Genomic DNA, 257,262 nt, shown 5'->3' with positions numbered 1-257,262 from the left:
GGTAAAAGAGAAATTGGGATGGGGGGATCGTCATGTATTCCTCCTCTCTTTGTGAAAAGTGGAGGAAATTGGAGAACCTTTGGATGGACTCAAAACCATGAGTCTCATATTTCAGTTGTGCCCTCTTTGCAAGTAGTATTGATCTCCATCATTATCAGACCCAACAAAAAAAAAATGATCTCCGTCATAATCAATTAATCCCAAGATTAGGGTTAAAATAACTTATAATACTGTATTTGGTAACTCTCACCCCTTAACATTCTCAATATAGTTCATTTCTCAGAGTAAGAAAATAAGACATAAAATATGGTGCAAGTTGTTCTTGTAAAGACTAGACATAATTTTTGATACATTGAATATATTTTTTTTATACTCGATGGTGCCAAATGAAATGAGCCAACTGATTTGTGTACGTTAAGGAATTGAGAATTTGAGATATACAACTTTTACTTTTTCACATACCTACTAATACTTTTCTTCTTATAATCCGAGCAAGAGAAAAGTAAAGGAAAGCAATTCACCCTTTTACCTTCTTTCTTTCTCCGACTCCAAATCACATTCCAAAAACATAAACCAGTGGTCTAGTTTCTATATGATGTATTCATGTATCCCAGTACGTACGTGGGGGTAAAAGAAAATCCAGCATAAATTCATTCATATGATGTATCCCAAACTTCGTCATTCATATCATCATGAATGACATAGCTGGGAGAAAGCTGAAGTCTAAGCTACCCATGAATCATGATTAGTATTCCTCCCCCCTGAATCTTCGGTAGTCCTCTCCAAAATCTAAACTCCCTCAGTCACTCAAAGCTCACCAATCAATCCCTCATCCAAACCCCATTGTAAAGCAACTAGTCTGAGCTGCAAAGCTTACAAACCCTAAACCATAGTACAATCAAATAAATAAACACAACCCCTAAAGCCAAAGCCAAGCTAAGCTGTCCCCCGCCCCTATGACCTCCATCACATCCCATCACATTAAATCTTTGAATCTCTCTCAAACTCATCAGCCTCGCCCCTAAAGTACGGCTGCCCCCTGAAACGGCGGCGTACGGCTCCTCCCCGTCCCATTAAGGTGCCCTGTATCATAGTAGTAGATTACTGTACAGAAAGGCTGACTGACCCTTAAATTTGATTGCACTCCTGTTCAAAAAAAAATTTGATTGCACTCAAACCATTCGAATCGAATTCCACTAAGCTGTACATACATGTTATTCGAATCTCGTGTGTGAATTATTGCTGCTTTTACTCCATCTCACACATCACCAACTTGTCCCGCTCCCTGTATCTGTGTTTTTTTTATCCTTGTTCAAGTTATTGGTTTCCGTGCCTCGCAAGTCACCAAAGTTTCCATTCTTGCTTCTAGTTTCGTTTCCTGCCCATCGGGGAACTCTTCTTTTTGGGCAACCCTTTTGTATTTTGGGCACCAAAACTCTAGTTGGTTTCTCAGTTTTTGCTTTAGGGTTAGTGCTGTAGCAGTGAAAGCTATGACTTGATTCATTGCTCTCTAGCCATTGGAAATTGAATCTAGAATCTATCTACAACAATGGCTGTCATGTCCATGTTAATTTGCTACTGTATCATTCATTGTCAATCAAATCCGAGTCCTTGTCTGTCATCAAAATATGAAATGCTAAATCTGGGCTTGCTTTTCTTTTCTGCAATTAATATTCAATTTTGATCCTTTCATTTAGAAATAAATAAACGAGATTATCCAAAAAAACAGAATAAATAAACGAGGCATTACCGAAATTTCTATTTCATGAGTCAATTTCATGCCTATTGGCCAGTCCCCACCTTGTGTGTTATATATATCATGTCTATGATTCATGAGTCATCTAAGCAATCTAGTCTTATCCATGTGGACAATAAATACCATGATTGTAAAGTCAATACGCTTAATAAGTTAATATTGTAATTATAATGCTATTAGAATCATAGAGAATGTACGAAGTAATTAATGTGTAGGCTAATGATTCCCCATCTTGATTAGCAAATTGAATGGTTTGTGTGGGTGAGGCTGTAACCCACTAGCCGGCGGAGTTATTCTATATGCTGGGACAGTAGGGTACATTCCATATTTGATCAAAAGAGACAGTTTCCTCACTTAATCTCTAAATTCAAATTTTTAATTATATATAACTATTTTTGAAGAAAAATTCAACTTCAATAGATTAGTAATACCTAAGTTAAATTTAACTTTACCTAAAATTACTAGTTATGTTTAGCTAGTGAATCATAAATAGCCAAAGTAAAAGTTATATTTCTCTTTCCTCTTTTTGTCCACATGTCAATTTATAATTCAATAAAACATATTATATCACTTACAAATAACTACTACCGTTAGAATAATATTATTAAATTAATAACTATATTTCACAACTTTAGTTAAATTGAATTAAAAAGTAAAGTGGGCTATTGAAGATACCTTAGTTCATCACCTTATGTTGAGTAAAATGTCTGAATTTCATTTTTATAATCACGGTACCATTATTTTACCCGAACTTAAGTGTTTTCGTGAAACTATTGTTTTGGACTAATTACTCATTGCAGTTTCTAAATATGTTACACTACAGCTGATTATTGAAAAGTTTAAAAATCTTCAATCTTAATATAATCCAAAATAATACTTTAACCTAGTTGAGGATTTTGGATTTTGGATTTGGATTGAAACTATTTTCTACTGATGTTTTATGTTAATGAATAGATAAATAGGGTGGGATGGGCTAAGGGTTCTTTTTGAAAAAAAAAAATTAATTTGTTAATATATAGATAAATAAGTTATGCCAAATGTTTTAGACTTTTATAAAGGGTGGTGCTATTCACACACCTATTTTATCTATTCACTATTTTTCTATTATTTTAATTTAATTTTCTTTTACAAATTACCGTAACTACCCTCCCCTGCAATTATGTTTCTTTTTCTTATTTCTTTTTTTTATTTGGCAAATCAATAATGAATCAACTATCATTATACAATAAATCAATTTTTTTTCAACTAAGATATTATGATACGAAGATCTTCCAAGAAACACTAATTTTCAGCAGTAAATATGGTTTTGCTCTCTACACTCTGATTGTTAAGTAAAAAGGTACCAGACCTAATTCAACATTGTGAAGAAAATGTCAATACAATAACTAGTTGGTTATTTAGAGTATACTACGTTACTGAACTAAGATGTATGGATGGTAAAAAGTTGGTACGAATATTAAAATGAAATGCATAAATCATAGTTGGGGCTGCAACACCAGAGAGTAAAAAGTTGCACATGAACTTACAGTAGCAAAGAGCAAGCTATCCTTATCTCAACACATTAAATTCCTTTCAACTAGAAGCAATGATAAAATTGTTAGCACAAATACTTCAATAATGTATATTGGAGCATGAATTACCCAAATAATTTGGTAGAAAATAACAAAAACCAATGTACCAGTCCACAACATTGCTTCATAAAAATAAAAGCTAATAAACAAGAGTAACTAGAAGCATCAAAACCAATCAACCCTCAATAAAAAACACAAACCCTTGCAGCCTTGCTGAAACGCACCCCCACCTCCACAAACAACCACTCCTTATCTCTGAAACCCCCCTTAACTCATATTTGTATAATTTTCCTATGGCAAAATCTTTCGTATTCTAGCATAATATGGTAGAACAAATCATGTCTATAATCATAAGGCTATCATTATTAGGTTGTTGTAAAATTCTATAATTGCTCAATGGATTCAAATACACCAAATAATTTCAGTTAAAATCTTACCATGAATCATGGATTCAAATGAACTCGAATAATCACTTAACTCATATTTTTCTTACATGTCTCCATTGCAAATCAAGTGTAAAATTTTCTCCAAACATTGATCTAAAGTTGCTTGTTCTGCTTTGATTGAACTTCAAAGCATCACATTAGAGAGATAGAATGACTATGCTAGAGAAGTTTTTGATGGGAAAAAAAAAAAGTTGAATCAAAAAGAGTTTTGAAGTCCATTGTGCCTGCGGGAAAATAAGGGTTTAGGATTTGGGGATGATTGAATTGCCAAATAGAAAAAGAAAAAAAAAAAAAAAAAACTTATTTGCAAGAGTGGGTAGTTGGAGTAATTTGAAAAAAAATTTTGATTTAAAGTAATAGAAAAATAAAGGGGGTGTGTGAATAGAGAAAAATGGTGTGTGAATAGCACCACCCTTTATAAAATATGAATTCCGCTAAAACTTGCAGCTACTTTCCATTATTTAAAGGGCTAAACTCAACTACTTGAACTTTTGAACAAGAGGATACAATTAATATGAAAAACACTATATATATTTTTTTAATCAAATAAACAACTCATATACAACAACTAGTTTATTGTGAATTGAACTCACGGCCTCCCATTTATAAAGGAAAGACTTATGCCATTAGACCAAATGGTACTGGGCAAAACATTATATATTTAATCTCAGCATCAAAATGAGACATGCAAATTAACATATCAACAATAATAAAACGTATCCCGCCACATCTTGAACTTTGTATTTCAAATAAAGTGTTTTTTCCATTAATGTGATGATGAGATTGAGGTTTTATTAACTCCTAAAATTTGTTTATGCTCATTTTCGCTCTCTCGTGGTTGGTCTGTTTGCCCTGTCCCTTATCTCTTCTGATGGCGATGGTGGGTGCGGGGATGAAGGCGGCGAGTTTCGTGATGGCAATCTTGGCTGGTCTCAGGCATATGGAGGGTCTCGGCCACCTTTGTTTTCTCATTCTATTTCTGCGGTGGGTGGGCATAGGATGGTGATGGGTGACTGTGTGGTTTTGAATCCACGTGATGGTCATATGTCTTCTCCCTATTTGGGCAATGGGATGGATGTATTGGCGTTTGCTACCAAGGTTGTTGACTGTAGTGGTGACTGTCAATGGCTGTTTGCTGACTGTGATGGCCGACAAAGCAGTGTTAGTGGCGGTCTAGGCCATGGTGGAGGTAGTGGCTACTGTTTTGAGGCTATGCTGGTGCTGGGTCAGGTCAGATCGATTTGGACGGGTGAATGTGACGACCGAGCGGAGGTCTCCAGCAGCAACAGTGATCCGGCGTGGAGGCTAGAGACACCGATTTGGTTTGGTGGGAATGCAGCTAGGGTTTGTAGGTTGGCCCCTTGCTGTTGCTCTTGGGCTTCGGGCTTTGGCTAGGGGCCTATGTTTTAGTTAGGGTTTTTTTCTCTTTTTATTTGGCTTGCAACATTTTGGGTGTGTGGGCCGACAATTTTTATTTTTGGTCTTTTCATGGAGCATGGGGAATGCCCTTTTGATTAGGGTGTTCTCTTGGGTCTAGGAATAATATTGGGCATGAATTTTGAATATGTTCGGAGGCTTTTCTAGTAGTCTCAGAATTTTTTCTGCAACATTTGAGCTTCATCTCATGGTTACATTATGTTTGGGTAGTCTAGAGTTTTGCTTTAGGTTTCCCATTCATGGCTCTTTCTGTCATTGCTCGGAGTCCGGGTGAATCATATTTATAATGTTTCATACTTTACTATCAATGGGCTGACATCCCTTACGTTAAAAAAAAAATAAAAAATAAAAAAAAAAACTCCTAAAATTAGACTTAGGAAAAATATGAAAAGTATACCTAATTAGTTACTCTATCATACAAAGCAAAAAGGCTACAGGTTAGTATATTCAATGGAATATTTGTGTTGAGGATTTTGGCCCTCTTAATTAATCAAAATTCTATTCGTACATGGGCCAAGATGATCATGATTACATGATACAACACTCACCAGCTTTCCGCTAAGCAGGTTGAATTCATAAATGCTATGGCAACTTGGTAATGAATATGTCAATTGTCATATCTCATGGAGTCGCAGTCACATTAGACCTCTCGCCCCGGCCAGCTAACAAGTCGCAACTCGCAACTCGCAACTATATGTGCAAATTGATGGATACATACATATTGAAGAAGCTTGTTGACTAGTAGCATCACAAGGTTAGCTTGGTGGTGATAATCAAAGATTCCAATGAACCTGAAGTTGAAAGTTTTAGAGAAATCGCAATATTTGGGATTTATAGTTGGTTTGATCACTATCTTACATATAGGACTCCCTGTCATCCACACAAAGTGAATAGCTTTCTAAGTTGGTGGTGGGTTTTAATGTTCCATAAAATCCTCTCCTTCCTTGAGTTATGGTTCTGTCCCATCTCATCATCACAATTTAAATAACCGATCGAAAAATATCCTAGCTTGAAGAATTTATGCACGATTATATTTCTAGCAATTGGTCCTCCATAACTTAAACAAAATGATTTTGTAAGTAAAGGTTGATAGCGTCATAATGTTATCCAAAACGTCTATTTTGAAATTGTAATCTGAACTGAGAGGTCAATTGTATTATTGTCATTAAAAGATGAGCGATTAATAAACTTTTAAATTAATTTGATATACATTGTCAGCACATTATTAATATTTTAACTTTATAGTTATGGTTATAGAGAAACACGTAGAATGTGAATTAAAATAGAGAGTATTCAGTATACTGACGTATATTTACATCAACAGAAATGAATTGTTTGATAACATTAAATATATTTTGTTTATTAAAAAAAAATTTACTTATAAATATCAACGACTGAAATCTATTTGACCTGCTAGTTCAATTATATTACGAGTATATAGAAGAATTTTCTAAATTAAAATGATGAAGATGAGATCCTTGCCCCTGACAATGTAACTCAGAGCTTTTAATCTCTTTATGTCATTATATATTAAGAATCTGCCAAGTGGAAATCATGCTATGTGGCCATTTGATTTCAACAAAAACATGGCTTCAAAATGGCAAAATCCTAGCCATGGAAACCGCATAAAATTTAGTGGACTGATTTAGAAAGTATTAAAATAAGACTCAGACCTAGCTATAAGTAGTCTATAACTTGAGGCAAGCCTGCTCAACTCTTTCAACTGTCAATTTTTGTGTGTTTTGACTCTTAATTACAAGATTGAATGTGTCTTTTTCTCTAAGCGACTTAGGTCACTGACGGACGTCATGTCAATTTATTAAATTGCATTAACTAAGCTATTTTCCTTTGATCAAAATGCCCATTGCTCCGTAATTATTATTAGTTATACAACATTGAACTAGAATTCCATCACATTGCTAGTTTTTTCTCTTTTTTTTTTTTTTTATAATAAAAGAGGATTAAAAGATTTCACTCTTATCTCATAGTGACTCAAACTCAAGACATTGATCTTAGGTAGTGGGTGCTCCATCACATTGCTAGTTACCCCATATACCTAAAAGTTCAAGTAAAACTTAAGTTGATGATTCTCTCTTGTCTTGTACTTTAACCTAGGAGTATCTATACAATTAGTATTCAGATCAAGGGAGCCCTTGTAATGAAGATCACTATAATGAGGACTAGTTGATGACTTTATTGTTAGACGCACTTTTTGATCACATTTCCGCAAATCGACTATTAGATGTTTAGATATTTGTGTGTAGATCATTTATGTAATTTTTTAACTAAATTGAAAATCGCTAAGGCATTCATAATCGTGATTTATTAGTTATGACTATGAACGGTTCATATTTGACAGATTTGGTTTGTTCATTAATTTGATCTACTTCAGTACCTTAACAATTAGCAATTTAGAAGAAAATTTTCAAACGTGATCTACTCATGCATATATAAATATCTAACGGTTGATTTGCTGTAACGTATTCAAAAAGTAAGTCTCTCAAACTATTGATTAGAAAATACTCAATTAGTCCTCAAAATATATGGTCACACTTGACACGCAGTCTCGAAATAAGAACTGAATTCCCATGTTTCTGCACTAGTTATCGAAGTCATTAAAATAATAGGTTGCTCTACCATGTTTCATGAAGCTATGATTACCAAGAGCATCAAACTTGGTATGGCTAATAATTGCACCCTCTACATCACCACAGCAGTTACCATTACCAATGCGGGCAGCACCCCCATATTGCCAGACCTCAGAACTCAGAAGCATGGTGTTTTTGTTTTGGACATTAGAAGCGAGGTGTTCTAGTCATCGATCCACTTGTATATATTGATAGCAACGAGCCAGCTATCGCTATAAGTATACTGCTAGAAAATCTAATTATTAACCGCAACCTCTTCTCTGACAGAAAGAAAAAAAAAAAGAGAGAGAGAGAGAGAGGGAGTAAAACTTGATCCGATAAAAATAGTACCGCATATGTTTGATTTATTAAATAGTGTAATTATTCAATGTAATATATAGTCAAGTTATATGGGAAGGAATGTGATTTTTTCAATATTACAATATTTAAGAATAAAATGCAACTACATTGTAGAATGAGAAGAGAATAAACGAGCTAGGGTTGATAAAGGAAATTTGAGCAGGCATTGCATATTTTGTTGTTACTATCAGGATTTTAAAAAAAATACTACGTACGGACGTACCCAGATATTCCGCATATGGTTATTTAGCCTACTGTGCACAAACTTCCATATGAAACATTGAACCTTTAACATCTACATATAGTCTCTCTCATTATTAGGTCTTTAAGTTCTCACTTAGCAGTAGTAAAGTGTTACTTGGCTTTCCCATTAAACAAAAGCGGGAACATTCTGCACCCAAATTCAAAGACTCCCACCACCATTTACACACTTCCACAGCCCATATATTTGACTACCTCAAGACCCTTTTTTCCACTATATTTAAAGTACATGCAAGATCGATCACCACAAGGGCAGTATCGGAAAAACAAAAGGGCAACTCGGGGGGATCGAGCATGATATCAGAGAAATGGGAGCCCGCGCTCTGCACAGTAGTGTTGTCCGGTTCATTCACGAAGAAGAAACAAAAGTGTAAAAGAGAAAAGGGGTAAAGCCTGTGACCCTGTCTCTCTCTCTCTCTTTTTTTCCCAAAGCTTTTGATCTGCGAAATCGAAAGGGTTTAAAGCAAGAAGATGATGACGCAAGGCAAAGGCACGCCACCACGCACCGTTTTGGCAGGAGAGGAAGGAAGGGGACCCCGAAACAAAATCCACAGAGAGACGCCTACTGCATGCTAAAATAGTATTACCGGAATCACTGCATGCACTTCCATTGTCAGGGGCTGGTTTCTCTTACATGTTTTGTCTCCGTAAGTCTGAGCCAAGAACTGAGAAAAGGGTCAGGATTATTGTTCACATGGCATTTTTGGTCCTACTTGGCAGTCATCTATGGGATCGTTGTGGGGACTGGGGACCTACATGACTTGGATCGATGGATCATGTTGAAATATCTTCACGGGGAATGTTAAGGAATAGTACTCATATACCTATTCACCATCGGTGTTATTTTACATTCGGGTTACGGGTTACCTAGTACATGTTTCAATCTCGCTATCAACTACTAAGTAACAGCAGAAGTGCTCAATGAAAAGCCTCTTCATGTTTGTAATATGCATTTCGATGGAACACTGGTAGCCTCAGACATATTTTGTGTAAAAATTTCATAAACATTTTATGTACTGAGATATTTACTAAATTGATGAATTCTTAACTTTTGATACAATTGAGACCCACCTCAAATACCCATGTTATAAATAATATCTAATTTTTATGTCTCTTGAAGTCTTAAATGATACAACTGTGCTACAAGTGACTAATTGTACGATAGTAAAGATTGTTAGATTATTTTGAGTTTGCTCCATTTTTTCTAACAAAGCTAATGAAATTACACCCAAATGATTCTAGTCAATTTTTCTAATTCTTTTGCTCCATTTTTCTATAATTATATAATTTATGAATTAGACATGTCACAACATTCCACCAAACACTTTCTCTGTCAATTCTTTCTTACATTTGTATGTTTAAAGGGGAGGTTGAAGATTGTGTGTTTGCTTATGATGTGTAGGTGATTGATACCTGTGAAAGATTATGACAATGCACAAGGGTATTTACAAGTTATATCTATTCACAATTTAAGATTTTAAGGACCCATTAACAAATTAAACCTCAATGAATGTGGAAATAATGGAAATACATAAACATCCTCAAACCTAATTATTTCTTGCATATGTATGTTTAAAGGGCAGGTTGAAGATTGTGTGTTTGCTTATGATGTGTAGGTGGTTGATACATGTGAAGGATTATGACAATTCACAAGGTTATATACGAGTTATATCTGTCAGAATTTAAGATTTTTAGGACCCCTTACCAAATTAAACCTCAATGAATGTTGAAATGGGGATACATAAACATCCTCAAACCTAATCATGCTAAATGCAGCACCAATAATGTCGATCTGTACCAAGTTGGAAACAAATGTAAGAGATGAATTAATTGCTGGAAAACCAGTACAAAGTAGCTTAAGCTAGGTAGACAGAAAATATGGTGAAAGAACCTAGGGCTAGGGCCAAGAGCGAAAGAGACTAGCAAGAGGCCAAGAAACAAAGGACGTCGTTGAAATAGGTCTCTGCCCTACATTTTTGGTCCGTACTAGTAAATTGAAATTCCTTCTGTCTTGACAGTCTTGTTCAACAAGCATGATGAGCTAGTTGATCGAGAACTGGAGGAGACTCTGATCAGAGTCATCAGAAGAGGCTGGGCCAGTGAATTACTGGAGCAATATCATGAATCTTGATTCTTTGCCGTTGAAGGCTGAAGCAAACCACGGACAGAACGAGATGATTATTTCTGAATTCTGATGGGTGTGTTTAATTTTGTATCTACAGCACTGTATGGATCGGGTCGGCCAATTATTATGCATGCACGTTCTACAATTCAAATTTTGTTTTACATGGAATAAGCGGATTCAAAATTGTGTGAATAAGATTGTGAATGAGCGGATGCCGGAAAATTCTTTGGTCAAGATTATAAGAGCAAGTGCACCCGTAGTCAAGAAAAGGCAAAGTCGAGAAGTCAAGAATTCGACCAGTCAAGCTACTATTCACTGCCACTGGACATGGGTTTGCACCCGTTGTTTTTCTTGCCCGGTCAACACTGTTCACTCTTTTCACTGTTCATACTACTGTTCGCGTAATTTATTGTTTATCAGTGGGTTTCACTATTTAAATTCACTGTTCATACTACTGTTCACGTAATATTACTGTTCACCCATGACTGCATGCAGGACGTCAGCCACGATCAGGCCTTGCACAAGTGCCATCTGGGCTTGGCTGGTCAGGAAAATAGTCATGGAATTGACTATTTCTTTGGCTGTAGTCATGAAAGGCAAAACCTTGCCCAGTTAAAAAAACTCCGGTGGAAGCATCATAATCCATCTCAAGGTCATATAGTCAGATTTTTCTTGACTATGCCCAGTCAAGATATCACCAGTGGACTTGCTCTAATGTACGGTGTTATAAAATTTTTAGTCATTTGGTGACCGTGTAATCATTATTGTATTCTTTGTATATAATCATTTTTTTCAAGCAATAATTTTAATTGATCCACTTTGAGAGTTGAAACGCTTTAAAAACATATATATTTAATTTAAATGACAATATAGAAACTTTATAAACGTTAATTACTTACAATTAGAAATGAAAAATGATGTAAAGATCACGCTAAACTACCGTGACAAGCCCTTCCATATTCAACAACCACATCGACAAGAGGAAATGTGATTCCTCCTCGAATGGATGGGTTTTTCATACCAAAGGACTTGCATTTTTCTTCAAGAACTTCCATTTATTTGTCCATGGATATTTTAGTAATAAAGCTAATTTATTGAGAATGACTATTTGGTTTATAACAGGACTATCTTCCTTTCAATTTGGATTTCTAGCTTATAGTTAGTTAGTAATGAACTTAACAAGAACGATCCACTCATGCCCCAACCAATTGATATTTACCTCTTATTCATGTTAATTTTCATTTCAAAAAACTAATGTATTGCGGCAAACTTGGCAGCAAAAAAAATACAAACAAACAAATATCGGGTAACTCTAATGTTGAGTCACGACTATTGTCTACGATAGTAGAGCTAAAATATTCATCCACCTTATTATGATGCAAATCACCTTCCACATTTTTTCAGTAACATTCGGAAGTTGTCAATTAACATTCCTATTTTAGCATGATATTTTTTTTTTTGTGTGAGAAGGAAGAACTTTTATACGTAAATTAAAAGCGATGGGAGCTCTTCTAATGAAGATCACTTTAATGAGGACTAGTTGATGACTTTCTAATCAACTGTTTGAGAGTCCCCCTTTTTTATTACATTACGGCAAATCAACTGTTACATATTTATGTATACATGATTATTTCACTTCTGAAAATTTTCTTCTAAATTGTTAATTGTTAAGGTACCAAACTATATTAAATTAATTGACGAACCAAATTTGTCAAACATGAACCGTTCATATTTATAATTGATAAATCACGATTATGAATGTCTTAATGATTTTTAATTTGGTTGAAAAATTGCATAAATGATTTACATATAAATATCTAAACATATAACGGTTGATTTGTGAAAATGTGATCGAAAAATTAATCTCCTAAAAAGTTAAAAACTAATCTTCATTTTAGTGGTCATCAATAAAACCTCTCTCCTACAATAATAAGGAGATAATGAATCGAGGTGTTATGAACGCAATGATCTATTTCCTCACGTATTCTGGATTACAAATATTTCATCAGAGAAGATTGACATGAACCATCAACAATTGGGGTATTCATTATTCACTTTTAATTCTCTGGCCTTGTCTTATGTCACATTTAAGTTCATAATTGAACAACAACGTCTGATAAGAACAGTACGCAAGTTATGTAACATACACACATGAATATGTCGTAACAACCATACTATATAATGGTCAGAATATCTACCATGGCATGTGAGAAATGACTACTGAATGAATACTGGATAGGATTCACAAGTACCTTATTTTCCGATGAACAAATTGTTTAGTAGAAACAGTACAAAACAGAATTCTGAACGTGATCAGGAACATTTACCAAACTCAATCGATCACACACTAGAGCAATGGAGGCCTCTCTTCGTCCAATTCATATACATGTGGAAGCTGTGAGTCGACTGCCAATGATTGATCGTCGTCTTCATCTTCTTCTTCTGCAATCTTCACCATTAATCATTCAATTCAATTCAATTATCAGTGAAAGCGGCTTAATGAGATAACCTCTATCGCAGGTTCCTTCCTGGATCATAAGCTCTCCTTGTCACTCGTTGTTTTGTCTTTTTGGCCCCATTTCATTCAATTCTCCAGATGGATACAGTTCACTGCCTTCGTCTCGGGACCCTTTTAGCTCCAAATGCCAACCCTCTATGTTTTCAGACTTGTCACACATTATTTCTTTCTTTTCATAAAATCTATTTTGTTTTGTTTCTTAAAAATACTATCTCTATAATTGAGTGATTGACCTCAAAATTTTTCAGGCCTTTCAGGCTTTCACTGAACTTTCCTAGAAATAAATAATGAATATGGAAAAATATGACCATGTGAAGAAAACGAGAGTCCACCAAAAAACAAATACATATCAAACTAAAATCATTGAGTTTCCGCCAGAAAACAAGAGAGTCCACCAAAAAATAAAATCATTGTTCATCGATCAACTCCTCTTTTTTAGGGACGAGTGTACCTTCCACCATTGAGTCGAATGCTCTAGCTGTTATTCCATGCTTAGCAGATGAAGGGATGAGTCTCACTTCCAATGTACATAGATAGAGCACTTCAAACTTAGATATCAATGTTTTGGATAAAAATATCATTCAATATGTTGAAGTATGCTCTAACCACAATTATTGTGATTTGTGAAGTCAATTTTGTTATTGATGTTATAGTTTCTACTAGTAATGCGCAAATGCTCAAAGACCTATAAAAAATGTACACTATATTTTAACTTATGTAGCCTTGTATTTTGATTCGTCGAGAAAATGATGAGAAAGAGAGTTACGTAACCAAAAAATTATGGGTAGATCCGTAGATGACAAATCTAACCAAAATAGTCATTTTCTCAAAGGTATCATAATCTCGAAGAGGCATCAAAACAATTTCGAAGTATCTTCCTCATTGATTAGAACAATGTGGGTCTTCCCATTTTCTTTACCAACAGTTACCAGAAAATGAAACTTTTTGATTGGGCAGCGACAAGTCAATGCAGTTATTACACACGTAAATAAAATTAACCGCCTTGCTACTCACTCCTGATTGGCCTGACAAAAGTTGCCAGCCATACGATTTTAACTTTATCGTACAGTAAAATACCCAACGCGGCCGATTTGCAACATGTGTCTTTCTCTGTTTTCCAATTCCACTTGCTGTCACACTCACTCACTCACTCACAACATGCTTACTCTGAAAGAGTTACAAAATATTATAATAATAAAATTGACACAATAACATGTTAAAGTTAAAGTTTTTAGCCTCATAAATTTTAGTTTTTGCGTCATAATTAATAGCTTTTGCCTTTTGATCTTTTCCAAAATAACATATTTTTTATTAATAAAAACTTAAGGAAAAATTTCACAAATGGTCACTCAACTATAACTCATTCGACACTTTGATCACTAAAGTTTCAAATATATCACTTTGGTCACTCAACTATTAAACTGCCAATCACTTTAGTCACTTTATTAATTTTTTTCATTAAAAAAAATTATTTGGCACAATATTAATTATATTTTCAACCAACCAATTGTGAAAAATTGAGAAATATGTATTAGAATGATTGGGAAAAGTGATTAAAATGAGAAAAAAAATACTCTTTGGGTGACTAAAGTGATTGACAGTGTTATAATTGAGTGACCAAAGTGATATATTTGAAACTTGAGTGACCAAAGTGTCGAATGAGTCATAGTTGAGTGACCATTTGTGGAATTCTCTCTAAAAACTTGGACAAACCTTTCACTCATTATGTTCTTCAATCCATAGGTTACATGGTGTTAACTTTTGGGTCTATACATTCTTCATAGCTATATATTGAATCATATGAAATTTCCCGCCTAAAAACAGTTTTCTCTAAACTTACAATATTTTGGACACACAGAATGCTTTAGTATTGACATAGACAACTCAGATCACACCTTTAAACTGAAAAAATGTTGTTTTTGCTAACCAAATAGTCTCATATTTATTACTTACTCACTTTAAACTTTAAAGGACAACAAAAGGCTTAAGGTAACTTTGGATTCTCATACATAATTGTTTTTTTTAATTTTTAATTTTTATGTTTATATATTTGCATAATCTTAACATATTTAAAACTCCAAAACGCAATGTATATATAAATTTCGGTACAAAATATGTAAATACCCTCTTCTTCTTCTTATTATTTTTTTTCATTTTACAAAGCTGTAATTTAGTGAAAAAGAATATCCAATTTAAAGAAAAGCCAATGCCGCCGCTTGTCTTTTTCTCTCTCTCTATAAAGCCACGACCTCCCCATTTGTGCATAGAACTCTCCTTTAAAGCCCTTCACTTCCTTCCCCCCTCTTCCATTAAAACCACCCACTCACTCTCTCCCACTAAACCCATGACCGAGCAGTGGCGACCCGACCCGGCCCACTCCTCCCTCTTCCGTCCCCCGGAGACTCCCCGCGAGCCCATGGAGTTCCTCTCCCGCTCCTGGAGCGTCTCCGCTCTCGAAGTCTCCAAAGCCTTGGCTCCACCCCAGGGCCAGCTCTCCAAGCTCAACCTCAACTCTGACACCACCGCTATTCCCGAGGACTTGGCCGGCGAGTTGGAGGACGCCGCCGCCGTCTCCGGCAACCCATTTTCGTTCGCTTCTTCCGAGACTTCTCAGCTCGTCATGGAGCGTATCATGTCACAGTCGGTAAGTTCTAAGAAGCAGAGTGAAACAGAGTCGAGACAATATTGCGGATTTCTCAGTTCTGTGGTTTTTGGCTCTGTTTTGTTTAATCTGATTGCGATTTTCTGGTCTATTCTCTCTCTTCGCTTCTTTTTGTTTTTCTCTTTGTTTTCTTTTAGCTTTCCGTGACTTTTTATTTGGCCTTTCTCTCGTGTTTGTATCTGAGCTCCGGTGGGTTCTTATGTGCCTCGTTTTCTTGTTTTTTGGGTGACAATAATACAACTCCCATTCTTACTTGCAATGTCAACCTTCCATTTCCGGGTCTTGTTCTACTAATAATTACCGATAATTTTCCTCTACTACAGCAGGAGGTGTCTCCCAGAACTTCAGGCAGGCTCTCTCACAGTAGTGGCCCTCTCAACGGTTCCCTAACCGACAGCCCGCCGGTCTCTCCTTCCGAAAACGATGACGTCAAGGTCTGTTTCAATTGTTTTCTGATCATGTATGAGTTTATTAAGTTTTTTTTGTTTTTTGTTTGTTTTTTCACGTTCGCCGGAAACCACCGTCCACGGTGGCCGGAATATGACACGGACACGACTAGAGGACAAGGACAGTTGTGTCTTGTGGGTTTAGAGCACGAAAAGTGTGAGAGCCTGACGCAAACTCAGAACCGGTCGAACATAGTCCTCAGCTTTCACACTAACCAACGCCCTATCACCAATTGTTGTGTCGTTCCTGTTTTCAATGCAACCTAGATTTTAAGATTTTAGCTTATCAAATTTGGAATGGTTGTAGACTTGTAGCTTCAACATTTACGCAAACAGTGTTCGTTTTGTTTTTATTTACATAACTACCACTCTTCTCTGTTCTTCTCCCACCATCCATATTGGTCCCCCAAAGTTCTGATCGATTCAGTTTCCAATCCGCACGGCGTGGGATGACACCAAAATCTGTTTCAGAAAATTTATTAACCTCCATATCTACTTGTAGACCCAGTTCTTGGTGTTGCTCTGGTTTGGGTAAATGAGTTATGGACCCCCATAACCAGAAGTGGGCGTGTGATTAGTACACTGTTCATGATCCACACTCTGTTTTGGTGGTTTTGAAGAGTTCTGTTTCATACCAAATTTGGGGTCTTTCAATCAATTGATGATGACCCAAAACAAATTTTGTCCTTTTTTCTCTGCAGTATTGTCGCTCCAGCAATCACCACCTCAACAACCAATATAGAGCCGCCACGAACGGCGGAGTTACGGTGGCTGCGGGAGGTAAGACGGTGGGGAGGTGGCTGAAGGACAGGAGGGAGAAGAAGAAAGAGGAGGCGAGGGCTCACAATGCACAGCTCCATGCTGCTGTGTCTGTCGCCGGGGTGGCTTCTGCCATTGCCGCCATTGCTGCCGCCACGGCAGCTACTTCCGGGTCTGGAAAAGACGAGCAGATGGCTAAAACCGACATGGCAGTGGCCTCTGCTGCCACGTTGGTAGCTGCTCAATGTGTGGAGGCGGCTGAGGCCATGGGTGCTGAAAGGGAGCACCTTCACTCGGTTGTTAGCTCCGCCGTGAATGTCAGGTCTGCCGGGGATATCATGACGCTTACCGCCGGTGCTGCAACAGGTAAAGAATGCTAATTTTTGTTTTGTGCTGTTGGGTATAATTGGAAAGTGGAAATTTTGTCTGGTGGAATAATTCTAATGCCATTTGATGCTTGTGGTATGGGATTGCAGCATTGCGTGGTGCAGCAACATTGAAGGCCAGGGCGTTGAAGGAAGTCTGGAACATTGCGGCGGTTATTCCTGTCGAAAAAGGGAATGCTGTAACTGGAAATGGAGGCAGTAATGGTAATTCTAACAGTAGCTTCAGTGGTGAACTTGTTCCTGAGGAGAATTTCTTAGGCATTTGCAATAGAGAATTATTAGCCAAAGGTTGTGAGCTCCTGAAGCGCACCCGCAAAGGTAAATTTTTGCAGGCAGTAACTTTTCTTCACTGAAATTGATGTATGAGCATGCATCTCTAGATTCAAAGTTGGAAAAAATTGATTTTCTGAGTTCATTTAAATGAACTAAACCGATTCTACGTGTACTTTAAACTGTCTTTGAATTACAGTATAGTAAAGCTAGTGAGTACTAATTTTGTTGTCATTGTTGATGAAGAAAATGCTTTCTTTTCGCGTGAATTTACTTGAACTAAAATGATTCTGCGACTATTGGAAATTGATCACTTTAGATTGTTCTTAAATTCCTGTAGAGTGAAGTTACTTAGTACTAATTGTGTTGTCTTTGTTATGATTAATGCAGGAGATCTTCATTGGAAAATTGTTTCTGTTTATATCAACAGGAGCAGTCAGGTAAAGCTCCTAGCATGTCTGATTAATTGCTTCTCTTTTAACATTAATTGAATCAATTATTTGGGCATCAATACAACTTTTCTGGTCATGAATGTGTGAAACTGTTGGGATCAAAAGGTTCCCAGCAAAAGAAGAGTAGTATGATGAAAGAATTGGATCTAGTCTCTCTTTTCTCTTTTTGTGTTCTCTTTAATTAGATTGGAGCTTCTTTTTGTGCAGGTTATGCTGAAGATGAAGAGCAGGCATGTTGCTGGGACCATCACCAAAAAGAAAAAGAGTGAGTGAATTGCTTTTGTCTTTGGCTAATAATTTGATGAGCAGAATGGAGGTGTGGGGTGGGGGTCTGCTGCTTCTGTATCTTGGGATTTGCAAAAGCTAGCTTATCAGTATCACTACCAGATCAAAAGGGTTCATCTTTAATTCCATCTCCTTTTGATTTTTGCAGATGTGGTGCTGGAGGTGATTACAGATATGCCGGCCTGGCCCGGTCGCCACCTTCTCGAGGGTGGGGAGCACAGACGTTACTTTGGTCTGAAAACGGTTTTGCGTGGGGTGGTGGAGTTTGAGTGCCGGAGCCAAAGGGAGTACGACATTTGGACTCAGGGTGTCTCAAGGCTAATCTCCATTGCTGCAGAAAAGAGGAACAATAGGCATAGAGTTTGAATAGCAGCATTAGTAGTAGTAGTCGTCGTCTGTTGAATGTTTTTGGTATTTTGGCAGTGCTTATTATTGTAAAAAGGGTTAAATTAAAGGTATAAGCTATCCAAATTGGTCTTCTTTAGTATTGTGGATGGAATATATATATTTTGGACTCCACTTTGGGTTTTCTGTTTTTTAGTGGGAAAGAAAGTGATTGGAATGAGATGAGGTAGCAACACCATGTGATTCAAGTCCTTGTTTAAGACACTGTTGAGGAAAGAAAAGGGGTATCTTGGACTGAAGGCAGTCAAAAAAGAATGGAAAAGAATCTCAGTTTGAGTAAAGAACAAGATAGAATATAAAGACGTTGTCCTGATTTGTGGTTTTGTTTACTCATGTGGGGTTTTTAGCTTTTGACCCCTACTGGGTTTTGGACTTTGTTTGAGGTTTATAAGATGCTGTGGATCTATCTATGATTGTCTTGGTGTGTAATCCTTGCCCTTTATTAAGTAAATTTGTCTGGATTAAGTGGAATGTTGCAGGGCTTCAGAAATATTTAATTTAATTGGCTGAAAGGGGAATAAGAGGCTGATTCAGAGAATGTGCTTGAAATAAACTAGTGGTAAAGACGATTGTCTGCTCTTAAACCTGGGTATTGTATACAAATATAAATGGCCTCGTTAGTCTTTAGATTTATCAAGATCCTGTGCCGGAGGCCATATAGTTGACACGAACGCTGCTTTCCATGATAACAACAGCATTAGATTTCATTTCTTTTTAGTCGACATAGATAGAGTCGCTTAGTGCCAGTTGTTTAGATGATGCCTGAATCGAACTAGATGGACTAGTTTTTCGCTTGTTACTCTCGATTTTGTATTTCTAATACAATACTGGATTGCATAGAGAAGCATCATTTGAGCAAAACAATGGTATCTGGTCTAGTCTTGTAGAAGAAGACTGCAAGATTATGGGCGGAGTACAGCATATAGAATACAACCGAGTTTTTGGTACTAAAAAGTGGGCGGTTTTGAACTTATTCTAGTCCCAACTCATTTTCTCATATTGTACTCACTCACTAGTAAAGCTAATCATAGAGCGATGGAAATTTTGCCATAGATGTTTAAAGAGAAAGAAGCATGTACAATAAACTGAATGCAATTGAAATCAGCTATTATTGCAAAAATGTCTGCATAGTGCCATGGTATGATTACACCGAGCAAGGGATGTTACAGCAATTAGATAGGGTGATGAGATGAGAGAATTACTGAAGTTAGGATCTACTCTTGACATTACTCTGTACTGGTAACTGATATTTACTCTGCAGTGGTAATTAACTCATTAACCGAGCAAACGTAGAATAGACAGAAACAGCATGACAATATCGGTATATATATTGAGAGCTCCCATGATGTACTCATCGTAGCTCAGGCGCTTGATGATGTTGTCTGTGTCGTATACAATATAAGCACAGGCCAGAATCCCTGACAAGGCTGCAAATATAGTCTTCGATAACGGCCCCATAGGTAAGAAAATCTGTTGTAAATGTAATCCATTGCAAACACCATATTAGACGGACAATTAGATTAATCAAGAGCTGATTGAACTAAACATAAACCTAAGAAAAGAGCTAGAAATGCCGCAGTCAAACACGCATTCATGGTGCCGGAGCTTGCTGTTTAAGGCAGCTCCTCGAACAACTTGTTCCCAAACTTTCAAGGAAAACCACAAAACATATGGACATGCTTAGTAGCTTCATGCCTAAACCAAAATGGGAGGGAGGAAGATTGTCTTGCAGACAGTTATACATACATGTGCATTTTGTGATTCTGGAAAAGTTCTTTGGGAGAGCAGATCATAGATGCTTTCTCGATCAGAGGAAGCATTATTACGTGCATTTACTTAAGTACTTGGGCATTTCCAAATTAAAATGTGCTTCTAACAAAATGCTACCGGTGTAATTACCTGAATGAGGGCAAAAGTGAAAAGCATGAGCGATGCAGCGAATAAAAATGGTCCAAGGAAGGCGAAATCCGCTCCTCTTTTGACTGCCCAGAATGTGTATGCAGTTAAGCCAACAACCACCGTCAGCGTCAGAATCACAGCCAGCATGACAACCTTCCCTGTTACCAACAAAACTTAAACAGTCACTCCAAAATTCTAAATTAGTTACTACATAATCCATGTCAAAGACTTGCATACATATAATTTATATTTTCCACGCCCCTTTTGAGACTCCGAAAAAATGGAAAAATTCACTTTCTTTTCTTACGAATTAGGGATGGCAGATATATCCATTGTTGATAACTTGTCAACTTTCTCATCTCCTCCCTCTCTTCCTCCTTGTAACGAGGGAGGATTAATATTTAATAGTGACATTTGCGTCATTAATATATTTATTACCATTGCAGATAAACAAATCGTGAAGATCAATACACATATTTAAATCATGCACTTTTATGACAATTTTAATTTTCTATTCACACTCACATAACTAGAATCAACAATTTGAAGAGTTATATGAGAGGGTCAAGGTTGTAATTTTAATTCTTCTTTAGAAGAAAAAAAAAAAAAAAACAATTTGACAAGTTATGTTAACCGAAATTCTTGTTTACCTTGTTTATATGAACAACAGACCCCGATCACAATCGCCTCAGCAAAGGTAAACAAAATAAGCAGCAAATAATTCCAAGGATGCTTGTTATGCAACCACCACAACGAAATAGCAACTGCACCAACAAACAACACCACAAATCAAGAAACTGAAAACCTCAATATTGATAATCAATTATTGTTGAGGAAATGAAAAATGTGACATGAACTTACTGGCTACGGTAAGGATAATGAGGCATACGAAGGTGATTAGTCCTTCTAACGTATGGAAGAACTTGGAAATCTCTTTGACGGTGACCACGACGGCGGCGACTGCGACGGTGAGAGCCAGCTGGCAGCAGATAATGCTGTAAACCTTGCGGATGAAGGCCCAGCGGAGCTGAGGCGTCTCCATCTGATTAGGGTAAAGTTGGCCATTTTTTTGGGCCTCTACGTCGGTACTCTTCATGAACTGTGGTAAACCCATTGATTAAGATTGATCTATGCAATTAACACAGACGGAGAAGAGATAGAGACCCCAAGGGATATTAGATTGTAATAGCTATAGAGGTCTAGGAATTATGACGACGGATTTGCCTTTTGTATGAGAATTGATCGACGGGAGAAAAAAGCGTAGGAATGTGTGGAAAAAATTTACTCTAGGCTACACGGTTTTGATTATGAGTCTTATCTTTTCTAAACTTTTCTACTAGAGAAATTTTTCAATACTACCATCAAACCACTCAGTGAGTCTTTTTTTTACCTATATATTGCTGCTCCCACGTAACATTAGCGGACGCGTACTATCTATACATGGTAAATATGTATCATTTTAGTTTTTTCTACCAAGTGAGAAGCGCGTAGCAAGTATTTTCTTTCTTAAGCATAAATGCCAAACTTATTGAGGATGCGAAGATATCCATTGTCTAATTTTTGGATGGTAGTTACTTAAGAGCTTGAATTAGTGTATAGAGATATATGTGTTTCAAGTTTAATAACATATTTTTCTAGTACCGTGAAAAATCAAGCGTTACATATTATTAAATTGACATACACGCTCGAAGCTAAAATCTCAAGGTACAAGAGTTTAGAAATATGGAGATTTCAATTCATGAGCATGTTATAGGAAAGAGAGCTTCTATTCATACCTCCTAAATTGGTATTTGGACCTCCCCTTCTAATATTTACACAAAACTTCCAATCTTGCCATTTCTTGTAACCACACAATTTTTTCCAATACAAATCTACTAGTAATATCTTTTTTTTCATCACTTAAAACTCAGTTCATAGCCATAACTTAACACCATTCACCTTGTAAGCTTGGATACTCTTATGAAACTCCTATATCTTAATAAAACGTGCAATTTACAATACCACAGGAGGACTATTATCAAAATCAATTTCCCTAAACCCAAATCAAGCTAGCAACATAGTCTACTCTAGCAGAAAAAAAAAAAAAAAAAAAAAAACCATAAAAAGAGACCAAGATAACAATTAACGATCAACTCCATGAAGTGAAGCAATTAAGCCAAACTAGAAAGAAACAAAAAGAATAGGAAATAGAAATTGCTTTTCGATCATTATTTTCTCGATTGTCTTCTCTATATTTTTTGTCCTTTATTCCATTTTACAATCTTTAACATTCTACCTTAATCAAAGTTGCCCAATAATCCTCATGTATGGTTGTAAGAGAATGAGGGAGGGGGAAAGGGGGGAGAAGAGAAGGTGCAGATTTTATTTAATTTTTTTTTATCTTTCATTTTGTTCATTTTTTAGAAGGGCAAAGCTGGATTTAAAAACTTCCAAAAATTGTTGGAGGTCTAAATACAATTTTAGGAGGTATGAATAGAACTTCCCTATAGGAAATGATCAAGACAAGTCTCCAGTCTGTTAAGCTACGTATTCCACTATGTTCTTTTAATGTATGAGAGAGTAATCAGTATATGGACGTGCACTTGCACCAACAGAATTATACAGTTGGATAACATCAAGTACATTTTTTTGTTATTATAAATAAAATTACATATAAATATCAACGGTTGAAATCTGTTGGATCTGATGATTCACTTGCATCGTTAGTGCATAGAAGAATTTCTTTAATGTAAAAAAGGTAAAGTTTTTCCTTTCAAAAAAAAAAAGGTAATGTTTTTAATTTCATTTAGTATACCTTTATACTAATATTTAAAGAAATAACGGAGATTGGATAATTATATTATGGGACCTATTGCAATTCTTTCGCTCTCGTTAATTTCAATGAATAAATAAGCTTTATTTTCTTAACTATTTGACGATTGAATTTTTTTTTTTTTGAACCAAGTAATTCATTCTTCTCAAGCCAGAATGCCACGGATACATACCTTCCCTTGCCAAACTCAAGGGCAAGTTTAGGACGTGGTATGCTAGCACCACCCATTAGACAACTAGTGCTCACTTATTCAGCGAGCCTAAGAACTATGAAAATTAATACATAGCAATTAGGCAAAGTTCAGAAATAAAACTAAACTAAATTTTCTCCTTGCCCATAACACTTGGGCTAGGAGGTTTGGAAGGAATGTAGAAGTGATTTTCTGAGTCGATCCTCCTGGATCCCAAAGCCGAAACCCTGAAGAACCCGAGCCCAACAGTTTGGTCCACCAAAGAGCCCACAACCAAAGGGTACTCTTATCAGCAGTGAACACCCCAAACCCCTTTGATTTGGGCACCCAGACTAATTCGGGCCACCAAAATGATCTGGGCACCCCCACTTCTGCCTCGTTGCCCATCATGGATGACGCTGCCGTCGTCCATTGTCCACCTACTGCAGAACTGCTCGCAGCCAGGTCCTCAAACCAGATTGCCTCTTTGACGTGACCTGTTTTCCCCACCGCCGAACTCGACGCCATGGTCGCACTTGTAGAGCGGTGCACGACAATCATCGCCGTAACCATCTTAGAATTGAGATCCGAGTATCTTGCCGCCGCCACTTTCTTTGATCGAAGATCTCACTGCACTTTGTGTTGGACATCTCGCCCAAGCCATTCTTGCATCATAGCCCAACCAGAGACGGTCATCCTCTGCAACCCAAGCCTCAATCTCCACCCAGCGGCTGTCGGAATAGCTAGTGACTCATCAGAATCACCACATCCACACAGGGCTTTGAGGCGTCCCCTCGCCGGTCGGATTTTCCAACTGATCGCCGGCCGCAAATTGTTCTCCCTAATGAACTCACTCCAACAAGGGCTGTTCTCGGAGAGGTGCAAGACCATTCGCACCCCGGAATGTTGCAGATCTGATCGGGTGTTCGTCAAACATGGTTGACGTTGGAAAGCTACGCACAAGCTACTCGTTGGGGAGAGGATTATTCCGCTTAGGGTCGGCGACTTACTCCGATGTTGGGACCCAATGCCGAAGCGGCTAGGGTTTAGAATTTTCTCCATTTTTAGGCCACGCGAAATTCTATTTGACGATTGAATTAAGACACAATCGTACGAATTTATTGTTCCGTGTTAAGACACTATGTTTTTAGTTTTTTTGTCTAATTACAATAATGTTCCTTAGGAACCTAGATCTCTAGTGTCTCCGGCGTAATACCAAAAGAGGATCTCAGCTACCTCTACGTATTTAAATGTATAATGAATATGTCTATTTCTATTTACCACTGTGGTTACTACCACTATCTTCTTGTCTATCTATAAGACTATAAATGGCAACGGAAGGGTATATAACGACCTATTCTGACTTGTGATGAATATATTATCTCGCCCCGTGGACTTAATCAAAAAAAAAAAAAAAAAAACCTAATTTTCTCTACCACTGACGAAATACATTGAATCTTTGGGTGTGTTTTAGTTGGCCCAATAGAATTGGACACTGTGCGGCAGTTCCGAATTTAGGCACACAATAATTGGGTACGTATGAATATCCAACTTGTATGGAATAGTAGTTCAATGTCATTGACAATATGTTAGGCCTCAAGACCCAAAAATAGACATCATGTTAGGCCTTGAAACTCCATCCATACCAAACCAAGATTTTGCATTGTAAATATCTCAGACAAACTTTCCCGTCGTCACAAGTGGGGCTATAAATACCACTACTCAAAAGACCAATGTAACTTATCCTTTGATATTTATGCTCCAATTCCACTGAAAGACAAGTCATGTCTACTTCATCTTGTTCAAATGTTTTTGAGCTTGGAAAGTACAGGGTAGAACTCCAAACAGTTGAGGCAGCAGAGTCTAGTCGATGCTGCAGCACCAAGTCTTCTTCAAGTGTTTCGGTCCCGCCTCCGAAACCGCTTTTGATTGGCTTGCCTTGTGAAGCTGGAGAGTTCCCAGTGCTGCTTCTCCTCCATGGTTTCCTTCTCTCCAACTCTTTCTACTCTCAGCTTATCCAACACGTTGCTTCTCATGGCTTCATCGTCATTGCTCCTCAGGCTAATACTCTCTCTCTCTCTCTCTCTCTCAACTTAATGATGTGAACACTTCACAGTTCTTCACAGTTTTGTTCAATTCCGTGACTTCAGTTTCAGTCAGACATGAATAATCAATTAGCATATATATTGCCTTGCCAATTATATATTGATTGGGGTTTAGATTTTTACCATCTAAGTGGTGAGGTAGTCGTTAGAGTCGCCTAATGTGCTTTGCATTATTATTGTTAGCTTTTGATTGATATTGTCGGTTCGTCATCCTCTTAAGCTTTTTGAGTCGGGTGGTTGCTGAAATTGGTATCAAAAGCTTACAAACTTGGTTTGCACATTCCTAACTAAGTTTTTAAACCTTCATCTTCATTCTGCACTTCTTTGTTGGTTTGCGAAGTTCGCGTGTGATTTGAATAATATATCTCTTTCTTTGTATTTTTTTTTTTTAGTTAAAGGTTTTAGATTCCTATGCTTTGTCTAGCAACAGTGGCTCATATGCAGACAGTGTTCATATCCAATTTTCCTTCAAGTCACTCTCAATTATTAATGATTGCCTTACTCTGCAAGATAGAGGCTTTTAGGTTCTTTAAGGTAATACAAGAAGCAAAATAATGGAATGTGCTTTCTTTTTCACTAAACAAATTATTGAAGGCAGAATTAAGTATCATATGGAAATGTTCAGTTGGTATTGTATGAACTGAAAAGAACCAAGTGGCTCAATATTCCTTGTCAAAAATGCTTGGCTCTAAATACTGTCCTTTTAATCTGTGGTCAATTGGTCATACAAGTCCAAAAATCTCTATTTTTCCTTCGTCCTCTACAAACTAGAAGGCCTGTGTTCACATTATGATGTTACATGTAGCAATATTCTAGACCAAAACTGGTTACTGGTTACTGATAAGTAAATACTCTATGTGGTTGAACAGTTGTATACAATAGCTGGATCAGATACAAGTGATGAGATCAAGTCCACAGCTGCAATAACAAACTGGTTATCAGAAGGACTTCAATCCTTGCTTCCACCCCATGTTCAAGCAAATCTAAACAAGCTAGCACTCGCCGGCCACAGCCGCGGAGGCAAAGTTTCTTTTGCTCTAGCATTAGGGAAAGAAGGCATCACTACTAGCTTGAAATTTTCAGCCTTAATAGGCATAGACCCGGTTGATGGAATGGACACAGGGAAACAGACCCCTCCACCAGTACTAACCTATGTCCCTCATTCTTTCGATCTCGATGACATGGCAGTGATGGTGATTGGTACTGGTTTGGGTGAAGTGAAGAGAAACCCTCTATTCCCTGCCTGTGCTCCAAAGGGTGTTAACCATGAGGAGTTCTTCAAAGAGTGTCGAAAACCGGCTTGTTACTTTGTGGCCAAGGATTATGGGCATCTTGATATGCTTGATGATGAGACAAAGGGAATTAGAGGGAAGGCTACATATTGTTTGTGCAAAAATGGCAAGTCTAGGGAACCCATGAGAAAATTTGTTGGAGGAGTTGTGGTTGCTTTCGTTAAAGCCTATTTGGGAGGGGATATGAGTGAACTAATGGCTATAAGAGAAGGAGGGCATGAGGCTGCACCAATTGAGCTTCAAACTGTTGAATTCTTTTTGTGAAACTCAAATGGTTTGATTATGTATGTAGTATTTCTTTTTTTGACAAAATGTACCTGATACACATGAATATAGTTGTGTGTTTTATTAACCTCTAAGCCTTGTGATTATGAATTTGAAGGCTCTAAGATTGAACTAAAAATACATGTGGTCATTTAGACTAAATTTTGTTCAACTCTCATATCATTCATTCGCATAGTTCACCTGGTCAATTATTGACAAAAAAAAAAAAAACTATACTCAATCACTGTTTGATGTAAATTTAATAATTAAGAACAAAACATCTTAATTTAAAAACAATTTTTTTCACTATTAGATGTAAATCCAACTATAGTTAGGCAATCAATTACTGATCTGGTGAACACGCTCGACTCGCTCGCCTCTATTGAGAGTAGGACTTTATAAAACCTTGGGCTTTTGAAGCGCGAGGTGTATTGGGTTTTACTAAACCCTCTTTAAACCCCAGGAATGAAATTTATCAGACCCAAAAAGAGAAAATATCTTAAGCTTTAGCTCGGCAGTCTCCGCCACGGCGCCACCCCTCTTCTCACAATTTCACTCTCCAAGTCCAACCCAACTATCTTAAATTGATAAAGAGGTATTTACTTCTTCTGGGTCTTATACTCCTTCCTCTATTTCCTTTCTCTCTTGAGTTTCTAATGTTGTTATGATATTGTCTCTGAATTTCTCCCGTTTGATTTTAGAACTGATGGGTTGATGACTTGCTGAGTAGCCTGAATTGGTGATTGTTTAGAATTTATTCAATAATGGGCAGCTGAATTCATTCAGTTCCTTCGTTCTTAATTGAGTTAACTCTGATATGCCTAATGTTGTAACCATGCACTAATGCAATTGTTCATAGTTTTTCAGTTATTTTCTTTATATTCTGTTTTTAGTATTTACAATATGCCTTGCTTCAGTAGCTGGTATGCTCTGTACTCAACATTGCTCCAGCTTCTGTCGCATTGGTGTGCTGTCGAGGAATCCCATTTTGCTTTTGTTGGTATTGTTAACTGCTAATAGAACTATGTTTTTATCTCTTCAAAGTTGAGTTGTTTTCTTTTACGCATCTCATTCTGTCTTGGTTCCATTCCGATCCATAACTACCAGTTACGAGCAACATGGATTGTTTTAAAAGTGATTTAAGCAATGCCGTTAGATTGCTTCAGACAATGTTATATATTCCCAAAAGCGTTCGAAGCAGGCTGCCCTCCTTTTGCTGTGAGAGCCTTTTGGATTAATGGTTTATATGTGAGTAGTATTGGAATGGAACTTGTTTATGAATATGAGGTATCTCTGGTCTTGTATTCATTTGCTTGAATGCCAATTTTCCATGTGGCTAGTTTTAAAGGGGTTGATTGGGTTGTCAAATGTTCATATGGCTAGGTTTAACGGAATGGAACTTATTACTTTATTTATATAGTTAAGTGCTATAAAAATAAAAACCTTCTACACGCCCGCCTAGTTCCCTAGGCACTAGGCTCCTGGTCACCGCTCGACTAGCGTTTAGTGACTTTTAGAACATTGCTTGATATAGAGGAGTCTGGAGGTGGGTATTGAAAAGAATTGTCTTGTTTATATTTGTATATACTATTCTCTACTTTTTGGTTCTGCAATTTCTATTTTTTCTTTTTCTGCAATTTATTCCCGTTCCTCATAGTATTAGCTTATGAATTTACCAAGCTGTTCTAGTGCCTATCAACTTTTGTCCTTTACCCTGTTTTTTGCTCAGGTTTACTTAAACTCTCTCTTGGGCTCTTAGCTAGCTTATCAGAACATTACAGTGGATTTAATCTTGAATTGTTTTGTGGATTAGTCTCTGTTTCCTTCTGTAGATGGGGATTTAGTTAAACAGAAAGTTGAACTTACAGAACAACTGGAAGCTTGTTGACGGAATTTAGTGTATTTAGGCCATCCCCAAATGGGTTACCACACTAGCCAATTAGCCATTATCAGTGTGATATCCCGAATCCAATTTATCTTTTCAATTGGGTTTACATTTTTGTTCAAGCAATTAAAGATTTATTTCTTTTACTTATATAGTTGTGGGTGCTTTTGTTTTACTTGTTTTTATATTTCAGTTTTTCATTTACTTATATTAATTGTTCTTGAGTTTATTTCTTTTATTGGTTTGTTTTTGGGTATTGGGTTTTAAATGAAGAGGATAAGATTTCAGCTTTAGAGGGCTGACGAGAAGAGGAAAAAAAAAAAAAAGCAAAGAAAGAAGAGAGGAGGAGACGGGAAAAGAAAAAGAAGAAGAAAGAAAAGAAGGGGGAGATCAGAGGTGAGGTGCAAAGGAAGAAGAAAGAAAACAGAGGGGAGGGGAGCGCAACTATTTGAAAAAGAAAGAGGAACGAGAAGTAGAGAGTTTGGGGCTTTTCTCAAAGGCTGCGAATTTTAGGTATTTCTAAATTGGAGGAGAGTGAAGCTATAGAATTGTGTGAGAGCTTCGATTGAATTTTAGAAGAAGAAGAAGAAAGATGAAGGAATGAGAATGAGAGTTTGATTTCCTGCTCTTGAAACTGAATTGTGGGAAGGCCAAGGGAGGAAGTTTTCAGAAGTGATGGGTTTTCGTCTGGGTTGTTTTGTATCTATCCTTGTCTTGCTTTACTGTGAGTGACTTCTCTACTTTGTTAATTGTTTTATTTCCTTTATATCCACTGCCTTGCTGCTGTTAACATGGAATGTGAGAGTTTGGTATCGATAAAGGGTTCTGTTGGTTGTTTGATGTCATGGGAACTTACTGAATTTGTTGATTTTTAGTTTGGGTGCTCTTTGCACGATGCTTATCAATTATATTGTATTGGTACTATGTTGTTTATGCTCTGTATCAATTGAACTGTTTTGGGTTTTGGTTTCGGTATAATGATTGTTAAAGGAGCTCTTGGGTTTATTGTTAGCTTTTGAAATCAGCCTTGATCTTGTACTGATTCAATTATTATCTGTTGTTTTGTGTTGTTTGAGTGCTTTCTATCTTTTCTCTGAAGTAGGGTACTTGTTATTATGTTCTTGTTGATTATACTTTGTTTAATAGCACGGTCTTTAGGTTGTGAGAATTACTGTCAAATAGCAAAGTATTTCATATATGAATTTGGATTGGGATTGGTTCAGTTTTGTTAGTTTTGTCTGTAAGTTTCACATATGTTAGCTTCTGACTAGCAAGATTAAGCAAGTGCTCACTGAACCCTGTTTTGTTTTCTTCCGGCACTTATTCTTGAGAGTTTAGGTTTTCTGCTAAATCCCATCTGTTTTGCAAATGACAATTTTAAATCGGCACCGAATGTTAAAAGAAAGGTACTTCTCTTTGTATGCCAGAGAGTTTCATTGCAGACTCCCTATTTGTTTAGAAGAATTATTTTGGTTCTGTTGGTTTTAGTTTTAAGCCTGTTGTTCCTTGGGTTTAAAATTGGGAAAGGTAGCTTTTGCTGCTCCTATATTCAGCACTTTGTCGCTACGGCTGTGGCTCACTATTTTTAATTTTTTAATTGTTTTCAGAATACTTCTTTTCTATCGACATTTAGTTTGTCATCAATTTTCTGATTTCAAGTTTCATCCATATTCTATTCTCATTGGTCTTTTTAATAACTAGCTTTATAGATGTGGAAATAGTGATTTACTTTTTAAAGTCTCTTGCTTTATGATTTTGTTTACTATATTTGTTAAAGTCTCTTGCTTGGTGTTTACTTGCTTTCTGTTGCTATTTGAGTACATGAGTGGTGATCGGTTTTCAGTGGTGTAGTGGTGGAACCATTTCTACAATTGATTTCCTGATTTGTGCGATGGGAGCACGAAAATTATATATTATTTTAGAATCCTCTAGCCAGTAGGAGAGTGGTACTGGCATTTTGAACTTGTTAAAAGCACGATGAGTAGCATCATTCACAGTACAATTTACCCATTGCTTAATCTATCTTCTCTTCATTCACTGTACTGAGGACAATATAGCGTATTCAAATTTCCAGTTCTCGATACTGTGATGTGACCAACGAGCTCTTAGGGTATATAGGTACCTAATTTGATGATATTTATCACACTGGACACCTATCAGTTTCTATAAAATGAAAATCTTAGGCTTGGTTTGGTCTCTATAATTTTATTTATTTTTGTTAAGATAGGCATTGTGTTTAGCTTTTCCTTTAGCTGATTTAGATTTTGGTTACTTTACTTTTACTTTTAATTTTATTGTTGAAACAGATTAAAACAAAAAACCGTCTGAGTTCTGACTCGTTGCGGATATTCGGAACACCCTGTTTTGCTATAGTTGGATATTGGTCTCAGGCTCTGATCTTGGTGAAATGAAGATGTATGTCTTAAATTTCTATGTTTGGTTTTTATTACTATTGGTTTTTATTTACTTCCAATCAGGTTCTATGAATGACTGCATTTAGCTATTATTTAAAGTTTCTTTTAACCACTTATTGGCGGGAGGATTTTATGAGTTTCAAATTTTACAACTTCTTGCAGACTAAAGACTGATGTCGGAGCACTTGACAATTTTGAAGTGCTCGAATTCCTAAAATCTAAAGGGGCCTCAAAGAATGATCTATCACGGGTGGCAAGAGTTACACAATCGGAGTATAAGGTTGTGATGGAATTTTTTTTTTTATCACCTATATTGTATTCTTAATTCCACATTGTAGTGAGAAAGTGATGTATGGTTGATTTGCGTTGTTTAGGTTTTCGATTATTTGGTTGATACTCCTGCTGGTACTCACACAAGAGAGAGTGTTGAAGAGTTCAAGGAGAAGTGTAGACAATATGACCTTGGGAATGATAAGATCCTCAATATTATTAACACTAGGCCAGCTTCAGTGGTTGAAATATATGCGGTGTGTTATTACTATTTGCTTCTACTTCGCTGTTCATCATTATTTGAGCTTTTCTCTGTGTTTTTTTCGTTTTTTCCTTAAATTCATAATCTTGTATCATCTCTCCTGGTGAGGCTCTTCTATTGGGTTTATGTCGTGACTTATCTGCTGTAATTGAGTTTGTCTTTATACCCTGCATTGTGGGTGGAGTAGGCACTGTATTAGACTGGGATTGAGAAAATAGTTTAGAACTTTATAGCAACTTTTGCTTAAAGAAAACTGAAGAGTGGAATGTTGTATCTTCTATTTCTTGACCCTGGATTCACTTATTTAAATTCTCGCATAACTGTTGGTATAACCCATTGATATCAGAACATGATCGACCCTGTGTCCTGTGACCAGTGTGCTCTTCTCCTTACTAACATGATAATTGGTGAAGTCTATGGCTGTCAGTGTCCAATGTCTATAAGGAATAGCTGTCTTCCCAAAAAGGACCATTGAATGGCGTAGTGTGTTTTCCTTCTTGTTGTAGATCTAAGGCAATCTGTTGCCAAGGACCTGGTGCAGCGAACCTTATATATTTTGAATGCCCTTGATATAATGTTAATTATGTGTAAGTTACGAACATGTGAACTTATTTGCACAATTTGTTTATCTTCTATGATGTTTCACAGATCGTGGAGGATAATGCTGATGAGCTAGTAGAGCTGGTTGCAGAGGTCTTGACTCCTCCAACCGTCGCATCCCCTAAACCTGAAGCCGATACTAATGACATTGATGCAGAGACCATGAACGTGGAACAAATTGAACAAAATGATGGCAATAAAGAAAAACCTGAATTTGGGGAAGTACCAATGGAGACTAGTTGATGTGGGTATAGTATTGACCATTTTGTGAACTCAAAATCACATGTCCAAGAGCCTTTAAATTTATGATGAGCAGCTATTGTTTATCTTATATGTTGACAGCTGCTTTGATGTTTCCAAATGAGTCGAATGTGTGTGATTGTAAGTAGAAATGATACTGGATTTAGCATTTCTGGTGTCACAGGAGACCTCCCACATTTACTGTATTATGTTTCCTTCGCAGCATTATTTGTCAAAAGTTGTTGAATCCATTTTCATTTGCTTGAAGTAATTGCAGACTGAAATTGCTAGTTCAGTCTGGGTTTTGCCCATAAATTTTACTTCTAAAAGAAAATAATAGTTCATTGCTCCCTAAAATGAAACAATGTTTTCTAGGGTTATAGCCCTAGTGGTAAGGAAGGGTGGGTATTGGGTTATGATTATATTATATCAGCGTTCGATTTCCCTCAAACGTGTTCCCCAAAAAAAAAAAAAAAAAAATCTAGGGCTTTTAGTTAGCTATTTTTGTTTTTAATCAAATAAACCAATTGGCCCTTTGTTCGACAAATAATACTATAAGAATATCTCTTAGTTCTAACTTTTCTTTTTCCTTGACATCTGTCATTCATAAAGTTACACTCACCACAAGTAACTTCATTGCTAAGTTCTAATCCTTTGAGTATTTGCTTGATACAAACACACCTAGTAAATTGTACCACTGTAAAAGGGAAGTAACTGAGAAAGTAGCAATACTTGGGAGTTGGGAGGCAAGGCAAGTTAAAAAAAAAAAAAAAAAAAGCCAGAAACTAAAGACTAGCAAGGCATCATAAGGGAAGGTTAATTCTATTTAAAAATAAAAGGAAACAAAATCCCGCTAGGAATCAATCTCTCCTAGTCTGCTCTGGTAGGGAAACACAACAAAACCATATTAAACCTGCATCGAACTTATCAAAAATTTCCCAAAAACGAAAAACCTATCAAACCCTAAATAGCTTTCTTGGCGTCCTTGATTCTACTGGAGATTACAACGCCCAGCTTACTTCTCTCAATAAGGTATATGTTATATAATTAGCCTATTAGTAATCAGTGATTGTATTATTCTTGATTTGAAAATCGATAATATGTTGGCATGAGTTATACAACTAATGCACATGAATTTTCAACCTAGTTTTCTGTATCCAATTAGGATTAGATTTCCCTTAGATTAATTAGGATTTTATAAATACCTAGTTATCCTCTGAGATTTAATTGTAACCCTAGCTGTAGGTATGTATATCTTTATGACCGAGGAGGAGGCCAACAAGAAGGTCTTGCAGTACGAGAATGTCCTGGTGACAAACAGAGAGCTTCATATTCTTAAAGGCCCTCGCTTTCTAAACGACATCATCATCGAATTCTACTTCCTCCATATTTCTAATGCCCTCCTTCAATCCCATGAGTCGTTCCGAGATGACATCCTTCTGGTTTCGCCTGCCCTCTCATTCTTTCTGCAGCAGGATTTTGGGGATGACTCCCATGTCAAAGACTTTGCGGAGTCCAACAAAGTAGATAGCAAGCAGGTTGTAATGTTTACGGTGAATAACAACCTAGATGCCGGCAGGAACGACGGAGGAAGCCATTGGAGCTTGCTGGTTTACTACAGAAAATCAAATACATTCGTACACTATGACAGCTTGGGATGTAATGGTTCTTTTGCTAAGAAGCTTTTCCGAGCAGTCAAGAAACATGTGGCAACACCAGCTGAGAGTAGCTCCACCACTGGTACAATTGTTCGTGGAGATGTGGATTCTACCAATACTGATGCAATCAATATTGGAGATGTGGATTCTAACAATACTACGACAACTAATATTGGAGACGTGGACTCTAACAATACTAGTACAATCAATGGAGATAGAGATTCTACCGATACTACTATGGTCGCAGATTCTACCAATACTAGTGTGGTCGATGGAGATTGTACCATGATCGATGGAGATACTACTAATACTAGTATGATGGATGCAGATTTTTCTTCTAGTAGTAGTAGAGTTGGTGGAGATTATACTAATTGTACTGGAGTTCATGGACATTGTACAAGGTTTGATAATGATGAAAACCAGTTGCAACGATATAATCAGAAGAAACAAAGGATGCGACGGAATTGGGAAGAAGAGGATATGCCCTGGAGGTATCATCAACGTGGTTTTCCCCGTAGTTGGTTGTGGAATGGGGATTATATGAACTCGAGGTCTGGTTATACTCGTTGGGATAGGGATGCTCGTGGGTTTCTTTTGCCAAGAGGTTACCAGTATCATGAGGAAGATGATGATTTTAAAGAAGAGGGATGCATGCCGAAGCAGAAGAATTTTTATGACTGTGGTTTGTACGTGATGGAAATTGCTAGGGTGGTCTGTGAATGGTACTACCTTGATGACGAAGCTAAGAAGCAACAGCCGGAGCATCGAGGTTTTTTCTGTAAGTTGGGGGGTGGCGGCCGGTTTCCCAACATCAGTGAGTCTGTTCATACTTCTTTGGAATCCACAATGCGCGATATGCTCTTGTCCATCATTCAACAACGTGCACGCGAGTCTGGAATACATCTTGATTTATTTTCTTCTGATGATGATGAGTCCAAGGATGACGATGTTCTAGGTTTACATTCTGATGAAAATGAGTCCAAGGATGATGACAGTGCTCCCCAATTCGGCTCCCAGCCCAAGTATGATGATGAAGAAACACCGGTGGATAGTGTTGTTCGTGATTTGTTTTATGGTAATAAAGCCAATGAAAAGAACCACCAATTCGGCCCCCAGCCCCGGCCCCAACAATATAAGTCGGAGGATGAAACAGTCGAGGATTGTGGTGGTGTTGCTGCTCCCCCTCCGAAATCTGTACTCTCAACTTCAGAAGATCATGAGCCAGAAGAAATTTGGGAACCTATACTAGAGGACAGGTGCTCATTGTTGAGTAAATCTAGCAATTATCTAGAAGGAGATGATCTCCTTGCTAAAAAACGAGCATGATATCTCTAGCTCAGTTTTGTATCTAGATTTTTTTATTTTATTCAAAAGGGTTTATATCTCTAGCTCTTTGGCTAATAGCTACTGTTGGTAGCGATTAGTTTCTCTCCAACAAATTTTTGGCGGAAATAAATTCAGTGGAAGAAAAGCTTATAGCTTTCAGCACCTACTATTCCCAAACTTAACAGGAAAAACACTGGTTCCTTATACACTGAAGTCTAAACATCTTAAGGATTTATTTTATTTATTTATTTTTTTTTTTTTGAAATTTTTCCTTCCGGCTAGAGGCAAAAATACTTCTCTTTCTTTTTTCCTACTTTTTAATCTGAAACTTCAATTTCTTAAAGCATCAACGTCACTCGCACTCAATGTTAAGGAAGCAAAATCATGTATTCCTTGTATTTACGGGCGTTTCATGAACTAAAAAACTGTCAAAAAGATAACCATTATCCATGACTTGGTCCGTTGACATAAGTTTTCCTTCGTAAGTAAAATGTTTTATTTGGTTTATCAAAAAATAAATTTCTAGTAAATAACACCCGTTAATAGATGGTAACACAATTATTAAACATGAGAGAAAAATGATAAATGAAGACAAGGAATCTTTATCCTAGATTCCTACCAAGATAAAAATCTATATCATTCCATAACGAAAAGTTGAATCTATAGTATTCCCTAAACCCTAAACTCAGAGTTGGAGCTCTTTCTTCCCCTAGCTCTATCTCTTTCCTCCACCACAATTCCACAACTTGTATTCTCGAGTAAACTGTAAAAGGGAAGAGTGGATCGATAGATAATAGTGAATTTTATTCTTCCTAATTAGATCTTTTATTTTTTTGGTCGGGAACCCTTTTAAGATCTTAAACAAATTATAGGGCTAGGAATCATTTTCTACACAAGCTCCTCATTTTCAATTTGAAGTTGAATTTGTCACTTTGTGCACCATGCATATAGATTTTTTTTTTTTTGGGTGTGTGTGTGTCAAATGTAAGTAAATCACAAATTCACCTAGAGTGTGGGGATGACATTACTCTGTTTCTCTCTTTTTAAGGGTTATGCACTTTTACATCCCTTTCCTCTGAATTAACTATGAGAATTGAGAAGGCTCGGGATTTTTGGTAAAAAGTAGAAAAAGTAAAAGAGAACCGGGGATGAAATAATTACTGACTGGTGAAAATTGTTTAAGTAAAATAGATTCGAGAGAGAATTGTGTATCTTATTATTGAGAATAAGAGCCCTATATATAGGGATTACAAAGTACATGTTCTAATGTTACAAGAAAATCTAATCCGAATAGAACTAGGAATTCTAGAACATTCTCTCCTATTACTACTCCTAGTTTGATAAGGCACACTAAGTTGATTTTCCTTCAACACTTCCCCTTGTGCCGCTCAAACTTGGTGGTGACGCTTCATCCGTTGCCTCGTTAAAAACCTTGCTCGAGTGAAAAACCCTGTGGGACAAAAATACGCTCGAGGAGGAGAAAAAGAGTACAACACGTCCTCTACTCTTCGAGATCGAACATGTAGACATCATAACTCCCCCTGATGTCGATATCTCCCCCCTGATTGCTACAATCATGGGAGTTCGGATAACTTTCTCAATCCGATGCTCTTCACATGTTTCTCGAAGGTGGATTTAGGTAACGACTTAGTGAATAAGTCCGCTACATTATCCTCTGATCGGATTTGATTCACATCAATCTTTAGAAGTGATTGTTGTTGCTGATTATAAAAGAACTTAGGCGACGTATGCTTGGTGTTGTCACCCTTGATGAAACCTAACTTCATTTGTTCAATACAAGCTGCATTATCCTCATAAATGCATGTAGGTTCATCCGTGGTAGACTTCAAACCACAACTTCCTTGAATATGCATGTCTAATTATAGACCTTAGCCATATGCAGTCACGCACAGCTTCATGTAGAGCAATAATCTCTGCATGATTTGAGGAAGTAGCAACAAGGGTCTGTTTTGTAGACCTCCAAGATATCGCTGTGCTTCCCATGGTAAAGACATAACCTGTTTGGGAGCGACCTTTGTGAGGGTCAGAGAGGTACCCTGCATCAGCAAAACCCATCAAAACATCATTGTCGTTTTGATGGAGTGGAGTAGGGTAAGGCCGGCCACCATGGACGGCGGCGGCAACATGGCCGACAGTTGCTCCTTGGACGGTGGCTCTTTGCCTTTTGGGGTCCGATCCCAAATTTCCATCATTCCTTTTCTCTCTGTAGGGATAGAATAGGCCCATATCAATTGTACCTCGTAGGTATCAAAAGATTGTCTTTACACCAATCCAATGGTGGCGTGTTGGCGCAAAGCTGTGTCGAGCTAACAAGTTCACTGTGAAGGAGATGTCTGGTCTTGTGCATTGAGCTAAGTACAATAATGCGCCTATTGCACTTAAATAGGGCACTTCGGCCTCTAATGCTTCCTCGTCCTCATCCTTTGGACGAAACGGATCTTTTTCGGGCTTAAGATTACGACCAATCATGGGAGTACTCACAGGCTTTACTTTATCTTCATGAAAGCGCCTTAGAATTTTTTGAGTATATGCAGACTGATGGATCAAAATCCCATCACTACGGTGCTCGAGTTCTAAACTGAGACAAAACCGTGTTTTCCCAAGATCCTTAATTTCAAATTCGGATTTCAAATATTTAACAGTTTCCTTTAACTCATCTAGAGTTCCAATTAGGTTCATGTCATCTACATAAACTGCTACGATCGCAAATCCGGAACTTGTTCTTTTAATGAACACGCATGGGCATATTTCATTATTAATATATCCCTTCCCAATCAAGTAGTCACTTAGACGGTTATACCACATCCGTCCGAATTGTTTTAATCCATATAACGAGCGTTTTAATCTTATTGAAAACGCGCTCCGTGGTTTAGAGCCACTTGATTTGGGTAATTTAAGTCCATCTGGAACCTTCATATATATCTCTGAATCTAGATTCCCATAGAGATATGCTGTAACCACATCCATAAGCTGCATGTCAAGTTTTTCAGAAACTACCAAACTGACAAGCTAGCGGAACGTTATAACGTCCATTATGGGAGAATACGTCTCCTCGTAGTCGATTCCAGGGCGTTGTGAGAAACCTTGCGCCACAAGGCGGGCTTTATATCTTACCACCTCATTTTTCTCATTACGCTTTCTAACAAAGACCCATTTATGGCCAACAGGTTTTACATTTGGGGGTGTTTGCGTTATAGGCCCAAACACCTGTCTCTTTGTTAGTGAATCCAATTCAGCCTGGATCGCATCTTTTTCCATTTAGGTCAATCTGCTCTTCGTTAACATTTTTCAACAGAGCGAGGTTCGATATCATCATATTCTATAATTCCTTTTGCAATATGATATGCAAATGCATCATCAACCGCCATAGAATTTTTATCCATCATCTCATGTACACTAGTGTAATTCATGGAGATCTCTCTATTATCTGGAGTTGGTTCTGACATTGGAGCGCCCCCCAATGATGTCTCTTGGACATAACCATAATCCGGAATATTCTCATGAGATGGATTATTTACATCGATGATTAATGGATTATTCTGTGTCAAACTCGCTTTCTTTCTTGGGCGAGAATCCATCGAACCTACACTACAAAAAAGAATTCAATTCGCTACACATAGTTAGCGTCGGCACTCAATTGCCGTCGCCAAAACTCATATATTTGCTTCGGCAAAACGTGCAGTCACAAAAGCATAATAAGTTTGCGTCAGCAATAAGACGCCGTCGCTAAAATCACTTGGGTTTGCGACTGCAATCGTCTTCCGTCGCATGATTCTTTCTTTTTTTATTGCTAAGCGACGTCGTCTCCTCCTCTTGTGCATCAAAACATCGACATCTTTCCATTAGCTTCACTTACTGCATCTCTCTCTCTCTAGTAACTCTCTCCTCCGTTTTTGCCCTAAATTTTCATTTTGGGGCAAATCGACCGAAACCACAACAATTCATCTCCCCTCGACGCGACTTCACACTCAGATTTTCGCGGATTTTGATTTCCGATGCCTCTTCTCTGGAACTCTCTTCTTCGCTGAGGTTAGAAATTCTTCTATCGATGCTCAAATTATACAAATTGCCAGATTTCAATGCAATTTTTCTGGTAATTTATTCTCATATGACAAATTAGGGTTCTTGTAATCAATGGTGATCGAATCGGGATCTTGGATTGCGTGGATTCATTTTTTTTTGTTCCTTTCTCTGACATATTGAATCGATGCTCAAAATCATATCTAGGGAAAGATCTGCGGTCGATAGTGTTTAAGAGTAAGTTTTGGCGGCGGAACGATGAAGATTGGCCTAGTGAAAAGAAAGACGCCTTCAGAACTAAGAGTAAGTTTTCAATTCATGGATGTTTTGTATAGAAATGGGCATTGGGTCATGGATGGCTGGAGGCAGAGGAGTCGGACTGATCGTTTAAGGTACTCTCTTTATTGCTTTGAAGCTTTGAATTTGATAATGTAATTGAAATTGTTTTGAATTTTTCTGGTTAGTTTCTTGTTAAAGTGATTGGATGGTTATGTTGCTTCATTGTTTGAATTCTGTTGCTAGTGTCGTTGTGAAGCAATGATAGAGGTTCTGATTTGGTTAAGCTTAGAATGGTGTAGTTACATTCAAGTTTTGTTCTTTCCGGGCAATGATAATCTGTAAAGTATGAACATGGATAAGTAATCACAGAAGACTCTTATAAAATACATTGATAAAGAAACAAAAGGGACCGATGATTCCACCAATGTCTGAAAGTGATATATGTTTTCTTTTCTTAATTCAATGCTAATTAATTGTGTAGGTATGATCATTAGCACTTGGATAATCTAGACAGGCGTGAGTTATGTGGTGTGTTCTGGAAGCCTTCATCGAGTGCAGTCAAGTGCAAACTATTCATTCTACTTTCGATTTGCTCTTAGATAGAGACTCACCGTCAAACGCAGGTATGAACTGTATTGATCAAGCGTGAGATATAAAGGTTGGGCTTAAAGCAAATAGGAGGGGTTTGGTTTTCATAGCTTTTGAATTTTTGATTTGTTGTAGCGTTTTGGATTGTGAGTTTGGGTTTTTTTGTGAACAGGAGAGATCCAAGATTGTGGTAGCATTTTGTTTTGTGAATTTCAATGTTTCTATCAGAACGATTGACAAGGGTGAAAATTTGGGTTGTGATTTTGTTTTTGAAATTTGAAGTGTTTTTGATTGAATTGTTCATAGATTGAATTTTGCTTGGTAAGATTTCAGCTTAGTAAAATCAACATCAGTATCATAATTATTCATCTTTTGCTCATATACCCAAAACGATTACCTTTAATTCACTGTTTGTTTTCATGTTTTCAGCTGTAGTAACTGATTTCTCAGCTTTTACAATCTTTCAAAACAAAAGCTTTCATTGTTTGTTTCTTTTGTTTATCGAAGTTCATCTAATTCCATGATTCATATACAAAATTTGGTTTTATTCTGTAGCCTTTGTTCTAGCTTTTAAATAGTTCGAAGAACCAAAGTCTTTTTTTAACACTCTTAGACAGAAAGAATAAAGTAGAACAAACAAAAGAAATCCGGTTCTTAATCTGGTTTTGGGCAATCAATTATAGAATTAATCATAATGTTACTTTGGTAATGTTGAAAGATTTTAGTTTTGTTTATCCTGTATTGAATGAATTTAATCATAATGTCAATTTCTTTTCAGTTTCTTCAGAGTTAATTGCCTTTTTGGGTTTTCTTTGTAGCTCAAAACTTGGAGGAAGGCCACCAAGTTGCAGGCTCTCACACAAAGTATGTTTTTTCACAGTCACTAACTGCATCAACAGGTTTCATTTTGTAAGCTTATTTGCTAGATTTGAGATTTTCAATTTTTGATTTGATGTCATCGCTGGGGTGGGAAAGAGAAGAGGGTGGATTCAAGATTGTGGTGGACTTCGGGGGCAGGGTTTGGGTTTGTTTCTGGAGAGGTGGATCCGAAAATTTTGATAGAGTTTGGGGGATAGTTTTCAGCAGGAAAAGAGGTATGTGTTTGATTTGGGTTGTTTAAAATTGTGGTTTTGATTAGGAAATTGATCTGTATTTGTTGTTTTCTTTACAATCTCACTCTTTGTTTCTACGAAATTGATTCATTTCAGTTGTTTGTATATTTATGCAGGAAATAGCCGCCTCTGTTGTAGATAGTGACAATCCAATTGGTCATATAATTTTCGCAACCATAGGAGGCAAAAATGGAGAGCCCAAACAGGTAACCATTCTGAAAATTTCTGTTTTGGATCTGTCTCTCCCTTCAAAGTTTGCTTCTTGAGCAATTTCAAACATTAAAATATAAAATTACTAATCCAATTTTTGAGATCTAAATGTTTCTAGCTGATCAAAGTTCATTTTTCTCTGTTAAGAAACTGATGTTTTTTTTCAGGTTCTTTTACCTTGCAGACCATTAGTTATATAGCAGAACCTGTTCTGGGAACTGGATCATTTGAAATTGTTTTCAGGTTTGTTGGGTGATCGTTTTCCTAACTGTTGTGCTGGTACGAATTTGTTTTTTCATATACGATGGTCACTAATGATCCTTTACTCTTACACAAAATGCATGGAAACTGGTCAGGCTGTGGCTATAAAGAAGGTTTTACAGTGCAGATTCAAAGAAGTGAGCTCTCTATCGAGACCAAACACTAATGGTAATGAGTTTCCACTTTCAAATGCAAGCATTCAAGAGTATGTCCCTAGCTGGAAAGCAAATTTGATGGAGAAGTACAAGAGAAAGCCATCAAGGAATTGTTTGAGAAATTAAAAGACATAGGAGACGAGGACATCCACGCCTTCCATTGATAGCAGCAACAATTTGGAACCTTCTAGACATGGTAATGGTGTTTGCTATGATATATACTATTTTATCACTTTCATCAAATAGTACCTCATTTTGGTTTATGTTGATGATCACTGTGAATTCCTTTTGTAAACCTAAAATGGTTAACAATAACAAACCCCCGCGGCATAGCACGGGCACTATTTCTAGTTACTAACTATTTCTTTTGGCTCACTCCACAAAGGGGTATGGCTATCACTAGCTCTTGTATACTTTATAAAAGGTAGGCACATCTGTGTGTAATATAAATCACTCTCTCTCTCTCTCTCTTCTCTGAACAGGCCAGAGATTGCAGCCAAAAGCATGGAAAAAGGTGTAGCTAAAGCTAGTCCAGCAAATGAAAACTGTAGTCAAAATACTTTCAGTAGTGTTACCGGGATTTCATGGACTGGTGATAGGTCATCTGGCTTTGGATCTGTTGTTGTGGTATATTTCATACCTTTCCTGTTATCTAGATAATCAAAGAATCTAGTTTTGGATAGTGCAGCTCTGCTATTTACTTAATTATTCATTCTACATATTATATTTAGTATTGATTTTTAATTTAATCATGGGCAGTAGTGGTATCTACACTTTGGCTTGAATTAGCTGGATCAAAGTAGTGTTGCCTTAATGTTCCATGCATAGTTGCCTCTTCTATACATGAAAGAACAGTCAATCATCTAGCTTGAATTCTGATTATTGCTTAGTGGTACAATGTTCTCTAGCTTAACATAATTTACATAAAATTGCAGGCTATTCACACAAGTCGGTTCATTTCTAGCTCTGGCAGTAACTGTTGCTGCGGAGGTTGTCAAAACAATGGTTGCCAAGGGATATGTTCTGGGACAAAGATGCATTAATCAAGGGGATTCGTCAAAACAATGAGTCCTATCAAGTATTGGCTGCTGCAACGTCCAAGGTTTATGAGTTAGCAATTGAATATGGCTCATCAAGGCAAAGAAGCTTTTCAATCACCTCAATAGCTCAGAGTATGTAGGTCATGATACTTAGCCTACTTAGTGTCATCATTATGTATTTTAATTTTTGAATGTTTTGTATTTTCAAGATTGGTGAAATTGTATGAAATGTATAGAAATAATGTGAAAAAACATATGAAATTATGATTTATATGGCTTCTTTTGCTCAAAATAGAAAATCTGGTATGCAAATTTGCATGCCAAGTTTTTTTTTTAATCAACAATATGCACTTTTGCGACGGCAATGTTGCTGTCGCCAATGACCTTTGGCGACGGCAAAATTGTTGATGGCGTCGCCATTATGCCGTCGCCAAAAATCATGCGACGGCGTAAATACCGTCGCTAAAATTCATGCGACTGCGTAATTGCCGTCGCAAATAGCAATGGCGACACCACCAACGACAACGGCAATTTTGCCGTCGCCTAGCCGTCGCCGTTGGTCTTTTGCGACGGCAATTTGGCTTTTGGCAACGGCCTTGCGCCGTGGCCAATTGAATTCTTTTTTGTAGTGCTATGGGCCTCCCGCGCTTCCTGGCAGGAGCCATGAGCCTAGCCATAACGTCACCATCACTGTGAGAGGGGACGTTGGCGCCATGCTCAGGTGCTCTTGAGATGGCGTCATGTTCTCTAATTTTAGGGACATCAATCCTTGCAGGCACGTTTGCAGCAGGTATATGTGATCTCGTCACTTTAGCGATATCAGAAAACGCATCAGGCATCGATTCTGCTACGTTCTGAAGATCGAGAATTCTCCGCACTTCAATTTCAAACTGTACGGTTCGGGGATCAAGATGAGACAGAGTAGGGACAGACCACGACAATTCTTGTCGTTCCTGTTGAACATTGATGTTCTTATCTCCCCCTAAGGACGGGAAGACTGTTTCATCGAAGTGACAATCCGTAAATCTAGCTGTAAAGAGATGGCCTGTCAAAGGTTCTAAGTAGCGGACAATAGTTGGAGAATCATATCCAACATAAACACATAATCGTCGTTGAGGACCCATTTTGGTGTGCTGTGGTGGCGCAATTGGCACATAAACTGCACACCCAAATATGCGTAAGTGTGAGACATCAGGCTCATACCCAGTCACCATCTGGGACGCAGAAAAGGGTTGAGTGGCAGTGGGCCTCAGACGAATAAGCACAGCGGCATGCAATATTGCATAGCCCCAAGCAGAAATAGGGAGATTGGTGCGCATTACCAATGCCCTAGCGACCATTTGAAGTCGTTTAATGGCGGCTTCTGCGAGACCATTTTGGGTGTGAACATGAGGAACTAGATGTTCAACTTCAATCCCAATGGAAATGCAATAATCATCAAAAAAAATTTGATGTAAACTCCCCAGCGTTGTCTAATCTGATAGACTTAATAGGATGATCAGTGTGGTGAGCCCTTAACTTAATTATTTGTGCTAGGAGTTTAGCAAATGCAGCGTTCCTTGTGGACAATAGCATGACATGTGACCAGCGTGTCGATGCATCAACCAACACCATAAAATATCTAAATGGTCTGCATGGTGGTTGAATAGGTCCACAAATATCACCTTGGATTCTCTGTAAGAATGGTATATTTTCTTTAGTGTCCTTTGCATAGGATGGTCTCGATCCTAATTTTGCTAAAGAGCAGGCTTTGCAGAACGAATGATGGGCTTTAGAAACAACCAATGAGGATTTTGGTTGAGCCACGAAGTCACAATTGACTTTAGAAGCAAAATTTGGAGTAGAAAGAGCATTTGTGGCGTCAATGCCACCTTAAGGCCGCAGGGGGACGGCGGCGACGGCCAAGGATGGCCGGTTTTGGGGGTGAACGGCGTCGTGAGGCGCAGGGGCTCTTTTAGTGTCCAAAAACTTATTTTTACTTCTTTTCGTTTTGAAAAATGGATGTCCGTGTGAAGTCTTTAATATACGGATCATCATATCACGACTTGGGTGTTCCAAACGGTCATGCCAAAGCCTATATGTGTCAGAATCCCATAAATCATCTCTCATAACATGATTGGATTCAATTATTCGAATAGTGGTTGCATACAACCCACTAGATCGACACATAAGTTTCTCTAATACTCGTTTATGTCCTTAGTCATTAGAGGTGATGCAAAGGAACTCTTGTCCATTCTCACAATGTGTTTTCACATGAAAACCATTGGCTCTTATATCTTTGAAGTAATAAAGTTCAAAAAATATGTCCACGACATGAGATAAAATAAATCGATACTTTATTAATAATAGCCAATGATTACATCAAAGTTTCTTGACCAAAATCTAATCCAACATAAAAATCAAACCGTAGACAAATCGTAGTCACTCAATCCGTTCAGTATTTTCAATTTGATTGTGACCAGGTAAGGTAAGGCGAGATTTTGGTGGAGCGTTGCTCACTTTTAAAACCGTTCTCTCAGATCAAACCTTGCCTAGACATCACAATTACTCTTGAGTACGCTTAGAGGGAAAGAGTTAATACAATAAGTCATTTTATTGATTTAAGGCATAATTGCCATTACATAATTCTTGGAAAAAATAAAAGACTATTCTAAATAAAAATCTGCGGCATTTTGTCTTCATCGCCAGATTTAAAGTCTTTTTGAACTCAATGTCTTGATCACCATGATGTGACTACCTTCTTAGGTACATTGCAAATTCAGGTCCATTGATCAGACATTCCATATCAGAAATAGACACCATAAAGAGGATTCTCCCTTGATTGAGGCGCATTGGCGCAATATGCATAGTCCCTAGGACTGGTAGCGTTGGAAAGTGATGACCATGGCCAACGTTGGCTCCATGGTTTCCAACCCTTCTTCCCTCAAAGTCACGCCTCCTACGGTCGTGCGATTGTCGCCTTGGGCGATTACCTTCTTGAGCATTTCGATCGTATGGATCATGACGTCGATGACGACTTTCTCTAGCCATAGGACGATGCTCTTGAAGGCTATCTTGAAGCCTATCAAATTCTCTTTTCACAAGCTCGTTGCCATGTCTTTCAGTAGTGGCCATAGCTTCAATAAGCTGTTGAAAACTTGTGATCCGTCTTGTTTTTACATGAGTCCAGAATAAGTCAGAGGACCTCATAGCATAGACAGGGAAGGTTTTGAGGGTTTTCTCAATCAACTGGTCTTTTGTGATCATCTTTCCACAGAGACGCATCATTACTCTGATGCGGAGGGCTTCCGAATAAAATTTCATGACTGTGTCAAATTCAGAGAAGCGAAGATCTTTCCATTTTGCTTCTGTATTCGGAAGGATGGAGTCACGAACATTGCCATATCGTTCGCGAAGCGCTTGCCAAAGTTTTGTAGCGCTATCCTTATTTATGAACTCAAACTGGAGGTCACTATCCATGTGACGTTTCATGAAGGCAAGTGTCCTGGAATTATCTTTCTCAATTTGAAGGTCTGGAGCTGTTTCTATAGGACAAAGCTCTTGGATAGTATGCAATAAATCACGGGCGATAAGGTGGATCTCGACATCAATGACCCATATTAAGTACCTTTTGCCTACATAATCCAATGGAACAAAATCGAGTGTGTTCGTGTTTGACATTCTGAAACATGAAACAAGAACAAGTTAGTTTCAGAGTCAATGCTTCCACGAAAACTAATATAAATCAGATTTCCGAGCTATGCTACCAAGAAATCGATTTACAAGAATAATTGGATTAGACCGAAACAATGATGTTTATATGGTCATAAATCGATGCTTACAGACGCTCTTAGTCCGAAGTCTTACGAACGCTCTTAGTTCGTTTATAGCGTGAATTCCCACGATTCCGCTTTTCAAAGAATCGAACTCACGTTATAAGAAAGGTGAGATGTAGAAGAAGGGAGGTTTTCAAGTCCCCGAGAAAAGAAGAAGTATTTAAATTGCTGAAAGCAGGAACTTTATTCTTAAATACTTACTTGCTTAAATACTTACTTGTTGATTTGGGACTTGAGAGCACGCGCATGTTGATGCAGGCGTGTTTGGAAACAGGGCTGCGGTGATGCGTTGCAGGGCTGCGGAGACGTAGAGCTGCAGGTGCGTTGCGGGACACTACAGGACTGCGGGGATGCTGAAGCAGCAGGGGGCGCTGCAAGGGCAGCAGGCGCGCGGGAGCTGCGGGGCAGCAGGCACACGGGTGCGTAGGAGCTGTTGTGGCAGCGTGCGGAGCAAGGCTGCAGCGGGCACAGGGGCGCGTAGAGCTGGGCAGCTGGGGGCAGATGCTAGCGAGCTAGGCGCGGGAGCGCGCTGGGTTGCATGGGCAGCGTGCGTACGGGAGGCTAACAACGAGGTTAGCATGGGCTAGGAGCATGCGTTGGCGAGGCTAACAACGAGGTTATCCATGGGAATTCTTTTCGCTTTTTAGGTTTTTATTTTTAGGGCTAGGTTTAGGGCTCGTGCTGATAACATGTTTAAGTAAAATAGATTCGAGAGAGAATTGATGAGAGAATTGTGTATCTTATTATTGAGAATAGGAGCCCTATATATAGGGATTACAAAGTACATGTTCTAATGTTACAAGGAAATCTAATCCAAATAGAACTAGGAATTTTAGAACATTCTCTTCTATTACTACTCCTAGTTTGATAAGGCACACTAAGTCGATTTTCCTTCAACAAAAATGAAATACATGCTGTCATGCTGGTGAAGATAAAATAGAAAATTGATCATGTGAAATCACGAATATTTTTAGTCCAACGTAATCTAAAGAAAAAAGACCCGTTAAAGTTGATACAAAGCTGTCTTAAATCATTTAAAAATCTAGTCTCTATACCACGGCACTACTATGTCAAATCAAATATCAGTTCAACCACAAATAATATCACTCTCTCTCTCTCTCTCTGTGCAGCTTCTGAAACCAAAAGAAGAAACTAAAGAATGGTCATGTGCGTGGGAATGGGGCAAACCTGACGAGACCTCACCACGTACTGATTGAGTAGCTAGGTCGAGTCTTTTGGTAATTTTTGAATTTCATGTAGGTATTTCGGAGCAACCTGCCCACCCGTCTCATATCTCTTTGTCAAATTGTCTCACCCAATCCAGGAAACCAAGGCAATAATTTTGTTAAAGACCAAAACAAAAAATGTCAGTTGCCTTGGGCTCGTGAAGTGATGGTTTCAGCATAATGTACGCCTCCTTAATTCGTGCTAGCTTAACCCCATCTGAAGTTGCGCTGCTTCTGCTGCTCCTCCTATTCTCCCAAACTAAACGACATTGTTTTTCTCGAGCCTGGAACGATTCCTCTCGTATAGCACAGAAATTCTGTGCTAAACCAATTTATACATATACATTTACGTTTTCCATTCAACCTGTGCATCCTCGCTTCCGCTCTCATTTCTGTTTAACTAATAAAACCTACGATTAATACGTGAATTATCAAACTTTCTTAGAAGTCTGGTGACGGATTAGTTTTCTATTGTTATACGTTATGGAAGGCCGGTATTAGTGTCTCAAACTAGTCTACTACTATATGATGGGTTGATTACTTGATTTATTGATATTTCAATATGCCGAAAGCATGAAAAAATACGTCATCGAATATGTTATTGCTGTCGTTAATAGTTTAGAAGGTTTTGGAATCATTTCAACGAAAGATCATCAGTGCAAACATAGTGCGGTAATTCTCTTTCTAATGTAAGTTCTTTTAGTCTCATACTCTCATGTTTGTTTTTAATTGAAACAATGTATACATAGTTCAAGTCAATTCCGCAGTAACATAGGACCCAGTAAACAGAGCTGATAGCATGCTTGCAGTAATCAGTAATGGGTGAAAATTGTAAGAATATACAGAACATCTGCGACTTGCAAACAAAATGAAGAAATAAGTCAAACTAACTGTTGCAAGATTAAATTTATTCTCTCAAGTAGAGGCAGTCACATAATCTATAGGCTTAGCCATGCATGTCCAAGGGTGCGCATGGGAGTTGACAACATGTACGTGCTATTTCCCACACATATATATAAAAGTGTTCACATCTTCTTACTCTGTTTACCGACAAATAGTCTGTCGAATAAAAACGTCAACAACGATGGTGGTGATCAGACTTTTGATTTTTTTTTTTTGAAATAATTAGCTAAATCAAATTTGAGTTTGTCGAATTCAAACAAAAAGTCTACAACATGTGTACCAAAGAAAACAAGAGTTTACAAGTTTGTCTCATGATGGGATTGATTTTGGTTCAAGATTTGTGATCTGGGTTGGTTGCAAGGTTTCAAATTTTGGTTTCGGTTTCGATTTCGGTACTTCAAATTTAAAGAAATTTCGGAGAAAGTTTCGATTTCGGTGGAAATTTCGGTTAAAAATAAAGAAATCAAATTAATTGCATTTATAAAATGATATTTTTGAATGAAACTTTTACATAGACTAAACTAACCTATAATAAACCTATTTACAATGTAACATCTCTAAAATTATACATTTATAATAGAATTATGATATTTTATATGGACGAGTAATTAACTAGTACTGTAGTAGGTTGCTAAACTAGTGTTTTTATCTATTTGTATTGATAATGTGTTGTATATTGATAATGTAAATATGATTTACTTTTTTTAATAATTAGAAAATTACAAGGGGGTGGGGCGGGGCACGTAAAACCAAAACCCCGTGAATGAAAATGAACAAGTACAACAAAAGGAATATAAAAACTACTATGATGTGGTTCGATGTAGCTGGTTGAACTGCTTTCATTTAGTATCATACAATACTGCTCCTAAGTACATGAATTTTGGAAATAATTTTCGTACTTCATCACATGGTTATTGTATGTGTACGTGTTGTTCCCTTTCCACATGCAATCCATATATCAGATATTGTGGAATTACCTAATATGATGTTACAGTGTATGAAGCATACAATATTTGAGACGAAACAAAAAGGAAATCATGTTATGGTTGGAGCATTCAACTTTGTAGCAGATAAAAACAAAAAGATTTTTTGTTGTATTCAACTTGATTGCAAAAAAAAAAAAAAAATCAAAATTTCATATTTTCTCTATAAAAGTATGAAGTAAAAATTCATTGTAGGTGACATAAAAATTTAACAGAAATTTTAGAGAAATTTCGGACAAAATTTCGGTGTGAAGATATTTCAGAAATTAAGAATTTCGTGGAAATGTACCGAAAATTTCGGAAAATTTCGGGAAACTTCTGACGGAAATGATATAGCATATGAATTTCGTTTCGGTACTTCAAAATTACGGAAATTTCGACTGAAATTTCGGCAGTTTCGGAGAAATTTAAAACCTTGGTTGGTTGATGTTGTCTCGCGGGTGAGTTGGTTGGCTTTGTGAGCTAAGTGGATGTCACAAGCCGAGATTATGAGTCTTTGTATTCTTTTGAGTCAAATATGAATGTAATTTAATAGTAACTCGTGTATGTCATACTCTGATAGTAAGATATAAGAGTGATTTATTATATTCGTTCTTTTTTTATAAATTAATTTTTCTTTTTTTAAGGCCCATGTGACATATAGGAAAAGACGTACACATGATTTTATAGGTGGACAATGGAATGAGCCCTAAATATTAGTTATTGCCAAATTGGCAAAGACCCATCCGATATCCACAGAGTTGCACTTTGCACACACATGCATGTGAAGCAGCTGCTCCTGCAAGTTTCTGCACCAGTCTCAGATCATCAGCTACCATTATTTCAACGGGATTTATCGATTTGACCCATTTGCCCATCACCATGTGGTTTATCTTCCTGTCTTTTCAGCTGGCTAAACTACTTTCATTTCTATCCATGATCTTACGAGGATAGACTGGTAATTGTCCAAACTGGGTAAAATGAAAGAAATTCATAGAAGAAGGAAAAGCAGTCAGCCAAGTAGGTACGGATCGAGAGGAAAGCCTTTTTTTCGTAGAAAGAAATAAATGCTGTCATATCCTTCTCAACACCCAGACCGAATAAGTTTACTGGTCTTTTTGGATCCATTCACAGACTGAAATTAATTCCACAGGTAAATTCTTCATGACTTCATATCTGTATTGTGTCATTGTGCGTGTATATGAAGCTAGACGCAGGGACGGTCCCGACCTATAAGTATGTTTATCTCCAAAATTATGATTAAGAAGTGCATTTTCGTTTAGTCGCTTATTATCATAATATATTCATAAACATTATGGGAGCATAATCTCTTTCATAACGTATTCGGTATTCTATCTAGCTGAAATCCAATCAGAAATAGTGATCGAGGACGGAAATGAGTAAGCTGTACTTTGTTAGTCTCATTTGAATATGTGTTGGTATAGAACCGCGGTGGTTTCTTAGATTTGTCCTTTTAATTTGAGGTTGATGATGCAGGAGCCATATGTGATGATGAACCAAGGACAGAGGATCCCACAGACACCAAACCATCTCAAGGACCTCTCTCTCTTCTCTTCAACTACATAAAAATCTGTAGAAATTTGTAAACACATATTTGATTCACATGCTTACATGCACCCTGGTGAAGAAATAATGGTAGTTCATCGATGCAGCATGCATGTGGAACCCATAATCAGTGATCCTATTCCATGTGTCTGCCTAGTGTCTACTACTACTAGTCGCTAGCTTCAAAAACTCAATAATTCAATATACTGTTCACTATTTCACCATTCAGATTTCAGAGAGATAGTGAGCTTAGAGCCTTAGACACATTGCAGAATCCACATGCATCAACCATATCACCAAGAAACCTCTAAAATGAAAGACCAAATATAGGTACATATATACCATAAATAATTAAGCTACAAAAAGAGAAAATAAATAGTAGCGAAATAGCTAGAAAGAACATAATAAAGTTGTGTAAGTAGTACGTGGTCGTCTTTCAATTTTATCTAAAACCAAACTAAAATACAATGAAACTTTTGCAATATGTAGTTAAAGCCCCCAGCTGTACAACCCTTCTATAGGGTATTTGGTACAGTACAATAGCTACTGTTAGACCATTTTCCAAGTATATCACTTTCTCTATTGAAGCTACATTACAGAGAGAAGAAGAAGAACAGCAAGAAAAAGAAGATGAAGTTGCTGTTGCTGTTGCTTATAAAGTTTGTGCCTTCAAAACTACCTAAAGTTATAACCATAGCTCATCATCTTAATTAATTACATGCCCAGAACTTCCTTCCATTCTGTCCCTTATATTAACTTTTTAGTAATTAAAAAGAAAAAGAAAAATATATATAGCATTATCGGGACGATGATGCATGATGAGGATCATAACAATAAGAGATAGAGAGCGTGGATATCTAAACAAAATCTTACATTCCCAACACCTCCCTTGTCCCCCACGTCCAAGCAAGAATCGATAGAGTAAAATATAAACATCAAAAGCTAAACAATCAGTAATTAATTAATTACTGGGAGCTAGCTAGATTTGAGATTTTTAATAAGCTACTAGCTCTCTCTCTCTCTCTCTCTCTCTCTCTCTCTCTGTGTAACTAATTAGCAGCTAAACTAATAATTAAGATCAAGGCATGAAGAGCTTATTGCCGCACTTGCAGCGCCAAGCTTCTGGGTAATACTCGAGAGGTATGCTCAGACCTGGCTGAATGGGCACGTGCACCGCCTTGCACGGCGAGCATCTTCCACACTTGGATCTGCATCGCGGCGGCGAAGAACCCGGCCCTCCCAGTCTCTTCTCGGCCGCAACCTCATCTTCGGTCTCTTGAGGCTGCTGGTGTCGCCCACCTGGAAAATTAAATGAAATAAGTTACTACAGAATTAGGAACAAAGTTTCGAGGTGGGTTATCGAGAGAGTGCTAGACTAGTTACCGAGTTGTGTTGGAGTAGTACGTATGGCGGAGGCTGAGGTGATGAGGAAGAGGAAAGCCAAGGCTGTGAGGGTTGAATGGTGATGGTGACGGCGGTGGCGCAGTACGCCCATGGCTGAGGTGGAGCTGCGCACGTCAGTAAGTAGCTACAACTGGCTGGCCTGAGAGAGAGAAGGTCTGAGACTGATAGAATGGATCGGATGATGTAAAAAATAGAAAAGTCAGGGCTATAACTCAGGAGAGGAAGTTTGAGGATTCAGAGAGAGAGAGAGAGAGAGAGTGGCGCTGGTGTTGGTTATGGCAGTGTGGGCGAGCGTGTGGGTTGCAAGACTGGGAGGAGTGGTCTAAGTCAAAATTAAGAACAGAACACAGATCGATCAAAAGCTAGAGATGGCATCGAGTTTGTTTTATTGCTTGGCTAAAGGGTGGTAGTGGCCCCCTTCCCCTCCCTGAATGATTGTGATGGATTTGAACACAGACCAACTTAGAACCCACATTCACCACAATGCCACTGTAAAAATCATGATCAATGAGAATGAGGGAAATACTTGATGGTCCGGATTTACTGCTCTATATATAATTATATACAGCCCTCAAACCATGACTTTTAGTACCATTAATCTTTGTGCCACTTGCATTACAGACCTAATTCACATTGTACGTGTACCAATATATTGTGCATTGTAATGTCATTTATGTCTTGTTTCTTTCAAATGGAAAACATGTTGCGCGTGTAATTCACTGTTGGGTCTTTTATACACATTTATATAACATATATAGATCAATAGTATAAATCAATAGTATAATTTTTAAAAATCTTAGACGATTGTCATATTTAACTACCCTCTGATACAATCATGACCACACTTTCTAGTATTCAAAATGAATTACGTACGGCTACTAATTACCAAAACCCTAATCTTCCGAACCATTTTTTCTTTTCAAGAGCTGCAGGTGATACATATGAATCTATTTTGAAAAATAAAGCTACTGCTGCTACTCTACCTTAGGGTTCATAAAGACAGAAATGAGTTAATTAATGGGATACGAGGAATGACAAATATTCAGACCAAAAAAGAGGAATGACAAATAAAGGATAGGGTGGCTTAAATGTAATATGACCAAAAGAGGGTGGGTTTTCCAGGTAAATTAAAAAAGCGAGGCACTATAGAAGGCGCCCGTGTGGAGGAGAGATTGGAGGAGAAGGATGCTTGTCCTGTACGGGACGAACACAGAACGTATATATCTGAGTCAAGCCTCAACCCCACCGCACCCAATACTCTATAGAAGCCCACAACCCTCTCTATATACTATATACGTACTAGTATACAGTTCTACACCCACCACCATTATTGCTCTCTCTCTCTCTCTCTCTCTCTCTCTCTCTCTCTCTCTCTCCTATTTAATTTCTGGGAGGGACCCTTAATGCAGAGGGCACGACACCCTACAGTGGGACATGGACACCTTGTTGGTGTTGTTTTATATTGTGGAGTTTTATTTTTGTTTCAGAGGGTAATTATTTCGAAAAAGAATGAGGGGGAGAAGGAGAAGAATTGTATTAAAGGAAACCCCATGATCTTTCTGTAAGTGCGGGCCTAGGGTTTCAGAGGGAAAGAGATGAGAGGAGGAGACTGTAATAAGAGTCGGTGAATCGATCTGGGACGACGTCAGTGAGTGATTTGACGGGTTTTGGGGGTTGGGTTGCATTAAAGGCAAAAAAGAGTAGTTGCCACATTTGAGGTAGCTAGGAGGAGGCCGACGACTCAGAATGATTTGCTGGCTCTCTGGTCATCGTTTTGGTTGCACAAGGCAAGTCACTTGGGTTTTACGACAGACTAGTTTGGTTTGCTTGACAAACCGTTCAAAGGTGTTGTCGGACAATTAAAAGCGCTTCTAACTTAGATAGATGAAGTTCTTGCTAAAAAAAAACCGAGATAGATGAACAATTTTTATGTTTTTTTTCATGAGACAAACTATGATACTGTAATGTTTATCATACATTCATTTTACATCTATTTAAATAAAAATTATAATTATTTGAATTAAAATTACAACATTGAGAACAAAATTATCATATTCATTTACACTATTTACATATAATTAAATTAAAATTACAATATTGACAACAAATTTGTTCAAAAACTTGTAACAAGGTCGTAGGTGGTGTAATTACCATTATTAGAACTAAGATTACACAAAATAAGACTCAACATTACTACTCTGACAACAAATTTGTTGTCACATTTATAAATGTGTGTATGAGATACGGGTATGTATTATAGAATTTTCCTTTTTTCATAAATTATATGTGTCGGTCTTGTTAAACTGTTTTGAGATAATTCATCAGTACATTTATCTTCCTGTTTGGTGTTATCTTTATAATACAATCATGAAATATGTTTACTAAACATTTTCAGTGCTCAATATTTACTAGTGGTTTGAAGTAGAGTAGGTTGAGCATAAACAGATAAAAGCTTTCAAAGTCATGAAAATTATTTTTACTGCCTTTTCTCTTAAAGCATGAATGCATAGTGCTTTAACTAAAAAAGCTTCTCTACATTTGGAAGCTAATAAAAGAGCAATGAAACCTATATAAAGGCCTATTCGATCTGGTTGTGGTATCACTGGTATGAGTTCAATAAAATAAACTTTTCTCAAACTCGGAAACCCTAGTCTTCGTGTTCTATTTAAATTACGGACTCAAATCTTAAACCTTCAACCTAGTTAATTAAAAAGAGCCAAAATTGGTGAATGTGATCCAACATAGATCACCAGTTCTGGGTTAGTGGCTAGAAATTATGAAGGAATTAGAGCAGAAGCTTCTTCTTCATCTTGTTTTTTTTAAAAAAAAAAAAAAAAAAAATTAGAGCAGAAGCTTCAAGCTTAATTAGGGGGAGGCCTTAGCGAGAAACAAGCTACGCTCACTTTATGAGTTTTGGGGGTAATGATACGCCTACTTTAAACAGTTATAGGACTGTTGAATACCTAATATGCTGGGTAGTCCGTGGCAGGAAGCAACCATTTACTTGTTTTGTATACGCATGATTACATTATGCTGTACAAGCTAGCTAGCTAGTTGGAAAGGGACGCTTCACTGCTAGTATTAGGATATATTTCGAATTCCAAAATCGATCACGAAACCCCGGTCCCCGGATTGATGATAGCTGAGCTTGTTTGCACTTCTCTGTAAAACTAATTCGATCGATCCTATATATGCGGGATGATTATGAAAGATATGCAATGATCCTATATTTACTAACTACTTAGCAGTTCAAAAAGCAGGACAGTACTCATCTAGCTTCAACCTTGCGGTTTATTTAGTACTTGGGAGACTACTTGTAGTCTTGTAGTAGTACTCAGTGGTCAGTACTAAGATTATATATGCAGTGCATTCATCACCAAGTATTCATAATTAACCACCAAAACTTTAATTCTTCATAGGCTCATAGCAACCTGTGGTCGTCAGTCTTCACAGTAAATGTGATCAAATCTCTCTCAGTTGGCCGGTGTAGGCATAGATATTGTAGCTTTAAATTTCAGTTGGCCGGCCAGACATACCTATACATGATGATTAGTACTGCAGAGCTAGGAAGACTCATCAATTCGACCTAAACTCTAACGTTAGGGTTTGTAATTTATTGAATAATGGAATACTAAGCTTTCTCAGTTCTAACCAGTAATGTCAGTAACTTAAATTTGCAGACAATATGTATTCTCCGTCTTTCCTGGTCAATAGCAGTACGTATTATTGTCTAGAGAGCTCTACAATCTACTGGACGATACTACACTATCTCCTGCATTTAGGGTTCCATTTGGTTTTACTTTTTAGCTTGCTTAAAGCCTGCAAATTCTCCTTGAGAATTTGGTTTCTGCAAGGCCATATGGCTCGAGGAGGGTAATAACCATGTACTATTATACATCTTGAAATGGTACACTGTCTATTTAACTAAAGGCGGCCTCTTTTCTTTTCTCAGATGTTTTTGTACTATAGGTGTACTAGCACCACTCTGATTGTAGTGGCCGGCATGGCAGCTATTTGAGGTTTGCGACCTATCATTATCGTGCATGTATCTTTTTATCTTGAACGGGCTTCCAAATTCTAAGCAGCCATTGATGGATTATATGCATCTGAGTTTGTCGATTAGCTTGTGGATAATTGATGATGCTAATATACGTGTGTGTGTGTTGCTGAAACTCAGTCTCCATTTTCTTCATCAATAGCTCTTTCGGTTTTCCCAAAGTGAGCTCAAGAGAGACCGGTCCTTATCAGTACTAACAATACTGGTTCAGGTTCCATTAACTTATGTAACTTGGCCAGGAATATAAAAGCGCAATATCGAGCTATGATTGTGCTATACAGTGCCTGCAATTGTGCAAAGCTACAATTTGGAGGGGTTTTTCCCTGGGTTTTCTTTCTGACACTTGAATTGATTGAGTGACGACGATCGAGCTAGTCTCTAGACTAGGGTCTCAAGTCTATTAATCTACTAGAAGCAGTACACATGCAATTACGCACAGCATGTAGAGGTAGTTGAGTAGGAAGCTATCGTAGTACTGTAGTAATGTGTATTATTAGGAATTATCTTCTAATATATATGTGGCTATATCGTTTGATATGTCATGATTTGTTTGAAGCAGTCATTTCACTTTCATCACGAGAAAACTTAATAGCTATATCATTTGTTTGATGTGCGGCCAGTGATTTATTGTTTCATTATCACAACCTAACTACTCTTTTAAGTTTTGGATTTTCCGCGCCTAAAACTCGAATCTCATCTCCTAGACATCATTCTAACAACTTTGTAAGCGAGTAATATCAGAAATGTGCTAGGCAAACAATCTATCAGATATACAATCACTACTCCCTAATGTCAATTTCAAATGGCGTATTATTATAAACACTAGATGGGCCTCACACACTATGTGTGTCACACATGATTTTTTTTTTTAATAGGAATCGGGATTTTTTTTTTTGGTTATAGGAGTAGGTAGTTTTTCATAGAAGTAGGTAGTTTTTTTCAAGTTCTTATCTGTTTCACTTTCACCATTTTTTTTCTTTTTCCTATTTTCTGTTTATTTTTTAATTTGACTATAGTACACCCATCTAATTTATGAGTTGTAAAGTTTTTTAATATTTCAGGGTCATTTTAGTACATTTTTTCTATTTTGACTAATAAAACCTCTTCTCTTAATAATTGTATAGATATTCAAATAAGAAAGTCTATTTCAAGTGTTTTTAGTTGCTACTATTTGTAAACTTTTCGTTGGTCATATTCAAGCAACTAGCCGTTTGGCAACAGGTACTATGCACAATTCCATCCAAGATTTTCACATTTTGAAATCTTTTTGGGCCCAATGTAAGTTGCGTCGTGCCCCTAGAGTGATAGAGGTGAATTGACATCCCCCATAGATTGGTCGAGTGACGATTAATTATGGTGGAGCTTAGAAACATGATGAGGGGGTTGGAGGTTATGGAGCTGTGTTTAGGGATCATAAAGAACGTATTCTTGGAGCTTTTAATCTTGAGATCCCTGGTTCCATTGCGACAAAGGTGATGACTGTAAACCTGTGATTAAAGCAATTGAGCTGGCGTGGGTCTGTGATTGGAAGCACATATGGCTAAAAGTTAATTTTTCTCTGATTCTGAATTAAGTCTCCTTTGTTGGTTCCCTGACAACTTCATATTAGCTGGCTCAATTGCTTGTACCAGATTTCTCAAATGACTTTCTGTGCATGACTTCTCCTAATATGGTGTGGGGAAATGCTCTTTTATCTTTTATTTTATCGCATTTTAAGAGTGACTACTTGAGTATTCCTCAATTTCGGGTTACGATAACTTGTTCTTTGTTGGCTTTTTAGGGAGGTTTGGTTTGGTCCCCTCCTAAGTTTGTACTTTTCTTCTTATTTTTTTTTTTTAAATTGCAAATAAGGGGAAGGCTTCAGCTAAAAAATTTTTTTAAAAAAAAAAGTCAAAAAAGGAATACTATGTGATCTAGATAAGAATTGGGTAAAAAAAAAAACAGGAAAAGCTCCCACAACATAGGAAATCCTGCATCCCAAAAAAACTAGTTCCCTCACACAAGCAAATTCAAATCCCAAACCCCAAATTATAAGCCATCTCTAAATCCATCTTGTGGTCACTACTCAAAAGAAGAGCTGCCACCCAAACTCCACCAGCTTCAAGAGCAAGAAGAGCTAGATATCAAACAGTAGTCTACGCAACTTTACAATCTCTAATTAAGCGATCAATTATGTGCACATCATGCAAAATAATTAAAACTCACGACCAAAACAAGTTAAACTCACGCAAATGATTTGAGATCAACAAGGATGGTCGCAAAAGGGTATCAAGAGAATACGTAAATTTACGACCCATATTTACTTAAAAGATAGAAAGGCTAAGGGGGGTGTATTGTATTTGAATTTATGCAGACTTTTTTTAATCGACAGACTTTTTGAAAAGCCCACAGACTCTTTAAAAAGTTGATAGACTACTATTGATTTCTTAAAACCATTGATTTTAGTAACACGCTTTTTATTGATTCTTGAAAATCTATATACTTTATTATGAATAACTTCTATATATTTTCTAGTAAATAAAAATAAAAAACAAAGAACACAACCAATGCAATCCAAATGCAAAGCAAGATAATAACTTGTTGTCTCTTCAATGGTCAAGTATCTTTTAGTATAACTTGACTCAAATGAATGACTCAAATGAATTATTACTCTGTCTAGCTAGTTTGTTCTCATTTCTAATCTCCCAATCAACTTAAAGATACAATACAGATCACTTGATGCTTATGGTTAATTATTCTCATCAATTTTGTTTTCACATATTAACATATATCATAAAATATTGATCAATGTCTTGATTCATAATCAATCAATCGAAATTCAATTGTTCAAGCTTTCCTTGAACCATGATATAAATTCAAATCGATGAGAATAATTAATTAATAAAACAAAACCTAGTATTTTATAGCAACACTATTCAAGGTTTTAGGGGTAGACCACAATATTTGGGTCTTAGGGTTTCATAAATCATTTTTTATTGCTACTAGGGTTCTAAGTATCAAAATTGAACAAAAAAAAAAAAAAATCACATTCAACAATTACAATGAACATGTTGGGTATCAAAAACTATTGATATCATGAAAGATTAGAGAAAATATTAGAACAAACAAGAAAGAGAGATGATAAATAACCAACCTCTTAGTGCGTAGAGAGAGAACTTTGATAGATTTAAAAAAAAAAAAAACAAAAAAAAAATCTTTGATAGACTTTTTCAAATCTTTGGTCTGGTAGCTAGAAAATTATTGGAATTTGGTATGTGTAGTTAGCACTTAACACTACAAAGTCCATGATTATTCTTGATTTCTAATTCCATAAGTATGAATGAAATTTTGAATACATCTGAACTTTTATTCATTTTTAAAAGTCCTAATTGAATACCCCTAGATTTTGGTGGAATTCATAAAGTATTTTAAAATCCTAATCGAATACCCCAAGACTTTCATAGACTGCTGAAAGTCTATATTGAATACACTCAGACTTTTAAATTCCGTAGATTTCTTAAAAAGTTCTACTAATTCCATATACAATACACGGACACCCCCCCTAAGACTTAAAATTCTAGAAGAAGAATGCAAGTTTGAATATGAAATGACCTCATTGGACCTAGGGTCAAAACTGTATTTCAAGGTGTGAAACTCAAAACAGTAGTAGTACATAAATATTGTGATTTCGAAGATCAACTGGGGCAACATCATGTATGGTGGCACGGGAACACCCCTTTTATTCTCTTTGCCAACGAGTCCTCGAGGAAACACATAATTAAACAAACCACCTGACCTCCCGAGCTAGGTCTCTTTGCTACTATACCCTACCGCCCTACACCCCTAAATAATAAGGGTATTAATTCCTCCATGATTTGGACAAAATCTCCCTAATGTCCCCTTGATCCCTTCCACATGCAGTGTCATTAACCATTAATCCAAACTCACTAAAATTCTTTTATTTTTTAACCGCATCAGAGTATCGCAAAAGTTTATTAAGTTTTAAACTATATTTAACGGCGCATGTAAAACGCTTCATCTATACATTCTTTAACAGCTCGGAGGACGCTCACTTGTCGTGGTTAAAAACCCACTAAAACTGTTAATAAACTCTTAATCGCAATTAAGAAAGCCCTTGTTTGAGACCCGAATCATTGGGACACAGCTTACGTGGCACTCTAGGGTGAAACCTCAGCTGCCGAAAAGCCCCTTCCCCCTAAATTACTCTACTCACTCCGACGCCGCGGCTCTCCTTTCTCTCACACTCTTTTTCTCTCTCTCTCTCTTCTCCCACCACCACCACCACCACTTCCTCTTCCCTTTTTCCGCCCCCAAATTACCAAACCGCACCAGATCGCCGCGGCGGCGGACGAGGAGGAGCCATGAGCGCCAGCACTACTACAACCACTACAACGACGACGTTTCGCACCATCCTCGAGAAGCCGCTCAACCAGCTCACCGAGGATGACATTTCTCAGCTCACCCGCGAAGACTGCCGCAAGTACCTCAAAGAAAAAGGTCCACCGCTTTCTACTTTTCTAATTTCCGATTTTGCCCCTCCCGCTCTAAAACCGCCGTGCTTTCCGGCGCCGGAAATCGCGCTCTCTTTAAAAAGAACCGTAACACGTGTGCAGGAATGCGGAGGCCGTCGTGGAACAAATCGCAGGCGATCCAGCAGGTTATTTCACTCAAGGCGCTGCTGGAGCCCAACGACGACTCCGGCGCTGGAGTTCTCAGAAAGATCGTCGGTCCGCCGCATGGGCCCGCGCCCGCGCCAGCGCCGCGGGTAATTCTTTTTCTTTTTTCCGAGTAAAAGCGCGAAGGGAAAAACTGTCTTTTCCTCGGTTGTTTGATTCCCAAATTTTACTGTGTAGGCGGCTTCGAATTCGACCGATTCAACTAAGGAGGCCAGTGCCGATGTCCAGGGTTGTAAGTCGGCCGAAGAACCGGTGGTGGTGCTGCAGCAGAAGAAAGAACCGCAGAAACCGGTTCGGCAGGACCGACCGGCCGAACCGGCTGTAAAAGCCATTACTCCAAGGTTTTATTTCTCTGCCGCGATCTGTTGATAGCTAATAGGCTGGCATTGCTTTGAATTTTAGTGACGGTTGTAGTTTTGATAATAAATTAAACACAATGTGGTGTGGTAAATTAGCTTAGTTGAACCTAGTAGACAGTTTATTGAGTAATTGATTGTAAATGGTAAGTTAAGGAATTCAGATGCGGATTCTTGTGGTAGTGAGCTTTATGTAAAACTAGTAGGTCTGGCTTCATAGTGATCTTGTTCTGATTTGAGAATCTTTTCACTGGGTCTAATATGATTACTTTTGCTGCGTATAATGAATGTGAATTGTAAGTGGAGGAAATTTAGATGTGGATTCTTGTTTTAATGTCCAGCTGAAATAGGTGTTAAAGGAGCCCTACATCAAAAAGGTGTGGCACCAAGTTTACCATTTATAAAGCCCTGAGGGATTCTTTTTTATTTTATGCTTATCTTGTCTCGAGGGGTCATGCCTTGTTGACATGTATGCTACCGTGGTCCGATAAGCCACATGTGAAAGATGCAATTGAAGGGACATGGCACTTTGGTTGCGTATTCTCGTTAATATGATATGAGACTAAATTAGGTTAATATATTCTGAGAGAGCAGGATATGATATAGTTCTGAGTATAAAACCTTGTGTACCTTTCTATTTTTTCATTCAAATGTTGCTGTGTTTCCATGGAAATATTGCATGAAAAATATGAATTTATGTGTACTATGTGGGTGATGAGATTCAGGCCACTTTTGTGCACCAATCTTTCTTGTGATATGTTATTATTAAGTCTAAAGAGAAGCATCTAATATTGTGGCAGCAAAAATCAGTGCACAGCCGATGCATCAGTTAGGCAAATGACAATTTTCTACTGCGGCAAGGTGAATGTGTATGATGAAGTGCCACCAGATAAGGTAAATGAAGCTTCCTTTCAGCCTGGATACTGGAGATGAGCTTTGCAATGCAGTAATCTATGGATTTGCAGGCACGAACAATCATGCACCTTGCAGCAAGGCCCAATCATTTGCCTCTGGACAATCTTGGAACTGCAGCAGCTAGGTCCTTGCGATGCCAATTTCAGACTGCAGGTGACAAAGATGGCCCTTTCCCACCTAATGCCACAATCCCTCAGGCTATGCAAACAGGTATTTTCCATAAGGGTTTCCGAGCTTACCTTTAAGATATTTGGGTGAAATGAAGTTACCTGTACTTGACACTTAACCAAAACTGCATTCGTTGAAATGGAATAAAATCTGAATACCTCTAGGGATTGCCTTGTTTCTTCTTCAGGTAGTATGGTTTCTTTACTTTTCTATTGAAAACAGTTTCTTGGTTGTTTAAAAATGATAGGAGATGGCTTTATTTATTACAGGAAGTTGGTTGCATAACATAGGCTTGCTAAAATCTCTCATATTGTTGCATAAGTCAAGTTCAATATGCAAACTGTGAAACAGACAAAGTTCTCTGTGTTCAACTTGAACTTCTTTTCCATAATAATAACATAGCCGCAATTTTTTTCTTTTCTTTTTTTGGTGTGTTGGGTGGTTGTTTGGGGGGGGGGGGGGGGGGGGGGGTGAGAATTTTCTAGTAATAATTGATAGTTGGAGTAAATATTTATGTTAGAAGTGATTGGTTTTGAGATACTGGACTCTGGATAATCGGTAATTAGGGTTTTCATTGAACTTTCCAGATAGGATTGCTGACTATACTCAGCTGTACTGGGATAAAGGGAACAACACTCGTGATCCTGGTAAGCTCTGTAGTTCTTGTACCCTGGCAGAATGCGTGTAGTAATTTGCAGAACTTTATCTACTATTGGGGAGGAAAAAAATGTATCTTGCTTTGGAAATATGCTTGTTGTTTTATGGTCCAAGGATGGATGAACATCACAATATCATAACTCAAAAGGGCATACATCTCGATAGATAATAACCCATCATTAGTTTCACACAGTGGGTGGAAGGTCCATGGTTGTGAATCATTTCTGTTCACATGAAATGAATCCTCTTAAAAAACTGGTCACAAGATTTTTCTTAATTTTTTGTGTTTTCCTACTGTGGAGAGTTGTTACTCTTGGTAGTAATTGGAAATAAATCTTATTGGTAAAGCTGTAAACCAAAATATAGCTATGAAAGCCTGGTTGGTGATGCTACCGTAAGTGTGGTATTGTATTGTTTCTTTAGAGGTTTTTAAATAGAATTTAAAGTATTTATCCTAGCAGTAGTTGTTTCATTGTTTGCATCTGCAACTTCAAATGAATCATACCCTCGTCACATGTAGTGCACCTAGTATTATTTTTCACTGTCAGGTAATTACTTTGTTTCCCTGTTGCTTAAGTCGCAGGCATTACCTTTTCATCTACTCTTCTGACCAACACCACACATTTCCCCTTGTGCTTTGGTGAAAAGATTCCATTGAAGTACATGCAAAACATATTGTATGACTTAAACTCAAACAAGTTGAACTTTAGATACTTCTGATTAGCCTTTTGAAGTGGAGATAACATGACCCCCTTTTCATGCCATTAGGATTTTGATCAAAAGCTCTAAATAGTCTTAACCAAGTTTCAGTGTTTGATGGAATATGTATTTTACCATGTAATTCTTAAAATGCAGAGGGTCAGGCTAGAAAAGTCTCGTTGCAGAGATACCGTGAAAAGCGAAAAGACAGGTACATCTGGTAGAAGCTATTGATTACTACCAGTATATTATATTGTGATTAAATTCTTTTAAGCCTTTGATCTCAACCATTTATTTTCTCCTTTTTCATTGCTCGTGTTCCTACAAGGGAACGAGTAAAGATTAAGAAAAATATGGGATCAACTTCTAGCTTGGAGGTTTATTTGAATCATCAACTCAGGAGACATACCTCAAATGGTAATTCAAGTAGGAGTAGCACAAGCTCTCCACCCCAGCAACCTGGGATGCTACAAGCAGCTGACAATCAGCCCAAGATTCGCTGTCTTCCTGTTGACCTAAATGAAAATGGTAAGCTAAATAAGCATGTTATGACTTAGATTATTCATTATTTATTTATAATTTTAAAGTTTCTAGTTTCTCCAACCAAATAGAAAATGCAATTTTGTCTAGATTGGATGTCTCACAAACTAATCATCCTATGCAGATATTGTGGAATGCTGAACTTGACACTTCATTAGTCATAAAGAGTTGGAAGTTGAGTAAAGAATCTGTTGTCTTGAATTATCACCCGAAACACCTGATAGGAAGGAAGAGAATAAACTAATTTAACTGCCTCCAAGAGACCCACCTTGTGTGATTTGAGCTACTCTTCAACCATGAAGTTTTCACTGACTTTTGCCTATCAGGAGGAGAGTTCTCTTTTTGAACTGGTATGACAGATCAGTTTTGTAATTTGTAGGATCATGTTTTCATCCTTAGCTCAATGTCGGATGTTTCTAGGTCGGATGTTTCTAGGGTCAAGATGCAAAGTTGCACTCGGCCATTTTCACTGTTTTAACTCTTATGTATAAAGTTTGTATGCGGTACCAATCTCTGTTCCAAGAGATCGAGCTTATTGTACATGTTGAAGGAAAGTACCTCCTTCAACATTTTGTAGCCACGGAGCAGTGTGTCATGTAATCTATTGTGCTTTTGTTTATATTTGGCCAACGGAAGCTTACAAAAACGTATTGCAACTAGTTCAGTTGATGTAGCTATCGGAGTATATTTTCTGGAGTACTGTAGAGCTGTTAAAATTGATGAATGGTTTACCCTTCACAACCACTTTAGGCAATCTCGGTCATTTGTAGTATGTAAGAACTTCGATATGACTCATGTAACCTCTAATTTCATTTTCAAAAGGCACATTCCAGAATAATGAGACAAACAGCGGAATAAAATTGTGAACAAAATTTTCCAAGAATGGTGTCCACGAGCAACCAAAGTAAAACAAACCATACAAGTGGCACAACGTGACAATAGCATCCAAAAAACTGAGTGCACAAAAAATGAAGTGCAAACGACACAAATCTTCTCTTATATGGTCTCTGATATCCATCGAAAAGCCAATGCTGAAAAATTGAGTCAACCATGGCGATGGAGGTGAGTTCTTGATAATATTACTATTGCTTTATAACTTTGTGATATACTGAATAATGGGTTCGTTTTACTTTGATTTATTTAATGGAAGCAGGCATGGTTCATGGATGAGAGCGATGCAGACCCAAGGCTTCCTCACCATCTGAACCCCAAAGAGTATGTTCCTTTGGACCATTTGGCAGGTTATTTTCTATACCTTTCTCTTTACATTAAGCAAAAGATTTAACTATCCAGTTAAATTAGTATTGTTAATCTTGTAATAAGTAGCTACTAAACAAGGTTGGTGGTGGTGTTGCAGAGCTGGGTGTGCTCTACTGGCACTTGAACCCCAAGGACTATGAGAACGATGAACAACTGCGCCAGATAAGAGAAACCAGGGGATATAATTACATGGTATTTGTCAATACTTTTCAATTCTGAGTATTTGAGAAAGTTTTTTTAGCTCATATTTTATTGTGTTATCAAAATAGGATTTGCTTGATATATGCCCGGAGAAATTGGAGAACTATGAGGAGAAGCTGAAGAACTTCTACACTGAGCACATTCATGGTGATGAAGAGATACGTTACTGTTTAGAAGGATGTGGGTACTTTGATGTCCGAGACAAGGATGACCGTTGGATTAGAATCTGGATTAAGGCCGGCGATCTTATCATTTTACCTGCTGGAATTTACCACAGGTTCACCCTGGATACCAGCAACTATATCAAGGTAAGAGATTAAATAGTGCTGAAATTTGATCACCTAATAATGTGGCACGGTCACAATACCCTAATAATTCGAAGCAAGTAGAATCGTAATCGATCGAGAATAAAAATAACAAATGAAACATCAGCGCATCAAAGATTAAATATTTAGGTAATAGATGAACAATGTATATATCTAGTTAAAATGCGTTTACCTTCATGTAGAACCTCATTTTGAATGTAAATGTAGACATTGTAGGCTCAACATTGAAGTATGGATTAACTTTGAGCGAGAGAGCTTATACTATGTTAGACAACCACCAAAGCCTAAAAGCTTAATCAAACTATAAGACCATCGAGATTTCTGAATGTTTGTTTGATTTGATTGATTCCTATATACATTGGTATCATGCAGTTGATGAGGTTGTTTGTGGGAGAGCCTGTGTGGACTGCTTACAATCGACCACAGGAAGAACATCCGGCTAGGAAGGAGTACATTGAGAGCTTCACTAAGAAAGTTGGAGTGGCATTGGAAGCTCATTAAAGGGCTTCTTCCACTGTTCTTACAAGTCTTTGTGTTATGGGAAAGATCGTCTAGATTGAAGCTTTATATATGCAGTTTGAAAGTTCCCTTGGACCTTTCAACAAAATGTATGTAATAATGAAAATCTCATTACTCTTCTCAATATGTAAGTTGGACTCTGTTTGGGTGTTTGTATCTTACATGGTTTTGCTCTCTACTTTTTCTTTTACTTCATTTTTTCTACAAAGATAAGATTGCCAAGGTCGGAATTTGACCCGATTTGTGCAAATTGTTCATATCTAAACAGCACACCGAATTTGTGAGACAGAGAGCTTGACCCCTGTCACAATGGGATTCACATTCCAAAAGATTTTTGATACCATCAAATGCCATTTTGGCATATGAACGAAGATTTTCTTGTGAAGAATGTTTGTTTGACTTTGGCTATTAAGCTATTCAGTAATCAATGGTCTAAACCAGCAGTATCGACTTCCATATAAACAAATGTTAACCAGTATTATCAGGGATTTGACAACCTCAGACGGCATGAAAGGGGAGGGAAGAACTAAGAATAGCCATACAATCAGCAACAAATTATATTCCATTCACACCATTTAAAGTTCCTACCCCAACCTAGAAAATTTGGAAAATAATTATATTAAAAGGACACTATCAGAATTTAACATTGAAGAACCAACTTTGTGTGGAAGTACCGATATATGCTATACTTAGATAATGAGCTCTAAATCATATCGAACAATATCTTACATCTTAAATAAACACAGAATTACAAAAATATTAACTCAATAAAGAGTGGTGATTTCCGACCAGTTACTTAAACAGGAGATGGTCTGAAGTTGTTACAAAATGTGCACCTATTTTTATATAACAAGTTCTAAATCATATCAAACGATATCGGACTTAAACTCAAACTTGATACACATTATTTTAACTCGGTAGAGAGTGATGACTTCTGACCGGTTATTTAAATTAGATATGTTGTAAACTTGCCATGAACATATGCGACTTAAGTTACGTGAAAATTACTTGGTACTGGTTATTAGCTTCCTATGGGCTATGACGCAAAACGGCGACTTCTACTTGCCTGGTAGATTCAATTAACCTGGACACAGCTCAAAGAGGGTGATTACGGAAACGTAGGGCGGGCATTGTCGTCTTTTAACATCTCCGAACTCCATTTTTAAGAGGCCCTGGAACGCGCTTCAGGCAAACACAAAACAAAAGCAGGCAAGCAGCTATGGTTGCCCCCCAAAAGGTAAAACTCCCCAAAAAGTTTTAGTCTTTTTGCAATTGCAAAACAGAGCACAAATTTTAGTTTAGAGTTGGAATCTGTTTCAGCATCTTGATGTTGACAGTTGGGATTTCTGAAGTTGGATTGATTGTTATTATGATTGCTGAAGCAGTAGTTTATATTTGAAAGAAGCAAAAGCATTTTCGTGATATGTTTTGTGTTATCTTGACATATACAGGACCCGAGAGAGGAAGTCATTCAGGCATGGTACATGGATGATAGTGATGAGGACCAGAGACTCCCCCATCACCGCGAGCCCAAGGAATTTGTATCGCTGGACCAACTTGCTGGTGAGCATTTTCAGGGAACAAATTCATTTGAAGAGATTATGATTGTGTTTTAGTATATCCGAAACCAATGTGTTAGAGAAACTGAGGGTGTGGCACCTCCTGACGATAAGGTAAACTAACATAGGTTTATGTTTTGTACCATCTATAAAGTAGACTGCTAGATGTATCTATAACCAGATGATACTAGTTATTCTGTTTAAATTTTGGAGAGCTAATTATGTTAATTACGTTGACCTTCCAGAGCTTGGGGTTCTCAGCTGGTGTTTAGATGCTGATAACTATGAAACCGATGAGGAGTTGAAGAAGATTCGTGAAGACCGTGGTTACTCCTACATGGTTTGTCATACTAACTTGAGGCTTTTATTATTATTATTATTTTTCAGTTGATTGTGTAATCAACCTAAACTTGAAATGTAACTGGTGTTTTTCTCGCTTTCTCATTATTACGAATCAAGGACAAATTTGCAAATCGGCTATAACTCTCTTCACAGTTGTTCGTATGATTAACTTGATATTGTTTTCCCCTTTGCTAGGACCTGTGTGAGGTTTGCCCTGAAAAGCTTCCAAATTATGAGGAGAAGATCAAGAACTTCTTTGAGGAACATCTTCACACTGATGAGGAGATCCGCTATGCTGTGGCAGGAAGTGGTGGGATTAATTATGCTTTATCCTGTTTTGCTGTCCCATATTTATCTGCCTGTTCAGACAGGTGACTTTTTACTTTCTTGTGAAGGTTATTTTGATGTTAGGGACCGCAACGAACGCTGGATTCGTGTATGGCTGAAAAAGGGTGGATTGATTGTTTTGCCTGCTGGAATTTATCACCGCTTTACTTTGGACACAGACAACTACATAAAGGTATCGTTTCAATGCTTGCAAATATTTTTGTTCACTTTTCTTTTTCCTGTTCTGTCATCTCCAAGGAAGTCAAGTTTTGAGATGCCCTATACTCGCTACAAGACAACTTAAGCATGATGCAGCACTGACTATTTAATAAGCATATATTTGTGGGATGATCTTAAATGTGTAGACCAAGATGGGGATTTGCCTATCCTCTTCTTCATTTTCTTTCTTTTTTGAATAAACAAAGTTTTTTTATCCTGCTATTCCTCCCTATTGAACAATTCTGTGTACTTCATGTTCATAATTTCCCAGTAGTAGACTTGCAACATAGGACAGCTGAGAGGTAGTGACACTGTTAAGTGACCGGCACTTGCACTTGCTAGACAAATTTTGGATTTGTTTACACAAGTGCACTACTTATAGTGTAGGCATGTGATTTCCTTTGCTGGACATGTTTAACATCTCTGCCTGCAATATAGTGTCAATTGAGAAGTCAGTCTATGTTCCTTACAGTAGTCAATATCTTAAATTCATGGGTAGACCTTCTGAAAAATATGTTCAACATATGGCAGGCAATGCGGCTTTTCAGTGGCGATCCAATTTGGACTCCATTCAATCGCCCTCATGACGATCTTCCAGCAAGGTATGGTTCTGTAGTCCTTACTTGTGTGCAACCAGTCAATAGATTTGATACCCTTTGAGTCTCTTACAATGGGACCTTACTTGCAGGAAGGAGTACCTCAAAGCTTTTGTGGATAAAGAAGCTGGTGAACATGCAGTTGCAGCCTGAAATCTGGCTTTAATTTGCTCTATAAATAATGTACAGTGTTTCGGGTTTGATAAATATGTATCATGTCAGATATGCCTGGTGGCTCCATAGTGTTTGCCTAAAATGCTTGTATTGTAGAAGCAGTAAATTCCGATTATTATGTGTTGATCAACTGGACTATTATATATCTATACCTAACTTTAACAATGAGTAATTGCATAGTTTTTCCTTGTGAAAGAGAAGGTAGTTGAGCCTCAATGTCTCTCATAGTCGCTTCATTATGTGTCGTACGATAGAAGATAAATTGCTTGTGTTGGAATTTATGGTCCGGAATCATGTTTCAGCGACTTAATTCCTTACAATACCAAATGATATTGCACGGTGCAATCCACTGTGGAAGTATGGATTAACCATGAGCGAGAGAGCTCACACCATGTTAGACGACCCTCAAAGCCTGAAAGCTTAATCAAATAATATGGACATCGAGATTTCTGAATGTTTGATTGATTCATTCGCTGGTATCATGCAGTTGATGAGGTTGTTTGTGGGAGAACCTGTATGGACTGCTTACAATCGACCACAGGAAGAATATTCAGCTAGGAAGGAGTACATTGAGAGCTTCACTAAGAAGGTTGGAGGGGCATTGGAAGCTCATTAAAGGGCTTCTTCTACTGTTCTTACTAGTCTTAGTATTATGGTAAAGATTGTCTAGATTGAAGCTTTATATATGCAGTTTGAAAGTTCCCTTGGACCTTTCAACAAAATATATGTAATAATGAAAATCTCATAACTTTTTAAAATATGAAGTCGGACTCTGCTTTGGTGTTTGTATCTTACATGGTTTTGCTCTCTACTTTTTCGTTTTCTTCCTTTTTTCTACAAAGAGTCAAAGATAAGATTGTCAAGGTTGGAATTTGACCCGATTTGTGCAAATTGTTCATATCTAAACAGCAGACCAAATTTGTGAAACAGAGAGCTTGACCTGTCACAATGGGATTCACATTCCAAAAGATTTTTGATACCATCAAATGCCATTTTGGCATATGAACGAAGATAGAAATCATAGAATGATTGTTTGACTTTGGTTATTACGCTATTCAGTAATCAATGGTCTAAACCAGCAGTATCGACTTTCATATAAACAAATGTTCAACCAGAATTATCAGGGATTTGACAACCTCAGACAGCATGAAAGGACGGAAGAACTAAGAATAGCCATACAATCAGCACAAATTAGCTACCAAAAAAATAAAAAAAAAACATTCCATTCATACTATTTAGTTTCTACACCAATCCAACCTCAATTTTCTGAAAATAATTATATTGAAATGACTAAAATGACACTATCCGAATTTAACATTGAAGAACCAACTTTGTGTAGAAGTACCGATATGCCCTACTTAGATAATGAGCTCTAAATCATATCGAACAATATTGGACTTTGTAACTGGACACGAATTGTTTAACTCAACAGAGAGGGGTGATTTCTAACTAATTACTTAAGCAAGAGATGGTGTAGAGTTGCCACGAGATATACACCTATTTATATAATCAGCTCTAATTCATATCCAACGATCTCTAACCTCTTTTCAAACTTGACACACATTGTTTAACTCGATAAAAAGTGATGATTTCCGACCGGTTATTCTAGTTAGATATATGTTGTAAATTTGCTACGAACATATACGACTTAATTTACGTGAAAATTACTTGGGACTGGTTATTAGCTTCCTACGACGCAAAACGGCGACTTGTACATGGTAGATTCAATTAACCTGGACACAGCACAGAAAGAGTGATTGCGGAAACGTAGGATGGGCATTTTCGTCTTTTTACATCTCCGAACTTCATTTTTAAGAGGCCTGGAATTCTGGAACACGCGTAGTCTCAAAGCCTTGTTTAGCTTTCCAGGGATCGACTTCAGGCAAACACAAAACAAAAGCAGCTATGGTTGCCCCCCAAAAGGTAAAACCTCCCCAAATTCGATTTTGGGTTTCTCCGGGAAATCGAAAGTTTTGATTTTTTTGCCGGGAAAGTTTTCTAATCGCAAAACAGAGCACAAATTTTATGTCTTTGATTGATTTGTTTCCCCTTCTTCGATTGTTTTGAATACTATTATGTTTAGATTGTTATCCAATTTAACAAGTTAGGATTTGTGGGTTTTAGTTTAATTATATATGTTTATGGTTAGAATTTTGAAGCTGAATGCATGATTAATAGGTAAGTAGTGATGAGAAAGGTTCATGATTCGATTGGAAAAGGATTGAGCATAGTCTATAACATTAGATTGGGGTGTGTTTAGTTTAGAGTTGGAATCTATTTCAGCATCTTGATGTTGACAGTTGGGATTTTCGATGTTGGATTAATTGTTATTATGATTGCTGAAGCAGTAGTTTATATTTGAAAGAAGCAAAAGCGTTTTCGTGATATGTTTTGTGTTATCTTGACATATACAGGACCCGAGAGAGGAAGTTATTCAAGCATGGTACATGGATGATAGTGATGAGGACCAGAGACTTCCCCATCACCGCGAGCCCAAGGAATTTGTATCGCTGGACCAACTTGCTGGTGAGTATTTTTGGGGAACAAATTTATTTGAAGAGATTATGATTGTGTTTTAGTATATCCAAAACCAATGTATTAGAGAAACTCGGGTGACGATAAGTTAAACTTAGGTTTATGTTTTTTACCATCTATAAAGTAGACTACTAGAATATCTATAACCAGATGATACTAGTTAATCTATTTAAATTTTGGAGAGCTAATTATGTTAATTACGTTGACCTTCCAGAGCTTGGGGTTCTCAGCTGGCGTTTAGATGCTGATAACTATGAAACAGATGAGGAGTTGAAGAAGATTCGTCAAGAACGTGGTTACTCCTACATGGTTTGTCACACTAACTTGAGGCTTTTATTTTTAGTTTTTCTTTTCAGTTGATTGTATAATCAACCTAAACTTGAAATGTAACTGGTCTTTTTCTCGCTTCCTCATTATTACAAATCAAGTACTAATTTGCAAATCGGCTATAACTCTCTCTGCACAGTTATTCGTATGATTAACCTGATATTGTTTTCCCCTTTGCTAGGACTTCTGTGAGGTTTGCCCTGAAAAGCTTCCAAATTATGAGGAGAAGATAAAGAACTTTTTTGAGGAACATCTTCACACTGATGAGGAGATCCGCTACGCTGTGGCAGGAAGTGGTAGATTAATTATGCTTTATCCTGTTTTGTTGTCCCATATTTTATCTGCCTGTTCAGACATGTGACTTTTTACTTTCTTGTGAAGGTTATTTTGATGTTAGGGACCGTAACGAACGCTGGATTCGTGTATGGGTGAAAAAGGGTGGAATGATTGTTTTGCCTGCTGGAATTTATCACCGCTTTACTTTGGACACAAGCAACTACATAAAGGTATCGTTTTAATGCTTGCCAATCTTTTTGTTCACTTTTCTTTTTCTTGTTCCATCATCTCCAAGGAAGTGAAGTTTTGAGATGCCCTATAATCACTAGAAGACAACTTAAGCATGATGGAGCACTTACTATTTAATAAGCATTTATTTGTGGGATGATCTTAAATGTGTAGACCAAGATGGGGATTTGCCTATGCTTTTCTTCATTTTCTTTCTTTTTTGAATAAACACATAGTTTTTTTATCCTGCTATGCCTCCCTATTGAACATTTCTGTGTACTTCATGTTCATAATTTCGCAGTAGTAGGCTTGCAACATAGGACACCTGAGAGGTAGTGACACTGTTAAGTGACTGGCACTTGCACATGCTAGAGAAATTATGGATTTGTTTACACAAGTGCACTATTTAGAGTGTGGGCATGTGTTAATTTCCTTTGCCTTGGACATGTTTAACATCTGTCTGCAATATAGTTCCAATTGAGAAGTCAGTCTATGTTCCTTACAGTAGTCAATATCTTAAATTCATGGGTAGACCTTCTGAAAAATATGTTCAATATATGACAGGCAATGCGGCTTTTCATTGGTGATCCAATTTGGACTCCATTCAATCGCCCTCATGATGATCTTCCAGCAAGGTATGGTTCTGTTGTCCTTATTTATGTGCGAACAGTCAATAGATTTGATACCCTTCAAGTCTCTTACAATGGGACCTTACTTGCAGGGAGGAGTACCTCAAAACTTTTGTGCATAAAGAAGCTGGTGAACATGCAGTTTCAGCCTGAAATCTGGCTTTGGTTCTATAAATAATCTACCATGTTTTGGGTTTGATAAATATATATCTGTATCACGTCAGATGTGCCTGGTGGCTCCATGGTGTTGCCTAAAATGCTTGTTTTGTAGAAGCAATAAAATCTGATTATTATTATGTGTTGATCACCTGGATTATTATATATCTATACCTACTTCAAAAATGAGTAATTGCATAGTTTCTCCTTGTGTGCTTTGATTTAGGAGTGAAATATAAAAAGGAAAAAGAAGGTAGTTGAGCCTCAATGTCTTTCATAATCGCTTGATTATGTGTCGTAAGATAGACGATGAGTTGCTTTGTCAAAGGAATTTATGTTCCGGAATCATGTTTCAGCGACTTAATTCCTTACAGTACCAAATGGTATTGCATGGTTGGTTATGAAAGGATGCAAGTGATTTAGACTGGTGTAGGATTAGCTTTTGTCTTCACTAGAGCCAACTTGAGTTGTCTAATCTGCAAATTAAGAATGCTACATATATCTGCAACCTATGTAAATAGACATGGGACTCGTGAATGTATATGCTACCTTGTTTGAAGAGGACTCCAATCAAATTTTGCTTTGCTTGATCACAAATAGAATCACTATTGCTGCTCAGAATAACAAAAACAAAAGACCTGGCTGGGGCTAGCCCGCAGGTTATAACAGCAAACATTCTACAATTACAAACTGCTAATACCGGAATTGCAGAAAGATAGAGAAGCCAAAGTAACTGCTGCAAATGTAGGCTGCTAGCCTTCTAGTAACTGCTGCAAATATGAACTAGAATGGGCATGAAGGGAGAGGAAGGAATGGCTGGAAATCATCGGAATGGGAGGTCTAGGAAAGAATGCTACCTTACTCTGATTCAATTAGTCAATATCAAAGTATTAAGTAGGTATCCTTTCCATGACCTCCCGCCCAAAATTTCCAGCAAATCTCTCTCTCCCTTCGTTCTAGTTGCTTCATTTCCCAACCATTTTGGATTTCTTTCTTTCTGAATGGAACTGGCCAGTATAGCATTGTATATATAGGACTAAACAGAAGGTTTATGAGAGTGGGGACAGTCAAAGAACGTACTGGATTTAGTTGGACTTCTCAGTCTTCTGTGTAGGAACTGATTTTTACTGTTCAAACACGCACACCAGTCTCTGTGTCTCTTAAATATTGGAATCCAAAGTTTCGGGTATCTTTTTTCTTTCACGTAGAGCTTCTTAATTAAACACTCATACAGAAGAAAAAAGTGGTAATCCTTAACACCATACCAAGAAATCCTAGTTCAAATAAATGCGTGTGTATATTTTCTTCATGGTTCTGTCTTGGCACTCATCTATCATTGTTCTTTGAAAATTTAGTAAATGTATTCCAATTCATGAGTACACTTGCTTACTGTGTGCCATGCAAGATCAAGACGTTCTAAACCATTTGCCAATTCTGTTTGCAGTATTTCTTAAATACTTCAAGCAAGTGGTGGAAATTGATACGCAATGATGATACCATTAAAATCTAAATGCGATAAATGGAAACGCAGTGTGAGCAAAGAAATGCAAGAGAAAATTGAGAATTTGAACTGAAAATTTCTGAGCCGACAACAGCTTTCTCATTCATTTTCAATATACCAATCCGACGCAAATACATTAGCTTTTATTGTGAACAACATAATCTACATGATAGCTAGAGCTCCTCTGCATGAAAGGCACGATAAGACTTCAGCTTGTAGCTAAATGATGGATAGGGGCTGACTATATATACTGCTCAAGTTCTATTAACTGTAACAAATGGGTACACCAGCTACTGGAATCACCGGTTTCTTTGATCTTTTATTGCTCCTCCACTCCTCTCTTGTTGTGACCATAGTTCTTTCAGATTAATTTCCTTAATTGTATGCATGATCTGCAAAGCATTGAATGGTACAAAACTTCCAAAACGCAAGCAACCAATTCAGGTTAATCAACATGGATTGACAGCTCTTAAGATACATAAGTACAGTCTGCTCTCTGCATATACTTGATTAACTTGACCAGTAGCATCTCAAAGTTGAATGATGTTTTCTAATTTAAAAAAAAAAAGACTTCTGAAACATGTGTACTCAAGGATATATGAGTATAACGGCAAATCAAGTTGGAATAAATGCTAGTGGTTCATCTCATTATCATCATGTGTACTCCAGTACTCATGAAATACAACAAGAAAACAAATTTCAACCAAGTTACTACTTAAACATCCCCTACATTACAAAGATGATAAATTAAGTCCTACTCGTTTATAATGCATAGCTCAACTAATATACTAATTTGTTTACTGTCTGTGCCATTTATAGAAGACTGAAAAATTCTTTCTCAGATACTTTAAGAACATTGGTGGAAATTGATCCATCCATTCCTTCCACATGACCAATTAAGCAGATCAAATCCCTCAAAGATTAGAGCTATGATACCGTGACAAAATGAAAATCTAGCAGATAGAACTGAAACAAAGTGCAAAGAAAGAAATGCAAGAAAAACAAAAGAAAATTTTTAGGCTGAAAGAACTTTTTTCATCAATTGTGGTTATACGTATACATCTATCCAAAGCATAATTGTTTCGTGAACAAAAATACTTCCAATATATAGTTAAAGCTAGCTCCTCTACATAGAAGGGTAATGCTTAAGAGCTTGTGGTTATAGGGTAATACTTTCAATATATCCAGAACCAGTGAGCCCTGTCACGGTCCTCGGCGAGTTGCTGTCAGTGCATCAGATCCCGCCTCCACCTCTCTCTTCAGGTCATGAATTAGGACCGCCCGCCGCTGGTTTTCCAGGCCTTCCGTGACAATCACCACTGCCCATGCATACACCAGAAATCAAACAAAGTTGTTGTTTATTTTGTGACATCAATTTCTTTCCCATTCCTCCCATGCCAGTGATTTCCCAAGTTCCTCTCTTTTTCCCTTCTTCTTTTTCTTACTTGCCTAATGCCTACTGAAAATGGTGATGCTTTGACTTTAAAGGAGGAAGAGAGAGTGGGAGAGAGGAGGTGGGAAGTAGTGGGGTTTGGGGGTCTTTGGGAAAGGAAATCTCTCATTTCCCAACCATTTTGGATTTCTTTCTTTCTTTCTGAGTGGAACTGGCCGGTATGGCATTGTATATATACAGAGGGTTAATGAGAGTGGGGGCAGTCAAAGCCATGTGCAGGATTTAGTTGGACTTCTCAGTCTTCTCTGTGGGAACTGATTTTTACTGTTCAAAGCCTCAGAGTCTCAGTCTCAGACATGAAAATGACTTTCTTTTGTCTCTTAAATATTGGAATCCAAAGTTTGGGGTATCTTTCTTCTTTCACCCTAGAGCAGTAGAGCTACTCAATTAAACACGCACTCATATAGATGAAAAGTATTGGTTATCCTAAACACCATAACAAGGTATCCTGGTTCAAATAAATGTCTCTGTATATTTTCTTCATGGTTCTGTCATAGCACTCATTTATCATTGTTCATTGAAAATATAGTAAACGCATTCCAATTCATGAGCACACTTGCTTACCGTGTGTCATAGAAGATGAAGACATTCTAAACCATTTGCTGCTTCTGTTTGCAGTATTTCTTAAATACTTTAGCCAAGTGGCGGAAATTAAAGAATGGCTAGTGCTACGATGATACCATGCAAAACTAAAGAATGGCAGATAAGCGTAAACACAGTATGAGTGAATAAATGAGAATTTGCACCGAAAATTTCAAGGCCGATTACAGCTTTCTCATTCAATTTAAATTTACCAGTCCGGTACAAATACATGTAAATACATTAGTCTTTATTGAGAACAACATAATCCACCATGATAGCTTCAGCTCCCTGTATGAAAGGCAGGATAAGACTTCAGCTTGTAGCTAAAGGATGGATAGGGGCAGGCTATTATAGACTGCTTAACTGGCATCACTTGGTTTCTTTAGTCATTTATTGCTCCTCCTCTCCTCTCTTGTTATACTGCAAGCTCTTTCAGATTAGCTTCCCATAATTGTATGCATGATCTGCAAAGCATTGAATGGTACAGAACTTCCAAAACGCAGGACAACCAATTCAGCCTATTCACCATGGATCTACATCTCTCAAGATACACAAGAACAGTCTGCTCTCTATATTTACTTGAACTTGACTACTAGCATCTCAAAGTTAAATGAAGTTATCTAATTTTTAGAAGAACAGACTTCCGAAGCACAAGATAAGTAGAAGGGCAAATCAAGTTGGAACAATGCCGGTGTTTTATCTCATTATCATTATGTGTACTCAGCCACTTGTGAAATAGAACAAGAAAACAGATTTCCAACTTACTAAGTTACTAACTAAACATCCTCTACATTACAAAAACGATAAGTTGGGTACTACTTGTTTATAATGCATAGCTCAACTAATATAGTATAGTTTATTGTTTACAATATGTGCCATTAATAGAAGATTAAGAAATTCTTTCTCACATACTTTATTAACATTGGTGGAAGTTGATCCATCTATGCCTACCACAAGACCAGTTAAGCAGATCAGATCCCACAAAGATTAGAGCTATGATACCAGGACAAATTGAAAATCTAGCAGATAGAACTGAAACAAAGTGCAAGGAAGTAAATGCAAGACAAATAATGGGAGTTCAGAGAAAATTTCTAGGCTGAAAACACTTTTCTCATCGACTGTGATTCCACAAATACATCTATCTTAAAGAAACATCTATCATAATGGTTTCATGAACAAAAATATTTCCAACATATAGTTAAAGCTAGCTCCCTCTACATAGAAGGTTAAAGCTTAAGAGCTTGTAGTTAAAGGATGGATAGGAATTAGGGACCGGACTACTACACACTGCTTGAGATCTGTCAATCTTAACAATATGCAAAGCAGAAAAATCAGTCTACTTTACGTGGATCTACAAGTATATATACAAAATCAGCAAAAGGGATTATCAGATTATAATGCTAACTTGACTACTTGAGTAGCTAGCAGCTCAAAAGTATCATTTTCAACTTTAAAAGAACACACTTCTATAGACACAAGATGAGCAAAACAAGTGGAAGATGCACAGAGATGAGATAGATATGAGTAGCTTAGTTACCAACTTTGCAGATATCTGACAGTTAGCAAGCAGAGGAAAGCAGTGTAGGAAAAAGGAAAGGAATGGGAGAAATCGCTGGAAAATGAGAGGTATGGGTGGAATTGGAAAGGAAAGACTCCAAGTCCTTTCCTTTCCCAAAGACCCCCCAACCCCACAACTTCCCACCTCCTCTCTCCCACTCCCACTTCCTCCTTTGAAGCTAAAGCATCACCATTTCCAGTGGGTATTAGGCATGTAAGAAAAGGAAGAAGGGAAAGAGAGGAACTTGGGAAATCACTGGCATGGGAGGAATGGGAAAGAAATTGATGTCATAAACAAACAATCAACTTTGTTTGATTTATTTCTTGCCCAACATCCCATGACAGAAACTTCCTCAAGGGCTCTGCTCTTTCCCACTTTCTCCATTGATCTCCCTCACCATCTCAAGAATAAGCCCTCTTATTTATCAAGTTGAAAAAAGGGATTTGGTTGGATATGGAATCAGGGAAAGGAAGAAACTTCAAGGAAACTGCAGGTCTTCTTGCTTTATTTTATTTTATTTTTTGCTTTTAATCATATCTCAATATCTCATTGATCTTCTTCAATCTTCCCTACCCACACTTTCCAACCAACTTCCTAAAGCCTATGCCTTTTCCAAACTCTTCTTCAATGAACACCCAACAACCAGTCAACAGCACATAAAAGGCTTCCTTTCTTTTTGGCTTTTTTTTTTTTTTTTTTTTACCATTTCTTATCTTTTTACTGCACCCGCTAGTTAAAGTAAAATATAAGCCGTTCTGCCGTCGTCATTGGAGAGTTGAATCCCACACCAGCCTTCAACTTTCGCTCCTGTTTTCTTCAAAATGGTGAACGAATTTCAGTTGGTCGAGGTTAGACATCATAAGGAACTAAATTGAAGCCAAAAATTAAGTGGAAGAAACTATGGCATGACATGGGTGATTGACTGATTGGACGACTAAAAAAGAATTCTACATGTTATTATTGGACACTAAGAAGATCAATTATGTATCTCAAAAGATCATTTTTTAAAGAAGTTGCTGAATATTTTAGGGTTTCATCCATCACCATAGTTGTGCGCCAAGGTGATCGGCATGATGATTTGCACATCTATTCAACATTTCAACTGTTGCATGCCCATTTTCTTTTACAGCTCTATCATGATGTAAACTTTAACCTTTTCATTCAGTTAATTATCACAATCTTTTCGCTGAGATTGTAGTGAAAAACAAAGGAAAAAGTAACGAGTTCATGTAAGAGAATTAAGTATGCAGATTAGTTTGTGCATTTAAGTTCTATATGTGGGAAACAAAAAATTGCAATATAAGAAAAAATGCTAAAAGTTCTAAATAGTCCTTGTGGTCTGGAGTGATGCTCAAAATTAACCTTGTGATCTAAAAATATTTAATTTTACCCATGTGGTTTGCGAAACTAATTAATATTGGTTCAAATGCTATTTTTGATAAAAACCCCTCATGTGCAAGGATAAATTTGTCATTTCGATTTAAAATAGTAAAAGAAATTAAATTGAATAGGATTTGAAAAATGAAACTAAAAAAAATAGGAGGTTGTGGAATTCTAGTTTTTATTTATTTTAATTTTATTTTCTATAAAAAATTTAATTTATTTTGTTTTCGTTTTATTTTTTTATTGAGATAACAAACTTATCCTTATACATGGCAAAGTTTTTGTCAAAATTAGTTTTAACCAACTTTGATCAATTTCACAAATCACAAGAGTAAAATTAAACATTTTGAAACCACAAGGTTAATATTAAATATCACCTCAAATCACAGAGACTATTTCTAACTGTTACTCAAGAAAAAACAAAGTTTACCATGTCCTGGCCAGATTGAGATGTTGTCGATAATCTTATTGTATTGATTGGATTTGGATTTGGATTTTGATCTTCGATCACCTAGCCTCTTATTAATCTGAAGCGATATGCAGTTGATTTGGATTTCCCTCTTAATAATCTGAGGAGGATCTCACGGTCATATATTACTGCTGCATGGGCCGTAGACACAACTTTAAGCCAATGAAGAAACTTTAAGCCAAAATATATAAAGGTAATAATAGAAACATTGTATCTAATCTACCATACATAAGCAAGAATTAATTATATTCATACTTTGTTTGACTTTTGAAGAATTCGAAACATATAATACTATAGATAATTGTATTCGAGTATGATTACAGAATCAAAAATCATGTATCGGGAATTTGAATGATTGTAATGGAAATTTGAATGAAAGGATTACTAGCTAGTAATAACCGAAAGACTTGATTATAAATTGAATATGTTGATTACCATATTTATTGTAAATTTGTAAATAAGGAGGGTGATAATGCATGATAAATATAATAAATTTGTACATTTTACATGGGTGCGGCTATTGTCACCTTACTAATTACTTTGTTCACTCTACATTCTCTTCTCACCCTACATACATGTTTTTAATATTAAATTTACTTAGGTCGCCCATTACAGTACCCAAAATACCATTTTTCAAAGTACAGTTTAACTTGAATTATTTTTCTGTTTGGCTTGCTCCGTTTCACAAATTCGTTTTTTGTTAGCATAATACGAGAACGATTGAAGATGGGACCCACACGCATGTGAAATTCCCAAAATACCTGGGCAACAGAATATAGAAAAATCCAAAATTAATTCCAGTTTTGAGGTTGAGGAGATTCGAACCCCTCCCAAAGCATATGCAAATGAATGGCCCAACCACCAAACCACTTGCAAAGTTTTGGTATATTGCAAACAAAAATAGTATATATCTACATAATAGTGTTTTTTTTTTTAAATAAATATCCACCCACCTCTCTCCTCCTCTCCTCTTCTTCTTCCGCAACCCACGCTCCCAAAGCCTCCTTCTCCTGCTCCATGCCTCGCCCTCCAAATTGAAATCGCCGAAACCGCAGACGAAACTCCAACAGCACCACCACCACCGTCCCCACCGCCAAGCCAGCCTTCTACACTTCTTCTGACCCTGAAAACTTCCAAGCCACCTTCAACCTCAACAGCCTCTACCACTCCTCCCACTCCTACCTCTGCCACTTCCTCGCCTCCGCCGCTGAAGCTGCGGACGACCTCCAGACCCTCGTCTCCGTCTACGTTGACCGCATGATAGTCGTCTCCTGCCGCCCCTCCAAGCTGCTATTCGTTGTGTTGACCTGTGCCGTCGTGCTGGGGTTTTGGTTGGGTTGGTGAGGTTAGGGTTTGAGAGCGGGTTGGGTTACGGAAGGGAGAAGGTGGTGATGAGGAGGGATAGGAGTCTTGGAGGGAAAGAGGTTGTGGTAGCGAGGATAGAGAAGCCAAGAGCAGAGGAGGTTAGAGTCAAGAAGAACAGGGGTTTGGCGATTTTGGATAATCACCTATCGTCGGTGAGGAAGAGCTCAATGGTGGTTGGGATGGAGAGAGTGTTTAAGAATTGGGTTCGCTTCGGGGAGAAGCTTCCCCAATGGTGGCCAACTGCAACTTCCCCAAGAGAAAGAAGAGGAGGAGAGAGGTGGGTGGATATTTTTAAAAAAAAAAACACTATTATGTAGATATATACTATTTTTGTTTGCAATATACCAAAACTATGCAAGTGGTCTGGTGGTTGGGCCATTCAGTTGCATATGGTTTGGGAGGGGTTCGAATCTCCTCAACCTCAAAACTGGAATTAAATTTGGATTTTTCCATATTCTGTTGCCCAGGGTCATTTTGGGAATTTCACATGCGTGTGGGTCCCACTTTTGCTGAGTTGGAATGCCATGTCAGCAGTTAACATTAGAAACTGACGGAATTAAATCGGAATGACCTATTGGACGAGAAAATAATACCGCAGGGGTGTTTTTGATGAAATTGAAAGTCGAGGGACTGAATTGATGGGAGGTCCATACCACAGGTGGTAAACAGTATTTAGCCCAATAAAAAACGTGGAGGATGAAGAAAATAGTTAATAGGATGGAAATTACATTCATCTCTTATTAATTTTTACACATACAATGACTCAAACAGCTGCTAGGGCAACAATATTTCATATGATAGAGCTCCCTAAATCTACGGAAATTACATTCCTCTCTTAATAACTTTTACACAAACAATGACTCAAACAGCTGCTAGGGCAACAATATTTCATATGATAGAACTCCCTAAATCTACGGAAATTACATTCCTCTCTTAATAACTTTTACACAAACAATGACTCAAACAGCTGCTAGGGCAACCCGGTCATCCTCGTATGGGTCTGGGTTGGGGCAGAGGCAACAATATTTCATTCGATAGAAATGGTGATACTATCGTGGTGGTACCATGCATGTCCATAATTGCTGCCAAAGCGAGAGTACTCTTGTCCTCAATTGCGAAGGTTATGCTGCATGAAAAATCATTTTTTTCACCTCCAATTTGTCCTCGCTAGCCCTACGGTTGGTGGGAGTGTGCGGAACTCTTCTGTCAACCGACAGCAATCACCGGCATGCAAGACTTCAAGTTTCTCCCTTGATGTAGAGTGCCTGCAGGAATGGACACCACATCGCCAAGTTTTTGGACAAATGTCCGTGGCTCAATACCGAATTCCTTCTAGGCTTCCTTTTATGCTCCGGAACATCTTGCATTCCACCCACCATGTACTTAATTATACAAAGAAATGACTGTTGAATGAAGATAGGAACACACAACAATGAGCAGTATCATTGTATCTGCCTCCATGACAGAGGCTACCGCAAAGGAACGAGAGGAGGGAGAGATTAATTGGGCTTAATAGAGTAGTACTCTCATGGAAGGTAGGGATTTTATAATGAGGCCTTTGATGAGGTTTGTTAGGGTTGGGTTACTACAATTCGAATGTATATCCGACTATGCAAAGAGAGATTTGGTGTCGAGGAGGCTGTGAGCTACAGAGAGACGAGGCTAGACGAAAGAGGAATAAGCTAGGTTATGATGAGTACTCTGATCGTATTCGAGGGATTTTTATAAGCTGCTGAGGTCTATTAGGGTTGGGATGCCTAAAAATAAATGGGATTGAGTTAAGAAGATTTGGAATTTGAGACAAAAATTATGGATAAATTTACGTTTTCAAATCCCTGACATATCGTAGATGATCAATGCCCCAAGTTATTGGGATAATTGTAACTACAAGAAGTACAAAGTCGTTTAGGATACTTAATAGCCAATTGAATTAGCTGATTGTGCATATTGAAATTAAATTCTTTCCTAACTTATGGGATCACAAATGAATGATTTGATGATTTCTGACTTTCTGTACGTTTATCACGATCGTGTTTCTTTCTCTTTTTCTTTCATTGTTATGAATAATATCTTTTATTGTCAAAAAACCACATGGTGTGGTGTGTTGGTCGAGCTGCCTAGTCTGGAACCCCCAGGTCTAGAGTTCGAATCTCAGCTCCATCCCGTGGCCAGCAGATTTGAGGGACCTGGGTTAGTTAAAACACCCAATGGTTCGTGCGTCTGTGGTGTAGTGATTAGTCTGGCTATGCTGGGATACACTGCATGGGTGTGTGTGTTGGTTCTATTGACGTCTTCCACCCAAAAAAAAAAAAAAAAATCTTTTATTGTCAAATGTTTCACTAATTACTGAAGCTGCCATTATCAAATTCCCCATTCACCTATTAAATAGGATTAATAGTCAAAATCATCTAGCAAATATTATGGAGTTTGATTGACGTTATTGTTAGTATTACCTTCACTTTAGGTTTTTATCAGTACTTAATTTTAGGTGTTTACATTAATGTCATTATTATATGATGAATTTTTGGTATATTTCTTCCTATATATAGAAGTTAGTGAATTCATTCGTCATTTTTTCTTTGGGTGGAGACCTTTCACAAAGTTGCATATGATTTCAAAGGATGATTTCAAACGACTTATTCATGAGGTTTATTTCATCATTTTCTTATGGGTTAGAGACTTTCTTTCAAATAGGTACATATATCATATTCGTAATTCAAATTACCTATTCATCAGATTTATTTAGTATAATGTCTTTGTTGATCTTTTGATTTTGTGTAAAGCTTGAATTGGATGGATTTTTAGTAATTAGAAATTTCAATTTATGAATTTGGTACAAAACTTAGTTTCATTCCTTCAAAATAGAATCGTTGTTTCTAATTACCTGATACTTAGATTGCTTTAATATGTAATACCTATGATTTAGATGTTTGTTTTTGTAGTTTTAAATTATTTGTGTGACTCTATATCATAGGTTGTTTATTCCATAACCTATAGTATTGATAATTAATATACCTATATTTTGGATATATGTATTTAAATCCTAATAGAGTTTTACCTTTGAAATAGATCTATGAAGGTAATTTGCAATTGTATAAGGAATCATAACATGCAGGGCATTAGTAGTTGAGAGATTTATGAAGACTACATTGCAAAGTGCTAGTCGAGATGACAGATGAAGTGTTATAATGTTCTTTATATTAGGTTCGAAAATATAAAGTTTATATTTCAATTGTAAAAATAAATTTAAAATTGTTTATTTTAATACTGGATGAACATCATTTATGGTTGTACTCATTGTCCCTATTTCAATAAATTTTTAGGTTTATTCCTTCAAAAAGAATGTGTATTTAAATTATCTTGATATTAGAAATAAACTTCTTAATATTGTAAAGTTCAATTTCGATTGTAAAACAATGAATGATAATAATGAGTTTGCTAAATTATAGTGCAAAAACTCTTGCACATTCAAAATTATTCAATGTGCCAAAATTAAGGGATAATTATATATTAAGCAAACTTTACAGTTACACATAACTATTATGTGGTCCTTGACCACCTCATAGAATCAGGCACCTATGTGGAGAAAAATGTAGGGGCGGAAAAAAAAAATCTTAAAGCAATCAATCTACATCAAGTACATCTTACATGGGTTAATTACATTAACTCGACCATTTTAGAAAATTAATGAATATGGAATGATTGTATAACTACACCTATTAGAACGGATAAGCAAAATAACATACCTTAATGAGAGGATGTTTAATCATGTCGAGAAAGAGAAATATTTATATAATAGGAATATAACAGAATCTGATGATACAAAATAGCAAATATATAGATCACATCGGAAAGGAAGAAATATAGGATAACTAAGGCAATTAATCGTTTCAAATAAGAGAAAAATCAAGGATTAAATTGATTGTATTAAATTCTAAATATTTATATTCAAAAAATAGTCAACAGCTATATTTGAGGTATATTTTATTTATTCAATCAGAAGGGCAAAAAAGTTAAACTAAAAAATGTGAAAAATGTTAATTATAGATTTAAAACCTATAAGGAAGGTTCAATTATGTGAATTGGGTGTGAATTAAAAGAAAATATAGGGATGAGTTTTTCTTAATAGGAGCTTTGTTTTTTGGGTTTTTATCTAATTTTCTCATAACATTAACTACTATTTAAATAAATACAATTAACTTATAGAAAGCATATAAACATGCTCTGATGGTGAACTATCACAATTGAATACAACAAAATTAGAAAAGAAAAAAGACAGGATGAGAAATACAATTTCAATCCAAAAACTGCTAAGAGGGTTTTCTCTTTGTTGTGAAATTTGGGATAAAAACAGTTTATGCAATGTTTCTTTGGGCAAAAGTACGAATGAAAACCACTTGGTGTGGTAAGATTGGTCGAGCGGCCTAGCGTACGTGAAACCTCATGTCTAGCATTCGAGTCCCAACTCCCACCCGTTTGTGGCCAGCAAGTTTGAGGGGCCTTCGGATTCGTGTGCCTGTGGCAGAGGATTAGTTTGGCTTTACTGGGATACCTTCGTGGACCTCGGTTCGAATACTGACTAGTTAGGTATGTTACTAACTCGCTAATGTAACTGATGTGGCTTTCTACCTCAATCCCAAAAAAAAAAAAAAAAAAACATGAATCAAAGGCTAGTTACCAAAAAGTTGTAACAAGGTAGAATATGGCTGAGTTTTTCCCTTCTATACCTAATCACAATTACAATGGAAAGTTGGAAATTGAAAGGCCTGCCCCAAGTTCTAAACAGACTTAGGGTCTGTGAAAACGTTTATTTCGAACTCTTTGGATCCTACAACTGCAATTGAACCATAACTGACCTAAAGCTACTCGACTTACTGATTGTGTTGTATGAAAGTGTAACCTTATACCTAGATCTTGTGGATCAAATTTTATATTGACAATAATGTAAGAGAGAATTTTGAGATTGATATATCAAAGTTTATGATGGACTCCTGCATCATTTGTAATGCAGACTAGGTTGTGTGTGCTTGGCTGTACTGATCGAATTAGGGAATGCCAATCGCAAGCCAACTGTTGATAAAGGGAAACTTGAGAATCAAGATTGATGTCATATTTGCGTCAATCATATCCTTGCTGCAGATCAGAAGTCAGATCTGAAAAGAGCATTTGAAGGAGTTTTATTTTAACTGCATGGTAACTAGCTAAGTTCATTTTGTAAACTCCTGCAATACTATTCAATGGCTTGACCATGACGTACTCCTAGAGTTGTTGAGGTTAATTGGCATTCCCCCCGTTATTGGGTGGATCAAGATTAATTCTGATGGTGCTTGAAAACATGAAGAGGGTATTGGAGGATTCAGTGTTGTCTTTCGTGATTATAAACGTCAGTTTATTGGTGCTTTTGCTTCTAACCTTGATATTTCTAGTTCTATTGCGGTGGAAGTAATGACAGTCATTACGGCTATAGAGATTGCTTGGCTGCGCGATTGGAAACACATATGGCTAGAGGTAGATTCATGTACTGTATTGGATTATATATATTCGCTCTCTTTCTCTTGTGCCTTGGCAACTTCGAGTACGTTGGTTAAATTGCTTATATAGGATCTCACAAATGAACTTTAAATCTTCACACATATAGAGAAGGGAATAAGATAGCAGATGTTCTAGCTAATCATGGACCATCTTTGTCAGAGCAAGTATGGTGGGATGTGCCTCCTCCATTTCTCTTGTCGTTTTATGAGAGTGATGTTTTGGGTCTTCCACAATTTAGATTTCATTACCTTGTTTGTTTTTGCTTGTTTATTCCGGAGGTTTTAGTTAGATCCCCCTCTGTTGTCATTCACATTTTTTTGCTTAATAAATTGAAATGTTAGAGAAGTTGCTCTTATGCTATCACTCATTGCATAAAAAAAAATAATAAAAAAAAATTCAATAGCTTGTGAATATATATTTACTTGGTTCTACCAGGTCCATGTTCATTTTTTTTTTCTTTCATTGTTGACTGCTATAGAATATAGACTGATGCCTCGCTTTGTTGAATGAATAGTAGCACAGTTCTGTGCGTTAATTCTTTTTTAAATAAAATGAACCAAATAATTTCGTATCAAGTCCAATAATTTCATTCTGAAGTTAGATTTGGACCCCTAATCCTACCACTCCTTTTCAGATCCAATTTGCTTTTGAAATAGTAATTTATGTCGGGCATGTACATTTTGGTTCTACACTCATCTTAATGACTTAATCAACTCCTTAAATTATTAGTTCAACTTTATGTTTTTGCCATTAGTTTAATCAGCCTTGGCAGTCTATGATTAGTAGAAATGCGGCTTCTTCTAGCCCAGAATAATGCTGTCAACATATCTGTCTCTTTAATCCAGAAGTGTACTGCAAGACACTTATTGATCATATGTGCGATCCCACATATATTAAACAATGTTATTTTTTTTCGTTGAATGAAAAGGAGGACCAAAAGACCCTCCCTCCCTAAATGTACAATACCTAAAAAATCTCCCTGCTGGTCAGTAATTAATCCCAGCAGTAATTAATTTGCCGCACCACGTGGCGGTGCGAGTGCCGCACGCAAATCTTTCTCCATAAACAAATAAGTTTCTACAACATTCTGGTTTAAAATTCATAAAGTGCTGCAATTCAAATGCTTGACCTCTAGATCGTTTACCCTACTACTCGATTTGTCCTCGATTGTGAGCTTGATAATACCGATGTGCCGACTGGCTTTCCAAAAGAAAAGGAAAATATTGGATAGAAAATTGTCACAAATTCTTCTCATTCGCTCAATGAGATTATGGCAACATTTTTATCGCCAAACTGATCATGTGAAGTTTCGAACCAAAAAAAAAACTCTTCACATACAATGAAAACATGATTAAGGTGCAATTTGAATTGCTTCTCCACCTAAAAATTTTGAAAACATGAATATGGGATTCAAGGGTGATATTTCATCCGAACTCTCCACTGTTTATTCAAATAATCGTATGGTGAAGAGAAACATGCATAGCTTTTTGATAACAAAGTAATTTCATATTATGAATGACATTATAAGAACTCATCATGTAAAGTTTCTGACTTAAAAAAAATCTATTCACATGAAATGGAGACATATTGAGGTACAATTCAAAAGACTTCTCCACCTAGAAATTTTGAAAACACGAATATGGGATTCAAGGGTGATATATTTCATCCGAATTCTCCACTCTTTATTGAAGTAATCTTATTGTGGAGAGAAACATGCATAGCTTTTTGATAATAAAGTAATTTTATATTACAAATCAGATTTGCTCACCTAAGGGACAGTTTTAGATAAATGTATCTCAACCACATGTATTAAATATAAAAGCAGAAATGATAACGAATGACATTATAAGTTAGACTTTTTTTTTCATTTATTTCTTTTATAAATTATTGAAGCTGTTTTTGCTGGATCCAAACTTAAAATTAGTGGTGTTGGCTTTGTTTTTGTTGTTGTCGCAAGAGACTTCAGATTCAAAGTTCTACATTTATACCTGGTTCTAGAGCTCGTGCCTCAAAGTTGTTATTGTATATAATTTAGCTTATTGTCATTATTCGTTAAAAAAGAGGTGTTTTTGCCAGGATTAGGGACCCAATAGATATGTTGATTGGCAGATAGAGGTCCGGTGTTTGATAGCTAACTTGATGAGGTAAGTGACAGTCACCTGTCAAATATAATACACAGGCGTCAAGAGGTAAACTAGGTGGTCGGTCTTCGCTCTTTCAATGCTTAAGTTAGTCAATGAATTAATGTTGACAGAGTAACGTTAGATAAGCAATAAATGCTTACCATACATGCTGTGAGGAGTTAGCCTTTATAGAGGTCTTGAGGCCTTGTTGCAAATTTGATGTCCAATGTATGACTGATATACATAAGTGATTTGTTGACCCTTACTAGGAAGTAGGAAGGGTTGATCGGCCAACGTGTGGAGGTGCGTTCTGACATGACTGGGCTTGAGCTTGCCTCAAGTCGGAAGCTCTATTTTCGAAGTACCCGTGTGTTACACCGGCGTGACTGTGACGTGATTGGAACAATAAGAGAGAGAGTGTTGTTTATGCTTGATGATAGACCGTATGTAAAAGGAAACTGATTTTTAGCACTCTATTTTACTACTTGCACTCTATTTTTAACTACATAAAAGTGTAAGTGGTAAATTACTTGAGAATGTGTACTGCCAAAATCATCACCCTAAAACATGATTTAGCTATATTTTATTTTATTAATTTTTTTATAATTAACATTTAAAAATATGTGAAGAATGGAAAAAAAAAAAAAAAAAAAGATTATACAACAAGCGATTTGATGATTTTCGACCAAAGAAAAAAAAATGATTGCAAATTTATATCGTCAAATCAAATGATAAAGAGTCGGAAAAAGATACATGAGCTCATTTTTAATATTTCTTTTACAGGTTACAACGTGGCCGCTTGTGGTTGATTTGCAAAGAGAAATGACTGGCATAGTTCACAACGCATCTATAAATTGATGCCACCCAACTACTAGCAGACTTTGTCCAAAACAAATTCCCAATGGCCTCTTCATACTCACCTCTTCATCACCATTTCAGTCTCTTCGCCTCCATAGCAACCTCAGCTTCCCCTTTTCTCATAACCATTCCTGCCTAAACCTTCTTCCCTCTAACAAATACCCCAAAATTTCTGTGTCCCTTTCAAGTTCACTTTCATTTATACCCAACGTTCACTCTTTCACTTTATATCTCTGTTCACAATTTCTCTAAAACCCATTTGAACAAAAGTGCCTGATTCACACCACCTTGTTTGTTTGTCCAAAGACAAAAGAGATTAAGGACACTAACCCAGATCAGATACTACTGATTAGTGATTAGCATCAAACAATGAACCCCCAAGGTAGTCAAGTAAAGGAGGCACCTTTACCAGTGCCACTGGAGAGACTTAATGACCAAGGCCCTCCACCATTTCTCAACAAAACCTATGAAATTGTGGAAGACTCAACAACCAACCACATAGTGTCTTGGAGCAAAGGAAACAACAGCTTTGTTGTATGGGATCCCCAGGCCTTTGCCATCAGTCTTCTCCCCAAGTACTTCAAGCACGGCAATTTCTCTAGCTTTGTCAGGCAGCTCAACACCTATGTAAGCTTTGTCAATTTGTCTCAGAATGAGAGTGCAAAGATTTAATCTTTTCTCCCTCTGTTTATTAATTCAATATTGTATTAGATATATTCATAGATTATGTTCATGAAGCTGCTAGAAAGGTGTAATCTTTATCTTTCCTGCTTTTGTTTAATGGGTGGGTAGTGGGTTAGTTGATGTGGATATGGTGTTTGTTTAATGGCTTTCAATGAGGAAAATACAGGAATCAATGTATAAAATATAATGCAGGGTACTATTACAGAGGAAGGTGCCTTTGCATCTGTATAAACTATTGTATATTTGTATTATTTGTTTGGCTTATATATATATATATATATATATATATATATATATATATATATATATATATGTGTGTGTGTGTGTGTGTGTGTGTGTGTGTGAGCTTTGGACCTTCTTAGGGTTGATGCGAAGTCACAAATTAGTAGAGCCAAAAGCCTTGTTTCTAGAGTTTGATCATGAACAGGTTATTTGATTGGTTAATGTAGGGATTTAGAAAGGTTGACACAGATAAATGGGAGTTTGCTCATGAAGTGTTTCTCAGAGGGCAAAAGCATCTTTTAGAGAATATCAGGAGAAGGAGGACATCTCATCATTATGGTTCGAAGCAAGATCTGGACTCTTGCATTGAGGTTGGAAGTTTCGGATCATTAGATGGAGAGATTGATCAGTTGAGGCGCGATAAGGAGGTTTTGATGGAGGAACTTGTGAAGCTTAGACAACAGCAGCAGACTGCTAGAGTTCACCTCCATGGAATGGAAGATAGGCTCAAGAGGACAGAGATGAAACAACAACAGATGATGAATTTCTTGGCAAGAGCAATGCAGAATCCCAACTTTATACAACAATTGGTACAAAAGAAGGAAAGAAAGAAACAACTTGAGGAAGCAATTACGAAGAAGAGAAGGCGGTCTATTGAGGTGGGTGTATTAGGCCAAGGTAGAGGAGAAGCTGTTGTTAAAGTTGAACCCGAATATTATGGTGACATATCTGAGCTGGATGTTTCAGGGTTAGACAACTTTGCTATGGACATGCCAGTGACAGATGAAAATGAAAAGGTCCATGATGGGGAAGAGTGTATGGAGAAAGAAGAGGAACATGAAAGGAGAGGCAAAGAGATATCTGAGGTATTTTGGAAAGAGTTTTTGAATAAAGGCGTTGATGAAGAAATTGAAGTACTCGGTGTTCAAGAAGGAGATGAGGAAGATGTCAGTGTGTTGATTGAGGAACTTGGTTGCTTGGTGTCCAAGCCCGAGTAAAGAAAACGATCAAGCTTTTTGCACATATCTTCAAGGAGCTGGGGTAGGAGAGCTTCCTTCAACAAATCTTGATCTTCCCAAGTCGTTTTCTTATTTGGTAGTGACAACTGAATCCAAGCACATTGACACTCGTCCAACGCTTACTGCTTGGTTTCTGCGGTTTCCATCTGTGCTACTCATAGAATCTCCCAAATTTCTTGGTCTGTTTGTAGCACTGTTTTCTCTTCCTTTCTTGAGTACGAAGATTAGAATGCAATTATATTTCAGTCTGTTGTCGGAAGTTAAACCATGTTTATTCAGTTTCATCGTTTTATGACCTCAAGGTTCAAGTTCTTAATGGAAATCCTTGACAAAGTAGTTTCTTATGTGCAAGTATGCAGTTGGACTCCGAGAGGATTACTCCAAACAATGGGAGATGGGTAGATGATACAGTACTACTGAGATCATATTGTTCTTAATTTGTCGCCAGTCGCATAATGCATGTTGGTAATATAGAGCTTTTTTCATTTAATCATTTTTGTGAAGGTGGTGGACTATTGCTGGTGATGGTTGAAAAAACATGAAAATTTACTTGCATCTTGAAAGAGATGAGTGAATGCCATGTTCAAGTGTGTGTTTTAGTGTATCTACACATCCTTTATGCATACTAGACTAGATTATTATGTGGTTTTATAGATATTTATGATACTAATGTTTAAAGGAACAGAGCAAATGTATATTTTGACAAGAGTAACACCCTATGACTAGAGTTTGACTCTTGTTTCCCCATCCCTTGAACCGAAAAGAAAAAATCGCCATTCACTTAGTGGTTTGGTAAGCTCTGGTTGGCTAGAAATCTAAAATCGATTGTGAGGTGAGAGGAGCATGATTGTCTTCACTAACATGAATTTGAATACACTAAAAAACTGATTTAGGTTCTAGATGGGGACTGATGCAAGAACTCTATCCTAACATTAACAAACTAAGCATATGAGTATTAATACATGTGCACTGAGAGGGTTGGCAAATGACCTCTTTGTTCTCTTTATGGGCAAAAAAAAAAAAGGTGGGAAAATTAGGTTCAATTTTATGGTGCAACATCTGCGAAATTGAGTTGGAACACAGTGTGCTGCATTGCGTTGTCTGCTGAAGAGATAAGGTAGCACATGCTGCGCATGAGCAGTGAAGCTGGTGTCATTATGGAGGGAGCTGGCGTATCTGTCATGTTTGCTCTATATATTTTCCCAATACAAAAATCTTGATCCATCATAAGAATTTCAGTTAAAGCACGGCTGGACTCTTTTAAAAACTGACCATCTGTAATCTTAGAAAAGAAGGTAAAGGCAAAACAGTGTTGCTGTTTTTCAAAAAATTCTTGTGACGGGGGGCTTCTAACTTTGAAAATTCATGACTAATTCTAGAAAATTAATTTTGAAGTGATTCCAGTTCTAGATCATCATTAGGATACTAGTGCAATTGTTAAGAAGAAATCATTTTCAAATTATCAATATATCGTTACATTCTTAAAATTACAGGTGAGTGGGTCGGAGGTTCAGAAAAATGCCTGACCTGTTCTTTGGCCAAAAATGGTTTTGGTAATCCAAGTTGTCAACCATCAAGGACATTGTGGGAGCTAAGCAATATTCGTAAGGATTCAATGCCCCAAGAACTTGGTTTAATTCCCTCGAGTAAACGATCCCTACATGTCCCATGATGCAATGCTCACACTATGATGCGTGATTTTATTTTATTTATGTTGAACCTTCCGGTCACTTTGGATGACCATTACCAACTCTTTCATTAGTTTTCATCCAATATCCCGTTTGGGAACATTTGTAAGTATTATTCTAATTCGATCAAATACCTACCAAAATGATAGCTTCATTTGAAAGAGATACACATCAACAGTCATCCTATTTGTACTTATATCTGGCCCTTGTAGTTCTCATACAAATGGACTGAAATATAAATAAAATCATGTGGAATCCATTTGGTTTGCGAGAAGGTAACTATCAAGTGTAGGATTTTAAGCACTGTACTGTACACCATAGAGCCATAGAACAATAGTACGAGGATGAGAGCAACAAATGCAGGCAGGCATTGATGTAAAGATGCAACCATTGTTGCAGCTTGAACAAAGATAACATTACAAAGCTACTTCCAAATGAACCGAAGACTTGATGAAAGGTTGAGGTACCAAGGAGTTGAAAGATTCCAAGCTTAGCCTTGAAATCGGTAGATAATCGATCAATCCTCAGAGCTTAAAGATAATGTAGTATAACCAATTTGGAAGCTTAAAGAAGCTTCACATCTAAGAAATAGATGGTCTAATGATTCCACATGAAGCAAGCATTAAGGGAAGCTGGGATCAGAAGCTAACTTCCTTCTGCATCTATGCAAACTTGTGAGCATTTTGCCATGACAGATGGCCTATTGAAGTATTCAATCTTAGAGAAATGCTAATGGCCACAACTAAGCTCAGATCCCATATCCTATTATTGACAATTAAGTGAATGCATGTCCATCAAAACTATGCAAACACAACCATTCAACATTACCTTTCCCCATATCACCTAGTGCCTCTCGAGAGTCGACGTACGTAATAGTTGTAATCTCCCCTGTTCACAAACCCAAGGAAATACTAACAACAGTCTAAGTGTCTAACATGTACAGAGAAGGACCATTCGGTTTCTTGATTGCATGTTTTCTTTCTTGGCATCTATCTATGCAGTTCACAAGGTTGATATATTGTATTCTACTAGCGAGCACCAATCTCCTGATAAAAATCAATGCCGATTGAGGCTCTAAAGCTTGGGTGGAAAACACGTTCTCTCGCCCTGGCCCAATATGCAAGTCCACAGAGGCATGACTACATGGGTCTCTCGGGCCTTCCTAATTTTTTATAAGCCCTAAACATAAAATAAAACAAAGTCTACTAAAATAAAGAGCAAAAAAAAAAAAAAAAATATATATATATATATATATATATATTTTAGCTTTCTTTTTCTCTGAGGTTGGTGTTGATAAGCTGATGTATGATTTTTTGTTTTAGTCGCGGGTGAGTGAGACAAATCAGACAATGGCAAATTCAAAACCCAACGGCATTGTTTGATAAAAAAGACAAGTGTATCCATTTTCGAAATGCTAAACACGAAGCTAGCTGGACCCAGGCGATGACCTCATCCCAGAAATATCGAAAGCTCATCTTCAGCTACCGACACCTTCATCCCAATCCATCCACAAAATATGCTACCCTGCATCCCCGCGGTCTGCTTTTGTCTCTATCATCATCATCATCCTCTACTGCTCATCATACTAAACCCCAAACCATTTCATCAATCCTCATGGCATCCATGTCCTATCAATCAATAACTCAAGCCATTCTATCGAACATTTTAGTCATATTAGAGACAAAAAATCTTTTAGCAAAGTTTTCATAAATTGACGGTTACAAAACATAGCTGGCTTGATTACCGATTATCACGCGTTACCATTAATTATCACGTTTACTTAATACATATATTGTCGACTTGACATGATTGAGACAAGTATGTATTAATCAAGTACAAAACCAAATTCTGCACACTCATGAATCCATCACGAGAATCTGACAAGTAATCGATGAATTAAATTTAAATATTTGTTTCTTGAGAAATTAAATTTGGAAGCGTAATACAAGAGTTGCTCAAATAGGAGTAGAGGCAATAATCTAATATCATTGGACACCATTTGGACACGATGTATATGTATTAGTGCCTCGAGTAGACATGCATGCACGTGATCAAAACCAAGTGAACAAGCAAATATGAGTCTTTCTTCAACAACTAATTAAGCTTCAATTACCATCAAACTCTTAGCTTACAATTAGCGTTCTCCTGAGTTTCCACGCCTTTGATTGATGAGTCAAATTGAAGCCTGGGATCTGAAAAGTCAAGGATGATGAAACCCGCGGTGCAGATTAACTTGGTGGCACGTTCCGCACCCAATCAAGTTTGGGGAAAATCCGATTATCAATTCGTCATTGGATGGTTCACCTCTTAATTAATTAAACGGAGATTAATTAAAGTTGAAGTCATGCTTTTCAACAAAATATTGTCTCAACTCTCAATGTGTCTTGTTGCCGTCGGTGCCTAAGACTGTTACAAAATCACTATATAAAATAACTTTGAATTAGCTTTTAGTGGAAAATCTCTTAGACAAAGACTAAAATGCCATTATCTCTTGACTACACTAGCCGATAGGCATGCTTGAAGTTGAATGGATCAAAGATAAGAAATTACAGCATCTGCCGAGAGAATCAAATTATTAAAAAAAATATATATATATAGCCAACTATCCATTTATCTACTATAAAAATAATTAAGATTAAATTCAGTTTAGTCCCTCAGACTTTAGACCAAACATCAGTTTGGTCCCTCATCTTTTTTTTTTAATCAAACTCATCCCTGATCTCTCAAATTGCATCAACCTCGTCCAAAATTTGAATCTGGAGCCAAATGTGACGTCATCTGCTGAGCTGGAGCAAACAAGGAGGTCCCACAGGAAGGGCATAATGGACATTTCGTATTTAATCTAATTTCTATTTTTTTTCTCTCTCTTCTCTCTCTTGCTCTCTCTCACTCACATCTGAAACAGAGAGAGGAGCTCTCTCTCTCTCTCTCTCTCTCTCTCTCTCTCACTCACACATATTCCCAGCCACTGTGAACACCGGCCGGCCACCATGAGAAGCATCCGTTCCCAGCGGCGCCACCACCGCAGTCACCACCATCCCCGTCGATTTTTCTTCGATTATGTCAACGGGGTTAAGATGCTCAAGTCTAATTTCGGGGAGTTCTTCGATCATCACAACCCACCCAAAATTTCGGGGTTATGTCAATGCAAAACAGACACCACAACCCAAAATTGAAGAAACCCACAACACAGAACCAAGCAATCAACAGCAACGATTCAACAACCAACAAATTACATAAAAAAAAAAAGACAGAAATTAACCGAGCTTCAAGTTTAGCAGACACCTCCTTCGATCTTGCGGGCCTCTCTCCTCGGCTCCTCCCACCCCGATTCCTATAGCTTCAGATTCGAATCCGTCATTTGGATCTCTCTCCAGTTCGGATCCCGGATCGATCTGTTTCGCCTTGTCTGGATGCTTTCTCGTTGATCTGAGAGCATCACTGTTTCCGCATACCGAATCGTTGTCGGGTCAAGTGCCTATAGGCTGCCTCGACGAGTCCAAGTCAGTCACCGGAGAAGAAGACGAGGACAACGCCTATCAAGAGGCAAAGGCGGAGGCGAAGAGAGAGGCTTCGATGGTGGATTTGATCGAGGCCTCCTGTTGCTCTGGTTTTGAGAGGGTGTGGAGTTTGGTCGAGAGTGTGGAGGTGGTCGAGGGTGTGAGCAGAGTTTCATGGTGGCCGCCCGGTGTTCACGGTGGCTGAGAATATGTGTGAGTTGTGAGTGAGAGAGAGAGAGAGAGAGAGAGAGAGCTCCTCTCTCTGTTTCAGATGTGAGTGAGAGAGAGCAAGAGAGAGAAGAGAGAGAAAATAAGAGAAAAAAAATAGAAATTAGATTAAATACGAAATGTCCATTATGCCCTTCCTGTGGGACCTCCTTCCCTGCTCCAGCTCAACAGATGACGTCACATTTGGCGCCGTATTCAAATTTTGGACGAGATTGATGCAATTTGAGAGATCAGGGATGAGTTTGATTAAAAAAAAAGATGAGGGACCAAACTGATGTTTGGCCTAAAGTCTGAGGGACTAAACTGAATATATATATAATTTTGAATAGATAAAACGTCAATTTGTTAATAATTCAATAGAAAATGCTCACCAAAACAGTTTAAATAATAATAAAAAAAGGCTAATAGAACGGTAATCTCTAACCCACACCTAAAAAAATCAGCCACTCGATTCGAAGCACGTAGAAATGTTCTGCCGGTCTATATCATCATTTGATCATCTCGTTGGGATCAAACCCATACAACACTCCACTTGGTACCTTAGACAATTTTTTATCCTGACTCCTAAGAGCAAGTTCACCCGTTGGGTCACCAAGTCACCTACTATTTACTGCTTTTTAGTGTATATTTTCATTCTCTGGGTCACTGTGCCCGTGACCCAGGGCACGAAATACATTGTGCAAGTCACCATGGTGACCCAGAACACTGTACAGGGTGACCCAGGGCACGAAATACACTGTGCCAGTGACCCAGAGGGTGAAATCAACACTAAAAAGTAATGAATAGTGGATGACTTGGTGACCCAACGGGTGAACTTGCTCTAAGAGGTATTCAAAAATTGAAAACATTTTTTAACAGGAATAAAGAATAGGTCTATTTTGTCTTATGCCGTACATTGTAGTTCTCTACTTTAATTAATAATAACATATCTACATTGACAACTTTGAGACCTTCCGAATAAGAACGAACAAGCCTTATTTACTTTAACGAAGATTCCTTGTTAGTTAACCGATAAAGTAAGTTATTATACCATTGGGGCCAAGGGCATTCTGGTCAGGAAAAAGATTAACCGGAGAATTAACGCAATGTCGTTTGGATCCACAACCGAAAAAAAATTCTGCAAAGTCGTAGAGGCCATTAGTAATCTGTTTGGCTGTTGCAGACTTTCTAGTCTCTTTCTCTCTCTCTCTCTGTAAAGTGCTCCAAAACCTTCCTTTGTAAGCTCCTTCCCTCCATCTCTCTCTCTCTCTCAATCTCCACCGTCACCTTCCGATCCAGCCCTCTCCGGTAATGCCGCTGGCGCCAACAACTGCCGAGATCGCTCACCGAGTCCTCTAAATCCTCGTCGTCGTCGTCGTCTTCTTCTGCTTGCTGCTGCATTTTTTTCTCGGAATGGGAGCGGTGCCGTCGACGCCGCGCTGGGGGAGTAGCTCCGCGGCGCGTCCGCTGGAAACGGCGGAGTACCTGATCGGGACCTTCGTCGGCGACGAGTCGTTTCCTTTGTCCTCTGATTACTGGCAGAAATTGCTCGACCTCCCTCTCAGTCTCCAATGGCCTCCTGACCGCGTTCAACAAGCTTGCGAGGCTCTTGGTCAGTAAACTCTCTCTCTCTCTCTCTCAGTTTCTCAGTTTCTGTGGTATGAATCATGAAATTGTTACTTGCTTTGATTCGAGTTGTGTCATGACAATGTAATTAGGGTTCTTTGATGTGCGGCATCAGCATTAGTGCTAATCAAATGGTGCACAAGACTATGTAGTTGTGGATATTAAGTTAAGGCCTGTTCATCACACTTGAAACCGACGGATATTAAGATTAGGATCAGCTGAGGGCAATAAATTTCAATGCTTAGGATCAACTTAGGGGAATAGATTTCTCATTTTCGAGTCTAAAGCATTGTTAGAGAAAGTCATTGCCCCTAAATAGAGCACAATAATTGAATTTGAGTAAAAACTAAAGTAGCTACTATGCTGTGGGAGAAAGAAAAGGGGAAGGTAAGGTGCTTTCTGCTTATATTGAAATGCTTGGTTCAAGCTTCACTCTTTCGAGAACTCCTTAATCTTACCTAGTTGGCTGTTGAGTTTTAAGCATGTGCTAGCCAAGGCCATAGGATCAATCAACTGGTTCTCAGATTGAGAAAAGAATGGGCGTTTACTCATTATTGAGGGCATCTGAATGCTATTTGCTATGTTGTTGAGTAACCAAAAACTCCTTATAATAAGTAACGAAGTGTAAAATTGTCAAAATCTCTGGCAAGTATGAATATAATAATGGGAAAGATAGAATTGTAGCTCTCAAATTATAAATACAAAATTGCGTAAATCACATCTTATGTTGCAAGTGATTGTTAGTCAACCAGTAGGTCTCACATAAGCTTGTAGTAGCTAATGATGTTTAAGCGCATCCATTCCCATCACTAATTCATTGGAACAAATAAGATCTTTGTTTAATTAACCATTGCTTCTTGACTCGACCTTAGGGGTATCCAATGATTCCTGTAAGTTCTACAAATGTGCATGAGGATCCTCCCTTTTTGCTTTGAACTATGATGATTCGATAAAATGTTATGGATTGTACCTGTTTCTACTTCAAACTTTTCTCGTTTGGCCATCTATCAGCAACTTCACATACCTGCATGTTCTCATATGAGTGTTTTATTTTTTTGTCTCAATTTTGCAGCACAAAACAACTACAAAACCAGGCATCTCGCAAAGCTTCTGATCCATCTGGCATGGTGTTTACAAGAAGCTATTTCAACTTCTGGTGGCCCTTCTCTTGTTTATGGGAAGGCTGTGAATGCAGTGTACATCTCATCTGTCTTTTTAAAGTACTTAATTGAAAATCCAAAAAGCGACAAGATTGAAGAGTTGTACTTATCTCTAGATGAAAGTGAGCCAATGCCAACTGATATTACAAGAGGTAATTTACTAGTATTCTTTTTGACAAATGATGTTAAACCAGTAATGAGCTTTTCTATGGAACTTGTTTCATGATTTCTTATTTCTAATGATATCTTCAGCCCACCTGAAAGTTCAAAATAATTTTCTTATTCAGTGTGCCGTGAGGTGTACTGTGGTAGAATGATTTAGATGATAACTATAATTTGAGAATCAAATCGAACCTATTATTATACACACATAATGGCTGTTAGTATTTTAGGCATTGTATATTTCTCCCTGTGGGGGTTGATGGGTGATGACTCAAAAGGACACAACTACTGCCCATATCTAAAACTAATAGCTATCTTTGTCATAGCAGTTCCCCTCTCTTTTTTTCCTATTCTTCATGTGTGTGTTTGCTGGGTAGGGAGCTGGATGAGTAATGATTTTAGTGAGATGGAGTTGATAAAAGTGGGACATTGTGACTGAATGGCCCCACCATATTTATTGAGTTCTTTTGAATGGACTGGGAAGTCTTGTTGTTTAGGTTTCTTATTTCATATACGTATTGCTTATCTGGGTTGACATTATGTAATAATATGTTGTTGACAGCATAAATTTATACCTATTTTGTTATTCAATTTTGCAGATCTAAACATCGAGGATTTTGTAATGTGTAGTGTGCTTACCTTTATTGGATCAATAGATGTAAGGTACATACTCAAGTACTCATTTATGCCTTATTATTCATATTGTGCCTACTGTTTTCCTAATTATATTTTCTCCTTGTCTGAAGTCCTGGTACATACCTCCTTCATTTGGAACTGCTTAACTTCATGCTGATTGCAATGTCAACTCAGCTTCTTTCTGGGCCATCCCCAGGGCCAGAAGATGTGAACCCATTTCTTGATGCAGAAATGTCTCAGGTTACTGGACAAAAATGTGCTTATTTTAGTCAAAATTTCTAGTTGATGCAATTTTTGTTTTATCTTACATTAATTTTGCAATCTACAGGAAAGCTCATTGGTCATCTCGGTTGTTCGTAGACTGCTGCTCAATTACATCACTGGACCTTCGATACCCCTGAATAGTGCATCTTATTCTATATTTTCTGAAGGAAGCCAACCTGGTGTTATACAAAGAGTTAGTTCTGCAGCAGGTATGGCGGTTTCTTTGATAAACATTTTTCGTTTCTTCAATCTTATGTTGACTGGGCTCCTCCTGAGAGAACAGTATACATATTCCCGGTTAATATATACCATTCGAAGCGTAAAAGTTTTAATATCTTTTATTCTTTTATGCTTCTTTAGTGTCATGGTTTTTACTATTCTGAGTTTGTTGACCTGTTGGACAATATCAAAATAGACCTTGCTGTTGACACCAATTGTTTGACATGCAGCAAATTTGATGTTATTACCATTCAACTTTCTCGTCAGTTCAAGTGGTGAAGGCTCAAGAAGTCTTTTGGCCGACTGCAGTCTCCATGTGCTACTTATTCTCACTCATTATCACAAATGTGTTGTGGGCAACGAGCCAATAACAGATACAAGTAATGACACCACCACTTCAAATTCACTTTTGAAAGGGAGTAGATATTTTTCTGACAACCCTTACTGCAAGGCCTTGGAACATGCAACAGATGTTGAATGTAAGATGTTTTAGTTATCTCTTTATGTATTCTTATTATGAGGTTTCATTCAGATAACTGGAGTAAATATTTTTCTGGCTTGCAGTTGATCGCGTAGATACTGAGGGTAATGCACATAGTGGTCCAGTTTTGAGGTTACCTTTTGCTTCCCTGTTCGATACCCTTGGAATGTAAGTGTCTGTTTTTCCTTTTGTTCTTCTGCTTGTAGATGATATTACTTTTTTGTGTTATTATAGGCTGATTCTTTGTATGTGGTGTCATCTAAGTGGCTGTAGGCTTCCTAAGATCGAGTGCAAGTGTGTACTATGTATATGGAAGTACATTGATAGACAATCAGGGTTCGGACATTTTAGGTGTCTTCTGTGTGCATAAATAACAGTCATATATATAAAAAAAAAGTATGTAGAACTAACAAATTAGCTTCACATTGCTACTTAATTTATATTTTCTATATTTTTGATTCCTAGGCTGTATTGTAGAGGCTTGTTGTAGCTCTAGTGCTTAACAGTGTTTACTCCTCAAGTCCTACACTCGAGGTCCCAAGTTCATACGTCAGCCAAATATTGTTTGATAAAGAAAGAGATTCCTTGGCCTTAGTATTTTCATACCTGTTTGGTAACATATATATGTATATCAATATGCTGTTCAAAAGTGAAAATTTGTGGTCCTTTATGGATTGGTGGTGATTTCCATGGGCATGCTACCCGATAGCTGTGCTCAATATCTAATGGTCTATGCAAACTAAAAGTACTAGTTTCATTTTGAATTTCTTGTTTTCTGCCTCTGCAGGTACTTGTCTGATGAGGCTGCTGCACTTTTGCTTTACTCTTTATTGCAAGGAAATGCTGACTTTCTGGAGTATGTCTTGGTGCGAACTGATTTGGATACGCTGGTATGTAACGGCAGCTGATCACTGTCATTGGAAAAAAAGAAAAAGAAAAAAGGGACCAGTATTTTGTGGCAAAAGTTGTGTTAGGATATACTGTTTTTCTTGCTTCTAATGTCTTTGGAAATAGGTCATAGCCTTAAGTTGGTGATTTAACAATATCTTGTTACATTCTTTTGGTACTAAATTGATTTCAACACTTGATACTGACCTGTATTTATATGATGAAATGGACAGTTGATGCCCATCCTGGAAGCGTTATATGATGCTCCAAAAAGGACATCTAATCAAATCTACATGTTGCTGATCATACTTCTCATACTTAGTCAGGATTCATCTTTTAATGCAAGCATTCACAAATTGGTAAGGGTTGCCTCCTGTAGCCAACAAGTTATAATTTTAGATGTGGGTCATAATAATTCTAGATGTGCGTCATATTAATCTAACTTTCACATGAACAGATACTTCCTACTGTTCCCTGGTACAAAGAACGTCTCCTCCACCAGACATCTCTTGGTTCATTAATGGTCATTACGCTGATAAGGACAGTGCAGTATAACCTATCTAAGTTGCGGGTATCTATCTGCCTCTTTTACTGTGAACTTTCTTGAAGTGCTTTATGACTTTGATTATTATTAGATTGCTTATATCTTGATACCTATGTCAATTACATGTAAGACCTTGCTATTTGTGTATTGCATGGGCTGTAATTTGGTTAAGGTATTTGTTAAATTTGCAGAACTGGAATATGATTTAACAAGTTGGTTTTCTTAGTGGTCACAGAAACAGTGATTGTGCTCACCCTTTCTTTGGTACTTCCCTGATTAACATGTTTTCTTTGTTTAATTGTAACAGGATGTTTATCTCCATACAACTTGTCTAGCAACTTTGGCAAACATGGCACCTCATGTCCACCGTTTGAGTGCATATGCATCCCAGAGATTGGTCAGCCTATTTGATATGCTCTCTCGGAAGTATGTCCTTTTCTGTCTGCCTTGTTGTTTTCTCTTTTCCATTAGCTTTACTCTATACTTTTCTATTTGTTCGGGAATTCATATTTTTATTCTGCCTTTCTTACACTTATTAGTGAATTGGTTAACATGTTGCTCTTGTCGTAATCTTTGGTTCAGGTATAACAAACTAGCAGAGGTGCGTAATAATCAGATGACATTAGCCAAAGGCAACTCAACAGAAGACGATACTGTAATATACCACATACCTTGCATATATTATGGCACTTCGAATTGCTTTGTTCGATAAGCATCACCTTATATTATTTTATTGTCTGCTAAGCTAGAACCTTTTTTGTTGCAGTCAACGGAGATGCATATATATACCGACTTCTTGAGACTTGTCCTTGAAATATTAAATGCAATTTTGACATATGCTCTGCCACGGAATCCTGAGGTATCGTTACTTACAATATTAGTGATCCATGTGAGATATTGTTGTATTGCTATGAGGGATTGAGTACATTGTCCGGTTTCCATATTTCTTAATCTATGCAATGGTGCAGGTTATATATGCGATAATGCACAGGCAGGAAGTATTTGAGCCTTTCAGGAATCATCCACGTTTCAATGAGCTGCTTGAAAACATTTATACAGTATGCTCCATATTAACCTTCTCTCTCTCTCTCTCAAAATTTTTTTTTTTCAACAAAACTATGTCTTATTCTCATCAGCAGGCAACCTTTGATGGCATTTGGCTGCCATTTACCTTTTTTGATAACTTGAAAACAATTCACGTCTTACAAAATAATTCACCTCTTTGGTGCATTTGACCGGACTTATATTGTTTGTCTGGTGTTGTAGGTATTAGATTTTTTCAATAGTCGTGTGGATGCACAAAGAACAGATGGAGAATGGTCAGTAGAAAAAGTACTTCAAGTCATAATCATTAATTGTAGATCATGGCGTGGTGAAGGGATGAAGGTAAAAAGGGAAAAGAGAATTACATTGTTGAATAAGTCGATTTGAAGTTGGTACCTGGAGATTGTTATTTATAATCTCTTCAAAATCTTGTTTTCTCAGATGTTCACCCAGTTGCGCTTCACATATGAACAAGAGAGTCATCCAGAGGAGTTCTTTATTCCATACTTGTGGCAGCTAGTACTATCCCGCTGGTAACGCTCATCTCCTTATAGAGTGTACAAGGATAAGAAGGAAGTGTGCTTATTTTACCTGTCCTCTGGCCATATTTGAAGTCTTTTATATATCCCGCATTTTTTCCCAGTATAGCAATTATCTTAGCAAACATGTTGGATGAACGTCCATTTCTTGATGAATCTTGTTATTGATTTTGCAATTCTTACTGGTTGAATACAGTTCCATGTTTAACTAATTTCACTTTTCATTCATGCTTCTCATTACAGTGGAATCAGTTTCAATCCTCGAGCCATAAATTTGTTTCCAATTGATCAACCTTCCGAGGTATGAACTAATAACATAGGGCAGGGACATTTGAACTTCGGTTTGATTTATTTCCTGATTTAAAGTGCTTCACTAGCATAAGTGAAATACATATTCTTTTGTGCAGAAACAGAGTGATTATGAAGTGGCGTCCGACAATCATGTAAATGGAGAGGTGGCCAAGCATGCAGTCTTTCTTGATCCGTAGATGGAATATATAGGTCATCCACAAGAGCTGTTGAGGTTTCTTGGTGGATTTGTAAATATACATGAAATAGTAGAAAAAAAAGAGTGTATTCTTCTCATTCTTTTCTGTTTATATGTGTGCAACACTAGAGGCCTTCTATATAAGTAGATGTATCCCAAAATCTTTGATGTAATGAATAAGAGAAGATGCATATTTCCATCTTCAATCTCCATAATGTACTAATGTAGTTCTGAAAAAAATAATTAAGATTTGTCTCTTCCGGTTGTCCTTCGGCATTTTGCACAAATTCTAGTCATGTGGGTAGTGGATTTTCTAGTTTTAGTTTAGACACAGCTGCTATTCTGTTAATCTGTATTATGTAAGGAGGACTTTTGCTTGTAATTAAATTTGTTCATTGCCTTTTGTGGCTGATGTTATGATCCGTAATGTTGCATAGGTTAAGATTCTTGAGCAATTTTCTATGCTAGATGACCTTTGAGTATGATCCTTATTGTTCATATTAAGAACCTTATCTCATTTATCACAGATACCTCTTTCTATTTTTGTCTGTTTGTTTTATCTTTTGAGAATAGATTTATTGCAGCTAATTGTAAGTAAGTTTCCATTAGTGCATCATCTCTATTGTGATGGTAATAGAAAATAAAGCTATTGCGCATTGGAGTATGAAAATATAACCTTCTCATTGATATTTGTAACTGCTAAATATGAACGGACTTTTACAACCCTATGGTCCCTAAAGAGACTTAAATAAGGGTTCCACCCTTGACATACTCAGTGAAGGCCAAAGCTACCAAACCTAGCATGGCCAGTCTTCCATTCAACAATTCAGCATCTGAGGTCCAAAGGGGCCCCTTCGATTTTGACTCCACACTGACTCCTTGAAAAAGAGGAATCACAGATGCAACTGATAGCAAAATGCTAGTGCCGAGAAACAGCGAGACTCCACCGTTGGAGATCTGAGAAAACACATCCTGGCCCTTTACCACTTCCACTGCCAGAGCTGAAACAAAGCCCACCATTGCGAGTCTGCCGTTGATTCTTTCAGGTGCTGGGCCGCTGAAGGCGAAAACGTCCCCGAACTTGGTGCTAACCTTGGGAGTTCTAGGTGGTGGTGGGAAAGGTGTAGGTGTAGGTGCTGCTGATGGAATCTTTGATGGTTCTGAAACTGTAGATGGTTTCTCCTCAGGTAGACCATCCTGCAAAATATGGAAAAATTGGACATGGTTAATACACAAATTCTCGACAAAATTAAACTCTAAACACTAACATCTGAACAGAAAGCTCATTTTATTTTGAACCCTAAAACAAGTGTAGCTTTGAACACAAAGGAAACACTAGCTTAGATGGAGAGTTAATTACCTCAGCCATGGAGCGCACCCTCATGTTAGGGTACCTGTGAAGAGTTGGCACAAGTTGGTTTACTCTGACTGAGCTCTTCTTTCCAGCTCCATAAGCGACGGAGTTTGTTAGGAATATCGATTGCATGGAAGCTGAAGCAGCCATTGTATATATGGTTCTTGATTAAGCACTACAAGGAATGATCAAGGAGGTTGATGAAGCACAAGAACTTAGTAGAGGAGAGAAGAGGTAGATAGATGAGAAAGTGAAGACGATCTGGGTTATCAAAGTTGAATGCACTGAGCTGGTCTTTATAGTAAAAGTACGTGATGGGTTGAGTCACGAAGTGCTAGTGGGGTTGGCTCTTGAAGTTAACGGTGGATATTTAGGCACCACGTCACTCGCTAGGTTTTGCCACTAATGTTGGGCCACGTGGGTTGTTTTGTCCACACATGATGGGAATGGAGACGTGGATGAAGAACACACCACAATGCAGTAGTCAGTGATTTTCTGAGGTCCCATTTCTTCAAGGTCTTTCACTTTTTTTATCTTTCCAGAGAGGATTGATGTTTCATGAGTCCACGATACTGGTTTTAGGATTTTGAGCTAGTCGACACTTGGTAGGCACCAGAGGATCTTTGGCTGCATTTTCGAATCGTTGGAAAGAAAAAAAGAGAGAGATGGTTACAGTTCCTGGCTCTCATGCAGCTGGCTGAGTCACTCAACACAGCACAGAAAACACTTGCATTTGTTTGATAGTGGTTGGTCTGAGACGTGGCTCCCTACTCCCTAGATACACACAGCCACACAGGCAAGAACTTCAACGTATAATTAGTTTTTAGTAAAGAAAATTTACCATGTGACACAAAGCAGAAAATGAGGCCATTGCTACCGCATTTTCAAACAATGTAATTCGTCATTTGTTATATTCATCATGAATAGAGAAATTCATAACATCAACACTGTCAGCAATGGCTTCATCTATAGCTGCAACAATATCTGATATATAAGTGTTATCATTGTCCCAAATCACCTTGTACACTGCTACCATGGCTCTTGTTGCAATACCACTGGATGTTCCACCACCATAGCCAAAATGAGATACATTATCTACACAATTACTACAATAACTGTTGAATTAATTAAAGATCCCATGTCCCCAGCAGAATCGGTACCTATTTTTATAGTTTTATCTGAGCGAAACAAACGTTTGTTGAAGTATTTAGCTCCAATAAGCTTGAAATTGCAAAGTGAGGAATTGAAATCTTGCCCGGCTTTGTCATATGATCCTTTCCGTTTACTTGGTATTTTGGGCATATCGTGGTCTTTAAGACTAGGGTGTTCTGGCCACACACCGGAATCAATGATACCAACAATAATACCTTTATCATAATCTGAGATACCCCATAATCCTATGGGTTTAGGGAGGGAGAGAAACTTTGGGGGAAATCTTGCCGGCTTTGTCATATGATCCTTTCCGTTTACTTGGTATTTTACGGGGCATATCGTGGTCTTTAAAACTAGGGTGTTCTGGCCACACACCGGAATCAATGATTCCAACAATAATACCTTTACCATAATCTGAGATACCCCATAATCCTATGGGTTTAGGGAGGGAGAGAAACTTTGGGGGATAGGTAGTGGCAGATGTGGTCGACTTAATGATTTATCATGAGTTTCTGAGATAAATCCATGATGTTTCTCTAAATTCCCTAGTTGGTATAATGATAAAACTGCACTAAAGCATTGATTTTATTTTATTATATATATATATATATATATATATATATTTTTTTTTTTTTTGAATTTGGAAAATGTTTTTATGTGTAAAAGATATGGTGGAGATAAAGAGTTTGCAGATTCGAGAAAATCAATAATAGACGAATACCAGTTATGACAAATTGTAAAAACTATTGGCATGTACAAATCATCCATATACATAATTTATGTACCAGAGATTGTTGATTTTGCTTGAATACGGTAGATCCAATAGAAGAATATAAAAAGAAAACAGAATGAAATATGAATTCCAGTTATGAATTTCATTCTCAATTCTCAAGACAATATATGGGGTAGTTCTAATCTTTTTGCACTAGGTAGATGGTTTTCATATTTATAGGACACCTTTACTATGAGAAAAATTTCAACTGAAATGATGTAGGGTATTTATGAGGAGTTAGGTTTCATATTTCCTCCTAGTTGGTTGTATTTTTCATTTTAATTTTTTATTTAATAAATTTTAATAGAGGCTTAAGTCGGATGGGCCGACTATGGTGTGTTTATCCAAGAAGAACTTCAACTAAAAGGTCGGATCAACTAGGAGGTCCAAACAATTGACAGTCAAAAAGAAAGGAGGTCCAATCAACTTATACAATAACCCTTTATTGTCTACTGTATAGATGAAAAATGAAGTAAAAAATAAGCTCAAATCAATGGAGATGATAGGAATAGTTTTCTGTATATTCTTGTTCAAAAGAAGTTTTGAAAAGCAAATTTCTGGCCTTGCCTTGGCAATATATTGATTTCGTGCTCATTTTTTAAGTATCCAAAGTTCCAAATAAACCATACATTTTCTCTGCAAATTTACAGTACGTGTTAACTAATTGATATGAATATGACTTTTACAAGGTATTAAGTATTAACCTAGCAAATTAAACACCGGCCAATCATGATGCATGAGAATTAAATTAGGGTTCCACCCTTGACATACTCGGTGAAAGCCAAAGCCACCAAACCTAACATGGCCAATCTTCCATTCCACAACTCAGCATCTGAGGTCATAAGCCCCTTTGATTTCGACTCCACACTGACTCCTTGGAATAGAGGAATCACGGATGCAACTGACAGCAAAATGCTAGTGCCAAGAAACAGCGAGACTCCCCCGTCGGAGATCTGAGAAAACACATCCTGGCCCTTTAACAGTTCCACTGCCAGAGCTGAAACAAAGCCCACCATTGCGAGTCTGCCGTTGATTCTCTCCGGTGCTGGACCGCTGAAGGCAAAAACGTCCCCGAACTTGGTGCTAACCTTGGGAGTCCTAGGTGGTGGTGGGACAGGTGTAGGTGTAGGTGCTTGTGGTGGAGCCTTTGATGGTTCTGAAACTGTAGATGGCTTCTCCTCAGGTAGACCATTCTGCAAATTATGGACAAATTGGTCATGGTTAATACACATTTATCTAAATTCTCCACATAATTAAACTCGGAACACTAAGATCTCAAGGGAAAACTGATTTTATTTTGAACCCTGAAACAAATAATGTAGCTTTCAACACAAAGGAGGAGACACTAGCTTAGGTAGAGAGTGAATTACCTCAGCCATGGAGCGTACCCTCATGTTACGGTACCTACGAAGAGTTGGTGCAAATTGAACAGGCAACGAGGACCTGTTCTGTCCTGCTCCATATACAACGGAATTTGCAAGGAATATTGATTGCATGGTAGCTGAAGCAGCCATTGTATATATTTCTATGATCAAGTAGGAAAGTGGTGTCTAATTAAAATGCTTGTTTTTTGCTCTTGATCTTGGTTATCAAAGTTGTATTCCTGAGTAGGGTTTTATAGTATACGTAGCTCGTGAAATGAATGGTCGAGATGTTGGCACCGTGTCACTCGTTTGGTTTCCCACTAGTACTATGCCACGTGGGTTGTCTTGTCATCACAGGGAGACGTGGCTGCAGCGCAGACCAGTATGTAGTAGTAATCGATGAGTTTGATTTGTGAGGTAAGGTTTGTTTAAGGTTTTCAATATGGAGGAACGATGTTTCACGAGGCCACGACTAGTTTGAGCTAGTTGGGGTTCTTTGAATTGCTTCGTTTTTGTTTGAAATTAAGAAAACGAAAAGTAAGTTTGGCTGCTTCTTCTTCACTGGCTTATATAACAGCATTTGTACGATAGCTATGGAAATTTTGTAGGTTGTGTCGTCCCCATTTGACATCGTGGTAAAAGAGACGTGGCTTGCCGCACACAGCACAACGCTCCTGTTAGAGGTACTGTTTCTGATCTAGAAGTAGTGTTGGCTGCTTTTCGATCGTTAGAATTAGAAAGCAAGTTACAAGGGAGATGATATTGAAGAGTTTTTATTTAGGAAAGTTGCGAGGATTTAATGCTCAAAGGCCTTCTTAATTAACAATGTTGTTTTAACGTTACCCTATCTGCTAATTAGTTTCTCTGTGTATTAGATGTATGTACGTAATCACTAGCTCGATCAGTCTCTGGATTCCAATTGCTGAGCGTATACATGAACAACCAATTTGAGGATAATAAAAATGAAGAGAATTGAGATGGGCACTTATCGAAAGCCAGTCAATTGTACTAGTTCAAAAGCTAGCAGAGTCCTATTTGAAGAAGTCTTTCAAGTTCTCAGGATTAAGATAGTTCTAGAGCATATTTTCAAAAGGAAAAAAAAAAAAAAAAGGATAGTTCTAGAGCTGTCCAATATCTTCTATATATTGGTTCGTGTCTTGTCAAATTGTATGAGCAACTCATCATTCTCAACGGAAAGAACAATTCTGTAGAACTATCTAGCAATTGTTGTGACGTGGAGGATAATACCCCACCAAGTGCCTATATCTTCATTTCTAAATTAAACCTTCTCTATATATCAACCTGAAAAGCCTGGAAAATATTTTGCTATATGTGACAGAAAAAGGAAAAAGCCTAGTAGTTGGAAACTTGGAACTTCATATTATTAAGGTATGTAAGCTAAAATGAATCAGCACACAATGAACATACATTTACTGGCTGCAGTGAAACGACAGTAACCAGACACTGGTAGTGCTATTCCAATTAATTCAGTACACAAAAGAACTGAGAGCTCCCTTACATTGAGGGTGTACTTGCATAATTCCACACAAATTTTGAGAACACTTCAAATTCTCGGTCTCCTCCAACTTTATCAATGGGCACAGCTTCACAAATTTCATTCAAATCCTCTTCTGTAAGCTTCACATCCAATGATCCGACATTGATATCCAGGTTCTTAAGTTTAGTAGTCCCTGCACATATAATCCAACAGTTCAAGTATGTATGCATTGTCAAACATGTGACAAAAGATATCGAACATTAAGAAGGGGTCGCCGATTCCTACTTTTAAGTCGAAACAATGACAACATGAAGTACTAAACCCTCATCTTGGATTCAAACACGTGTAACAAGAACATACCGGGGATTGGAATTATGTCCTTGCCCTGATGGAGAAGCCATGCCAGAGCTAATTGAGGAGCATTGCATGAATGCTTTGCAGCAAGATTGGCAAGCTTGTTATAGAAAAGTTTGTTCTTTTCCAAATTCTCGCCATTGAACCTTGGATGAATAGACTGGGACAGATTAAGAACAGCAATGTAAGTTTAAAAAGGTCATTTGTCTGAATAAAATTCGTCCACCTATTTGAATGAACAAGCTAGGCATGCACTACAATGTCTTTGGTTATGCGTACCAACAAACTTTCTGCAGGCAAGCTCTCCAGAACTGCCTTCCCACCAAAGAAACCACGACCGAGTGGACTATATGACACTATACCAATTCCAAGCTTCCTGTAAATGTGGAAGTAGAGGAAATGAGTATTCAAGTAATCAAGTTTATGAAAGAACCAACTTCACCAAAGCTTAATAAAATTGGAAAATTTGACATGTTAAAATTCAGACTTCAGGAGGTGAAAATGTCAAACAGGCAAAGTGGAATTATTTCATCTTCAATCTCTCGAGTCCACAGAGAATACTCCATTTGTACAGCAGTGATGGGATGAACAGCATGAGCTCTCATTATGGTGTCTATACTAGCTTCTGATAGACCAATGTATCTTATCTTTCCTTCATGTACCAGCTTCTTAAGCTCCCCAATCTTCCTCATACCACCAAACAGAACAAACATTTAGATATAAAGATAGTCCCAATAGTACATTGAAATCATGGATTTCAAGAATGGAAGATAATATATGGAAAGTGAAAAATTGTCTCAAAACTTACAGTATCCTCAATTGGCACTGAAACATCGACACGGTGTTGGTAGTACAGATCAATATAGTCGACATCCAGCCGCTTTAGACTAGCTTCGCAGCATGCTCTTACATATTCCGGGGTACCATTAATTGCAAACTGAAAGCCATCCAACCTGACAAGGCCAAATTTTGTAGCCAGTTGAACTTTTTCTCGAGGAAGCTGTTTCAAAGCCTGTATGTACAAGGAAAGTAAGATTTTTCTACCGAAAGTACGTGTCCCACTTACAAGTAGCAGATCTGATCAAAGATTTCAGTTCCCATTCGAAATTTCGAATTTGTGCAACTGCTCATCAAATTTAGAGAATTTTGACGAAAACAAGTGTTCATCGTTTACCTTGCCAACCAAGATTTCATTATCATGATTGTGACCATAAAGATCCGAAGTGTCATAGAAGGTAATGCCCCTATCAAATGCTTCCTTTATCACGGAACATCCAGCTTCATGAGAGAGAGGAGCATTGTATATTCCAGATAGTCCCCCACAGCCAAAACCCAATCTAGAAACCTATAGACCAGAATGTCAAAGCCAACTTCCAAAGAACTATACACCAAAACCAACAGAACTACTGTATTATCATTACCTACAAATACAAGACTAAATTTTTTTTCAAAACACCAAGAAAACTTTGACTTCTTTTCTTTTTCAAACTTGAAAGCTAAGTCGTCTACTGAGTTAAAATCACGCAGGTCTGTCTGGTAGATTAGTGTCATAAGCATCAAGGAAACCGAAAACCAATCTTTGTACTACATGCATCATAGATGATTTGAAAATACAAACATTGTATTATATGTATTTTTGATTTCTATTCGATTAAACTACTACAGGGAACCGATCAGATAATAACTAAACAATGTTCTAGAAACTGAATCTCAGCACGATGGGAATGAATGTTGATAAACTGTAAGAGATTCTTCTTAATTTGTGTGAAGAGTGTTCTAAATTGATCAGCATAATGTAGTTGACTTTGGAACATATGCAGGCCAAAGTGTGCAAAAAATAAACTTACCTCCAAGCCCTGATTACCCAGTTTAACCTTTGGGATTTGAATATGAGATTTGTCCTCCATTTTCAGCAAAACCAGATGTGTAGCTGGAGATCGTTCTACAGGGAAACACAAGCTTACATGTTCAGGTAGGTAACATGTCTACTTCTCACCAACTTCATTACTTAATTGTGCAAACACTGTCTAGCTTCATTAGTTTTTATTTGTATATATTCTAATTTATTAAAAGCAACTTGCAATTCGAAGTGAAGAAACGAATCATCAGCTTTGGGCCTGACAATTAGTAGTTTATATTTTATTCCAGCATATGAACCCTGAAAACTTGCAAGAAGTCTGTACAGATTCATTTTTTAATCTTCAAAGTAGACTTTCATTCTATTGTACCTTATCAATGTTGAATAGGTGCTAACTGCTAACTAAAACGCTATGACCACATAAGAACTAATCCCATTATTTTTGCACAACAAATATTTTTTATTTATCTTAACAAAGGGATTACATAGCAACTGTGACAGTGTCACTGTACGTTGCATATCATTACAAACTTTATACCAAACTGCTGTACAGATTATTGTAGGGATTACATACCAACTGTGACTCTAACATCTTATTCTTGAAGCAGAATGTTTAAAACATTACAGTATTTTCTTTATAAATTGACTAAAGTGAAACTGCAGCAACCAGATTGGTGATAGTGATGATGCTCACCAATTAACTCAGTACACAAAGAAACTGACAGCACCCTTGCAATTACTTTGATGGGGTATTTGCATTATTCCACATGAATTTTGACAGAACTTCAAATTCTCGGTCGCCTTCAACTTCATTAATGGGAACAGCATCACAAATCTCAGTCAAATCCTCTTTCGTAAGCTTCACATTCAATGCTCCAATATTGATACAAAGGTTCTTAACTTTAGTAGTTCCTGCATATGTAGTCTGAGATTACAAAAGTATCATTTGACTAACAAACAAAACCTTCAATCCCACATATTGGGTTCAAAACCTTGGTCATTAACCAAGATTCAAGTATGTAAACAAGATAACACAGGTTATGAGAGCATTATTTGGAAGAGATCGAAAGAGTCGAATGTACCTGGGATTGGAACTATGTCATTGCCCTGATGGAGAAGCCATGCCAGAGCTAACTGAGGAGCAGTGCATGAATGTTTTGCGGCAAGGTTGGCAAGTTTGTTATAGAAGAGTTTGTTGCTCTCCAAATTCTCACCATTAAACCTTGGATGAATAGACTGGGGACAAAATAAGAACAATAATGCAAGATTATAACTGTGATTGCTCTAACCAAATAATGAACAATACAATAATGTTTCTGTTCATACCAACAAACTTTCTGCAGGCAAGCTCTCTAAAATTGCCTTCCCACCGAAGAAGCCACGACCAAGTGGACTATATGACACTATCCCAATTCCAAGTTTCCTGTAAATGTGGTTGACTAATTACATATCCAAGTCTTAGAGCTAATAAACTAGGAAGAATTTGATATTGTAGAATTCAGAGGTGAAAATTACAAACCTGCAAAGTGGAATTATCTCATTTTCAATTTCACGAGTCCAAAGAGAATACTCCATTTGCACTGCAGTAATGGGATGAACAGCATGAGCTCTCATTATTGTGTCTATACTAGCTTCTGAAAGGCCAATGTATCTTATTTTTCCTTCATTCACTAGCTTCTTAAGCTCCTCAATCTTCCTCACCAAACAGAACAAACATTTAGATATATGAAGATACAGTACTTAAAGTACAATTGAAATAGTTAATGAAAGAATGATACATAAATGGCAAAAATCTCTCAGATCTTACCGTATCCTCAATTGGCACTGAAACATCGACACGGTGCTGATAGTACAAATCAATGTAGTCGACATCCAGCCTCTTCAGACTAGCTTCACAGCATGCTCTTACGTACTCCGGGGTCCCATTTACACTGAATTCAAAGCTGTCTGACTTGAGAATGCCAAATTTTGTAGCCAATTGAACCTTTTCTCGAGGAAGTTGTTTTAAAGCCTGAAAATGCAAGAAAGCTAAGAAAATGTTCTACAAAAAGTCTTCTATAAATAGATTGTCTAATCAAAGAGTTTAGCCCCATTGAGTGTGAAATATTTACCTTGCCGACCATGATTTCATTATCATGATCCTGACCATAAGCATCTGAGGTATCATAGAAGGTGATGCCCCTATTGAATGCTTCCTGTATCACTGAGCATCCAGCTTCGTGAGAGAGAGGAGCATTGTATATTCCAGATAGTCCCCCACATCCAAAACCCAATCTAGACACCTATAGGCCAGAAAAGTAAAAGCCAAACGATCAACCAAACAAAATTAACCAATTAAGTTATGTGTACATCATTACTTATAACTATAAAACTCAAATTTTCAGAAACGACGGGAAACCAAGGAAACTTTTTTCTTTTTTGATCTTGAAGATAAGTTGTTTAGTGATAAACATCATTTAGGTCACTCTGTGATAGCTAGATTAGTGTCATAGTACGTCATCAAGGAAACAGAAAACCAAACTCTGTACAAACATCATAGTTGATTTGCAAAGTTTAATGATTGAAAACATGGACCTTATACCATATATAGATTTGCTATTCAATCAGAAACTATTACAGTGAACTGATAAGATAATGACTAAACAGTGTTTTAGAAACTGAATCTCAGCTTTATAGTATGATATTGATAAACTGTAAGAGATTCTGCTCTTAATTTGATATACATTGTTCTAATGAAATTGATCAGCATAGTTTTAGTTGATTTCCAAAGATATAGACCAAAGTGTGAGAAAAGTAAAGTTACCTCCAAGCCTTGACTGCCCAGTTTAACCTTTGGGATTTCAATATCAGATCTGTCCTCCATTTTCAGCAAAACCAGATTAGTGAAGCTTGAGATTTGTTCTTTTATCTCAAGTGTTCAGGTAGGCAACATCTCCACTTCCCACCAACTTTATGCTATTGGATTTTGGAAGCAACCGTGAGCCTTGAGCCTCACATCTCTATCTAATCATCTCCTGCATAGAAAAAGGAGAAAATTTCGCAAACAGTACACTAAGGAAAGACCACTAATAATTTTTATATATAAAGTTCCAAACCAAATATTTCGGTACACGAAATCTGAAACTCGACCCACTATCAGTACACGACGTCAATTTTTGACACTAAAATATCCATTATGCCCTCAGTTTTTTTTTAAATAATTTTTTTTCTTTTATTTTTTTCTATTATTTTTTTTCCTTCTTTTTTTCTGTTATTTTTTTTTCCTTGGTTTTTTCTGTTATTTTTTTCTATTTTTTTTTTGCTTCTTTTTTTCTGTTATTTTTTTTGTTCCTTCGTTTTTTTCTGTTATTTTTTTTCTATTATTTTTTTTCCTTCGTTTTTTCTGTTATTTTTTTTTTCCTTCGTTTTTATCTCTTTCTTCTTCCTTCTTCCAGGCTCACTCCCTCGCTTCCAACGCCGCCTTCCTCACCTCCACGCTCACTCCCTCGCTTCCAACGCCGCCCTTGCCCTCTAATTGGTGAGATTTATGGTCCTACAGCTTATATTTGTAACTCAGCCAATATTTAGTCACGTGAAAAGAAAGAAAGAGATAAAAACGAAGGAAAAAAAAAACGATGGAAGAAAAAAATTAACAGAAAAAATTAAGGAAAAAAAATAATAGAAAAAAATAACAGAAAAAATGAAGGAAAAAAATAATAGAAAAAAATAACAGAAAAAAACGAAGGAAAAAAAATAACAGAAAAAAAGAAGGAAAAAAAATAATAGAAAAAAATTACAGAAAAAATGAAGGAAAAAAATAATAATAGAAAAAACGAAGGGAAAAAAAGTAACAGAAAAAAATTTATCAAAAAAAAAAAAAGAACTGAGGGCATAATGGACATTTTGGTGTCAAAAATTGACGTCGAGTTTCAGATTTCGTGTACCGAAATGTTTGGTTTGGAACTTTATGTATAAAAATTATTAGTGGCCTTTACTTGGTGTACTGTTTGCGAAATTTTCCCTAGAAAAAGATACATTCTTTTTTGCTTTTATCATGAAAAATCCAAGTTTTTAAGGAAATCAAGTAGCCATTTTTGATTTTTCACCTGCTAATTTTCCTTCCAACCGTATGCATTATTTGTCGTATGTATTCCACTCTTATTCAAATTCTACTATTTAAGAAGATTATCCCTGCTATTCCATGTCAGCCCATAATAAAATGTTCCAGTTTTTCTGAGCAGATTAGTAATTTTGGACAATAACCTTCTGGCTATAACCAATGCACTTCAAATTAAGGTCCTGCAATTTCTAACATATATTCTATTTCAAGTCTGTTTCCTTTAAAAAAGTAGGGGATCCAGATTACTTAGCAACTATGAGTCTATGACTCTACCTTGCATACCATTATTTTTTTTTACCAAACTACTACTATAATTATTGAAACAGGATATTATAGCATTTATAATGTTTTCCTGCTTCTAGCTAGTTCATAGAAATTAAGGCACTAAACAAGTAATACATATCACATATATACCAGTACTCACAGTTTGCACTAAACAAAGCTGGAAACTGAATTTACAGACACATGCCTTGCACTTCACTTAGCAACACATAAGAATGACCTCACAAATATCACAAAAATAATGAAAACATACTAAAATTAGGAAGGAACTCAGAAACGAGACAAGCAGCAGAGAGGATGCAAGGCCCCTTTTCTGTCTTGAAACAGTCGTGACTTAGCAAAGATTCATGAACAATATATAGTCCAAAAGAGGGTCTTTAAATTTAGATGGGATTTGCAGATTTGAAATAAACTGTCAAATTATAGCCAAATTCAAGGGACATATATTGACAATTAAACCTATATTATATCCACCTCAAAGGATTAGTCTACTTTTTCCACAATCCATGTCCCTTTTCTAATTTTGTTTTTGGTCTGGGATTTAAAGCCCAAACAAAGGCAAGAAAAGAGAGGCCCAAATACCAGAGGAAGCTGATTCCTTTTCAAGTACAAAAGGCGTCTTCTTTTGAGCTTCAGATGGTCAGAACTCAGAACAGTCCTCTTCTCTTGTCTGTTTAATTTCACAAGAAGCAGCGGGACTAATTCGGATACGAGGGTGGGTCAAGGTTACTTGAGCCTTCTTAATCTCAGGTTTTGCTCTTTCTCCACATTTACAATTTTATGAGATTTTGACTTTATTGTGTAATCTCAACCTGTTTTACTAATCAAGTGTGAATCTTGGTCCTTTTTCTCTCTGAAAATGAAACTGATATACCTCTAAGGAGTGCAAGGCCATTAAGGGCTGTTGTGGAATCAAAAGCTCATTGCATATAGCGGGCCTTGTGTGTTTAAGCTATGAACTCTTCAGTTCTGTAAAAAATCTCTAATTGAGTGTTTTGAGTAGCAAATAGCAGTCATTTATGGGCATTGGGTGCTTGAGTTCCATTTCATTGAAGTAGGACATACCATGGTACTTTTATGTTCTGTTCATGCCCGCTTTGTTAATACCATAGTCTATAGCATAAAGCATTCTAGCCAAGTCCCAAATCAATAAAAATTGAGGCCTACATGTTACACTAAATTTATTAACTTGAACACGATGTGTTGCTTTCCAGATACAAATGGTAAACTTCAAATTGAGGAGAATTCTTGATTGGATTTTGGCTTAAAGCAACTATGGCCGAATTAAACCTGGGTATACTTATAGATGTTGTGGATGAAGAATGGATGAAAGACACTCTTCCAGATGATGGTATCATTTTTACTTCTCCTTTTGATATGTACCTCAGTACCTGCAAATGCGTTAAATCGAAAAAAGTTTTCATCATGTTTTAGTTCAATAGTTGAAAGTATTGTGTGTGTTGCAGATCTTCCCCTGCCGCCAATGCTGGTTATAAGGACTGATGACACCGAGGATTCGAGTATGTCTTCTAATCACAATGCTTTCTGTCTAAAACGATACCATTACCATCTGAAGAAACATGCCTTCACATTGCATATATTTTAACATGCTGGCCTAGTGTCCTTGTATCCTTTGGAAGCTTGATTAGCTAAAGTATCTCTTTTTAACTGTATCCAATACTATATGATGTGAGGATATTCTAGTGTTCAGGAACTATTAGGGGAATCACTTTGGTTTACTGATTTGAAATGTTTGGGAGGAAAATGAATTATAAGAATAGTTTGATTATCATTCTTTTTATTGCCATGCCCAGTGCAACAATGTTGGTTTATCTCCCACTACAAGAAAAAAAACACTGGGCCAAAACTAAATGATTGAGAGGAATTTAGGACTTTGAGCACTATGGTTTAATATGTGTTATTGGCACTTTGGAAAAGATTCAGCCTTTTTACTTATTTCTGTTTCCATTTTTTTTTTCTCAAATGTTCAGATCAGGAGACCCGAAAAGTTGAGGGAGATAGTTGGCATGATCTTGCATTAGGGTCTCAATAAATTCTCTGGTAAAAGAATGTGTTTAAGGTGGTTGTTTGTTCAAAGTAATTGAACAGTTGCTGTATGGATATGTATGTTTTTTAATAGGGTCATGAATGTCGACCTGAGGTTTTGGAGGCTATGTTCCTTACCAGAAGTTGATTGTGTAACACTAATTCTGTAAATTTATGAGCTGGTGGTAACTGGTTTTGTATGTTTGTCATTTTTCCTTCAAAAGTGGACTTTAGTGCCCCTAATTTGGAATCTGTAGTGCCAGAAATATTCAGTGTTACTCTGGTTGATAATTCTTAACAATACCAAAGCTTATTATGAACAAATCTGGTAGATGGTGTAATCCTAGTAGAAAAAGCTGGTAACCTGTTTTGCATAACATCTTTTCAGTCTTTGGGGTTTCGATTCATATAGCTCTTGGGATTTCAATGGAATTTCACAATTTTTGAAGTGAATTATTTGTTCTGCTATTTTAAGTTTTGCTAACATTTGGCTTTTAATGGTCACAATGCATTAGATCGATAAACATTGCATTTAAGGGGATGCACTCTTCGATTAGTTCTATCAATTGTATGCATCTTTTCAGTATGCTGTTATAAAATTTGGTGAAGATTGGCTAAACTTTGATGGATTTTCACCAGTAATACTCAAGTACCTGCTGATTTCATATGTAAATCTGTGACCGCAAATAAGAACATACTGATTACATAATACCACTATAATTGTATCAGCATAACATATTTGGCTACATTTACTATCCCATCCTCACACACAAGCTAAAGTCTCCATGTAAGGATAGTTAGCAGCCTCCATGTGAGAGCATCGATCATTATCCAAAGCTAGAAAAAGTTCCTTATCGGCCAGCGCCGCTGATGTTTTGAAGGTCTTATTCCTTAGATTATAAGACATGACTTTGCCAGGCATATGCAACCAAAGGTTACATGAAGAATCCTCCTCCTCCGCATCCTTTTCCTCCTCTGGAGAGAGGCACAAGACAACAAAAGAAATTGTGTTAGGAAGAGCTGCGAATACCAGATTAAGATCAACGTGATGCTTGATAAACCAGCAAGAGTAGTCCCTCTCCATCTCCATGATGTCAAATTGGGGGTCGTAATGCTTGTAAAACTCAATCAAATACAAATGGCCGCCAGACTCGCCAAAATATCTATCAGCTCTTACAGCCACAGGAACAGGAGTAGCAGCAGCGACGAGTTGCAAACTTTGTTCATCTATGTCAAAGTAGTGTAACACGTCACCTTCATCTCTTATGAATCTACCATCGCGGAAGTGGCACCATGAGTCATAGCCATATCTGTCGGTTATGCGTCTTATCCAATGAATCTTGCCATTACAGTATACTGCCCCTTCCGTGCTCCTGTGGTCAAAGTGCATGGGATAGCTGGGGAATAAAGGAACCATGAGAAGCTCCTTCCACTCTTCAGTCTCAGAGGAATATATGTCTAGGTGGTGGGACTGCCCCCAAAACGAGTAGTTAGTGACGCAGACCACCTTGTAAAAAGGTGATATGGAAGGGTCAAAAGCCAGAGCATAACGTACCGAATACCTATCATATTTTTTATTTTTCATAACGGTTGGAGAATAAAGAGCCAAGAATTTGTTGGTTGTGGGATTCACAACATATGCGGGATGATCTTTGACACCATATGCTTGACGCAAAAGAGAAATATCCCTAGAGTAGCGAAGGCAAAGGAACAGGCCGTTGCAGGATTGAATAATCTTCAACCTGGAGCCATCACCGAAGGAATCGTTTATAGCTTTGAAGGGATTCCCAGATGGGATTTCGCGGTCACTAAGAGCAATGGACTTGAAGGACTCGTCTTCGGTTTGGCTAGAAAAGAAGCCGGAGATCTTCGACTTTTGATGTAAGTGGCGGCGAAAGAATTCGGGGTCGGAGATGAGAGTGAGCCAGTGCCTGGAGACGCACTTGAAACGGATCAGAGATAAGGCTGGAATCAATACAAGTATCTGAGACAGAAGCTCTTCGATATTGGCCACCGTTTCTGCTGCTGATGAGGAATCGCAGTGAATTCTCCTTTCGTTTCTTTGCGCCATCGGGTTAGGGTTTTCAATATCAAGCTTTTCAACTCAAAGTAAAGTACACCGTGTGATATAGTTTTTTTTTTTTTTTTGATAGGTGAGGAAAGATCCTACCTATCCACTTAGATTAAGAAAAGGAAAACCAAAGTACAAAGGAGGGGGACCAAAACCAAAACCTCCCAGATAAAAGGAAAACGTACGTGACACTAACGAAAACGAAAGTTCGGAAGACCCAAATGGTCTCTGTTACAATGTGCAAGTATAAAGGGTGGAGCAGAGTCCCACCAAAACAAGCTTGTAGCAGCTGTACCAAAATTCGCTAATGCATCAGCAACTTGATTACCTTCTCGAAATATGTGTGATGAGCGGAAGTTTATTTGAGAAATACGATACAAGCAATTGCGCCATTCGATGCGAAGCATCCAAGGAACTAAATGAGGACTGCGAAGAAAGTCAAGGATAAGAGAGGAATCCACTTCCAACCAAATATGTTTCCAGTCTCTAACCCAAGCAAGTTCAATGGCCTTGATGACCGCCATCACTTCCGCAGCAACTGAGCTAGGAATTTCAAGATTAGCAGAGAAAGCACCCAGAACATGACCCCTGTAATCTCGAAAAACTGCACCATAACCCCCCACATTGGAACCATGCTTCCAAGCACCATCAGAGTTAATTTTAATCCACCCAGAAGGTGGAGGATGCCAATTGACTTCAATTATCCTAGGAGCATTGCGAGGCTTGCATTGGACACCAAACCTCTTCAATATCCGGAGATCACGTATGGTGTTATGCATGTTGCCGTGAACAAGTCGACTAGCATACTGAATGTGCCCTGAGATCATTCGACAAATCACACCCACATGAAACACCTGGCCATCATATTTTGCTTTGTTTCTAGCATTCCAAATGAACCATAAAACTGTTGTAAAGCAAGCCAACCATAGCTCTTTTAAATGTGGACTAAAGCCAGCAGAGTTGCCCAAATGAAACACGCCTAATATTGAGCAAGGCAAAACACCTAATTCAAACTGGTTAATCATGTGGTTCCAGATTCCATGAGCAAATGGGCAATGAAGAAATATGTGATCTACAGAATCCAAATTAAGAGAGCAAAGACCACAACGAGAAGCCAAAGAGACTCCCCTTTTCTGCAAAAACTCATCAGTAAGCACCCTGCCCCTTAACACCTTCCATGTCAACAATGAGATACGAGGCGTAATGTACTTAGACCAAATGCATTTACCCCAATCCATTGAAGGAAGTGGGGGGCGTAGAAAATGAAAAGCTAATTTAGCAGTAAGCTCACCCGAAGAAGATGGTGACCATATCAATGTATCATCAAGTGTAGGATCAATAGCAATGGGCACCTTACTAATCAACTCACACAAAGCAGGATAGTGGAATTGGAGTAAGTCTGGCAGCTCCCAGGACCCATGATTAATGAAAGTAGCCACAGACTCATTAAGGCCATCCACAATATCAATAGCCCCAAAGAAGTCAATCAAAGGCTTTCCCATGAAATTATCCTTCCAAAAGGACACCTTTAAACCTGATCCAATAAGCCACCGTGCCTTATCAATAATTACAGGCCAATACTTACGTACACCAGGCCAAATTGAGGAGGGCGTATATGAAGTACGAAGAGCACCATTCCTCCAAAATCTAGCACGAATCAAAGAGCAACCTGTAGAGCTAGATGAAAATATTTCCCAACCACGTTTTAAAAGAAGAGAACGATTCAGAACTGTAAGTTGCTTTAGGCCCAATCCTCCTTCCTCAACTGGAGTGCAACAAGATTTCCAAGCTACCAGAGGGGCTCCACGTTTGTCAGTTGACCCTGACCAAAGAAAGTTGCGACACCAAACTTCCACACGTTGAAGTAAAGAAACTGGCCATTCATACACTTGAAAACTATATATAAACATACTGTAAACCACAGATTTAATCAACTGAACCCGACCAGCCATCGATAAAAGAGAGCCCATCCAACTTGAAAACTTCAACCGCACTTTATCCACGATTGATTGGAAATAAGACACCCGCGGCTTGCCATGAAAAATAGGGACTCCCAAATAGGTAAACGGGGCTGAGCCAAGAGAAATGCCCAAGTTAGTGGCAATAGAGTGTCGTCGATAATGAAGGTGCTTACTGAGAAAAACTTCTGATTTTTCCCGATTAATAATCTGTCCTGATGCAGCACCATAATCATCAAAGAAATGCATAATCCTTGCAAGATTGCGTCTGTCACCTCGGCAAAAAATTATGACATCATCAGCAAACAAAACATGGGAAGGAGCTAGAGTGCCTCTAGGAGAAGAAATTAGATGTAACCGTCCCGAACTTACGAGGTCTGAGATACCTCTGCTAAGAACCTCCTCAGCCAAACAAAAAAGTAGAGGAGATAGCGGGTCGCCTTGCCGCACCCCTCGACCACAAGAAAAGTAGCCCACTGAGCTCCCATTGATTGAAAGAGAAAGCTTAGCTGACCGAAGGAGAGCATGCACCCAATTCAAAAACTTTTGATGAAAACCAAAGGCTTGAAGCACATGAATAAGAAACCCCCAAGAGAGCGTATCAAAAGCCTTTGAGATGTCCACCTTGATTGCTACATTACCTCCATGACACTTAGAATCCAACAGATTAAAGCACTCAGAAGTCAGCAAAATACAGTCTGAAATATGACGGCCAGGAACAAAAGCATGTTGTTGTGGGGAAATAATTTGAGCCGCAATGGAAGCAAGCCTAAGAGCCATAATCTTTGGAATGATCTTGAAAACAAAGTTGGTCAGAGCAATAGGACGGAACTGTGTGATGGAATCTGCATGATCAACTTTAGGAATCAAAACAATCAACCCAGAATTGAAAGTAGACGGCATAATGTCATGGGTAAAAAAATATCGCACAGCATTGACAACATCATCACCAACTATTTCCCAACAAGAGATAAAAAAATGACCAGTGAAACCATCAGGACCCGGAGCACTATCCGCATCCATAGATTTCACGGCAGCCAAGATTTCATCCGCCATTGGAATAAGAGTGAGGGCATCATTTTCTTCAGCAGTAACCATAGAGGGAATAACCCGATCAACTAAACCATTATCATGATACTCTGCGTGGTTAGCAAAAAGATTTGAGTAGTAGTCAAGTACATGATTATGAATGGAAGATGCATCTTCAAAAACCTGGTCACCCTCACGAAGAAGAGTAATAGAAGATCTCAATCGGCGTGCTCGACACATAGCATGAAAGTAGGTAGTATTACGATCACCATCAGATAACCAACGTAACCGAGACTTCTCACTCCAAAATAACTCTTGCAACCGAAGAGACTCAATTAAGTTTGCTTGAAGTTCATTTTCTTTAGAAAATTCCTCATCTGACCCACCAGAATGAGCAATGTGCTCTTGCAGGATAGTTAAAGCAGATAAGTCAGCGTCCACCCGCCGGTGAATGTCCCCAAAGACCTCCCAATTCCATGCTTTGAGTGCTTTACGCAGAACACGTAGCTTATGTTGCAGAACCGAAGGAGGACAACCATGAGTGGAAACAGAGGACCAACATTGCTTAACAAATTCCTTAAAATCACTGTGCTGCAGCCACATCTTATGAAACCGAAAAATACTTTGACAAGTCCCAGAAGCTTTTGAAAAAGACATTAACAAAGGATTATGATCTGAGCAAATCCGCGCTAAAGTACAACAATCAAAAGAGTTCCAGACATCAAACCATTCTAAGTTTGCAAGACATCGATCCAACCGAAGTTCAACATTACCCCGTAGACCACGACGCCGAGCCCACGTAAACTCAGCTCCTTTAGTATCAACATGAATTAGTTCGCAAATATCAGACATAGCTTGAAATTCCTCGCAAGAGCGACGACAAACAGGAGCACCTCCTTTTTTCTCATGAGCTCCTAACACCGCATTAAAATCACCAAACACTAACCATGGCCCTGAAACAAATCTGCCCTTAACTTCAGCGAGATCAGTCCATAGTCTTCGACGCTCAGCCATAGTAGTGCGAGCATAGACTGCCGTTATAATACAATTAACTGAATCATGCATGACCTGTAGAGTGACTTGCTGATCTGTCACAAGGAGAACACGCATCATTGGAACAAGAGAAATCTTACCAAACAACCATAAATTAGGCCTAGAACCTCCGCGATCATTAGTACAAATTGCTGCCAAACCAAAACCACGCCAAAATGATGATGGGATAGAGTTCAAAGCAACAAAAGGCTCAGCTATACACAGTATTTCCGGCTTGTGAACCCGAATAAAATCTTTTAAGGCATTCTGCGTAGGGGCATTAGCAATACCCCTGACATTCCAGTATAAGACTTTCATTGAGAAACCGTTTTAATACGACGGAGGTACTCCTCCCTGTTCTCAATTTGAGCTGCCCTACGCATAGACTTCTTCTGAGCTTTGGACACAACTGTTGTAAATTCTTCTTCTTCCTCAAGACGATGAGTTTCTTCATACCAAAGAGAAATTTGAGAGGAGGCAACCACCTTTAAAGGCTCAGGTATCACTACCTCCTCACCATTAACATTCTGAGCACTATCATTTTCACTAGAATCGTCAAGCACCTTTTCCCTACTTGGCCGCACCTTCTCAAGTAAAGGCATACTAGCCACTGGTATCTGTATCTCCCTGGTGACCGGCTCCACAGGTTGCACAACGGAAGGGGCAGGATGCTCCACCTCCACAGCAAGATCCATGTTACCATCAGTACCACTTGCATTACCCATTAGCTGTGTTGCAATAGGATTAGGAAGGGGAGACATCCTAGTGAAAGACGGCCCTTCTCTAGGATCATCTATCACAGGAGGAGAAGTATTAGCAACAATCACTTGCTTCCCATTATCGCGTTCTTCCTGCTGTTTTTTAACATAAACCTGCTTAGTTTTACGTCGGCGGCGACGAGGCATACGTGAACGGCCACGAGCACCCTCAGTCTCCTCATGCTGCATTGAATTTGTACATTTCTGTAACAAATTACATGAAGAAACCCTATGGCCCACATTCCCACAGTGATAGCAGAAGTCAGGGAGGCGCTCGTACTCAACCTCCACCACTACAATCTCCCCAGTTTTCCTACGTACAGTCAATTCACATGGAGGATCAGAGGACAAATCAACATCGACCAAAACCCTAGCATACATGCCACACCTCCTATCCAAGGTTTGCTGATCAACTTTAATAGGAACACCAATTCCATGAGAAATCTCAAAAAGAGTAATAGGTTCCCAAAATTCTAAACCCAAGTCCCAAATCCGCACCCACACTTGAGCATTAGTGTTTCTCTGATTGGATGGAGAAAAATTGGGAGTCCACCGCATAAATCTCAAAATTCCAGGCTTTAACGCAATAGCCCCTATTCCCCATACCATGGCGAGCACCTCCTTAGAGGAAAAGCAGAAGGTAAAATACCCCTTACCCATCGAAATGAAACGCCAGGGACCTATCGCTCCCCAGACAAGGCTCAGCTTCTTATGAAGGTCGGTATGAGAATAGTGCTTTTCTCCCGGAGCCAAATGAAGGCGTGCCAAAAGCATATGTTTACACTTCTCCAATCCAAGACGGTACCCCTCCTCTGAAATCGTCACTGTTGTTCTGCCTTCATGCATTTCCGGTGGCGGGAGGTCGGTTGGTGATTACGAATTTGGAGTTTTTCTTTTATTTTGTTAAGTTTTTGCCTTCATTGGGTTTTCTGCCTTAATCGTATTTTTCATTATTGCATAACATGCTTATTCTCAATTTAGAACTTCATCTTAGCATCATAGATTCATAGGTAATATTTAACAAATATATATATATTTTTTTTTGGGTGGGGTTTTTTGGTGTTGGTGGGGGGCGGTGTGGAATTATGCTCTGCCAGTCTGCCGTATGGGATACCTTAGGCAAAAATAGAAACATTAGCAATCAAAATAGTGACGTGGGATGATCTCTACTATCCGATTCAATCTAACTGTGTGTATTTTGAAACCAAAGTACAAAAAAAAAAAAAAAAAAAAAAAAAAATCACTGAAAGAAACGTCAACGGCTAAATGGTGAAGTAGGAGATCTTTGCTCGTTTCTCTTCTCCCCGATCCAATACTGGCAACCCATGCACCATATTCCCAACGACAGAGAGATCCAGAAACGCCTTGAGGGAAAGAGAAAGAGCACTCCCTGACGTTAGAGAGAGGGAGAGGAGGCAGAAAAAACCCAGAAAGATTCCTTACTTTTTGTGAATTAATTGGGTAGTCTAAAGCTTTGACCTTTAGGCTTTTCGGGGGTTATTAATTGGTTTTAGCCTTCTGTTGTGACAGCACAACGTTAAATAGAAGCAAAGGAGGAAATTATCTATAACTACATGGGACAAGGTTCAAATGTGCCTATAGATATGCTAGACACGCAAGATAATTACTGCAATCCTACATGCATTTAGGAAATATGAAATCACTTTCTCAATTCCTACAACAACCACTTTGTCACCTTTCTCTTTCAATCAAAACTCAATTTCTATGGTTTTTTTTTTCCAAGAAATTCGATTTCTTTGTTTCTCACAGAGACACAATCTATGCTTGCTTCAGATTTATATATAAAAATGACGGCCATTAAGACCCTAATGTTTATATTGTGGCCCAGCATATCAACTGCCATCTTCCCCCTAGTAATAACTACAATTTCGATCAGTCCAACTATTTATAATTATCGTTCTTTATGCACAACTTAAACATCCTAGCTAGTAGCTTCAGGCACATTAATTTTCCTTCTTGCATAATGTAATACATTGCAGTTCTTCACCCGGGTGTTCAAGTTCCTGGTAAACAAAAATAACTAGGATCGGTAAACAAAAATAGTTAAGATCAGGTGGATCAGAACTCCAAAAGGAAGGAAGAAGCAAGCACACTAGGAAATTTTCAAAAACAGAGGCAAAGCACGCATTCAGTACAGAACAAAAACGTAATTAGTATAATTGGAATCATCGAAAGAAATTCTATATAGCTCGAAAAAATGTATAGCAGACCAAGGTTATATTCAAGATTTTGTCATACCTTGTGTGATAACTCAGGACGATCTGCTGTCTTAGATTCTTAATGCATGTCTCCAAAGTTTCTCTCGTTTTTAGACATGATTACATAATTAATGTTCACTGTCAACATGCCTCAAGTATGTTTGCTGTATATTGCACTGTGTCTATGAAAGTAGGAAGCTAGGCTAGCTTAAACAAAGCATTACATTTAAGTACTCAAAGTCACATGTAGTTGCGACTTCATTATAGTCTAAGCAGGACATTGAAATAATTACTTACAAGGGACTTACACTTCACTCCTTTGTGCGCTTTATTTCCTAAGGCTGAAACATTAGTGTCAGCTAATTCTTTTCATAGTGATGACCTTTTTTCTTATGGTCACTTTATCTAACTCAGTTTCAGATTTCTTGTGCTATATATGATTATAACAAACCACAAATAATGACTGATAATCCGGCCAATATGCTGAAAGAAATGATAGTATTTTAATCTATTCTAATTAGAAAATATACATGTATTTCTCATACAAATTCAGCAAAACTTACATGGCACCAGCAGCATAATATATATGGAAAACATATAGATTCCATCCTCACACACAAGCTAAAGTCTCCATGTACGGACAATTCTGATTCTCCCAAATAGGATTATCATCTAAAGCTAGAGAAAGTTCCTTATTGGCTAACTCCACAGATGTCTTGAACGTCTTACTCTCAAGATTATAAGATACGACCTTACCAGGCACATGCAACCAAAGATCAGTTGAAGACGCCCCAAACTCATCATCTTTTTCCTCCTCTCGTGAAAGGAACAGGACAACAAAAGAATTTGAATCAGGCAGAGTAGTCCCTCTCCATCTCCATGAACTCAAATTGAGTTTTACAGTGCTCAAAAATCTCAATCAAATACAAACAGCCACTTGACTCCCCAAAATATCTATGATGTAAATCCTTAGTGGGAGACTTATAGGAGAAACCATAGGACATGTTCCTGACAAGTGACAACCAACGGAACAGGAGGAGTAGCATTGGCGAGTTGCAAACGTTCTTCATCTACGTCAAAGTAGTGTAACACGTCACCTTCATCTCTTATGACTTCACCATCGTAGAAGTACCAGCATGAGAAAAAGCCATACTCGTTGGTTATACTTCTTATCCAATGAATCTTGTCATTGCAGTATACCGCTTACCGCACCTTCCCTAGCCTGCTCCGGACGTCAAAGTGCATGGGTTCCTCCTTGTACTCTTGTAGTAGTAAGGTCTGGGCTCATCAGAGGGGCTGTGGAAGAAAGGAACCTTGAGAAGCTTCTTCCACTTTTTAGTCTCAGACGAATATATGTCTATTTGGTGGTGCCTCTCCTCACCATACATGTTACTCACGCAGACCACCTTGTAGAAAGGCGATATGGAAGGGTCAAAAGCCAGAGCATAACGTTATTTTTTTACTTTTCTCAACGGTTGGAGAATAAAGAGCCAAGAATTCTTTGGTTGTGGGATTTACAACATATGCGGGGTGATCATAGACACCATACATTTGACGCAAAAGAGAAATATCCCTAGAGTAGCGAAGGCAGAGGAAGAGGCCGTTGCAGGATTGAATAATCTTCAACCTGGAGCCATCACCGTAGGAATCATTTATAGTTTTGAAGGGATTCCCAGACGGGATTCCACGGTCACCAACAGCAATCGACTTCAAAAGACTCGTCTTTGGTTTTGCTTTCAATACCAGGCTTTTCAACTCAAAGCAAACACTTTTTTGAGTTATGCTCCTACAAGGAAGCTAAATTTCAGGTTAAATTAATTTGAGTTACAGTTAAATTCTTTCGTTAGAAGCTCTCCCAGCTCAATATAGCTAGTAAACTTTTAAATTCAACATTTTTTTTTTGTTGAGATTTTGCCTTTCATTATATTGTCTGCCTCAATCATATTTTAACTATTTTTCACTATAACATGTTAATATGCTTGTTCTCAATTCCTCAAAACATGATCTTTTGCTTGTTTTCATTGGAAAAATGAAGAAAAATTGCGAGCAGCTTTCGACCTCAGTATAGTCCATACTCAACCAAAACATGCTAATCAAAGAGTATTGTCCCAATTATTTATGCAACTGCTCATCGATTTTGAGAGCTTGGATGCAATTTTTGACAAAAAAGAAAAAGAAAGAAGTGTGCACCGTTTGCCTTGTCAAACAAGATTTGATTATCGTCATGGTCGTATCTAAAGTATATATGGAAGGTAATGTCTCATCAAAGCTTCCTGTATCACTGCACATCCAGCTTCATGAAAGGGAGGAGCACTGTACATTCCCTGTAGTCCCACATCCAAACTCAATCTTGAAACCTGCAAACCAGAAAAGTAAAAGCCAACTTTCAATGAAGTATACGCCAAACAAAATTAACGGAAATATTGTGTTGATAGTTTACCTATATAAATGAAACTCAAATTCCTCAAAAAACACCAAGAGCATTTAACTTTGATTTCTTCTGAACTTGAAGATGTCCAGCGAATAAACATCATATCTGTCAGTCTGATAGATCAGTGTCATAGCCATTAAGGCAACCGAAAACCAATTTTTGTACATGCATTATAGTTAATTTGAAAATTTTTCTGGTTTGATGCTCAAACTTTATATAATATCTATTCGGGATTTGCAATTTGTGTACCAAACCATGACAGCAAACTGAACCAGATAGTAACTTCAGTGTGTTTTACAAACTGAAATTTCAGCTTGATAGCAATTTGTGTACCAAACCACCAAGAACATTTAACTTTTACCTCCAAGCCCCAACTTCCCACTTTAACCTTTGCACATTTCATCTCAGATTCGTCTTCTATTCTCATCAAAACCGGAGTTGTAGCTGTTCTACTGTGAAAAACTAGCTTATATGTTCACTTGTTCAGGTACGCAACATGTCTAGTTCTCACCATCTTCCTTGTTGTGCAGAAGAAAAATGTGAATTTGTCTACTTGAGAACCAATATTACAATTTATTTAGTACCAGAAATAATATATTTTGTCCGCCCTAAAAGAATTCATTCAATGTAGAAAAGCAAAGTAGACCTACGAATTCCCACGCCTAATGTGGTCAGCTAACAAAGTAGGTCTTCAATTAGTCCTGCTCCGTGTATTCTTTCTGTTTTCAGTCTTGATGACTCTGCCACAATGCCTACTACCAAATTGCATCTTACGTTTAGAAGCAAGACATGATTACATCATTGCCAACACTAATCTCTAGAGCCTAAAACCTTCTGGCAGACAGCATCACATACTTCAAGTTTAGATACAAAAAAAGACTCTAAAAGGCATATCATTACAAACTTTATACCATACTACTTTTATCAAAACAGGATATTAGAACATTATAGTATTTCACTATTTTGTTGTTTTAGTAACATAAAAAGGCCTTGCACTAGCATTCCTTTTCCATCTGCTATGTCACCTTCAGTTGTCTGATATGTGCATCCAAGAATAACAACATATAAGGGTGCACACATGTATATGAACCAATGGAAATAAAAGGAAAGTGGAGACGTGTGATATGGAAACTGTGATCTTCTACATGTTTAAAGTAGTTGGATCTAACTCGAGTAATTTTATGGTCTAGAAGGGAGTGAAACTGTTTTGGAACTTGACCGGAAAGAAGTTGCCAAAAAGACTTTTAGTGCAATATTCAAGGAAATGTACCAGGGATAAGTTCCTATACTCTTAAGCTGTAATAAGAAAATACAGTATCGCATCTGCCAATCCTACATTCTAATTGAATTTCAGCAACAGCTTTTCCGTTTAAAGAGAATGGCAAACAAAAATGCATTTGATTTTGATGTTTCCCCACAAGCTAACAGAGGAAAGCGTCCCAAATATTCTTGAGGCATCAAACTTGTCAAAAACTGCCCACTGATAACAGTTTGGGACTGCTAATGCACCTTAAGGGGCAGAATAGAGTTTCTGATACTCAAAAATGGGAATTCAAGAACATTTAAATTTTCATATGCTATTTCAAATACAGTAAAGAATGGCTAAATTTTACTGGATTTCTACCAGCACCTTCATATGAAGGTCTGGGAAAACAAGTTCCACACATCAAGAATCAGAATCTACACAATCTAGCTTGTTGATGCTAACTTCATCTAAATCATTTCTTTTATCTTCTTGAGCTGTATTTGATTATGACAAACCACAAGTAACTAGTAATCCAACAGGTTGAAAGAAATAACACCATTGTAATAGGTAACTAGATATATCATATGTCTCATACAAAGCATAACTTACATGGCAACAACAACATAGCATGTATGGGATACATATAGATTCCGTTCTTACACACAAGCTAAAGTCTCCATGTAAGGATAGTTATCACCCTCATATTCATCATCATCTAAAGCTAGAAAAAGTTCCCTATTGACTAACTCAACAGAAGTCTTGAAGCTCTTATTCCTGAGATTATAAGATACGACCTTACCCGGCATATGCAACCAAAGATCAGTCGAAGAATCCTCACCATCTGTTTCCACGTCTCGTGAAAGGAACAAGACAACAAAAGCATTTGGATCCTGTCCAGGAAGAGGTGCAACTACCAGACTAAGATCAACATGGTACTTGACAAACCAGCCAGAGTAGTCCCTCTCCATCTCCATCACCTCAAATTCAGTCTTACACTGCTCAAAAACCTCAATCAGATACAAACAGCCACCACCTGACTCACCAAAGTATCTATCAATCAAACGGGGAAACTCAGTAGGAAATTTGTGTTTTTTCTTCAAGGGAATATTTTTCACAACCAAAGGAACTGGAGGAGTAGCAGCAGCGAGCCGCAGACTTTCTTCACCTATGTCGTAGTAGTGCAACACATCCAATTCATTTCTTTCGAATCCAACTGTTTCAACCACACCATTTCTGCGTGAGCAGAATGGCAGGCTCGCTTCCCATCCGTTTCTTATCCAATGAATTGCGCCGTTGCAATACACTGCCCCTTCCCTGCTCCTCTCATCAAAATGCATAGGCATATTGCGCGTATCAATGTGCCTGCCCTCGTCCGAAGGGCTGGGGAAGAAAGGAGCCTTGAAACGCTTCACCCAAGTTCCGGTCTCCGACGAATATATCTCTATGCTGTGGCGCTTGCCGCGGAGAATGTCGTGACTGACACACACCACAGTGTAATGAGGCGATTTCGAAGGGTCGAAAGCCAAACCATACCTCACAAACATATACATTTCCTCCTTCTTCACAAGGCTTGGAGCAGAGAGAGCGCGGAATTTGTTGGTGGTGGGATTGACAACATACACAGAAGGATAGTTTCTTTCTTTTTCTTCTCCGGGGAATTCGACATAGCAGAGGAAGAGGCCATTGCAGGACTGAAGAATCCTCAATGCGGAGGCGGAATTGGCGAGAGTTTTGAAGGGATTACCGGATGGGCTGCCGAGAGTGATGAAGTTGATGGTGGTGTCTTGATTGGTTTGGGAAGAGAAGAAAGCTGAGATTTTGGGGTTAGGGTTTCGGAGAGTGTGGCGGCGACAGAAGTCGGGGTCGGAAATGAGAGAGAGCCAGTGCTTGGAGACGCACTTGAAGCGGATCAGAGATAAAGCCGGCACCGATATAAGGATCTGCTTAAGGAGCCCTTCGATGTTCGCTACCGTTTCTGCCGACGATGACATTTTGAGCTCTCAATTCTCCCTCTAGGGTTTAGGGTTTTGCCTTCAATTCCCAAACTTGCTGCTCTCAGCTCAGCTCAGCTCAATGTGTTTCCAGAGAGACGAACAGTGATCGAGTATGTTATATAAAGGAAAACGAAGTGGAAAGCAGGCCCAAAAGCACCAAAAGATATTCTTTAGCCCAAAGTCCATAAAGACTGGCCCGTGAATAAGCATAGATTCAGTACAATAGCAAAAAGTAAGGATCAAGTTGAGTCTAATATAACCACATTGTGTGGTAAGGTTGATCAAGCAGCCTAGCAAGGATACTCCATGTCTAATGTTCGAGTCATAACTCCCACCAGTTTGTGGTCGGCAGGTTTGATAGGCATTCAAGTTAGTGCGCTTGCAGCGTGGGATTAGTCTGACTTTGCTGAGATCTCTTCATGGACTTCGGTTTGAGTACTGACAGGAGTAGTATGATATTAACTCGCTAACGTAACTAAAGTGACTCGCTACCTCACCCCCGATTAAAGAAAAAAATTCAGTCCAATCTGACACAATACAGGTGTGCATCTCAGTAATTGAGCAAGGAAATTATGTTCAACTACTCTTGAATTTAGATTAGACGGTGGAAATAAAAAACTCAAACAAATATTTTTTCACCCTTGAATTTAGCATAATTTGTTAATGGATTATTTCCCGTATACCTAGAAATCACATGTATTGTACCCATTTGCACCAACAAGTTTGTATCACACTATTTTCTTAAGAAAAGACTTCTAAGGGTAGTCCTATTTAGGGTAGTGCCTTTTATATTCTATGTTGACTTTTGGGTTCAAAATCTTACATTTTCTTAAAAAAAACCTGTTCAAACTTTTGAAAAAAAACAAAACTAGCCTTCAACATGCCCAAGTTTTTACCTAACGGTTACTTTAATAGGCGGAATCATGCTGCTTGTTTCTATCTTAAGCTTAGGCAAATCTTTCTAAGAAACTGAAAATCTAAACTTAAAGACAGTATGGGATTAAGGCTGAAAGTAGATATAAAACGATGATATAATTATAGAAATATATTGATGAAGTGGATGAGCAATCTGAAATTATTTATTCAAACATAATTACAAGCTAAAAATTCAGAGCCTCATTCTCAGGTAAACAGCTAAAAAGCTGTTTAGCTATCCATAAGAATGATTACAGATACTTACTTGTAATGAAAGCACACTACTTCACGCTAGACAGGAAGGAAGAAGCACACTGCTACTATGACTTTCTTACTTCTTGAAAGAAGATTCTTCTGCTTAATTTTCTGATGTCCAACAAACTAACTCTAAGGCTCCTTATATAGGGAGCGGAACTCAAACTAGATTTCAAAACATAAAAATGTACAGCACAACTCTATCATTTTCTGCTCCCATGAGTGCTCCTGATTATTGAGGTCGATTGACGAAAAGCAGATTCTTTTAGATGAAATGTTTTTCACCTTCTTCTTTTTGAAAAGCAAAAGCATCTTTAGGGAAGAAGCCAAAGTTGCTTTCGGTGTTTTTTACACCTGCTGCTTCACATGTTTTCATCTGTTTTAGAGTTGTGGCCAGGGACAAAAGAGCTGTTTTCCATCCTGGCTTTAGTTCCATTTTCTTCCACGTCAGTATCTTCATACATTTTCTAGTGGTTTTTGTTTTCAATCTTTTCGATCCATTGAAAACAGGCTAACGTGGAGTCTATCTCTTTTCTCTTAAGAGACAGAAAAATGTCACTGCTAATAACCTCAGGGTGGTCGTATGTAGTAACAATAATTGTTTCTCCTGCTGCCAGGAATGTATTTTCTGTATCTTCTTCGATGATCTTCTTGATGTATTCTAGTGACATGGCCTTCATCCAGGGAATACTAGAATTTGGTTGTCCATTGTATCCAACACATGCAGGGTGAAGATACTTCCCTTGGATGATTCTCACATAATGATATGGAGAAATATAATCAACCTCCCCATTGGTCTTCTGAATCCACTCTGGAGGAGTAGATCTAAACTTCAATATGAGGATAAAGTCGTTTTTTCTGACGTTCTTAACTGTGTTGACTATGAGGGGTGGCAGTCCCCTGAGATCATCATTTGTTTTGGTCCAGAGATTGTGGACAAAACCATTTTCAACAAGCCAGAGCTTGTGTTATTGAGGATGTTCACTCTGGACATTAACCACATATCTTCCAACATAAGGTCCAGGGATAGTGAAGAGAGTTGTTGGTAGGCATGAGTCAGAATTCTTACTTCCAATAAGATTATGGAAGTCGAACCATTCTGATTCTCTTAGTGCTATAACAAGAATTCTTGCACTCTCAGGATCTTCAAGATACTGGATTTTCTCATTCTGGACAGCACTCTGCTGTGTATTTTCATAAACTTCTTCAAACTGTGGTCTAGCATTTTCATGGAGTTCTTCAGCTAATGCAAACAGAGCTGGGAACATGATGCCACTGTTTCTTTCCTGAAAGGCATATAAAAGGTTATCTAAAATTGTCTTCTGGAGGTATGCTAGCCTCCTGCCAGTTCTGAACACAGGGTCAGCAAAGGTTTTCAATTCATAATTAAAAACATTTATTACTCCAGTTGGAGTTGATTTGCTTTTTGGCAAAGCAACAGCTTTCAACGGTCTTGATGTGCCTTTACCGTCTGCCGTTTGAGACGAGCTAGCCAATCCTTTACCCTGGGATTGATCAGTTATGGCTAGTCCTTTTGGACTTAGCAAGAATCTTTTGAGGATTTTTTCTTTTGATTCCTCAGCAGTTTCAGGTTCTTTCCCAATTCTTCTGTTTCTGGGGTTACAACCTTCGTCGTCATCTCTTCGGCTGAACATTGCCATTTGTCTGGTTAAGGCGTCTGGAAGATAGTTCTTATTTCCTGCAATTAATTCAACATTATAATCATATTGGTATAGTCTGACAGTTAGTATATGCACTATTTTGAGACAGGTTAGCTGGTGGCTATAAGGTATTGACATTGATATTAATCCCCTAAAACTTGTAAGGAAAATGAGAAAAACATGACATTAATCCCTAAATTGCTAAAGGAACAAAATGGCTCTCTCTATCTTTGTCTCTCTTTCTTTCTAGAATAAGTTCCCAAACCTCTATATATAGTCCTCTCCAAACCAAACTTTAGTTATGTGATTAAACCTTGCTGTCTCCTAGCTAGAATCCAAACAATGAAACAATGAACAAGAGTTGGACGATGCTAATTCCAGTTGAGAGGTAGAAATCAGCAATGAACTTTGGCCTCCTTGAGCAACGTCGTTTTCTGGGTTTTTGTTTCCATTCAATGTGCATTTGGCCATTTGCTTTTGTTTTTGACTTACTTCGTAACTGTAGACACAAGGATTCAACAAATACAGAGGATCTAATAGTCAGAGGTTGGCTACATGATGATGAGATCAGGTATGAGTCCTCATTGCCAACACTGAATTGGTCCCACCATATTCGGAGAACATTGATGATCAGGGGTGGTCCAATCGCATTTCTTGTCCATTAAAGTGATTAACAGGGGTTGTTGCTGAATAGTATTCAGCAGCAGTGATCAAGTGGCATGACGCTGGGGCTTCCCTTAAGACGCTGCTGCAGGATGGCTGCATATACCATCAGGCTTAACCGAGTTCCAAACCGATCAGTATGCAAGCATATGTATTACAAACTACATGTATTATCTCTTTTCCTTGTTTTTGTAACTTAAGGAAGTAGTAAAACTATATTCACCAAAAAAAAAAAAGTAGTAAAACTATTACCATGATGCCGGTGTTGTTGTATCCTGAATTTTCAGAACAGCGGTGCTTATTAAGGTTCATTACTTTATTCAATCCAAAACCAAAACCCGTTTAGTGAAGAATAGAAATTAAAAAGAATAGCAGTGCTCATTTTAACGTTCTGATTCTTCCTGTGAAAATTTAAAATTAGCCGGAAGGATTGAATACCCGGCCTAAACTTAAATACCAATAAACTAATATCTAGTATCTCAATTCTGCATGTATAATTCCTGGTTCATGTCTGCTTCAATCAAATCCCGACTGGTTTTTCACTGTAATGCTTGTCTGACAGTGATACCATGGATATTATGTAGAGTAAGACTCTACGTGAAAAATTATCAACCAAAGCCACCGATTAAACAAAACAAATGGCAATGGAAAATAATTGGAAATATAGAACACAATTGATAACTGCATTGCTGTATGCTACTAGTAAGTCGGTAAGAAACATTTCTTTTAATCAGTGGATTTGAAGAAAAAGTGACCTTTTCTTTTAACTTTCAGATTAGAATGCGTAAAATACAGACAAGAAAATCCGATTGCCATATGATTATAAAATGCAGTCTCCTACATAGAAAATAAAATGAACCTACAAAAAAAGTGTACAGTAGATAATTTTAGTCCAAGTCTAAAAAGAAAAGTAAGAGAAGAAGGTTCTTGTCAAGTGCCCCTCTGAGTAAACTAAATATGTTCAGAAAACGTGGTTTTTGACTCAAATTCGTAGACCCAAATGGGGCCTAAATCATCACCTAACAAAAAAGAAAACGAAAAAACAGAGTCTCCCAAGTCAAGTCAAAATGAAAAAGGGAAAGCAGAAGGTGCTTTGCAAGTGCGCCTCGGGAGTGCTAAGTACGGTAAAAGAGAAGTTGCAAGGAAGGTAGGCACTCTAGGAAACCATATACAATGCAAACGCACTCTAGAAAGGCAGATCAATAGGAAGGCAACATTCAACAGATCCAGCAAGCAAAATATGGCTTCTCTGACCAATGAAGCAGCCAGTTCTTCGTCTTCTTCTCTCCCACGTTCTTCTATTGATCACCAAAATCATTACACATACGAGGTCTTCCTGAGCTTTCGAGGCGAGGATACACGCTTTAATTTTACAGATCATTTGTATACTGCTCTGTGTCAGAGGGGAATTGAGACATTCAGAGATGATAAGCTTAGCAGAGGAGAAGACATATCACAAGAGCTCCTCAAAGCAATTGAGCAGTCGAGAGTTTCAATCATAGTCTTCTCTCAAAATTATGCTGCCTCAAGGTGGTGCTTAGATGAACTGGTCAAGATACTTGAATGCAGAAAATCCAAAGGACAGGAGGTTAGAGCGGTGTTCTACAAGGTGGATCCCTCAGATGTACGACACCAAAGAGGTGCTTTGGGTGACGCGTTTGCTACCCTTGATCAATGCAAATACAAGGATAGCATGGAAGAATGGAAGGCAGCTCTCAAGGAAGCAGCAGATTTGTCTGGATGGCCTTTCAAGGATGGCGAGTACGTCTTCAATGCCTCCACTAGCTATTTAATTAAATATATTTTTGAAGTATTTGATTTCGTATATATGCTTTTAAATTCATAGGTACGAGTCTAAATTTATCAACGACATTGTTGGGGAGTTGTCTGCCCGAGTGGTAAACCCTTCATGTGACTTGCAAGTAGCTGCACATCCTATTGGAATAGAGTCTTGTAGACAAGATGTCAACAAACTTTTACACACCGAGGAAAATATTGTTCGCATGGTAGGTATATGGGGGCCTGGTGGAATAGGAAAGACCACAATTGCGAAAGATGTGTTTAATTCTATTTGCCAAAACTTTGAAGCTAGTTGTTTCTTGGCAGATGTTAGATCTAATTCAAATTGTCTAACCCAACTACAAGAGACACTTTTGTCTGATATTTTAGACTCAACTTTGAAGGTAAGTAGTGTTGATCAAGGAGTCAGTTTAATAAAGACAAGGATGCGACATAAAAAAGTTCTCTTAATCCTTGATGACGTATCTCATTCTAGCCAATTACATAACTTAGTTCCGTCTCCAAATTGTTTTGGGCCGGGTAGCAGAATTCTCATAACAACAAGAGATAAACGTTGGCTAATTGCTCATCAAGTCGATGAAGTATACGAGGTCAAGATGTTAGATTATGATCAAGCTTTGGAGTTGTTTAGCTTAAATGCTTTCAAGAGAAATGGACCTCCAGACGATTATCTGGAACTTGCACAACGTGCTGTACACTATGCCCAGGGCCTTCCATTTGGTTTGATAGTTTTAGGGTCTCATCTATTTCATAGAAGCAGAGAGGAGTGGGAAGCTACATTAGATAGTTGTAAAGAAGAACCCCACAGAGAGATAAGAGACGTGCTCAAAATAAGTTATGATGCTCTGGGAGTAGATTTAAAAGGATATTTTCTTGATATCGCTTGTTTCTTTAAGGGTAAGCATGTAGACAATGTGAAGCCAATACTAGAAGCTTGCTACGACCTCAAATCAGTGAATGGTATTGCACAACTCCAAGAAAAAGCTTTGATTAGAATTGACGGAGTGCGTTGGACAAATGGAATAGACAAAGGTCGCATTTGGATGCATGACTTGATAGAAGAAATGGGTAAAGACATAGTGTATCAAGAGTCACCTGGTGAGCCGGGGGAACGTAGCAGAGTATGGAGCAAAGAAGATGTCGACCACGTTCTAACAAATAATACAGTAAGTATATTAATGATGTTTTGTGTTTTTTTTTTTTGGGGAAAGCATTTTATATTGACTATAATTTCTTATTGAAACTTTGAAGAAGGCTGTATTGAAACAGTACTTGTGCTTACAATAGAAATTGGCAAATTGCTATGTGTTTTTTTTTTTTTGGTCTGAATATAAATTGGAACTATAAATGTTACTAAGTTAGTATGATTGATTTTTTTTTTTTTTTAATGTAGGGCACAGATAAAATTATAGGCATCCAGTTCTCGGAATATTCTAAGATGTCTTTGAATGCTAAAAGCTTCTCAGGGATGAAGAATCTTAGATATATTTCTATGAGCAGAATGATGAAAGATGAATGCTTTTCTGGAGACATTGATTATCTTTCCAACCAGTTGAGATGGCTTGATTGGTCTAAATGTCCATTGCAATCTTTTCCATCTGATTTTCATGCAAACAAACTTGTAAATCTCGATATTTCTGAGAGTCGCGGAATCACACGACTATGGGAGGGACGTAAGGTACTTTAATCTAATAATCCATTTTATTAAAGACTTTTTTAATTAAAAATAAATCACCCAATAGATAACTATGCTGTAAATTATTGGCTCCGCTTGGTTGATCTTTTCCTTTTTGTTTTGCCATACAGAATTTTTCACGGCTAACATGCATGAATTTAAGGGGTTGTCATTCCCTAATAGAACTCCCAAACTTTAGTGGAATCCCCAACTTGAAAGAGTTGAATCTATATGAATGTCGCAATTTAGTTGAGGTTCCTGATTCCGTTGGATTCCTACGAAACCTTTTTACCTTGAATGTTGACTGCTGCTCTAACCTTAGTATGTTTCCGAGAAAAATCAACTTTAAATATGTAGAAACTATTGTTATCCGCTCTTGCAAGCTTGAGGAATTTTCAGAAGTTGGGAAAGAGATGGGTTCCTTGAGAAGTTTGGATCTATCACGCACATGCATTAAAGAATTGGATGAGTCGATTGGAAATCTCGTTGGGCTTGAATGGTTGGGTCTTAAGGATTGCAAAAATCTTACAACTCTACCGTGCAGCATTTATGGATTACAAAATTTAAAGATATTTGAGGTTAGTAACTGCTCGAAACTTGTCAGATTTCCAACAAATACCAAAATTTTGAATGTCGATGGTTGCCCATTATCACTTCCAAAGCTAGAGTGGTTCGACATCGGAGGATGCAGTTTACCAGATTGTGATTTCCTCGAGACTCTTGATTGCTGGGAAACATTATTCCTGCTTGATCTGTCATTTAACAATTTTGTTAGTCTTCCTGCTTGCTTCGCCAAATTTGTCAACTTGCAGGTGCTTTTCTTGTGGGGTTGCAAGAGACTCCGAAAACTTCCAGAGCTTCCACCAAATTTGTCAATAAACAGTTTTGTTAGTCTTCCTGCTTGCATCACCAAATTTATCAACTTGCGGGTTCTTTTCTTGGAGGGTTGCAAGAGACTTCGAGGAATTCCGGAGCTTCCCCCAAACGTTTACCATACATCCAATGGTCTTGTTTTTAATTGGTTGAGAGATTCTCGAAATTGACAAATCCTAGAGCTGTGATAGAGGTGGAGTTTTTGTGTTCCGAAACTCGAAAACAACGGAAGAGTTGTCTACGGAACTCCAAAACGACAACGCACCGGGCAAGCATCAATGGTTCACTTTGCTCATGAAATGGTTCACTTTGATCCCTGACCTGCACAGCTCCCATCACTCAACAAAGACCCGTAGCTGTCTTTGTCTCTGCAACCAACGCTAACATCCACTTCAACCAAAACTGATCAATCTGTAAGTTCATATGTCATCTTCTTAGTATCTTTTTCTTTTCCAACTTTTCTAACTTCTGAATGTTGTTGGTATTGCACTATATGCGAGGTTGTTTAACAATAATATTGTGTACTAGGTTCATATTTCAGAACACCGTTTAGTACAATCAATCAACATTGAGCTACTTCACTCTAATAGGGTCCTCTCGAAAACCGATTCTTCCTCTAAAGTTTTAGAAAAAGGTTGGAAGGACAGGATAGAGGATACCCTCATTTTGAATACCGATGCATTGAAGTCTCTGAGTATCTCAACTCTGCGACTCCAGCAGTGTCTTGATTACATTGAGAATAATCTCAGTCGCATCCAATTGCATGAAGAAATTTTCTGATCCATGTCTGCTACGTACCAATTGAATTGCAACCATTGTTTTACCCTGCGTAATGCCGAGTCTGCTTTTAGAGCAGACGGGCAGATCTATCTAGTATGTTACTGCATTAGAATTTGATAATCTTTCACCATGTATATTATGTACAATTAACTCTGGCCTATTTTGAGGTGCAATATGGGCAAGTTTCACATTTTCAGCCTAGCAACTGTTACAGAAACAATGAACGAAGCTTTGTGAATCTTAAGAATGCAGTGATACTAGCAAATGGTATGAGAAAATGCAGATGCATATGATCATGAATATTCATTCGAGCTAACTATGGCTGTTACTAACTGACCTTACCTGTGCACACTGTCTACAAATTTCTGTGATAAAAACATTTCCATAATATAATAGTTAGCAAAACCTAAAGGCCTTTCATCAATTGATTTGTATTTATTGTGGACAGGTGGAATCAATGAAGGCCTGGTCTTCGGATCTGGTCGGCACTTGAGAGTGGCTACATGATCGATGATGGGGAATAATGGTATCAAAACTGTTTGTACTTGTCCTCATTGTTGATCCTCAATTGATTCCATTGTTGTAGGAGAATATCGGTGGTATCAGCTAGCTAGGAAATGCAAATTAAGGTAGTCCATACAAATTTGTTGATATGATCCCATTATTAATATTTGGTCTCTGGTTCATTCTCTTTGCTTTCACTTAGTTGCTAGTTGATCGATATCATGCATTTTGGTTGCTTTTCCATTTCCAGTGGGGATGTAAACTTTCCACTCTTAAAGGTTACATATTCTGGCCAAGTCGGGTGTATGGTGATCTAGCTGAATTTGAAATGACTGCAAATAAGCTAGAAGTCGGGTGTACTTTTATGCTCTAGTATATGTTTACAATTTTATCGAAATATATTATGTTTGAAGAGCATGCTGTTGCATTATCCACATGGTCAATGGATTAGGCCCATGGAAAAATATGAAATTTATTACTTTAAGCAAAATCTTCCTAGCACATGCCACTACGATATTCAATTTTAATCTGCAGATTACAACTTGGAAATTCATAAATAAGTATGGCCAAAGATTTATCAAATTCATATACATCAATTTTTTTATATCGGAAGTTCTAGCCTGGCTTTGGCTAAATATCTTGCTTCAAGATGATGCGGCAGGCATGTGCTGGCCTTCTTGAGGAAGAAGGAATTGATTTTCATTGTTCCTAAGGGTAGCGTTGATGTTATGGGTAGTTATTCCTTCTTGGAGTTTGCCTCTGTTGTAGATTCATGCAAGCAAACATTAATTACTTGCTTCAATTAAGCAGCATATATGCAGTATCTAACATCAATCTGGATTAACATTCACTAGGTATAGTGGCACTTTAAGAAAGAGGAGCAACTACTTCTACTTAATACTAATATATATTATGAAAGAACTGATCTTAATATCCATTAATTGATGGCAATTTTGATTTCTAATGCGTCGTTGAAAAAGTCTGATTCTTGTATTGCATTGTAGTGATCATATGTGGTGGTTGGTGAGAGTTTTCTAATTCATTAGAAACTGGCATGAGTCTCATTAGAGGTTGCTGCAGGATCAGGCTCTCTCCAATCCAAAAAGCATTCCTATTCGACAAAACTGATCAATAAGTAAGTGTACGTATATATGTAATCCTATTAGAATAATTAGTAAGTAGGCAATCCAGTTAAGGTAGTGAAACAAATGATCCAGTATTAATTTTTGGTTTCTAGTTCATTTCTTTGGTTTCACTTTGCTACTTACTACTATGTTTCTGGGTAATTAATGTTATACATATTGATTGTTGCTTTCATATGCAGTGGGAACTATAAACTTTCACTTGGAATGGTCGCAGATTTGGGCATGCTGATCTAACTGAATATGAGCCGACTGCAAATAAGTTAGAAGTAAAGGTATGTGCTATTCCCTTGGTTATATACTTGTGCCCATGTACTTTTCCTAGTATTTCTATGCTCAAGTGTCTTTATCTCATTGTTTGCAATTTGTTGAAACATATCACGTTTAAGAGACACGATGTTGCAACAATACTTTATGAAAACAATACAAATAGTAAGCGAGATTTCCTCTCGACCTAGCAGCCCTCCCCTAAACCCTAACTTTCTAGTCGGCGTCTCCCGCCGTCCCTGTTCTCTTCCTCACTGCGCCATGGCTACCATTGACGCTGTAACTGCCAGCTTTGCTGCCTCCCTAGCGCTAGCTGAAGGGGGTAAAGCCCCAGACTTGGGAAAGATTGGTGGAGGGCCAGTTAGGCTGTTTGCGCAATCTTTTCTTCTAGGAAAACCACTCACTCGTAAACCGGTGGATTCCAATGCCTTCAGAGCTCAGTTTTTCAGGACCTGGATGGTGGAGAAGGACTTTCGCATCCTTGAAAAGGCGGACAACAGGTTCCTCTTCTCCTTTGATCTGGCCAGAGATCGGAACAAGGTGCTTAAGGGTGGTGTTTGGTGTTATGATCGGGCTCCGGTTTGTCTGGAGGAGTACGATGGTGTCACCCCTATCGCTGCTGTCCCCTTGAAGCATGTCAGGATGTGGGTTAGGGTTTCGGGTATCCCTCCTCTCTACGAGGAACCCGAAAACCTCATTCTCATTGGAAACCTTCTGGGCGGTTACCTGGACTATGACAAGAGAGAATTTGGCAAAGGTGTTGTGCGCATCCTCTTCTCCCATGATATTTCAAAGCCGGTTCTCCTCGAGGGTCGAGTTTTCCTAGCCCCCGGTGTAGAACCTATTCTACAGTTCCAGTTTGAACATCTTAAAGGTAGATGTCCCCAATGTGGTATGATCACGCATTCTGGGGCGAAGTGTGAGGAGCCCGTGACTCTTTCTGATCCTAGGGTTATGAACTTTGGTGGCGGATCTTCTTCCTCGGGCGGTGCCTTTGCGTTCTCTGCCAAGAACCCCCGAGAGTTACCTATGCCTTCTTCCTCTCTGCTGAAAAAGAAGAAGCCAACTATTCTACGGTTAGAGCGATCCACTACTGCATCTGCAGGTCTTGATGGCACCGTATCAAACTCGCCAGTTCTAGAAGGTATGAACCAGGGGGTTGTATTGCAGGACATGGCTACTGAGGTAACCTCGGTGGAACTGTCTGATTCAGGAACTAAGGCCTTCTCCAACCCATGGAAACTAAGGGCTAAAGGGCTATAATTTAGCCCAAATCATCTCCAACCCATGAGACTAAGGGCCAAAAGGCCAAAATAGAGGGTCAAAGGTGAGGTTGTAGTGCTAAATATAGCACTTTGAGTAGCCCTTTGCCCTTTTAAAAAAAGGGGAAATGATCATTTACCCAATTTCAGCTTAACAATTGCCCACTTGCACAACGAAGAGTTTAAAAACCCCATTTATCCAAAACACTCTAAGGGATTATTTCCCTATTACCCAATTAATTCTTTTTTTATTCTTTTTATTTATTTTTGGGACTTTTTTGCCCTCTCCTTCTTTCTCACTAAGAGAGAGAAGTCGTTGGATACCTTGCCGGACTCCGGTGACTAGTGGCAGGCCGCGGACTCCGGTGACCGGAATCCGGCCACCTGTGACCAGAATCCGGCGATCGATAATCGGAATCAGACGATCGGTGTCCGAAATCCGGCGATCTGTCCCTAATAATACCCAGTAACAATATTATTGCCCCCCAGTAATCATATTATTACCCCCCAATAATCATATTATGTCTCCCAAAAATCATATTATTTCCTCCAATAATCATATTATTGTCGTCCAGTGAATTGTATGAACTCTCAAAACCTAAATGAATGCACTACAGGCACAATTGATCAATTTATAATCATATTATTGTCTCCCAATAATCATATTATTGCCACCCAATAATCTTATTATTATCTGTTTACTGTCCCCTAATAATCTTATTATTATCTTCCAATAATCGTTTTATTGCCCACTAATGACATTATTACCCCTCAATAATATTATTATTGCCCACCACGTCTTCACCAATTTCGCCAGGCCCAACCAATATGATAACAATCATCATCCATCAATTCATGGAGGCTCGTTTTTTCAACCCCCAACCAATATGATAACAATCAGCAAAACTTCCTTCCATTCACCGGGCTGAAATTCAAGCCCAAATCCAAACCCTAATCGAACCCTCAACAATCTCCCCAACGAAATCCTTATCCAAATTCTCACCTTGATTCCGACCCTTAAAGGCCATCCACAATCTCGTGTCCCGCCAATGGCGATCTCGCTGGTCCCGTCTCCTCCTACTCGACCTCTCCTACCACCTCTTCCTGGTCAACGAATCCGAACCTCTTCCCTTCACAAGCCACCGATTCGCCGAGTTCGTCGACCGCACTCTCATCCTCCGCACCAATTCTCCGATCAAAACCTTCTGCATCTCCGGAGCGAGGAAGATCGAGCCCCCCGTGATGGTATGATTTCCCTACCTGTGTGTTGAGAAATGGCTGTGCTGAGATCTGAGGCTCACGCGCATCGATCTCACGTTTCCGCCGAGCATGGCCATGGTGGGTATGAGCCGGCGGTGATTGCCGAGAAGCTGCCCCTGTTGCCAGATCGATGACAGTGGTCTGGGTGAGAGCGAGATAATGACAGTTTTTTAATTAAGGCGGATGAGAGAGCGAGAGAGAGAGAGCGAGATAAAGAGAGAGAGAGTAATTTATTAATTAAAATGAGGATAAAATTGTCAATAAATGTTAAATTGGGTAAATGAGAGTAAAAAACTCTTGGTGGAGTAAGTGGGCAATATTCATGCTGAAATTGGGTAAGTGGTCACGGCCCCTTAAAAAAATGGATCAGATTGGTGGTGGCCCACGGGCTGCAGTTGATGCTAACGGGAGCATGACGTCAGCAACGGCTAGTTGCTAACGTCAGCTAGCCGTTGGGTTTTTTTTTTTTTTTTGTAGCCGTTGGTTAGAATTTTTTTTTTTAGCCGTTGGTTTGAATTTTTTTTTAAAATTTGTTGTGTAACTTTTAAATGCTTATGTCATGAATAAAATAAATATTAAAAATATGATTCCAGTTTTATTTCATTTCAAAATTAGCTAAAGATGTTTTTAATTATCTTTAAAAAAAAATACAACCGAAAAAATATGTTTTATCATATAAATTATTTCAATTACTATAAGTCAATTGACTTTAAGAAATAAGCCCACACACACACACACACACACACATATATATATATATATATATATATATAACCAATTCAAAATGTTAAAATATATTTTAGGGCTATAATTTAGCCTTGACGGGTTGGAGACGGTTGATGTCAGATCAATGAATAGTACAGAATTTAGGGCTAAAAGTTAGCCCTAGAGCCATTATTAGCCCTTTGGGTTGGAGATGGCCTAAGGATCTTCCACCAGCCACCACTATGCAAGGTGGTCAGCAGCAAGTTTTGACCTATAAGAAAAGAGGTCGGCAAGGGGTGGCGGAACCTTCTCCTAAGAAATTCAAAACTATCTTGGGAGGCAAGATTCCCACTCTGCATGCGGAAGCTCTTGGATTGACTGAAGCTGAAGATGATGTCGCGCTGGTGACAATGAAGAAGAAGGTGGGCAGGCCCCTTGGAAGCAAAAACAAGGGTCCTAGGCCTCACAAGAAAGCGGGTTTGACCCCCTTGCGACTTACCTATCCTGCTGTTACTGCTACCCAGGAGATTGGCCCTAAAGCTAAGGGCAAAGGGAAACTCTAAGTTTCCTGCTTCTGTGTCTAGTTTTTGTTTTTTCAGAGTCTAGTGCTATGTAAGTTAGTTTCTCTAATTGTACATCAATTGCGGTCTCTAGCTAGGCGATTAGGGTTGCTATAACAAGAAGCTTAAATAGTTTTGGGTTTTGAGCATTTAGCTAGGCACTTTAATAAGTGAGCGCATTTGTCTACAGTGAGGGTCACTTGTCATTTGCTTGGCAGCTTGTGCCATCTAGAACTGTTGGTATGAGACAGCTTTTGATGTATGTGCCTTCTGGCCATGGATAAGTTAATGAAGTTATCTATTTCTCAAAAAAAAAAAAAAAAAAAAAAAGACACGATGTTGCATTGTCCACATGGTCCTTATGTTAAGCAAATAGAATGTGAAACTATCACTTTAAGTAAAATCTTCCTGGCATATTTACATGCCAGAGGCAGTTTAAGTTGTCATCTATGGATTACAACCTCTAAATTTATAAACAAATTTGGGCAATGATTTGATTGGATCATATATATCATTTTTTGGTATCAGCTAAAAGTTCTCGTCTGGCGTTAGGTGATGTGACAGGCATGTGCTGACCTTCTTGAGGAAGTAAAAGTTGGTTTTCTTTGTTTCCAAGGATGGAATTGATGCTATGACTCTGTGAGTACTGCTTCTTTGAGTTTGCATACGTTGTAAATTCATGCAAGCAAGTTGGTGCTGTAAATATCCAATGAACCCCACCTAAATTTATACACGGATGGATATTACCTATTTCAAAGGTATGTTTCTGGTCAAGTAGTTTAAATTAAACATGATTAGCTATGAACCTTTTAGTATAATGTTCCTTTGCCTGTGTAGTTGGAAGGTTACCACTTACCAGCAAACATACGGTGATATACCTTGAGAGTGGTGAGACTCTTATGATGGCCAGAGCAAGCAATGAGTGTGATTCCTCTCCTATACACCAATTTGTATTCTGTTCATTTTTCCTCCAACAACCTTTGTACCAAAATAAGATATGATTCATATGAATGGTGAGTACTTCTGGCACATTAGAAAAGAGGATGATAGCAATTTTTATTTCTCATCTGTTCTTGAAAAAGTCTGACATCATGTCTTTTTCATTGTAGTCGTCTAATGGGGTGGTTGATCAAGAGTTTGCAGCAGATATAGCTATATTTTGGAACTTGTTTTAGGAGATAACATTGTTGTTAGTCCTGATATTTTAGGAATGAAATCCCTTCCGTAGTTAATGACTCCTAAGAATCTCTCTAGACTCTAAGCATCAGGAATTCTGTCTGGAAATTTCCAGATTTTCTCAAGGATGTGGGGTTGGAGTTTTATTACTCCATTCTTGATGTTTATCCCGAGGAAATCAACTTCATCTAAAATAAAGAAGATTTTCTTCTCTCCTAGGATGATTCCATGCTGAACTATCAGCTTTACAACCTCATAGAGGTGTTTCATATGTTCTTCTCTATTTTTGGAGAAGACCAGGATGTCATCAATGTAGACGACGCAGAATTCAGCAATATGTTTGAAGATGTCATCCATCTTTCTCTGGAAGATTGAAGGGGCTTGTTTTAGGCCAAAGGGCATTATTAACCATTCATAATGACCTTGTGGTGTTCCAAATGCGGTGAGAGGAACACTATCTGGATGCATCTTGACTTGCCAAAAACCCGACTTTGCATCGAATTTTGAGAAGACTTTAGCTCCTTTGAGCTGATTGATCAGTACTCGTACTTGAGCAATTTGATAACCGTCTTTAACGGTTTTCTTATTGACATCTCTGTAGTCAATTACCATTCTAGCTTTTCCTCTGATATTTTCTGCATGATTTCTCACGTAGAATGCTGGAGTATGATAAGGGCTAGTGGATGGTTGAATCAATCTCTTGTTCAGGAGATCTTCAATGTCTTTTCTGAATTCTTTTTTATCTTCCTATTTATACTGAGGAATGGCTTTGACATGACAGATAGCATTCATATCATGTAATCTTAATTCACAGACCACTGGGTCTTTTTCCCAAAATTTCTTAGGGTCAACATCTATATTTTGTTCGAGCATTTTCTTGATTTTATCAAGAGTAGGAGTTTTCTGAGATTCAAGCTTATTCTGGAAGTGCTTGAGGTTATCCTCATGGATGAAACTAGCTTCTTCATCTTCGCTAGTTGTTTCTTCCTTTTCTTCTTCAGTGGAATCTTCGATAAGCAACTCTCTTTGTTGCTTGATTTGAAGCACGGGTTCAAATTTGGGCTTGTAGGGCTTATGATCACCACTATTCTGTTGCGATCTCTGATACTGAGTAGTAAAGTTTGGACCTACTATACTTTTTGCTTGAGTAAGTTTGTCTGCCCAGAACACCCTGTCCCTTTTTCTAAAGCCTATCGCTTCTTCATCTTGAATAAATTTTTGTTGGAGAATGAAATCATTTCCCAACAAGAAATCTGATCCTTGGCCTTCTGATTGCCAAATAGTGTGGATGATAAATGTTCCTCCACCGATAGTGATATGAACATCTTTAGCTACTTTATTCATTGTAAGATGGCTTCCATCAAACTAGACACTAGTAGCTATTCTTTTATTATCTTCTTTCCAGAGGTCTTCTGGAATTGCAAATCTTTTTGCAACTGTAAATCCTGGTCCATTATCTACAAATGCATGTAGATGATATTTTCTATGATCGGGGAATTTTAATTCAATCTCTATGTAGTTGCTGTATCTACTAGTAGAGACAATTTTCAATTGTTGAAGCTCTTTTTCTTGAGCTTGTTCCTGTGGTATGAATGGTTTGCATTCTTCTGGAACATTTTCTGGTGGTTCGACCAGTTCTATACTTTCATCGATCTTTTCTTCATGTGTTTACATATTGAATTGTTGTTCAGTTTAATTTGTAAAATCTCTGTAATGCAATATGTGACTCTAAAGGATGAGTCAGTATTGACATTTGTGAGCTTGATTTTTTTGTTGCTTAGTTTAAATGAAAATTTTCTAAGTGCTTTTTGATAATTGTTGAGTTATTGCGTTTCGGATTTTGAAATTCTTTATTCGAAATTCAGGGCGTAACACTAATACCTATAACCCACTCGAACCGACCGAGTGACATGTAACGCCCCAAGCTGCACCACATCAGCTTAAGCTCGTTATAGTGTCGCGAGTCTCTAAAACATAAACCAAATGCTCGGCTTACATCCTAGAGAGCCGCTAGGCATTTTATTTGAAAACTTTTTGTATAAACACAGCGGAAGCTACAAATATTTTTGAGGTGAAAATTCTTGAGTTGCTAAAAATCATTTCATTCGTTCAGAACTTGAATGAATGTTCACACGAAGGATACGGACTTTAAGGAATGAGAACTAAAATTGACACAAGCTAACTATCAACAAGTTTCGGAACACGAAGTTCGAGAAAAAGAATGTAGAACAAAGTCCAAACAATAGTTTACCGGACTTATTCCGCACACCCAGCTCCGTCCGCTTTTGTCCTGTCACCAGTGCACAGTACCTGCATCCACACTGTTGTAAGGGTGAGCTTTTGTCCTCGCTGCTCAACAGGAACTCTACCTCGACTAGATTTAAAACCAAATAATAAATATTTGGGGCCCCAGTATAAAAACATACTCAAAACCAGGTCATTTAAAGAGCGACAAACTTAAAATATTTTCCCACTCGAAAATCCATGCATGTTACTAAAATAAATACGCGCGCACCAAATATTACCTGATGGCCGGTCCCATAGACCCACTACACGACCTTACCTCAAATGATTTATCAACCAGGTAAGCGTAGCGAGAGCGTACACTACCTAGCTACACACACGGAGTCAGGTCGTCATTGCGATCGCTCACTGTCTGACCAGTGTAGCTAACCCTCCGGAGGTTTAGGGGATCGAACCCAGGGAAGTCAGTGCCCCCTTCGCTCTCAAGCCATCACATTTCTCACACAGTTTGGTTAGTATGCATTGCATTTTAACTTAACCAAACCATACCAACTAACATGCATCATTTAATAACAATATACATGCATCATTTAATAACAATATATAAGAAAATCACTAACCGAGGAGAGTCCTGAATCCCTACCTGGATTCCGAAGTCGTTTACTTTGCGCTGTCCGAAATTCACGAACTCTCTGTTCCTCGAGTAACTGGAGTCCTAGATTCTGACATAACGATTGTTAATAATTTGTTAAATCATTCATTAAAGTCTCGACGATTATATAATCATCCAACCCACTTTTCCTGGTTTGACCAGGATTGACCAAAGTTTGACCGAAGTTGACCAATCACGACTAATCTCATAAAGTCTCAATTACTAGACTTCTTATACCAGTACTTCCACTTCCAACTCTTATAACAATTCAAATTTCCTTAATAATCTCGTCATATGATGATTCCGTCGAATTACTATGGACACCCATTACTTGACTTAAACAACCTTCCACTTCACAATCATTTTTAGCACATCCAATTCATTATCAGCATACACAAAACAGATGAGAACCTATCTCTGTTTCCACAATCTCACACAAAATTAACTTGCTCATCAACAAAACAAAATTCACATTCAACTCATGTAAGAGCAATATCCCATTCAACTCTAAGTCAAACTCTAGGACAGAATTAAATCAAAGAACAATTCCACCCAGAACCTCAAATTTACCTTTGACGCTTGTCAAAACCCAATTGAGTCTACAACATCTTCGACATCAAATTAACTCAATCTGGGCTAACAGAGATCTTGAACAAGCATAACTTGCAGCCACTATGCTCTGTGATCGTCGAGCAGAGTGCAGAGCACATCCCAATCCTCTCCTTGAGTCCGAGATCATCAATTCTTGATTCTAGGACGAGAACCAACATCAAAAACAAGCCCAGACATTCCAGAATCGCCGCCGTGCAAGGCAACTCCGACGAAGCCGACGGTACCCAAAATCGAAAAGCATTAAAAATCGATCAATTCCAACAAGTAAGTATACCCAGATGTATAGCTCGACGAGAGGATTATGTTTCATACCTCAGGTAACCCAAACGATGGCCGGAGTCACAAGAAAAGTCAAAAATTTCCGCAGAACGCCGGTGGTCTGCAGCAGTGATATGGCCGGAAGCGAAAGTTCCGGTCAGGTCTTCCATACGGGTCGCCGGTTCTCTCTCTCGGGTCTAGGGGCTCGATGCTTCTGGAACGATCTTGATCGTTGAACTGTGCGGAGGAATATTTATACCCAAAACTCAGTTTAATCCGAGGGCTGAGATTAAGCGGTGAGGATTTGAATGGCCCAGATCGCTCCAAATTAATTTCTTTTCTTTAAGCAATTTCCTTAATCCCAAAACTTTCGAAATGCTTAAAAATTAGCTCGGGTATCCGGAAAACTTCCCGAAAACTCTCATGAACTCGTCGTGTCGTGTTCTTTATTATCAAACCCTTAAATCAAGAATTCAGAAAAAAAAATTCTAGAAAATATATTTGAGTATTTAAATAACCAACGAGGTCGAAAATTTAACTCCTTAAAGGATCTCACTAATACCTTCGAATTTTTCCGGGGCCCACATGACAGCCCTAACCAAACTGAATAAAAGAATTAAAACTAAGTGATTGACATGATATTTTTCAATAAATGTTAATGACCAAAATAATTCTAAAAAAAAAAAAGACTAAAATGTTGACTGAATCAAAATACAGTGACAAAACGCATGTTGATTTGGGGAGAAGGTTAGTGGTTGTGAACAAATCAGAGACGCACACTTAATGCCAGTAATCCCAGTATAAGGTCAGTATTTAATGCCGCCTCTAATGCACATTCTTTTAATTTTTTCTGCTGCATCATGGTTCAATGCAAAACAATGGACTCCCCCAGGGCCCTCCTTCCGAAAAATTAATGTCGATGTTGCATGTGATAATAAGGCAAGGAGGGTTGGGCTGGGCGCTATTGTAAGAGATGAATTTGGGACAATGAAAGGTGCATTTTTGCATCCAATACGTGGGGTATGTCTGCACATTCAAGCGAATCATTTGCTGTTCTTTTGGCTTGCAGTTTTGTTTAATAGAAGGCTTTAAGAAGATTCAAGTAGAGTCCGATGCCTTGAATGTTATTAAGGCAATTGATAGCCTTGAAGGAGATCTTAGTATGGAAGGGTTCCTTCCATTGATGAAGTGAGGTTTCTTAAGCATGCTTTGGAAACAATCAGTTGGAAGAAGATTCCTAGAAGTTGTAACAAGGCTGCACACTGCCTTGTTAGAGAAGCAACTATTATCGATGGGATCCAGTGATGGAAAGAAGCCGGGTCGTCTTGGCTTAACAGTATTGGAATTGATGATATATCTAGTTGATTCTAGGTGTGTGGTACTATTTTTTACTTGCTTAGATCAGACAAAGTTTTAAATGAGGCCACATTAAGTCCTTTGAATGTAATATCCATGCCACCAGTATATTAATGAAATTTCTTTCTTCTGGTAAAAAAAAAAAAATGTATAGTGACAAAATTGAAGAACAATGGAGTGGAGGCAAATGGGGAGTAGCATAATAGTCACTTCTAACTCAAAGTTAGATCAACAAGATTAAGGGAGAGTTTCTAATGAAAACCACTAAAATGAGGACTTCATGAGGGCTTTAAAATCAACGGTTTGGAATACCCACATTTAGATTGTATTACTGCAAATCAACCGTTAGATATTTATGTATGCATGAGTGGATCAATTCTGAAAATTTTCTTCAAAGTTGTTATTCGTTAAAGTACCGAACTAGATCAAATCAATGGATGAACCAAATTTGTTAAATCTAAACCGTTCATTTTCATAAATGATAAATCACGATTGTAAATGCCTAAATTAACGATTTCAATTTGAATGAAAAATTGCATAAATGATCTACACATGAATATTCAAACATGTAATGATTGACTTGCGGAAAAGTGATTGAAAAATGGCTCTCACAAGAAAGTTCTCACGAAGTCTTGATTTTAGTGGTTCTTATTATAAACTCTTCCACAAATTTAATATACGTTCCATAACCAGAAGTGAAAAAAAAAAAAAAAACCTTCAGTTTCTTTGATGCACCATGAGGAACCAAAGATAGCCAAATGACTATCCCACACTTTGCCATGAACAAATCTAGAATCCCGCATCAGCCCAAGGAATTTAGAACTCACGCATCTTCTTCTCCCTTTTACTTATCTTCCTAAACAGCCAACCCTTTTGCCAAACCACGCCTGCAATGAGAACAAAAGCCAAGGCCAAGCAGAGCTGACGGGAGAGATGTACGGACTCCTCGTCCTCAACCGTTGGCCGTGAATGAGAATGATAACTGTTTTGGTTTCTTGAAATTTCTTCATGTTCTTCAAACCGTTTATGGAAGTAGACAATTATTGAATCGTGCTTATCATTAGAGGATGAGTAAGAAAGCGAAGCCTTGCCATGCTTAACAGTCGTCTCCACCGTCATCGCCACCACCCGCTGTCGGTGACGTGCCTCAAGCTGCTCTCGTTGGAAATCGTCAAGTGGCTCCGGTTAACAATGCTCAAGCAGCTCCCCCTCCCGGTCCAGCCGAAGCTGCCACAGACGAGGATGAGCCTCCTGACGACGACGTCTCGGCTTTTCTGTAAATGTTTGAGATTTATTTCAATTTCTGTATGGTTAGACTTGGTTAAGATTTGAGAATTGTGTTGAAAATCATATCTGAGTGCATTTAGAGTTGCATTGCTCTGATCCTGTGAGATGATTTACATTTACCGTTTAAATTCTTGCAATCATTCAATGAGACGTAATTATTGAGAAAAATGATGGCTATGTATAGGATGAGTTTGAGTCCAGGTGCACAGTGACACGCTCAAAATGAGTGTTTAAAATTAACCATGTAGACAATTGTTAATATAAAGCAAGTAGGGATCATTTAGGCCGGAGATTGAGGGTACAGCTGTTAAATTAACGTCACAAGTATTAGTGTCATTCACAAAATTTATGAGAATTATGAAATATAAAACAATACTTACAAAATTACAAGGTAAAAGTGGTTTTTGAAAAAGTTTGTATCTAAATCTAATTAAACTAATCTAAGTGATCGATCAAACCATGAATCAAGATAGGATAAGATGAATGAGATAGTAGAGATGAAGTTAGCAACCATTAACACGAGAATAAGATATCAAAACATAAATCACGAATCAAAATATAATGAAAAGAGAAATCAATCAAGAACAGAGATGAACGCATACAAAGTTTTTATTACTTTGAATTAAACATGCTTGCTATTAACTAGATGAACCCACCATAGTTCGTCCTATTAAACATGCTTGCTAGTGATTGAACGCTACACACATAACAAAACATAGATAACGTAAGAAGCTTTGAAAAAGTTTGATTGATTTAAGAAAAACACACAAGTTGAAACGCCATACAAGCATGCAATAATCTCATTGTTGAATTACCTAAGTTCATAAGTTTCTATTTAGTAATTAAGACCTAAAACGCTAGCATCTTAATATAGAAACAATTATATGCAAATCCTATATGTTTCAAACCAAATAAGATAAACACATAAAAAGGTGGGGTTGAAGCACAAAATCAACAAACAATCATCATCACATGGTGAAGTCGCAAATTACATCATGAAAATCCTAAAATGTTTATCATGCTTCATGGTTTCAAGAACTAAACATCAATGCATAAACTTTATTCTCACAAGGTTTCGAAATAACCAAAGAAAACAAAAACCTAGAACGCTAGGGTTTTTTTGCGTTACAAGCATATATAAGAAACCAAAAAAAAAAATAGAGAATGTCATAGTTACACTTTTGAAGAACTTTAAGGACGCAAGATGATCTTCAAGAGGATGAAGGCTACGGCAAAGATTTGTTGGAGATGATGGAGCTTGCTTCACGGCTTCAATGCTTGCACAATGGAGAGGGGCCGAAACTTTGAGAGTAAAGGTGGAGAAATTGCGAATTTGATTATGAGTTTTGATGATGAAGAAAATGTCAATCTCTTCCCCTATTTATATTGCACAGCATGCCTTAGATGTTTAGGTTTTTCTCTACTTATTTTGTATCATTCAACCAATAGAAAACCACCAAAAGAAGTAGAAATCTAATGTGAATCTAAAAACTAGGAGCTTCGCCGAATTTGCAATGTATATAGACATAATTTCGGCCAACTTGCAATATTTATGCAATCAGGAAACGTATTTGATAATTATTCTCTTTAATTTTTTTTTTTTGATTGCATACGAAGTAGATTCTCCTCAAAACTTTCCCTTTTTGATGTCAAAGGCTTCTAGAATAGTTCAAGAACGGCAACAATCTTTCAATGTTGAATTAGGATTCTTCATATGACGTTTCAATGTCCTACATGAATCAGGACTCTCAATTGTAACGTCATCTTTAGTCTTCTAGAACATTTCTGAACATTCTTGAGTCATCTTGAAGCCATGTGATCTCCTAGCCTTCCCAGGTATCCTAGTGTCAACAAGTTTTCTAGTCAATAATCACTCTTCACTTGAACACAATGCACAACTCGAACTTCAGTTTAGATTTACCTAAAAAAATAACAGCAGATGTCATCCACAGACCTTTAGATGCAAGGATGCTTCCGAAATTGGTCATGAAAATGAAAAGATAGAAGTCAAGATTTCCAACAAATACTAAAGTATGGATAATTAATTGCAGAGAAAATTCTAAATCTCTAATGCATCAAAGGATGAGACAGAAAATCCATAACTAAAGCTCAGAATACGGGACAGACAACATAGAGTTAGAGAGAGAGAGACCTCAGGAATGTTGACTACTAGGAAACCCGTTGGAAATCATCAAGCGGCTCCGGTTAACAATGCACAAGCAGCTCCCCCTCCCTTTCCATCTAAAGCTGCCGTAGACGAGGACGAGCCTCTTGACGGCATCGTCTTGGCTTTTCTGTAAGTGTCCGCGATTGATTTCAATTTTTGTATGGTTAGACTAGGTTAGGATTTGGGAATTGTGTTTAAATTCATATCTGAGTGCATTTAGAGTTGCATTGCTATAATCCTGTGAGAAGATTTACATTTACCGTTTAAATTGTTGCAATCATTCAATGAGATGTAATTATTGAGAAAAATGATGGTTGTGTATAGGATAAGTTTGAGTCCAGGTGCACAGTGACACACTCAAAATGAGTGTTTAAAATTAACCATGTAGACAATTGTTAATATAAAGCAAGTAGGGATCGTTTAGGCAGGGGATTGAGGGTACTCCTGTCAAATTAACATCACAAGCATAGTATCATTCACAAAATTTACGAGAATTATAAAATATAAAACAATACTTACAAAATTACAAGGTAAAAAGGGTTTTTGAAAAAGTTTGTATCTAAATCTAATTAAACTAATCTAAGTGATCGATCAGACCATGAATCAAGATAGGATAAGATGAATGAGATAGTAGAGATAAAGTTAGTAACCATTAACACGAGAATAAGATATCAAAACATAAATCACGAATCAAAATATAATGAAAAGAGAAATCAATCAAGAACAGAGATGAACGCATACAAAATTTTTATGACTTTCCTTAGTTAATTAACTAGATGAACGCACCATAGTTTACTCTATTAAATATGCTTGCTAGTCATTGAACGCTACACACATAACAAAACATAGATAAAGCAAGAAGCTTTGAAAAAGTTTGATTGATTTAAGAAGAACACACAAGTTGGAACGCCATACAAGCATGCAAATCTCATTGTTGATTTACCTAAGTTCATAAGTTTCTACTTAGTAATTAAGACCTAAAACGCCAGCATCTTAATCTAGAAACAATTATATGCAAATCCTATATGTTTCGAACCAAATAAGATAAACACATAAAAAGGTGGGGTTGAAGCACAAAATCAACAAACAACCATCATCACATGGTGAAGTCGCAAATTACATTATGAAAATCCTAAAATGTTTATCATGCTTCATGGTTTCAAGAACAAAACATCAATACATAAACTTTATTCTCACAAGGTTTTGAAATAACCAAAGAAAACAAAAACCTAGAACGCTAGAGTTTGATGCGTTACAAGCATATATAAGAAACCAAAAACAAAATAGAGAAGGTCATAGTTACAATTTTGAAGAACTTAAAGGACGCAAGATGATCTTCAAGAGGATGGAGGCTACAACAAGGATGTGTTAGAGATGATGAAGCACTTCACAGCTTCAATGCTTGCACAATGGAGAGGGGCCGAAACTTTGAGAGTAAAGATGGAGGAATCGCAAATTTGAAAATGAGTTTTGATGATGAAGAAAACGTCAATCTCTCCCCATATTGCACAGCATGCCTTAGATGTTTAGGTTTTTCTCTACTTATTTTGGATCATTCAACCAATAGAAAACCACCAAAAGAAGTAGAAATCTAATATGAATTAGGATTCTAGAATAGTTCAAGGACGGCAATAACAATCTTTAAATGTTGAATTAGGTTTCTTCAATGTCCTACATGAATCAGGACTCTCAATTGTAACGCCATCTTTAGTCTTCTAGAACATTCGTGAACATTCTTGAGTCATCTTGAAGCCATGCGATCTCCTAGCCTTCCCAGGTATCCTAGTGTTCTCATCAGGACTCCTTGTGCCAACAAGCTTTCTTCTCCAATAAGCACTCTTCATTTGAAACATTTCTGAAACCTTCTCGAGCTTTCCTTGTTCAACAGGAACTCCAAGTCGCATAAGGTTTCCTTTTCCTGGTAGGGTTAGGTTTCCTTATTCAACTGGGATTCTACTTCTGCCATTTTCGTCATTTCCCCAAGGTTGACTCCTAGTTGACTTAGGATTCCTACTTCAATTGGGATTCCTTTTCCCAGTAGGATTGAGACAACTTCATTTCTCTATTTCTGATCATTTTTGTGCTTCATATCCTCCTGGTCTTCATTTCTATCATTTCCAGCTCTTATTAGCTCATTTCCTGCGTTGTAAGCTCATTTGCACCTATTAATACTAAACTAAATTAGAAATGATGATGATAAGAGAATAACTTAGCAAAATGTAGAGAGTTTAACACTTAAAACATCAGATATAATGTTCTTATCACGCAGTTGAGTCATGGAATGAGAGAAGTTATCCTGGGCTTAACACTATATGATGGAAAGTGGGAAGAGTTAAATGGCAGGAAATCACATATAGAAGTACACATTGCCATAATTTTTGCTAAATATTCTTTTTTGTTTTTCTTGTTCTAATTTTCAAGATCCCTTGCTTTGATTTCCAATGGATTGCTTTGATTTCCAGTGGATTGGTATGGGAAATCAAGAGCTGCTTGACTTCTTCAGCTCGTATGCTGCTATGACGGCTAGACACTCTTATGAACCAAAAAGCTACCATGGTATCAGTGTCTTGGTACTTGATATGGAGATGTTGGTCCAACATTCCCGAGGTCTCTCTCTCTCTCTCTCTCTCTCTCTCTAACTATTGTTGTCCATCCCGTATTCTGAGCTTTAGTTATAGATTTTCTGTCTCATCCTTTGATGCAATAGAGATTTAGAATTTTCTATGCAATTAATATCTATACTATTATCGTGCATGAGTGATAGCTAAATTTATAAGCTATTGATTTTCCTTATTCACACTTAAGATTGTCAATTGTAGCAAGGGTAAACAAGGGTCTTTCCCGCAGAGGACTATGGGTATAACTACTCAAAACAATGTCACAAAAGTGACCCCTGTTCCTAGCGAACAGCAGTCGAAAACCTAATTAAAAACCTAACCTAAAATACTCATAAAATTACAAAACTTTACAGAGATATACTAGACACACAGGGCGTCTAGTATACAAAATTTGGGATTATTCGGAATTGATTTACTATATTAAACAAATACTAAAATATAGAGTACAGAAGCTAAAAATAACAAAAACTGGTTTTAAGATGGTTTGAAAACAATATGATAAAGATAGTTAGGGAAGATGCATCCACCCCGGACAATCACACACAAGATGATTTGTTCAATCCTAATTCAATTAATCTAGATGAAGATGCTCAGGTTGGCTCGGTACGCTTGAACACAACCTATTACCCTTTCTTACTTCGTACGCTAGGCAGGAAGTGCTCTACACCTAGACTATTCCCAAGCAATGCAACCTAAAGGTACTCTTATTAGATTAAACATGCAGAGATCATTAAGGTCTAAAAGAGTTTGAGACATCACTAGGCATCGCAATAAACTTAGCGCCTTGCTAAACCTAGGACTTAGTTTACTTGATAGTGAAAACTAACAATTGCTTCTCTAGAAGGTTTGAGGAGTCCAACTATTGACACAGGCATCAAACAATCAAAGCGGTAGAATCCTAACATGCATACTAAGCGTGCACTCAAAGCATACAAGCAAGCATTCATCAATGGAAAAGTAAACAAAAGTCTCATCTTGAATTAAAAGAAAATAAAATCAAAAGTCAAATCATCTTGTAGTTCATGTCTAGGGGCTTTAAGCAGCCCCCTAACTAATAAAAACTAGTTAAACATAGAAGAAATAAAACTAACTAAAGAAGGGGGAGGAAGAGAGAGAGAGAGAGAGAGAGCTGCTGCAGATTGATCTCCTTTTATATGCTTAGAGGTTGCCTTCATCTTTCTTGTTGTGTAGGAAATCCAAGACCTAAAAGAATTAGGGTTCACGTGCTTAAGTGGAGTTTTCCTATTGGCTCTTGAACTTGATGACTTATTCCAACCATTCACATCATGCCATTTGTCCATATTAAGCTGAAATATGAAGCGCAAACTCGTCCTCGGGCTTCTCGGTGTGATTTGGGCCTCGAAACATAAATTCCCGTCCAACCTCAGATTCACGCGCAGCCTGACCTTCTTGTACTAAATCGGCCATAACTTCTTCTAGAAAAATGATATTGATGAGACATAAAAAGATTCGGAAACTAGACATCTGAGGCTTTCCATCAATATAAAGAACATCCTCTGGATCATTGTGAGCTGGTCTCAGTGATCTGTCAAAGTTGACTGATCTGCACATGCAGATTTGCTGATTTCGCCTTTCAATTTCTCTTTTACTTCTTTTCTCCTTCTTTGCTCCAAGATACCTATAAGACAAATAAACAATGTAAATAACTAGAAAATACACTAAACTAACAAAGAAAGTATAGAGATTAACGTTATTAATATCACATAATTATGCTCCTATCAATGAGTCATGGCATAACACTAGGAATGTGATATATTGTAGTTATACCATAGTTAGTACTTACCTATTCTATGTATGGTAGAGAATAGAGATGTAAGTCAATTGTATTCCTGTAATCTTCGTTATATACCTCCACTGTGAGATAAATAGTGTATCAAATAATTCATTCTCTCAATATCTTATTGTTCTTTTTGACTTGGTATCAGAGCAAAGATCCGAAAGGACTTTGTCTCGTCATCTTTTGTCATTTTTCATTATCCATCCAAGACTGATCTTTGTCTCTTTCGAGACAGATCTTTGTCTCTTCATAGATCAATTTAGACCAGACCCACTGCGTCAAATCCCAATTCCTCCGCATGTAATCGTTCATCAGCCAAGACCGACGGCCTTCTCAACCCAGAGTCCTTCGTCTTATTTCAGATTGCCTGTGTGCTTCAGTCCAGACTCAAGTTGGCGTCTTCTGGCCAAACCGCTCTAGTTCCAGCGTCGCTGCCATCATTCCTCGGTCCTCCTTGCAATTGTTCGGCCTTTCCCGGCCAGACCACCAGTCCGGCAAGATCAGTTCTCGGCCCGCGTCAACTCCTCCTTCGTCCCAAACTAGTTTTGGTCGCCGGCAGCATCACCACCGTCGGTCCTTCTTCCATCTCTTGTCCATATCAATTTGGTGCATCAACCATTTGGGCACAAGTTGACCCAAGATCCACATCGGTATTTAATTACCCAACATAATACCCAGACCTGGTATTTCTCTTATTTAATTACTTTATCCTTAATTCCACTGAGTGTTATCAATGGTTGATGAAAGAGAAAGTCAGGGTTCCAAGACCAATGAAGTTCTGAAGTTTGAAGTCTCTGTCAAGAGCTCAGAAGGTGGTCCTTTCGGGGGTACCAAACTCAATGGTACCAATTTCCGAACATGGAAGAGGGTTATGTCTGTTTATCTCTGTGGGATCGATGCACAAGATGGGGAGTGTGACCGGAACAATCAAGGCTCCTAGTGAAGATGACGTGGAGGCTTATGCTAAGTTGGAAGATGATGATGGATTTGTAATGTCAATTTTATTCAGAGCCATGACTGATGATGTGCTACAGATGGTGGAGGAGTGTGAAACTGTTGAGGCAATATAGAAGACGTTGGGAGATCTCTATACAAATGAGTCTGATTTTGTACAGGTTCATGAATTGATGTGCAAAGCTGCAGGAATGCAACATAATAGGCAACCAGTGTCAGTATTTTTTTTACCAAACTGAAGAATGTATGGGCTGAAATTGATCAGAATAATCCTTGCAAGATCAAGAATTAGGAAGATATTGCATGGTACCAAACAGAGAAAGAACTTGAGCGAGTTCATGCATTCTTGAGAGGACTTGATGCGAAACATAACAATGCCAAAGGAGAATTGCTCAGAATGCCAGACCATCCTAGCTTAACCACAACTTTTACATACATTCGTAAGGATGAGTCTTAGCTGGAAAGTCTTAAACAAGCACAAGTTGAAGTATCTAGCCTAGCCATTCAAGCAAAGTCACCAGCACCGTTCCTCTAGCAGCAGAGTTCAGTTCCACTTCATCAGCAAGGACCACCACCAGGCTTTGCCAATCGCCCTCGTCTTCAATGTTCTTATTTCAATGATATTGGACATGTTCGAGAGACTTGTTTGAAACTGAACCTGCACCTTAAACCTAAAAAGCAAGGTTATCGTCCTAAGGCAAAAGCAGCTGCTGTTCAATTGGTCCAAGAACCAGATTTCTATGGAGTGTCTGGACACGATCATCATACAGCAAGTGGCGCTACTCTTACAGCCTCTATAGCTGATCGTGGTAAGATTGGTATGGCTTTAAAGGTTTCTAGCTTTGTTGGTTCTGATACTTGGATTATTGATTCTGGTGCATATGATCATATAACTTATGATAAATCTTATTTTACTGAATTGTCTTCCCCACCAGTGTCTTATGTTACAAATGTCAATGGTGAGGCTTTTCCTGTGTTAGGGACAGGGTCAGTCCGTATTACCCCAACCTTACAACTCCATAATGTATTATATGTGCCTGACTTATCTCATCACTTGATATCTGTCCCACAGTTGAATACTGAATCTCAATGCTCTGTAACTTTTTATCTCATGTATGTGATTTTTCAGGATCTTCTCACTAGGAAGATAATTGGACGGTGGTATCTGAGCGGCAGATTGTTCCATCTGGATTAGACATACGTTGGGGAGAAACCTGGAGCACAATCCAGCACTGCTTTGACTTCGAATTCTGACAAGCTAAGTGAGATTTGTTTGTGGCATCGCCGGTTAGGGCATCCATCTTTTGGTCTTATGAAACAATCCATGCCTACTTTATTTATTGGTGTAAATGAGTCTGTTTTGCATTGTGAAACATGTGTCTTGGCCAAGAGTCATCGTGCTACTTATTCTCCTAGTCTTTTCAATAAAAGTGTTATTCCTCTTGAGTTAATTCAATCGGATGTTTGGGGACCTTCTAGAGAGCCTACTGTATTGGGTATAAGGTATTTTGTGTTGTTTATTGATGATTGTACGAGATTGTCATGGGTTGCTCTTCTTAGAACCAAAGATGAAGTTTTTCCAGCTTTTCAAACTTTTTGTACTCTTGTTCAAACACAATACAATAGAACCATTAGAGTCTTACGTTCTGACAATGGGGGAGAATATATTAATCATGTTTTCCAAGATTTTTTTCCAAACACATGGGATTGTTCACCAAACTACATGCCAAACTCTGAGTATCTCAACTCTGCGACTCCAGCATTGTCTTGATTACGTACATTGAGAATTATCTCAGTTGCATGAAGAAAATTTCTGATCCATATATGTCTGCTACTAATTGAATTGCAACCATTGTTTTACCCTGCGTAATGCCTAGTCTGCTTTTAGAGCAGACGCCAGATCTATCTTGTTTGTTACTGCATTAGAATTTGATAATTTTTTACCATGTACATCATGTACAATTAACTCTGGCTATTTTCAGATGCATTAAGGGCAAGTTTCCCATTTTCAGCCTAGCAACTGTTACAGAAACAATGAACGAATTTTTGTGAATACTAAGAATGCAGTGATACTAGCAAATGGTATGAGAAAATGCAAATGCATATGATCATGAATATTCTTTCAAGCTAAATATGGCTGTTACTAACTAACCTTACCTGTGTACTGTCTACAAACTTCTCTGATAAAAACATTTCCATGTATGACATAATAGTTAGCAAAACCTAAAGGCCTTCCATCAGTTGCTTTGTATTTATTGCGGACAGATGGAATCAATGAAGGCATGGTGCTTTGGATCTGGTAGGTGCTTGATATTGGCTACCTGATGATGGGGAATTAATAATGGTATCAAAACTGTTTGTAATTGTCCTCATTGTTGATCCTCAATTGATTCCATTGTTGTAGGAGAACATCGGTGGTATCAGCTAGCTAGGAAATACAAATTAAGGTAGTCCATACAAATTGGTTGATATGATCCATTATTAATATTTGGTTTCTGGTTCATTTTCTTTGCTTTGACTTTCTTACTATGTTGCTAGTTGATTGATATCATGCATTTTGGTTGCTTTCCCATTTTCTCTGGGGACTACAGACTTCCCACTCCGAAAGCTAGGTTACATATACTGACAAAGTGGGGCACATGCTGATCTAGCCGAATTCGAAATGACTACAAATAAGCTAGAAGCAAACGTGCATGCTATGTCCCTTTAGTTGTGCTCACGCTATGAAAGAACTTGGTTCTTAATATTTCATTAATTGATGGCAATTTTGATTTCTAATGCGTTGTTCTTGAAAAGCTCTGATTGCCTGTATTGCATTGAAGTGATCATATGTGGTGGTTGATTAGAGTTCTAATTCATTAGAAACTGGCATGAGTCTCTTTAGAGGTTGCTGCAGGATCAAGCTCTTTCCAAAAAGCATTTCTATTCATCAAAACTGATCAATGAGCTGAGTTTAAAGTGTATATATGTAATCCTCTTAGAATAAATAGTTAAATAGGCACTGCAATTAAGGTAGTGCAAACAAATGATCCAGTATTAATATTTGGTTTCTAGTTCATTTCGTTGGTTTCACTTTGTTACTTACTACTATGTTTATGGTGATTAATGTTATACATTTTGATTGATGCTTCCATTTGAGTGGGAACTATAAACTTTCACTTGGAATGGTCGCAGATTCAGGCAAAATGGGTCCATGCTGATCTAACTGAATAAGTAGAGGTATGTGCTATTGTTTGCCTTGGTTATACCTGTGCCCTATACTTTTGCTAATACTTCTATGCTCAAGTGCCTATATCTCATTATTTGCAATTTATTGAAACATATCACGTTTGAGAGACACGATGTTGCATTGTCCACATGGTCATTTTGTAAAGCAAATGGAATGTGAAACTATCACTTTAAGTAAAATCTTCCTGGCACATTTACATGCCAGAGGCAGTTTAAGTTGTCATCTATAGATTACAACTTCCAAATTCATAAACAAGTTTGGCGAATGAGCTGATTGGATCAAATAAATCAATTTTTGGTATCAGCTAAGAGTTCTAGTCTGGCGTTGGCTAAATTCCGCCTCAAGGTGATGTGGCAGGCATGTGCTGACCTTCTTGAGGAAGTACAAGTTGGTTTTCTTTGTTTCTAAAGATGGAATTGATGCTGTGAGTACTGCTTCTTGGAGTTTTCCATTGTAATTAACCCCTTGGGCTTAAAATCTTCTTGCATACAAACTCCAATAACAAAAGCACTTCACGTTGAGATAACAGAGATTGTGTTTTCAGTCTATTTCACTTGAAAAAATGGGGGATTAAAGAGCAACTATGACTCTACTTTGCATATCATTAGAAACCTTATACCAAACTGCTTACAATGAAAAGGAAATTAAGACATTACAGTACTGTTTTTCCTTTAGTAGCATAAGATGGCCTAGCACTAACTTTGCTTTGTATCTGCTATCACACACTACCTGAAAATGTACATTTCTGTCATGACGAACAACATATGTAGGCGCACCCTAACCCAAAAAAAAACTATATTGCCACAAGCTCACAAATGTGCTGGACTGCAGGAGCCAATGGAAAAATGAGAAAGATGGAGATGTAGGGCATAAAATCTGTTTTCTTCTGATTTGTTAAGTATGTTCTAGGACGGAGGAGAAAACTTATGTAAACGATAAATTTCACAATTTATGTAAAAGATAAATTTCACCGTTCGAGTACTGCAGCTGATCTCAAATAAAAGGAAATGGATTAGCCAAAAAGGCTTCTAGTGGATTATTCAATGAAAGGTAACATGATTAACTTCCTTTATTTAAAAAAAAAAAAAAATTTATTCACACATTGCTAAATACTAGATACACATCTTCTACTTAATACACCACATATTAACTTTTTTTATTTAACATTGTACTAGAAACACAATCTCATACTTCCTAAATTATCCCCATTCACAATACACCATACCTATTCACTAAATACGTACACATCCCCTTTTTTTATATATGCCATCTTAACTTGATAGAAAAAATAATATCTTTGACCTAGCGCTTTGCTAGGGTTACTCGGCAGCCTTCCTTTGTCGACAAAACTCCCAAAATTCCCAAAACTTGATGGCCACGGTCATCTTTAGCCTTGTGGCTCTATGGTTCTTGCTGTTTGCTGTTTTTGATTATTCAGATGGGAAGCCACCTTGGTCTGGGGCTTCTATTTCTTCTTCTGTCGTCAACCAAGAGATCCGATTGGAGGTTGATGTCGTGGTGGACGGGTTGGTGGCTGGTATTCCAGATGCTTTTGTTGGATTTCGGCGGGGATCGGAAAAGGGAAACGACGCTCATGGTGGATTTCGGCGGGACTGGCCTCGGGTCGAGGAACTGCTGCATCTATGGCGAAGTTCCGTATCCTTGGCGGCTGGCCGGAGATTAGGATCGTCTTTTGAGATCAGGATCGGGATCGGAGCCGGCTGTCGACTTCAGGGTCGGGAGTGGCTTCTGCTGCAGGCTGGTGGGGGAAGTGAAGATCCGTCTTGGTCGCCCAGGAATGATGTGGTGGACTGGCGGTGACGGTTGTGGGGTGTTCCCCTCTACTGGTATCGGCGACGGCGCATCTGGTGGTTGTTGGGTGGAAGAACACGTGTGGGCTCAAGGGGCTAGGGCTTTGGTGTACCCTACTCTTTGGGCCTGCTCTTGGTGCTGCTGGGCCTTGAACTGGTTTGTGACCCTTAGATTTGGGCACACTGGTCTAGGGTTTCAAGCGAGCTGGATTACCCTTTTGCTAGGGGGTTGGATGGATTGAGTCTCTATGGCCCATAGTGCTATTTAATTTTTGTTTTGGGTCGCAAAAACCAGTGCCTTAGTTGGAACCATTTTATGTAAGCTTCGAGGTTTCTAGGTTTTTGTTAGAATAAAAGTGCGTGAATTTACCAAAAGGTGGGTGTACTCGGGATTTTTTTGGGATTTTATTCTTCTAGAATAGAGTTTCAGGAGGTTCTAAGGAACGATTCTTTCTGTCGACCCCATAGGGGTGTTTCGTTTTTGTACTGCTTCCTGAATTATAATGAAAGGGCTGACCTACTTCCTTCAAAAAAAAAACTTGATAGAAAAAATAAAAAAATAATTAAAAGAACTCGACAAGAACAAACAGACTATATGTATGACTTATGAACAGAGGATTAATTGAAGTAATTGATAGGAAGGCTCAATCCCATGCATACTGAATTAATTGAGAATCATTCCACATTGCATGACATTGGAAGATAATACTGCTCTCTTCTACGATGAAGAGCGCAACAAGATCTATACTGGTAACATTTGGAATTAGCAAAATGGTAGTTGCATAAACTAATCAGCATATATGGATAGCATAGATTGTGCAGGTATATTGTTTCTGTAAGGCTATGGTTGAGATTTGTTGGTTTTTCGAAGCTTTTAGTTCATGGTTAGTTACATTTGGAATTAGCACAATAATAGTTGCATAAACTAATCAGCATAAATGGATGGCATCTGGGGTTACCATACACCTTAAGAAAAAGGAGCAGGTACCTCTAGCTATGATAGGAAAGAACGGGAGGTTGATGGACTGATGGAGTTAAAAATATATGTAATTGCTATGGTGTATCAATGCAGGTCCAGCTAATGAAGACTAGACAATGTGTCGGTCAATCTTACCGGCCAGCGAGGAGTGGTTATTCCTTTTGAACCCCTCTCAGTTACATTTGATATAATCAGATATGCAGTTGACATGACACAGGTACCTTCAATTCAATTTTTGGCCATTTCTTTTGAAAGAAACTTGAACTTTTTATCTGAAGATCACATTAAACTATAGATGGTTTATTTTACTATACACTAACGAATTAACACACAGTACATGTACATGTAATCTTTTATAAATCAAGTCCTGGTGCTGAATGCATTTTACACCCAACCCATGTCTGCTTCAATTGAATCCCCAATGTTCTTTCCCCCATGTCTGCATTTGGAGCAGAAAACGGCATGATCTATATATCTTGATTTTTACTGCATTAGAACTGCTATTTTGTTACTCCCATTACCATGTATATCACCTACAATTTTGATGAGCATTGAATGAAGAAAAATTCAAAACTTAGCCTAGCAAGTGTAACTTCATAATATTGAACATATGGCTGCCTTTACATGATAAGAACTACATAGGTTAATTGAAATTGATGTAAACAGTAGCAGTCCTAAATATGTATAGTTTGCTAGTTAGTATATGCACTATTTTGAGACAGGTTAGCTGGTGGCTACACATAAGGTATTGACATTGATATTAATCCCCTAACACTAGTAAGGAAAATGAGAAGAACATGACATTAATCCCTAAATTTTTTAAGGAACAAAATGGCTCTCTCTATCTTTATCTCTCTTTTTTTATTTCTTTCTAGAATAAGTTCCCAAACCTCTATATACAGTCCTCTCCAAACCGCAATTCAGTTATGTGATTAAACCTTGCTGTCTCCTAGCTAGAATCCAAACAATGAAACAATGAACAAGAGTTGGACGATGCTAATTCCAGTTGAGAGGTAGAAATCAGCAATGAAATTTGGCCTCCTTGAGCAACGTCGTTGGCTGGGTTTTTGTTTCCATTTAATGTGCATTTGGCCATTTGCTTTTGGTTTTTGACTTACTTCATAACTGTAGACACCAGGATTCAACAAATGCAGAGGATCTAATAGTCAGAGGTTGGCTACATGATGATGAGATCAGGTATGAGTCCTCACTGAATTGGTCCCACCATTTTCGGAGAATATTGATGATCATGGGTGGTCCAATTGCATTTCTTGTCCATTAAAGTGATTAACAGGGGTGGTTGCTGAATAGTTTTCAGCAGCAGCGATCAAGTGGCATGATACTGGGGCTTCCCTTAAGACGCTGTTGCAGGATTTAACCGAGTTCCAAACCGATCGGTATGCAAGTATTTGTAATCATCTTAGAATAAACTATATGTATTATTCTCTTTGCCTTGTTTTGTAACTTACGGAAGTAGTAAAACTATTACCATGATGCTGGTGTTGTTGTATCCTGAACTTTCAGAATAGCGGTGCTTATTAAGGTTCATTACTTTATTCAATCCAAAACCCGTTTAGTGAAGAATAGAAATTGAAAAGAATAGCAGTGCTCACTTAGTTCTGATTCTTCCTGTGAAAATTTAAAATTAGCCGGAAGGATTAAATACCCGGCCTAAACTTAAATACAAATTAACTAATGTCTAGTATCTCAATTATGCATGTATAATTCCTGGTTCATGTCTGCTTCACTCAAATCCCGACTGATTTTTCACTGTAATGCTTGTCTGACAGTGATACCATGGATATTATGTACAGTAAGACTACGTCAAAAATTATCAACCAAAGCAACTGATTAAACAAAACAAATGGCAATGGAGATATACGACACAATTGAGAACTGCATTGTTTTCTTCTGATTTGCTGAGTATGTTCTAGAATGGAAGAGAAAATTTATGTAAACCATAAATTTTCACAATCTATGTAAAAGATAAATTTCATAGTTCTAGTACTGCAGCTAATCTCAAATAAATGGAAATGGATTAGCCAGAAAGACTTCTAGTGGATTATTCAATAAAGTGTAACATGGTTAATTTCCTTTATTTTTAACCTTTTACAGTGTTGAACCTTTATTTTTATTTTTTTTGGGACATTGTATCTGTTGATCAATATTATATTCGAGTTTCAATGCTAATTTTGATGTTTAAGACGACGAGGGAATTAAAAATGCTTATTTGTGAAGTTTACAAGATGAGTAATTAAATTGAAGATCACAAGTGTGCCAAAAGTTCTTGTCAAAATCGGCCACTGATAACCATTGGGGAATGCTAATGACTATTACGGGCAGAACCAACTTTCCGGTAAGTCAGAAATAGGTAGCATTAAGGACATGTACATTCCCTATGGTTAGTTTTACTAATTTACATTTTTCATATGCTGTTTTCAAATACAGTAAAGATTGGCTAAATTTTGCTAGATTTCCAGTAGTAATGACTAATGAACACCTGGGAAAACAAGTTCCACGGATCAAGATTTAGGAATGTACACATGCAATCCCAAATGCTAACTTTGACTAGCTAAATCTTTTGTAAATTTCTTGTGTTAATTTGATTATGACAAACCACGAATAACAGATAAATTAGGAAAATACCACTGCAATCAGTAAATAGAAGTACTTTATAATACAACGCATAATTTGATTACGCGAACCATGACTGACTGATAATCCAGAAAGAACCATTGTAATAAATAGATAGGTATTTCTAATAGAAAGCATAACTTACAGGGCAATAGCAGCATAATATGCATGGGCCGGGATACATATAGATTCCATCCTCACAAACAAGCTAGAGTCTCCATGTAAGGAAAAATAACATCCTCTCGAGTACGATGATTATGACGTGAAGCTAGAAAAAGTTCCTTATTGGCCAACTCAACAGATGTCTTGAAGCTCTTATTCCAAAAATTATAAGATATGACCTTACCAGGCATGTGCAATAAAAGATCAGCTGAAGAATCCTCAACCCCGTTATCTGTTTCCTCCTCTTGAGAAAGGCACAAGACTTCAAAACCATTCCAATCTTGTCCAGGATTAAGAGCTGCGACCAGAGGATTAAGATCAACATGATACTTGACAAGCCAGCCAGAGTAGTCCCTCTCCATCTCCATGACGTCAAATTGAGTGTTACAATGCTTATAAGTCTCAATCAAGTACAAACAGCCACCGCACTCCCCAAAATATCTCTTAGTCAGTGACGGCCACACAGTGGGAGTCTTGCAGCCAAAACCACTAACCTTCAGTGGAATGTTCTTGACAACCAAGGGGACAGGAGGGGTGGCTGGAGCGACCAGCAAACGCTCTTGGCCTATGTCGAAGTAGTGCAGCACATCAGTTTCCTCTCTTGTGAATCCAACCCTGTCATCTGGGAACCAGCAGAATGGCAAGCTTTCTACCCCTCTGTCTCTTGTCCAATGAACTGCGCCGTTGCAGTATACGGCGCCTTCCCTACTCCTGGAGTCAAAGTGCATGGCCTGCTTCATGGAATCATGGTGTCTGCCCACGTCAGAGGGGCTTGGGAAGAAAGGAACCTCAAGACGCTTCCACTTTCCGGTCTCAGATGAATATATGTCTATTTTGTGCTGCCCCCTTTTATAATAATGGGGGAAGTTATTCACGCAGACCACCTTGTAATGAGGCGATGTGGAAGGATCAAAAGCCAAAGCGTAGCGTACAAAAGCCATTATGTCCATGTCTTCTTTGACAGTTGGAGAAGAAAGAACCCGGAATTGGTTGGTTGTGGGATTGACAACATATACGGGATGATGTTTTGTTTGTTCTCCAAATATAGGAATATGGCAGAGAAAGAGGCCATTGCAGGACTGAAGAATCCTCAACTTTGATTCATCAGCGACGGAATTGTTTAGGGTTTTGAAGGGATTGCACCTAGGTGGGATTTCATGGTTACCAAGACGGATGGACTCGAAGGTTTCTTCACTGGTTTGGGGAGAGAAGAAAGCTGAGATTTTGGAGTTAGGGTTTCGGAGGGTGTGACGGCGACGGAACTCGGGGTCGGAGATGAGAGCGAGCCAGTGCTTGGAGACGCACTTGAAACGGATCAGAGATAGAGCAGGAACCCATACAAGAATCTGACTAAGAAGCTCTTCAATATTCGCTACGCTCTCTGCTGATGAAACGCTCAACTGTGCCATCTTCAAAAGGGTTTAGGGTTTTTGCTAGTCGAATGTATAGGCTGATCTTATAACTAAAACCTGTATGGAATAATGGAAGACAGTGACAGCCCAAAACAACAAGCCCACACGTACAGGCCCAAAATTTGAAAGTTGACCCGGATGCTTACGTGGCCGGAGCAACGTGTCACGGACTAATAGTAACACAACACGTCTCGATCCTCACTTTACTTTAAACTCAAAAAAAACCCAACTGCTTCTTCTTCTTCTTCTTCTTCTTCAAAGGCTCCATTTTTCTCTGAAACTCTCAAAAACCCAGAAAACCCAAAAAAAAAAAAAATTTAAAAAAATGGAGTCTTGGCAGAGCAGAAAAGGCGTGATCTTGATGGGGATTCTATTGGTGAGCTTTGTGGGGCGAATCGCGTCGCTATCGGTGACGGTGAACGACATGGAATGCGTGTACGAGTATGTGCTCTACGAAGACGACGTCGTTTCGGGGAACTTCGTGGTGGTCGACCATGATATCTTCTGGGCCAGCGATCATCCGGGTCTCGATTTAATTGTGAGTGCCCCTCTTTGTTGTTTTTGATACTGCAATTGCGTCTGGATTGGGTCTCAAATTTGAATTTTAGGGTTTTTGTGGGTGGCCCAATTTGGGGGTTTTGTGGAATGTGGAGTATGGAGTAGATCTGTTTATTGGTTTCTTTGGGTTTTGGATTTTGAATTGTTTGATCTCAATTTTGAGGGTTCTGCTAGTTGGAGTATTGATGCTATTAGGTAATCAAAGTCAAATTTGGGACATTTTGTATGAAGATTTGGTATATCGAGCTTATTGAAATACTACTCGGACTCGTTAATAGGACTAAAAATAGCTTTAAGGAACTACGAATGTTCAAGCATGTAGGGAATGTTAGAAAAGCCTTTGAGAAGGGCTAGAAGTAATTCAGTTCAAATAGGCTAAATCTGCTGTTGGTCTTATCTCGCCATACTTCTATCTTGGAATGGTATTCTTTAGAGATACGTCTGTGACTTTAGTAAAAATTACCACTCAAGATATCCCTTCTCCTAGATAAGAAGTAGTGATATAGATTCGACCTTTATGTGCGCAGAGTATGAGGAGCCATCATGATCGTAAAAGTCATATCCCTTTCAAAGATGTTACTTATCATTATCAACACTCACAGTCCTTGGCTGTCATTTTACTATGTTTGGTTCCTATCAGCCCATTTTTCCTTGGAAGCAAATCTGATGTGTTTACCCCCTATAACTGATCCGTAAAAGAATTTTTTTGGTGGATGGCGTCAGTTTCTTGTTTGTAAGGACTCAGAATAATTGGTTGTTCACTTGCTGATTGATACTGAAGTTACTAATACAGACTTTGCTTCTCAGAAGAATTGTTTTGATGTTTATTTGTTGTTTCGTAAGAGCATCAGAAATGTTTTACTAGTAGAAATATGTCTGACATTTGAACGGCAGTTCCACTGTCCTCTCAGAGTTTTTGTGATTTGAGAGGATTCACAAAACTATTAAAGGAACGGAACTATGATTTTAAGTGGGTCAAGATTGAGAAGCTATCTTTTATATCTCTTATAGGGACGTGTGTGTGTCTGTGTGTACATATATATATATATATATATATATATATATATATATATGTATGTATGTACATTTATTCTTTGGTCCATGAGTTTCCCATACAATACTTCTTTACATTTCTTTGGCTGGTTTCTTCTGGTCTACACGGTCGTCTGTTAGGTGCATTTTCATACTCTTTTGACAAACAATATATATAATGTTGGTATTTTGTGCAGGTGACATCTCCTGGGGGTAATACAGTGCACACTTCAAAGGGAACATCTGGAGATAAGTTTGAGTTTAAGGCCCCAAGGAGTGGAATGTACAAGTTCTGTTTTCACAATCCCTACTCAACTCCAGAAACGGTTTCATTCAATATACATGTCGGCCATATTCCTACTGAGCACAACATTGCCAAGGATGGTTTGTAAAATCTATTTTGATAATTCTATATGTTCACATTTATCTTTCCAATTTGGAAGTGCTATTTGATGGATGAGATTTTGGCCTTAACTGAAAAATAGTTTTCAGCTTTGCCTGTTACCCAATGAACTGTCTTGGTCCAATTGATATGTTTGAGGACTTTTTTTTCTTTTCTTTTTTTTGAATAATTAATCTCTATACTGTTTTGTTTACATCTAACCTTTGAATGTTGGTTTTATTGCAGAACATCTAGACCCTATTAATGTGAAGATAGCTGAGCTTAGAGAGGCGTTGGAGTCAGTTACATTGGAACAAAAGTACTTGAAAGCACGTGATGCTCGCCATCGTCATAGTACGTTTTTGTTTCCCTTTTTCAATGAAAACTGATAATGATGAAGCAATGCATATCCTTGCAGTTAGACTATGCCATATATTTTGATAATACCTTGGTGTCCCTGGTTTTGGAATTATAAGTCTGAATAAATAAGTAGCCGGAAATATTGCTCAATGTGATAAACTCATCTGTTAAAACAAAAGATTTGGAAGTCTTAAATACATTACTGTGACAGAATTTTTTAGGTGATAAGTTATAGAATTTTATTAATTATCTTCACATTCTTTTGTTTTTTTTTTTTTTGTTTCTACTACAGCAAATGAGAGCACAAGAAAGCGTGTTGTGCTCTACACAGTGGGAGAGTACATCATGCTAGTTGCTGCAAGTGCTTTACAAGTTGTATACATTCGCCGCCTCTTTAGCAAATCAATTGGATATAATCGGGTTTGAGTTGCTAGGTTCATGTTTCTGTATTCTAACAGGATTCCCCTTATACATCATTATCTCAGATCCGTCTTTTGTGTAACCTTTGTATAACATTATGATAGTTTTATATTATTTTTCTTCTCAACTTTCTTGTACATTGAGTGATTGAGATTTTTCACCTTTGAGTGTGTTGTTTAGTTTTTACTGCGGGTGAGACAAGCTTTAACACCTCCATGGCACAATCCAGTAGTGGCCCTCTGGCATTTTGTTGTACTAATAGACAATATGAAGATAAGCAAAATGGCGCATCTTATAAAAATGATTGTGTTATGGATAGATCAAAACAAATATGTAAATGATGGAGATGTAATGCATCACACATTTGATCAAATTAGTAGTTGGAAAGTATTATGATTGATCATTTTCGTACTTTGTTTAAGGATTCTTATACTCTTAAAGAACTCTATACGTATTAAGATCAATTGGACAACTGATAAATGCACTCTGAGACTCGCGTCTGATACTCGTGCAGATTTGGAGGAAGATACTTCCATCTTAAAAGGGATACTTTCATTTTTCAGCACCTTAGCTTTGAACTATTAGTTTTCTGTTGGAGTGCAAAGAGAGAGCTTCTCGATATCTTTAATCTCTCAAATTTGCATGTAGGTGGAAATTTCGACCACTTTCCACCTCAAAGCTCACTATAAATAGTAGTACATGGCTCAAAATTTCAGACTTGTTCCTCTCATTTCTAAACATGAAAGCCTGCAGATCGAGGAAGAATGTGAAATAGGATCTCTGTTTTGGTTCATCAGTTTAGATTTGTAGTATTTCTGATGAGATAGCTGTGTTATGTTTTCTTACTTTCTTAGAAAGCCCCATACTTAATAGTTAATTAGACAATTACGTTCACCTGAACCTCGAAACCCTCTGGTCAAACTGTCTCTGCCACTTCAAAATCTGCTGCTTTTTCCTTCTCCAACTGTAAGATTAGTGCTGAGGTATAAACTGTCTAATTGACGATTGTTTACAAGCTGTCTAATGTATTATCCTACTAGCTGCTTCTATGTTTTCGGGGCATTTTCATTTGTATCCTATTATATATAAGTCAGAAGTTGGTCAGAAGAATAAGGTAAATTTTGTCCTCCAAAGTTGGAATAATGCTCTTGCAATTATCATCTTCCCCTAAAACTTGTGACGGGGAATTCAGATCAGAAACCGTTCACTGATGCTCATGCAATTAGCAGCTCCTATCAGCATCATTGATCAGACATTCAAAGCATGCCATTTTAGAGGCTTATTGGTGAATCTCAGTGTTGTGCAGCTATACCTGACCCCGGCAGTGCAGTGCTCATATCGGATCCCAAGAAACCAGCCAGAGGACATGAGCTTGCCCACGCAGCAACAAAAAGGTTCATGTTCAGGAAAGGCCAAGGCAAACAGCATGTCTGTAAGGTGTTTGAACTTTGATGCCCCAAACGTGCTTGAGGCCGAAGCAATATCAATTTATTACTTTCTAATTATTGTTCAAACTTCTCCATGTTTGATTTTTTGAGTGCATGCATCTTTCAAAATTATCTCACTGTATTTCAGTGTTGTATTCTTGACAGAAACGTTTAGGAGTTGACAGAAACGCACAGCAGTCAGAAAACTGTGTTGTGCGGAAGCGTAACAAACATGATCTTGATATGGATTCAAGGGTAACAAATAAAGCAATAGAAGGCAACCAATAAACAAACCACAAAGAACACCAAGATTTATAGTGGTTCACTCAATTGGTGTGATTGAGCTACATCCACTTTCGGAGCCGGCAAGATATTCTACTATGATCAATTTGGAGGAACATACAACTAGAGTTTATGAATAACTCTCTCTACCCAAATCCCCGATATACCCAATCCTAATAACTCTCTTTGATTCAAATAGAGAAGAAGAAAAAAATACTTGCTTCTCATATACAATACATAGCAACACCAACAACTAAGCTTAAGAAGCTTCAACTATGAAGTTGCTAAGTCACCAACAAAGAGAGGAAAGAGAACTCTACGTATTCAAGGATGGCTATCAATTGTTTCTCCTTGCTTCTTTTTTTCTATCCCTCTCGGCTGCCTATTTCTATCACTTCTTGGCTGCCAAAGGCATATCTTTGCTGCTTTGTTTCTTTTTGACTTCTGTTTTTCTCTTCTTTTCGGCTGCCATGTTCTATTGTCTGCATATGTATAATTAATCCTAGCACATGCAGCTAGTTCACATGCTTTCAACTCTTTCGGCTGCCAACTTCAAAAGCACATGCATATATATGCCTATAATTATGCTATTAAGCTAGCACATGCAGCTAGCACACATGGGATGTATATACCAACTATTTTGGCTGCCTATCAAGTGAAAGTCAGCATCAACAAACTGCAGGTGGCATTGCAGATGCAAAGGAAAGTTAGCGCAACTCCTTTAATGATACTAGCTAGAAGCAACAAAATACTGTAATGTTTTATTTCCTGCTTCAGTAATTGATTTATTCTATAAAATTTTAATGCAATGCAGAGTAGAGTCATAATTACTGTGTTATCTAGATCCCCTATAGTCTTAACGGAAACAGACTGCAATAGCAATATGTTAATTAGAAATTGCTTGACCTTAATGTTGTATATCAACTGGAAGTTCTTTGGTCATTGATGCTGTATGCAGTTTATGGGCTCTTTGTTGAAAGTGACACAATATGTCATTAATAATGTCTACTTTTTGAGATAAAATACAATTTGGTGGTAGGAAACTAGGAACAATCAAGACAATTAACAGGGTCATCAAAACTGAAAGCACAAAGAAAATGCAGATCACAACTGAATCAATGCCTACTTTGTTCGGTGCCACTGTTGGAAATCCTAGGAAGCGCATTCCGTTGCATTTTCACATGTTCAAATGTTTCTAGATTGAAAAAAAGGATCTCTCTAGACAATGTCACATGTTTCTTTTTTACTCCAATATTAAAATTGGTGAGAAATAGACATGTATATATCTACCTAAATATGTAAGCTAGACTTTCACAATAGAAAGAACCCAAGCTACAATCTGGTTTTGCTGAGAATGGAGGACAACTACCAGATTCAAATCCCAAAGGTTCAACTGGGGAGTCAGGGATTAGAGGTAAGTATATCAATTTTCTCATACTGTTCTGTATATGTACTTTTGAAAGTCAACTACACTATGCTGATCAATCTTGAACAGTCTGAATGCTGATCATTCTCATCAAGCTGAGATTTCCATCTGTAAAACACTGTTCAGTTATGATGTTGTTTGAGCCCAAAAGTAATTTTGGCAACATCCTTTAGTGGATCTAGCACAGCGGGCCGATACCTGCGGCCCAAAAATAAGCATACTGGGGTTTGAGTTACAGTTTCGCCCATTCCAGAATCCATGAGGAAAACGAAACCTTATTGGAGTCAAGTAGCAGAGATTGACTAGGAAACTTCAATCAATAATCCTTCTACAACAAGGAGCAGTCGAAACCCTAGGTATATATACCAGGTTTCGAGGACGAATCAAGGACCTCTCTCATATCAATCAATCCTAGCGATTACAAAGCCTCCCCGGAGCAAACCTTCAACCTCGTTGAAACCCGGTGACCGCGATCCAGTCCCAGTCTCCCAGCGAGCCGACTGCTAGCATCACCAGATCAACCCGGCGACCGTACTTCCAGTCCCAGTCTCCCCAGGAGCCGACTGCGAGCGCAACCGCCACCATTACTACCAGCGAAGCAAGGGTAACGCCCTCGCAACCCAGCGAAGCTAAAGTCACGCTTTAGCGCAACCCCGTGCTTCTCCCAACTTCCCAGTGATTGCTCTGCTTAGTCTACAATACTAAGTATCGATTCGGTGAACGCAAGAGACCACAACCAAAGTCCTTATCCGTAAGGCAAAAGTCCTTTTCCGAAAGGCTAGAGAAGAACCCTGTGACGAGGTTGGTGCTCTCCTCGTCCACAGCGCTTGAAGAAGAAGTCAGGTCAAGGGACTACCCCAACGACTGCACCCCGCGGTGCTGGCACGCCTGCGCAATCACACGCTCAAAAGAGACAGTTTGCAAGCCAACTGGTTTTGGAGCCAAACATTTTGGCACGCCCAGTGGGACCAGACTAGTGTCTCTTCATGAACGTTAGCCATTGGGAAGTCAAGCGAAAACCCTTACCAAAAGGTTTACGCTAACTGCTCAAAACACAAGACCTCCAGTTACAAACCGCACCCTCGCGCGGATTGTCGTAGTCTGTCTGAAGAACAAGTAATTCAAAGATTCTCTCTTCATCCCCAATTCTCCGATATGTCAACTGAACAGGGAGGGAATCACTCGACCGCTACTGAGGGTCAAACTGTCACTATTAACCAGGCCAACGAGCCGGTTGACACTGTCGCTGCCTCCAACACAGCGACAAGTAGAGAAAGAGAGGCTTTTGTTGCAAAGCCTGTTCCAGAAAGAGCTACCTCCGAGGTCGCGTTCGCGATCATCCTGGAGAATATTGAAAATCATAGCAGGTGGATAGCTGCTGATTTGGCAAGGGAAAACGCGAGAGCAGATCGGATCATACGCGAAGCGGACCAGCGCATACGCGAAATAGACCAGCGTCTTTCCCGACAAGCAGAGGAGACTAAGCAGCAAATCACACAGACTGAGAATGCTTTGATGGCTCATGCTTCAGTTATCGCAGAACAGCAAAACCAGCACCACAAGGGAATCATGGATGCTATTGCGAATCATACCAAGCAAACAGCATCAAATATGGCAGGTCTTCGTAAAGATGGAGCAAATCTCGCAACCGAGGTGGCCATGCAAAGAGCTGAGTTAAACCAAGCTAAAGAAGTGTTGAACAAGACGTTAGGAGATCGTAACGCTATCCTTGGTTCCCTTGGCCAACCATCTGGTTCAAGTAAATACGTGCCGCCAAATCAGCGGGAAAAGGTTAGCAGCAGTACTGCTACACCTGCCGCGACCGCTGCTACCACTCAATTGAGAGGTAAGGAACAAGCCCTGGTTATTGGCGGCAGCAAGGAAAGAACTACACTGTCAGGTGGACAGACTGCCGGACAGAAACAGCAGGCATCGAAAGGTGTTGGAGCTTCGTCCGATTCCGCTGTGTTCATTCAGTACGACAGTGATGGAGCAGAGAATGTATACCAAGAGCTGCCAGGAAGCTATTATGGGATTGACCGGGCTGGTAACCCGATCAAGATAACAGCTTTGTCAAAAGAGATGACTACGCCAGCAGTGACTCTTCAACGACCAGCTACAACCCGTGTTGTGCAGATAGGAGAAGGAACAGCGGCTGTAAACCAAGCAATACCTGTGCAGGCTGTTCACCATACAATGGCGATACCACCTCCTCCTCCTCCGGGTCCAGAATATGTGAGACGAGATGAGGTAGAAGAGATGATCAGACTGGCTAATCCTAGGGCCCAGATGGATGGGGTCTATGAGGGACCTTTCCCACCGCACATAATGCTCGCGCCTTTCCCTAGGGGCTATAAAAATATCATATTTTCTACTTTTTCAGGGGAAGACACCGAGAATGCAATAACTCACCTGGCCAGGTTCAAGGTGCAATGCGGCCAGTACCAGAATGATGACATCCTCAAGTGCAGGATCTTTGGCACTTCTCTCTCTGGAGCTGCATTTAGGTGGTTTTCCAAACTCCAACCAGGAACGGTGGCAGATTGGCCTGCAATGGAAAAGCTCTTTCGAGAAACTTTTGGAGCCATTGAGCCTGAGGTGGATTTGGCTTCTCTCACTCAGATGGCCCAGCAACCTACTGAGTCCGCTGTCGCATACCTTCAACGCTTCCAGATTCAGAAGGCCAAACTGAACGTGGTCCTGCCTGAAAAAGAATTGATCAAATTGGCGATCAAGGGATTGGAACCTCGCCAGCGAAAAAAGCAACATGGTAGCATGATCCAGTCAATGGGAGAGCTTATCACAGAAGTTGGCAGCTTTGAACATCTTCTTAGAGAAACTTATGCGAGAAAGAATGCGTCCAAAGGGACATATGTGCCAGGAAAACATCGCACAGTTGCAGCTCTGCATTACCAGCCAGCTACTTATGACCCTTATTACCATCATCCTGAAGAAGAGCTGTCGCCGGAAGAAGATGAAGAAGAGGATATTGACATTGCTGCTTATGAACTGACTGGGAGGAAGAATCCAGCCTTGAAACAATTGAAAATCTCCAAGGAACCTGTCAAGCTCAAATCGATAGCCTTCACTAAACCTGAGTTCGCGACATATACTTATGACGCCAATAAAGCGCATGAGATTTTAGATGAGATGATTGCTGCGAAGATGGTGAAAACCGACTTCGGACCTTTTCCGCGACCAGATCAGCTGAAAGGAAAGAAATTCTGCAAATTTCACAACTTGTGGAATCATAATACAGCTGACTGTGTAAAGCTTAAAGACCAGATTCAGGTATGGCTTAATAATGGCAGTTTGCAGGTGGAAGCTCCAGTGACAGCCGCAGCGCTCGTTGACCTTAACCCTTTCCCCGACACTGGAATCAACATGGTCGATGTGAACTGGACCAAGCATCGCAACAGGAAACCAACCCTGGATTTGAGTGCAAAGGAGAAAGGAGTCCAAGCTGATGACAATAAGGTTCCTACAAAGAGAAAAGCTGAACCGGCAGGACGAGCTTCATCCGTGGTCCTATGCTCGCGGTGCAAGGAAGAGTGTGGTATCCAAGTGTCATATGAGGAAGTGGAGCAGACATTTCGTTTTGGTTCGTTCCCGCCCATCAAGTGGGCTTCGCCGTCGCAAAACTATCAACCTGCTAGCCCAAGAGAAAAGGGGAAAGTGGAACCACCGCCATCTCCAAAGGATTCCAATCTTTTTAAGAAGCTGAGAGCGGCCGCGGTGGATAAAGAGCACGAAGAGCAGGCTACGATCAAGCTTCAAGACATTCTGACTAAGCCTTATATTCCACCTGCTTCAACCGCTACCATCAAGGAAGGCAAGTGGTACACAAGGGAGAAGGGGAAGGCAGTGGAGATAAGTCCTTCCAGAAAGAGGAAACTACAGCGCAGGTTTGGAGAGGCCAAGCGCGCGCTAGAAGCTCTGGACCAAGGCCTGATCAAACCTTCGCAGTTGGTCAAATCGCCTGAGCAGTATCAGAAGGAGATGGAAGCACTTGCTGCCAAGCCATTAGTGGTTCCTCGCAATTTGCGAAAGCAAGCGAGCTCAACAACAGGGGCATCTAAGCCTAGTGTTTTTTGCAGGATCACTGACGAAAGAACACCTCCGCTAGCCAGAAAGGAGAACTCGCCGTCCAGGCGACCGCGCGTCAGGCGCCGGTTGTTTCGTGAGGAACCAGAAACCAAATCCTCAGTTTTCGAGAGACTGGGGGGCAAGGATAGGACTACCGACACTTTGCAGTGGAGACCTAAGAAAATCCAGAATGTAGTAGTTCCTCCCCTAAAGGCGGCCGTTGCTAGGGAACCAAAGTCAGTTTCCCCTGAGCAAGCTCCCGTGGTTCAGGAGCATGAGCAGTGTGAGGTAAAAGGCCTCACTGAGGAGTCCTTAGTAGACAGGTTGGCTAAACAGTTCAACACGGATATCCCTGTCAACGAACCCAAGCTCAACCTGGAGGACGACATAGGTGACGTAGATACGTCCTGCAATATGGTTTATGTGCTCCCAGCGCGGTATGCAATACCGGTTGCTGCTCAGGAATGCGTGGACGCTGAGGAATGTAATACACAGCCCCTGCAGGTCACGTCCGCGGTCACAACACCGGTAGCAGAGATGGTCGCTCTGGAAACAGAGGATGCCAACAGTAAAGAATTCTTCATGAGCTTCACTAGGCCAACGCCTGCTATGGTCCAGCACATGAGACCTTTATACATCACGGCAGATGTTGGCGGTACTAAAGTTAGCAAAATCATGGTTGATACTGGAGCTGCTGTTAATGTCATTACCACTAGGACCATGCACTTGCTCGGAATCAAGAAGGAGAAGATCCAGTCAACGTCTCTTACTCTTAAGAACTTCGCAGGGACTGTGACAAAGACCTTGGGATTACTTTTCTTGCGTATCAAGATAGGCCCAGCAGAGGGAGTTTATGCTTTCTTTGTGACAGATTGCTATGCGGCCTACAGCGCTATCCTGGGAAGGGATTGGATTCACCGGAGCTACTGTGTTCCGTCAACCCTCCATCAGGAACTCATTATGTGGAACAGGGAGACAGATAAAGCTGAGGTGATCAAAGCGGATCCTCGTCCATTCCCAGTATCCGCAAACTATGTAGATGCCAGGTACTATTTGGAGCCTATTGCTCCATTGCAAGTCAGTGGCATCGATAACAAAGGCCGCCCTACAGGGGTGACGGCCTCTGAACTGGCACAGTGGGGGCTTACGCTCGCAAAAGAAGGCTTGGAAAGGCCCGGCCACGCTGTGCCCAAACCCTTGAGCGATTAATGGATTACGACCTTCCAGAAGAAGGGATAGAGGCCCTCCACTCGTTGTATGAGCGGCTATCATCATACTTAGTGGAAAGAGAGGCCTATGATCGAATCGCGACCTTAGAAACTGTCAATGAAGAACTCTCTGATCAGGAACATGAAGACGAGGTTGGAATTCAATTAGCTCCGGCAGCGCTGGATGATACACCTCCTAAGGTCAAAGACCCTACCGAGAAGGTTAATCTTGGAATAGCAGATGAGCCTATGGAAGTGGCTATCAGCGCTTACTTGGAGCCTAGCGAAAAGCAGAGGCTTATCGAGCTATTATTGGAGTTCAAAGACTGCTTTGCAGAGAAATATGAAGATATGCCCGGCTTGTCACAGGACTTGGTTTGCCATCAGCTGCCAACACTCCCTGACAAGAGGCCTGTGAAGCAAGAGCCGCGAAGAATGAATTCAGAAACTCAAGTCCTCGTCAAGGAGGAAGTCGAGAAAATGCATAAATCAGGCATTATCAGGGTGGCCAAATACAATCAGTGGCTCTCCAATATAGTGCCTGTTCGCAAGAAGAATGGTAAGATGCGGGTCTGCGTGGATTACAGAGACCTAAATCTCGCGACACCTAAAGATGTTTACCCCATGCCGGTGGCGGATATGTTGGTAGACGCCGTAGCAGGTCACGAATTATTGTCCTTTATGGATGGCACCGCCGGCTATCACCAAATTCCAGTCACTGAAGAGGACAGACATAAAACCGCGTTCAGATGTCCGGGGTTCGCGAGCGTTTTCGAGTATGTGGTTATGCCTTTTGGGTTGAAGAATGCTGGAGCCACTTATCAGAGAGCCATGAACCTGATCTTCCACGATATCCTTGGAAAGATTTTGGAGGTTTACATCGATGATGTGGTGGTGAAATCCAAGAAGAAAGGGGACCATATCACAGACCTCAGGAAAGTCTTTAAGCGCATGCGACTACACAAACTCAAGATGAATCCTGCCAAATGCGTGTTTGGAGTTCAAGCAGGAGACTTCCTGGGGTTCATTGTCCATCAGAGGGGAATTGAGGTCCCTGAAGACAAAGCGAGCGCAGTCATCAACGCATCTCTGCCACGCACGAAGAAAGAGCTGCAGAGTTTGCTCGGTAAAATCAACTTTTTGAGACGCTTTATCTCTAACTCTGCAGGTAAGATCCAGCCTTTCTCTCCTCTGCTGAAGCTACAGGGCCAGAGCGAGTTCGTCTGGGAGCATAAACACCAAGAGGCTTTTGATAAAATCAAGGCCTACCTGGCGAACCAACCAGTGCTCGTTCCTCCTAGGGCTGGATTCCCATTAAAACTATATATTTCCGCAGCTGAGGCCTCCATTGGCAGCCTGCTCGCCCAAGACGATGAGGACGGTGTCGAACATGCCATATTCTATCTTAGTAGGACACTCACAGACTGCGAGACAAGATACACTCCGATGGAAAAGCTGTGTCTCACATTGTACTTCTCAGCGTGCAAATTGCGCCACTACATGTTATCCTTTACCACTTGCATCATCGCTCAGACTGACTTGGTCAAGTACATGCTGTCGCGGCCTATTCTAAGGGGCCGCATTGGCAAATGGGTATTGGCTTTATCTGAATTTGAGCTACATTACGTGCCGCAAAAGGCAGTAAAGGGACAGGCTATCGCAGACTTCCTCGCACACCACCCTACCTTGGACATCCCCATAGTGAAGGAGTTGGAGATAGCAGCTGTGGCCATAACTCGACCAGATTTGGCGCGCATTCCAGAGTACGCTATATGGCATCAAGCTACAATCTCTTTGCAACCATGGGTATTATTTTTTGATGGTTCCAAAACCGAAACGTTAGCAGGGGCAGGGATTGTACTGGAAAATCCAGCAGGTGATCGTTTCTCTTATTCTTTCCAATTGGAGTTCAAGTGCACGAATAACCAAGCCGAGTATGAAGCCCTTATCATTGGCCTCGAAGTGTTATTGGAATTAGGAGTGAGAGACGTTCAGGTACGCGGTGACTCTCTGCTCGTGATAAGTCAGCTCCAAGAGAAGTACAGGTGCGCAAGTTGTCTGCTTATTCCTTATTTGAATCGCGCCATCGAACTTCTGGATCAGTTTGATGACGCGGATTTGGAACACATACCTCGCGAGCGCAATTTTGCAGCAAATGAGCTGGCTCAATTAGCTACAGGCATCACATTGAAGTATGGAGTTCGCGAACGCATTCTGAAAGTCGAGCGCCGCACACTGCCTTCGTGGCTCGAGCGGCCTGACCCACCGGATGATCCAGTCGTCGCGGCTCTCGAGCCTATTGACGTCGATTGGCGCATTCCGCTGATTGACTACCTCAAGCAACCAGATCCTACAGCAGACAGGAAGACTCGTTTTCTTGCTTTGAATTATTTCCTCAGGGGTGACGAATTGCGACACCGTGGGGAAGATGGCATAGACTTCCGCTGTGTCTATGGCCGCGAGGCCAAGCGCTTGATGCGTGAAGCCCACACCGGCGTATGTGGCGCCCATCAAGCGGGCCCTAAGATGCGCTGGCTTATCTGCAGATATGGGTATTATTGGCCCAGCATTTTGAAAGACTGTATCATGTTCGCGAAAGGATGTCAAGAGTGCCAGGCACATGGTCCGGTACAACACGTTCCCAATATTCCCATGCAGCCTATTATCAAGCCTTGGCCTGCGCGAGGCTGGGCATTGGACTTGATTGGGATGATTCACCCTCATTCTTCCCTCCAACACAAGTTCATCATTGTGGCCACTGATTTCTTTACCAAATGGGTCGAGGCTGAGCCTTTGAAAGAGGCTTCCAGTGCTATTATCCGCCAATTTATCTTTCAGAACATCATTTGCAGGTTTGGTATCCCTGAAGTGCTTGTCTCGGACAGGGGGGCAGCGTTCATGGGCGGTGAGGTTGAAACGCTCGTCAACGAGTTGGGCATCCAGTTCGTCCATAGTACACCATACTATGCTCAGTCCAATGGTCAAGCAGAGGCCAGTAACAAAATTATTATCACCATCATAAAGAAGATGCTTGCTGAAAATCCTCGTTTGTGGCATACCACATTGTATGAAACTCTTTGGGCTTATCGCACTTCCAAGAGGAACCCTACTGCTACAACACCCTACGCACTAATGTTTGGGCATGACGCCGTCTTACCCCTAGAACTCAATGTTCAATCCTTGCGCGTCCGGGATCAGCATCACCTGATTGGCGAAGATTATGTTCAAGCAATGTGGCAGGAGCATGAGGACTTGAGCGAGCAGCGCTTAGTGGCTTTGGACACGTTAGTAATGGAAAAACAGCGTATCGCCCGCACCTATGATAAGAGGACACGTGGCTGCAGTTACAAGGAGGGGGACCTGGTTTGGAAAGCCGTTCTGCCCTTTGGCGAGAAATTGACTGGTCGCGGTAAGTGGACTCCACGGTGGGAAGGACTCTTTGTTGTTCACCGCATTCTGGAGCGCGGGGCTTTTCACCTCAAAGATTTGGACGGCGACATCCATCGCAATCCCATTAACGGGCGTTTCCTGAAGAAGTACTACCCTAGTGTTTGGGAGTTTGAAGATCCACCGGATCCACCTTCTTCTCAGACAGGGGGGCAACCTTAGTCTCCCCAGGTTCGCTTCATCCATATTCAGGCTTTTTCTGTGGCCTTCGTATCCTGTCTTTGCTTCACCTACGCATACTAGGGGGCAACACTCTATACATTCAGGCCTGATTTGAGGCTTTATTTTTTGTAAACGGCTTTATTTTTTGTAAACAATTTCAAGTTTCTTGTCATTGTTGTCAATTTTTCTTTTCTTTGACATTATGGTGTTACGAATTCATGTATTGGGCTATACCTGAGGCCTTATTTTATACGTTGATTTGCAAAAGTGTTAGAAACTTTCATTCATAAAGTGGCTTTGCGGCCAAGAGCAGTTACATTTGCGGTTTACAAGGCCAAAAGTGGCCTAGAATAGAAACCATAGAGTTACAGACCTACTGAGAGTTTCTGGATCTTGTGGCAGCGAGGGGGCTGTGCTCGGACATTCATACTCTCCCTCTCTTCACCCACATGCCTCCTCTGATCTGAGTCGCAGCCTCTACCGTCTGTACCGGACAAAAAGGAAGGAAATAATCCATCGCAACCCTCTGGTTGGATTATCCTCCGGGATGGAGATGGTCTTCACGGAGAAGTGCAACTCACAACCACATCTACCTCCGGGGAAAAACATAAGTCACGTAGTCTGTTCCCGGTGGTAGGCTGCGAAAGAAGAACAGCCGGCCTCAAGTGGCATTTCTCCCTTCTTCCTCCTGCTCCACTCGAGAAAATCTGAGGAGAGGGATCCCTCAGAATCTGGTTCCGCCGCGTCGGGAGCACCACATGTTCTTCAGTCTAAACGAAGCCAGTGGGTTTCACCGCGACTTCCAGAGACCAAAGACATGAGGTTGGACCTGAGGTTAGGCCATAAGACCTACCCAGGTATTGAGGTTAAGCCATAAGGCCTAGGAATTTGAGGCTAAGGCTGATATCGTGAGGAGAAGATTGTAGAAACTAGAGGAAGAGAAGTAGAGACTGCGATACTATTTCCGGGAAACCCATATTCATTTGTGTATATCATCTCTCCAGAGTGCAGGTATTTATAGTGCCAGTCTCAGTGGCCTTGACCGTACGATGGGCGGTTGTGATATTCTCATTGCCATCAATGAGCGTATCAATTGGTGTTAAATGCTAAGATCTCGGAAATGAAGATAATTGAAAGCGAGTGGGAAGCGGGGCAGTCTCCAAGGAGGTAACCGCTTCATTTCGAGATTATCTTTTCAATCTTTTCAAACAGTTTTAAAAGCATTAAAAACGAATTGAAGCGCTGAGCAGTTTGAGAAGATTAGTTGATTTGTATTTGGGCCAAGCAATGTGGGCTAAGTATTAAGATTAATAATAATATTTTTGTTCATACAAAACATGGGCTTAATTCTAGAGGCCCAAAAGTCTGCGGCCTGCATGGGTCAGGCGAAGGAAAAGTTCATCTAAACGAAAACTAGCATCCGCAGCAGCTTGTGCGGCTTGTTGGGCTACCACACGAGCCTGAGCCAATTCCTGGGATAGTGTCTCGAAGGCAGCGAGGGGTTGTTCTAACTGAGGCTCCGCATGAGTAAGCCTGGTAGTAACGTCAGTTAAGCGGGCTTGAAGAGCCTGAATCTGGGACCTCAAGTGGTTCCTCTCGAGCGTCAGTTCCCTGATGAGGTTAGCTTGATCACCCAAGAAATCGCGCGCGGTCTCTGTCTGCTGGTTAAGGTTCTGATAGTGCGCCTCAGTCTGCCTAGCCTGCGCGTTCGCGACTGCCCATTCATTGAGCCCTTGAGGAAGATTTTGCAGCAGTTGGTCGACCTCTTGGAATTGATCTTCAGTGATGGCTCCCTCGCGGAGAAGTACCCTCAAATATTCTAAGACTCGCACGGGCGCACCAGGAGTCAAGATATCAGGGCCCAGGAGGCGACGAAGGCCTTCTCTAGCTTCATCTACCACCCCAGGAGGAGTCACTTCAAGAACGCGAGCTAACCTTTCCAGAGTGGAAGGAGTTGGTTGCTCAGCGACAGGGGCCTCAGGAGGCTCAGCGATAGGTGCTGCCTCTGGCACCGAGTCAGGAAGGACTCCCAGTTCTCCGGCTTCAGTGACTTGGGGGGCAGGGGGAAGAAGTTCCTGACCAACCATATTAAGTGCGGGCTCAGCAGCTTCTGCCTCTACATCTTCAGGAAATACCTCCTCGGTTGGGGGCTCACGCACAGCGACCGCTGGCATTGCCTCTGGGATAGCTTCACTGGGAATAGGAATTGAGTCGGGCGCTGTCTGCTCCAGAACAGGTATATCACTTGGTTCCTCGTGAGGTGCATCCGATAGCGGTACTCTACCTTCGGCCTCAGGTGAACTATCATCTATGATCTGCACTGGGATTAAGACCAACTGTGCATCACTGGCAGCGCCCGCAGGAGGTAGGGAGTGGTTCACGATAGTTGGCGCTTGGGTTTGTGAAGCAGATGTGCCTTCACCAGCGGCTGAAGATCCTTCTTCAGTATGTGTCGAGGACCTGTGGCGAACCTGCAAATGGGGATTGTTACACGGTCACATGGAATGAAAGGAAATTGCTAACAAGTATTGAATGTTCTTGTGTCTTACTGGTCGGTCAGCGATCGGTTCATCTTCTGCCCATAGGTCAGTTCGAGGATCAGAACGACTGCGTTTCCGAGCCGAGAGGGCGGCGATCTGTTGGAGTCAGAAGGTTAGGTTTTATTCGTGGAGGAAGTATGATTTACTCAAACAGAAAAGTTTTACCGTCTGCGAGTCATCATCATCAGAGGAGGATTCTTTGTCTTCAGGCTCTGTCATCACTGCCTTTTGTTTCCCAGACTGGCCAGTGGCTTGGGAGTTGTTCGCTGCGCGACCGCCAGGAAGTGGCGCGTTTCCCTGGAATAGCAAAATTTGAATAAAAAGGGAAGAGCAAATGAACAAAGGACAAAACACGAGTCAGGATACTTGCCTCTTGAGGGGGTTCGGGATTACGATACCAGCCTGGGCCTGACGTGGCGCTCGCGCGGGTCGTGGAGCTGGCTCAGCAGCGGGAGGAGGAGCTTGTGCAGCGTCTTCCGGGACACGAGCGAGTAAATCGACGTCAGCAGTGTAGGGGTATCGCAGTTCCCCGAAAATGGCAGCGAATAGCTCATCATGCTGTTTCCTCCAGCAGTTAACCGAAACGTCTGCCCACCATGCCTCGTATCCGTCCTCAGTTCCATCTACAGAGTCAATCTCTTTAGCCCAGTCAGGGAGATCAACCAGTGCGAGTGTGCTTTGTGCTGGTGGAGGCCCAGAAAGAGGCCCAAATCTACGCCAAGAGGTGTTGTAGTTCCAGGCATCATATAGGGGGAATGGCACTAATTGAACAAGGCCGAACTGGCGAGCGAAGTGGTTGGGAGCGTAGAGCTCGTAACTGAGTTCGTCAGCAGCAATCCTGATGTCTGAACAGGAAATCGCGCGGCGAAAAGCCAGGCACGCGCGATCACTGTAGCGAGAGGCGCCCGGGAGAAATCCGTGTTCAAGCGGAGCCGGAAATCTTCTACTCAGCACCAAGTCGCAGTATGACATCTCGTGCAGGAGGTACAAGTATGTGAAGCACTCAGAATAAGGAGGAGATGTGTACCTTTCATCGCGACTGAGCCATCGTCCCAGGAGTTGATCAGAAGGTGGAAGCAGTGGGATGTCATCGCGACGAAAATACGGGAAGTAAATTTGAATCCAGAAGTCAAGAATCCAAAAAGGGCCAGAAATGCTAGTCTCGAAGGGATGCATGGTGGCTTGGTACAAAGTGCGATAGAGGGCACCCAGCACTGGTTGTCCTAACCCCACGCGGTGACCGTTGTAGAGGGCTGTTGCCAGGAGGGTCCAGGCACCAGTGGGCTTACAGGAGGAAGTACAGAAGATAAACTTACAGAGCCAGTACTCCAAGAAAGCAATCCAGCCAGTCGCATTGTGCTCCTGGCGGTAATAAGCCAACCACCGCGGATAGGAGCCGCTATGAGCGCTGCGACCATGTTGGGCCATGATGGAGGTAAAAGTATCGGAGTCGAATTGGCCATGCAGATAAGGCTCGCTGTCGATGGGTAGGCCAGTGATGGTGAGAATGTCCAATAAAGTGATGCTCATTTGGCCAAATCGAAAATCGAAGGTGTTGGTGGCGGTGTTCCAAAAACAGAGAAAGGCAGCGAGTGGCGAACGATTGCCACCGCGCGGAAGACAAAAACAATGATCGATAGTATGGGTGATACCTGCTGCGTTCCAGCGAGCCAGATCTCGAGCTCGGGTCTCACGGTATCAGGAAAGCTCCGTCGCACTGATAAAAGAGGGCCAATGCCCTATTTTTGATCGATGATTAGGGGCACTCCAACTGGTAAAGTCCCCAAGAGTCCTTCGGAGGACTGGGATGGGGCGGCGAACAGGTAAGCCATAGAAGGCGATGGCATCGGCTGGGAAAGAATCTCGCGGTGTCAGACCCAGTCCGGCATGATTGTTCGAGAGTCTGAGAAGCAGGGGCCTCTGAATAATGGTTTGGAGGACCAGGCTGGCACCGATGTTGGTTCCCCAAGAGCGGGCGGCTTGTTCATTCAGTTCTTCTTCTTGATCGATGACTATCTTTTTCGGGGGAGCCATTTCTGGGTTTCAAAGAGAAAAGAGGTGTGCAAAAGAGGGTTTTCTGGGTTTAGGAGACTAAAAGAGTTTCTGATGTGACAGGTCTGAAGTGGCTGCGGATTTAAATAAGAGATTTTGTGAGGGAAACGATGCGACAGAAAGGCGTTTTCGCTAGCGAAAGGACGCAACCCTCATTAATGACATCGTTTCAAGCATCGAACGTGTCGTTTTAGTCCTCTTCAATCAGTTACATTTTTATGGGCCTGATTTCGAGGCCTGGGGGGCAATGTTTGAGCCCAAAAGTAATTTTGGCAACATCCTTTAGTGGATCTAGCACAGCGGGCCGATACCTGCGGCCCAAAAATAAGCCTACTGGGGTTTGAGTTACAGTTTCGCCCATTCCGGAATCCATGAGGAAAACGAAACCTTATTGGAGTCAAGTAGCAGAGATTGACTAGGAAACTTCAATCAATAATCCTTCTACAACAAGGAGCAGTCGAAACCCTAGGTATATATACCAGGTTTCGAGGACGAATCAAGGACCTCTCTCATATTAATCAATCCTAGCGATTACAAAGCCTCCCCGGAGCAAACCTTCAACCTCGTTGAAACCTGGTGACCGCGATCCAGTCCCAGTCTCCCAGCGAGCCGACTGCTAGCATCACCAGATCAACCCGGCGACCGTACTTCCAGTCCCAGTCTCCCCAGGAGCCGACTGCGAGCGCAACCGCCACCGTTACTACCAGCGAAGCAAGGGTAACGCCCTCGCAACCCAGCGAAGCTAAAGTCACGCTTTAGCGCAACCCCGTGCTTCTCCCAACTTCCCAGTGATTGCTCTGCTTAGTCTACAATACTAAGTATCGATTCGGTGAACGCAAGAGACCACAACCAAAGTCCTTATCCGTAAGGCAAAAGTCCTTTTCCGAAAGGCTAGAGAAGAACCCTGTGACGAGGTTGGTGCTCTCCTCGTCCACAGCGCTTGAAGAAGAAGTCAGGTCAAGGGACTACCCCAACGACTGCACCCCGCGGTGCTGGCACGCCTGCGCAATCACACGCTCAAAAGAGACAGTTTGCAAGCCAACTGGTTTTGGAGCCAAACAGATGTGATCAGTTCTCTGTAGTAATTTGAGTTTTATATGATGTTTGCGTCTTCAATCAGAAAGCTTTGCAAGTCAACGGATGCATATACAAAATTTTGTTTTTGGTTTCCTTAATGCCTATGACACTACTAATTTACCAGAGAGAGACCTTTATGATCGCGATCTTCAACTTTGAAAGTTTTCTTGGTGTTTTTGAACAATTTGAATCTTATAGTTGTAGGTAATGATAGACACAATACTTCTGTTTATCTGGTCTGATGTATACTTAAATGGAAGTTGGCTTTTACTTTTCTATCTGCAGGTTTCTAGATTGGGTTTTGGATGTGGGGGACTATCTGGAATATACAAAGCTCCTCCTCTCTCTCATGAAGCTGGGTGTACTGTGATAAAGGAAGCATTTAATAGGGGCATCACCTTCTTTGACACTTCAGATCTTTATGGTCATAATCATGATAATGAAATCATGGTTGGGAAGGTAAATGTTGAAACCTTCTTTTTTAGGGACATTCTGTTTATAATAGTGGGAAGAATTTGGTAGAAAATTGAAATTCTCACTTGTCTTGTATTTTCAGGCTTTGAAACAGCTTCCTCGAGAAAAGGTTCAATTGGCTACAAAATTCGGCATTTTCAAGTCGGATGACTTTCAACTCGGGATAAATGGGAGCCCGGAATATGTAAGAGCATGCTGTGAAGCTAGTCTAAAGCGGCTAGATGTTGACTACATTGATCTGTACTACCAGCACCGTGTCGATGTTTCAGTGGCAATTGAGGATACTGTAAGATTAAAGACACTTTTCGCTTTCCGCTTATCCTTGAAATCCATGATTTCAATGTCATATTAGGACTATCTTTAGATCTAAATGTTTGTTTTGTTTTGGTGGTATGAGGAAGATGGGGGAGCTTAAGAAGTTGGTAAATGAAGGAAAGATAATGTACATTGGTCTATCAGAAGCTAGTATAGACACAATAATGAGGGCTCATGCTGTTCATCCCATCACTGCTGTGCAAATGGAATATTCTATTTGGACTCGTGATATTGAAGATGAGATTATTCCACTTTGCCGGTTTGTTATTTTCACCTCTGAATTTTACAATGTCGAGTTTTTCAAGTTTGGTGAAGTTGTTACTTTTGAAAACTTGGATATATGCATTTACCCTTCCCCGTACTTAACAGAAAGCTTGGAATTGGGATAGTGTCATATAGTCCCCTCGGTCGTGGGTTCTTCGGTGGGAAGGCAGTTCTAGAGAGCTTGCCTGCAGAAAGTTGGTTGGTATAAACAGAAATATATAAATGCCTTGTTCAAATATTTAGTTAGAGCTAGCAATCACCTTTGTAAAATGTAAACTTATATCATTGTTTGTTTATCCTAGACTACTCATCCAAGGTTCAATGGCGAGAATTTGGAAAAGAACAAACTTTTCTATAACAAACTTGTCAACGTTGCTGCCAAGCATTCGTGCACTGCTCCTCAATTAGCTCTGGCATGGCTTCTCCACCAGGGCAATGACATAATCCCAATCCCCGGTACATTTGATTCTTTCTCTTGCACATAAAGCTCTTGTTACATTTTGTGTTGTGGCTTTTATATACTGATTGGTGAACGTGGTTTAATTTGTAAATCAAACAGGGACTACTAAAGTCAAGAACCTTGATACCAATGTTGGATCAGTAAATGTGAAGCTTACCGAAGAGGATTTGAGAGAAATTTCTGATGCTGTGCCCATTGACGAAGTCAGGGGCAACAGAGAATTTGAACTTTTCTCAAAATTTATGTGGAACAATGCAAATACTCCATCAAAGTAATTGGAAGTCAGCTGATATCGGTTCTTTCGTGTACTGAATAAGTTTGTGTACACGATGCAAATACTCCATCAATACTATAATAAATCTGGTTACTCTAGTTTCAGTTCAGCCATTAAAGAAAGTTTTGTATATATGTACGTACATGCATGTATGTCGATTCAAGTTCCCATTCATAAGGCCTTGCAAGTTGATAGACATGAAGATGATGTAGGCACTTAATGTGTGGGAGTATAATATCCTAACAATTTCGAATGTTCTGGACAAGCTCCATGTTTTGAATAGATGACATGATCGATCATACTTCCTACAAGTCATCTTTAACAGGATACCGGACATGCAGCATGATTTCAAGACGAGGCCCGTGCACCATTTGAATCATATAAACTCCACGAAACAAAGCAAAGCAAGGAATCCAAATTCCACAAGTGAATGGTAGAATAACTCCCGATACACGAAAGTACAACAAACCCCCTTAATTAACTCCTACCAGGTAGAAAGGCCATTTTATAATCATATCTATACTATTGTAAACCCTAAATTACCTAAATCTTATAGTTTTATTGGTCATTACCCTATAGGGATTTTTTTTTTTTTTTTTAGCCAATAAGATCATCTACCAGTAACGTTTACTATGTTTGTTCTTAACCTTGTATAGCTGAGTAAATTTTTTATAGTGAGATTGCTAACCAAAGATTTTTTTTGTTGATCAAATCTAACCAAAGATTTTAGAAAGAAATCGACCGAGAAAAAAACATTAAAGAATCGATGCATTATGCATGTTAATATGTTATTATCTGGCTTAATACTTATACAGTACTATTCCGTACGTCGATCAGTACATGTCTCCCCGTTTGGCCGTCTCTTCATCAGTGTCTCCCAAGGGTATATCATTATTCAATACTAAAACTAAACCTGAAGGTGACATTATCTCCGACTGAAGCAACATCATCATCGACAGTGTTTGATTCCCATTCACCTCCGATATCTTCCTCACCTTCAGAGTCATCTTCAGTATCACTGCCATCGTTAACAACATCAAGAATAGACCTAAAAAGGTTAACATAATCGTCACCATCATCACTATTTTCTTCCTCTTCTGACTCTGCCGGCAAAGAGAACCTGCAAAGCGGGCAGAGAGTGCTCATCCCCATCCACTTTTTGATACAGGCCCCGTGGAACCTGTGCTTGCAAGGCATTTCCTTGGCTTCGTCGCCGACCTTCAAGCCATCCAAGCAGATAATGCATTCATTACCTTCCTCAGATGCCACTGTCACAGTTGGCATGGCCTCTATGGAGGCCTTGGATGCCCTCGGCCGCGACACAGATGTCCGATTGATGACGCCAGTTAGCCCTCCAGTAAATATTGGCCCTCTGATAGTAAAACTGTGCAATGGCACGCGTTGGTCGGAGAAAGAGACTAATGATTCCGATAGGGACAACTGACCATCGTCGTTTGCTTCGGAATTAGACATATCCTTTGCTTGCTCTTCTTGATTACTAGATATCTTAAGAGAGAGTTATCTAATTGATGACATGATTCATTTCATTGACTGCATATAAATAGTGCAGCCCTAAATCCTAACTCGAAAAGGAGAAGGCAATCATTTCCCTGTAGGAATAGGATTATGCATTTGTAGACTGTAGTTTGAGTTGAAATGAATATTTCTGTAGTTTGAGTTGAAAGAAAGCTTGAAACTAAACTAAAAAAAAAAAAAGCAAACCCAAGATTTCGCCAAAGAGAGAAGTATGTCATCGAGCAGCAGCAGAAGTCATAGCCAATATCGAAGAGCTCCTTACTCAGATCCTTGTGTCGGTGCCATTACGATCACTTGCTCGTTTCAAGTGCGTCTCCACGCATTGGCTAGCTCTCTCTCTTATCTCCGACCTCCGCACCCTTAAGAACTCCAAGATCTCGACTTCTTCTCTAGCAAAATCCAAGACGAGTCCTTCAAGTCCATCCCTCTTGGTAACAGTCAAATCCCATCTGGTTGGAATCCCTTCAAAACCCTTAACAATTCAATCCCTGATGGATCCCAAGTTGAGGATTCTTCAGTCCTGCAATGGCCTCCTTCTCTGCCTTTGCGAGACAATGAAAGAAAGAAGACATGATTCGGTATACGTTTTTAATCCCACAACCAACCAATTCCGGGCTGTTTCTTAGATAGCTTTATTTACTCCGCTATCCAACGAACTTTTCTTGCTTTAGATGATGAATTCTTATTGTTTAGGGATGAGGTTGTTATGTATCCTTGCATGGAGAGTTTAGCTTGTATGGGACGATGGAATCTATATATATTCCATATAAATTTTAGCTGTTTGGCATCTACTCTTCTTTGTACTAGAACTATCTATATAGTGTAACATTTCATTCAACTTTTTCGAAATTTTTGCGGTTATACGTACAGTACAAGAAATTTAACAGTTGATTTAGATAAATCAATTAGCCAATCTATTTTAGATCTACACCTCTCTAGTACCCCAGAAAATTTATTCTTGCTACTGATGCATTATACATTTCCCAAAGAGTTTTCAGAGGGCAATTCTTTAGAAGTCCCGATGTCGGAAATAGATAGCTTTCCCATCATTATGCAACTCAAGAAAAAGAAAAATGTGAAATGCTATACAGCAAGAAGGCAAAATGACATGCATTAAGAAGCAATTTAGTCACTTGTACAACACAGTTCTAATAAAGTTATGTTATAGAGTTCCATATCGGCAGCAAAGTGCCTAGACTTTCACTGGTCAAACTGAAATCATGAAAAAGGATGAGAATGCATGCTAACAATCCTTTCCCATTTTCTACCTCCCATTTCAGGTAGGTTTGCCCTTTGGAACAATTTGATCTTTGATCCACATGTAAATGGGAACCAGCACATAGTAAGCTCCTTACATGCCTGGAGAGTTTTTCTAACAATTTTCTAACTTTTTCTGGCTTTTGATAATGATGGATATTCTTACATGGAGGTTGATAACCATCCTTACATGGAGAGCTTAATTAGCTTGCGTGTGAGGATGGGATCGTAAATCTACCATATATACATGTTATGCTGATACAATTATATTCAAATTACTAACAGAGGTTTTGTTTAGGATATTGGTGCAAATTATTTGGTTAACTATCGTTGATGCTAAGGTCATATATGACTCATGACCTTGGTTTTAGAAACTGATAGAAGTTTCAGAAGCATTTCATATATAATGAAAACAATACAACGTCTAATATGCAAGATGCTTCCCATCTTTGCAAGTTAATATATATAGAGAACAATTTATACATGAAGAAGAAACTGTATAGGCACTTAATGTGTGGGGTATCACATCGCAACTCGTTTTCGTTAGAATGACATGCATGATCATATGCACTAGCTAGTCTACTAGACAAGACATCTCTGACAAATGACAAGATACTGGACAGCTCGTTTAACCATCTTAATCCCAAGGGATCAATTCATCAAAGATATTTACTTTGAGTGCAAATGACTGTGGGTGCATACACATGAGACTCGTTAAGTATTATCATTTGTATAGGCATGCGATCGAATCATTTGACATTCTAAATTTTAGAATAATATGTCATATTATCATGTGTGACCTTGTTGTTGCGGATGTCATATACATCAATCAAAGGCATCATGATTGAAATGTTCTTGATGAGACCGATGTTTTTTTTTTTTTTTTTTCTATTTCCCCTCTCATTAAGTTTTATCATTGCCTCACAAGTGAGCTTACCTAGACTAAATTCAATTTACTTATTTATAGCGGAGCGACTTCCATAAAATTTATAATTTAAAGCGATGGTTAAATTTTACTTCTTCGATGATTGCCGTGAAAACTAATATAATAAAGAAAAAGATCTTTATAACAGCGTACGTATTGGTACATCAATAATATTTCTAGTAGCAAAGCTAAATTACGATAGTCGTAGACTAGCTCAAATTGATCTATTTAATCAATACATCAAGCGAGTCTAATACCAGATCGACCCGATCTACTTCTTTTATGGAGTATATAACTTTATATTCAAGACTTCAAGACTTAGCTGATTGAATATGGTTTAGGGTTTAGGGTTTAGTGTAGTGATTAAATTTTTAATTTTTCATAAAAGCCTATATTCCATCAAGATATCCGTTATTCTTTCCCGGACCACCACCAACTGCCACGTCAATATTAAGTGGATAATCTGATTAATCTCTATTCTTTCTATCCTAATTATTTTTCCATATTGCTCTGTTAAATGAACTTGCCAAAATAGCCCCTTGTGTTGACCATAAGGGGTCAAGAAAATGTTGCCAATTTTTAAATTCACGTGAAAATGCAAGTGGATTACTGCTGGCTCTCTTCTCTCTCTCTCTCGTTTTTGGGGTTTAGGCAGGGATAAATTAAGATTACGTATAAATAGTTATATACATATATACAATTTTCAAGTGAGACTGTGAGATGTAATTTTTTGTGCTCATACGTATGAAGTTTTTGGGAAGGGGAGATGTAAACCCCAAGCTTATTTTATGTAGAAATTGATTCAATGTGATTTCTAAAGATGTTTTAATCTTGTTTGTAACACAATATTATTATCTTAAGTAGAGAAATAGATGCTGATTTATTTATTTATTTACTTATTTTTAAATGTGATTTCTTTACTTAAAATATATTTGTTTAATGCAACGTCGCAAGTGATATTTACGAACATAGGGAGAATCTACATGAGAAACTAAATAACTGATCTTTTTATCAAGTATATTTTCAATTCATAACAATATCAGCTTTTTTATCAGATGCTAGTTCTATTAGAATCTTTTAAATATCTCCATTAAAAACATGAGGACTAAATATGCAAAACTAATGGCAATGTATGTATTCTTGATAGTATAAGAAAGTTTGTACTACCCTTAACATTTTAAATTCCTAGTGTTGGGTGTGACTATAGGCTTACTTCTAATTCTATTGACCAATTATAAACTTGATTACTTAAATCGATTTTGGACATCCTCCCCTACCCTTCAATAAAATCAACAATAGTAGAGATTATTACCCTCAAACCACGCGTAGAGATCAGTGTAATTATATGCAAAGTGATAAGGGTATGATTGGAAAATAAAAACTCCCATCCCTCGAAGCCTCTAATAAAAAGTAGTAACTACCACAAAGAAATATCACTCTGTTTTCTCTCTGCTTTTTCATTTTCTCTTGGTGTGTGTGTTTGACTCTCATTTGATCTACGAAAATGCTGGCCGTGTTCGACAAATCGGTGGCGAAGAGCCCGGAGGCTCTGCAAAGCCCTGAATCGGGATCAGTCTCTGCTCTCAAAGATGGGTTCTTGGCCCAACACTTCGGCTCCGTCCACCCTTCTTCCGTCACCGTCAATCTCGGCTCTTCCGGCCTCTTTGCCTATTCCAACGAAAAGCAAAACCCTCTGCTTCCCAGGTAAAAACGACGCGTACCCGTTAAAGAATAGAAGGAAAATATGATTACCCGTTTCTTTGTTTTTGATCGTTTGTGTGGGTTTGGGTTGATCTGAGCTTTGTAGTTTGTGGGTTGTTTTTGTTGGCATCGTGTTTAGTTTTGGTGTTTGATTGTTTTATGATGGTAGAAAGTGATTTGGATTGTATCTTGTGTGGAGTATGTGTTTTGTCTTTTTGGGTAAGAAAGTTTAGAGCTTGGCGTTTTTTGACCGAGTGTTTGGTAGATGATGAGTTTGTGTTGTTTTTGTAAGAATTTTATGGCTTAACTTTGAAGGCTGTAGAAGGCATATAGTGGCTGATCTGTGTTTATATTTGATAATGTAGTCTTTTACCGTGGCGTTTATTTGTTTTTTTTGTTGATGGTGTTGATACAAGACAAATGGGACATATGCTTGATGGTTTTAGATACGAGACAAGGAATAGATTTGGGTCTCTAGTTATAAAAATAATGAGATAGTTATAAAAATAATGAGATGCTGGCTTGTTAATCTATAAGGAGAAGTGTTGAAATAGCAATTTATGTATGCAGCTCTTTGCTTCTGTTTTTCCTGTGGCACTTAAGTTTAGATGTTTGATATATTTTTATCTGATGTTGTTAGGCTGTTTGCGGTTGTGGATGACATTTTCTGCCTGTTCCAAGGCCATATTGAGAATGTCGCTCTTCTCAAGCAACAATATGGATTGAACAAGACAGCCAATGAGGTGATCATTGTTATTGAAGCGTACCGAACTTTGAGAGATCGTGGTCCTTATCCTGCTGATCAGGTTGTGAGAGATATCCAAGGGAAGTTTGCTTTTATTCTCTATGACACTACTTCAAAGGTCTCGTTTGTAGCTGCTGTAAGTAAATTCTTTCTTACAAGGATGTATCATTAATGTTCACCTGTTCATTTGTATTTGTTTTCAAATTCCAAGAATCTCTTTCTGAGTATTATACTGATCATTAGCTTCTGTTGCTGAGCTTCCTCTTTTGTCTTGTATAGGATGTTGATGGCAATGTTCCTTTCTTCTGGGGAACTGATTCTGAAGGCAATCTTGTTATTGCTGATGATGCAGAAGTTGTGAAGAAGGGCTGTGAGAAGTCATTTGCACCATTTCCTAAAGGTATTAGTTTTCAGTATAACACAATATATTAATACGTGATAGAAGAATTTGTGCATTATTTCCGTAGTCATTTCTACCGTTTTAGTAATGGACAACTACAATGACATAAATGTATATGAGCTAACGGAGAGTAAGAAAGGTGGATATGTGGGTGCATTCAATTTTCCATGGTATTGTGGAATTAAAAGAAATGTGCATTCAATTACCTCACATTATCTTGCTGATATCTCTCTCACACACTAGGATGATTTGGGTCTTGCTTCCTGCTTCTGTTTCTTATATCATGAAACAGCTTCAGAATTTGGTTGCTGCAGTCACTGTGATTTTAAATTGATTCATTAGTATTTGAACTAGACTGCTAACATCTTTTTCTGGTGCCGTCCTTACAGGATGTTTCTTCACATCCTCTGGAGGCCTGAGGAGTTTTGAGCACCCCCATAATGAGTTGAAGGCAGTGCCAAGGGTGGATAGTTCCGGTCAGGTGTGCGGTGCAACTTTCAAGGTTGATGCTGAGGCTAGGAAGGAGTCTAGTGGAATGCCCAGAGTTGGGAGTGCTGCTAACTGGTCTTCAGATTATTGAGTTCAAAACAAATTCCTCTGGCAAGGCTCTTGCTATTTAGTAGGCCTTGAAGTAGTTCTGATCAGACTTTTTCTGATGTATACTATGGCAGCTACCAAAGTTTATATTGTTCATGCAAGTGAGACGTGATTATTACATGTTTCTTTAAGTCTGAGCCAAAAGGCCATAATCATATGGCAAAGAACTACAAATAAATATTGCATACAGGTGGACTTGCTGATATTGAGTAAAGCTTTAATTGTGTTCGCCAAGGAGTATAGCTATTTGATGTGTTTTGAGTGATGACCTCTACTTTGAGATTGGAGCCATTTTATCAGTTGATTGGTAATATATTATAGTTCTTCCTTCAAAACAGAACTAACAAAATTTCGTTGCGAAGGAGAATTCTTGCTTAGCACTTGGCACTTACAAATCCCTGGTTCCCCCGTCTTATACTGAAGGAGAATTTCCAATCAAACACGGGTTTGAAACTTGAAACTATACAGAATGGACCAACCTAGCGTAACAAGGATAGGAAGGAGCAATAAAGGTGCAGGTTCGTGTTGGAATTAGTTTCCTGATTGCGAAGTGTTATTCTTTTCTAGTAGTATTGGCCAAATGAAAACGCAAACTAATTGTATATGAATTGCCACGCCGAGGATCCATCACACACAGCTAGCTAGAAGAGGAGAACAGCAAAATGTTTTCTTTGATTTCCTCATTGATTAGCAACTTTAGCCAGATGGAGGTGATTAATGCGACTCTAGTAGTTTGCGGTTGCTTAGTGTTTGGTGCTGTGGAGATTAATTAAAAGACTACTCCGCAGTAAACCCGGGGAGAAACTTCCTGATGATATCATGGACATTGTGCTCTGGAAGAAACTACCTGACGATGTCATAGAGATGATTGTGCCACACCTGAGCGTACGTGATCGTATACGATTAAGCAGTGTTTGCAAGCTTTGGAGCTCAGTTCCTATGCGCACCGACATCCTAGTGCTCAACATCAGCTTCCCTGGTTAATACTCCCTCAATCTTGCCATAGCTACTTGAGCTTTTTCGACCTCGATCTGTGAAGGTAAAGTTGGCAAGTTGGACCTGCCTGAACCAGTTCAAGGAGGGTGGTTTCAAGGATCATCAAAAGGTTGGATGATTATGATCAAGGAAAAGGATCTGGATTCTACAATGTTTCTTGTGAATCCAATTTCAGGAGCCCAGCACCAACTTCCACCTTTGAGCACGACTCCATCTTTCCAGAGCTTTGTAGACACAACCGCATGGAAACGCTATGGTGCTTCTGCTTTCTGGTATAGCGTTGTGTTATCTACCTCAGATATTAATTCAGATCAATTTATGGTTGCAGCAACTTTTGGAGATACACTGTGTTTGTGTAGACTGGGGGACACGAGGTGGAGGTTCATCGAGGTGTTAGATGAAAACGAGGGCATTACAGATTTATTGTTTTCTTCTGGGAAGCTCTACGCCTTGCTTGTTAGTGATAATAAGATTGGCGTCATCTCAGCTCCTCGCACCTTAAAATGTGGAAATCATGTATTGGAATTGCAGCTGGTCTATGACAAAAAACCAAGAACCAATGACAGCATGGAAGAATATGCTGACTATCTAGTCCAATTACAAGGGACAGTAAGCTCACGTTTGGTAGAGTCAACAACCAAGGATGAAATACTGTTGATCCATCAAGTTCAAGATATATTTGCAAAATGACATGACAACCATGAGGAGGTGGAGAATGTTGAAGGCAGTGATGATGATGATGACGACAACGAAGATGACAACTTGGAAGGTAATGAGGAGGGAGGAGAAGAGGTTGATGATATGGGTTTTGGCATCTGTACTATTGATGAAGATAATCATGACCTTAAGCTTTAAGGACAAGTGATTTTTTTGCATATAAGCTTCATCCAAAGAAGAACAAGATTGCTGGTGTAAACGGCTTGGAGGATCAACTATTGTTTTTGTCAACTGAAGGTGCATTGTCCCTTCCTGCAACAGATATCAACAACTTAAAAGAGAATTGCATTTATTTTGCAACAAATAATCTCTTGAAATTACATCCGCGAACATATACATGTCGAGAGATTGGTGTGCTCAGCTTTGATGGTAGAAAAATTAGGCGATCTTTCCCTAGCGTCGAAATGTCAGTACGATCTCGACTCTGTTGGTTTACTCCAAATTTATAGTGATAGCTATGGATTTTGTTAGCTCTAAATTAATACTATTATTATTAAATTTCTTTGTTTTTTGGCTTAAAATCCTTGATCTACGGTGCATATATTGTCTGTGTTTTCCATCTTGATGATTTTGTTACCTTATTACCGTAAGCTACTATGCCTTGCTGGTTCAAGTAGCAGCAAGAATCAGCCTCCTTTTAATCTCTTTTGTTTGAGTGCAGAATTTAACGAGTGTTCTCAGTTGGTATGTGGCATATATGGGAGAACCTTTGCCATATAAATCATTATTTCAATAATCACAAGACTAATCCGATGCGTATCAGTGTGACGCAGTCGGAAGTAATCCTAGGTTTATAAGCAATAAACCTAAAACAAGAATTCTGGAGTCCACCAGAGATAAATGAGAAAACTCTCAATATTGATTGATAATATGATCAAAGATAGGTTCTGCAGCCGTTTAAGGTTGCTTATATATGAGAAAAGAAACCCTAGGGCGACTAACAATGAAACCCTAAAGCCAACGGGTTAAAACAAAACAAATCCAAAACAAACTAGAAAACCGAAAATTCTGAAAAATAGTAAATTGCAGTTTTGAGGCCCTAAACGACCCCGAAAGCCCGAAAAGCCCACACGTCGTGGCAAAGCGATGAGTTTTGTTCCTGGTGTCGTTCTCTTTCCGGAAAGCTATAGCAATCGCGATTCGAACACCGAATGCCAAAGTTGCAGCAAACCGGGTTTTCCTCCTTTTCCACGATCGAGTTGTTCTTCAATTCGGACTACTATTCGTTCTACATCACAGTGTATATGTCTTCAGACATTTTCAAGCTTATATATGCAGGCACCTAATGGTTTTGGTTAAAGCTAAAATCAGGTGATTGTCTGTTTCTCTTCTTTTCTAAAAGCACCTCTGCTTTATCTTCAAATGTGGTTCATTGTTTTCTTGCTTTTAGGCAAATGCATTTTGGAGGTGTATGCAAGGATGAAAACTTTGAGGATCTTAAGGGTTTCAAAATAAAATGCTTTGGGGAATTTGTTTGTGTGCATGAAAGATATTGGGAGTGTGTTTGAACCATATACGTGGAGTCTTTGAGGAATTTCTTGTGAGTGTTTGGTGTAGGTTATAATTTGGCTAGCTTTTTTTTTTTTTTTAATCAGATAAACAACTCAAATGCTACAACTAGTCTTTCGTGAGTAGAACTCACAACCTCCCACTTACGAATGGGAGACTATGCCACTAGACCAAATGGTACTGGGCTTGGCTAGCTTCTTTTTTTTTTTTTGTTTTTTTTTTTTGGGGGCTGAAGTCATAAGTTAAGAGGCAAAAAGTCACCTTAAACTCTGCAAATTTATTGAAGAGGAAAAATAAATAAATAAATACAAGAAGAGGGGGACCCAGAAGCGAAATTGAGTAAAGATCCTTATGAGGGAGTGGTGGAAGGAGGAGTTCTGTGAGGAGCTTAGCAAGAAGAAGAAGAAGACGAAGAAGAAAGAAAAGGAGGGGTTTCAATTCGGGTTGTGGTGGAGAATTGTGGTGGCAGAAGGATGAGGAGGATTTGGGGTCGGAGAGGAAGAACACGAACGAACAAATTCATATGGAGGTTGAACACAAACAAGCAAAGTCAGATGGAGAAGATGAATACTGAAAGGATGAAAATACCCTTGAAAAGTTAATGGGGGTTAACGTTTTTACTCTTTATAGGTATGAATATTGGGTCGGGCTTAAATCTTCAAGTACCATATTTCCCAAAACATATGTATGAAGGTTAGTAGTCTGGAAAAGTTCAGATACTGTTTGGACGATTTTTCCTATGTTATATATATAGAAAGGGCCCTTCCACTAAGGGATCCCTTTTTTGGGTCTTTTCTAAGGATAGGGCATTAGACCAACTTTTCAATCACATTTCGGCATCTTAACCGTTCAATTTTTAGGTCCTAATGTGTAGATCACTTCTACAAAATTTCAGCGACCAAATTAATTATCGTTAAGGCATTCAAAACGGCGACCTAAGATTATAAGTATGAACGGTTCAAGTTTGATAGATTTGGTTCGTTCATTGATTTAATCTAGTTTGATCCCTTAACAATCACCGATTTGGCTGAAAATTTGTAGAAATGATCTACACATTAGGACCTGAAAACTGAATGGTTGAGATGCCGAAATGTGATCGAAATCCCTAGAAAAGACAAAAAAAAAAAAAAAAAAGGATCCCTCACTAGAAGGGCCTTGTGTGTGTGTGTACGGTGGATGTCCTTACCTTAGCTAAGGAACGAATTTCCATATTTTAACTACTTTTCGATCACATATTCACATCTTAATCGTTCAATTTTTAGGTCCTAATGTATAGATCACTTCTGTGAATTTTCAGCCAAATTGATCATCGATAAGGCATTCAAAACTGCAATTTACACGAATGGTTCAGGTTGGACAGATTCGGTTCGTTCGTGTAAATTGCAGTGGATACCTTAACGATCATCAATTTGACTAAAAATTTGCAAAGATGATCTACTCATATATACCTAGAAACTGAACGGTTAAGATGTGAATATGTGATCGAAAAGTGATCAAAATATAAAAATTCATTTTTGAGGTCTCGCGGAATGTGATCGCAAAATGTGATATTACAACAAAAGACTTCAAGAATCTATATGAAAATTACCGGAAATATAGAGGTCTTGCGGCGGTGATCCACTGTAACACTAGGTCTCTGTTTTTGAGTCTAAAGCAAAGAAGTACAGCAAACAAATTCACATCAAGAACGCATTTGACACTCAAAATGAAGATAAAGAAACTGATAGCTAGAATTTCAACTACCTGAAGTCGTTGGGAGGCTCATCTTCTTCTTTGGAAGAAGAATAAGAAGAAGAGTCCGATGATGATGACTGGTTTGCTGGGTCTTGGTTTTCAACTGGGGGTGATGGTGGCAGTGGTGGAGGGTGAGTGTGGTTACAGCGGTGGTTGCGTCGTTTGGCTTTTTCGGACATTTCTTGCTGAAATTTGCCAGCATTTTGCTGTCTGCGAGCGTCGGTATTCCGCCATTTCCAAGCCATGGCACAACGAAATGGCAGGAGTTGCTTTTTCAGTGAGGTGTTGTCCCTGCTTTTATAGCCAAATAACAAACCGAGTTACGTGTGTGTTATTACTAATTACACTTGGAGTTTTATTTCCAAACAAAAAAACACAAAAAGAAGTTTTTATTTTTTTATTATTTTTTTAATTATCAAAACACAAAAAAGAAGTTTTATTTGATTATCTACATTAATTTCTAGAATTTCTTTTTGGTTGAGCTTAATCAATAAAAAAAAATTTCTGCCTATTTGCTTTTTTAGCATATAGGTTCACATTTATCAAGTGAGCATCGGATGTTTAATGAGCGGTCTATCTCTATGTATAATCGTAGTACCACCAGAACTTCTTGTTTGTCTATTAATGGCAGCGGAATGATATGTAATGGTCATTTTAGATTGAGATAAATGTAATGGTCCATGATCTGATTAAAAAAAAAAAAAAATCAACGTTCTCATCCTTTAATTTCTTTCTTCTTCCAAGTATATTTTATGTTTCCATTAAATGTACTTCATTATTTTGTTTGAGACAAATATAATGGTCCATGACCTGAACCCAAAAAAAAAAAAAAAAATCAATGTTCTCATCCTTTAATTTTTTTCTTTCAAGTATATTTTATGTTTCCATTAAACGGAAATTTGAATACTACATGTCTGGGGGCTCCTTGGAGAGGAGCTGAATCAGGTTTTGGGCTGGAGGGGTTTGGCAACAAGTCTCAGACGCCATCTTCCTTGCAGTGGTTCTGTGTACATGCGCGTCTTCCAGATCTGGGCGGGGCTAAAGGATGCTAGATCGGAGGGCACGACGGTGTGGTGAAGCTGGTTCGTGGAGGCGAGGCTCGCAGTGGGGATAGGGTTGGCGTTGCAACTGTCACGCCCCTGATTTTTAACACAAATAAAAATCTATATATAATCCCATAATTATACATGCGTGAACGTCCAGTCATCAATATCAAATACCTGGAAACTTTTTCCCTTTAAACTACACACATATAGATGCCCTGAACCTACTATGTCAATATTGACCCACTGCACAGAGTCAAATATTACATAAGCTTACGAATTAAATTGTCAACAACAAAATCAAACGTAATGCTCCTCAGAGCTCACTACAAGCGGAAGTCTTTATAACGGTAAAGTCACAAAATTGGCTTCCTACCGTAATGCTGCCAGCACGCCACCTCAGGTTCAGCCACGATTACCCTGACCTGCAGGATTAACCCCTACACAATTCCATTGAATAGTGCACCGGGTTGCCACACAACAAACCCGGTAAGCTTATGAAAGCTCGTATGAGTAAACTCAAAACCACAAAGCAAAACACATTTCTTAAGTCACCTCAACCTAACCATGATAAGCACATAACTCACAACTACAACCATTTGTTTCAAAATCTTCCATAACATGCTTACGTAGGTCAACTCGTGACTAAACTACATGCTCAGATTCTCAACTTAGCATCCCATTACACAAATTTCCCATCAAACAAAACATCCTCAGATAATGTTTGGAAATCCCTTGACGCACAATGGTGAATCACAAGGATCACACTCGTTTCCTTCCCACCGGAAGCCTTTGTCATCAACATGACATCAAGGTGAAAACAATGAATCACTTTCCTATCCTCACACAGAGCACAATCGTCACCACTAAGGTCTTCAAGGTAAATCAAGCCATCAATCAATAAGATCAAGAAGAAAACAAGGCAATCACAATTCAAAAACAAGCAAAACAAGTCATAGTAATCATCATAACCCTACACTCTGACATCCATAGGTAGCTCTGACTATCACAGCAGTCCTCTCGATCTTTGTTAACTTAATAACAATTCAACTCCACTACCGAGCTGTCATCACACAGATTCCACTGATCATCACACAGATAGCCATCATCCTACTGATCATCACACAGATAGCGATCATCCAACTAATCATCACACAGATATCGCCAGTCATCACACAAATAGCGATCACCCAACTAATCATCACACAGATATCGCCAGTCATCACACAGATAACGATCACCCAACTAATCATCACACAGATATCGTCAGTCATCACACAGATAGTGATCATCCAACTAATCATCACACAGACTTCACCGATTTTTCACACAGATATCCCCACACAAGCTTTACATGATAATCATCACAAAGATTCATCACACTGATGTCATCAATTCATCACACAGATATTCCTACACAAGCTTTACCATATCTTAAATCTCACTTAAGATGGTCATATTAGACCCATGGTATCTCAAAACATGATATTCTACAATCACAATACACAATTTCACCAATCATCACACAGATTCCACCAATACATACATACATACATACATACATACATACATACATACATACATACATACATACATACATACATACATACATACATACATATATATATATATATACATACATATATATATATATATACACACACATGGTCATCCACTCAAGAATGCCACTAATACCACTATAGTCGCAGTTAATCCCATAACTCCAAGACAATATGGTAATTAGGCTCATAACAAATATCATGAGATTTACTTACCTCGAAACTCCCGTTGCGTCTTCACACACTAACCAAGACAAGCACAAATCTCTGCAATCCGCTCAACACAAGCCTGTCAAGTACCTAAACACATAAGGTCTCGACTTAGTAACAATTCACAAACGATTTAAGTCCGAAACCTCTGTTTTGAACTAAAATCTCCAAAGTGACGCCAATCGAGGCAAAACCATATCCGACACCACCCAATGTCTCCGGAATACTTCCACGATCGATATGTCCAAACCACAAGTCAATCGGACGCTCAGATCCTCACGGATTGAAACATCGAACGGTCTGAAACAGTAAAAACCCTAACATGCTCATACGATCTCCAAAAATTACAAACAATATATCAAAATGCTCATATCGACGAGTAGATCGAACTCAGGAACAGAAACTATCCCTGAGGTGGCCGGAAACCACCACCATAGTGGCGGCGCCGCCGCTGGCCCAAAGTCGGAATTTGGCAAAACTCTCAACACCAAAGTTCTTCATCTCAACTCCAATTTAAACTTTCATAACTACACCAAAGTTCAAATATGAACCAATCGATCGAATTTTACCTTAGAACAAAACAACTCGATTGAAACCCTAGAATTTTAATTCCAAAATTCGACCTCCATGAGTTGAATCAATGCAAGCCACCTTGTGGGAAGCATCTACGTCCTCCGAGCTCCAAAAGCCCTCAAGAATCATCTGCAAAGGTGGCCGGAATCTCCAGTTTCGACGAAGGCGATTTCGTCCCCGACGAGGCTTCTTCTCGGCCTTGCATCGTCCACCATAGCTCAAATCGTGAAGAATCACTTCCACAGACGTGTAGAAGGGATTGAGGCGAAGAAAGCCCACTTGGAATCGCGTCCGATGGTGGCCGGAGGAGGAAGAACGAAGCCGGCGAAGTGGAGAGGAGAAACCGGGCTCGGGAGAGAAGAGAGAGAAAAGGTTTCCAAAAAAGGAAATCTGATTTTTCTGAAAATTTTCAGGGAAAAATCCCATATATACCAAAATGGAAACTTTTTCCGACGGCTATAACTTCCTCATACGAACTCTGATTTCCACGTTCCGCATGTCCACGAACTCGTATCGATGCGCTCTACGACTTTCGTGAAGGAAGTTTTCGGAGAATCCCAATGTATAAAAAGTCAACCTTTGCACTCCCCCCTAATTCCACACTTTTCAAATAACAATTCGTCCGAAACACTTCCGCTCCATCCACGAGCCACGAAATCGTCCAATAACCACTAATTAAATTCCAAAAAAATCTTGGAAAATAAATACAAACTTCCGCGGCATCACAGCAGCTTGTGGTGTTGGCAGCTTGGGGCGTGGCTGCTTGAGGCGAGGCGATGAAGGTTGCGGCGGCATGGGCGGGACAGCTTTGGGTCGCGGCGGAGGGACTGATGGAACTGCACCGGAATTGTACTTTCGGCTAGTGGAGTGGAAGATGAAGTTTGGGCTGGGTCAAGCCAATCTTTGTTGGGCCTGAGTTTGGGCCTTTTGTCTTGGGGCTCTTGGGCTGATTGATTTGGGCTGGAGTTTCTGCCTTAGTCCTTTTTATGTTTTAAGTCTAGTTACAATCCCTTTGTTTTAGGGAACTCTATTGCTTTTGTTTTTAGGGCAACTATAAGTTTTATTCTTAGGCTTGCTTATTTACTATGTTATTTCATAGTCTGTAGGCTTGTTTAAATAAGTGAGCATGTGTACCGTCAAATGATCGAACCTAATCTATGTATCGCTGTGGTTTTCCACAAACTCTTTATCCACCCAGAGATGGTAGAAGGAGGATATGTAATGGCCCCTTCTGGCCTGAGTATTAATATATATCGACATGATATTCTTCAAAAAAAAAAAAAATGTTTCCATTAATTTATAATGTTTCATTAGGAAAAAAGGAGGGTTTTTTTATTTTAATTGAGTTGAAATTGTACTTCATTATGCAATTCAACAAATAGTACAATAACGACATTAACAAAATTATAATCAAAACAGCCACATGCACTAGTTTGATATAGGGTTTAAGGAGTTCCTCTCATCTAGCAACACTCCGACATCAGCGCTGGTGCTAACCTCACTGATGTTGCCGAAGTGCCGGACCAGTGGTTGTTAGTCTATGTTCCTTTAGTTGTTGGGATTGCTCTGCTTGGGGTGATGACAGTGAGTGGTCGACATTTTTCTGGTTCAAAAGGTATAGGCGGTCATGGGCATCAATTCAAGGGACGGATGCGGGTTGGGTTAAGATCTTGATCCAAATCTAATTCAAGAGGTGGCAGTGACGATGGCGACTTCGAGAGGATTAGCTAGCAGCTTGGGGCGCAAGGGGATCCAAATTCGGTTTGGATTCGGGTAATTTGACTGGTGTGTATAGGTTCATTGGTGCCTTTTGGGTAGTGGAGTCGGGGTAATTGTGGTGTTCCTTGAGGTGTGGCGGCGGTGGTATGCTCGTGACGAGCCGTCGTGGTGGTGGTACGCTCGTGGTGTGCGTGCGAGGTTCTGCACAAGGAGATGGAGGTTGGAACTAGGCTGGGTCAGTCCTGTAGGGCCTAGGGTGCTGACTTTTCCTTTGAGCCTTTTGAGCTGCTACTTGTTTTTTTAGCTTTTAGTTTGTTACAATAATTCTCTTTTTTGGGGTAGGTAGTTGGTTTATGCATTTATATATGTTTTTTTTTCTCTAGCAGTTAGTTTGTTCAATGTCTACGCTTAGCAGGAGATCTTCCATAAGCCTTTGTAGAAGTACATAATTCCAGCATACCACAATTGTGTGCTCGATGTCTGGAATCAAGTAGCCTATACATGGCAAAATATTTTCAATTAGTATAGACTACTTGGTGCTCAAAACAATGTTAAACGAAGTAGTCTCTTTTATACTATTCTATACCCAAGAACTAGGGTCATATATCAAAAGTCTGTTAAACCTTTAATTAAAAAAAAAAAAAACACAGTTAAGCGTAGTATATACTTAGAATAGTCCTATCACACCCACTTCTTAGGAGTATAATCAAAACAAAGAAAATATAACTCCGAAGAGGAATAAAATGAAATAACAAAGTTTCTATTTTCTTTGCGATCTCCTTACTCAAAAAAAAAAAAAAAAAAAAAAAAAGAAGGAAAACACAATCCCATCATTCTTTCATAAAAAAGAAAAAAATCAGAGATCCAAAACCACACCAATTTGCACTAGCATCAGACAGATTTGATAAAAAAACCAAGCAGCGCGAATGAAACAACACAAATAGAGGAGACGAGCCGCCAACAAGGCTAACTTGATCCAATATTGAAATTAACACCCTGCCATCATCATTATAAACGATATTAACAGGGTAATTGAGGCTGCAAACTGTGAGTCAAGGGTACTAACGAAAGCATCTGCTGTCACCACCAAGGAGGGGTGTAGGAAGGGGTGCTCTGCCACCCATTCGAATCTAAAATATAAGACTAGCACCAACTAGAGTAAGTCACAATTGAGAAACCTCTCTTATAAGAATCAAGAAGAGACATTAATGAATCACTTCCTCACCGTCATCTTTGAAGAAACTAGAGAAGACGAAAAGCCCGTTGGTTGAGGTTGTAGTGCCACCACTAGTTAAAACTGGTAGCAATCCTAAAGTAGAGAGAGAGAGAGAGAGAGTGTGTGTGTGTGTGTGTGTGTGTTAATGAGGCACGCATATGAGGGAAGAAGAAAAAAAGGTACACTATTCTGCTTTTAAAGGAAGGACATTTTTGATATATAATTTTTTTTTAAGATAAAAATGATTTGCTCATCATTAATCAAGCTTAACCATGACTATAAAGGGACAATCTCATCCTATTAAAAAAATCGACTGTGGAGCTCCAAAGAACCCGAAAGCTCTTGGTCTAGGGTTTGGAAAACTTCTGCTCGTCCGGCGGCTCGAGGATCGGTCTGGGTTCACCTTGCTGCTCTGGTTCGCTGCCGGACGAGTTTTGAATGTTATGTTGCTCGGGCAGTACTAGAGAGAGGCTCTTCGCTCAAGGAGGTCGGATGGCTGGATTTAAGCTTCGTACGGCGGCCTATGCGTAGTGGTGTCTGTCGTACAGGGATGACTGGTGCAGACATGGCCTTTGCTGATCAGCGGCGGCGATGGTCTGATGGTCGGAGCGTGCATGGTTCTGCGGAGCGATGCGGAGAAGTCTATGGGATCTGGCAGCGGCTTGTTGGCTGGAGTGTTTTGCGCGGCGGTGGTGTCTGCTGGATCTGGCCTGCGAGGTTTGGGGCGTAGATCGACGGAAAGGCGGCTCGGCTGGTTGCAGTGGAGGAGGATGCTACACGGATTGCGTACGGTGGGCTGGTGTGTGGGTTTGGCCAGCTGTCCTGCTAGGCCTTGAGTTTGGGCTTCTTTTTTTGAGCTGCTGGGCCTTTAACTTGGACTAGGGTTTTGGCCCTTGGTCCAACACTATGTTTTTAGCTTTTGTCTAATTACAATAATTTTCCTTGTATTAGGAACCTAGTTTTTTAGCGTCTCTGGAGTAGTACCGAAGGAGGATATCCGCTATCTCTACGTATTTGAATGTACAATGAGTAGGACTATATGTACGTACCACTTGTGGGTACTACCACTAGCTTCTTGTCTGTCTAGAAATGACAGCGGAAGGGTATGTAACGGCCTATTCTGGCTTGTGATGATATATTATTTCGCCCCCGTGACATTACTAAAAAAAAACCATGACTATAAAGAACAATACGGGCCATGCGGCTCATACACCTACCAAACAATCTAGGAAAAACTTATATTGGACTAGTAAAAACCAATTAGTTTAAGAGTGGTGCTAGAGATCCTAAAACTTCTTACCAAACTTCAATCCCATATGAGGTGGTATTTGACACTTCATCGATTTTTTCTTAATAATATTCTTCAACAAGCGCCAAAAAAATTTTGAACTTCCCTCTCAAATGAAAAAAAAAAAGAAAGATTCTTGTTCTTTCAAAAAAAAAAAACAAAAATGAAAAAGAAAGAGATAGAACAGACCAAAAAAAAAAAGAAAAAGAGATAGAAGGCTGGTCAAACTCTGCTCACTCTCTCCTTCTCCCTCTCGGAGACACTCACTCCCCCTCTCAAAATCTCCTCCTAGGGCTGGGCATTTAAGCCCGAAAACCCGCAAACCGGGATCGGCCCGTCAAAGCCCGACCCGAACGGGCCAAGCCCAATTTTTTTTTTAACCAAACGGTTCGGGCCCGGGCCTTGACCTTCAAACAAACGGTTCGGGCTGGGCCTTGTCTTTCAAAGCTGTCAAAGTCTGTCAGGCCCATCATAGATTAAAAAGGACAGATGTTCATGTAGCATTGGTCCTCATATAAGCCTCAAAATCTTTATCATAGGATCATACACACAGGATTGCACTCTTCACTCAAATACCTAAACCTAATACTCATTCCTCAGTTTTCTTCGTGTAGCCCGATCTGAACCTAATAGCAACAAGAGGCCACCTCCTTCTCCTCCCCTGAGCCGCGACCCCCGACGTTGAGACGTCGAGACCCCCGCCGCTGAGACACCCAGGGCTGCTTTCTCTCTCTCTCTCTCTCTTTCTCCACTTCACCTGCAGAGCTGCAAGCCCGAGACTGCTCTCTCTCTTTCGTTGCCGACCGAGTTCATCTTCCGATCTTCGTCTGAGTTCGCACCATCTTCGACTCTTTGTCTTTGTCTTTACCGGAGAGAGGTCACATCGCACTAGAGGCCACCTCCGTCTCTCAGTTTCTCTCTCTCCTCCGCCCTAGCTGTGAGGCCGAGACACCAAAATAGGAGCCCGTTGTTCTTCAGGTCTGCCATCTTGTTTTAGCTTCATGGTTCCTCAGTTTATTGATAAATCTGATCTCTTTGTGAGCTTATTTGGTTTGTAGCTAAACTGGGATTTGGGTTTTTGATCAATTCATTGCTTTTTGTGTTTTGTTTAGTTCACTGGTTTTTGTATTTTGAGTGTTTGTTGAGAAAATGATGTCGATTAGTGACTGCAAATATGCTTCAATGGTTGATTATCTTGAGTTGCAGTTTCTGGTATTTGAGCTGCAGTTTTTTGTGTATAGTGCTAGTTAAGTTGCAGCTTGAATGGTTCCTCAGTCCTCACTTCCATGTTATCTAAATCTCTTTATGATGGTTGTTGTAGGCAAAAGCAAAACTGTGGAAGCCAATTGATGGATGGTAGGTGTTGAATTGGTGGATAGAGAACTGGAAAAAGGGCTGCTAAATTGTTGTATTTGAATTAGGACTTTCTATTTCAATTGCATATTTGTATTTCAAACTTGGACTTCATATTTTAATTGGGTCATTGTATTTCAAACTTTCAATTGCAGGTATTGTGATTGACTTGTATTTGAAATTGGATTTTATGCATTTTGGATATTTCAATTTGCAGCTTCAGCTTTGGATCTTGATATTGTGTTTTGATTCAAATCTGAACAGGTTGAAATGAAATGAATGAAATCTGGTACATAGCAAAGTAGATATATATCCTACTAATTAAGCAAAGGTAAAATACAGGTTTTTGGGCCCGAAATCCCGCAAGTCCGGCCCGAAGTTAAACGGGGCAGTCCTTGTTTGTGTCAAAACAGGCCGGGTCCGGGCCCAATAAAAAACGGGCCGGTTCCGAGCCCAGTGAAATTATAGTTGGACCCGGCCCGTGCCCAGCCCTATCTCCTCCTCTCCCAAAACCCTAACCGTTTCCGCTGCTCCTCCTTCTCCAGCCGCCTAGCCTTCCTTCCTCGTTTTCTCCAGCGGGACCGCCTTCAACGGCGTCGTCGAGGAGCTCAAGAATTTCACGACTCGCGTCCCCCAAGTGCTTCCCGTTTCCAGCTACGGAGGAAGCACCGCCGAGATTGTCCGCGTCCTCAGAGAGACTCATTATCTCAAATCTCCTCTTCAAATTGGATTTCCGGAGTCTGATGCCCACGATGCAGGAAGATCCGCCGACGGCTGAGGCGATATCCAGAAATCCAACGCCATTACTGCGATAGTCCTCAGAACTGAATAGAAAAAAGCCAGCTACAGCTCGTCGAACGTGAAGACATCGATGATGAGGCCGACCTCTTCGAAGCGATCGATGAGAGTAAGCTTCACAAACCTTCGATTCCGTTCAATTTCCTTTACATACTTTGATTTTATATTTCAATCATTTTGCTCTGGTAATTGATTTCAGTTAATTTTCAAATTCCTAATGGATTTTCTTAGTTTTTTCTCGACTTCTCGCCGGAATTGAGTGCGTTTGCTCCCAATTTTATGATTAGAAGTAAATTTCAAGCGAAAATTGCTTTAGAAGTGACTAAATCGAAGTTTTAATGGAGCGATGAGAATTTACAATTTTCTACAATTTGATTAGTAATTTACTTTTACACTAATGCCTGATATTCTAATTTATAATCGCTATCACGTATATGGCATATGCAGGTTCATTTAATTCATTTCATTTTGTAGGTACGTTCCTTCAATTTGGTTCAAATGAGTCAATAATAGGATATGTGAAATTGTGGAAAGTTTTGGGAAATTAAAATACAAGGAATTGATGTGTGATTCTAAAATCATTCTTCAACAGAAGCGTCTTATTTTAGTTCTAACTGAACAACAAGCGTGGTTTGGGCTAGACCTGTTAAGGGTCGAATTTTATTTCAGCTTTAATTTAGAAAAGTTTTTATTGGATGAGTTTAGATTTGATAATTCAATCCACTAGATAAGCTTAGGACGGGGAATAGAAATTCAAAAGCCTTCTTAGCCATGAAACCACTGGCATGGATGACAATGGAATCCATATTAATTTGTAGTCAATCATATTCGAAAAATTAGCGGTTAGAACGAGAAGAATCAGCTCAAACAAAGGAGAATAATGAAGCCGAAGCAAGACAAGAAAAATTCCAAGCCCCATTTTGAAAATATGCGGGAACCAACACAATCCCGTATATGCTTGGATAACAGAAAAAAAAAAAAAAAAAAAAAAACAAACAAACAAACGCTTGCTTTTTATCTGTCATGAGTTAAGGCCATACTCCTAAGGGAAACTGAGATCGAGCCAAATTCACTTAGCTTAATTCAATTCATTTTGGCTATGACATGGTACTTTTTTGGGTTTTGATTTGGCAAGCCCACGCACTGCGTTTTTTTTTTTTCTTTCTCTTCGGTTTGGTGTTTGAAATTTATTTTTTTAAAAAAATTTTGATTAAAAAAAAAAGTGCGGTAAAAACTTATTTTCAAAAAGGTTAAACAGGTTTTAAACTTTCTGTGGGTCCCACGCAATTCTGCATGGAGAAAAAACGAATCAGTACGGACAATGTGCTTTGGGAACGATAGGTTATATAGATACAGGTGCGAGTAACAAATTTTCTCATTTGCTAAACCAAGAAAATGGGGAGTTCGAGGAAAAACTGGGATCGAAACATGAAGTTTCAACAAAAGCAGTCTGAGAAGGCCAAGGCGGCCAAGACGCTGCGGGCACCACCATCGCCCCCACCGGCCGTTGCGCCACTAACTGCAATTCGCCGCCGCCGCCGTCCTCAAGGTCGTGGCAACACTAATGCCCGACCTCCAGTGATTTTGATCGTCGTCGTAGACTCGGAGACTGAAAGTGGCTCGTCGTCCTTCGACACGTCTCTGTCTGACGACCGATAAGTTCATTTCTGGTCAATTTCATGTGCACCGAGTGAGCTAGGGTTTGAATATTATCTGAATCGATTCTTGTTTGGATTTGCAGGGAATGGAGGACCAAGTTGGATGATTTCCCTGAGGCTTTTATAGAGGGCCAAGAAGGCGAAGGAGGAGGTCGGTACCGTGGGTTATTTCTATCTCCCTTTTCATTATGATTATGATATGGTTTATTCATTCTTGGTGATTTGTGGCAGCCTCTACTGTGTTTCATGCTGCTAATGAGTTGCTTGGCATACTGCTTCAATCTTCTTGCCCAAAGATTCAACTCGTAGCTATGCAAAATGTAGGTGTAGCTTGCTTGATAGTGATAGAATTAATGCTTTCCTGCTCCATCCGCGAATGTTCACTAAAGTGCGTTCGCCAGATGAGTGCGTTCACGAGATAAGGTTACTGCGGAGAAAAGTTCGCGAAGTAAGTTGGTTGCGAATGTTCGCTAAAAGTGTGTTCGCATGATGACGTCACTGTGGGAAAAAGTAAGAAGCGAGTTCGCTGAGAAGTACAGTGTTCGCTAATAACAGTTCGCTGAATAACTAAGTCTATTCGCTAAAGGTTGAGTTCGTTCGTTGTTGCGAAACATGCTGCAGTGAAAGTCTTAGCTGCGGTGAAAGATATTTTATAGCAACTTGCATTACTATTTGCTCCACTCAAATTAAGCTAGATATTTTGTATCTAAAATATTTTTAATCTAGTTTAATATGCTTTCATCTTAGATATTTTGTAGGTTAATCTTGTACCCTACATAAGGGAAGAGATGGTTAATGTAAAAGTGTGAACAAGTTCAGAAACTCAAGTACAAAAGTTTGTTGGGTTAAGTTGATTTGTTCATGCTTCATTTGCTACTGCAAATTAATCAAATCAACAAGTGGTTTCGATTATATTTTGTTCAAATACAAAGTAGAAGCAATCAAAATTATATTTACAAATCAATATCAACATGGTATCAGAGTTCTGTTGATCAATATCAACTGGGTTGTATCAACTGTTGAATCAAAAAAAACCAAACACAAGTTACTAATGGGATAGTGGCATCTCTCTCTCTCTCTCTCTCTCTCTCTCTCTCTCAATTGGTTAGCCGATTCTTCTAAAAAAAAGTTGGTTAGCCGATATAGTATAAGTGAATAGGGCAATCTCGCATAAGATTGTGTCTAAAAGCTAACCTAATGACTCGATTTTATACAAAACAACTAATCTGTCCACCTCTGTAGCTGCAATTGGCAGACGACTCTATATTACTCAAAATGCTATGGGTGGACTTGGTGCGCGCCATCGATTTGGTTTTAGGGCATTAACCGCTAAAGGAACCGATGGTTTTGGTTTCCTATTTTCTACAATCAAAACCAATCACAAAATTTAAAAACCGACATTGTCGGTTCGGTTTCAGTTCAATTTTGGTTAATATCATACTATCAGTATTAACTTTTCGCAAATTACCAAAGAACAGAAAAAAGAACAAACAAAAATTGTAGTTCAATAGAAAAAGTAGAATAGAAAGATTACAAGAATAGCTTAGCAAAGTAATTAGTTCGATGCAATGAAACGTGATAAATCTGCAGCAAAAATTAAACGACAAAACACTTCGCTAGAAATGTTGAGTACAATGGTGAATGATATGAAACATTTTTTATCAATTTGTATTCCTTGTTAACGTGTAGTAAAGAACTATAGAGTAAATACAATGACATCAGCTAAAGTTTTCATAAGAACAACAGATTTATGCAATATATATGCATATTCCAGTTTTTGATTTTTGGGTTGGGGGGGGGGGACCAAATCCAGTAAATAAACAACTATTACCACGTTGTTAAGTAATATTCATTCACATGAGGAACACTAGATTCTATATTAGCAAATCAATCAGACTTTAAATCATCTTACCATAAAATTATTGAATTTACGAAAAGTTAAAACGGATAGTATGATATTAAATTTCATTATTGGTTTTGTTGATCTATCAAGTGAAGTTTCTCCACTTCTAAAATGCATAAAACAGTAAACAAGATTCACCTTAATAATTTAACATAATAAACCACTGACAAAAAAATTATCAAAAGAACTATGAAGCTTAATTAAAATTTCTTACTGGCCTCGACTTCCTCCAACTCCTTATAAAACTCAAGAGCCTCTTCACTTGGCTCCTTCAAAATACCTAGTACTGAATGACCTGCAATCTTATAACTTGAGCTAATTACACGCCAAGATATATATAATATATTAGTGTAACTTTTGTAAGTCAAGAACAAAAAATTGAATTTTCCCTCACAAGTAATGAGTACATTCCCATGTATTTTGATTACGAAAGGACTAGCCAGCAAGCTAACAACTTTTTTTTTTTTTTTTTTTCATGGTCGAAGAGAAAGTTCATAATTAAAGAAGCTATACATATACAATACGTTGGAGAAATACAGAAATATACATAATAGTAGACACGACGAGTAGTTTCTAATACATAAACAATCTAAATACATTACAGTAAATTCTGCTAATACATACATACGTGGGAGAAATACAGAACTATACATATACAGTAGAAAAGTTCCAAAAAAAAAAAGTATAAATACAGTAGAAAGGGCTAAATTCTAGGGTTTCTCTAAACCGGGACATTATTATTCACAAAGGAGCGGTTGGTCCTCCTCTTTCGATTTCATTCTTCCCTCCAATGCTAATTTATCCCATCTCTCCTCTCCTCCCAAAACCCTAGACAGATCTCCGATCCCAATCCCGACCAAAGTCCGCTCCTTTTTCCCAAATTCCGGCCCCTAATCACCAATGCAAGTCCCCAATTCTGAAGAAACCGCCCCCGTAAACCCGCAAACCCCTAAAGACCCCGAAACCTCCGATTCCAATTCGGCAGTGGACGACGATGACAGTTGCGCGGCAGACGACGAGTCGTCGGTTCTCGATGTCTCCGGCAAAAGCTTGGATTTTTCAATTGGTGAGAACTCCGGCGACGGCGTCGGGGCTTTGTATTTGTACAAAAATGTGTATAATTTATTGCCCAAGTCCGTCGGGAGGCTGAAGCGGCTGAGGACGTTGAAGTTTTTCGGGAATGAGATTAATTTGTTCTCTTCGTCGGAGTTTGGGAACTTGGTGGGATTGGAATGCTTGCAGCTCCGGCTATCGTCGCCGGCGTTTGATGGTCTGCCATTGCATAAATTTAAAGGCTTGAAGGAGCTGGAGCTTTCGAAAGTGCCTTCTCGGTCTTCGGCTATACCGATACTGAGTGAGATTGCTAGGCTCAACTGTCTCACCAAGCTCTCTGTTTGTTACTTTTCTATAAGGTAAGTTTTATTTTCTGCTACATTTGTTGTTGTAGATATTTGGATTGCAATTTTATTAGTTAGTGTACAAGTGGGTTCTAAATTGGTAGAGCTTATGGTCCTAGGACCACTTATAGAGTTGTGGTGTTTAAAAAACTAAGCGCCGTAGAGGGAGGCTTAGCGAAGAGCAGGATGACTTCAAAGTGTGCTTGCTTTAGGTGGGTTTAGTTCTTGGAAGGATATCAATTTAGGATTTTCTTAATGATCTTTGCCTTTGATGACGGTGCTATACGTGGATACTATACATCAATTTAGGAAGATGCCATCTTTGCATGCCATTAATTATAAACAGTAGTTACAGAAAGGAGAATCGGAAGTAATGGGATCAGGCATTGGGACCTTAATATGGAGGAGTTAAAACAGTGATGCACATCCTGGGCTATAATGTAGGTGCTGCTTGGCCAATTCAATATACTACAAAGACAGTATATCTTAGAATAGTTATTGCATTGATGATTAATTGAATTGAAACATGTCAACGGTGATTGGGGATCATTTGAGAGGTTCAATCCCATAAAGTGTCGTATTATATGCAGTTATGCACATCAGAGTTGTGTTGGTGGTCTGGATTTTTGGGATCTGAAAGTAGTGTTTCATGATTATTATGTGGTTAGCTGTTTGTGGATTTTTTGTTTCAAATAATACAAAACAATCATTTTTTTTTTGATAGAACAAAACAATCAATTTAGATTAACAATGTTTGAATGTCAGGCAATTAGGCCTCTATTACATGGTGACCATTGTTTTTCTCAGTTTATTATGTTGGGAAAAAGTTACCTTTCTTAACTTGGTTTATTTTGTGGTGTACTTCCTGCAGATACCTTCCTCCTGAAATTGGCTGCTTAAGCAAGTTGGAATACCTAGATCTTTCATTCAATAAGATGAAGAGTTTGCCAGCTGAAATTAGTAATTTAAATGCCTTGGTATCGTTAAAAGTTGCCAATAATAAATTATCAGAACTACCTTTGGCTTTGTCCTCGTTGAAAATGTTGGAGAACTTGGACCTGTCGCACAACAGGTTGACATCATTGGGGTCCCTTGATCTTAGCTTGATGCGAAACCTCCAGAATTTAAATCTTCAGGTGCTTGCTAAGAACCATGAACTAGGAGCATTATAATCAAGTATTCCTTTCAGGTTTTATACTCTTTTTAAAGTACATTAATTCTATTCCAGATTTTAATTCCTTGGATTGAGATTGCTCAACTACTTGAAAATCATATCTGTTGCTCTCTTCCGGGTGTTATTACTTTATCTCTGTTGTGCCCAGCCACCTAAACTCTTTATAAAGGAGTAAAGAAGCAATGTCTGGTACTCTGGTCAACATATAGGCTATTATGTTACTTACTTGTGAGCACATACTTGATCAACTCCTGTTAATATCTCTGCATTACATTCTACGTACATCTGTCAAATCATGTTGCAGCTCTCTCTGTCTCTCGCTCTCTCTCTCTCTCTCTCTCTAACACACAGACAGCTTAGTTTGTTTCATTTTCACCTAATTTCCTTTCATGGAGAATAAAAGATGGTGAATTGGCTGGGCTTTTGGGTGAAATCAAGTGGTAGGTTGCTAGGTTGTGCGGGAAATTAGCTGGTTGTGGGTTACTGGTTGTTAGGTGTAGTAGGGTGGTGGAGGGTTGCTGTACGTTTTCAAAACTGTTTTTTAATTTTTAGCAAGGGAAAAATGAGAAAATTTAGGGAAAAAATGTGGGATGTCAGGTAAGGAAACTTGGATGTCTTATATTCTATGCATTTTATTGACTTCCTTATAGAATTATTATTACTTAGCTGATATTTTAAGTTGGTATTTGATATGTGAACTTAGCATGTTTTTCATGGTTCTTTTTTTATGGTTCAGCACAACATGCTTCCCATCTACTGTCAAATACCTTCATGGATATGTTGCAATTTGGAAGGTAATGGAAAAGATATGTCCAACGACGATTTTAGCAGTACCTCAGTTGAAATGGATGTATATGAAACCACCATTCAGAAGAATGATGAAAATCGTTTTCACACAGGTAAGGCTCTCTCTCTCTCTCTCTGTTGTAATGTGTCTTGTATATTTAGAACCATTCTCATATTGCTTTTATTTGTGACAGGCTTTCATCATAGCTCACCGAGTATAGTTGGGCCTTCATCTAACAGTAGGTGTTTCACAACTCGGAGATCAGCTGGCCGATGGAAGCGACAGTTCTTGCAGAGGAGAGCTCGTCAAGAACGCTTAAATAACAGCAGGAAGTCGAAAGGTCTGGATCTTCCTAAGCTGCACATGAAGGAGGATGAAGACTGCAAACCAGGCAATATAGATGCTACTTTTGAATCATATCATGAAAGTGCACTGGACATTATAAATTTGGATGATGATAATGATAAAAGTTTACTTTCTGGAGAAGATGAAGGTGTAAACGTCTCCCATGCTGCACATCATGACATGTGTTCGAAGAAGGAGGAGCTTTCTGTAAGAAGTTGCTCATCTCTTAGGGTTAACTCTACTCTAGTAGATAATGGTGATAAAAAGGATTGTTACGAGAGTGATGCATCGTCAACTTGCAATCAAGAGGTTACTGGTGAGCACGATGACGTGGCATATTCAGGAAAATCCAAATGCAGTTCAAAGTCCAAGAGGCCACGAGATGGGGATCTTGATAATAGGAATCTTCAGGATCCCAAACGTTGGAAGTGTGGAGATTGTAGTTCAAGCCTATCTTGCAGAAACATGTCTTGCAAATATAGTAATATGTCATTTTGCAGTGCTGAGGACCATCTTCCAGATGGCTTTTATGATGCAGGACGTGACAGGCCCTTCATGCCACTAGAGAGTTATGAGCAAATTTTCCATCTCGACTCACGTGAAGTTATTCTTGTGGACAGGTTATTTTATGCAAGTTTTTATGTTGATGCAGATACATGTTACCCCTTTTGGTTCCTGGGTGGAATGCTAGCTTAACATAATGGCTCTCAACTCTAAATGCTGTAATTTTTATTTTGCCTTCAGGCTAAGGGATAAAGAGTTGGATGGAATTTTGTGCTCTGCCCGAGATATGGTGTCTCAATTGAAGCAGTTAAATGGTCTAAATACAGATAGAGATCGGGATGATGAGCTACAGATTGCATTATATCTTGCTCTATTTGTATCAGATCATTTTGGAGGGACTGATAGGGCGGCTCTTGTTGAAAGGAGACGAAGAGCTGGTGGTGGTTCAATATCCAGGAAGCCTTTTGTATGCACCTGCTCAATTAGGAACTCTGAATCTATTAGTTTGAACCCCAAACAGTCTCCGGAGACTGTTGAAGATATTGCCTTTTCTGATATCTGTGAGAAATCTCTCCGTTCTATCAAGGCCAGACAAAAATCCGTTGTAGTACCTATAGGAACATTGCAGTTTGGTGTTTGTAGGCATAGAGCATTGCTACTGAAGGTGATTCTTGTACTGACTTATTCTTTAATATCTATTTATTAGTATGTCTGTTGTATGCCTAAACATCTAGTTTGGTATTACTTTGTTGGCATAGTACCTATGTGATCGGATGGAACCTCCAATCCCTTGTGAGCTTGTCAGAGGATACCTGGATTTCATGCCACATGCTTGGAATATTATATCAGTCAAGAAAAATGACTCAACTAAGAGAGGTGACTCGATTAAGGGAGGTGACTTGGTTGAGAGAGATGACTCACGGATTCGCATGGTTGTTGATGCATGTCGTCCACATGATGTAAGAGAGGAGACAGATCCTGAATATTATTGCAGGTCAGCAGCTTACTTATATATGATTTCTTGGTAATTTCTTCAGTGCTGAATATGAAATGTAGGTTTTGTGTCACTATATTTTACTTCCTTACTGAATTTGATTTGTCTTTGTAATGCTGAGTCTCTCTCATCTCTTTTTCTATTTCTGTTAAATTGACTAGGTCACTTCTGGTCTGATTATCAACTTGGCTTTATTCAGAATCTTATCTCCTTTTGAGCACAAAACTTTGTATTACTCCGTTGGTTGTTGATCAATTGTGGTTTGGTTATAATAAGTAGAAACGCCCAGGTTTTTGCTCTGTTTACTGTATTCTGAACCTGTACATGTCTAGGTGTGTTTTTTGACTTTTTTCTTTGGCGTCTTCTTCATTTTAAAAAAAAAAAAATTTTGAAGTTTTTATTACACATTAACCCTTGCCTCTCTTGGCTGTCTTCAGAATCTTATGTTTTTTCTTTTCCGAATTTCAAGTTTCTATTACCTACCTTCCCTCCCCCCTCTTTTTCTCTGTTCAATTGATAATGGGCGCTGGTTTGAGCATCAACTTAGCTGTCCTTAGAATCTTATCTTCTTTTGTGCACGACACTTAGGATCATATGTTTCATGTTAATTAATTGTACTTCAGTAATGCGTAGACAGGCAACCAGTTTGTTCATTCTTCTTTCTTCTAAACTGTGGTGTGGTGTTGTTTTCATTTTCGATTCAAGTTTCTATTACTGATCAAAAGTAGCAGTGTGTGTCTTTAGTTATATTTATTTCTAGATATTCACTTGTATGAGTTGTATAATATATTTTATGATGGTAGGTATATTCCTCTCAGTCGGGCCAGGGTTTCTTTCTCTGGAAGCAGCCCTGCTGATGTTTGTTTGTTTCCTTCATTGTCCTCTTCGGATGAAACTCAAACTGAATCCGGTAGTTCTCTCATTCGGTGTAAATATGGGTCGGCTGACGCAGCAGCAAAGGTATGCCTTTTGAAATCTAACCAGGCTTATGCAGTTGTATAATTATTTTCTGGCTTTAATGACCCCTAGGCTTGTTAGAAGGTTTCATGATAGATCACAGATTCTCAATTTAGTCTCTTGCTTGCATAGTTTTTTTTTTTCCAAGTGATTCTTAAAAGTCTATGTTTACGATTCTTATCAGGCTTGAACAAAATTTCATTGTTTAGGTTGTTGCTTATGAAGTTTTCGTTTTATCTTGGTTAGGATTCTGTATGATGTTTCGTTGTCCTTTATTTCGTTGTTGCTGTAAATTATAACCCGTCATTTTGCTGGGGGATGCTGCAGATGCGTACTCTGGAGGTATATGGGACCTCAGTGGATGATATTAGGAACTTTGAATACAGCTGCTTGGGTGAAGTTAGAATTTTAGGTGCTTTGCAACACCCCTGCATAGTAGAGATGTATGGACACAGTATATCATCCAAGTGGGCTCCTTCTATGGATGATAATTCTGGGCACCGTATATTGCAATCTGTAATTTTCATGGAGTATATAAACGGGGGTTCCTTACAGGTGAAAATTAGTTTAGCTGGTTAAAAATTCCATTTTCTTGGTATTTATTTTCATCTTGTTTTAGTTATGTTTTAAAGATTTTCGTTTCCATCATATGACAGGGTTACATAGAAAAGCTATCTAAAGCAGGTGAGAAGCATGTCCCTGTGGAGTTAGCTTTAAGCATCGCTAAGAATGTTGCATGTGCACTGGTGGAGTTGCACTCAAAACACATTATTCATCGTGACATAAAAAGTGCAAACATTTTGATTGATATCGATAGGAAGACAGCTGATGGAACACCTGTTGTGAAGCTCTGTGATTTTGATAGGGCAGTGCCTCTTAGCTCGTACTTGCATACATGCTGTATTGCCCATGTTGGGATACCTCCTCCTGATGTTTGTGTTGGAACACCTCGCTGGATGGCTCCAGAGGTTCTGCGGGCAATGCATAAACAAAATATTTATGGATTGGTAAGTTCTCTGTGCGGTCAGTTTGCTGGGAATCTCTTAGATAATTGTGCCTGCTGTAACTTTTTGCACTCAGTATAGTGATGCACTATCCGTGTACAGAATGTTAAATGATGCTATCATGGACACATGTGCCTATAACTGTCCATTTACTACTGTAATTCTACGAGATTTAGTTTGGTTAATTACAAAGCAATAGATGTTTGTTGAAGAAGCATTTATTTGAGTTAGGAGGCTGAAGTTATCAAGAAATAGGTTATTCTATTTTACTGAAAGCTTTTATGACTAAAAGTGAGACAAGTATTTGGTAACTTGGAGGAAGTCTTATAGTTTATTACGCAAAGCTAGAACATGGAACTAGTTTCTGTTGCAACTTTCAAGAATCCAGTTAGAGTCTAGTGCTACTTAGCTTTATGATAGATGCATTATTATCGGAATGAGGTTCTCTGTCTGGTGAGATTGATGAGTTGTCAAACATGTAGCAAGTTTAGCAATTCTCCTGTCACTGCTAATTGGTACAATAAAACTTGATGTTTAAATAACAATCTTCTGCAACAGCATTGATTTGAAATTTTAAGATTGTCTTTGACTTGTTGATATGCTGATGGCCTAGTATATGCCAAGATTGTTTGTGCCTAAATTTTGTGGCAAATACTTGGTTTCCCCTCCAGGTGCTAGTAAACTATTTGTATCAATCAAAAGTACATTACGCTGTTCTTGTGAATTTGGCATGGGAAGCATACTGCACATTACCTTGTACACCTAGATTCAGTCTTCTTTTATAAAATATCCTTAAACAGCTGATGAAGTTCCACATGGTCCCTAAGGGTTCCAACCTTGTGTTGTAGCTTTCTTCTTTCCTAAGTTGGTGAAGCTTTGCTTCTTCAAAGTGCTAAGTTTCTTTTCTTTCTGTTTACAGGAAGTTGATATCTGGTCGTTTGGATGCCTTCTTTTGGAGATGTTGACTTTGCAGATTCCTTACTTGGGATTATCTGAATTAGAGATTCATGACTGTCTATCGGTATTTCTCTCCCTCTCTCTCTGGCTGGCGAGTAGAATTTTTGAGGGGTCCATGTTGGACCAGTTTTGACTTTATAAACTTTGTATACCTGACTAGTTGGTGAAAATAAGTTTTGAGTTATCCAGTCAGTGATTGGAGAAAGTGTGAATATGTTACTTTGAAAAGATATTGCGGCCTGATTCTAGTGCTCCCTTAGTTTGTTGGCTCAGTAGAGCCCTTGTGTGGACATACATTTGTGTTTCTAGGGTTAGCTAATTGGTTTATGTCAAATGTATAATTATTTGTGCTGTCAATATTCGCTTATTTTGTTAACTTCTAACTAGTCTGCTTATTGCTTGTCATATGTAGATGGGAAAACGACCCAAGTTAACAGATAACTTGGAGGCGCTTCGGCCATTGGAGAAGGCTGCAATGGCTCAATCTGCTGAAGAGCTTGAGCAAACAGAAGCTGACTTAGATGTACTAAGATTTCTGGTTGACTTGTTCTGCCAATGTACTGAGGAGAATCCACAAAGTCGTCCAACGGCTGACAGCCTCTACAAATTGTTGCTCGAACGCAGCACCCAGTTTACAAGTTCAAAAAGTTAGAACACAGCACCCAGTTTACAAGTTCAAGAAGTTAGAAATGCTAGGTCGAGCATCAGGTATTAATCTATGAACTGCAGATTATGTAGTCTGAGAAATGTACTTCTGCATTAAATTTATTGATTTGGCCAGAGGTTCTGGCATTGTAGTTGCTCTGTTAGGTTAGGCAGCTATGTTGTATCATGTCTTCTGTATGGGAGATTAGGTTTAGGGGGATTGCAGGCTCATTTTCTGTAAATCCAATTGAGATTTGTGATTTTTGTAGGTAGTTGGTTCTGGGACATGCGAGGCCTGGTCATCCTTGTATTATTCCAGACTGTAAGCAGACCAGAATAAACTATAAATGGTCTACAAATTTTAATAAAGCAGATTTTGTGTTGGATATCATATGGTTTTACATAATTGGATATCAGGCTACCGATTTATAGTTTGTATTGATGTTGTCTTGATAACTATACCAGTTGTGGTAATGCAAAACTGCAATGAATCAACGTAAAGCATACCCTAAACCCGAGGTTAATTGTTTCCTAGAGCCCCCTTCTGCAATGAATATCAACGCGAAGACATCAATTGATGCTGTGGCAGCAAGGTTTAGGGAAGGACCTGGTTGATGGACAACGCCCTGTTGATCTTGGACCTTCAATTCTCAAGGACAAGGTTTTGCGGTAATTCATGCTTTTTTACTGGCTAAACTACTGACAAGTGACAACTAAGAAGGAAAGTTCATGAAGCACTTCCGACGGGCATGGTCATTGGATGGTACCCATCTTGCGAAGAAGCATGAGCGTGCACGCTTCCTGATTACTTTAACAGTGCCATCTAATCGGAACCGGATTAATGAAGGGGGACCTTGCCTCAGTTCGACGGTGTGCAAGAGGCGAGCATGATGCCATTGCAAACCTTATGCTTCTAGGTTCAGTTAGGGATTGCGCCTGCGTTTTAGATCACATTGCTTGATCCAGCTGGGAGGTATTTCCTTTTCAAACGTAGCTTCACAGTGGAGGATGGGTGGGTGCTTCACTGCTTCATTTGTCTTTCAAGTTCAAGAATCTTATGGGAGGTGTTCAAGTTGTGGCTTTATCACATGTGAGCTTGCCAGTAGAAGAGCCTTATGATCCGGTGTTTAAGGCAATTCAGTCGATACACAATCAACATCAAGGGTTCCCAAACCTTATATTGGCCAATGGAACCATGACGTCGTCTATGGTGTTCCAAGCAAGTGTTCCACCACTTATGATCACAATACTAGCCTCTATTAGCCTAGGTGACTTCTCGTTTTTGGGGCTGCGCTGTCATGTTACAATTAGACAACTGGACGAGGTCTCTTCTAGAGTGGAGGCTGCTGCTATATCAGGATAGCGACGAAAGCGAGATGATGGGTAGTTTGGTGGTAAGGAAGCCGGTTATTGATGCCACAAACCTGGGCTTGGTCCTAGTGGCTAAGCAAGGTTTTGATGGTCTTGTTGTTGTCAAGCATAAACCAGGGCGCCCTCGAGGTGCAAGTTATCAGGTTCGTTCTGCTAGGGAGCTTGCAGCTACTGTAGCACCAAAACAATCTCCTAACAAACAGTCTCTGAGGAAGACTAAGCCAAGAATTCTGAAAGGTGGTAAAGCTACTATCTCTGACCCTAGGGAAGGAGTTGGTAGTTGTCTGATTTTTTTATGGTTGGTGTCAGCAAGGCTAAGCTCTGTGTAGGTATGAAAAAAATGATTTTGCCTTGAGGGGAGAGCTGTTACATTGATCTTAGGCTCACTTAAAAGCGAGTTTCAATAAGTTTCTAATGAGACTAGTCTTAGAATAGGATTTGCCTGAGTTACTAGATTGCAAGTTCTATTTTCTAATATATTGTATTATTCTGGAATTTGTGCTTTGATTAATATATAATTTTGCATTTTAAAAAAGATAATATAAAATCAAATTCAGAAGAAAAATACAGTATAGCAATATAATTATAAATTACCTATAAAGAAACTTCAAACTTCAATATCACCTAATAAAAGAAGAAAATCAGACTAAAAAAAAAAAACTACTAAAAGAAGAGAAGAGGATTGAAGAAGTTAGAGTAGAAACTATGGCTTCTAATCCTTGTCTTCTATTTATGAATTTATGTTTCTTAGTGGCGAGCGAAATAAAAGCAGCCTAAATTGTGAATACAGGGTTATAGGAGAGCAATATAAGCATTGTGCTCACGCGAAGTGGTGAAATGCTACAAGCTTGATGGTGAGAGTCTGTTCCGTTCCTTTTATTTTACTTTTTTTTTTGTTAGAGATTTTCCAACGATTATTCATGGGAAAATGTGCATTCTTTTTATTTTATTTTTCTTACTGGATATTTATCAACAAAAAGATTTCCAACTATTATAGTAATACTAGCCTTTTTTTTTTTGTTCCCTTCTATGAGCTCCATCCCATATGTGTAGTAACGGCGTTGGAAATTATACATTATGAAACGGAAAATAAAAAGTGGTCATCATGATATCAAACCATATATGTCATGACATATCAATACATGTCAAATCTTGTCAACATCATTTTCTATTAAAAAAACTATCGTGTCATAATCTTACGACTAAAATATCAAACATTTTAGGACATTTTCCTAGTGAGAGCTCGCTAAAATATCAAACTTTCTATTTTTTACAATTTTTCAAAGTCGTAAACTAGGAAAATCATTAAAAAAAATTTGATATTTTTGAGTGTCTACACTTGCAACAAGTCCTAGAAATCATGCTTTATCGATATTGAATTATGGCACAAGACAATTTATATAAAAAGATGTCTTGACATGATTTGACACTCATGACATGACATGCTAGAGCATGTCAAAATATGTCAAACCTTAATTATTAACACTATTTTTTTAATTAAAATGATCTTATGTCATAATCTTACAATTGGTAGAATATGATTTGTTTAACATGTTCCCACTTATAGTAATCAAAATTATTGAATTTTTATTATTTTCTCAGTTTTCTTACTTTAGAAAATCATAAAAAATAATAATCAGATCTAGATTTTTGAGTTCTATTAGTTTGTCAATTGCTTAAAAATCATCATTTTTGGGTGAGAAGATTTTAGTGAGAAAATTAAAAGATGCAATTTTGACAAAACAAAAATCGTGTGCGTAGTCCACATTTTTTTTTTTGTAGAAATCATGATTTTGGAGATTTTTTTTTTCCCAAAATTTATGGAATCCAGTTTTCACGGAGTTTGAGAATGAACTAGAATTATTTTATAATTTAAATTTTTGTTTCGTTTTCAACTTGACGTTTTGTATTTAATATTATAAATTAGATTACAGGGTTTTTGTCCATTTACCCTAATTCTAGGGATTTTTTTTCCTACCACCCCATTAAGTTTTTTTAATTCCCCCTTACCCATGAAGACTCTAATAAGGTATTCCCTAATACCCAATTATGTTTTTTTATATTTTTTTTAGACTATTTTACCCTCACCCATTTGTTACATAGAGAGAGAGAGAGAGAGAGAGAGAGAGAGAGAGAGAGAGAGAGAGAGAGAGAGAGAGAGAGAGAGAGAGAGAGAGAGAGAGAGAGAGAGAGAGAGAGAGAGAGAGAGAGAGAGAGAGAGAGAGAGAAACCATAGGAGACTTCGCCGAAGTTCGGTCACCGGTCGTCGGAGTCCGATTACCGATCGCCGGATTTCGGTCACTGGTCGCCAGATTCTAGTCACCGGCCGCCGCCACCGAACTTCTCTAAAAATCTCACCGGATGTCTCCAAAGAAGTCGTCGGAGATCTCATAGATCGCCAGAAAGGTTTATTACCCCCAATAAACCTCTATTGCCCCCCAATAGACGTCTATTGCTCTCCAATAGAACTCTCAGTCGCTGGAATGAGAACTAATCTCCCCAAATTTAGACAAATAAAACTTTGATTAAAGAAAAAAAAGAAAAAGATTACATCAATTCAAAACTTCTATAGGGGGGGCAATAGACGTGTATTACCCCCCAATAGAACTTTCAGTCGCTGGAATGGGAACTAGTCTCCCTAAATTTAGACATAAAACTTTGATTAAAAAAAAAAACGAGAATATTACATCAATTCAAAACGTCTATTACCCCCCAATAGAATTTTTTTTTTTTTTTTTTTTTTAAAAACCCCACCCCATTCCCACCCTTGATGGGGCTCGAACTCCTGACCTCTTATATATGAGACCAAAGCCTTACCACCCCACCAAACACACACACCCCCCAATAGAACTTGAACAGACTTCTATTGCCCCTATAGAACTTTTTATTTTTATTTTTTCTTTCCTTCTGGGCCTTCTACCCCCATTTTACCAAAATAAAGAAATAATAATAATAATTCTGCACTCATTTTACCAAAAAAAAAAAAAATTGATTTGGGCACCCAGAAAAATGATCTAGGCACCCACTTCCTCTTCTCTTTCCGGTTGCAGACCCGAGACCGGAGTCGTCTTCAGCAGCGTCTTCAAGCTAACTTACCGGAGCTGCACGAAGTCGCCACCAGCTGCACGATCGATGGCGCCGCTGCACGATGATATCTCCGGTTGCACGAACTGGGTCAATTTGCCGTCGACTTTAACTCGGTCGACTGCCAGCGCTGACGACGTGTAGGCCATGGCAGATCGAGGCCTGGTCTTGGACATGCCGGCATCGTTGGGGAGAGAGAGAGAGAGAGAGAGAGAGAGAGAGAGAGAGAGAGAGAGAGAGAGAGAGAGAGTGGCAGTGGCTGTAGTTTAGTAATTAGGTTGAGGGTAGAATAGTCACTTTGCTTCACATTGGGTTAGTGAGAATAAATATCTGTTGTTGAGGTGAGTGAGATAATTTTTGCTCATTTTGGTGCTTTGGATCAAGGACCCATTTAGATTTTAGCCTAGTAACAAGTTAGAAAATTAGGATGTTTTTTTTTTTTTTTTTTGGGCAACGAAAGACATATCCATGGATACACTAATGGTTAAAATGATGTCATTAGTGTTAGGATGACATGTTAAAGCCTAGTAACAGGTTAGAAAATTAGTCTTTAGCAGACTCTTTATCTTGGCTCATTAGCTATATTGGAGAGCATATATATATATATATATTTTTATTAATTTTACCAGCTGCACCAGACTCCTAAGTGGCTCTTCAATTTAACTTTTAGCAATCTCTCTCTTTAATATAGAGAGCAAGATGAGGCTCTCTATTATTTTTGTTAATTTAAAACATTCCTTTTAAGTTATTCTATGTAATCTACAAATACATTCAAATTATTTTTTCTTCATTCAATAAACAATATAAATTCAAAATTAATTATACGCCCCTAGCGCTCTGCTAGGGTTTGTGGAGCGGCGCGTCTCTTGGCCGTCGCATCCTAAACCTACTCCATTCATGGAGATAATTTCAGGCCTCGGTCTCTGTGTGTTGGTTTTTGCTGTTCTCGATGGCAGAGCGGAGTTTGAGGAGAGTTTTGGCGTTGGTGTGGTCCTGCCGGTGAGTCAAAGGACTTTTGGATCGGCGAAGGAGGGTGGCGGTGGTTGTTGGAAGGAGTGGGATCCGGGTAGAGGGTTGATCCCTTTCTCTCACGGTGGTCCTAGCGGGTCGGATCATCCCTGCGCTGATGACACGATGAGTAGGCTGTGGTCGAGTAGATTGGGAGATTTCTTTCTCCGATCGGATCTTCTGAGACTGCTGCAACAGGTTTGTGGGGTGGCGGTTGAGGGGAATTCCGTTGTCTTCAAGGCAAGCAGTGACCGCTGGCGTAGGCGCAGTGGGCGTGGCGGTGTAGGTGAGTGTTCATGTATGGTACGGGCGCGTTCATTCGATGGGTCGACGATTGGTAGTGCAGGCGACCTCTTCTGGCCGGTTGACTCCCGATCGTGTGGCAACATGGCGGACACTCAGTGCGTCACCGGCGGCAGGGACAAAGGTCGAGATGCGGTGTGTGACGGCGCTGGTTTTCTGGTGGATGGTGTCAGGATCCGGATCTGGGATCCGGGTGGGCTTGGCAAATGGAGCCGGATCTGGGATCCGGGTAGAGGTTGGTATTGGCCTGCGGCCCACTATCTTTGGTGGGCTTGTTATGGTTCGCTATAATGGATTTGGGCTCCTGTGATTTACTATTGGATCCAGGACCCAATTCTATGGTATTTGTTCGTGAAAGATCGTCTGCCAACATGGCCATGTTCTGACACCCTTGGCCGGCTTCGATCTTTAGGTGGGAGAGTGCCTTCATTCCGACGCCAAGTTGATTTTTGTCAATTTGTGCGTTGGAGTTCGATGGGTAGTCAAACCACCGACTACTCAATTCACTACACGGCTGCAGTCCGTAGTGTAAAATCAGCGCTGCGTCTCGACGTTGCTGCTCCTTGCATTTTTAAGTTTTTATATTTCAGATGTATTTTCTTTTTCGTACTGTTTCTTGATGTCTTTTGGCATCGTATCGTTGTAATTTTTCGATTTCAATAAATTGCTGACCTCCTTCGATTAAAAAAAAATATATATAAATTCAAATTGAGCTAAAATAGAGAGAACTGATGCAGACATATTTTAAAAATTGCTAGCCAAAATGACTTTTTAGTTATTTTGGCTAAAATTTGATTAAAAAATGCTAGCGTTGCTAAAGATGCGGATGACACTAATGGCTAAAATGATGTCATGTAACATGAATCACTAATACATTAGGTGCACTGTAGAATTTTCGGTTAGTTCAGCGGTGTAATAAATAAAAAAAATTAAGTTTTTTTTTCCTTTTAAGTTCGCATTTTCAACATTCATGAATAACGATTAGCCGATCGTATCAATTCCAGTTGAATTTAATTTCTTTCCTAATACTGACCGCAAATCTGGATCAGAATGATTCTGATTAAATTGATTCATTAATAGGCGTTTGGCTTTAATTTGCAATAAGCAATTAATATATAGACCGACTAACTAGCTGCAGGTTTATTTGTGTTGCTGTCCGATGTTTAAATGGGCTGCACTTTGGCTTAGTTAACCTTTTGTGTAATTAGCCGTCTAAAATAGGTGACAGATAAGAGAGTAAATGAAGGTTTGCCTCGGTCCTCTGCAACACATAGCTCAGCTCAGCTCAGCTCAGTCTCACTGGGTTTATATATATTGCTGACCTAAACCTAAAGGACCACTCTACACACTATATATATTGTCCACTGGTCCTGATCATCATCTTCCATCTCTGCCATCCTACAACACCATCACACAGGCATGCAGCATGGACCATATATTCTTAATAACCTAGGCTTTACTAGCCTTCTGATATATACTGCCTCTTTCGCTAGGTAGCTAGGAAACACACACCCCAAAGCCAAAGCCATCTCTTTCTCTCTTCTCAATTAGTTCAAGTTTGGCAGTTCATGACACGCATCAGTGGTGGTAAGAGACGCAGCGGTTAGCAAGTCAGTAACCCTAACACGCGTGTTTTGACATATAATCTTTGTATCCTAATGTTAATTATTAGAATCCTCTCTTATTTCATATGATTTCGACCCCATATGCAGATCGATATGGAAACTTATTTTTAAATGAGGCTTTGCATAATATATAGTAATGAGCAACCTTTTCTTTTGAAAAACTTTCATATATCTGCTAGGTGTACAAACCGAAGGCCACCCACCTTGCATGCGTTTTAAGGTAAAGGGAAATCGAAAGGTTGACAGAGACCCCCAGATAGAGGATTTTACTTGAATATATATAAGAGGTAGGTGACTGGGTGGATTTCTAGCTAGTACAGATAGTTTTACTGTTCTGGTGAATCCTAGCTTTTACTTACTCTTTCCTCTTTTTGGGGTCAAGTTCGTTTACAGTACTAGTACTAGTAGCCAGTGGAAGTGACAAAATTGAGCTCACTTCTTTTGTAGCAATACTGGACCACTTACTGCTAGAACTAGCTAGAGCTCATATTGGCAATGTATTTTTAGCGTAAGGGGGTCCTGCATAAGTTTCTTATTAAGGACATAGTTTCATATATTTAGGTTTTGGTAAATTTTTCTGACCAACCTCAGCAAATCGGTAGCTAGGGGCTGCCTCATCTACATTTTGAAAATTGAACTCCGGTTTTGGTCCTAAAACATATACATGCATATATAACAATTAATCATAATCATTTTGTTGGATCCAATAACGCAAGAGGTGGATGGTGTTGGCTTAATAAATCGTAATTATCCAATGACTAAGGGCCTAGCTAAATAATATACTGACAATTCATAATTAAAGAAGCATATTATTAATTGTTGTCACTTAAATTAGTTGCAAATTAACTACATTCGCATGGACCAAATAATGAATTGTTCATCTAGTCATGCTCTAACCAGAAATATCCTCAACATGACGCGATGAGTGGAAATTGGCGGTGACTTTTAACAGTGGTATTATAGCTATTATCCGCATCCACAAGTATAATGGATGAGTTAACTTTTTTGTATATATAGTTATATATATAAACAACATAAAGCTAACTAGTCTAGCTTAGCTGCTCCATAGTAAATGGGTATATTAACTAGCTACACCATCTCTAACTAAAAGGTTATGTTGGCCTTGTCCTTCTTTGCACATAAGTTGAGCTTTATCCCGTTAAAATCGTCCACACAAAAAAAAACAAAAAAAAGACAAAAACAAAAATTTCTTCCCGACGAAGTTATTAACATGTAGTAAAGTTATTTTAATGCATAACAATAAATTTTTACTCAAATAAGAAACCTATTTACTTTATGTGCATGCAGTTTCAAGATTTTGAGGCTTGTGGTATGAACTAAGCAAACTAATAGTACCAACAAATTCATTCGGACGAGACATGAGGTACAACAAAAGAGATGTTATTAGTGAGAAGAAAAAAATGATTACTATGGATCAGTAACTTTATAGCAGACTTAGTTCAAATGTTATTGATCTGCAGTTGGTTTGACCACACGATCGATACAAGGATAGAGCTAGAAAGTTACAACTTGTAAGATTTTGAATGTTTGAGAAGATGCTTAATTGATTTGATATATAGGATCCTTCAAGTTGAACTATAATCAAGAGCATTTAGTCAATATATATATAATCTGATTTTGATTATAATTGTGATGCAATATGCTTTGTACTACCTATGCCCTCTTTTACAAGTAGACGTTCTCTTGTAGCATTAGGTAAAGACACTTTCTAAGGAGTGCATAAAAAATGGAAGGGAATATATTCCCTGATGAAAAATCTCAAAACCAAATTGTGTATGCTATCTTGTTTGTTTGTTTAGAAAAGAAATTTATCCCACATGAGTTTCTAAATCAAAAAAGAAGAAAGATATGTATATGAAATTTCTGAAAGCATCATACATTTTTTATATTACCAGTTGACATCCGATTCCAAAGGTTGGTTGCACTTGATGGTTATATTGGTATCATCATCACCCCAAGCTAGTGTGTCTTGAAAACAAAAGCCAAAAAGGGTTTCGAAGGAAACCATTACAATTACACTTGCTTTCTCAACAAATACAAGTCATTTTCCTGTATGCTATATGTCAGTATCATATTTCTTTTCTCTCGTATCTTCGTTTTTCACCTTCCTTAACTTGAAGAGCATCAAAATTTTCCAATAAATGGTATATTATGCAGCAGCTGGCATCAATCAAGTTGCATCACTACCAAGAATTCACCAAATGGAAAAGTTTACAAAGGAAAAGCTATTATCAATGTGTTGATAAAAGAAGCTTAAATGGAAATGAATTGAATGCACACTGCAGCTATAAACATTTGGACTTAGATAGAGAGAGATGCTTTTTTTTTTTCCTTTTTTTTTTTTTCCTGCTTCATGTTTATGTGTGAAGCATTATATATGCAAAGACCTATATGTGTATGCAAACATGCAAATAATGGTCCCAAAGTTTTAAAGGGTCCCCTACTAGTTCATTAGTCCCCAACCTAGAAGTCATAATATGAATCAAAAATTATATAAATTGAAACACAAACTCATTGTTCACTAATGTGTCTGCAAAAACTGCATGGGGTAGTAGTCTTGGCGTGATAATATTCAATTTATTTGCATCATTTAATTGGGACCACGTAGACCCTCAGCTCTTACATCTTTTATTTTGTTTTTATTTAATTATTTTGCGTAGCTTTTCAGCCCACCAACAAAAAAAAGAAAAAAGAAAAAAAAAATGATAATTCCCAGTTTCCCACAAGCCTCGGCCTTAGCCTCTCTATTTATACCCTCCTCATCTCCTCTATCTTTTGCATCCATCTAACCCTAAAAGCCCCTACCCCATTTCCAGTTTCCAGAGTCTAAAGCTTCCTCTCCAAATTCTTAGAGGAGAGCCAATTGGGGCAATGCTTTCTTATATAATCATGCACAGTTAATAGTTGAAGCTGCCAGCATGATCTCAACCTCTCTCAGCTTTCTGAGGGAAGATCAGATCATGCGGTAGTTTCACCTGTTCTTTGGAGCATGAGACCAATCAAAACCCTAATTCAAAACCCCTATATATCCCTACCTCGATTTTAATTCCCTACTCAAAACCCTAGAAAAAGGTATGTCATGAATCACGATCTCTTGTGTCAATAATCGTGGGAATATGTATGTGGGTTTTATGTTTTGTGGCCTGTGTTAATTACTCGGCGTCTTGGTTTTATGTTTTCTTCTTGGTGAAAATTTCTAACTAGACGGAAATGTCAACTGGTTTGGGATTTGTTAGGGTTTCGAAGGATAAAATTTGTGTGTCTCCTTCACGCAGTTCGAGGATTTCAGGATCCCCTGAAGTGTACTGGTGCTTTGGTGATTGAGCCAGCTGCTAGCTATGGCTATCACTGATCAAAACTCAGTAGTGACTAACTACTCTTTTTGATAATTAACCTGGTGCAATCAGTAGTATGTCTCAATTTGACATATATGTTCTGTTATAATCATAGATTTCCAGCAAGCTGCAGTTTATCTATGGTTGAGATTTATAACACCTGTGGTACATATGGTCTGCAGGCCTAAAATCTTTACCCTCTTAGTTTTGAAATTATTGTCTTGATTTACACCTCTTAGTTTGATATGGTGAGATGAAGACCTTACTAGGGGTGTGTGCAGATAGAGTCAATTTTATTGGATGATTCTGTTAGGGTTTTTACATGTGTTGGTTACTCAACTCTTTTGGTTCTCCTGAGAAAGAGATCCAATTCAGAAGAGCTTAGTGGCACAATATGGTAATTGAGACCATAGAATGCTTCAGTTGAAATATGATCCAAAATTATAGCTCTCTGCCTCTCTTTTTTATAATCTCAATTTATGAAATTGTTGGTGCATCATTCAAGGCAGTGAATCTGATTTAGCCTAGAGCCTGCATATATGATTTTAAAAGAGAATACAGTGGATGAGTGGATCCTTTGGGTCATTAAAGACGCAACCAACAAAAGATCAAATTGGCAAATTTATTAGCACTCTTTGGCCTTTCTGATCATATTTGCAGGTAGGATATGCTCCCTTTCAGCTGATAGAAAGTTGATGGGAGAATGTAGCATTACATGTAGATTGTATTTCTGTTGATATGTCAAGTAACTCATCTTGTTCTTCCTCCAAATCTTATATGCATGCATATGGAAAGCAAGATGAAAGATCTTGAATAAATGTTTTGGAGTGATTAAACCATAATTTTAATTCGCTGTAATATGAGACGAGTTGCTCTTGCCCTACTTTCTGAATGCAAGTAGACCACGGTTCAACAAAATCTGAAAAGTTTGAGTTAGAAAGATTTCTGTGCAGTTGATGTAATTTCTGGACTGTGAACCCATGTGAAACACTTCAAATTTTACAAGGAAAAATTTACAACCTCTCTTTCCATTAAGAGTTGTTGGACCTTTGGAACTCTCACCATCTTTTGGCACATTGTAATGTATAAATGAAAAAGATTCTATATATGGAGTTTTCAGATTTTGTTTCTAACATCTAGTGTTTGATTCTCCCAATTCTTTCCCAGAGCTTTCATCTGTCAATATCTTTCAGGAAGGACCTTCAAATTTATTAGATAGTACATCATGAATAAAACAAACAAGATTGATCTTCTTGTAACCAGGTCATAAATTTATTACTTTTTTCTTTTTATCTTTTTCCGAAGTATGTGTAATTTGGATGGATTACTTTATAAAGAACTAATCCAAAGGTCATTATTGTACTCGTTAATAGAAGGTGGCGAAAGAACTGAGATTGGATATATACATGTGTCAAGAAACTAGGAAGAGAGATGTTTAATTGGTTACCTACTTACCGTGATTATACACATTAATGTGTATTTTTTGCGCATCTTCATTTTTCCAATTTCTACCAATATACCCTCCATCGTCAATTTGAGGCCAAGTTTTTGTAATTTCGTCCAAATTTGTCATCCAAATTTATAATGCATTTTGATGTTTTTTTACTTCTAATAAGTTACTTGGAATATTTTATCAATAATGTAAAAGTGTAAAATAACAAAATTTATCATCTTGCGGTGTAAATTATGAAAATATTGTCACATACGAAAGGCATGTGAGTTGAGTTTTATTATAAATTTGGATGAAATTATGAAAAAAATAATGATAAATTGATGGTAGGGGGTAAACTAGCAAGAATTAAAAATGTTATGGTGCAATTATCAAAATCAAAGTCATGGGGTAAATTGACATATGTAGGAAATGTTAGGGGTAATATGACTACTCTGCCTAATAATTTTGTTTAACATTTATTTCATAGAGGTATATTGAATTCACTCTATCCAATCAAATTATAATCAGATTGTTTTGGATTAAATTTGAACACTTAACATCATTCACTTAAGGAAAATTGTGGTCTATTTTTTTTTTTCTTGAAACGGGATTTGGAACCCAACCTAACTGAAAGGCTCAGCCCCACGCCAGATAATATCTATACTATTATTAAGTGAAGAGGCTTTGTTAGCCAAAATCTAGAATTTTGACAAAAATGACCCTAAAAGATTAATAAACTTTGAGAATTAATTAAATCAAAAGAATAATTAAGACATTTACAAAATATATTTTTATTAAAAAAATGAACAAAAAAAGTATCCACAATCCACTTTTCTCTCCCCATTATCTTTTCTCTACTATAACTAACTATTTTCTTTTTTATTTTCTGAAAAAAATAATAATAACTTGCACATGCAGAACATGTGTGAGGAAATGCTAGTTATTAATAACTAAAAGATAAATGTACAACGAGGGGGACATATTACCTGCACCTCAAGTACTAGTACAAGCATCCTCATATATATAGTGCATCCTGGATAATCACAAGAGCCTCATCTAACTAATAATCGTCTAAGAAATCAATGCTAGCAAGGTGTGCCAATCTATGGGCAACACATCTGCTTCACGATAGATAGAGCATAAATTAAAAGACGAAATTGCACGCAAATATGCTATACAATCCTCCACAATACATCCAACCTCAGAGAAGTCTATTGTACCTCCTTTAAGTCAGTAATCACCATAGCAGAATCATTTAGAGAAATGAAAGGTTCATTTATTTTGAAGAATAAGTAAGATTGTTAGTGGTTGATTCCGCAACTTTGAGTTACATCATAATTGTTTTTCAACCTTTAAAGAATTATGTTTCTTTCTTCTTTCATTTCAAATGTAAGTATTTTCCTCTGAGAGAAGAAAGAAACATTATCCTTTAAAGGTTGATAAACAATGATGATGTAACTTGAGGTTTTGAAGTCAACCACTAACAATTTTACTTATTTTTTGAAATCAATGGATTCTTTCATTTCTCTAGATATGATTCCATATCTAAGTCCATTAAAAATAACAACATATTGATTCTCTTCATTGTAATTATATATATATTTTTTGTTTATTGGAATATCTAAAAAAACAATATATTGATTCTCTTGTTTGTTTCTTGTTTATTTGTGTGTTTTTTATGTGTAATTAAAGTTAGAATTCAAAGTTGGTTATGAATCCCCAATTAAGAACCACATTGTACTTGTACACTATATTAACGACAATCCGTATACTTACGAGTTCAATTGAAATTTCACAACACAGTGTGCAACCAACCAAGTCCTTACAAGATCATGTTGGAGGTTCTCAACCCAAATCCAGCATCCAGCCACACGCCACCAACCGATTGCTCAAACTTCGAAACCACCTGTGCCGCCAACTAAAACAAAAATGAGACCTTGTGCCGCATAACAGACCGTTGAAACCCAAACAAATTAATGTAATAAAAAAGAAGCCCGTCTGGCCAAACCCACTGCACACAAATGAGGCAAGTCACCGTCGTCTACGCCGAGGCGCCACCTAACAAGCAAAAACCAGATCTCCAAAAACCCCATCCCTAGTTGGCATGCGTACAACACTCTCAATGTATAAACATAAGAGTTTCTTATTAGTGATTTCCTTAATTAAGTTGCATCATCGAAGGGTTCTCACAGTTTTTTTCTAGTCGAAGTACATATTACAATGACAATCCATAGAGATCTTTATCAAATTGCGGTTGGAGCTGTTGAAGCTAAACTCTTTCAGGATATACCTTGTCTTAAAAGAATTTCAGGTCATGATTACGTGTGACAATTTAATATTAAAGTAATCTAAATGCCTCAGGAACTGAAAAAGAAGATTATGTTCGATCAACATTAAATCTAAATTTAGTAGAAAAATTTAATTTTAAATTTGAGTTGTTTTATTTACTACAATTAAATTTAGATTATAAGAGTAATTTGGTATAATTTTTTTTGCTCAATTACTCAGGCGGTGATTATTATGTAGTTCTGTGAACGTTACTATTGTTCTCAGCGAAAAACTAATTGTTGGCTACCAAATAAAAACAAATAATACTTGCATCCCTAAAGCCAATTTACCAGTAATCTGAGACTAAATAAATCTGAAGCCAATTTGCACAAGCCCCTACTTGAGCATGGATTACCCTAACTTGGCTATGTTCTGAGCTCATCTTTGGTGCATGCTTGTCCCCACTGAGTTTGTTAACCACTGTTCTTGTAATTTTTTTATCTTTTCTTGAAAAGTCAGCTTTTGAAAATTTACAACAGTAGTTTACTACTGTATATTTTTAATTCTTTATCGATGCTTTTCAAGAAAGCTGGTAGACTGATGGTTTGACAGGAACCTTTCAAGGGTGACCCAAATATTTTCTACATAGCTATAAACTTAATTCATTAATTAACATTACTTTACAGAGCCTAGAACTGACAAACATCCCATTATGGTTGGTCTACACTGCAGAGACTAAGGACCTGTTGTTACACCTATGATCAAGGAACTCTAGCACTATAATCACTGATCTAAACTGGGAATACCTTTTCCTTTCTTCCCTCCTGCTAGGCTAAACTGAAAGACCTTGAGCCATGCATACATGGTTTGTCTTACAAAGAAGGAATTTTGACGATGCCGCCGAACCTTATTTTCCTGATTGCAGCATCTTTCTCAGCAACCTAACCCAACCTCTCCCACTTCTAACAATAAAACATTACTCTCTTCACATTCTCTTTTAAAGCTGGCAACGGCCGGACTCCAGACTCTCCTGCAGCCCGTGTGCCCTTAGCAGCATGACCAATAGAGCTATTATCCTGCAGATCTGGCTCCATATAGAATCGGGCACGAAAAGCAGCCAAATGTGCATAATATGCCGGAGGTACTGCATAAGATTCCACAGAATAGGTCCATTGCAATTAAAACTTTAAGGCAGATAATTTTGAACATAGAAATGATTGTGCGCAAAAATTACTCAACAGAACATGGAACAATGGCTTACCAACAGACACAGAGCGCGTGCACCTTGCATATGTGTAGCAAAGATTGTTTGTCAACGACTGGATTCCATCAGGGGTAAAATTATTCTCATCCCAGAGAACATGGTAGTGAGCTGGCCGACTTGTCCCCTGCAATATAACACTCTTAAATCCCATACACAGAAATAAAGGGACAGAGAGAGCAACAGATGAATAAACTCTTTACCTGAATACCAGCATGGCTGCAGAGATAGAAATCAAATTCTGTAGGATGGCATATCTTGGTATCAACTACAGTGCCTGAAAACAATACAACAATAATATAAAGATGGAGAACACCTCGTATTGTATTTCTCTAAAATATGTGAGATAAAACAAGTTTCCAAGATAGTTTAACCTTCGACCAAAAAAAGAAAAAAAAGAAAAGATAAGTGTAACCTTACCAGGCAATATGTTGCCACTCTTGTCTACACTGCTTCTGTCCCTATGGTTATTAGCAAATAATCGTGTGTGGTGCCGCTTCTGTACTACAATGAAAGTCACCGGCGGTTGATAGTTGGGTTCCAGAGAAGCACACGCCTGTATGCAGATTACTACTTATCAATGCGGCAAAAAATCCCACCTTTATCTCTAGTAACTCAATAATGGTGATAAAGAAACAAAATATATGAAGTCTGACCTTCCTAATCGCATCAAGCTCATAAAGTAAGACCTGATAAAATTGCCCTTCACTTACGCCATCCCTGCTTGGAATTATTTTATATTAGAAAAGGACAAAACCGCAAAAGAAACAAAAGACTACTTGAAGCATAACCCAAGTGTCTGTTACATACTTGCAGTTCCAATTTGGAATTTGGTCACTTAAAGTGCCCACTAGGAATACAAATTTTACCTGTAAAATATAATCCTGAGAGGCTTCTGCCCTGTTGCTTTCCTAAAGGAAACCAGAAGATCCCTGCACAAAAGAGAACATGACATTAAGATGCATGAATTATAATATTTTGGGAAAAATTTTCAGACATAATGTTAACACCTCACAAAGAGAGTAAAAGGCAATATGTTTATAGTATATGATATGCAAGCAGAAAGGAGTTTGGGGGAATATAATGTGCTTGTATAGCAGAAAATAAGAGTATAGATTCGGAAAGTTCCAAGGAAGTGAATGTTAAGAGTTCCCATACCGGATCATACCGCCACTGACTGTGCCACGAACAGGGTCCTGCCATGTCTTGTACAAATCTTGTATCAGTTCCTGTCTGTGAGCTTGAGCACAAACTAACCCAGCATATTTGGTCACTTCCGGCCAATCCTGGGAAGCCACTACCTACAGAAGTAAAATCATCAATTATCCATTAGCATCAAAGGTCTCAACTCTCAACATTGAAGTTTCATGTGGTAAAGATATGTACCGCAGCAATCGAGGGACTGGTATCTTCTCCATTCTCCGGATGAGTCACGTCTGCTCCGAAAATTATGGTTGGTATATCACTGACTAAAGGTATCCTGCAGCTAATAGCATCCAAAAGAACAGTGTTTCTGCCACCCATCTGCAGCATGGATGAGTCCAAGAACCATCAGGATTCAATAATTTATAGAGCCAAAACACAGACAAGGTCAAGACTGATTAAATAAACCTTGAGAAATGAATGAAATAGTCTTGCATGACCACACAACAGCCATTACTTTTTCCATAAAATTGTTAAGACAAATAATTAAGAATGTATTTTCATCTCAAATTTGTGACTTTATCTTAAGTAGAATGTCTTAAAATCAGCTCATCTGCGCTTAATCCACCTGGCACTCTTTCAGTCTTAAATTGATTATAGACAAATGCAGTCATGAGCTACACAATGCACTGAAACTAATTTAGAAACTTGTAAGATTCATGCATGCATAAGATTTGGGGATTGAACAAACCTTAACATTTATCTTAAGAGACACATTAGCCAAATACTGTTTGCTAATCTTGAAAACATGCTTTGTAAGACAGCATTGCGAGATTAATCCAAGATCTGTTTCACATATTCGCTTGATATCACCTAAAATAGCAGAATCAGGTTAGAACTAAGTATATGATTCAAGTCATTTTTAAGCAAATCAAGCTCAGAGCTCAATGAAAAAAAAATTAAGTGGAATTATGACAAGTACGACCTACCATACAGGGACCCGTTGTTGTCAGGCAAAATAGCCAATAAGAGCTCTAATTCTTTTCCTTTTGTTTTGTTCATGGATGCATGATATACATGTTTCAAAGCTTTCTCTACTTGCTCAGGCCTGGCATTGTAGATTGGAATTACAGGTTCTGGATTAAACTCCTACAAGACAGCATAACAAAGTTATAACCCCATACAATTATAATAAAAGAGAAGGCATCACATATAAAACAAATAAATACCATGCCAGAGACTTGACACATCTGACCAAGTTCACTACAAAACCCACGAGCAACACTCTCCTGCACACTCCGTGAGAAGTTAATACAAGCCCACCGGCTAACTGTCATTCCATTGATCATTTTCTGCAATACATTAAAAGCAGGAAACACAAATATCAGAGGTAGACACTAAGACTGATAATCCCCTTCTAATGCCTGAATAACATTAGGTGAAATTATGAAATGCAAAAGTTCTATAAAACAACATGTTCGATTGAACTAAAAGGGTCTTCAGTGGTGATTAGGATTTGTTTGCTGATTACGCATAAACTGTTACAAGCATTACAAATATGACGAACAATTTTGCCACGACTCAAATACATTAAATGTAGAGTGCTTAAATTCAGCAAGTATAGTACCTTGTTCATCATATTCCACTGACCTACTTGAGGCAAACAATTCTTTTCTTTTCCTGTTTCATGATATTTCAGCTGCAGGTGAATTTGACGTTAGATGCTTAACCATGAGAATATATTCTTAATCAAACATTAATATGTTATCAGGGAAAACATTACCCAAGGGGCTGGAAGAATTCGAGCCTCAACTGAAGCGAGCTTTTCACTGATTTTGATCCCAAACTCATTAGCATAAGGGTCTTGGTCATAAGCATTCTGTTGAACGGTCTGCTTGTGTTTGAAAACAATAGAATATATCATTACTTGTATGAGAACAACAACAAAAAGGTCGCATACTATCAACAACATACATCAATAACATTATATCATATATGCGTAGCTATTCTTTTACTCCCTAGGTAGCATAGATGCTCCAGAGTTTGCATGAAGAAATCTTGAAATGACTCCATTTTCTTTGCATTAACTTCACAACTATAGCGAACCAGTTTATTGAAACACTACAATTCATTTTCTCTCTACTCTCAGTCGGTAGTAAACCAACCTACCAGCCAATTTCTAACCCTTTTTCCCTCACATCCCACCACTGATTACGGAAATAGAATATTTCCTTGTGAGGAATGCAACTAAGCAAGGAAAGCAAAATAAAATTTGGCTATATGACTAAACTATAAAAAATTACCTGGAGGATGTCATTTTCACGATCCCTAGGCCTTTGACATGTAACTTTTAAGAGAGCAGTAATTTGTTTTTCATTCAACCTTTTTGTATATCGTTGCCCCTCAACAATTTTGCAGGCCTGCAAAAATTTTAAGTATGAGAATTCACGACAAGACTTGTGAAAAGAAAATTGTGAGTAAATTTTCATTAGGAATGTGACATGTTGGGTGACTATGACCGACCTCCATGGGTAAATAATTTGCCTTCTTCTGATTTCCGCCAACTTGAAGGCAAGGAAGATGTCCATGTTGAATTGTGAATCCATACATCTCCTGGAAGTATTCAATTACTGACTTCATCGTCGAGTTCTCATCAACAGGAAACCTGACCAAAGATAACATCAGCATACAGCATCTAGAACACTAGCACAAGTCGATCAAGAATCAAGAAAAAGAAAAGAACTACAGCTTCTATTCCTTTCCATGCAAGTATTTAAAAGCCTGAATGAGCATATTTATGCTATTGTCAAACTTACACAAGCTCTCTTGTAGGTTGAGATGTCAGTCCCGATACTCGATACTTTCTTCGAACACTCCCTCTGTGGGTAACTTCAACTTTCACCCCTCTAAGAGCCTTCTTAATCTGGCACGCATATAAAAGTACATACTACATTAAATTAGATACTAAGGATAACACACACACACATATAGAGTTGGGAAGATCACCTTTACACGGTCAGCATCAGACAATGTCCTAGATAGTACATCTTTTCCCAGAAGCTGGGCTACAAACTCTATTACAGGAAGAGGCTCAATAAATGCAGCTGAAGCCATATCTGCAAAATGTGAAGATAGAGGAACGAAATATGAGACAGGTCATCTGAGAATAACAACTTTTGAAATACCAATTAACAGCCAATTACTCACCAATATTGAGGGAAAGACCCATTTGGGTAGGCCTTATACTTTGGTAAAACCCACACCATGACTCCAACCCCTCACCAAGCCGTTGTGGTGTTCGGATATTAGGTGAAAAGAAGGATCTCCCGATGGGACAGTACCTTCACCAGTGAAGTATTCATTAGGTGATTAATAAACTTCTATCTCCACACCAGAACAGTGTACCAGTCAAGTTTTATGAAAAATTTTACCTTTTTGATGAGAGCTCTCTTAAAACAATGTCAAGAATTTGGAGGGCCTCCTGGGGAGCATCAGCACATTTACCGGCTAGAAACTGGCTCAAATGATACATGTTCGCTCGAGCAACAAATTTAATCACCACTTTATATTCCCTTTCTCTTCTGAAATATTATACAGAGGTATTGAAAGTTAATCCTACTGGATATACGTTGATAAATCAAATTGCTCATCATACATTCAATCTAATACAGAATCACGATATATTCTTGGAAATGCCTTTCACTTTTTATGTTATTTCTCGTTATGTTATAGGGTTCTATGATTTTTCTCACCCATCTTATTTTAATCCAACTGATTCTAAGATAAATCCTAAAGGAACAAGGAGGCAATGTCCTTACTTTCGGCCATCGATTCGTTCTTCTTCATCAGTAAGTTTGATGTTAAACTCCTTCCAAACAAAGGGTAGCTCACCAGCAGTATACAGACTCTTTCTACCATCAAAAGCGGGCAGTCTCATTCCTAGGTCAGATTCTCTGTACAATCTCACCAGTTCGGCCATAATAGCTCTGTTCACAACTCTCGATGTAACTTCGGGGGCAATGCAAACCTGCAAAAGTCAGTCCACTGATGGTGAAAAGGCAAACAAAACATTTAGAACAAAATTTAAGGCCAAAACTTAATCTCATAAATGCTAGTTGAAGTAAAGGACTGGGTGAAAACAGTAAACTTTTCAAATTTCTTCTGCAATGCAACAGCAACTGTGAAAATATTAATAGTCAGATTAAGGTAAGGGGGCCCAATTTCTATTACACAACGGATAAACCAAATTAATTTTTTGCTACAGCACATCAGTAAACATGTCTGGTAACTCCTTATCCATCAAAACAATTATAAGAAAAAGACCCATCAAAGAAAAAACAACTCACATCATAATGGTTCAAGTCCTTGTCTGGTAACTCTGCGAAGAAATGGTTGGCCTTTACAACACACTTTATCCCAGCTTGTCCATAGCCAGGCCTAGGTGCAAAGCTCAATGACTTGCTGGAAGTGGGAAAACCCATCTCCATGGCACACGAATTTCCACCATTTTCCAATGACTCATTTGTAGTACTACTAACTAAAGCACCTCCTCCAGCCAAGTTTGGTGAGGCTGGAATATGAGCCACCGTGCAGTGCCTTGAACTTGGCCGCATAAAAACATCACCTTGATCAGACTTCCGACCACCTCTCCCCCTTCTCCTTCCTCTGTTCTTAGTTGGAGGTGAAGTTTGGTTCTGAGTTTTGGGGTTTTGAGGTTCTGGGGTTGGTGGGCCTTTGCCATTTTGGCCAGTCTTGGGTGCCTTCTGAACTGGGTTTGCTGTGTTCTGTAAATGGGTTTTGATCACAAGGTGTTGCTCTGAGCTCTCCTTCATTTTCCTGATAGGCATGTTTGGTAACCAAAACTGATATACTACAAAGCACAAGCCTTTGTTCAAAAAGAGACCAACTTCACCAGATTTCACACTAACAAAGTAGTCTTCCCTTTTAGTCTTACTCAATTCTCCAAAGATTCAATACTTCTTACTCTGAAATACCCAAAAACAAACACAGAAAAACTGCACGTCAGCCGAAAGCGACCGGAAAAAAAAATTACCAAAACAGTGAATAACTTGGACACAATAATGATATTTCATCACTCATATAAGTAAAAGAGTACGGGTAAATAAATGACCAGACTTTGTTTTCATTGAAGATGAAAAACATTACTATTCCTTTGCTAAACTGAAAAAACCAAATATTCACCTCTATTTCAGCAGATTTACCCTTTTACAAAATACATACAAAACTGAAATCCAAATCTACAGAGAAGCAACAGCTACAGTTTCTTCTTTGACTTGATATTACATAGCCATCCAATAAAAAAATAAAACAAATCAATAATCAATCTCAAAGATTTGCTAAAAAGAAACACAGAACAAGAAAGCCAAAACAGAACTTGCAGCTCAATATCAGCTTTGCAACTTCAATAAAAAAAAAATTTAAATGCAGAGAAAATCCAAGTCATTACCCAAAACCCAAAGTGCTCCTTCAGACGCTTCTATAAGCAGCCCAATGAGCATGAATCTTCCAGACAATAACAATAAAAATAAGAGTGAAGAGAAAAAAAAACGAATAGAAACTAGGAAAATGGAGAAACCCAGGAGACAAAACCATTGTTTTAAGCCTGTCTGCACCCCAAAACTGAAAATTTGTGATCACCCACAAAATGAATAAGCCCAAGCAGATAAAAACAGAGACAAAAACATAGATGATAAATATCTCTGAGGAAATATAATAATAATATTAACTGTGTAGAAGACAGATTTGAAGCAAAGCTCGTGAGTTGTGAGTCTACTATTAGGAAACCAGAATAAAAACACCCAGAAAAGGCCAAAATTCAAGAACAAAACCAAGGAGAAGGAATAAACTTTGAAAAGGGTAGTAAAATCACTATCTGAAGGATACCCAAAATTAATGCCAAAGAGAAAAAGCCACCACCATTAAATACCACAGAGTCCCAACACCAACAAATAAAGAAGCTCAATACTCACCAACCAACGGTTAATTTAAGCTAAGCTGACTCCTTGAGACAAACAATTCAAAGCAATAGCAATGTTCTTGAAGACGATCACGAAAAAGAAACCCGGAGAAAGGATTGAAAGTTTTTGAGCTGACAAAAAACAAGGTGAAGTGATTAAAAGGGTGGCAAAAGGGGAGGGGGGGTTTAAAAGATGGGGTTGTGTTGGGGGGGGGGGGGGGGGATTCAGATTCAGCTAGAGAGAGATGGGAGTTGGTAGAGAGAGAAAGGGGAAGAGGGATGGGGATGATGATGAATCTTTATACACGCATGCAACTGCTTTTGGTGGTTTCTTTATCACGTGTTAAAGGGCTTGGGGGGGAGCCCCTCTTTCTTTGGCTTTTAAAAATGGCTTCTCCCCTAGCTCCCACCTCTTTCTACAAATTTTCCTAAATAAAAACCCACCTCTGAAAGCTTGTTTTGTGTTTCCTGGACTCACTCAACAGCCTCGGGGACGACGCTGGCCAAAGCAAACAACGACCATTTCTTTCTTTTCTGTAAAAACCACAGAGAGAGAGAGAGGAAATGGGTGTGAGTCCAAAAGAGGCACTGAGTATTTATAAAAGCAATCATACACAGAAGAAGAATAATTCGAACTTGCAGTCCTCTATTCTGCAGAGACGACCCCTCTTCCTTCTCACTCCTCAGTCCCCACTTCACTCTGTCTAGTCCCTTTTTTTTTTTTTTTCATTTTTCTTAAATTTTCAATTTCACTCCAAAAATAAAAAATGCAATGCACGCGGTACCCGATGTACTCGACCCGGTTTGTTTCTTGGGGATGGTGAGACGGGTGGGTCTCGGGTCCCCACCCACCCAGCTAATAAGTTCCTCCTCCTCTTCCTTATTGCTGTCTTGAGCTGATGATTATGTGTACTCAGCTCTATCATATCCCATCTGTTGGGTTATTGGGACCAAGGTTTTAGAAACTCGCTGTCACGGATAGTACATTTGTTAGGCAAAGTCGAGAAGATGGTTATCTACTCTTTAAAAAATATATATACATCGGTGTATCTACAGATATTTAGAATTTTGATTTAGAATCACGAGGGAGTGAACTTTAATTGGGATTGCGAGGAGGGGAAGAAAATGACATGATTTGATAGTTACCCTCGAGTTAAAGACTCTACCACTCTCTACCATGTCCAGATGTGAAACTCCAGGTCCATGTATCAAATTGTTGATGCTCTAAGCATTCGGAGTATGACATACCATGACTCTTTTCAACGGTAGTATTGGTTTTTCTTTGGTTTCATTTATATCCAGTTATGTATTCAAAGTTTGAGAGTTTACTTAAATAATG

At 38.5% G+C, this 257,262-nt stretch overlaps 28 protein-coding genes and 1 long non-coding RNA gene across 45 annotated transcripts; 17 read left to right on the top strand and 12 right to left on the bottom strand.

The window, feature by feature from the left end:
- Positions 1-15,362: 15,362 nt before the first annotated feature.
- On the top strand, positions 15,363-18,926 carry LOC133710525 (VAN3-binding protein-like). Of its 3 annotated transcripts, XM_062136613.1 has the most exons (7): positions 15,363-15,745; positions 16,090-16,197; positions 16,911-17,334; positions 17,445-17,672; positions 18,015-18,064; positions 18,284-18,341; positions 18,510-18,926. In XM_062136613.1, exons 1-7 carry the CDS (start codon positions 15,446-15,448, stop codon positions 18,725-18,727), a joined length of 1,386 nt encoding a protein of 461 aa, XP_061992597.1. In that variant the 5' UTR covers positions 15,363-15,445; the 3' UTR covers positions 18,728-18,926. The 3 variants fall into 3 exon arrangements, with proteins under 3 accessions (XP_061992597.1, XP_061992598.1, XP_061992599.1); XM_062136614.1 differs by lacking the exon at positions 16,090-16,197; XM_062136615.1 differs by lacking the exon at positions 18,510-18,926 and having other exon boundaries at positions 16,087-16,197; positions 18,284-18,349.
- Positions 18,927-19,852: 926 nt separating this feature from the next.
- LOC133712220 (protein LIFEGUARD 4-like) lies at positions 19,853-22,000 on the bottom strand. Its single transcript, XM_062138338.1, has 4 exons — positions 21,527-22,000; positions 21,316-21,429; positions 20,666-20,823; positions 19,853-20,236 (listed from the first exon to the last, which is right to left on the bottom strand). The coding sequence occupies exons 1-4, from the start codon at positions 21,777-21,779 to the stop codon at positions 20,042-20,044; spliced, it is 720 nt and encodes a 239-aa protein (XP_061994322.1). The 5' UTR covers positions 21,780-22,000; the 3' UTR covers positions 19,853-20,041.
- A 3,357-nt stretch (positions 22,001-25,357) lies between these two features.
- Positions 25,358-27,395, top strand: LOC133712210 (chlorophyllase-2). The gene is made up of 2 exons (XM_062138328.1): positions 25,358-25,706; positions 26,621-27,395. Exons 1-2 carry the CDS (start codon positions 25,431-25,433, stop codon positions 27,305-27,307), a joined length of 963 nt encoding a protein of 320 aa, XP_061994312.1. The 5' UTR covers positions 25,358-25,430; the 3' UTR covers positions 27,308-27,395.
- Positions 27,396-27,787: 392 nt separating this feature from the next.
- LOC133712670 (uncharacterized) lies at positions 27,788-33,229 on the top strand. Of its 2 annotated transcripts, none has more exons than XM_062138780.1 (5): positions 27,788-27,902; positions 31,499-31,607; positions 31,769-31,886; positions 31,981-32,133; positions 32,787-33,229. In XM_062138780.1, exons 2-5 carry the CDS (start codon positions 31,600-31,602, stop codon positions 32,979-32,981), a joined length of 474 nt encoding a protein of 157 aa, XP_061994764.1. In that variant the 5' UTR covers positions 27,788-27,902; positions 31,499-31,599; the 3' UTR covers positions 32,982-33,229. The 2 variants fall into 2 exon arrangements, with proteins under 2 accessions (XP_061994764.1, XP_061994765.1); XM_062138781.1 differs by lacking the exon at positions 27,788-27,902 and adding an exon at positions 29,534-29,916.
- Positions 33,230-41,830: 8,601 nt separating this feature from the next.
- LOC133708447 (uncharacterized) lies at positions 41,831-42,766 on the top strand. Its single transcript, XR_009845839.1, has 3 exons — positions 41,831-41,964; positions 42,099-42,188; positions 42,581-42,766. It is a non-coding gene; the product is annotated as an uncharacterized LOC133708447 (long non-coding RNA).
- Positions 42,767-52,972: 10,206 nt separating this feature from the next.
- LOC133711040 (EPIDERMAL PATTERNING FACTOR-like protein 4) lies at positions 52,973-53,996 on the bottom strand. 2 transcript variants are annotated; one of them, XM_062137208.1, is made up of 2 exons: positions 53,525-53,996; positions 52,973-53,419 (listed from the first exon to the last, which is right to left on the bottom strand). In XM_062137208.1, the coding sequence occupies exons 1-2, from the start codon at positions 53,613-53,615 to the stop codon at positions 53,199-53,201; spliced, it is 312 nt and encodes a 103-aa protein (XP_061993192.1). In that variant the 5' UTR covers positions 53,616-53,996; the 3' UTR covers positions 52,973-53,198. The 2 variants fall into 2 exon arrangements, with proteins under 2 accessions (XP_061993192.1, XP_061993191.1); XM_062137207.1 differs by having other exon boundaries at positions 53,504-53,971.
- Positions 53,997-61,806: 7,810 nt separating this feature from the next.
- Positions 61,807-66,213, top strand: LOC133709527 (protein TIFY 4B). Of its 3 annotated transcripts, XM_062135301.1 has the most exons (9): positions 61,808-62,078; positions 62,195-62,346; positions 62,435-62,598; positions 63,414-63,507; positions 63,579-63,738; positions 64,284-64,343; positions 65,209-65,263; positions 65,381-65,580; positions 65,717-66,213. In XM_062135301.1, the coding sequence occupies exons 1-9, from the start codon at positions 61,943-61,945 to the stop codon at positions 65,731-65,733; spliced, it is 1,038 nt and encodes a 345-aa protein (XP_061991285.1). In that variant the 5' UTR covers positions 61,808-61,942; the 3' UTR covers positions 65,734-66,213. The 3 variants fall into 3 exon arrangements, with proteins under 3 accessions (XP_061991287.1, XP_061991286.1, XP_061991285.1); XM_062135303.1 differs by lacking the exon at positions 64,284-64,343 and having other exon boundaries at positions 61,807-62,078; positions 65,453-65,580; XM_062135302.1 differs by lacking the exon at positions 64,284-64,343 and having other exon boundaries at positions 61,807-62,078.
- Positions 66,214-66,531: 318 nt separating this feature from the next.
- LOC133709528 (acireductone dioxygenase 1) lies at positions 66,532-68,088 on the top strand. The gene is made up of 5 exons (XM_062135304.1): positions 66,532-66,654; positions 66,746-66,833; positions 66,950-67,044; positions 67,122-67,361; positions 67,752-68,088. Exons 1-5 carry the CDS (start codon positions 66,643-66,645, stop codon positions 67,878-67,880), a joined length of 564 nt encoding a protein of 187 aa, XP_061991288.1. The 5' UTR covers positions 66,532-66,642; the 3' UTR covers positions 67,881-68,088.
- Positions 68,089-69,085: 997 nt separating this feature from the next.
- Positions 69,086-71,904, top strand: LOC133710482 (acireductone dioxygenase 2-like). Of its 2 annotated transcripts, XM_062136557.1 has the most exons (8): positions 69,086-69,135; positions 69,350-69,461; positions 69,703-69,797; positions 69,995-70,109; positions 70,195-70,319; positions 70,877-70,947; positions 71,034-71,124; positions 71,603-71,904. In XM_062136557.1, exons 1-7 carry the CDS (start codon positions 69,118-69,120, stop codon positions 71,092-71,094), a joined length of 597 nt encoding a protein of 198 aa, XP_061992541.1. In that variant the 5' UTR covers positions 69,086-69,117; the 3' UTR covers positions 71,095-71,124; positions 71,603-71,904. The 2 variants fall into 2 exon arrangements, with proteins under 2 accessions (XP_061992541.1, XP_061992540.1); XM_062136556.1 differs by lacking the exon at positions 71,603-71,904 and having other exon boundaries at positions 71,034-71,280.
- A 975-nt stretch (positions 71,905-72,879) lies between these two features.
- LOC133710481 (acireductone dioxygenase 2) lies at positions 72,880-75,414 on the top strand. The gene is made up of 7 exons (XM_062136555.1): positions 72,880-73,038; positions 73,530-73,641; positions 73,865-73,959; positions 74,159-74,273; positions 74,359-74,483; positions 75,046-75,116; positions 75,203-75,414. The coding sequence occupies exons 1-7, from the start codon at positions 73,021-73,023 to the stop codon at positions 75,261-75,263; spliced, it is 597 nt and encodes a 198-aa protein (XP_061992539.1). The 5' UTR covers positions 72,880-73,020; the 3' UTR covers positions 75,264-75,414.
- A 16,976-nt stretch (positions 75,415-92,390) lies between these two features.
- LOC133710480 (heat stress transcription factor A-6b-like) lies at positions 92,391-94,359 on the top strand. The gene is made up of 2 exons (XM_062136553.1): positions 92,391-92,717; positions 93,224-94,359. Exons 1-2 carry the CDS (start codon positions 92,460-92,462, stop codon positions 93,992-93,994), a joined length of 1,029 nt encoding a protein of 342 aa, XP_061992537.1. The 5' UTR covers positions 92,391-92,459; the 3' UTR covers positions 93,995-94,359.
- A 6,197-nt stretch (positions 94,360-100,556) lies between these two features.
- Positions 100,557-107,747, top strand: LOC133708686 (uncharacterized). Of its 3 annotated transcripts, none has more exons than XM_062134174.1 (18): positions 100,557-101,022; positions 102,109-102,348; positions 102,958-103,021; positions 103,105-103,234; positions 103,323-103,467; positions 103,708-103,956; positions 104,042-104,126; positions 104,746-104,848; positions 105,080-105,205; positions 105,304-105,417; positions 105,698-105,816; positions 105,973-105,991; positions 106,157-106,249; positions 106,359-106,448; positions 106,657-106,776; positions 106,876-106,967; positions 107,217-107,274; positions 107,381-107,747. In XM_062134174.1, exons 1-18 carry the CDS (start codon positions 100,824-100,826, stop codon positions 107,459-107,461), a joined length of 2,127 nt encoding a protein of 708 aa, XP_061990158.1. In that variant the 5' UTR covers positions 100,557-100,823; the 3' UTR covers positions 107,462-107,747. The 3 variants fall into 3 exon arrangements, with proteins under 3 accessions (XP_061990158.1, XP_061990157.1, XP_061990156.1); XM_062134173.1 differs by having other exon boundaries at positions 105,973-106,045; positions 107,387-107,747; XM_062134172.1 differs by having other exon boundaries at positions 100,558-101,022; positions 105,973-106,045.
- Positions 107,748-108,122: 375 nt separating this feature from the next.
- LOC133708687 (early light-induced protein 1, chloroplastic-like) lies at positions 108,123-109,092 on the bottom strand. The gene is made up of 2 exons (XM_062134175.1): positions 108,821-109,092; positions 108,123-108,657 (listed from the first exon to the last, which is right to left on the bottom strand). The coding sequence occupies exons 1-2, from the start codon at positions 108,962-108,964 to the stop codon at positions 108,205-108,207; spliced, it is 597 nt and encodes a 198-aa protein (XP_061990159.1). The 5' UTR covers positions 108,965-109,092; the 3' UTR covers positions 108,123-108,204.
- Positions 109,093-111,277: 2,185 nt separating this feature from the next.
- On the bottom strand, positions 111,278-112,346 carry LOC133712585 (early light-induced protein 1, chloroplastic-like). Its single transcript, XM_062138695.1, has 2 exons — positions 112,109-112,346; positions 111,278-111,931 (listed from the first exon to the last, which is right to left on the bottom strand). Exons 1-2 carry the CDS (start codon positions 112,250-112,252, stop codon positions 111,482-111,484), a joined length of 594 nt encoding a protein of 197 aa, XP_061994679.1. The 5' UTR covers positions 112,253-112,346; the 3' UTR covers positions 111,278-111,481.
- Positions 112,347-113,459: 1,113 nt separating this feature from the next.
- LOC133710362 (perakine reductase-like) lies at positions 113,460-115,995 on the bottom strand. The gene is made up of 7 exons (XM_062136413.1): positions 115,802-115,995; positions 115,129-115,299; positions 114,763-114,966; positions 114,465-114,637; positions 114,234-114,330; positions 113,961-114,114; positions 113,460-113,793 (listed from the first exon to the last, which is right to left on the bottom strand). Exons 1-7 carry the CDS (start codon positions 115,859-115,861, stop codon positions 113,618-113,620), a joined length of 1,035 nt encoding a protein of 344 aa, XP_061992397.1. The 5' UTR covers positions 115,862-115,995; the 3' UTR covers positions 113,460-113,617.
- Positions 115,996-116,248: 253 nt separating this feature from the next.
- LOC133709965 (perakine reductase-like) lies at positions 116,249-118,774 on the bottom strand. Its single transcript, XM_062135927.1, has 7 exons — positions 118,616-118,774; positions 117,924-118,094; positions 117,620-117,823; positions 117,332-117,504; positions 117,139-117,235; positions 116,895-117,048; positions 116,249-116,724 (listed from the first exon to the last, which is right to left on the bottom strand). The coding sequence occupies exons 1-7, from the start codon at positions 118,673-118,675 to the stop codon at positions 116,549-116,551; spliced, it is 1,035 nt and encodes a 344-aa protein (XP_061991911.1). The 5' UTR covers positions 118,676-118,774; the 3' UTR covers positions 116,249-116,548.
- A 2,029-nt stretch (positions 118,775-120,803) lies between these two features.
- On the top strand, positions 120,804-122,439 carry LOC133710929 (anaphase-promoting complex subunit 13-like). The gene is made up of 4 exons (XM_062137084.1): positions 120,804-120,943; positions 121,408-121,544; positions 121,660-121,713; positions 122,185-122,439. Exons 2-4 carry the CDS (start codon positions 121,469-121,471, stop codon positions 122,244-122,246), a joined length of 192 nt encoding a protein of 63 aa, XP_061993068.1. The 5' UTR covers positions 120,804-120,943; positions 121,408-121,468; the 3' UTR covers positions 122,247-122,439.
- Positions 122,440-123,002: 563 nt separating this feature from the next.
- LOC133711911 (F-box protein At5g07610-like) lies at positions 123,003-124,310 on the bottom strand. The gene has a single exon (XM_062137984.1). The coding sequence runs from the start codon at positions 124,308-124,310 to the stop codon at positions 123,003-123,005; it is 1,308 nt and encodes a 435-aa protein (XP_061993968.1).
- A 4,333-nt stretch (positions 124,311-128,643) lies between these two features.
- On the bottom strand, positions 128,644-129,696 carry LOC133711910 (uncharacterized). Its single transcript, XM_062137983.1, has one exon. It carries the CDS (start codon positions 129,694-129,696, stop codon positions 128,644-128,646), a length of 1,053 nt encoding a protein of 350 aa, XP_061993967.1.
- Positions 129,697-135,571: 5,875 nt separating this feature from the next.
- Positions 135,572-137,041, bottom strand: LOC133710437 (F-box protein At5g07610-like). Its single transcript, XM_062136506.1, has one exon. The coding sequence runs from the start codon at positions 136,972-136,974 to the stop codon at positions 135,640-135,642; it is 1,335 nt and encodes a 444-aa protein (XP_061992490.1). The 5' UTR covers positions 136,975-137,041; the 3' UTR covers positions 135,572-135,639.
- Positions 137,042-141,594: 4,553 nt separating this feature from the next.
- LOC133712552 (disease resistance protein RUN1-like) lies at positions 141,595-168,757 on the top strand. Of its 6 annotated transcripts, XM_062138652.1 has the most exons (11): positions 141,601-142,232; positions 142,318-143,437; positions 143,665-143,949; positions 144,078-144,524; positions 144,759-145,232; positions 146,048-146,228; positions 147,108-147,238; positions 147,428-147,520; positions 151,852-152,057; positions 152,137-152,312; positions 152,409-152,542. In XM_062138652.1, the coding sequence occupies exons 1-5, from the start codon at positions 141,712-141,714 to the stop codon at positions 144,987-144,989; spliced, it is 2,604 nt and encodes an 867-aa protein (XP_061994636.1). In that variant the 5' UTR covers positions 141,601-141,711; the 3' UTR covers positions 144,990-145,232; positions 146,048-146,228; positions 147,108-147,238; positions 147,428-147,520; positions 151,852-152,057; positions 152,137-152,312; positions 152,409-152,542. The 6 variants fall into 6 exon arrangements, with proteins under 6 accessions (XP_061994632.1, XP_061994631.1, XP_061994633.1 ...); XM_062138648.1 differs by having other exon boundaries at positions 141,595-142,232; positions 144,078-145,232; positions 147,184-147,238; XM_062138647.1 differs by having other exon boundaries at positions 141,595-142,232; positions 144,078-145,232.
- Positions 168,758-175,234: 6,477 nt separating this feature from the next.
- Positions 175,235-176,890, bottom strand: LOC133711909 (F-box protein At5g07610-like). The gene has a single exon (XM_062137981.1). It carries the CDS (start codon positions 176,643-176,645, stop codon positions 175,272-175,274), a length of 1,374 nt encoding a protein of 457 aa, XP_061993965.1. The 5' UTR covers positions 176,646-176,890; the 3' UTR covers positions 175,235-175,271.
- Positions 176,891-176,896: 6 nt separating this feature from the next.
- LOC133709808 (transmembrane emp24 domain-containing protein p24beta3) lies at positions 176,897-179,537 on the top strand. The gene is made up of 4 exons (XM_062135692.1): positions 176,897-177,186; positions 178,436-178,622; positions 178,867-178,974; positions 179,273-179,537. The coding sequence occupies exons 1-4, from the start codon at positions 176,974-176,976 to the stop codon at positions 179,404-179,406; spliced, it is 642 nt and encodes a 213-aa protein (XP_061991676.1). The 5' UTR covers positions 176,897-176,973; the 3' UTR covers positions 179,407-179,537.
- A 2,745-nt stretch (positions 179,538-182,282) lies between these two features.
- LOC133709807 (perakine reductase-like) lies at positions 182,283-198,928 on the top strand. The gene is made up of 7 exons (XM_062135691.1): positions 182,283-182,523; positions 197,393-197,566; positions 197,664-197,867; positions 197,983-198,155; positions 198,266-198,362; positions 198,463-198,616; positions 198,720-198,928. Exons 1-7 carry the CDS (start codon positions 182,464-182,466, stop codon positions 198,893-198,895), a joined length of 1,038 nt encoding a protein of 345 aa, XP_061991675.1. The 5' UTR covers positions 182,283-182,463; the 3' UTR covers positions 198,896-198,928.
- Positions 198,929-199,785: 857 nt separating this feature from the next.
- On the bottom strand, positions 199,786-200,367 carry LOC133711908 (E3 ubiquitin-protein ligase MPSR1-like). The gene has a single exon (XM_062137980.1). The coding sequence runs from the start codon at positions 200,365-200,367 to the stop codon at positions 199,786-199,788; it is 582 nt and encodes a 193-aa protein (XP_061993964.1).
- A 3,669-nt stretch (positions 200,368-204,036) lies between these two features.
- Positions 204,037-206,283, top strand: LOC133710591 (stem-specific protein TSJT1-like). Its single transcript, XM_062136700.1, has 4 exons — positions 204,037-204,316; positions 204,954-205,194; positions 205,338-205,458; positions 205,848-206,283. The coding sequence occupies exons 1-4, from the start codon at positions 204,117-204,119 to the stop codon at positions 206,036-206,038; spliced, it is 753 nt and encodes a 250-aa protein (XP_061992684.1). The 5' UTR covers positions 204,037-204,116; the 3' UTR covers positions 206,039-206,283.
- A 591-nt stretch (positions 206,284-206,874) lies between these two features.
- Positions 206,875-207,906, top strand: LOC133711907 (uncharacterized). Its single transcript, XM_062137979.1, has 3 exons — positions 206,875-207,034; positions 207,095-207,660; positions 207,760-207,906. Exons 1-3 carry the CDS (start codon positions 206,875-206,877, stop codon positions 207,904-207,906), a joined length of 873 nt encoding a protein of 290 aa, XP_061993963.1.
- A 17,138-nt stretch (positions 207,907-225,044) lies between these two features.
- LOC133708478 (uncharacterized) lies at positions 225,045-233,486 on the top strand. Its single transcript, XM_062133949.1, has 11 exons — positions 225,045-225,743; positions 226,600-226,864; positions 227,639-227,801; positions 227,883-228,654; positions 228,779-229,202; positions 229,297-229,532; positions 230,336-230,492; positions 230,817-231,044; positions 231,146-231,496; positions 232,413-232,514; positions 232,863-233,486. The coding sequence occupies exons 1-11, from the start codon at positions 225,232-225,234 to the stop codon at positions 233,100-233,102; spliced, it is 3,450 nt and encodes a 1,149-aa protein (XP_061989933.1). The 5' UTR covers positions 225,045-225,231; the 3' UTR covers positions 233,103-233,486.
- Positions 233,487-248,168: 14,682 nt separating this feature from the next.
- Positions 248,169-256,609, bottom strand: LOC133709334 (protein argonaute 10). Of its 3 annotated transcripts, XM_062135045.1 has the most exons (23): positions 256,560-256,609; positions 256,368-256,457; positions 254,293-254,931; positions 253,765-253,973; positions 253,378-253,527; positions 253,154-253,287; positions 252,953-253,062; positions 252,763-252,869; positions 252,470-252,611; positions 252,250-252,366; positions 251,730-251,837; positions 251,574-251,645; positions 251,176-251,298; positions 250,936-251,095; positions 250,698-250,819; positions 250,190-250,327; positions 249,962-250,104; positions 249,673-249,735; positions 249,460-249,523; positions 249,224-249,359; positions 249,007-249,080; positions 248,804-248,930; positions 248,169-248,686 (listed from the first exon to the last, which is right to left on the bottom strand). In XM_062135045.1, exons 3-23 carry the CDS (start codon positions 254,791-254,793, stop codon positions 248,505-248,507), a joined length of 2,982 nt encoding a protein of 993 aa, XP_061991029.1. In that variant the 5' UTR covers positions 254,794-254,931; positions 256,368-256,457; positions 256,560-256,609; the 3' UTR covers positions 248,169-248,504. The 3 variants fall into 3 exon arrangements, with proteins under 3 accessions (XP_061991029.1, XP_061991028.1, XP_061991030.1); XM_062135044.1 differs by having other exon boundaries at positions 255,937-256,588; XM_062135046.1 differs by lacking the exons at positions 256,368-256,457; positions 256,560-256,609 and adding an exon at positions 255,414-255,861.
- Between the last annotated feature and the right edge of the window lie 653 nt (positions 256,610-257,262).

The sequence above is a fragment of the Rosa rugosa genome, chromosome 5 (assembly GCF_958449725.1).
Source record: "Rosa rugosa chromosome 5, drRosRugo1.1, whole genome shotgun sequence".
Lineage (NCBI taxonomy): Eukaryota > Viridiplantae > Streptophyta > Magnoliopsida > Rosales > Rosaceae > Rosa > Rosa rugosa.
Note: the sequence above shows the minus strand (reverse complement) of the source record. Positions and strands in the feature narration are given on the sequence as shown.

Coding starts and splice junctions, on each gene's coding strand:
- LOC133710525 (XM_062136613.1), top strand. CDS start 15,446: ATGACCGAGCAGTGGCGACCCGACCCGGCCCACTCCTCCCTCTTCCGT. Junction 15,746..16,089: donor AGCGTATCATGTCACAGTCG/GTAAGTTCTAAG, acceptor CTACTACAGCAG/GAGGTGTCTCCCAGAACTTC. Junction 17,673..18,014: donor CCTGAAGCGCACCCGCAAAG/GTAAATTTTTGC, acceptor TGATTAATGCAG/GAGATCTTCATTGGAAAATT.
- LOC133712220 (XM_062138338.1), bottom strand. CDS start 21,779: ATGGGTTTACCACAGTTCATGAAGAGTACCGACGTAGAGGCCCAAAAA. Junction 21,430..21,526: donor CATTATCCTTACCGTAGCCA/GTAAGTTCATGT, acceptor TTGTTGGTGCAG/TTGCTATTTCGTTGTGGTGG. Junction 20,237..20,665: donor TCACTTTTGCCCTCATTCAG/GTAATTACACCG, acceptor CATTTACAACAG/ATTTTCTTACCTATGGGGCC.
- LOC133712210 (XM_062138328.1), top strand. CDS start 25,431: ATGTCTACTTCATCTTGTTCAAATGTTTTTGAGCTTGGAAAGTACAGG. Junction 25,707..26,620: donor TCATCGTCATTGCTCCTCAG/GCTAATACTCTC, acceptor GTGGTTGAACAG/TTGTATACAATAGCTGGATC.
- LOC133712670 (XM_062138780.1), top strand. Junction 31,887..31,980: donor TTACACAATCGGAGTATAAG/GTTGTGATGGAA, acceptor TGCGTTGTTTAG/GTTTTCGATTATTTGGTTGA. Junction 32,134..32,786: donor CAGTGGTTGAAATATATGCG/GTGTGTTATTAC, acceptor GATGTTTCACAG/ATCGTGGAGGATAATGCTGA.
- LOC133711040 (XM_062137207.1), bottom strand. CDS start 53,615: ATGGGCGTACTGCGCCACCGCCGTCACCATCACCATTCAACCCTCACA. Junction 53,420..53,503: donor TACTACTCCAACACAACTCG/GTAACTAGTCTA, acceptor TTAATTTTCCAG/GTGGGCGACACCAGCAGCCT.
- LOC133709527 (XM_062135301.1), top strand. CDS start 61,943: ATGAGCGCCAGCACTACTACAACCACTACAACGACGACGTTTCGCACC. Junction 62,347..62,434: donor CGCCCGCGCCAGCGCCGCGG/GTAATTCTTTTT, acceptor TTTACTGTGTAG/GCGGCTTCGAATTCGACCGA. Junction 65,264..65,380: donor CGTGAAAAGCGAAAAGACAG/GTACATCTGGTA, acceptor TGTTCCTACAAG/GGAACGAGTAAAGATTAAGA.
- LOC133709528 (XM_062135304.1), top strand. Junction 66,834..66,949: donor TCCTTTGGACCATTTGGCAG/GTTATTTTCTAT, acceptor GTGGTGTTGCAG/AGCTGGGTGTGCTCTACTGG. Junction 67,362..67,751: donor ATACCAGCAACTATATCAAG/GTAAGAGATTAA, acceptor GGTATCATGCAG/TTGATGAGGTTGTTTGTGGG.
- LOC133710482 (XM_062136557.1), top strand. Junction 69,462..69,702: donor ATCGCTGGACCAACTTGCTG/GTGAGCATTTTC, acceptor TTGACCTTCCAG/AGCTTGGGGTTCTCAGCTGG. Junction 70,320..70,876: donor ACACAGACAACTACATAAAG/GTATCGTTTCAA, acceptor AACATATGGCAG/GCAATGCGGCTTTTCAGTGG.
- LOC133710481 (XM_062136555.1), top strand. Junction 73,642..73,864: donor ATCGCTGGACCAACTTGCTG/GTGAGTATTTTT, acceptor TTGACCTTCCAG/AGCTTGGGGTTCTCAGCTGG. Junction 75,117..75,202: donor CATGATGATCTTCCAGCAAG/GTATGGTTCTGT, acceptor CCTTACTTGCAG/GGAGGAGTACCTCAAAACTT.
- LOC133710480 (XM_062136553.1), top strand. CDS start 92,460: ATGAACCCCCAAGGTAGTCAAGTAAAGGAGGCACCTTTACCAGTGCCA. Junction 92,718..93,223: donor TCAGGCAGCTCAACACCTAT/GTAAGCTTTGTC, acceptor TGGTTAATGTAG/GGATTTAGAAAGGTTGACAC.
- LOC133708686 (XM_062134172.1), top strand. CDS start 100,824: ATGGGAGCGGTGCCGTCGACGCCGCGCTGGGGGAGTAGCTCCGCGGCG. Junction 105,418..105,697: donor ATAACCTATCTAAGTTGCGG/GTATCTATCTGC, acceptor TAATTGTAACAG/GATGTTTATCTCCATACAAC. Junction 105,817..105,972: donor TTTGATATGCTCTCTCGGAA/GTATGTCCTTTT, acceptor TCTTTGGTTCAG/GTATAACAAACTAGCAGAGG.
- LOC133708687 (XM_062134175.1), bottom strand. CDS start 108,964: ATGGCTGCTTCAGCTTCCATGCAATCGATATTCCTAACAAACTCCGTC. Junction 108,658..108,820: donor GGGTGCGCTCCATGGCTGAG/GTAATTAACTCT, acceptor CATATTTTGCAG/GATGGTCTACCTGAGGAGAA.
- LOC133712585 (XM_062138695.1), bottom strand. CDS start 112,252: ATGGCTGCTTCAGCTACCATGCAATCAATATTCCTTGCAAATTCCGTT. Junction 111,932..112,108: donor GGGTACGCTCCATGGCTGAG/GTAATTCACTCT, acceptor CATAATTTGCAG/AATGGTCTACCTGAGGAGAA.
- LOC133710362 (XM_062136413.1), bottom strand. CDS start 115,861: ATGGAGGACAAATCTCATATTCAAATCCCAAAGGTTAAACTGGGTAAT. Junction 114,638..114,762: donor CAGTGCCAATTGAGGATACT/GTAAGTTTTGAG, acceptor GGTATGAGGAAG/ATTGGGGAGCTTAAGAAGCT. Junction 114,331..114,464: donor GAAATAATTCCACTTTGCCT/GTTTGACATTTT, acceptor CCACATTTACAG/GAAGCTTGGAATTGGTATAG.
- LOC133709965 (XM_062135927.1), bottom strand. CDS start 118,675: ATGGAGGACAGATCTGATATTGAAATCCCAAAGGTTAAACTGGGCAGT. Junction 117,824..117,923: donor ATGAAATCATGGTCGGCAAG/GTAAATATTTCA, acceptor TTGCATTTTCAG/GCTTTAAAACAACTTCCTCG. Junction 117,236..117,331: donor GAGATAATTCCACTTTGCAG/GTTTGTAATTTT, acceptor CCACATTTACAG/GAAACTTGGAATTGGGATAG.
- LOC133710929 (XM_062137084.1), top strand. CDS start 121,469: ATGGCCGAATTAAACCTGGGTATACTTATAGATGTTGTGGATGAAGAA. Junction 121,545..121,659: donor AGACACTCTTCCAGATGATG/GTATCATTTTTA, acceptor TGTGTGTTGCAG/ATCTTCCCCTGCCGCCAATG. Junction 121,714..122,184: donor TGATGACACCGAGGATTCGA/GTATGTCTTCTA, acceptor TCAAATGTTCAG/ATCAGGAGACCCGAAAAGTT.
- LOC133711911 (XM_062137984.1), bottom strand. CDS start 124,310: ATGGCGCAAAGAAACGAAAGGAGAATTCACTGCGATTCCTCATCAGCA.
- LOC133711910 (XM_062137983.1), bottom strand. CDS start 129,696: ATGGTATGGGGAATAGGGGCTATTGCGTTAAAGCCTGGAATTTTGAGA.
- LOC133710437 (XM_062136506.1), bottom strand. CDS start 136,974: ATGTCATCGTCGGCAGAAACGGTAGCGAACATCGAAGGGCTCCTTAAG.
- LOC133712552 (XM_062138650.1), top strand. CDS start 141,712: ATGGCTTCTCTGACCAATGAAGCAGCCAGTTCTTCGTCTTCTTCTCTC. Junction 143,438..143,664: donor ACGTTCTAACAAATAATACA/GTAAGTATATTA, acceptor TTTTTAATGTAG/GGCACAGATAAAATTATAGG. Junction 143,950..144,077: donor GACTATGGGAGGGACGTAAG/GTACTTTAATCT, acceptor TTTGCCATACAG/AATTTTTCACGGCTAACATG.
- LOC133711909 (XM_062137981.1), bottom strand. CDS start 176,645: ATGGCACAGTTGAGCGTTTCATCAGCAGAGAGCGTAGCGAATATTGAA.
- LOC133709808 (XM_062135692.1), top strand. CDS start 176,974: ATGGAGTCTTGGCAGAGCAGAAAAGGCGTGATCTTGATGGGGATTCTA. Junction 177,187..178,435: donor ATCCGGGTCTCGATTTAATT/GTGAGTGCCCCT, acceptor TATTTTGTGCAG/GTGACATCTCCTGGGGGTAA. Junction 178,975..179,272: donor TGATGCTCGCCATCGTCATA/GTACGTTTTTGT, acceptor TTTCTACTACAG/CAAATGAGAGCACAAGAAAG.
- LOC133709807 (XM_062135691.1), top strand. CDS start 182,464: ATGGAGGACAACTACCAGATTCAAATCCCAAAGGTTCAACTGGGGAGT. Junction 198,156..198,265: donor GAGATTATTCCACTTTGCCG/GTTTGTTATTTT, acceptor CGTACTTAACAG/AAAGCTTGGAATTGGGATAG. Junction 198,617..198,719: donor TGACATAATCCCAATCCCCG/GTACATTTGATT, acceptor TAAATCAAACAG/GGACTACTAAAGTCAAGAAC.
- LOC133711908 (XM_062137980.1), bottom strand. CDS start 200,367: ATGTCTAATTCCGAAGCAAACGACGATGGTCAGTTGTCCCTATCGGAA.
- LOC133710591 (XM_062136700.1), top strand. CDS start 204,117: ATGCTGGCCGTGTTCGACAAATCGGTGGCGAAGAGCCCGGAGGCTCTG. Junction 204,317..204,953: donor CAAAACCCTCTGCTTCCCAG/GTAAAAACGACG, acceptor TGATGTTGTTAG/GCTGTTTGCGGTTGTGGATG. Junction 205,459..205,847: donor ATTTGCACCATTTCCTAAAG/GTATTAGTTTTC, acceptor CCGTCCTTACAG/GATGTTTCTTCACATCCTCT.
- LOC133711907 (XM_062137979.1), top strand. CDS start 206,875: ATGGACATTGTGCTCTGGAAGAAACTACCTGACGATGTCATAGAGATG. Junction 207,035..207,094: donor GCTCAACATCAGCTTCCCTG/GTTAATACTCCC, acceptor CGATCTGTGAAG/GTAAAGTTGGCAAGTTGGAC. Junction 207,661..207,759: donor TAGTCCAATTACAAGGGACA/GTAAGCTCACGT, acceptor AACCATGAGGAG/GTGGAGAATGTTGAAGGCAG.
- LOC133708478 (XM_062133949.1), top strand. CDS start 225,232: ATGCAAGTCCCCAATTCTGAAGAAACCGCCCCCGTAAACCCGCAAACC. Junction 230,493..230,816: donor CGGCTGACGCAGCAGCAAAG/GTATGCCTTTTG, acceptor GGGATGCTGCAG/ATGCGTACTCTGGAGGTATA. Junction 231,497..232,412: donor AACAAAATATTTATGGATTG/GTAAGTTCTCTG, acceptor TTCTGTTTACAG/GAAGTTGATATCTGGTCGTT.
- LOC133709334 (XM_062135045.1), bottom strand. CDS start 254,793: ATGCCTATCAGGAAAATGAAGGAGAGCTCAGAGCAACACCTTGTGATC. Junction 251,646..251,729: donor GAATTCTTCCAGCCCCTTGG/GTAATGTTTTCC, acceptor ATTCACCTGCAG/CTGAAATATCATGAAACAGG. Junction 248,687..248,803: donor CACGCGCTCTGTGTCTGTTG/GTAAGCCATTGT, acceptor AATCTTATGCAG/TACCTCCGGCATATTATGCA.